Source organism: Polistes dominula, unplaced genomic scaffold (assembly GCF_049000335.1).
Source record: "Polistes dominula isolate Pdom_NZ unplaced genomic scaffold, Pdom_raw_medaka contig_73, whole genome shotgun sequence".
In the NCBI taxonomy this organism is placed as follows: domain Eukaryota; kingdom Metazoa; phylum Arthropoda; class Insecta; order Hymenoptera; family Vespidae; genus Polistes; species Polistes dominula.
Genome location: NW_028300951.1, coordinates 8,856,903 through 9,145,260, shown reverse-complemented (window position 1 = coordinate 9,145,260; position 288,358 = coordinate 8,856,903). Strand labels below are relative to the sequence as shown.

The 288,358-nt window shown below is 32.4% G+C and overlaps 13 protein-coding genes, 1 long non-coding RNA gene and 4 other non-coding genes across 27 annotated transcripts; 10 read left to right on the top strand and 8 right to left on the bottom strand.

Moving 5' to 3' along the window:
- The first annotated feature begins 106,952 nt into the window (after nucleotides 1-106,952).
- Nucleotides 106,953-113,535, top strand: LOC149032712 (uncharacterized). The gene is given in 3 exon segments (XM_089172392.1): nucleotides 106,953-106,962; nucleotides 107,393-107,490; nucleotides 107,492-113,535. Coding segments are annotated over 3 exon segments (537 nt in total). The 3' UTR covers nucleotides 107,921-113,535.
- Nucleotides 113,536-124,206: 10,671 nt separating this feature from the next.
- Nucleotides 124,207-156,820, top strand: Eip93F (Ecdysone-induced protein 93F). The gene is given in 11 exon segments (XM_089172398.1): nucleotides 124,207-124,346; nucleotides 140,546-141,801; nucleotides 141,900-142,289; nucleotides 142,789-143,028; nucleotides 143,257-143,336; nucleotides 144,875-145,277; nucleotides 146,411-146,455; nucleotides 147,510-147,750; nucleotides 147,818-148,763; nucleotides 148,863-150,154; nucleotides 150,157-156,820. Coding segments are annotated over 11 exon segments (5,094 nt in total). The 5' UTR covers nucleotides 124,207-124,252; the 3' UTR covers nucleotides 150,264-156,820.
- LOC149032711 (uncharacterized) lies at nucleotides 124,357-127,996 on the top strand. Its single transcript, XR_016176528.1, has 2 exons — nucleotides 124,357-125,940; nucleotides 126,011-127,996. It is a non-coding gene; the product is annotated as an uncharacterized LOC149032711 (long non-coding RNA).
- A 7,710-nt stretch (nucleotides 156,821-164,530) lies between the features above and the next one.
- On the top strand, nucleotides 164,531-177,167 carry LOC107067889 (uncharacterized). Its single transcript, XM_015323806.2, has 5 exons — nucleotides 164,531-175,644; nucleotides 175,749-175,915; nucleotides 176,070-176,272; nucleotides 176,383-176,477; nucleotides 176,597-177,167. Exons 1-5 carry the CDS (start codon nucleotides 175,502-175,504, stop codon nucleotides 176,841-176,843), a joined length of 855 nt encoding a protein of 284 aa, XP_015179292.1. The 5' UTR covers nucleotides 164,531-175,501; the 3' UTR covers nucleotides 176,844-177,167.
- On the bottom strand, nucleotides 177,150-179,407 carry LOC107067888 (RCC1 domain-containing protein 1). 2 transcript variants are annotated; one of them, XM_015323805.2, is made up of 7 exons: nucleotides 179,248-179,407; nucleotides 178,630-178,869; nucleotides 178,355-178,545; nucleotides 177,934-178,063; nucleotides 177,724-177,850; nucleotides 177,474-177,648; nucleotides 177,150-177,399 (listed from the first exon to the last, which is right to left on the bottom strand). In XM_015323805.2, the coding sequence occupies exons 1-7, from the start codon at nucleotides 179,250-179,252 to the stop codon at nucleotides 177,212-177,214; spliced, it is 1,056 nt and encodes a 351-aa protein (XP_015179291.1). In that variant the 5' UTR covers nucleotides 179,253-179,407; the 3' UTR covers nucleotides 177,150-177,211. The 2 variants fall into 2 exon arrangements, with proteins under 2 accessions (XP_015179291.1, XP_089028498.1); XM_089172372.1 differs by lacking the exon at nucleotides 179,248-179,407 and adding an exon at nucleotides 179,020-179,205.
- A 1,246-nt stretch (nucleotides 179,408-180,653) lies between these two features.
- Nucleotides 180,654-191,455, bottom strand: LOC107067861 (proton-coupled zinc antiporter SLC30A2). 4 transcript variants are annotated; one of them, XM_015323756.2, is made up of 9 exons: nucleotides 189,868-191,455; nucleotides 189,413-189,609; nucleotides 184,271-184,440; nucleotides 183,814-183,930; nucleotides 183,552-183,700; nucleotides 183,219-183,370; nucleotides 182,735-182,951; nucleotides 182,369-182,609; nucleotides 180,654-182,173 (listed from the first exon to the last, which is right to left on the bottom strand). In XM_015323756.2, the coding sequence occupies exons 2-9, from the start codon at nucleotides 189,481-189,483 to the stop codon at nucleotides 182,028-182,030; spliced, it is 1,263 nt and encodes a 420-aa protein (XP_015179242.1). In that variant the 5' UTR covers nucleotides 189,484-189,609; nucleotides 189,868-191,455; the 3' UTR covers nucleotides 180,654-182,027. The 4 variants fall into 4 exon arrangements, with proteins under 4 accessions (XP_015179242.1, XP_015179244.1, XP_015179245.1 ...); XM_015323758.2 differs by lacking the exon at nucleotides 189,868-191,455 and adding an exon at nucleotides 188,748-188,938 and having other exon boundaries at nucleotides 189,209-189,558; XM_015323759.2 differs by lacking the exon at nucleotides 189,868-191,455 and adding an exon at nucleotides 188,748-188,938 and having other exon boundaries at nucleotides 189,250-189,558.
- A 617-nt stretch (nucleotides 191,456-192,072) lies between these two features.
- Uggt (UDP-glucose-glycoprotein glucosyltransferase) lies at nucleotides 192,073-199,571 on the bottom strand. 2 transcript variants are annotated; one of them, XM_015323750.2, is made up of 24 exons: nucleotides 199,287-199,571; nucleotides 198,677-198,893; nucleotides 198,372-198,607; nucleotides 198,053-198,235; nucleotides 197,800-197,972; nucleotides 197,518-197,713; nucleotides 197,223-197,436; nucleotides 196,909-197,129; nucleotides 196,618-196,833; nucleotides 196,173-196,531; nucleotides 195,864-196,107; nucleotides 195,606-195,773; nucleotides 195,280-195,538; nucleotides 195,093-195,201; nucleotides 194,810-194,995; nucleotides 194,537-194,743; nucleotides 194,061-194,453; nucleotides 193,897-193,911; nucleotides 193,563-193,740; nucleotides 193,308-193,490; nucleotides 192,952-193,227; nucleotides 192,660-192,776; nucleotides 192,440-192,581; nucleotides 192,073-192,245 (listed from the first exon to the last, which is right to left on the bottom strand). In XM_015323750.2, exons 1-24 carry the CDS (start codon nucleotides 199,422-199,424, stop codon nucleotides 192,205-192,207), a joined length of 4,671 nt encoding a protein of 1,556 aa, XP_015179236.1. In that variant the 5' UTR covers nucleotides 199,425-199,571; the 3' UTR covers nucleotides 192,073-192,204. The 2 variants fall into 2 exon arrangements, with proteins under 2 accessions (XP_015179236.1, XP_015179237.1); XM_015323751.2 differs by lacking the exon at nucleotides 193,897-193,911 and having other exon boundaries at nucleotides 199,287-199,570.
- Nucleotides 199,572-199,754: 183 nt separating this feature from the next.
- Nucleotides 199,755-201,898, top strand: Bcs1 (mitochondrial chaperone BCS1). The gene is made up of 7 exons (XM_015323753.2): nucleotides 199,755-200,110; nucleotides 200,190-200,381; nucleotides 200,468-200,607; nucleotides 200,684-200,878; nucleotides 200,947-201,180; nucleotides 201,267-201,437; nucleotides 201,523-201,898. Exons 1-7 carry the CDS (start codon nucleotides 199,980-199,982, stop codon nucleotides 201,735-201,737), a joined length of 1,278 nt encoding a protein of 425 aa, XP_015179239.1. The 5' UTR covers nucleotides 199,755-199,979; the 3' UTR covers nucleotides 201,738-201,898.
- A 5-nt stretch (nucleotides 201,899-201,903) lies between these two features.
- Nucleotides 201,904-207,533, bottom strand: LOC107067885 (uncharacterized). The gene is made up of 7 exons (XM_015323798.2): nucleotides 205,950-207,533; nucleotides 205,574-205,842; nucleotides 205,051-205,483; nucleotides 204,462-204,962; nucleotides 204,073-204,323; nucleotides 203,711-203,961; nucleotides 201,904-203,632 (listed from the first exon to the last, which is right to left on the bottom strand). Exons 1-7 carry the CDS (start codon nucleotides 206,061-206,063, stop codon nucleotides 203,316-203,318), a joined length of 2,136 nt encoding a protein of 711 aa, XP_015179284.1. The 5' UTR covers nucleotides 206,064-207,533; the 3' UTR covers nucleotides 201,904-203,315.
- Nucleotides 207,534-208,656: 1,123 nt separating this feature from the next.
- Obp10 (odorant binding protein 10) lies at nucleotides 208,657-210,686 on the top strand. The gene is made up of 7 exons (XM_015323796.2): nucleotides 208,657-208,817; nucleotides 208,908-209,058; nucleotides 209,421-209,508; nucleotides 209,625-209,677; nucleotides 209,863-210,019; nucleotides 210,229-210,293; nucleotides 210,466-210,686. Exons 2-7 carry the CDS (start codon nucleotides 208,999-209,001, stop codon nucleotides 210,481-210,483), a joined length of 441 nt encoding a protein of 146 aa, XP_015179282.1. The 5' UTR covers nucleotides 208,657-208,817; nucleotides 208,908-208,998; the 3' UTR covers nucleotides 210,484-210,686.
- Nucleotides 210,687-210,826: 140 nt separating this feature from the next.
- Nucleotides 210,827-213,031, top strand: Obp11 (odorant binding protein 11). Of its 2 annotated transcripts, XM_015323797.2 has the most exons (6): nucleotides 210,827-211,938; nucleotides 212,038-212,110; nucleotides 212,327-212,415; nucleotides 212,511-212,613; nucleotides 212,707-212,771; nucleotides 212,855-213,031. In XM_015323797.2, the coding sequence occupies exons 1-6, from the start codon at nucleotides 211,882-211,884 to the stop codon at nucleotides 212,870-212,872; spliced, it is 405 nt and encodes a 134-aa protein (XP_015179283.1). In that variant the 5' UTR covers nucleotides 210,827-211,881; the 3' UTR covers nucleotides 212,873-213,031. The 2 variants fall into 2 exon arrangements, with proteins under 2 accessions (XP_015179283.1, XP_089028386.1); XM_089172260.1 differs by having other exon boundaries at nucleotides 212,707-213,031.
- Nucleotides 213,032-213,128: 97 nt separating this feature from the next.
- On the bottom strand, nucleotides 213,129-218,300 carry LOC107067879 (BOS complex subunit NOMO1). The gene is made up of 14 exons (XM_015323787.2): nucleotides 218,083-218,300; nucleotides 217,891-217,990; nucleotides 217,686-217,814; nucleotides 217,433-217,599; nucleotides 217,211-217,364; nucleotides 216,742-217,144; nucleotides 216,397-216,673; nucleotides 216,140-216,321; nucleotides 215,447-215,894; nucleotides 215,177-215,369; nucleotides 214,960-215,105; nucleotides 214,763-214,886; nucleotides 214,319-214,681; nucleotides 213,129-214,220 (listed from the first exon to the last, which is right to left on the bottom strand). The coding sequence occupies exons 1-14, from the start codon at nucleotides 218,298-218,300 to the stop codon at nucleotides 213,513-213,515; spliced, it is 3,612 nt and encodes a 1,203-aa protein (XP_015179273.1). The 3' UTR covers nucleotides 213,129-213,512.
- Nucleotides 218,301-218,505: 205 nt separating this feature from the next.
- LOC107067880 (CXXC motif containing zinc binding protein) lies at nucleotides 218,506-221,097 on the top strand. Its single transcript, XM_089172261.1, has one exon. It carries the CDS (start codon nucleotides 218,506-218,508, stop codon nucleotides 218,989-218,991), a length of 486 nt encoding a protein of 161 aa, XP_089028387.1. The 3' UTR covers nucleotides 218,992-221,097.
- On the bottom strand, nucleotides 219,413-279,084 carry LOC107067873 (uncharacterized). 4 transcript variants are annotated; one of them, XR_001475937.2, is made up of 10 exons: nucleotides 278,435-279,084; nucleotides 233,603-233,715; nucleotides 232,122-232,431; nucleotides 229,987-230,415; nucleotides 226,784-227,241; nucleotides 225,225-225,710; nucleotides 224,535-224,886; nucleotides 223,281-224,113; nucleotides 222,250-223,181; nucleotides 219,413-222,156 (listed from the first exon to the last, which is right to left on the bottom strand). XR_001475937.2 is itself a non-coding variant. In XM_015323781.2 (10 exons), exons 3-10 carry the CDS (start codon nucleotides 232,269-232,271, stop codon nucleotides 222,680-222,682), a joined length of 3,123 nt encoding a protein of 1,040 aa, XP_015179267.1. In that variant the 5' UTR covers nucleotides 232,272-232,431; nucleotides 233,603-233,715; nucleotides 278,435-279,084; the 3' UTR covers nucleotides 219,413-222,679. The 4 variants fall into 4 exon arrangements, 3 of the variants coding, with proteins under 3 accessions (XP_015179267.1, XP_015179266.1, XP_015179265.1); XM_015323781.2 differs by having other exon boundaries at nucleotides 219,413-222,912; nucleotides 223,000-223,181; XM_015323780.2 differs by having other exon boundaries at nucleotides 219,413-223,181; nucleotides 229,987-230,120; nucleotides 230,205-230,415.
- On the top strand, nucleotides 242,208-242,326 carry LOC149032710 (5S ribosomal RNA). Its single transcript, XR_016176534.1, has one exon. It is a non-coding gene; the product is annotated as a 5S ribosomal RNA (ribosomal RNA).
- Nucleotides 279,085-285,742: 6,658 nt separating the features above from the next.
- Nucleotides 285,743-285,816, top strand: TRNAN-GUU (transfer RNA asparagine (anticodon GUU)). Its single transcript has one exon. It is a non-coding gene; the product is annotated as a tRNA-Asn (tRNA).
- A 510-nt stretch (nucleotides 285,817-286,326) lies between these two features.
- On the bottom strand, nucleotides 286,327-286,399 carry TRNAK-CUU (transfer RNA lysine (anticodon CUU)). Its single transcript has one exon. It is a non-coding gene; the product is annotated as a tRNA-Lys (tRNA).
- A 1,316-nt stretch (nucleotides 286,400-287,715) lies between these two features.
- On the bottom strand, nucleotides 287,716-287,797 carry TRNAS-GCU (transfer RNA serine (anticodon GCU)). The gene has a single exon. It is a non-coding gene; the product is annotated as a tRNA-Ser (tRNA).
- Between the last annotated feature and the right edge of the window lie 561 nt (nucleotides 287,798-288,358).

Sequence of the window (288,358 nt, the reverse complement as noted above, 5' to 3'; positions counted from 1 at the left end):
GTTTTGTTCAAACAAAATAACCACGCACGGATACGAATTCTCGCGGAATCAAGAAGCAAAACGCACGCGAAATCCGTCGGCCGTGACGTCGTTTCGTGACACACAAACACACACACACATATAACTCGTCGAACTGTGTTATGGTTCGAGTTTGTTCGCGAATCGACTAAATGAAATTTAATGTCACGAAGATTGAATTTCATTTCGTACGATTATTAATATTTTTTTTCTCTCTATACGTTGATTATAAAACAAATTTGGGAATCAAATTTTCGATTGATGGTTTAAATCTCAACGATACTATGAAACGTTCCTTTTCGTAGAATGAATCGTGTCGCTGGATATGAATCGTGTTTCACACTCGGTCAACCTTTCAAGTGTTAATTAAAAAAAAAAAAAAAAAAAATAAAGAAAAGAAAGAGAGACACACGTGTTAAATTAATTATCGAATCTTTTCGAGACTAGGGTCACAGAGAGATCGCGAAATCACGTTTATCTTAACGTCAACGACGTTACTTCGATTAATGCCACGTGTTCTTCTCGTACACATACATAATTTATATCGTTATGCAATACTTTGGCGTCGGCCCAAATTCCAAGATTCACAACGTAAAACTTCTCGAGAGAAATCACACGACACCCTTCGTGCATGTCGGAACGATAAAATCGCTTTGCTTTGCCTTGAATTTCCTCTCTCTTTCTCTCTCTTTCTTTTTCTTTCAGGCATACACATCCACACACATACACACATATACTAAAATGGATACCCCTCTCTCTCTCTCTCTCTCTCTCTCTCTCTCTCTCTTTTCTTGCTTCTATTAAGACATGTTAGCTACAAATTATTTACTCGGCCGTTTCAACGAGATACACGTACCAATTTCTTGTAAATTAAACGAGATCTATGAATCATTTTGTATCTTTTTATTTTCATTAGAATTTTTGTCATCAATTGTATCGTTGTTTTTCATATTTTGTCCATTTGATCGTTAATAAAAAGTTACAGTAGAATGTAAAAATATAATTTAAAAAAATGTCGATAGTTTGTTTGAGTTTTGATAGCGATCAGTTAGTTTTGTGTTCTTATTTCTCTTGATTTTGGTCCTGTCTCTATTATTCTTCCCTTTCTTTCTTTTGTATATTAGGAAAAAAGAAAAAAAAAACAAAAAAACCCCCGAAAAAAATACACGTAGCTCTCTCTCTTTGTGACACGCGTAGCTTTCGACGTAAAGTGCAACAATGCTGAAAGCATGGAACTCTCTCTCTGATGCCGGTACCTTGTTGTTGTGTTCGTACTACGGCTGACTGCTTTTAAAAATGGATTTTTCGTCTTTTGTACCTTTCCATGCTTCAGCCTTTCGCTTCGCGCGAAAACCACGTTTTTTGAAGTATCTCGAAAATCGTGCTACGCGACGAGCCAGGGAGTGTTTCATTTCAATTATGCGCTCTGAGATCTCTCTTTGATGCACACTACTCGTGAACGTGCGTCAGCCAACCGTTGTTCGCGTTTTTTGGCTACTAGCGTCGATTGAAGCGAGCACTTTGGAAATAGAACACTTTGCTTTTTTTTTCTTTTTTTTTTTATAATCTTGTTTTCCTCCAACGCTAGGACGTTAATTGGTTTATCGGTATTTTTCTCTTTTTTTTTTTCTCTAACAATTTGTGTAATAGTTTTCATCTTATTATACGAATAAAGCAAAAACTCTATCGATAAATTACAAATTTTTTAGATCCTTCTCTTCCTCTCCCTCTCTTTTTCTCTCTGTCTTTAACCCTAGATATACCACCATTTTCAGTATACCACACTGATTCTATCACACTATATTTCTACCACACTAGTCAAAATGATTGGTATATAAGAAAAATGTTTTTTGAGTCTTTCAGTTTTTATTTATTCTTAAAAAATAACAAAAAATGTTTAAAAATAATAATTTTAATAGATAAATGGATTTATAGACATTTTTAAATAACAAAACGCTTAATTTATTTACAGAAATCAAATTTTACATGAAGTAGAAATTTTGAATTAAAATGGCTCGACCATTCAAAATGACTGGTCTGGTATATCTAGTGTTAATCTTATTTTAGATTCATCAAAAATCAAATAATAGAATTAAATCAACTTATTTCTTTCTTTTAACAAACTACTTTTAAATGTATTAAACGAAATGAGCGTACAAGAGTTTAAAGAAAAATAAAAAAATAAAATAAAAAACTACGAACTTGGTAATATACGAAAAAGACGTCTAAGAAGGGCCTTCGAAGAAAGTTATTTTTAAACCAAAGCGATGTTTCTCCTCCAAGCCATCCACCGGCTCTTGGTCATGGTCCCTCGCGAATCAAGCGGCACGTCATGGCTGAAAGAGGGGGCCAAGGGGGGAAGGGAAGAGGAGTACGCCGTTCGAGTCGTACGTGCACCTCGATTACGAAGGGGATTAGGGGAGCGAGGAGAAACGAAAAAGATGAAGAGAAGAAGAAGAAGAAGTAAGTTGAAGTAAAAGAGGAAGAAGAAATAGAAGAAGAAGAAGAAGAAGAAGAAGAAGAAGAAGAAGAAGAAGAAGAAGAAGAAGAAGAAGAAGAAGAAGAAGAAGAAGAAGAAGAAGAAGAAGAAGAAGAAGAAGAAGAAGAAGAAGAAGAGTATTGCGGGACGAAGGAAACGAGAAGAAAGGAGGAGAATAGAGACTGAAGGAAGGGGGAGGGGGGATATAAGAAGGGGAAAAGGTGGAAGAAGAAGAGAGGAGAGGAGCAGAAGGAGGGGTGTGCGGCAGCTGTGGCTTTGGAGAAAAAAAAAGAGAAGGGTAGAGTAAGGAATGGGAAGGGAATAGAAGGGAATGGTTGGGATGGGAAGGGACGAGAAGGGAGGTGGGGCAAAACCGAGCGCGCAAAACCGAGGGCAAAACCGTGCGCAAGTTGCGGCAGGTTCGGCGTTCGGCAAGTCGGCTTTCGTTGGCAATCGCGTTCGTTCGGCGCGCGAAGGTCGGGATCAATGGCCGTAGGACCGTCCTGGTAGTGAGGGGGACTCTAAGGGAGGGGGTAACGTTCTCGGGAGGGCCCGCCGGGGCCTCGCCGGGACCTCGCCGGGGCCTCGGCGGGGCCTTCGTTGGTGGGGCACTGGAGGAGCCTCAACTTGGGTACCAAAAGAGGAGAAATTGAGTTGCCGTTCTTCGCTATATATCCCTTCTCCCTCTCTCTCTCTTTCTCTCTTTTTCTCTTTTTAGTTCTACTACTCTATGTTGTACTTATTTACTCTCTTTCTCTCTTTTCCTTTACGTTGCCAAAGGAAAGACGAAGGACGACGAAGATGCACGAGGGAGGGAGGCAGTTCGTTGCTCTCCAAGGTTCCGACGGCGACATTTTTCTTTTTTTATTTCTTTTTTATCGAATCAATGATAAAGTTTAGTTGATTATTTTTGGGGTGCTCGTGAATATGATTGGAATAAATTTCATTGAGATTTTCTATAGCGATATTATTTCGCGATTTACTTTATTGAATTAATCGTAACATTTGTTTATTGTCCTTTTAAGATTAGGTTATAAGAGAGAAAGAGAGAGAGAGAGAGAGAGAGAGAGAGAGAGAGAAAGATGACTCGTTAACTTCATTCGCTTAAATATTAATAATAATTTTAGATAAAAATCATAATTCATCTTATGAAATGTTCGTCGGTTTTTGGGACTCGTAATTCAAGTAAGTTCAGGTATATGAAAGAGGGTCTACCATCTTGGTGGGTATGGCAGTCCCCAAAAAACGTCCAATACCAAGAGGGATCTCCTTTTCTCCTACTTCTAAGCGGAGAACTAGACGCTCCACCTCTTAGACTATTCGAAGATATTCCTCTTTCTACCTATACCTGTTCTATACCTGTTATCCAAGACCTCCTGCATCTTCTATCGTCCTAGTATAGTTTCTATTTCTGCTTCCATTACTGTCATTTTCTTTAACGTTCTATCGAATATGTATAAGTACTAGGTGTATATATATATATGTATATATATCTACTTACCTTTCATGCTTCGATGGGTTTTGGCACGAAGAAGAAGAGAAAGAGAGAGAGAGAGAGAGAGAAACTCCCGCTTCTTATTCTCTAATCATCCGTGTATATTCAATCCTCTCTTTAAAGGCATCGGCGTCGATATTACCTCTCTTATCTACGACTAGTTACGATGCGTTACTTTCGCGCCAATCCTTCCGTGACTATGATTTAAAATCATAGTAAGTATAATCGAGTAGGTAGTATACTAAACTAGTAGCCAAGTGAATTTACATAATAATCCCTTTCTATAGATAAAAACATTATGTTTCAATTATTCGTTGTATAATAATCAATGAATAAAAGGAAAATATATCAAATAATAAAAAGAACAAATTTTGTACGACTAATTGAAAAAATAAAGAAGACATTTCGAAATACGTCAATAAAATACAAATAATAATAATCATAATAATAAAAATAGTGGTAATAAATAAATGTAACAGAATAAATATTTCCATAGACATAATGAAACGTTTGCGTGTTCAGGGCCAAACGAATTTCAAGTCTTACGTAGAAAAGGGGTGCGTAGGCCGAAACGTTCTAATGGTGGGGAGAAATGAGAAAGAAAGAAATAAAGAATGAAAGAAAAAGAAAAAGAAATATGGAGGGAGGTAAAGAGTAGAGAGGAGAAGGCTACGAACAGTGGTATAGGTCGGGTAGGCTCCGCGAGAGGTGAGAGGGAGAGAGAAGGGATGGAAGGCGACGGCGGTGCGCTGACCTACCCTAAATTCCGGTCGGTCCTCCCTTCTCCTTTAACTTCTCGGCCACCTTCCTTCACCCTACCCTTCCCTCTTCTTTCTTCTTCTTCTTCTTCTTCTCCTTCTCCAACTCTGTCTTCTCTTTTTCCTCTTGCCACGTACTCCCCACTTTCCTCCTCTGGCCGTAGGCCTACTTCGTTTCTCTCCCTTCTTCTTTCCTTTTCTTTCTCTTTCTCTCTCCCTCTCCCTATCTTTCTCTTTCTTTCTTTCTTTCTCTTAAGCAAGCCCGCGTCAAGAGAGCTCGTTTATTCCACGGAACACGCATTGTGTACGGGTCCTTGCCTTCTCACGCTCCTGCTCTTTCGTACGCGAAATCCTCTGCCCTCTCCTTCGCTCTCTTCCTCCTTTTCACTTTATTCCCTCACCTCTTTCTATTTCTCCCTCTCTCTCTCACTCTCTCTCTTTCTTTTTCTCTTTCTCTTTCTCTGGAACGTCCATCCGCGGTACCAGGTAGCTCCTACGTGCTCGTACGCGAGACCATGTCTCGTCTCGCTGAGCATCCCGAGAGGAAGGCACACCTTTTCAAACTATCTTAACGAAATTGGAGATTCTTCGACGAATACTTCGCGACAATCCAATTAATTTTATTCTACATTTTCTTTTTTTTTTCTTTTTAAAAAGAAAATGGGAAGAAAACTCTTGATCGTGTATATATATTTTTTTTTCTGATTTTATGCCGATAATTGTGATTCCAAGATTGGAGATATACAAATGAAAAAATGAAAAAAAATCTTGCTAAAAAATTCTATTTTAATAACATCGTTCTGTCTCCCTTTCTCCCTCCCCCTCTCTCTCTCTTTTTTTCTTTTTCTCATTTTCTTTTTCGTTTAGGACATTGCTCGTAATCCGATCGCACGACCACCAACGAACCCAAACCGCACAAACGTGTGCATGCGTGTCGCGTGCACGAAAAAGAAAGTGAACACGTACCTGGGCACCTACCTACCTACCTACCTACCGGCTTCTAGAAATCCACACAAAACGAAGAAATAACAGTGGATTACTTCGAAGAGCACAATATCGAGATTACTTGAACGACAACGAACGACGATCAAGCAGAGGTAGAACTTCGATGATAATACTCTTAAAATATATATATATATATATACTCCTCGATCATCTTCGTCTTTTCTTACAATCAAAATTTTCATCATCTTACAGAATCCAAGGATGTACATCAAAATTTTGCAATTAAATAAATCTTCTATGAAAATACCTCGAATCATATAAAAACAAAAAAAAAAGAAAATATCCTATTTCTATTATCATTAGGTCTAACGAGTAGTATTAATAGTAGTATTAGTAGTCGTGATGGAAAGAACTATGGTGGTGGCCGTAGAAAATCACGAAAAAAAGGGGTGAATCGATCGTCCGAGGCAAGTCCATTACGCGTTATTATGCCCCAAGCCCTCTGCGCACGTTTCTCTTGGTGGTTTCCCGTCGATTGGGAACCACCCTTCTTCCCTTCATCGTTACTTCCATCTCTCTCTCTCTCTCTCTCTCTCTCTTTCTCTCTCTCTCTCTCTCTATTGGCAAAAAAGAGAAAGAGAGAAGCAAGAAGAGGAAGAGAGAACTGAAATGGTAATCACGAAAAAAGGCAACGAATTATTTCCATCGATCCCCGGGTACGAGCAAGCGCACGCACAATGTTTCCGCTGTTTCTAAGTTTTATATATGTAAATATACATACAGTTACACATATATACATACCTCATTTATATATTTATCTATCTAGATATATATATATATATATATATATATATATATATATATATATATGTGGGGGGTGTGTGTATTGGATAGCGATGTGTTCTATAGAAGCACCCCTAATCGCGGCTTACATTCGTCAAAGGGATGCACGCGTGGCTCTCTCTCTCTCTCTTTCTCTTTCTATCTTTCTCTCTTTCTCTCTCTCTCTCTCTCTCCCTTTCTCTTTCTATCTTTTTCTCTTTCTCTCCCTTTCTCTATGTGCATAATACGTGCGCGTCCTCGTGCGCTCGCGCACTCTATCTATCTATCTTATTCTCTTTCTCTGTTGCACTCGCTCGGTTGGTTGGTTGGTTGGTTGGTTGGTCCCTCACCGTGTACTGTGCCGTGCCGAGTTACCTTCAACGTCGTACCGTCGACGACGACGACGACGACAGAGCAACGACCCGCGTCGTGGATCGAAATTGCGAGGTTTAACCAATGATGATCGACTCATTTTTTTATCTTTAACATTCACTCATATGTAAACTAATTCGTAATATCTAAGGATTCACTTATCATGGGTTAAACTACAATGTTTTATACAATTGTAATCTATCCATTCGAAAATTGGGATATTAACTCGTGATTTTTGTTGTTTTTTTTTTCCTTCAATTTTTGTCGTACCAATTCTTGATAATCGAAGATTTTTCTATTCTGTTGAATTAGTTCATTGTAACAAATGATTATTTAAACGATTCGATTAATTCTAGATGCTACGGTAAAAAGTGTTGGAAACTTTGAAAGGAAAATTAATTATATAAGTTCTTATCGTCAACCCTATTTTATTTTTATTTTTCTCTCTCTCTCTCTCTCTCTCTCTCTACCGCGTGTCATAGAGCGTGTAAACAGGCATGTTGTATGTTATACGAGGACTTATTAACGTTACGTTATAGAAGTTATCAAGAAGCAAACTCCTTGTTTTCCTCATTTAGTATGCCCATTTTCTATGCACGAACCAATGCTTCTTGAAACCGGAAGAAGGGAGAGAGAGAAAGAGAGAGACGTAAAGGAGAGGTTGTATCATTTTCCCCCACGCCAATTATCCTCCTCTAATTTCATAAATAAGAAACTACCGACGCATAACGCGATTCGCCTAGCTTCCTAAAAATTATAACTCGTAGCTCGGCGAATCGGCCTACCGAGCAAGCGATTTCGATTCTCACGAAACGTTCTCCTTTCCTTTTCTTTTTTTTTCTTCCTTCTTCTTCTTCTACTCCTTCTAGTTTTTTTTTCTTCTTTTATTTCCTGTTGAAAAAAATCAAAGGATATTTAGATTGATTCGTTGACCAATTTCTTTTTTTGATACATGGAAAAATATTTCCCAACGTGTTTTCTACTTTTTTTTTTTTCAAAAAATATCGAATTAATTAAAACTTTCTCGATATTGCATTTTAAAGTATTTTAAAGTGGCAAAAAAAAAAGAAGAAGATGGGGAGAAGAGAAAAAAAAAGAAATGTTCCCCATAAAATGAGAAAAGAAAAAAAAGTACGTTAGTTCGGGATTTTACGTTTTCTTCGTGTCCTTCTCCTTCTCCTCCTTCTCCTTCTCCTTCTTTTTCTTCTTCTTCTATTAAAACGATAAAATATTCCTAAGCGAGCGCGGGAAAGCCAAGTTTTCCCCCTTTGTAAAATTAACGTTCTATCACGGGACACGACGATGACGAGGAGGAGAAGAAGGAGGAGAAGAAGGAGGAGAAAGAGGAGAAGGAGGAAAAGAAGAAGGAGAATCGTTGACCATGACGCTTTGAAAACAGCTGCCGATTCCCTTCGACGATTCGGTTAGGGGACTTTTATGTATCGTGAAAATTCTCGATTAAAAGAAAAATGATCCTTCGGTTCAATTTGTCACGTGTAAGATATATTTCGTGATTCGTAAGTGAACGCAAAGGAAAAGAAAATAAAAACAGCAGTAATGTCTATGATTCAAGACAATCGAAACGAGCGAAAGAGAAGGAGAGAGAGAGAGAGGGAGAGAGGGAGAGAGAGAGACAGAATCATTTATATTTCTCCCGTTTTATACTCGAAACTTAAAACGAAGGGAACGCCGACGTCATTTAAAAGTCGTCAGACGAGGGACAAGCAGAGGAGGAAAGTTCGAAAAAGGGCGTTGTAAAAACTGTAGCTGGATCGTAGGGGAAAATGATTTCGAATGGGGGGACGGGACGAATGCTACGGTCGATCGTTGGGTTTGTACGAATCAATCGATCGAAAGAAAAGACTTGAAACGCACTTTTATATTACATGTATTTTTGTGTTAGAGAGAATGATAGATAGATAGAGAAGGAGATGAAAGGGGAAGGGAATTGGTTTCAAACATAATAAGCAAAAAGTAATGTGTTTCTCTACCATCGTTTTCTAAAAAAAAAAAAAAAAAAACATTATGTTACTTTTGTAAATTGTCGAATGTTATAATTTGGTATCGGTTGAAACTATTTTAACGTTTTCTTTTAATAAATGCGAGGTCTTATTTTTTACGAGGTCGTTAATGGGCACGGTTATGGCCTGTAAATTCAAAGACTCCGTTCCTTCATCAACGGCGCATAAAATAAATTCTCATTATGTGTTTCTAACGCGTTCGCCGGCTTTTCTCGCGCGGCGGTTGGTGCCAAGTAAAATGTTCTTGTCTTCTACTTCTTAACTCATCTTTTTCCTCTCTTTTTATTATTATTATTATTATTATTATTATTATTATTATTATTATTATTATTATTATTATTATTATCATCATCTTTATATTTGTTTTTCTTTTATCTAGTTTATAAATTAGTATACCAGAAAGAATTAGTTACAAAATAGTACCACCAACCGGTGTAATGGGTGGTTACATTTTGAAACTTTCCATTAATCGAAGATATAAACCTGAAAGAGAAGAAGGGAATGAAAAAGAAAAAAATAATTGACAAAGGGGTCATTGATACATAGGTTTTGAACGTATCACGGGTATATATCTTTTTAAACCGTGATAAACAAGTCTTATAACGAGTCAAGAACGGGCTACGAATAGAAACATGGTAGGAAACGAGGAGGCGCCTCTCTAGATCGTAAACTCTCGATCATTGTGCAATGCAGTTACGCGCTTGCAAATGCAGGTTAAACGGCACCGAGTCGTAACTCGATGCACCTACTTGCTTTTCGATCTTCTGGACTCGCTCATACCGTCTATTCGATATCTTTAGATGTTTAACTACGGTTATTTTGCTCATATTTTTCTTAAACGACGGCTATAACAACATTTTTTTCATGAATTGACACTAAAAAAAGAAAGAGAGAGAGAGAGAGGACATAAAGGTAAAGAAAGAGAAAAAATGAGTTAGAACACACTATTTAGATTTCCCTATTACCGGTTTTCACTTCATGAGATTACATAAAAAATTAATTCAAAGATTATTTTTACATATGAACAAAATTATTCTTAAATTATATAACGTGTTTTATATGATGGAATTATATTTCTAAAATCATTTTCATAAAGTATCATGAATTAGCATTAAATATTCGTAATAAATTATTACTATACAAATAATTTTCCATGATAAACTAATATCAAATATTTTTTTATTTATAAAAACCTATTTTATATATAAACGGATATTAACTTTTTATTTTTACGTCTAGTAATAATCCATATGATCGAATGCATAGAAAGAACAAAGAAAGAGAGAGAGAGAGAGAGAGAGAGAGAGAAAGTGGTAAAGGATAAGGTCAAAGCCAAACGAAGCAAACATCGGCTATGTTTACATCGCTCGGTGAATTCCAGGAAATTCGTTCTTTATCAAGTACATAAAAAAAAAACATTCTGGAACTTTTATAAGAGCAGGAATAATTTTATTACAGCCCTTGCATATACTGCAATCAAAACATTTTTACCCTCCCTATACTTAGTAGAGTATTTCTATTATATATAATTTTTTTCTATTATATATTATATTTATTATATGTATTTCTATTATATATATTATTACCTTTTTTTTCTTTTATAACATAGAAAAGTCTAATAGAAAAAGCGTGAAATAGAAAATAAAAGAGTGAGAGAGAAAGAGAAAGAGAGAATGAGAGATAGAGAAAGAGAAAGAGAGAGAGAGAGAGAAAATAAGAATATAAGACATTAGTCATACAGACAAGTATATATATGTGTATGTATATGTACAGGTCATACTCGAGCCGAGAACAAAACAAAACTGCCTAACGTTCGACACTTTCAATGATAAACAGTAACAGATCTCATTCCCCTTCCGTCCTTTGACACGTTAAGACTGGTAACAGTAACTAGGCGTTAAATTTTTTAATAATTTTATTTCCAACGTTATTGCGTGTTAATTTTATTACATTAAAAAGTGTTTCATTATATAAAGTGGTATATAAAACGATTTCTTTTTTTGGTTACATTATTATATTGAATTTGTTGAGTGCAATTATTGTTTTATTTAGACAACTTTAAAGATTTTTAATGAATATTTTTATTAATATTACATAACTAGTATGTAATATTTGATAAATTTCACAAATAGTTAATAACTTGAACTTTTAATTATGTCAATTCTCATAGATCATTAAATTATTTTTTGACATTTACCATCGAATATTTTTGATAAAATATTCAGTGGTTTTAATGTGTGCCCTGCCTTCAGAAATGATTTACAGAAAATATTGTAACATAATCTTTAGTATGTTTCAGCTTTTCAGACTTTTTATTAGATTTTATTTTATACATCGTCATCCTAAGGGTAGGATACCCATCTTGCAGTCATCAACGAAGACTAAAAGTAAGTATATTTTACTATCAAACATTTCTATGATAATTTCAATGGATTTTTATTACGAAAATGATATTAATTGTTCTTTTTCTTGTTAAGTTTCAGAAAATCATTGCAATCGAGCGCGTAGGCAATGAGGTTCTCGTGTGTTGCATCGTGTTAAAATAAAATATAAAAAAGTCGACAAGTAGATTCAGTGTTGATCGTCGTATGTTAAAGTTTCGTTTGCTCGGTTAAGAAACTCGTAAGTTTCTTTTATTCGGTTTAAACGTGTGCTCATCGTCATCCTAAGGGTAGGAGACCCATCGTGCATTCATCGTGCATTCATCAAAGTGAGTATATTTTTGTATTAAATAATACCTCAACAATTTTAATGCTTTTTTGTAATAGTAATGATATTAATAGTATTGTTTTTTATTTCTGTTTCAGATTGCAATCGTACGCGAAGCAATACGTGCAGTGTTTATGGTGGTAACATCAAACTGCGTGCAATGCAGTCTTTGAATTAGTGCAGTCTAGAATCAGTGATCGGGCGAATAATAAGTTAAATTCAAACGCGAATTAAAGTCAGTTTTGTTCGTTGAATAATAAAATTACGCGATAAGAAACTCATCTATAGTTTCTTATTTTCGTTTATACCGCGTTTTTAGATTCACGCGAGGTGCATCACCGTGATGCAATAGAGCTGCATCTCATTGGAATGCATTGTAAGAGTATTCATTTGTATTTACATTTTATTCGATTTTATTTCATATGATTTTAAATAATATTTCAGATAATTTATCGTTTTGTTCTATTTTATTTTACAGATATAACCATGGATTCTCTTCCTTTCAAAGATGTTGGATGAATTCTTCGATGGATCTTTGATGGATCTTCTTCAATGGCAAATCGAGTATCGTCTTCCATCGTCAGGTCAGACTGCAATACTTGCTGCGAAGTAGGAGTGTTTTGGAGCCATCGTAGAACTTTATAAACCGTGAGTTTTTATTTAAAGTCCCTCCAGTGCTCAATCATGCCGAGGATGAAAGGTCCTAATCGGCACGAGTTACTGGTTGTAATTATTTAAATAAATTATTGACGAGCACATGGGTAATTCCTTTTTAGGAGTTACTTATGAAAATTGTATATTTTATTGTATGTTTTATTATTATTTCAGGATAGATTTTCTTGTCTCATCGGTTAAGTTCATTTTATTAATAATGCAATTATTAAATGTACTCTCTTTTTAATTACGTGTTTTGTTCGTGATCAATAGTGATGAAATCGAGCATTAATTTACTCGTTTTCGTCCAGAAAAGCATGTAATAAATGTCTCACATGCATTGCTTCGTACATAGTTTATCTAATCAAGATTAATTTTAATATATCAATACTTTGATATTTTAAATAAATGAGCAAGAAGACAAACTCATTCGCGACGGATAGACTTTGACAGTTAAGTGGCGACTAAAAGCCCATTTCTTCCATTAGAACAGCTAACTTAATGAAAGGAGACGTCCGAGATTTTTAAAATATATTAATTAAATATATTAAAAAGTAGTAAGAGTCATTATTTATGAAGTAACTTGTAGAGTCCTTAGTCGCTTAGATGAATTTTTATACAAATGTATTTATGTGTTTATGTATTAATCATATTTTTTGGATTAGAATTTTCAGCTTCTAATATATTAATCTCCCGTTTCTTCCCCCATACTTTTTGCATTCTCATCTATGCGTGTACCCAGGTGTTACACGTATGGGTGAAAAACAGTTATCTTGGGTTTAGTTTTAGTTTTTTTCCCTATTGGCGGCTGTTATTGTGCTAGTGATTGCTCGATATACTTTACACCTGTGTGTGCGTATTAGATAGTGTGTACTGTACATCGTTTCGCGATATTTTTTATTCATTTAATACATCATTAAATACTCAAAGCACTACTTCTACATATCTCGTTTGATGTAAAAAATATGCGTTTCTACATTCTTATATTTATATTAAATATTTCTAATTTTTTTGATAATCGTTTGCATAGTAGAGTTACTGCATTTATTTGTGGAAACTTTGATGTACTTGTATAATACTAGTCTGCATATATATACTAGTGTATACTTGTATTTTTGCTTTAGTTTTTTATGCAATAATCATTAGCCTTGGCAGTCGATTACAGCAAAAAGTACGTATAGCCATTAGCATATAAGTTTATAAAACTTGGTTAAACTAGGGTGTCGGAGGTGCCCCGGGGCATGCTCTCTCGATTTTGTTACTCGACGTTAAAAGTACGAAGTGTTGTTAGGTCATCGAGGGAAATTATTATCTGCTTGGACATTCAATTAAATGTGCTCGTGTATGATCAATGAATTTTAAGTTCATTGATGGTCCACGAGTTAGAAAAATGAACGGAAATAGTAAATTAATTTTTTAATAATTGAGAATTAGAATCATAACAAAATATGAGTTCATTTGCAAAATTAGTATAAAAGATCTTATCTTGCTCGCACGTAGGAAATGTCGAAATGCAGTTTTTATGGAATGAAGAAAAAATAGGCTTAATGCCGAAGAGGCCCCCACTTAATTGTGGCTTAAGAGTGCAACTACAGGCTATTGAGTTATTTTCAAAGGCTTAACAGCAAGTTCGAACCTTTAGAGAATTGCTCTTTAGTCATATTTTATATTTTATTGTTTTACTTTTTTGCTCGTCATTAATTTTTAGTTGTAATTGGAGATGATGGACCATTCCATCTCCTTGAGACACCAAATTCGTGTCTATATCGTCAGAAAGGTGCACATGTGTTTAATTAGTTCGAGTCAAAAATTTGAATATTTTTGTATTTTAAAATTTTTAAGCTTAAATAATGTTCGGTAAATATTACAGTACTTTTTCTTTTCTTGTTTCGTCTTTAAGATTTTTTCACTGCTATCGTATTTTATTAAATTTGTAATTTTTTTCTTTTTTATATAATGCAGTTTAAAAGTATTAGTCTTAATAATTAATGGATATTATTTTCCCTAGTAACTTGATATTTGTACTTTTACTTCTTTTTTTTTATTTTTTGTAAATGTAAAATCACGCGTTTAAATTTAATTTCACTGCAACGGTAAATAGATATTTGATAAAAATAGATAAAGAATTTAATTAAAAAGTGCATTTGCGAAATGGACGATTTGTATGTCAGGCTACTGCATAAGTTGATTGTATGATTAATATAGTTTTCTTCTTGTTACAGGTGATCGTCGTTTGATTTAACAACAAATCTTTGAGATATTTTTCTATTTGAACGCCTTAAATGACTATTTTATAAAATATATGTATAAATGCATTTCTGAAGGTACACACATGTTCATACACTTAATCAATACGAATGACTGATTGTAATTATTCTAATCAATTATTATTCACGAGCACATGAGTAACTCTTTTTATGAAATTATTTATAAAAAATAGTATATTCTGTTGTTTATTTGATTAGCTTTGTATCGTGTCTTCTTGTCTCATTGGTTGCATTTATTTAATAAACAGTGCAAATAATTGATGCACGTTTTTTTTTACACTTTCTATTTTTCTCGCATCACTAGTCGTGAAATCAAATATTAATTTACTCGATTTTGTCTATAAAAGCATATTCAGGAAATTTAAATAAAAAATAAATATATTTATACAGATATATATATATATATATATATATATATATATATATATATCGATTATTCGATTAAAATTATTTAAAAATAATTATTAAATGCATTTAATATTTTTGATAAGTCTAATTAACGTTACAAAATTTAGTAATAATAAAAAAAACAGGAACTTCCTTATACGAAGTCAAATAAATAATTATTAATAATTCCAAAGAATTTATAATACGTCAAGCGTATAAATATTTTTTATTTATTTCTGATAGTTAAATAAATTATATTTTACTTGATAGAGAGTATATTAAGATGTTTAATATTCCTATAGCCGTATAGAGTTGCAATGATCTTTATATTATCGGACCTTAGAAAGCATTTAAATGAAGAAGACACAAGATTGCCATTGGAGTGAAATGAAAATTCGAACGACAGCATGGAACGTCGTTGCTCGACTATTGGCGCGCAAACGTTGAGCGAGGTCGTCGCACGATTAATAAGAAACTCGATTCGCACTGGTATACAGGGTGGTCCACTTATTCCACTAAAATAATACTTACTTTCAAGTGAACGATAAACATATAATATCATCGTTCTATTATTTAAAACGATAACAATCGTTTAAACACATTTTAACACGATACTCTCCAATTGTTAATCTAAATGAACCAAAAAAAAAAACAAATTAATTTTGATTCATAATATATACATATATCACTGTCGATATCGCTTATCAATATTTTGAACGATAAACTGCAAAAGCAACGAAAAACATAACTTACAATCATTTAAATTGATTATTCCAGTCGTTGTTTAACTTCTCAGTTAGACTCAAACGTATCAAATTTCTATCGACTAGAGCGAGAGAGAAAGAGAAAGAGAGAGAGAGAGAGAAAGAGAGATGTGTTTCGGATGAAATTGAAACTAAAAATGATAGGGATCGTAGAAAAAGATCATTAGGATCGACGTGGCGTGGCGTGGCCACCTTGTATACCGGATCCCCGGGTTGGTGGCAGCGACCGTGGGCATCGAGCTTAATAACAAGACGCGTACGTACGCGGGCAACGATCGCTGCTAGCGGCTGGGAGAGGCTCGTCGAATGACGAGGGGGCAAGAGGAGAAAGGAGGGTGGGGGCCTGGAGAGCCCATAAAGCAAGTCCCCGACCTATCCTTTTGCCTCTCCGCCATCTCCTCTCCACCTCTTCTCTTCTCTTCTCTTCTCTTCTCTTCGTTTCTTCCTCCCCTTCATCTTCCCCTTTCATCTTCCCCTCTCGTTCATCCTCCTCTTCTTGCTTCAGCATTCCCGCGGGCCGAAAACGCTGAACGGAGCCAGTCGCATGGATCCAGTCCCATGGATCCAGTCCGTGAGCCGCAGAAGACCCCCCTTTTCTTCCCCCCACCCCACTTCCTCGGTCATTTCGTCGTCGCCGACCCGTTCGCCAGCTTTTGCTGCCTTCCATTTCATCCTCTTCTTATTATTCCGCTTCTTCTTCTTCTTCTTCTTCTTCTTCTTCTTATTCTTCTTATTCTTTTTATTCTTTTTATTCTTCTTATTCTTATTCCTCTCTTTTACTTTTGCCACGTTGGATTCTATACCATGCATTTTATATCTGTTGCAATTGTTGATCTAGAAAAATATAGACACTTGTAATCTTTTTCTTTTTTTTTTCCCCTTGGATTTTTTTTTTATAATTTAGAACTTTTTAATACGCATTACGTAATTTTTCTTTTTTTTTTGTTAAAATTCTTTAGACTATTGTTGTAAAATATCGATGATATTGAACATTTTTTTTGTTTTTCTTTTTTTTTTGTTCATATAGATCGTATAATATTCAAGCATACTTTTATTAATTAAAATGGGCATATAAAAAAAAAAGAAGGAAAATTTTAAAACCGATCGAATTCTTATAGGACTTTTGGCAGACAGTGTACGAACACGTGAGGAGAAGAGTAGAAAAGAGAATCGAAGAGAAAGAGAGAGAGTGAGTGAAATAAGCAAAAGGGGGAAAGGGAAAGGAGGAGAAATGAAGAAAAATAAAAAGAAAAAGAAAAAGAAAAAGATGAGACGAGGAGGAGAAGGAGGAGGAGGCTTGCACCGTCGGCGTTCGTTCGTTCGTTGGGTGAGGTCAGTGGCGAGCATTCGCGAGTTGGACCGGGCCTTCGTTTCCTTTCCTCACTTACACATACACGCATATATACACACACACACACACACACACATACGCACACACGAGAACCCAGAGTCTTCGTGTATATACTAACACATATATTATAGAAATGCGAGGCATAGGTACACGTTCTCTTCCGTAGCTTCGTTTTCGTTTGAAAGGTGTGGTTGTAAGGCAGCCGTACGCGCTGAACATGATGTACGTCTCTCTGTAGGTAACCCTCTCTGTTCGTGTATGTTATGTATGTATATATGTACGTGTTTTTGTGCGAGTTGGTTGGTGCGTCCGTTCGCGACACACGCTGCCGGTTTCGCAGTGTGTTCGCCAGGAGAGGTGCATCGCCCTCCGTCGCTGCGTCAAGGCCAGCGAAAATACTCGCTCGGTTCGTTCTCCCCTCTTTACCCCCTCCCTCTTTCCCTCCCTCTTGGAATCTTTCTTTCTCTCTCTCTTTCGTTCTCTCTTTCTTTCTCTTTTCCTCTGTACACTCTGTCTTGGTACTCTTGGTCAGTGCAGCAACCGCCGAAAGGCTCCCTCTCTCTCTCTCTCTCTCTCTCTCTTCTCCTCTCCTCTCCTCTCCTCTCCTCTCCTCTCCTCTCCTCTCCTCTCCTCTCCTCTCCTCTCCTCTCCTCTCCTCTCCTCTCCTCTCTACACTTCCTCCCTGTTACTCTTTCCTTTGGTTCGTTCTGCTATTAGGTTCAACGATGCTGGAATTTTCGTCTTTGCAACAACATATCCATGTAATTTCGTGGCACTAAGCTTTATATCGATAAGTATTATTTCTGTTTGAACGGATATATAATTATGTCCAAGGGAAAATTGGTTTTACTAGTAAAACTTCATTTCGTTACAATACTCGTTCTAAATTATTATATTGCATGAAGAACAGAAGTATAGTAAACTTATGAAAAAAAAAAAAGAAAGAAAAAATTTCAATAATGAAATAATAATGAGCAATGAAGAGAAAAAAAAATAAAAGAAATGGAACGCTAAAACATTTTGATAGAACTAATATCGCAGTACGGTAGGAAACGTTGTTGTTGTCGTCGTCGTCGTCGTCATCGTCGTCGTCGTCGTCGTTGTATGAATATGAAAAAATAAAATAAAGAACACAAAAAAGGGAAGAGAAAGAAAAAAAAAGGGTTAACTCTACGAGTCGTAGAATCGAATCGATAAAGATCAGATCGCGGGACAAAATGGAACGATGGCGCGTGCTTGTAAATTTATAACGAGCTTCCATGCGAGGCCTCGATGTTAAAATGGTCGGTGGTGGGTAGTTCGTCGAAAGAGGAGGAGAAGGAGGGGGAAGGAGGGAGGAAGGAAGGGAGAGGGAGAGGAAGAGACGAAGAAGAAAAAGAAAAAGAAAAATGAAAAGAAAAAGAAAAAGAAAAATGAAAAGAAAAAGAAAATGAAATAAAAAATGGGCAGGTGCCTCGTACGTTTTGTAAAATTCAGCTAGCTAGCTAGCTAGCTATCGCAAGGTTGGAGCTCATTACGGTAGCGAGCTATCGGCGGTGCATCTCTCTCTCTCTCTCTCTCTCTCTCTCTCCTTCTCTCCGTGTTCCTTTGGCTGTTCGTGGTGAACAGGTGGTGTTCCCGGGAGTGGCACGAATTATTGTAGAACATCGGCTCGCGGCCAGAGTTAACGTTGAAGCGGCGATATTACGGCTCCGCCGGCAATAAGTGCGAAGTGTTTATGGGTTACGAGCGATAAACCCTATGCAAACTTAAAGCTCGCTCCTTGCTATACTTACGTTAGACCATAAAATATTAACTTCACCGACAAACTAATTAAGTCGATGTAAACTATCGAACTACCTACGGACGAAACTTAATCTTTACAAATTACTTTCTTCAATTTGTACCTACTACTTTCTTTTTCTTTGTTTTTTCTGTTTTTTTATTCTTCTTTTCATTTTTTTTTTTCATTTCAATCAATAATTCTTACACATTCTAACAAATAGTATATCATTTTGATCAATATTATATCTTTAGTCAAGAAACGTTGTTTTTTTTTCTTTTTTGAAATAAATTCAAGCAGAGATTGGATAGACGAAATATAGAAAACGGATAAGAATGTCCCAGTTAGGTTGACTTTATTTCCGCATCAATAATCAGTCACGAACGTTTATTCCTAAGCAAGTTTTACTATCTTCTTTTTTTTTTTTTTTAAATATAAAAACGAAAATATCTTACATTTAAACGAGAGAAAGAGATCTAAGAAAGATATATAATTTATGTGCCAATGATAGAATCACACCGTAGTATGGTCGTAGAATAAAGTTGTTTTCCCATGAGATAAAAGGGGGGAAAAAAAAGGACGAAGGGAAAATAATGCCGTCCTCCTCTCTAAGCGAATTTCGTGTCGGACACGCTTTGGTACCTACGTTAGTACTATACGTATGCTTTGAGCTACTCGGAAATGATCGTAACCTCCATTAACTCGCGTAACACCCACGCCGGCAGCTTCTCGCATTGGCAGGGAGTTCCACATATTCGAAAGTGCACACGACGTTCACACCGCCAGTTTCTTGCTTTAGAAGACTCCGAATATCTCTATTATCGTTTGCAAACGTTTCGTTCTAACCAACTGAGAGTCGAATGGAAAGAGGAAAAGGGAAAAGTAGTTTATTGAGTGAGTATGTGTGAGTGAGTGAGTGAGTGAGTGAGAGAGAGAGAGAAAGGAAAGGTTACTCGGTAGGGGTAAAAGATGAAACGAGAAAGAGAGAGAGAGAGAGAGAGAGAGAGAGAGTAGAAAAGAGGGACGATCCTCGAAGCGTAGGTTCATTCGCTCTCTACGCTTCGAGATTATGCAACGGCAAAGTTTTAGTGGGTCGTATAGTTACGCCATTGGGACACCAGCCTGTCTCGCTTGTACCGGACTCTCCGCGCCAGGCTTTGCTTTACTACTCACGAATAAACTTCAACTTCACCTAACGTTAACATACCTTACGATTACTCCATCATTTCTTCTTCTCTTATTCTTATTCTTATTTTCTTCTTTATCGATTCTTTTATTTTATTTCTTCAACTATTTTTCTCCCTCTCTCTCTCTCTCTCTCTCTCTCTGGTCTACTTTTATTTTTAATTGAAATTCATTTGAATGATATTTTGTCGTAAATAATGTTTATATCGAAAGACGCGTTGACGTTTTAGATAAAAATTAATATCCGATATTAAAATTCTTTTCTTTTTTTACCCTCCGTGAGAAACACGAATATAAGTAACCTTTGTTGTCATTCTAGGAAATGAAATAAAATCCGTTTATTTCTGTTTCGTAGGAAGCGTTGTTATCTAGTTACGGAACACACAGTTCGTCCCCATTTATTCGAAGACAGGTTAGTGTCGTAGCAGAAACAGTGGCGACATTCTCGAACTGACTTCACGGATGCCGTTGGTGCCAATTTGCTTGACCTTGCTCCTCGTAGTTGTCTGAGTACTTTTGACAGTGCAGCAAAGAGAGGAAGAACATATTTCGAAATAACGCGAACAACGAACTCAACGTTTACTTATTTTTCAAGAAAACTAAAAAAAAAAAATGAAATATCCTACTGTTTATTTAACAGCTTGTTTCTATTATTTTTTTTTTATTTACTTTATAAGAAATAAAACAAAATGTTTAATTAAATTATTGAAAAATTAGTTTAGATCAATATTGAATGTAATTTTTCGAAGCAATAGTCGAATCATTTACAGGACGCATTGTGTAGGAGCCGGTTCGTGGAATGCCGATACTAACTGGCGCAGTAGGTAGGTAGAGATAAATAAATTATTCCTATCGAACTTGTTGTATCGCAGTGGTTCAGTATTACTACAGTCGTCGTCGTCGTAGTCTACCTGAACACAAGCGCCTACGTTCGTATTCTCTTTCATAAAGGCAACACGAGCATAATCTTGCTTATCTTTTACAATATTTATTTAATCGATAATTAATTATCTATATTATCGTTATTATACTTCTTTTCTTCTGTTTTTTTCTTTTTTCAAAATATAATTATTACAATTATTTGATCTTTAAATTATAAAAAATTGTTTTAATAATCAATGATATTTTGACTATCCTATGTAATCTTAATAATCATTATTATTATCATTATTATTATTAATATTATTAATTTTCTAAACTAGACAAAGCATTTTTCCCGAAAGAAGATCGAGATGGAAGGTACGGATAGGTGGGAATTATTAAGATGGCTCTCGTTCGATTTTATCTGAGCACGAACCGTGCTCGAGACATCGCGTGTATCGAAAAATCCTACGCTTTTCGAGCGTAGGTCGAGGCGGCACATTGGCGAGGATAACGGAGAGAGGAGGGTGAAGAAGGAAAGAGAAAAAGAGAAAAAGTGAGAAAGAGAGACAGAAGAACTAGGCGGTAAATGCACTTGCGTTCTTCCTTTTCATCGATTGCAATTCGGTCACGAGGCATTCGCAAATGGCCTGTTTTCTTTGTTTTTAGATCGTTACAAAAACACAAACGTAATTTTTATGTAGTTCTACTATAATATTTTATTGAAATAATCAAAACATTATTTTTACCGATCGCAATCTCAAACAAAATTCATTTCAAACGTATCTAATTATCGACAATCAAACGGGGCCCAAAAGATCATCTCATTTAACGAATGATACGTACGTTTTTAATCGTAATTAAATGAAAAAGTAATAGAAGAGGGGACAGGGGGAAGGGGAAAGAGGAAAAAAAGGTTCAAAGATAGGAGAAAGAGACAAAGGACGAAGCTCGAAGCGTATCCACTCGTTTAATGACGCGCTGTGGTGAGCCCGAGCATTGTCCGAAGTCCGCTTATAAATCCATGCTGGGCGCGCTTTAATCCTTGCACGCTTTAGTCCGTGTGCGTGTCACGTGTGCACTCACGCGCGCGCGCGCACAAACGACGAGCGTGTGCGACAATACGTTTCGCGGCACCACCGAGAGAGTGTATACGCGGATTTATCGACGTTGTTGCTCGGTGCTGGTAATAAGGACAATAAGAGAGAAAGAGAGAGAGAGAGAGAGAGAGAGAGAGAGTGTGTGTTGTGTGAGAAAGAGAAAGAGAGAGAAAACTAGGAGATAAGGGACCACTACGTGTAACACACACTAAACGTTCGCGATCCGAATTCCACCTCTGAAAAGCTTCTAACTTTCGACATTGTTAACGTTGGATAACGATACTCTCTCTCTCTCACTCTCTCTCTCTCTCTCTTTCACTCTCCTTCTCTTTCTCTGGCATAGTTGCAATGATATACGTATTTATTCCGAATTACGCTTACACGCTCGAAATAGGCTTTTCGTTTGTTCCACCATTTAAATACCTCGGGATTTTAACGCCACTGTGCAAAGGATATTCATTTTCTCTTCTGTTTCACTTTCCCCAACTCCCCTCCCCCAGCCCCGATCCACTAATCTGTTTGTTCTCTATTTATTTAGCTTTATTACCGTGGCCATTTTAATGATGCTAACATATTTTGAAAATATTCGAGACTATGTGAATTGCGTTCAATCACGCACGCAACCATCTCCAATTAATGAAATAATCAAAGTTCGATGAGGTTTTTTTTTTTGTTTTTTTTTGCAAATATTTGAAAATCTTTTTGCGGAACTAAAACAAAGGGAATGGAAAAAAAGAGGAGTAAATTTATATATTGGAAAAAAAAAGAAAACAAGTACTTCGAGGTCATTTGTGGCCAGTCAAGATCGAGCACCTACCGAATCGAGAAAGACCCGGCAGGTCGTTAAGGCTCGCCCACGACCTTCGGAGTCCAGCCAAAGGGTGGCCTCGAAGAGATTTTTTTTCTTTTTTTCTTTTTTTTATCACTTATTTGAAACTTTCAACGTGGCAAACATTCGATTTTCGAGAGAATTTCATGCTATATCCAAGGTTAAATCGACTCGTCCGAGTAGTCACGGGATGACCAAACGAAAATATATATATATAAGACTTTTACGAGCTAGCTAATTGAGTCTTCCAAGGACTTGAGTGACTTCTTTGAAAAACTATTCGATCAAATAAATCTCCTCTTTCTCAACCGTTTTTTCTTTTCTTTTTTTTTTTTTTTAAACCAATTTGTCCGATGTTGTACGCGAAACTTTTTTTCACCATCAAACGAAAAAAGAATAATAATAACGCGTGACAAAGAAAAACAAAACTTCGCGTATCATTTTCGATTGAAATTATAAAGGTAAAAAAGAGAAGAAAAAGAAATCGAGATTAAGAAAAAGGTTTCGAAAGACCAGTTGAAAAATATTTTCCCTAGATATTTGCCACTAACATCAGTCAATTCGATCTTATCGTCAGTCATCGTTAGTAGAAGGGCACTTTAGAAATATAGATAGAGATACATCTGTCTCTCGACATTTATTTATATTCATCCTTTAGGTAAATTTATATCGTCCCATAAAAGGTAGATCGCCAAAGTGCATATCTCAATATAATCATATGTATTATGTATATATATATATGTATATTATATATAAGTTGTCTGAGGTTTTTCCTGGCCAAATGATTGTAGGGTGTATCTCATATATATATATACACAGGGTGATCCGTAACTGGTGGTACAAGCGAAAAGGGGGTGATTCTACATGAAAAAATAAATCGAAAATATAGAATAAAAATTTTTCGTTTTAGACTTTGTTTTCGAGAAAATCGACTTTGAATTTTCGCTAAGTATGCGACATGCGAGTATATCTCGTTGTAACGGACCTACGAACTTGTCATATAAGAATAAACTATATGAAAAGTTCGTAGGGTATTTCCGAAAAGTTCATAGGGTATTTCCGAAAAGTTCGTAAGTTATTTCCGAAAAGTTCGTAAGGTATTTCCGAAAAGTTCGTAAGTCAGGTATAACGAGACATGATCAAATGCACGCGTACATTGCGAAAATTCAAAGTTGATTTTTTCGAAAACAAAGCCTAAAACGAAAAATATGTATTCTATACTTTCGATTTATTTTTTCATGTAAAATCACTTCATTTTCGCTTGTACCACCAGTTACAAATCACCCTGTATGTGTATATGTACATTATAATTAAACTATATTCGAAGACAAGTAATTATTTGAACGATGAAAATGTCATTAAAGACGGTTACATTTCGTTTGTTGTTTTTCTTCGAAAAGAAAGGAATGAATGCGTCATCGGCCGAAGTCGAATAAAAACAGTCGGTCATTGAACCGTCGGTGACTCTTGCCAATAAAGCAGACCCGAGAAGTGTGCTCGCTCTAATTTCGATCAATTAATACGAGGCCGAGGCCACTTGACGAAACTCTCTTTCACTTCTATCTATCCTTTTAAAAATTGCGTATATAAAATTAAGAAACAAACGTTTTTTGTTTTGTTTCTGTTCTCATTGCCAAATTCACAATTTATAATCCATTTTAAACTAAATTTTCCTTATAAACGCGATAAAATATTAATCATCATTTGATTTATTAATAACTTTCGTTGGTTAACGTTTATCTATACGATTAACATTATTTTTTTCGATTAACAATTTCCCAAAAAGAAATAATTTTGCAGAATAAGTTGTGTTCTTTGAAAACATTGCGTTTTGATATAAAAAAAAAAAAAAAAAAAAAAAAGAGAGAGAGAACAAAAAAAGGTGTAGAGATTTGTAAGAATCGTCGATAATTCTTCTTATCGATCATTCCACACCGGATGCAGATTTATAAGCCTTTCAGATTACGCGAACCCCTCGTCGTTGGTGCATCGATGCAACCAACACAATCCTTCCTTTTTTCTTCTCTCTCTCTCCCTTTCTCTCTCTCTCTCTCTTTCTCTCTCTCTCTCTCTCTCTCTCTCTCTCTCTCTCTCACCGATCTCTATGACGGTTTATCAATCTGTCGTTGCCCCCTTTTCACCGATCTCCTCCTCGTCATAATCTTTGTACTCGTGGCTCGTGCAGTTTTGTAATTTCAACCTCATTTTTGCGCATCGCTATCGCACCGTGCAAACACGATAAAGTGACTTTATCAGACGCAAACCGCAAGAATAAGAGAGAAAGAGACAGAGAAAGAGAAAGAGAAAGAGAAAGAGAAAGAGAAAGAGAGAGAGAGAGAGAGAGAGAGAGAGAGAGAGTGCTTATCGGTGTGCTTTATTTTTTCAGGCCACTCATGTCAGGCATTTTCGCAAGAGTCTGTTGCACCTCTGCGTACCGTCTGAGTTGGCGGGACTCGCGGAAAGACAAGAAAGAAAGAAAAAAAGGAAAAAGAGAATGAAAATAAAAGAAGTGTCGCAATGGCCTCCTCGTCACGGCCCACGAGCCGTTTATTTTCCACGCCTTTTCGCGTTTGCTCTTTTCCGCTTACTCCAATATTATAATAATAATCTTTCGTTTTTACTCACTCCCACACACATTAAGATTAGATTAATCATTAAATTTTGGATTGTAATAATATTTGTTAGGTCAGTTAGTTTCAATTGCATAATGTAAAAGGCAAGACATAATATTCGATAAAAAAAAAGACTCTTCTAAATTTTAGCAAACATTAAAGCATATCATTGAGTGCAATAAATTGCAAGTATCGAGTGAAAATAAAAAAAGATTTACTCGTTTCAAGCAATTATGTCAAATTTCAGGTTTTATAGTAGTCAGACAGTAGTAGCCCAACATTTGTTGAATTCAAAATGTCTAGAGATTCGTAATTTCGCTTTCACTCGTAAATAATTCTCTTTTTCTTCGTTTCTTCGTTTTGGGATGATTTACGTATGTATATGTACGTAAAAAAAGAGTATTTGTAGGCGCGAATACGCAAGAATGTTAGGATAATATGTGGTCAGGTCAAAGCAGACTTTCTGAGAAAGCTCGCTTCGTTGATTCTTGTAATCGTCGTTGAAGAGGAAAACGAAACGCATTCGTAATTACACCTGATCGCTCGCGATCCTCTTGTATAAACGTGTCTTTGCACCTGGCTATGAGTTTCTCGACTTCTTCTCTTCCGATACAAATTATTAAAATATAATAGAAACTTCGACTTGTGTATTCGCACTTAACATATGTGCGCAACCATAATTCAAAATGTTTTCATCATTTTAAGAAAAAAAAAAAAGGATAAAGAAAACAAAACAAAACAAAAAACAAACAGGAGAAATATATGAAGAAATTTCGTAGAAGTTAGTGAACAATTTTTTATTACGTAATTTTTTTTTTTTTATCACGTTGACAACATTAATACGATCATTTTATTGAAATTATTATAAGTATATTTGTATTGTGAATGATTTTTGAAATATAGAATAATAATAAAACATAAAAGCATATCTCTCTCATTTCTTTCATCATCTCCTCTCGCGAGAGAGGAAATGCAATGTTTCAATAAATCTAAACGAGACATTGGCGATCTCATGAAAAGTCGGGTTTTACGTAACAAGATGGACGCGTCGGTTTCCGTATGCCTTTCACGCGGCAAGGCCGCAGAAATACTCCGTGGGACCGTCGTAAGGGGTGCGTTTACGAGCTTATCCGATTCCGTGTTTCTTTAAAAAACAAAAAAAAAAGAAAACAATGAATCTTCTTATTTTCAATAACTTTGTGTCAAACTTATCCAAATTTAATTGAATACTATACGTGTTTATTTTTTTCATATTTGTAATAGATACATCTGTCTTAAACTATTGCAAGTGATCTTGTTAAATTATTCAGAATTGATAGAAGAAAAAACGAATTGTTTTTAACTAAAACTTTAGTAATATTAAAAATTTATCCAAAAATTCGTATCTCGTATTTGATGGAAGATAATGCATGTCCCAGTTCCATGAGTCAGCCAGTATATAGATAGCAAGCAAATGGTATATATACACATTAGTATGCGACCGATGCAAAGTATGTCTGGCGTATGTGGGTAGATAGCCCGGCCTAAGCCGCGATCTCCGTTTCTTCCAAGACCATGAACCGATCGTGGGAGCCTGTGTGTTGTTGAAAGAACGTTGCTCGAACAACCAATCTAAGAAAATACCTAACGACTATTTCTCTTCACCGACTATTCCCCTACTCTAACCTATACTTTTTTTTTCTTCTTTCTTTCTTTTTCAATTCTCTAGTCTCTCCCACCTTTTAGTGTTTTCCTCTCTCGTTAAGTAGTACCGGTCACATTTTCAATTCGAGACGAGCGATCGAGTCGAGTCGAGTCGAGTGAACGAGAGGACGCCTCTTACTTTCATACCGATTGAACGCTAACCTTCGAGAAAAGTAGCAATCCTTTTTGCAAGAACAAAAAAAAACAACAATTACAATGAATATTTTGTCGTTAAAATATTGATTATATTTTTTGTTTAAAAAGAAAGTACCCAAAAATAAGTTGGGAATGAAACAAAGATGAAAAGGAAAAAAAAATATTAAAATGGGGCGGGTGGGAGATGAGTACTTTTAAAGAATAAGAAGGGGTAGGAGGGAGGTAGGGAAATAAAGGACAATTCGTAGATTATCGAGAAAAACAATCGGTCGTAAATCGTATCGGTTAGTAGCGCATAAGGCTGGGTAATGTTGTTTGTTGGTGCAGTTGCCGTAGCCCGTAGCCGTAGTCTGTAGCCGTTGCAGTTGCCGCCGTCACCGTCCTTGGACGATATATTCGATTGCAAAAGTTACGACGAAACTTGCCAGGTAAAAAGAAAAGGAACGAACGTTAATAATAAAAGGCATGGCAAGAGTAGTATTATAGCGTTAGCTAGTACAGTGTGTGCGGTTGCTGGCCGCGTAACCGTGTAAATAACGAGCACCCGCCAGGAACACCGCGGCCGCTTTTGAATGTCAATAACGTAATCAGCACTGAAAGAGTTAACGTCGTAACGTTCTGACAGGCGGTGAATGGAAACGTGAATGGGCGCCGCGGTGTGTGCATCATGCTCTCTCTCTAAGAAACTTACTTACTTTGCCATTCGTTTTGTTTTTTCTTCTTTTTTTTCTTTACCAACCAAAAGTCAAACGATCTCTTCTAAGCGTAATAGTTGACCCACAAAAAGACAAATATTAAATATAGGTATTATTTTTATGATTTAGAAAAAAAAGAATTTTAAACAATCGTGAAATATCCTTTTACATATTTTATCCGTTATTAGAAGACAAAATTAAATTAAATTAAAATAAGAGAAAAAATAAGGGGAAAAATTGATTGTAAAAGTAAAAGTATCTGTTCTCTCGATGAATTTAAAATAAAGAAACAGAAAATGACGGGCGTAGAAAATGGTCGGTAGAATTGTATTATATAGTTGGTCGCGTGGGCCAAGCTCTCGAGGTTAAATCGATTCCTAAGACTCGATCCGCAGCACCAACATTCCTCTCTCGATCGATCGTAAAAATCAACGCCGAAGGCTGGAGCTAGCAAGCGCTCTCCAAGCTTCGACACGAGAGAGTAAGAGAGAGAGAGAGAGAGAGAAAGAGAGAGAGAGAGAGAAAGGTCTCTGTCGGGATAATCCGAAACGAGCACGGGTTGCCAACGAAGTCGTTACAACTTTTCCTCGATCCTCCTCCTCCTCCTCCTCCTCCTCTTCTACCTTAGACGAGTCGTTTGCGATGATAATCATTTCGTTCGACAGGTTAGACCCAACGAGATCTAAACGTCGCCATTTTATATCTGCCTAGCTTTTTTTTAATTTATTATCATAGATCGAACGATCGATCGTAGATTAACGTCACCGTTTGCGAATGCAATAATCTACATGTTGTAATACGTGAATTATTATTTATTAGGATGTACAAATATTGCAAAATTGGTTATTAACCAATCTCTGAACTCCGAACAATAATAAAATAATAATTGTAGAAAGAAAATCAATTAAAACGTATAATTTAAAGGGGGTAGAACACGTAACACAACAAGCAAGAAAAAATGTCTAATTCGTAATATGGTAATAATATCAAGCTAACAAAGTTTCACATTCGCAGTTACAAATTGTGCCAAGCTGTTCTAATTTAAATATATCTACATATATGTCCGTTAAAAAGACATTATTGCTATGGGGGCCCGTCTCATTCGTTAATATCAAGACTAACGAAGTTTTCCTTTTCACCAGAGAGCGGATGCGTTTTGGCTATATACTCTTCTCCTCTGGACTCTTCTAAAATACTCGTATCGTGTCCGTTCCGACAGGACATAGGCAGAGAAACGAGAAAAGAGAGAGAAAGAGAACCAGTGAGAAGGGGCTGGAGAAAGGTGGGAGGAAAAGGGAAATACGTTATTACGTCGAGTGGCTTTAAACGTTTACATGAAATTCACGTAAGCCAATTTCGCTGTGAATTCTTTCATCTCTCTCTCTCTCTTCCCTCTCCCTCTCTCTCTCACACACTCTCTTTTGCGAATTGGACTTTAGCGAGCTTTATTTAAAATTCGAATGCGAATTCTAGGATGAAATTCCTTCTCTCTTTGCAAAGCACGTTCGTAGAAATTTATATAGAAAGTCACAGCTGCGCTTTGGGCATTAAATACATTTTTTTTTTGTTTTTATCTATTTTCATTTTGGTTTTTTTTTTTTTTTTTTTTTTTTTTGATTAATTATCCGGGAATGTTTATCAAATATTCGTCATTTTCGTTTTTCCTGTTTTTTTTTTTTTTTTTCTTAAATAAAACGCTTATAATTCTTGTGACAAAAGAGAAAATTTCAAAACTAATAACTTCTATATATATATATATGATGATGATGATGATGATCATATGCTTAAGTGTGACAGAGCAACAGCAATAGCAACAGCAACATCAAGTATAGAGAAGAATTACATCCGCTTAAAGAATGTTGTTGCTTATCGTTAAAAGAGACAAAGGTAAACGCGCGTAGAGCACAAAGTATCCCTATCCTTACAAAATTAACAAATTCAAACAGCGTTAAACGTGCATCGACAATCGATACTTGTAGCCTCTGGCTAGGAACACTTCATTGGTTGACGAAGGCGTCAACCACCACCACGACCACCATTGGTGCTGCTGCTATTGCTGTTGCTATTGCTGTTGCTATTGCCATCGGCTACTGCATCGACATCACCATAGACACCAACAAACACCTACACTTTATATTTACGTAGGAATGCAGAGTAATCTTTCTTCTATCATTCCTTTTTTCTCGACTAAATTAAAACAATGTTTTTTTTTCTTCTTCTTCTTTTTTTTTATCTTACGCTAACATTAACACAAAATTGTAGCAGATAGTATTGTAACACATACAAAAAATTGTATACACATGGAAACATTTCAAAAAAGGATGAAATAATAAATTTCGATCATAGCATATCTCTTTCTATATATGTTTTTATATCCTTTCTTTTTATTCGAAAATAATAAAGATAGGAGGACACTTTCGTTTCCCACACACGGAAGAGGTATACCTACCTTCTGTCAGGTGCTGTTGAACTCTATACAGAAATTAGCACACGTCAGTGTTCGTGAATCGTAAGAAGAATGGCCAAATAGATGGATGGCTAGATGGACGGATGGATGGATGGACGGATGGATGGATGGACGGATGGATGGATGGATGGTTGGTTGGTTGGACCATACGGCCCATCATAAGTTGCCTTGCGTCGGTCCGCGAAACGCGGATTAAACTGAGAAGCACATGGTGGAGCGCCAGATGGCACGCATGCCTTCTCCTCTTCCTATCTTATTTTCTATACGTGTGTGTGTGTGTGTGTTTGTATGCGCGAATGTCAGTGCCCTTACAAAAGTATGCCTTACAGATAAATATTCGTATACGAACGTATTACAGTCGTTTGAATTTATCGTTCGTATATTATTTCTCTTCGTATCTTTTTTTTTCTTTCATTTGTAAAATCATTTTTACATTAAAAAAAAAAATCATTGGAACTTTTCATAGTTTTTTTTTTTTTACATATTTTTATTATTCGTAAAAAGGTTAATAAAAATCTAGATTCATTGGTACGCTTTAAGAAAGTAATTTTCGTTTTTAGCGTAAACATTTCGAAAACAATTTTCTTACTTCGTTCGTTCGTTCGTTCGTTCGTAAAATGACTAACGGAGAAAGAGAGAGAGAAAAGAGATAGATGAGAGAAAAGGAGAAAGGGGAATAGAAGAGATTTTCTATCTTAAGGCACCCTGAGGTCGAGAAAAACTCGATTCGCTTGCACCCGAAACACGATAGCGCGTTCGTACACTAATTAACAGAAGAGATAAGAGAAAAGTTGCTTATAACCAACCCGTTTTAAAACATTCGACGTGTTTTTTCTTCTTATCGAATATTTTTCATTGTTAAAATGAAAATACTCGTTTGATTGGTATGCAAAAAGAAACGTTAATTTACAACTTTTCTCTATATAATGTTTGCTTTATAATAATTAAATTAGATTTAAAATCGTTTTCTTTTGAAACTCAAAATGTCGATTAAGGAAAAGAAAAAGTGAAAAATAAAAAAATGACAAATTTCCTAGTCACATTCACCATAGAAAATTGCTGACATTTTAGTTGGTCTTTTTAATATATATATATATATATATATATTTTTTTTTTGTATTTTGGTTTTGTTTTGTTTTTTGTATGTTTTATACAGTCGAATCGATTGTTCGAACAATCCAAAAAAGGAACGTAAATATATAGACCATTTTCTCCTTCTTGTTCTTCATAATTTTTCATTAACGAACTGTCGTAGGACGCGTGTAGACTATTTATTTTCCGTACGATAATAGGAACGAACGAACCCAACCAACCAACCAACGAACGAACGAACGAACGAACCAACGAACGCGAGTAATTTCGCGACTTTAATCAGGTACATCGTACGACGGCCGTCGTCGTCGTCGTCGTCGTCGTCGTCGTCGTCGTCGTCGTCGTCGTCGTCGCCGTTGCCCACAGAAATTCTCCGTCTCGTGATCGAAAGAGGTGAACGAACCAACAAACCAACCAACGAAGGAACGAATAAACGAGAACGACGACTACGACGTCAGAAGAAGGGAAACGTGTAAAAGCGGGATCCTGAAGACTTTTTCGACGAGCTATGAATTTTATCAAAATAAATTTCGTCTTTTATGAGAAAATGCTTCGAATATTTTCTATATATATATATATATATCTTTAAACTCCGTCAATTTTTCATTCGACTACTTAATTTCACGATTTTACAATCATTCTTAATTGGAATTTTTTCATTCGTTTTATTTTATTATTTTTATTCGTAGATTGTATTAAGAAAAAAGAATAAAAAAAGTCATTTCTTAAAATATTTATTCAAAATAAAACAATTTCCAACGATATACGTATATCGCGAATACAAAAAATTTGGATATGTACGAATGCATCATATATATGTATGTGTGCGGATAAGTAATTCAATAAATACGTAAACGTGTTGCAACGTTCTTTACGGTATCTAATCGTCGTCGATGTGTCTTCTTATCAGGGATATTCTGGACTTTCGTTTGATCTTTTTTCTTAAAAAAAAAATACGAACAAAAAAAGAATACAGAGTGAAGTAAGTTAAATTCGATCGATTTAAAACGAAACACAAGGAACGATTGCAACGGGAAACGATCATTTCCGAAGTATAGTAACGAGATCGAGACGATCCAATCGCCGAACGAGGAAGGACATTGTGAAAGCAATGCACACACACATAGAAAGAGAGAGAGAGAGAGAAAGAAAGAGTGTATGTATGTGTAAAAGAAAAAGAAAGAAATGTGTGTGTTTGCACCGTGCGACGTGTCGGTTTCGAAGATAAGCAGGCCCTCGCAAACAAACTCGTTCAAGGCCAGGGTTCGTCGAAGAAACAAGAAGACATGTGAGCTTCTTTTAAAATTTTCTTTTATATACTCTCATCTCTTCTCTTTTAACCATAAAAATTCTTTATTTCTTATTTTTTTTCTGTTTCTTTTTCTTTTTCTTTTTCTTTATATCTCTCTCAAGTTATATATATATATATCATCAAACTTTCATGTGTACTGATTTTTGTCTCTAAATATCTTTTGAACGCTTAATTTAATCGCCAAAACATAAGACACCATTTTTATAGAGCAGTTAATTTCCTACCAAAATTTGTATTGCGCATCTTATAATAATCATTTATTGTCGAGTTATAAAATTCATAAACAAAAATGAAATTTGTTCAAAATTCATCAAATTTAAATCTTCAATATCATTCAAATGGATGACTATTAAAAAGTGCACAATACAAATTTTTGTAGGAAATTAGCTGCTCTATAAAAATGGTGTCTTATATATATATTTATATTCAATGAATTAAAAGATACATTTATGCCGGAAATGTGTTCGTTATCAATCGTTATCTAAACGAACTTTATTCTGACCTCGTTTAATTAAGATTGAATTTAATTATACTAATTGAGATTAATTTCGTTGAAAAATATACACGGTATTTGCGCCAAGTCGTGGAGGTTTCATCGTTTTTCATTGAAGTCGTAAAATATAAATAAAAAGAAAAAAAAAGTAATGCATATCACGATAAAGCTTTATTCTTATCTTCGATAGCAATCAATTATTTGCACCAATTTGAAGATAATAATTCACCTATAGATATATATATATATATATATATATAGATTTTCTCATAGAACATATTTTCAGATATCGTAATTATTTCGATAAGTCTTATCGCGAAAATAACGAACTAACCAATGAACGTCTATAATCTTTTTTTTTTATTTCTCCCTCTCTTTCTCTCTCTCTCTCTCTCTCTCTCTCACTGTGTTTTTTGTCTCTGTCTGATAAAGCTTGTTTTTAATAAATTAATCTTTTTCTTTTAGCCTGAAGAAAAAAAGTTTCCTATCTAGTTCTATTCAACACGACACTTTATTTCCCTTTTATCATTTTAAATTTATATTTTGATCACGTTTATAAACAGATTTTCAATATACACGTAACATTTCTCGAAACATTACATACATTTCATAATAATATTTGTTAACACACGTTCTACTTGCAATATGTATGTGTGTTATTCAAATTCGATTAGTCGAATACAATTTGGTAGAAAAGTTTTGACGATCGTATAGAGAGAAGTTGTTTAAAATTAAGTTGAAACGATAATAAAAATTTTCCAAAATTAAAGAAAACGTCTTCCATTCGGTGAATCGACAATAATCGTATAATTTTTGTTATCACAATGGTTATCTTAACCCATTACCCGCTAATGGAACGTAATTTTTTTTGGGACATATTTGGAAATTTTTTTTCTTACTAATAACTGCAACTTCAAAATGAAAATATTAAATATAAATTAAGTAAATAATATATAAATTAATAATATCAAATTATCACTGTGTTTTAATTCAAATCAATAAATTAATGATATAAAATAATTTTTATATTTTAATAAAAGAAAAAAAAACAAATTGTTGCAAAAGTTTTTTGGTTATTATGAATATCATTATACAATTACAGGTCTCCCTCTAACAACACGGTAGATAGGTTCCTAGAAAATGCCATGTTATTTAAAACCGTGTTGTTTGAGACCCAGAGCTAATGCAAAAAGGGGGTTGCGTTCTGAAAACTTTTTAAAAAATAAATATTTTTTTTTTTTTATGACCAACTTAACTTTTATTAAAAATATAAATATAAGAACAATACAAAACAAAAAGTATTTCATTTTTTTAAATAAACAACTTAATTTTTATTAAAAATATAAATGTATGAACAATATAAAACAAAAAATATTATTTTAATATATATTAAAATAATATAATATTATATAATAATATAATATAATATAATAATAAATATAATATAATTTAATAAATTTCTTCATCGTCACTGCTCAGTTTAATCAACCGAGAACGTTTTTTCGGTGGAATGATATCGTCTTTACTTTCAAAACGTTTTTCTTTCACTTAAACTTCTTGCATCTTCTTCCCTCTTTAAAAAAAATCTGTAATTTCACTTTGCTTATTGTTTCTTACCAGGTCATTGTAAATTTTTCGGTATAGAGTTAAACAGTTTTGATGATCTCTTTTGAATTTTAGGCTTCTTTCTGCGGAAGGGTCTGCATTCAAGACAAATAACTCGAGATTTTCAGCTAAGCTTAGGATTTCTTTTAATTTTTGTAATGTTAAATTATTAATTGTACAATCTTCATCAGTGCTAGTGTCCTCAGGATCGATTTGATTTTCAGTTTCGGATATCATTTCCATCAAATCTGCTTCGTCATCTTCTTCTTCTTCTACTAATAAACCTTGAACGTCCTCAATAGTCATATCCACAAAACCTTCGTCTCCGATTGATTTAGCAAGTTCTAATGTGTCACCAATTTCATTTGGTGACGATTCACGCACGTTTTCTATTTCAACTGAAGAGGGCCATAACTTCTTCCAACACGTATTTAACGTTGATGTTTTCAGTTCACAACAGCGTGAGACACTTTTGTTTGTAGGCCATAGAGATAAAAAGAAATACGTTCCGCAACACTGTATCTTTAAGATGGCAAATCTTGCCGCGGCTGTAAAAGTACAGTGTTGTACGAAGGTTTTTTGAAAGAAAACAGTTTTATAGAATGCCGTATTGTTGGAGGGATTGCCGAAAATTGTAAATCGTGTAACTGCGAAACCGTGTTAGGAGAAACCGTGTTGTTGAAAGGATACCTGTAATTTAATTTGTTTTTTTTTTTGCATTTTCGTATTGTTACGGAGGTAATGGGTTAAAAGAAAAAGTGTAATCGCATTGGTAATACAAGAAAAAAAAACATGGAAGAGAATGTTTTCTTTATTTAACTTATAAAAACCCGTAACATCCCCAGTGTCCAAAAGAAAGGATAAGAAGAGTTAGAAACGCAGAATGAGAGAAAAATAAATAAATAAAGTTTTCTATCTTTTTCTTATATCTTCTTATTTCATTCTCCTTCTATAGATCTCGTTTTCTCGCTCGTATATTCTCGGTACGTCGCACTCTTCTTGGATTTTATTGTTATCATCGTGTAAAGTTTAAAGCAAAGAATACATTGAATTTATCACGGTCGTTCATTAAAATCGCGAAGTAAGAAAAGACTTTTCTCGGTTTTAAAATAAGATTCGCTCGGATTCGCGGTGAACCGCGACGTGGACGACAATATTTTCCATTTCTCTCTCTATCTCTCTCTCTCTTTCTCTCTTTCTCTCTCTTTCTAAAGAATATATAATATTTTTCGTTTTGTCTTGAGCTAAAGTAAGAAGAAGAAGAAGACGTTTATAGGATACGTTTGGTAGAGAAAAAAAAAAAAATACTAAAATATCTTTACTTCTTTCTCTCTCTCTCTCTCTCTCTCTCTCTCTCTCTCTCTCTCTCTCTCAGCATTTTATATCACAAGAAAAATGATATTGTATTAAGTATTAAGTGTCCTTTCCAACCATCCTTTCCTTCCTCACCCCCCATTTCGAGTTTAGCATTCTTTTAATAGTATAAATAAATGAAAGAAAGATACTCGGTAGATAATAAAAATAATAAAAAATAAAAATACTGAAGAAACAGAAGAACGAACAAGATATTGCAAAGGGAAATGATAGATAAAGGGGCTGGGAATGAGGAAAAGGGTATACTAATAAGAAAAAATGTAGGAAGTGGGCAAGATAAGAATGATTATCCCAAAGAAAACGGTTTTTCTGATCTAACGATTAAAAGATAAGTCTTGTTCCTCTCTATCTGGGAAAACCAAGATGGAGGAGACGAAGGTAGGAGGAGTGGGGGAAGAAAGAAGGTGAGAAGACATCGAAGAATCAAAAGAGCAATTGTGTGATACGTGATGATAATAAGGGACAAGTCTATGTTCAAATCTATGGAAATAGATGAGGAGATGAGGAGGGGGAAAGAAAAAACAGGGAGGAAGAAGTTTTATGTTCGTTGCGTGTGCCTCTTTTTTTTCTGATTCCCCCCTCGTGAATTCTTTTCTTTTCTCGCCCTAAGATTTCTCACTTCTATCGGCGTTACCTGATTCATAAGAAAATATTATATTATAATTGGTTCTAACGTGCGAATGTTTGCAAGGAAAAAAAGGGGGGGGAGAGAATGAAGGAAAAGAGGAAGATACTCCTCCTCATGTGGGAGGAATTAGAAAAGTTATATATCGTTCTATGAATAATATGGAATAATAATATTGTGCGTGTATAGCAAACAATCGTGTACGAGTCGAATAATAATTGTTTCTCGAAACATAAAAGGGTGTTACGTTTTGAATTGATAATGTTATGTTTTAATTAGGGGAGGGAGAGGAGAGAGGGAGGGTTAAGAAGCTAAGGGGATTTTTCTTCGCGTGAACAAAAATAATTTTATTTGTAAGAAAATTAGCTTATTAACTCGTTACTTCTTTTTCCGACAGTCGATTATAACAGGTTCTATCTCTATTTCGGCAAATCAGTTTAAGAATCAGTAGTTTTATTCTAAAAAATGTTGTTCGATATATTATTTGTTTAACGAATGACTTTTTTTAAATCAGAATATCGTTTATTAATGATCATCACAACGATAGATGCATTTTATTTCATTTTTAGCAAACTATCTATGTACCTCTCGATATTATTTCCCGAAAAATACGAGTTCTAGTTGAGGTTAGTTTTTTATTTTTCGGTTTAATTTTCAATCAATTATTTTTGTCTTTTAGTTTTGTACCATAGTTCGATAGATCAATATCGATCGATATATAATCGATGAATCTAGAAGAGATTACATTTGTTGGATCAATAGAACACACGTAGTAGTTGTAGTAGTAGTAGTAGTAGTAGTAGTAGTAGTAGTAGGTATGTACGTATAAAGAGATATTATAATAGACTAATACGCATCGTTGATACCCAAACGATTGAGATTCGAAGGATGAACGGGTAAGCGTTTACCGCGTAGTAGGTGTGTTATACCACGAACATTGTTTCGATATCGATAGTGACAGGGAGTTTACCACAGATCCGGTCAACGGGCACGACAATGTTATTTAATCGGACCAATAACATTTTCCACTATCGTTCCATCGTCCCATCCTATGGCTCGAGGGTGGCCCGTAATAACAAAACAATTTAACGTTTTAATAATAATAATAATATATGTGTATATATACGTATATTATGTACTTTTGTAACATACTCTACTGATCATTATCGTCCAAATTTGTGGTACTTTATCGAGTCTAGTTTTGGATAAATAAATTACTACAAAATTTGATCTTTCGATTTATATATATATATACATGTATATTTCGATTAAACTCTCTTGGATTAACTTTTTTACCATTTGATCGAAAATACTTTCCACCAAATTTTAATCATTCGTGGTCTTTTCACCCCCATTTTCTATTAATATATTTTTATATTGAAAAATTTCAGAGTCACATTATTAATTTTCAATAAGCTTCGAAACTATTGAACCGATCTTTAATGAATTTCTTTTTATTTTGTGCGATTTTTTTCAACTTAGTACATAGGCTAGTTTTTATAGCGATTATTTTTATTTATTATTGCTAATTTAAAGATTTATTATTTTGAGATTATCTAGGTCTTTAATGACTGTAAGCTTTCAATAGATGGCACTGTATTACAATTCAATTATTTCACGTTTTTTGTCAGATTTACATTAGACATAACCTAACCTTGCTTTTTATATTTTTTCGAGAATTATTATTTTATGTATTCCATTCTAATCGTGGTATTATTTTGTATGTTGTTATAATTTACTAAATAATTTAGAATTATATTAAATCAACATTTTATAACAAAGTCACATCAACGCCTGACTGGAGTATCCTAGTATACATATATACATATATTTACTAATCAACACTAAATAACATCCTCCCTCTAAAATACATTAGAGATCCTATTAGAAAAAAATAACTATTACTACTCGTAAAATATCGTATCGGTTAATCTGGTAAGTTTGTCGACGAATCATCATCATCATCTCTCTCTCTCTTTTCTCTCTTACGTGATTTCGTTCGTTTCCATCAACCCTCCCCCCCTCTCTTACTCCCTTTATGACAGAAACTCTTTCGAGAGATGATCGCTGAGAAGGAATATTAAGAGAGGGATTCAATGCGGTACTAAAAAGAGGAGCAGAACGAGAGAGAGAGAAAGAAAGAGCGAGAGAGAGTATAGGGGAGGGAAGTTTGCGCCGTTATTAAATCGTCGAAGATCGTGGACCGAAACAAAGGCTTTTTCTTTACTACAGGGATAGACCAAACTAAAAGAGAGAGAAAAAGGGATGGAAATGGAGTGAAAGAAAGGAAAGGAAGGAAGGAAAAAGGCCGATGCTGTCACGAGGACGAAAGTATGCCCAGAGCAGAATGTCTTCAGCGGCTAGTTCAATTTACCATCATCTCCTATCTCGTATCTTTTTCTTCTCTTTCTCTCTTTCTCCAACGTGTGAAAACGCGAACGGAGCACCCTCTAACTGTCTCTGTCTATCTGATATAAGCACATATACGCGTCTCATAGTCTCGTCTTCGTTTCTCGTATGATTCTCGGAGTCCTCCTGATGGGGAAGCTCGCCCGGGGCTGTTCTGTCCATCCTTTGTATCGTCGAGCAATCACGACCTACCCCACGCAACTAAGAGAGACGGATAAAGAGACAGACGGAGTAAGAGAGAGAAAGAGAGAGAGAGAGAGAGAAATGCTAGTCGTATGCGAGTACGGCCCTTTTCCTCCCTTTCCTTCCATTTCTCTCCTTCCTCTCGCTTTCTTCGATCCTTTTCCATATTCCTCCCCCGCACGTTACCCCACTCCACCCTCTTGCCCCTCTTTAGCCCTCCAACAACTTGTTCCACCGTACGGACGTCATTTCGCGCTCTGTGGGGTTGCAAATGCATCCACGATGACTGCTGCTGCTGCTACTGCTGCTGCTACTGCTGCTGTTTCTGCTGTTGCATATACCCCTGGAATGACTGATGAACTACAACGCGTTTGGTCTTCGTCTTTCTCTGCCTTATAGGCGTGTACAGGACGTTTCAATTATGCTTTGGATCCAACAACCCCCTGCTCTTTTCCACTATCTCTCTCTCTCTTTCTTTCTCTTTCTTTCTTTCTTTCTTTCTTTCTTTCTTTCTTTCTTTCTTTCTTTCTTTCTTCTTCCTTTTCTCGTTCCAGTTGTCGTAGTCGTAGTCGTCGTCTCTAAGAACGACGAAGATAGAAGAGACTGGCCGATGACTCGTGTCTACAGGGAGCGAAGAGAGAAATTTATTATGTCCTGCGGCATGCTATCTTCCATCTCTTTCTATCTATATTTCTTTCTTTCTCAGTCGGTTGGTTGGTCGTTCGTTCGTTCGTACGTACGTTCATACGTTCGTACGTACGTTCGTTTTCTCTCATTCTCGCTCTATTTCAACCCCCTCACCCCACCTCATCCTCATCCTCATCCTCATCCTCACCCTCACCCTCACCCTCACCCTCAGCCCCCACCTTAGCCAGCAGCGACGCGAGTTACCCCCATCCTCCCCCTCGAACTCATCCAACGCATGCAGTCTATCTGAGTATGGGAAATGAAAAAGGAAACTCGAGCGAGCATACGAGTAATTAGGTATAAGTAACGATGGTCGTTGCAATTTATGCAACGAGTTATTAAACGCACGGAAGAGCACGTGGAAATTAAACATTGCTATTCTTTGTTTTTCTTTACCCTTTTCTTTTTTTTCTATACCCTTCTCCTACCCCTCCGCCGTTCGTCATCTTGTTCTATCTGTTTTTTTGTTCTCTCTCTTTTCTTTCTTTTTTTCTTTCTTTTTAACCTTACATCGAACTTCTTAGACACGTGGATTATGTAAAACGTGAAAAAGTTATTATTAACCGAGATGATCAGCGTTGACAGAATCGTAATAAACAGTTGATATCGTTCGTAGAACTTATCGTTAGGTTTTTTTCTTTTTCTAGCCTTTGCTTGGGTTACTTGGATACCGGGATCGTACGACGATAGGAATTAGAGTAAATACGTGTTAGTTGTAAATCCGAATTTCTAACGTTTTGAAGAAGATATTAGTCTTCTTGTGAGGAGTAAAGGGATAAACGCGTAACTTACACACGGCACCTGCCAGTAGTCCTCCCCTCTAATTTGCTTGCTTGCTTGGTAGCTAGCTTGCTTGCTTGCTTGCTTGCTTGCTTGCTTGCTTGCTTGCTTGCTTGCTTGCTTGCTTGCTTGCTTACTTGCTTGCTCTTCATCGTGGTAAGCTGCAGAACGCGACGAGGGGGAGAAAAGAATTGCATCGGACCGACAACTGTGCACCGGCATTAATTTGCACGAATGCGAAGGGACCAAGAAGAGAGGTGTGTGCCGCTCGTGGTATACGCGATACGTTTCAGCCTCGAGTGCACCACCACCACCACCACTACCACCATCATCATCATCATCATCATCATCATCATCATCACCATCATCACCACCACTACCACCATCACTCAAGCTTAACCGTCCTGAATTTCCTGCCGTCGCGCGCGTTTCTCTACAACAGAACCATGGAACAGATAAAAAGAGGGAAAAAGTGGGAGGGAAGGAAAGGGAGAGGGAATCAGTCGGATCTTTGCCTTCGGAGAACGCGGCTATTTACTGAATCCTCCTCCTCGACGATGACTACTCTCTAGTTTTACGTTTTTTTTTCTTTTCTTTTCTTTTCTTTTCTTTTCTTTTCTTTTCTTTTCTTTTCTTTTCTTTTCTTTTCTTTTTATTTCCACTTAAATTCATACTAATCGTCCACTTTGTATGCGATCTTTTATATACGGCAAAGTAGGGGTGTAACCGAATTTAGTGATTAAACAAAAAAGGAATAAATTAGAATTCTACCTATGATTTTGCGTTTAAAATTTTTCGAATAGAGTAAACGTCTATATTTAAGATTATAAAAGGATCAATGAAAGAAATCGGTAGATATGGGATAAATCAGAGAGGAGGCGACAACCGGTATATAAAACGAGTCATACGAAAAAAGTAGAGTACACGAGTAGGACGTTTTGTCGAGAGAGTAGAGGAGGGGATAGGGGGAAAGAGGGTATGAGATAGAGGGGAGAAGTGTACAGAGAGTACGACAAGGAGTTCTTGAAAACGAACTGGTCTCACTCGCATACCAAGTTGACGATCGGCGGTCGAGCCTACCTTCGCCGTTGTACCTTGAGAGATTGTCGGAGATCGGGATAAGGTAGAAATCTATCAAATTCTCGGCGTGCACACGAACGCACTCATGCACACACGTATGTACGCACGTATGCACGCACGCATGCACTTATGTACGAAGCGCGCGAAAACCAGTTTGGTCGGTTCGAATAACCGGGTTGGTCCGGACACCGACACACGATCGGTAAGAGGAATCGGCTAGAGGGAGGGACGAAGGGAAGGAGGGACGGAGGGATGGAGAAAATGAGGGTTACAAACGAGTTGCACTGACCTACCGTAAGCTCGATTCGAGTGGCTCTTCTATGTGCTACGACCTTCTACGTTAAAATCCAACGCTCAAATAATATATTATCTTACTTGCTTTATTAATCTCTAATACTTTTGTTTTTCTTATTTCATCTGGGGCGGGGGAGGGGTTTGATTTTATATTTTTTTTTTTATAAAAAGAAAAAAAAACAAAAATGATGTATAAGACGAAAAATATTTTATTTCATTATTAACCATTTGAAACGGTTCAAACGATTTTAAAATTGAGAACTTTGTAGATAGTTTTTTTTTTTAAACGAGACAAACAAAACTAGAAAAAAAAAACATTTATTGCTCTATCATTGCGTCGTTGGTTATTCATTGAAATGTTGTTTTTTTTTTTTATTTTTTTTAGAAAAGGAAATAAAAAAGAGGAAAATATAATAAATTACGATTAGATTATTTATTCAAATATATTCATTCCAGTTAGATATATAAAGGTATGTATTAATACGCTATTAAAAATAATCGTATTATTTTTTAATGAAATATGCGTGTTAGTTAAATCTCGAGGACAACGTGAAAAATCGTTTTATTCCATAGAAATGGAATGTTAACGATTTAAGATCGAGGATCGAATGTTTCTATCCGAAAAGTTTCCCCCATTAATAAAACAGGTATACTACCTACTTATTTTATTACTGGTGTTTCACTGATATTATTAAATAGTAGCAAAAATACTCGAATACACCTGCGAAAAGATGGTGAAGCTAGGATAGAAGAAAACGGGGGCTTACACAGAATGGCCGACCTCTTTGAAAGTTTCCACGATAGAAGCAGAGGAGGCAAACAAGTCTTTCTCGAACGAACCAAGGAACGAACGTGCGTGAGCTCTCTTACTTTTTGTCGGTCGCCATGCGCCAAGCCGTTCGTTCGTTCGTTCGTTCGTTCGTTCGTTCGTTCGTTCGTTCGTTCGTTCGTTCGTTCGTTCGTTCGTTCGTTCGTTCGTTCGTTCGTTCGTTCGTTCGTTCGTTCGTTCCTCTGTCCCTCCATCCCCGTCCCTCTCAGTCCCGTCCCTCTGTACGTTCTCAATGATCTCAAACTAGTTTTAACCTAGCCTTTTAGTCCTTAACTACATGAACTACCGTCAATTCTCTTTAACGGAATTTACGTTCCTCTTTGTTTTCTTTTTTTTTTTTTTTTGCAAATGCAATCTCAAAAGTTCTTCCACGTATCGTAAATTATTGGATGCATTCTCGTTTGAAAAACAAAATAATATTATTTATGTAATAAATGAAAAGAAATGGGACGAACAAAAAAAATACGATACAAAAAGGAATTAATCCCTGTATGGTATTGGAACAGATGATATCGTTAAAGTTGATCTCTCAATTATTTCGTATAATTTTTGTTTTTGTAGGATATATTTAAGTAAGATACAAAGGATCCGATTTTTTCCGTGAGAGATGAATTGCAAGTGTGTGTAGTACACCGAGAAAAGAAGACACTCTTTTTAAGACATAAATCAAGGTAGGCTTTTTTTTTTATTTCTTCAAAAAGGCCATTAGAATCGTAAAGGCCATTAAAAGGAAAGCAGACGTAAAGTTAGGGGAGTACGAAAGTAATTAGCCGTGCCCGTCAGTGCGTTCGCGAAGAAAGACACGTTAGTCCTCTCGATGTTTCATCCTTTTCTATCTCTATCTCTCTCTCTCTCTCTCTCTCTCTCTCTCTGTTTTATTCACTCTTACAACGTGTCCACGTTCATCGACGTGCATTATGGGCTCCTTCTCTGGCAAACACATAGTGCAACTCGTCGCGTGCATATCGGGGGAGGAGTGCCGCCACGACGAGGAAGGACGAAAGGGGAAGAATAGTATGAGAGAGTTAGAAAATGAAAGAAATATACCGCGAAAGAGAGAGAATGAACGTTTAAGAAGTGTAAGAGAGGTAAAGGGGAAACGATCGACGGAGATGCATGCGAAAAAAGGCGAAATTACGTAAACATCCTGCAAACGGCGATTACCACACACTGGAACTTGGCGTTCTCCTCTCCTTTATTTTCAAAGAGAACCACCACTCTCTCTCTCTCTCTCTCTCTCTCTCTCTCTCTCTCTCTCTCTTTCTTTAACGTAGAATCTTACGTTTTACCTTACACGTAAATAAAACGTTTATAAAACGAATGTTATTTAAAAGAATGCGTTAAACTCATTGTTAAAAATTTGTTTTGATTTTATTTACAACCCTTGGAATTTTTCATCTTTTAGAATAGAATGATTCGTTTATTTTTTTTTTTAGGGTGGTATTTAAGAATGCGTAATCGGGTTCGTTAACAATTTGTTTTGATTTTTATTTACAACCCTTTGGAATAATTTCTCTTTCTTTTCGAATCGAATGATTCATTTATTTCTTTTTTTTTTATGTTTTTGTTTGTTTGAATAGAAAAAATATTTGTAAGTCGAGTTAAAATAATATTTGAATTTACTAGATCGTTCTAATAGAGTACCGAGTGTTAGGAGAGTAGGAAAATTGGACGGATCGGTAAACGCCGTAAGCGAAAAAGTCGAGGTCGTTCCGTAACGTTTTGCATGTAATAAATATTAATGGCGTTCCACACTCGTGCACGAACCACGTCGTGAGTATTTGCGATCGGTGAACGCGTCCTGACGCGAGGATAATTGGTATAATGGATGCACCGATCAATTAGGATGCTTCGCTTTCGTCGATAAAAGACGCGTTGTCTTCGATTTGATAAAAGAAAAAAAAAGAAAAAAACGAATACATTGACAAATTATTCTCGTTTCTTCTTCTTCTATTTCTTCGTTTTTTAATCTTTAAAATTTATTTCTTGATTTAATATCTTTCGTTGTAATTATATTATTTCCCTTCAAATGGTAAATTTGGGCACGTGGAAATATAAACCATCGATCATCCAAAATATTTATAACGAATAATACTCTGTAATCCGTTGTTTTATTTAACAAAAGAAAAATATTGTTTACCTTTAAATTAGTACTATAAATAATAGTAATTATTATTATTATTATTATTATTATTATTATCAGTATTACTATTGGCAAACATCATAATGAGCTGGCAATTAATTTTATTGCGTAACAATTAAAGGCATATGCTACGCATCTATGATATTATAAATAAGATCATTTAATGTCAAATGACAATTAATTGCTTCGTTAAATTTATAAATAATCGATCTATTAACAAAATCGCAATTAATCGATTGCGATTTTCTTACTTTACAATGTTAATCGATAAAAGGTGAGAAAAAATGTTGCTTATTAATACTTTTTGCAAATGTTACTGCTATAATTGAAGGAATCTTAATGTAAAATCTGATAATAAATAACGTTGAGTTAATTTTTTATAAATAAAATTTATAAAAAAAATTAAGAAAGGGTATGAAAAAATTAGAAATATTATTTAAATATTATATTAATTATATATATATAAGATATTACATTAATATTCAGATATTATATATTATTAATATTATTTAAATGTTATTATTATTATTATTATTATTATTATTATTATTATTATTATTATTATTATTATTATTATTATTATTATTTTTTATTTATTATAAAATTATTGAAAAATGTAAAGATAAAATAAGATACGCCATCGAAACGAGTGGCCATTTTTTACCGGCCATAGCGACGAAATATTCTAATCCCAGCATTTCGAACGGTTAGAAAGGGGGATCCTCGTTGGCGCTCGCCTATTGGCCGCCTAAATCCATGGCCATGTTTAGTCGGCCGGGCCCCTCCTGTTTAGAAGGGCCTGACGTCACGACGAGCGACGGCGGCTTTCCGAAGGCCATGCGTCACGAAGCACCACTATTACCAATGACAAACACAACACTTTTCAAATCATTCTTTTCTTTTCTACCTTTACGTCTCTTCTACCTTTCCATTTTTTGTTTTTTTGTTTTTTTTTTTTGAATTTTTATCTTTTAACCTTACAATTATTGTAACAATTAAAAAACGAAAATAATCAATATTTTGTTCTATTTCATTAAAATTAAATAGATTTTATATCAATAAATTAATATTAATTAATTAAATATTTCAAATGTGAATTGTTTTTCATAATTTTTAATAAACGTGAAAAAAAAAATTATATTTGGTAATCAACGAATTACACCCATAGAATCTAAAAGAATTATGTGCAATGCGATTGTTAAGAAAAAAAAAAAGAAGGGATAAAAATAAAATAAAAAATTGAGCACATTAACAAATAGACAATTGAACGTCCCTGAAAATATGAAAATAATATAAAAGAGAACGTTATGATGTGATATTACATATGTACGTCGATCATGTACACACACACTAATATAATATCGAAAGAAACATGAATAGTTAGGCGTCCTATCGCGTAATTAAAGTCGAGTCGTGGTCGAGTGGTAGTTTCTGACATCGTTTCGGCCAAGGATTTATTCGTAAATAGGACTTTCTAATTAGAAATACGGCGTGAAAGATCGTGGAATATAACGTTCCCTCTCCTTTCTATCTTCTTTTTTCTTTTTTTTTCTTTTTTATTTTTTTTATTTTTTTTCATATATATATAATATATAATCTCCCTCCCCGTTTTTTTTATTCCTCTCTTTTTCTACCATACATATCTCTGACGAATCACGAAGAACCTAGTCTTCTTCTCGTCTTCTATCTTATGTTAGTTATTTAATGAAACGTCATTAGTCGAGCGAATGGTTGGATGGGTTTATTCGTGCTCGTGTAAGATGTAGGTGTGTATACGTGTAGGTGGTATATACATATATGCGTATGAAACGAAACGTAAGCATTCGTAAACTCAACGATGGATTCGAGTAAGTAATTAATTTCCCCCTTCTTTCGTGTCACTTTGTCTCATTCTCACATTTTTACCTATAAACCCTCTTTTTACCCTTTATCCTTTACTTTTTTTTTATTTATTCCAAACTATCCGTACATTTATATCGTTATTATTTTAATTTCCGTATGAACGCGAGATGGATCTCTTCGTTAAAAATTATTGAACTAACTCTGTTTGAAAAAAAGTAATAAATCATTTTTCTCACGTGAGTTAGAACTTCATACGTTGCGTTTCGATTCGTCAAGTAATTTCAATTTTTTTCTATTGTTATTGTTATTTTTATTCATGTCGAATAGAAAATGTTAAATAATCGAAGCGAACGTTTATTCATGATAGAACAAAATTATGTGATATCGTTAACGAATGAAGATGCAAACAAAAAAAAAGACACTTTATCAAATTTCGATTCTAAAAATGTATCAATTTTGTCAAATATTTAAAAAGAAACAAAAAAGAACACAAACTCATGTTATATCGTTAACGAATGAAGATGCAAAAAGAACACTTTATCAAATTTCGATTAGAAAGATTTATCAAATTTACAACATTGAAAAAAAAATAAATAAATAAAACAAATAAAAGTGAAACTGGTGAACAACTAGAAAAACAACGCGTTAACTAGTGTATTAATAGTTCAATTTCGTTGTTGATTTTGTAAAAATCGTTACAGGAGTGTGTCGTACTGCACTTTAAGGTCGTAGTTCTCGGTTAGGCTGGTTTGTTAGTTCATTCGTTCATTCGTAACCATTGAATTCCGATCTCACGTGTATATAAGTTAAAGTCTCTAACTCGGTTCTAATCCGCGCCATGTACAACATATTCCGTGCCTTCTCTTCTTCCTCCTACTCCTCCCCCTTCTCCTCCTTCTCCGTGAGAATTCTCTCTTAACGCGTTATACTTACAAGTACGATGTTATAACGGTCGAAGGAATAATTTTCTTTACGCTCGCTCGTACGGTGCTTTGGCGAATTACGATAGTTATAATACTACTACTACTATTACTATTACTATTACTATTACTAGCTTGCATCTTGGCCTGAAAGAGAAACAGATAGATAGATATATAGATAGATAGATAGATAGATAGTTGGATAGATAAGTGAATAATAGATAAAGAAAAAAAGAGAGAGAGAGAGAGAAACATTATTTATTTCCTTCGTGTGTTTTTTTTTTTTTTAACGAGAATAAAAAAGACAGATAGAAATTATATACCAGTGTGTGAGAATATTATCACGGTAATAGCGTTAAAAATAGCATATTAGAATCTCATTTGAAGTAGATCGAGATAATGTGCATAAAACAGAAAAAAAATGAGAGAGAGAAAGAGAAGGTGTATATTAAATATGACGATAGAAAAATAAAATGAGAATATTTATAATAAAAGCGTATGAAATAAATTCGAAAGTATATAAACGTTATACGAATAAACGAAAAGATACAATTATTTCAATTCTTGTTATAAATATCGAATATATTATAATAAATATAATATATAATATATAATATCTAATATATAATAAATATATTACTATATATTAAAACTATATATTATTACTATATAATAAATAATATGCAATAATGTAAATAATTATAAATTATTAATTTATAAATAATATATACAATATAAATAAAATATAATTATATATATAATAAATATTATATTAATATTTTAATATTTAAAAAATTAATATATAAAATAATATTTAGAATTATTAAATTTTTAATTAAAAAAAATTATCAATTTTTAATTTAAATATTATTACAAATTATAAAATAATTTTATTATTATATTATATTATATAATATTAATTTATATTAATTAATATAAATTATATTATTTTATATTATATTATATATATTAATATAATAATAACATATATAATATTAACATAATTAATATTACTACCATTAGAATTTTTTCAAGAGGTCAAATATACAAGATAGAAGATAGGGGGAAGAATATTAAAAAAGAATAAAAAAAAAATGAATATGATTTAACGATAGAGATAGATGAAGAAATTCCTATGAAATAAAATAAATTTTGAATTACGTATTAGCGGCTAATAACCGGTATTTCGTTGAATAAATTTTATCGGTCTCATACGTTACGTAAAATGTTATTCATGTAACAACGGAATACTCAAGTTTTTCAGAAAACTTGATCCCAACGCGCCCATTCGTGGATCTATTTCAGACGGTGAGTTATTTGCTCGTATAGGACGACGACAACGACGACAACGACGTCGAACAGTAGTAGTGGATTCGTTTATATGTTAGTAGTGGAAAATTTCGCGAACACACTAACTAACGAACACGATATCGATCAGATCACCAACGTACAACAACGTTCGGCTCCGTTTCGAGCCGATATAATTCATTTTTTTTCTTTTTCATCTTTTTTATTCTACTTTTTTTCTATTTTTTCTTTTGTTTATTTTTTTTTCTTCTTTATTAAAACCGTAATCGCGTATCTAATCGCTGTACTACCGATATCTCACCCGATTATAGATTATTTTCGTTTTGTCTTTCGCGATATAGGAGAAAAAAAGAGAGAGAAAGAGAGAGAAAGAGAGAGAGAGAGAGAGAGAGAGAGAGACAAACCATCGTTCACCAAAGCAAAAAAAAAATAGAAAAATAAGGAAAAGGAGGGGAAAGCATAAATGATGGTCAGTTTCCATCGTGATTCGACGATGATAAACTTTGATAACTCGTAGATAAAGAATTTTTTCAATAGGCCAAATATTCTCGAAAAATGTGACAACACATGTGATTAGGGTTAAAAGAAATCGTAAAAGTGTAAGATAATTAGATAATTGATTACTTCGAAATAGATACACACAAAAATAGAAATAGAGAGAGAGAGAGAGAGAGAGAGAGAGAGAGAGAGAGAGAGAAGACGTCATATTGTGTGCTCGTTTTTATCGAATCTTTTTTTTCAATTGATAATAGGAAAAATAAGGAACAATAAGTCGATCGAAACTACGAAGGAAAAATTATTAAAAATACGGTAACAAAAAAGAAATCGAATAAATCTTTCTTTTTTTTTCTTCTTTTTTGTATTAACAACGAGACCACGATATCGAAATCTAATATTTTTTTTTATTTTTTTTTTATAACAATATCGATAATAGAAGTATTACAGTGAAAAAATGAAACACAATGGAAAATAAAATCAAATAAAACTAAGTTGATAGAATTAAAATATCTAAATTACGCATTTAAAAGAGAATCCTTTAGAAGAGTGTGTACAGAAAGTATTCGTACACTGAATAATTAAAAATAAAATGTTGTAAAATTGTAATTTTATTAATTAATTTGTTTATAAACGATGAAATACATTTTCTTGAAAATCACTGCAATAGAAGCAACAAATTATTTTTTTTTTTTGGAATCAATTATAAAATTGAAGAAAAACGAATGTATATCTATATATATAAAATAGCATAGTTGATGCGTTGGACGACGAATATAAAACATACATATATATATAGATATAGATGTAAGGATACGTAAGAATAATCATTCGAATGCAATTATCCTAACCGGCCCGATCGTTATTGGCTGCACTACGGCGACTTGTCGGCGAGTAGGAAATTGTTCGCAACTTACTTTCAAACGTGGTCGATGCCTTCAAGGTTCTTAAAACCCATTGCTAATACATTCCAATCGTTTGCTCGAAACACGATAGAGAGAGGTTCGGAGAGACGGATTTAGCATTAGAATTTACAAGGACAACGTTGACTAGAATCTATCTTTCTTTCTATCTCTCTCTTTCTCTTGTTCTTTTTTCTCTTTCTCTTTCTCTCTGTGTGTGTTTATGCTCAAACGGATACTCGATCTTAGTTAGAGTATCTCTCTCTCTCTCTCTCTCCCCTCTTTCTTTGTATGTGTTTGTATCGTTGTTGTTGTTGGATCCGTTTCATCGAGCCTTTAGATTTTTCCTTGAAATTCTTTTAAAGCTTTTAATAGTTAAAAAAAAAAAAAAATACAAAAAAAAATAAAAATTTGACGATAAATAATATTACTTTATCGATCAAAATTGTCATCGGTATTTAAAAAAAAAAAACTCAATCGTAATTTATTCACATAGTATTTCGCAACAGTAATTTTTTTCCATCTTTTGATTATTATTTCTTTTTTTTTTTCTATTTAATCGAAAAAAAGAAAAAAAAATGTTAAACTTGCTCGATCTTTTAATTGCGATAATTTGTACAAAGAGAAGACAAAAAGAAAAAATAAATAAGAAAATTAATAAAAAGAAAAAAAAAAAACAAGAAAAACGAAAAGTGCAACAATTTGTCATTCATTTTCTCGTATCATATTTTTTATTTTTTTTTTGCTTTCAACGAGTTATTCTCAAATAATTATTTCACATCGTAGAGAGACTTATTATATTTTCTCGAATCGATATTTTTTAATGGTATTAATTTTCCATCGTCTTCTCATCTTACATTCAATATCGATTCATCGTTCGAGACAATAGAGTCGTGCAAACGATTGTATTCTAAACATCGACGATTGCTTAACTAACTCACCTAATTCGTATCAAAAGAATCGATTATAATTATTATGATTCATGATCTTTTCAAAATGAAAATCCTTTGCTGATTACCATTGCCAATATGGAATTTTGTTTAATTATCTTTGTTTATATATAATGCAACATTAATAAACGACAATTTGGTAACCGAATGTAAGAATCAAATGAAATATTGGGTTGTGCGGAAAGTAATTTCGTTTTTTCCCGACAGAGGATTTAATTGTATTTTTTTGAACCTAACTTCACACTTAAGCCGCGTAATCATTGTATGTTTTGAGAGCTGATATAGTAAGGCTTGTATGTGAAAAAGTTCAATTAATTCTACGCAGTAGTTTTTGGTTGGTACCCTTTTAAATATGGAGAGCAAAAAGCAGCATTTTCGTCATATTTTACTTTTTTACTATAGAAATTGTAAAAATGCTGTTCAAGCTGTTCAAGCATGGCAAAAAATATTGGACCAGAATGGCCAATATATAATTTAATAAAATATTTATTCATTATACGAAAATTGTCTTTCATTTTCCCTCAAAAAAAACGAAACTACTTTCCGAACAACCTAATATTGTCTATTGTATTTTATTTTATTTGTATTTTTTATACAATCGCGTATCAACACCTGTTCTTATCGGTTTACTTGCATTTATGAGTATTAATTATCCAATAAGACGAATCTGAGAAAAATAAAAAAAGGAGAGGGAGAAAGATGTTAACCCATTATCCGCCAATGGCCTTTTTTTCGGGACTCATTTAGAATTGTATTTTTTAATAACTGTAACTTTAGTATGAAAATATATTCGTTAGAATCAATGAGATCGTACCTCCTCGTGTTTCATGAAAATATGAAAAATTTTCATTATTTTATTTTAAATCAATAATTAATGATGTAAAATAATACTTATATATAAATATAAAACCAAAAAGAATTATTGCAAAAACAATTTTAGGTTAGAGTGAATATCATCATACAATTAATTTCATATTTTTTTTTTTGCATTTTTGTATTGTGGCCAGTAATGGGTTAAGAATCCTTCCTGTAATTGATTAATGTTACTACACACGAGAAAAATCTAAGTTTAATTTAAAAAAAAAAAAATGAAAATATCATATGTGCAGATCACACGTGTTAGAAGTGAAACGATCAAAAAACTATTCTACTCCGAGATCATACCGGTGACCATTTTTATATATGGTAATAATATTATAATAAATAAACCCTACAATTATCTTACTCTTGAAACTGTGCATTCGTCTAATTCTCTCGAAACTTAGTTTTTTGAACGTTTCACTTCTAACATGTGTGATCTGCACACATGTTGTTTTTTTTTCTCTTCTTATTTAATATCGTGGCCGTTTCATAGACGCCCGCCGCTCTGTTACATCGCCGCCTACCGTTACGTTACATTAGGGATCCTATAGGAGGGATGCGCCATGTACATTGCTGGGGGACCGGAACTCGATTTTGCGCGCGAATGATTCAAACATTGAAATAATTATGAAATAATGAATTGCATCAAATACAGAAAAAAATGAATTATATTTAATGATAATTAAAAATTTATATTAAAATAGAATAGGTTACACGAAAAAATTATTATAAATTCAAGCGGTCCCCCAAAATGTTCAGCCAATGGCACATGAGCTGAATATGAATGGCGCATCACTCCTACAGGATCCCTACATTACATCGCCTCCTACCGCTCCGTTACATTTTTTCAAATTACACCCATTCTAAAGAAGTTTTCACTTCAAAAATTAAACACGTATGAAAGACCATTTTTTATCGTTTACACTGACTGTTGAGAGAATTAATAAACGTTTTATAATGTCAAACATTTTGTTAGAATATTTAAATATCCCTCATTGAAATGATCGTAAATACCGTGTATTTCTCATAAATGTGTTTCGTTAATTGTTAACAAATAATGTCAATATTAAACCACATAATAAAAAACAAAAAACAAAAAAAAACAAAAACTCATACACATGTAGAGAATAAAAAATATGTTTTCAACGCGTTACCAAATATTATCATCAATGAAATTTGACAACGACGAAAAAGAAAGAGGATTGGTGGATGGAGGAGTGGATGGAGAAGGACGAAAGGGGGAGAAAAAAAACCCAATTCATTGTTCATTCGTAACGTTATTACGAACGATCCGACAATATTTTTAATAACCAACCATCTCTCTTTTGGTATCGGGGAAGGTGAAAATACAAAAATAAAAAAAAATAAAATACATACGAGCGCATACATGCAACACAGAGAGGGGTAGCGGAACAAAAAAAAAAGAGAGAAGAATCGAACGCAGCGTTATTAAAATTACCTTCATTTTTGTATCGAAACGACAAAGTGCGGATAATAAATAGAGGCGGTAGCGTAATAAACGCAAAAAATCCATCGATAAAACTGGTTATTGAAGCGGCATGCACTCGCCGAATCATCGAATCGGTTATACCGTATATTTTTCGATTAATTTGATAGCACTTGGCCAACGTCTCGCGTTGATTCGAGCGTTTATTTCGCATGACGACCAAATATTATAATAATAATAGTAATAATAATAATAATAATAATAATAATAATAATAATAATAATAATAATAATAGTAATAATAATAGTAACAATAGGCGGCCCGAATGTTTGTATTACTAAACCAAATGCCAATTTTGTTTCCTTTTTTTCTTTCTTTTATTTTACACAAAAGTGTGTGTGTGTGTGTATCATGAAGAATAAAAGATAGAAAAAAAAAGAAAAATAATAAATATTAAAAAAAAAAGTGAAAATCGATAATTTAACCTCTTGGGTATACATTTATTTGAAAAATTATATTATAATAATTTAAATAAATATTACATATTATAATAATTAATTATAATAATAAAAAAATTCTTATATATATATATATATATTACTTTGAAATAAACCAGAATGAACTAGTTAAATCTTATCTTAGTTTCAATGACGTATCAGTACGTCATGTGCATCCCATGCCCAAACAAATGCAAGACGTACTAATACGTCAAAGTTAGCCAAAGGGTTAATATTAAAAGGTGATATGAGAAAGGTATTCAAAAAATTTTTCCTTACAATCCCTTACGAGATGATGCCACGAAAAACTTTTTGATCGAACAAAACAATTGTGTTGTTCGATAATTTTTTCGTTTGTCTGTAAAAAAAAAAGAAATAAAAGTAACAGTAATTCTATACAATGTTTGATATCATCATAGGCCTATCATGTATCATTATTAAGATCCTAGAATAAATCTACGTATATCGAAGAAACGTATTCGATTTCGCGTATCGATACTTCGATACATACATGCAACGCGTTAGGCGAGTTAACTGCGAATATACAAACCTCTCTTCTTTCTCTTTCTACTACTTTGCTGTTCGTGGATTAGAAAATGTCACGAATCCGGTTGCGACGGTGTTCTTCTTCTTCTTCGTAGAAATAAAAAGAAAAAGATGAAGAATAAAAAGGAAAAGAGAAGATCCGTTCTCTCATCGTCGAGTAAAACATTGCGGTTTTTCGGTCCTTTTTGAAAATTTTACTCAAAACGGGTTGTAAATTCATCATTTTTTCCCCAAAAATGAATTTGATTAATTGTAAGTATAAAAATAGAGAGAGATAGAGAACCATCTTCCAATTAAATCCTTACATGTCGCATAAATATTTTCAAATTATCTCCCCATCTTTAAAAAAAAAAAAAACAAATTTTAATTTATTTACCAAAATGAGATTTTTTTGTTAAAAAAAAAAAAGAAAAAAACTATCGTATTGATTAGAATAAAAAAACTATAAATAAAAAAAAATAAATTAGAATATTAGAATAAAAAGAGAGGCCCACATATATACATATATATTGTAATATAATATTATAATGTATGATACATCTAAATATATATATATATAAATGTAGATTCTGTTTGTTCCTAACCGCAAATATCCGAAAGTACTTTACTGTTGTCTTGAAATTTTAACACAACATTGCATTCGCATACAAGTAGGTTTTTATTACATTAATTTATTTATAAAATAAATAATTAATTTAAAAAGAAAATAAAAAGATAAAGGTAAGTCCAACGCTATCTGTTGACCATAGATTTCGGGGAGTGTGCGAAACAGTTGAACATAACCTAACTTTTAGCTATACGACGTCATATTTTGGCTCACATGAGCTACAGTAACGCGTGGCGAGACCCAGCTAGTATATTATATAAATTAATATATATATATATATATATTGGGGATCGTTTGGGAATAAATCGAAAAAATAAATCTATCATAGGTATATATTTTTGTTTTTATCATTGTATGAGATCGACCAATCGATCGATCGATCGATCTCTCATCGAAGATTCTCATCACGGATTAGAAAATGCGTCTCGATCGAGTTCGCGGAAGAGAGAAGGAGAAAATAGTAAGTCGATGTAGTTGGTTCGATGAAAAACGAGGAAGACGGGATGAGGAAAGAGTGGCGGGAAAGCAAGCAACCAAACGAGAGAGAGAGAGAGAGAGAGAGAGAGAAAAAAAAAGAAAGAAATAGTCTCTCGTGTTCACGGATTTCGGTCGCTTCGATTGGTCGACCGGTTTGGATAGTCCCCGATCGTGATTGGGTCCTCGCGAAGAAGACACCGACGACGACAACGACGACACAACACGGACGTCTTCCTCGAGCAGTGAAGAAGGCGAACGCAATTGCGGTCTCTGGTTCTGTTCTAAACCGGTCGTCGTAAAAACATGGCCTGGCCTTGGTGAGACCGCCATTTTAGAACGTTCTAACATTTGACGGTCGACAGAAGACTTGGACGACTACGGGGCCGCCTAATAAGCTAACTCTCTTAATCTATTATTCATCGTTAACGAAAGAAAATGGAGTAGGTGCCGTTGTTGGAATAAGATATACGTAGGTGGTTGATTATCTTTTTAAAGAAGAAATCATGTATAAATTATTATTATTATTATTATTATTATTATTATTATTATTATTATTATTATTATTATTATTATCATCTGTCTTTTTCTCTTTGTAATTTTTTCCTATTCTAAATCCTTCCCCCATTTTGATTTTTTTCTTTCTATCTCTCTCTTTGTCTCTTTTTTTCTTTTTTTTTTTATCGCTTTAATCAAGTTCTTTGGAAATGCAAAACAAATCATTGTTTTTGTTTATTTATTTAAAAAAAAAAAGAAAAAAATAAAGAGACACATTGGCAAGAGATATTACCACACACAAGCCCCATTCATTTAATGTAAAATTAATCGATCAAAAAGTCGAAACGACTAACAACCTGTTTTTAATGCAAAGCTTTATTGTTTTCCTACTAATGAATTCAACGAACGAATCAACGCTCACTATCAGACTTTAACCTGATAACAAAGCGAACAAAAAAGGGTAGAAAGTATGTGTAGGAGAGCTTGGATTCGTAAATATGATTTTTTAATCGTCCTTATTATAACATGAAATTCATTTATCCCCAAAGCTATCACACATGGTGTTTGGTACCAGTTGCCTATAAAAGACATGGCAAAACTTGTAGGTTTTTTTTTATCCATTCGTCAACGTATATTTATTCGTTCATAAAGAATTGTTTACGTAAAAATCTGATTTGCTAGAATCGATCATCGATCTCTTTTTCTATCGTCTAACTATAGGAAGACACCAATAGGAAAAAAAGAGACAGAGAGAGAGAGAGAGAGAGAGAGAAGTAAAAGTAAATCGTGGATCGAGAATCTTGAAAAGAAAAACGAATCGGATAAGTCGAAGGGCTAGGAATACTGTAGAACGGGGGATGGGGGGTGGTACACATAGGGCCCGGTTTTTATCGTATACGTAAGACCGGTCGCCGATGTGCAGTTTTCGTGGAATCGCGATAAACGGCGCCGCCTGAAAATATCTGATTTAATTGCGTCGAGATTGTAAAGGAGACAAAGATCGGCGGCACCGGTCTCGCTTAATTGCCCGATCCTCACCGTATTTTCTACGATTCCCTTCGAGACTTCTTCCAAGTTCAACACACTGCAACAAGACAAGATACTAGCGATACTAGCAATGAGATATTTGCTAACAAAAAAAAAAAGAAAAAATAAACAAAAACAAACAAGCAAGCAAATAGAAACTACGATTTAAACTCAACGATTTTTCTCTATGCCATTTTCGATATGTACAATTAAAAAAAGAGAAAAAAAATGAATAATCATTTATAAGTTCTTCGTAACATTTTTTTTTATACATTCTTAAATATTATTAATTTAATTTATTTTTGTCGTTGTTGTTGTTTGTTTGATTCGTAAGTCAATGGGTGGAATACAAATAAGATTTAATTTAGTTACCACCATTACATGCCACAATACAAAAATGCAAAAAAAAATTAAATTAACCTTAATTAAAATTAAATTAAATTAAATTAAATTAAATTAATAAAAAAATAATGTTTATACTAACCAAATGAAACTATTTTTGTAACTATTGTTTTTTTTTATTTAAATATAAAAATTATTTTATTCATATATCATTAATTATTGATTTAAAATAAAATAGTGGGAATTTTATATTATTAGTTTATATATTATATTATATAATATTAATTTATATATTATATTATATAATAATTTATATGTATATATATATATACATTATTTATTAATTTAATTGTATATTTAATATTTACAAGAAGCACAAGGTACGATCTCGATGATTTTAACAAATATATTATCATTCTGAAATTATAGTTATTAATTGTTGTTATTTTCTATTTTTCTTAGGAAAAAAGAAAATTAAAAAAAAAATAAAAAGACTTACAATCGAATGCAGTAAAAATCGTGATACGAGAAAAAGGTAAGGAATAAAAGTGTATCGCTGTGCGAGCATCCTTATGGCATAAGTACGAACGGTATAATACACCACCGTCAACTAAAAAAGAGAGAGAGAGAGAGGATCCTATAATAAACGGGGGCGAGATCTCTCTCGACGCTTGCAATCCTACAGGGAGGAATCCGAGAAGGACGTAGTTCGATGGCAAGGGAAAGGAAAGGGAAGGGAAAGGGAAGGGAAGAAAGCCCGTTAAAATTTCACGACCTACCTTTCGCGCCAGAGAGAGTCGTAAAAAAAATTGAATCCATCGATCCTTCCTTCCTTCTTTTCCTTACTTCCTTCGTCCTTCTCGTCGTCGTTGTCGTCGTTCATCGTTCTTTTTCTACCACCACCACCCCCCCCCCTGCCTCCTGCCCCCCACCCTCTTCATCCACAACTTCTCTTAACCATCTTTTTTACTGTCCGCGTTGCAACACTTGCCGGAAGCTACAATGCTTCTGCCATTTTGCGTCCTGAATTGCTTTTTTCGTTCGGCTATACGAACCTCCTTTTTTCTTTTTTGTTTTTTTTTCCTTCTTCGGCAAAATAATAATTCATAACTTTTTTCTTATTTACTAAATTATTTTTTCTTCGATATTAGAAACACGAGCTGTGTTTGCGTGTGTTTGTTATTTTTTATTTTTTGTGAAGACAAAAGGTAATAATTTCATTGGTAATGAAATTATTGTGTTTCTGTGTTGTCGTGAACACATTTTTTTTTTTTTTTGAATTTTACAAATACAATTTTATCTATTGTATGTATATTAGGGTGGGTCAAAAAAATGACTCATTTTTTTTTTTCAAGTGCCACGGAAAAATGGGTTGCTAGACACCTTAAAACAATTCTCACCAAATATGAGCTCTTAATTTTAATAGGAAGATCCTCCGCATCGCAGTTATTTATTTTTTTTTTCAGTCTAATAGATTAAAATCCATACCTCATTATTTATTGATTGTACAGAAAAATGTTCTCGACGAATTTTGTAGGAAATTTAATGCTCTACAAAAAAAGAATCTTATATTTTTTCCGTTAACCTCACCATTTGAATGATATTGAAGATTTAAATTTGATGATTTTTAGACAAATTTCATTTTTGTTTATGAATTTTATAACTCGACAATAAATGACTATTAAAAAGTGCACAATACAAATTTTTGTAGGAAATTAACTGCTCTATAAAAATGGTGTCTTATGTTTTGGCGATTAAATTAAGCGTTCCAAAGATATTCATCATCAAACTTTCATGTGTACTGATTTTTGTCTCTGAATATCTTATATATCTTATATATATATATATACAATAGATAAAATTGTATTAGTGGTCCATTATTAGATAATGAGAAAATATTATAATTTGTTTGAAAAAAAAGGTTCAGAGGACACAAAAAAAAATATAGGAGGACGCCCTGGCATCATCGACGACGATACCGGTCCAGGTGTTGAGCTCGCCAGTCAGTCGCAGTATTTAGGACAAGGTCATAAGGTTCCGCGCTAACCAACTTCGAAGCACGGTGTTCGCGTCCGCTGCACTTTCACTTTGACTTTACGGTGCCAGAGCATGCATTCGCAAATTCTAACTCGGTTGAACTCCTTCTTTCCGTTTACCCTCTCTCTCCCTCTGTCTCTCTCTCTCTCTCTCTCTCGTTCTCATCGATTTACGAAAGATTTTATACCTTTTTCTCTTTCAATGATCCTTCCTTTTTCGTTTATTCCTACAATTATATTGTAAGTAACATTTGAAATAGTTGAAAATAATTTATGGGGTTCTTCATCGGTGCATTAAAAAAAACAACTATTTACACATAACCAAATTTTAATCTTATGCAACATCTTTTTCTTTTGTTTTTTTTAACCCTTTGCACTGGATGGTTCCATTATAAAGACAATAAAAAGAAACTGAAACAAATTCAATTCAGTTTACAACATATTAATTATGACTTTAATTTTATAAATACGTATATATATATATATTAATTTATAATATGTTAATATATTATTTATAATATTATCATAAATTATATAAATAATATGTTAATATATATTATTTATAATATTATCATAAATTATATAAATAATATGTTAATATATTATTTATAATATTATCATAAATTATATTTATAATATATTAATATATTATTTATAATATTATCATAAATTTTGTTTATAATATGTTAATATATTATTCATATAATATGTGAATATGATTTTTCTATTGAAATTGATTTGTGAGTTACTGGTAATACGTGAAATGAAAAACAAAACTTTGAGTGCAAAGGGTTAAACTTAATGTAACGTAACGGTTATATTTGCCAATAGATAAACAAATAAAAGAAGATAACTAAAGGAAATATTAGCAAAAAAAGGGGTGAGAAAGAGAAAAGGAAGGTACGGTGACAGGTCGGGCAACGTTAATGCTTGACTACCACGCAACTAAGACATAAACTCGTCGTTTAAAATGCCTCGACAGAGATTGATTCGCATTTGTTCGTCGATGTAATATAAAGCCATATCGACGTAGATAAATCTAATAATAATTAAGAAAAACATTTTCAAAAATAAAAAGATAAATAAAAAAGAAAATAGACATTACACTATAAAATTAAATCCTTCTCGAGTATTCATCGAGTCGATACCAAAAAAAAAAAATCAAAAAAGAAAAATAATAAATAAAAAAAAATTAAAAAAAAAAATAAAATTCTTAGTATAAATAAAATCTTAATAAAAAAATTAACAAAAGTTAAGGAATAATATAATATAATTCTTAATAATAGGAAATAAATATTTAAAACTATAAAAAAAATCCGAATAATAAATGAAAAAAAAATAATGAAAAAATAATATAATATAATTCCTAATAATAGAAAACAAATATCTAAAAATATTTAAAAAATCCTAATAATAAATGAAAAAAAAATAATGAAAAAATAATATAATATAATTCCTAATAATAGAAAACAAATATCTAAAAATATTTAAAAAATCCTAATAATAAATGAAAAAAAAAATGAAAAAATAATATAATATAAACAAATATCTAAATAGTAATAATAATAATAGGAAACAAATATCTAAAAATATATAAAAAATCCTAATAAATAAATAAAAGAAAAATAAATAAAATGAAATTCATAACATAAATAAAATCTTAATAAAAAAATAAACAAAAGTGAAGGAATAATATAATATAATTCCTAATAATAGAAAACAAATATCTAAAAATATTTTTAAAATCCTAATAAATAAATTAAATAAAATTTATAATATGTATAAAAAATATCCTAATAAATAAATAAATAAAAAAATAAAATTCCTACGAAAATTATTCTCCAAGCGTTTTAACTCATCTTGTTGTTGTTGATTTGTAGAATAGTATTTACAAGATATTATGTACGATAGAAAAAGAAGGTTATTAATAATGTTAATTGTATTATAAACTGAAGGTGCAAGGTGCAAATTTGAATGACAGGTTCTCACCGGGATATCGATAAAACTCGATTGATTTTCAACAACGTTCAACGATGGCCATTTACGATCGCGTAGAGAGAATTGCCAATGAGAATTGCCAATGAGAAATGCAATCTTGAAAACAAGGAGCGAACGTTAGATGCAACTGCGATCTCTACGATCCCGGTGAAGCGAGTTGGCAATTGTCAAAGGTCAAAGATGTTGAAGAGATCGAGTTGAGTACTTCTACTAGGTTTTAACGAATGACAAAGAACAAAATCTCACCACCATTTCAAAAAAGATGTTTGTTTTTCAATCGATTTTTAAATTCAATTTATTTTTTTTTTTTCATATACTCCAACATTTTTATTTTATTTTATTGTATTTTATGGGATAAACTCATTAATGAGTCTAAGTATCATTTAATATCTCCGCCATGTTTTTTTATTCTTAATTTTTAATATTGTAAATTTTTCATAAAGGTACTACAGTAATTATAGAATAAAGATTATTTAGTTATATTTAATGTTTGTATTAAAAAAAAGTTTAAATTTACAGCTGTTTTTCCGAGCGCCAGGGTAGCATAAAACCTTAACACAAAATTTATAAAAAAAAAAGTCAGATTAAAAAAAATATTGTGAATTGTTCATAAATGTACTACAGTAATTATAGAATAAAGATTATTTAATTATATTTAATGTCTGTATTATAAAAAAGTTTAAATTTATAGCTGTTTTTCTGAGCGCCAGGGTGGCGTGTTCCTCAACACAAAATTTAGAAAAAGAAAGTCAGAATAAAAAAAAATAATAAAGATGGTTAATGAAAATTTAAACAATACTTAACAGATATGGCAAATCATGGTTAAACAAATATTTTCACATTATCATTGTATTAAGGTACTAACTTAAAGTATACTTCAGATACATTTATTGTATCGTATTTTTAATCTATCCTATTACAAATATCTACTTTACTTAATTAACATTTAAAAAAAAAACATTACTAGCACTTACACAAAGAATATTTTCTTGTTTTTCTAATTAAGCCAAGGTTTGTAATTGAAAATATGTTGAAAAACGTGTTGTTTCGTTTAACAGATTGAATAAATCTAATTGTAAGTAAGAAAAAAAATTATCAAAGATAATTAATCACTGTGAATAACTCAAATGGCAGATCGACGAAAATAAAATGTTAGCCGATGAGAAGGAATGAAAAAAAGAAAAAGGAACAAGAAGAAAAAAAAGGAGAGAAAATAATCGGAGAACAATGATTCGTGTTTATCATCGAGAGACAAAACTTTTCCCCTTCCCCCGTCCAATCTTCCCTTGATTATACTTGATAGGAAGGAGGTAGAGAGAATGCATAGTGATTCGGATCGATGATTCGAAGAGGTCCCTCAAGGCGACGTACAAATTCCGTAGGACATTCGATCGAGGACAAGAGGAGGAGTAGGAGGAGGGTAGAAACGGGGTGGGGGAGGAAAATGAACGAGCGAAGGGTGAAGAGGAAAAAAAAATAGAGAAGGAGGAGAAGGAGGTGGAAATGGAGGTGGAGGTATACTCGCTCTGTTGGCCAGTCGCGGCCGACACAATGGGCATTGAAAACAGAAAATAAGCGCCATTGTTTGGCGCTTTTCAGAATCGATATTTGCGAATAACACGAACGTCGGACGCGTGTCGCGAGTACTCGGCTCCGTGATTTAAAGCGTAGATTAAAAATAAAAAAAGAAAAAAGGGGACACGCGCGTTGGTCGGCCCTATCCACATCCACCTCCACTTCCACCTCCTACCTTCCTATTTCATCCTTACGAAGTTAGAACCGTGTCCCATCTTCTCATTGTGTGTTTAATACTGTAAGATCAAAAATGTATGGTGTCATTTAAAAAATAAACAAGGATAGCTTTAAAAAACATAAAAATAAATTTTTTTTAACTTTTTTTTTATTTACCTTTATATAGTCAATCGAAAACAGATCAATTTTTGTTTAAAGTCTTTTTTTGTCAGATTATCATAAGTACTTGAGAAATCTTGAATAGAGTTATATGGGACACCCTGTATATAAAACTTACATGTTATTTTTTAATTCCCTAATGAAATATAGGTAAATATTTAATTCCTTCCCCAAAACTCCTCTGCTTCATCCATTCAAGAACAATATTTGTAAATTTTTCAAGTATAGTTAACAAAACATCCATAAATCTAATACTTAATAATTTTTTTAAATAATTATATAATAAAAAAGAAATAAATTACGTTCCCTTCTACTATTCTGAATGAACGCATAAATGCCGTCCCCCCACCCCTCATTCATATGCGACGAGTAAACAAGCAAAGTACCGTTAGGATTTGCAAAAGTCGAAACAAACCATAAGATCTAATCGATTTAGAAAACGAAACGAAACAAGAAAATAATAATAATGGAAAATGAAATTTCTACTTTCCCCTCGTTCCCCCTTCCCCCTCTCCGACCACCCAACCGATATACTATAGAATCCAATCAAAGAAGTTTTTTGTTCAAACCAACGAACGAACGTACGAACGAATGATCCTCCTTCCGTCTTAAAATCGATTAAAGATTAATTTCCGTAACGGGACGGGATAAGCCTAAGAACATCATCAGCAGTTAGAACGTAAACGTAAAGCGTGGAATGTCGATTCCATGGACTTGGCCTAAGGCTTCAAAAAGAGATAGATTTAAAGATAGATATATAGAAAAAAGAATAAAAGAAGAAGAGAGAAGGGGTTGGTTGGTTACTCGTGACGACGACGTATTAGAAATCGTCCCGCAAACGGATTTATTACGCGGATGCCCGGTAGAATCACGCGGCTTATGCGAGTAATAACGTTGGATCGTCGTTCTCTAATGCGAGTTGGAACCGGGCGGCCTCCAAGTGCCTTCAAATCGTTCTCTCTCTCCTTCTCTTTCTCTATTTCTCTCTCGTTCTCTCACTTATGGTCGTTTAGACGATCTAACAACCAAAGAACGCCATCTTGCTTAGACATATATCGTCGTCAGCCGAATGCCAGAACCGCCATCGCGATATTCGAAGCGACAAAGGAGCCTTCTAACTCTCGCTCTCGTACCTCCTCTTCCTCCTTCCTTACCCCTCGTCTGTTAGTTAGATAGATAGATAGAGAGAGAGAGAGAGAGAGAGAGAGAGAGAGAGAGAGAGATAGAAAAGGTGGAGAGGGAGAGACGACGACGACCACTTCAAGGACGACGATCGTGCCGATCGATCAAGCTCGCGAGGTCACCTCGATCCTTAGAGTGTAAGTAAGATCTAGCAAAAGAATTTCAGGAACAGATCCTTTTTCTTCTTCATCTATTTCTTCTTCTTCTTCTTCTTCTTCTTCTTCTTCTTCTTCCTTCTTCTTCTTCTTCTTCTTCTTCTTCATCTTTTATTTTTTTTTTTATCCTTTTTATTTTTTCCTTTTTCTTGTAATTTTCTTCCTCTCGTCTATCGACATTCAAAATCTTTACCCTTTTGCATTTTCTCACATTTTTTAAATTATTTTTTTTCTTTTTCTTCTTCTTCTTCTTCTTCTTTTATTTTATTTTGAACTTTTTTGTCCTTGTAATTTTCTACCTTTCGTCTATCGACATTCAAAATCTGTTTGACCCTTTTGCGTTTTTCTCTACTTTATTTTTTAAATTCTTTTTTTGTCTTCTTCTATTTACATATTCTGTACATAATTGTTGGTTAGAAAAGATCTTTGTATTTGAAATATTTAATGTATATATATATATATATGTATATGTATATGTATAGAAATGTTTCGCGATCGAATGAATATAATCGATTCATTCCATTGAACGCAAGAATTCGATTCGTCGGTAGTCCCTTTTAGCGATTGTATGTATACGTTTTAATGAGCCATAAAAAGAACTATAAGAATAATAATTAATTAAGAAAACTCGTACTCTTAACCAATGTATGCGTTATTACACATACGTAATGTTAGTTTGAGTTAAGTTGATATACGTGTTTTATCGATGATGCTATTAAAGTGTATGTCGTACCCGAATTAACGAAATAAAAATAAAAACAAAATAAAAATATGGAAATATTTGTATCACCGATTCGATCGATCTTCTTTCGTTTAACATATCGAACGATTAAACGTTAATTAAATTTTTTTTTATACATAATTACCCGTCGATCAATGATTAATGTTGAACTTGAAGGGTAGACAATATAATGGCTAATATGTTGCAAATGTTTTAGCCATTTTTAACATTATCATTTACATTGAAGTAATGACACGATTTTTTTTTTATTTTCTTTATTTTCTTTATTTTTATATATATATATATAAATCAAATCACATAGAAAATGTGTATTTCGATAAAAATTCGTACGTAGTTTCGTCGAAGATCGAAACTGTTATTACGATTTTATATCTTTGACTAGTTTTCTCAAGAATAATCTATGAAAGTTACAAAGATGATATGATCTCGTTCGATCATGAACAATATCTGATCGAAGTAAATGCAATTTTCTTCTATAAAAACGTAGTTTACAAGGTACATATCTACTTCTTTTATATATATATCCATCTATTTGATAAATCCTGTTCCTCCAGTTTTTTCTTTTTTCGTTTTCATTTCTTTTTTTAAAATTCTTTTTTTCTTCTTCCTAACCAATCTAATGGTCAAGACTATATTGACAAAAAAATAATTACTACGCGTCATAAACAGCCGACGATGTCAGTAAATTGCCTTAGTATTACGATTTTGTCCTTGTATTTCGATCCTGTCAAACGATTAGGCTTTATTCTCAACTATTCTATCAAATATTAGGTCGTCCCAAAAATTTCTTCTTCTTTCTTGGTGGTTTAAGTTACAATAATATTGTATGCATAATATATTTTATATTATTTTACTATTATATAATATATAAGATACTATATAATAATAATATACTATATATATATAATATACATTATATATACTATATAATATATATTATTGTATATTAATATTTATTAATAATATTAATATTATAATTAATTATTATATATTAATTAATTATTATTAATTAAAATTATATAATATTACATAATATACAAAAAATATAATATATACTATATATATTATATAATAATATAATATACTAATAATAATAGTATATAAGATACTATATATTATATAAGATTAAGTATATTACTCAACATAAAAAATATTGTGCACATAGAATTACTAAAAAAAAAAAAAAATAGAAACTTTTGAGACAACTTAATACATTTAACAAAATTATAATCAAAGACAAGATATATGAAATAAAAATAATAAGATCGATTTGAAATAATTTGACAATGGCAATTTGTTTCTAAACGTTCACCAATCGAGATGAAATAAAATTATCATAAATTATTGAAATAAAAAAGAACAAAAAAATATACATATATTTTCGTAGTTAACTGATCAAAGAGAGAAATCGTTAGAATTCCATGATTTAGGAGAGATCGCAAGATATCTATGACGTTTAAAACCATTCATGTAAGTTAGTGTGCGTACATACTTGTATATGTATGTGTACGTCAAGAACGGTTCGTGCCACTGACTGGTTGGTCCGTTTCTAGGACAGCCAGTTTTTCAAGCGATTTTCGCGCGACACTCAGCACTCTAGCCTAAGCAACAATAATATCAGGGTACCAATCGATCTATAACCTTCTTTCCTATACTATCTTATGTTAGATGAAATAACGATCGATCTATCGATTACTATCAATACAACACGACCAATTGAAAGATCAGACGTAAAATAAGCAAAACCATCGAGTAAGTGCAGTTACATATACATATAGGTGTGGAAAACTAACACTATCCTATATCTTTACTGGTTCCCCTTCAAAAAAAAAAATCTTACACCAAGATTATTATGCCAATGACGTTTCATAGAATTGAGAATTGTGCGTTGTGCGTTGCGCGTTTACGTAAGTCAAGGCATATTTCGTTCGAACAATGACGAACCGCGAAAAAATCTTTGCACTATCCCCACCCTCTCTCCTACCTCCCTTCCTCTTTGATCTATGCTTTCGATAAAATAGAAAATCTTAATAGAACAACGTTGTAGAAAGATTCGTCTGACCACGATGATGATTTTTTAATCGTCGTCGATTATTATTATTATTATTATTATTATTATTATTATTATTATTCATCTTTTAACGATCCATCCCTCCGTCATATTTTTTCTACATTGGATTTTATCTTCTATCATTATTTGTTCTAATCGAATAAGTTGCATTTTTTGTTTTGTTTTTTTTTTTGTTCGAATCTCCGAAAGGAGACTTTGGCACGTTACGTAACAGAGAATGGCGCGTAACAAAAATATTCGTTTGCGTAAGAAAAATGTACTAGTAGTAGCAACGGCAATAGCAACAGCAACAGCAACAGTAACAGCAGCTTATGTTAACGATTCATGGTCTCGATCACCTTGCGTAAGATCGAGCACGATCGAGCTCTCGAACGCGTGCAATACCATCGAGCCGATGTATATTTAATGCAAATGGAGTGGTGGTTAGGGGGAGGAGGGGGAGGAGGTGGAGGAGGAGGGGTGAAAAGGGGAAACTTTATTACTAGGACCAGGGACGTTGGGAGGAAGAGATCACTTTGACGGATGTTGGAAAGAGAGAGAAAGAGGGATAACAAAAAAAAGGGTAGATATGACTTGCGAAACGATTAACATTAGATTATGATTAAACAATCTTATTAATAATCGTACGATCTAGTGATATTAGATATGGATAAGATTTTTATAACGAATATTTTAATTAATATTAATGATATAATATTGGTAGATAAATAATATCAACATACAAATGTCACCTTAATTTAATATATTTTAATATATATTTATTATAGTAATTTAAATTAAGTTATATATAAATAGATAAAATAAGAAAATAAATTATAAATATGTAATATAAAAAATATGCACATAATAATTATATTATTACTACAATATATTACCAATTTATATATATTTGTAATATTTTTTATATAATATTTTATATAATTATCAATATATATATATAAAATAGGAAAATAATTTAAATTAAAGTGGTTTTGATTTTTGATGATGAAAATTTGTATGGAATGGAAAGAGAAAATGCGAGTTTAGGATGAATGCATTTGGGTGCGTGTAACGCGTTTTACTCGAATGCATCTCTCTCTCTCTCTCTCTCTCTCTCTTTCTGTCTTTCTTTTTCTCTCTCTTTTTATCTCTTTTTCTTCCTACTTGCACAGATGCACGCGAGAACGTCGGTGTACGAGCCACGAGTATGTGGCACAAGGCCGACATTAGCATCTCTACCGGTACAGCTCCTACCGTTTCGTCGTTGTTGTCAGCGTCAGCGTCGTCATCGTCATAAAATCGTCATGACTTTATCTACTAGAGAACCTGTATTCCTTCCTGGTAATCTTTCTATTCAATTAAAACCTACGAAAAAAAAGTCTTTTGTACGTTATTTTCATTTTTGTACATTTGTTGTACATTTGCATGTTTCTAATACTTCCGTCTTTTTATTTTTTTATTTTCTTTTTTTTTGTATCAAGAATTTGTTTAGCAAAATCTAGAAATGGGAAAGTTTATTTTTTGAGATTGTTACTAAGACCGGAATTCTTATACTTACGACATATTCTTTAGTAATGGGGCATCCGAGTGACACGTTAACCTGCGTAACCAGTATATGTATGTAGTTATGTATGTGTGTATGTATGTATTTATATGCATGAGTGCGTGCTTGCATACATGCGTGTACATAACTAAAGCAAAATCTCTGAGTAACTTAGATTAGTCGGTATATGCGAATTGGTGAGATTCTAGCACACGTTTCACCCTCGGTAAAAGAAATAGAATAACAACACGAGATAGAATTCATTCGATAGATTCGAGTAATTGAAAAAAAACTCTAGAAATATTTCATACTTTCCTCATTATAAAATTAATCGATTACACACACACATACATACAATCATTCTCTATAACCGTTAGGACTGTTTCACTTCGAAATTTAAAATCAAAGAAAAAGAAAAGGAAGAAATAGGAAAAGCTCATTATTCTTATGTATAAATATATATATATATATATATATATATATATATATATATATATATATGCAATTGTAATGAGGTTAAAAACCTGTTGGAACATTTATTTCTTATCTAAAAGAAAAGAAAAAGAAGAATAAGGAAAACAAAAAGAGACAGAAATTGTCGATTAGTCCGACACGACACCGATTCGTTCGACTGTTACCGCATTGAGAGTGTCAGCGAACGATAACCGCGTTTATCTTGAACGACGCCAAAATTAAGTTACTCCATGAGTTATCTGCGTTGCACTTGACGGTTTTGTATTTCAGTCAACGGCACCTGTTGCCGATGACTACAATATTATTTAACGTGGCGTGTTTCGCTTTGCAAACGACTATGCTATCAATCGACTTCACTTTCGAATATATATATATATATATAGTATTGAATACGTATAATATTAATTGGATATCCCATTTGCGTATATTATCAATTACTCTCAGCATCTTTCTTTATTCGTTACTTATAAACAACAACTTTTTAAAAATAATGAAACTTAAACTCGAATAACGAAAGAGAATATGAAAAAGAAAAAAAAAGATAACAAAATTACAAAGTGAAAAATCATTTTGACGTAAATTATATGAAGAATACGTTGAGAGATTTGAAATGAAACGAATAAATATGAATTGTTTGGTAAAGAATGAAGATAAACAAAATTTTTAACAAGGGGTGAGGGGGGGAAGACGTGCAATTTCATTACGTTCTAAAGATATTAGCCTTTTTTTTTTAACGTGACTCTGATAATGAGAAAGAAAGAAGGAGAGACAAAAAACAGATGAATTAGGTGGTGAGAGGGAGGGAGGGAGGGGTGGATAGGGATCATAGAATGAAATTTCAGTAGAAAATAATAAAAAAAAAAAAGAAAATGAAAATGAAAAATATGTTTAAAGGATCGTTTTACGGTGTTTAGTAGAAAGTCGCCAAAACGTCGAGGACGTTATCGACGAAATAGTTCTCGGAAGGCGAACTGCGAAACGAGACTGCGTTCGTGGAAAAGGAGCTCGATATCGTGCATCGTTATCGTCGGATGCACTTGGGTACTCGCAATTCGGTTGCTCCCCGCTCGAGCGAACAAAGAGTTCGTTTACCCCGTCGTCGTCGTCGTCGTCGCGACTCTGTCGTTTACGCTTACGTGCAACACTCATGCTCGTCTATCGCGCGATTCACCTTTGATAAGATTTTAAATATTTGGAAATTTCATACCGAAAAAGAAAAAAAGAAAAGAGGTATGCAATAACAAAGAGAACAACTGATAAGGTGAATGAGAAAAAGTGAGAGAAAGAGAGAAAGAGAGTGTTCAATGAATCATTTCAATAATTTGTTTTTACATGTTTAATTTAATTTTATGACGTTATAAAACGAATATTTTTCATTAATCATGATTTATTGGTGATTTGGTCTAGTTTATGTGTTCAAAAAAATATATAATGTATGTATCTTGGTAATACATAAAAGACTTGGAATATTGATGATCGAAGTATAAATAAAAAAATATTATTAAATGTATTTGCGTTTCGAAGAACTATGTATTTTTGAGATTATGTAATTTTTGTATTTTATAGTTGCTGAAGAAGTCCTAATAAAAGGACGAAACCGTTCAACATGAATCAAAACCATATGTTTTAATTTTTTTTATTTATTTGTCCAACTTACCTATGATACAAAGTTTCGTTTTATTTCGATAAAACATATGCAATATTGTTTAGTATCGAGATGAAATTTGATTAGAAATAATTTCTCTATTTAGTTTAGATCAAAGTTTTCAAAGTTTATATCATATATATATATTTTGTTATGTATTAAACGTTATCAAACAAAATTCTATCTCCTATATTGAATAAATTCATGCAACTGGTTGTACAGAAAGAGAGAAAGAGAGAGATAGAAAGAGAGAGAGAGAGACAGACAAACAGACAGAGAGAGAGATGTGGTGGAAGGAGAATAGGAAAGTGCATTTCGCTGGTATTATGTTTGTATGTATATATGTATGTATGTATATATGTATGTATGGGTGCGTCAGGGTTTATCGCGACGGAACGACGAAATTCACAAGCTGCACCTGGCAGCCGTCGTCGTCGGACGATCGACGGACGCTTCGGGTAGCCTCGAGTGACGTTATCGGCCGCCAAAATAGCACGCTGATAAGGTCGTCTCTCGGACGGCCGGCCAATGACGCTCGTCTCTCACTCTCAATAGAATTCCATTAATCGGCCTTACGTCAAGAATACGATCGACGTTCGCGAGGACCCAACTACTACCAATGACGATTACAACGACTACGGTAAAATTCACACACTCATTTTTTTTTGAAATTAAATTCAACGAACATACTGCAGAAATTTTATCGTTGAAAACAAAACAAAAATAATAATACACCAAGTATAACAACAGCTGTTTTTTTTTGCGATAATCCGGGACTCGAACGACTACAAAAAAATATAAATTTTATTGCTTTTTTTAAACCGAAAAAAAAAAAAAATAAAAATATATTTTGTTAAAACGCAAAGAAATTATTTTGTATATTTTTAAAGAAAAGTATGCTTTTTTCGTTTCGTTCGAGCTTTAAAATTGAATAAATCATCATTTTTTTCTTTTCCCAATCATTCAACCCCACCCCACCACCCACCCACTACGCGTCTAATGAAAGTATAAAGAGAATGATTCGAAAAAAAATTTTAATCGATTTTTAAGTAAAATCGTAATCGAGATGATAAGAGAAGTCTACAACCACCATCGTACATGCATTTACAAAATTATCGTGATAACTTACGCGATAAGATCTTTTTTTTTTGAAATAGAATCGATAAAGATCTATATCGATCAACGATTAATTCGATCACAACAATCAATACGAATAGTGTATTTCGATGTTATTATCTTTTTCTTTTTATACCTTATTTGTTCGCTTTATTTTTTTTCCCTTCTTTGATATTTACATATCGAAAAAGTAGTAGAGGTAATTTGTATTTTAATGAATTAACGATATCGAATTACGGAATCGAGGAAAATTATCTTACTAATTGTGACAAGACGAAGAGAGAGAAAGAAGGGGTTACGAAGGGATGGGAGGGTAAGGAAAGAGGTAGGTGGGGGGTAGTAGAAGATTAATCATCGTTTCTGTCATCTTTTGACGAGAGAGGAATCGATAGAATCGATTAATAATTGGTAGAAAAATCTAAAAACGTTTGTCGACTGGTTTGTAAAACTTTGACTATGATAAAACGCGAGGATTATTAATACGATCGTAAATTTCTATCTCGACGAGTAGAATTCGTATTAAAAAAAAAAAAAGCAAAGTTATACTCTTATTGCTTAGACGATAGTAGTTGAGACGATCCTGATGAAACTCTTAGATAAGAGAAGAGAGTACTCGTTTCGCATTTAACGCAAGATAGTTCCGAGAATAATTTTTCTCTTATTCGTTTCGATGTAGGAGATTCCTCGTAATAATAAATTTAAATTCTTCGAATTCGTACGACTAGTTGGTTATAGTTAACTATTATTCAAAAAAAAAAAAAGATTATTCTTTAAGATTAAAATTAAAGATATTCCAAAATCTATGATCGTATATGAGTATTTCGATGAACGTAAAAATTCATTGGAATTAAAAGTGACACATGACGATGACGAAATACACGTAGTACGATATACAAAAGAAAAAGAAAACCAATCTTGATATGTATATATATATATAATTAATTTTATTATTATCATCATCATTTTAAATATCTCTCCTTCGTACCTGTGAAACAAAGAGAGAAGAAAAAAAAGAAGTAAAGAGAATTAAAAGTTTAAATTTAATGTAACCCATTCGACGAATAGGAATTACAGTGTATAATCAATCAATCAATCATGCTATTAAATTTCCTAAACGATTATTATTCAACACGTTTTCGTACACGTGCATTTATAGTCACATTAAATGACTAGTAAAGATATTTTGAAAGACTTTTGTTATAATGTTTGTAAGTTAATCCCTTATCTTGACAAAATATCGATCAACACATAAAGAAAGAGAGAGAGAGAGAGAGAGAGAAAGAAAGAGAAAGAGTATTAAGTGTCGATAGGTAAATTTGAATCGTCCTGTAGTCGAGAACGAGGTGAGCTGGTAGTGAATCGGCGCGTTGTGTTATCTGGATGCACGATACGTGTAGACGACGGACGAGCAGTACGAAACAACATGTTGTCCGAGTCACCGAAACGGAGACACTTTAAGCAAAGCTGCCGGATCGGCTTTGCGAACACCACTTAAACTGCACTTTCAACGTGTGTCTCTCTTTCTCTCAGTATATGTATGTGTTTCTTTCTCTCTGTCTCTCTTTTTCATTATTTCTTTCTCTCTCTCTCTCTCTCCCTCCCTCTCTCTCTCTCTCTCTCTCTCTCTCTCTCTCTCTCTCTCTCTCTCTCTCTCTCTCTCTCTTACACTTGACTGGTGCGAGCCTTAACGCGTCCATTTTCATAGAGACTAAATATCGTCGTAGCTTCGACTTCGACGACGACGACGACGACGTCGGTTCGGAACAGCTACGAAGAGGAGGAAGAGGTAGAGGAGGAGGAGGTGAAGGAAGAAGAAGAAGAAGAAGAAGAAGGAGGAGGAGGAGGAGGAGGAGAGGAGGAAGAGGTAGTGTGTTGGTGTAGAAGGGGGGGTAGGTAGGGATATTGTGCAGCGGTGGTGGTGGTGGTGGTGGTTGTGGTGGAGGTAGTGACGACGTTGTTCGAACAGGAGGAAGGGGCGAAGGTGGAGGTGGAGAAGGAGAAAGAGGAAGAGGAGGAGGAAGAGGTGGAGGAGGAGGAGGAGGAGGTGCCGCTGCATCGTGCGACGAGTGCTCGCGCGTGCGACATCGTTCGTTCCTCGCGAGATCGTGCGACGAGTGAAAAGAAACCTCGCGGATCCGAGAAACATTTAATTTTTGATCGTATTTTTCGAACGACCGAACGATTTTTGTTTCTTTTTATTATTATTATTATTATTATTATTATTATTATTATTATTATTGGTACGAGTATTACTACTATACTACTACTACTACTACTACTACTACTCTACTGCACACGTTTTCTTCTTTTTCTTCTTCCTAAAATTTGTCTTCATTTTTTTTGTCCTTCCTTTGATTATTTCCCCGTTCTTTTAAAATCCCGTCGATTGATATTTTTTTATTTTTTTTTATTTAAATCACTCGTGTTGGTTTTCGTTAAAAGTCCACAAATCGTCGTAGTGATAATTGTGAACATTGAAATTATACATATATATAAAAAACAATAAAAAAAAAGGTGATACACAATATTTCTGCAAGTTATTTTTGTTTTTTTTTTTCTTTTTAAGTGTGAGAACAAGGGACAAAGATCTATATAGATCACGAAAGAGTGAAAGAGAGAGAGAGATAGAGAGAGAGAGACAAAGAGAGAGAAATAGAGAGAAAAAGATAGTGCGAAAGAGGAAATATTTTCTCCAAAATTCCCGCTCGTAAATGCGCCTGCGCCAGAACGTAATCGTGTTTATCGTACGAAAAAGAATAATAACGAGAACAAGTGTTTTCCTGATTGTTACAGCTTGTGCTATTAGCATTCATCATCATCATCATCATCATCTTATTCTTCTTCTTGTTCACCTAGCGAATTACAAAAGATTCGATCTTCCCAAAAAAAAAAATGTTTTTCACGTGAATCAGAGAGAAATAGTGTGAATATCGAAAAAAAAGGCTAGGAGGAGGGAAGTGGAAGAGGAGGGAGAAGGCGATTACCATACTTTCGTCATTTTCCGTTTCATTTTCATTGCATTAAAAAAAAAAGAGATTATTTTTATCGTTTTTTTTTGTTTTTATTCTTTTTCTCGTTTTTTAATAAGATACGCGTCTCTCTCTCTCTCTCTCTCTCTGCGCTCATCAGAATTTCGAAAGAACAATGCGATTTTTTTATTTTCCATTTCTATCTCTCTCTCTCTTTCTTTCTTCCCTTTTGTTTTGTTGTTAGAACTTTTTTTTTTGTTTATTTCTGTTTTGCTTGTATTATAAACGGAAAATACTCACACCAGTAATAATAGTAAAAGTAATAGTAATAGTAGTAATAGTAGTAATAGTAGTAGTAGTAGTAGTAGTCTGCTGTTGCTCCCTGAACGAGAAGAGAGATTTGGTTTGCGTCATTGAAGCGAACTCGCGGCCTATCTGCATCTCTCTCCCTCCCTCCAACTCCCTTTACCACCATCCTTCATTCCCTATCTCTGTCTCTGTCTCTCTCTTTCTTCTCCGTCCGAATGCAACGACGCAAGCCACGTCGCATCGATAAAAAGCATTGAAAAATAGCGCGTAAATCTGAAGCCTCCTTCTCTTCCTTCTCCTCCATCTCCTCTATCTCCTCCTCCTCCTTCTCCTCCTCGCGACCTATCGCAAAAGGATTTCTCGTAAGAAATTGCATGAATCGATGAAAACGCGTGCGAATGAAAAAAAGAGAGTTTTGTCTGTTTAAAGATCACCTTGATCTCGGACTCGTTTTAAAATGATCCCAAGTCTAACCGCGTTACCCTGATCGTTATAGACACCTCCTTACGTATCTTTCTGTTGAATTTCTTATTACATCGTTACATTTAATTGCAAACAATTTCTTTGTTTGTCAAACAACTACAAAGAAAAAAGATTGAGATCTTTGCTCTCCCGTTGTCTTTTTTTTCATCTCTTTTTGGATACTTTTTTCATTTTTCTAATTCATTCTTAATTTTAACAATTTTTTCTAACGTTCCAAATTCAGTGCATTTTTTGTTGGTTTAATGATTGCTTTTTAAACGTCGTCAATAATCTAGTGCGTGTACTAAATTCGAATTTTAGTGAATTTTTGTTTTTTTGTTTTTCTTTTAGAACATTTAGACAATATTAAGAGTGATTTATTTCTATCTAATCAAAGACTGGATAAACAACAACTATTTGGATAAACTTTGGTGATAAATCTGTATAGTTTTGGAAGATCACTTTACGATTGGTGAGTTTTTTTATATATTTATAATAATTTATTATAAGAAGATAATATTTATGGGACGAAATTCGTGACACTTTTTATTTTTTTTTTTTTTAATAACATTATTTATAAGGCGACACATTTTAAGTTTCGAATAATACAATGATCCATGGAATATATCTTTAAGATGTTTTTTTAATTTTTAAAGTTGTTTTTTTTTGTTATTTAAATCCGGTAGATGAAAACAATATGACGCTAGAAAACGTGTTGTACGAATTATAAGAAAAAAAAAACAGGTATTAACATATAAATAATTTGTTATCTACAAAACGATTGACGTTTGAATTCTTATAAACAAAAAAGAAAAAAAGAGGATAAATTTCAAAGTAATATATAGACACACTCATACTCGTTCGCGCTTGTACATATGTACGTATCTGTCTCTGTGTGTGCATTCGAAACCTGTCGTATAAAATATTTCAAATGCTTGTGTAACGTAGAAACGAGATGTGTGAAAATTATCTTGATGTAATTATGTTTTAAACGTCGATTGACTTTGTAATTTAAATTGTATCCTAATCGAAATAATAATAATTATTATCGTGCTATGTATAGGTGTTGTGGAAGCTATATGATATTGAAACGTTATTTATTAAATTGCTTGAAAATAATTATTTAACTAAATCCTCCCAACGATGGTTTTGTCACAAAAGTGAACCGTGAGAGTGGACTGCGATGGTGGTGGTGGTGGTGGTGGTGGTCGGGGGAAGAGTTTATATAGGGGTTAACATCGATGATAATAATTATAATCAATGATTAATGATAAATATGTTAATCGTGAAAATATAATTGATGATAGTCGAATGAAAAATGAATGAAGGAAGAAAGGATGAGGTAAAGGGAAGGGACAGGGAAGGAAGGAAAGGAAAGGAAACGAAGAAAGAAAGATGAAACTATTTCCTATTAATCCTCAATTTTATTGGATCTCCGAAGCAGCGAAATTCATATCTCGCGCTTTTCAATATCGACGTTCAGGTTTTTTCAGTTATTAAAGATTCGGTAGGTTTTTTTCTCGAGAAAATGCGACGATATTAATCTCCAGAACGTTTTTCGCGTTATCGTCGTTCACGAAATCGTTTTTCCGGTCCCCACTTCTCCCCCCACGTGATATCATTCTTCTACTCGGATAAGATAGATTTCATAAAGGTGCGCCCGTGTGTGTGTATGTGTATGCGTTCGCGAAAAAAGTAAGGGAAAAATTCTTTTAACCGGTGTACTCTTCGTGGCGTGGCTTTCGATAGTGCGTTCGAGTTCGCGTATCGCGATATGAAAGAGAGAGAAGAGAGAGGGAGAGAGAGAGAGAGAGACGCCATTCCATTCGATTGTTATCGAAGAAGAGCGTACATCGAAATCGCTTGTGCTTTGTGGATGAGTCAGTCAGTTTTATCCATCGACTTCGAAATCGTTTTCATTGCTTCTTTTTTTTTTTATATCCTTCTTATGAAAATTTTCATATTTCTAACTCACTCATTTTTAATCCTCTCTCTCTCTCTCTCTCTCTCTCTCTCTCTCTCTCTCTCTCTTTCTCTTTCTCTTACTCTGATAGACATTTTTATAATTTACGAATAAAATATATTACTCAAATATTTTTGTTATCATCGTCAATTATTACATTTAACAAACAAACTTGGTTTATAATTGACAAATCTTATTTGGGTTGTTAATAAACAATAACTTGATTGAATAATTACTCAAATTGAATTAAAAATATTTCATGAAAAAAAATAAAAAATAAAAAGGAAGTGTAAATAATAAAATAAACAAGAAGCTTAAAAAACATCTAATGCATAGAGAGACATATCTAAATCCTCTTCTTCACCATCTTTTTTTCTCTCTCTCTCTCTCTCTCTCTCTCTCTCTCTCTCTCTTTCTCTCACTACACGAATCGGCTTTCGTCAAATAAAACTCAACGTACCGCCTACGCTCGTATTCATTATCTCGGCCGAATATTCAGCTTCTCTCCCATATCCGTAACGCGTGAATCAGCCTGTAGCTTCATATAGAACTCCGGAGCCATTGAAACTCAATGAGCCGAGCAAGCGAACGAACGAACGAACGAACGAACGAACGAACCAACCAACCAACCAACACACACACACATATATACATAGGAGCGAGGGAGGAAACGAGTAAACGAAAATGAGAGCGAGAAAGAGAGAGAGAGAGAGAGAGAACAAGTAAATAAAAGAGCCCAGTGTAATAGGAAGAAAAAGAGGAAAGAGAAAGAGAGAGTGAACGACGGGGCGCGGCCCTATTTTCGGCTGACCGTGGCCCTGCCCTCGGTTCCTCGATGGTTTGTGTGCCACTCGGTGCATTTTACTTACACAACCTTCTAAATAAATATATGTATATATATATATATATATATATATATATATATATATATATATATTATGCATATACTCTTGAACCACTCATATATATAGATATATATCTAGTGGTGCTGCTTGTGCTGCGAACGATGCACGTAGGGAGAGAGATAGGGAGAACGATATAGGGAGAGAAAGAGAAAGAGAGAATGAAGGAAGGAAGGACAAGGACAGAAGACGAGTTTATATTTGGCTGGAGGGCGGACCGAGTTCCTTCGTGCATGAACGCCACACTCTCTTTCTATTTCTCTCTTTTTTCCTCACATATACGAATATAATGTGTAAACATATATATATATATATATGCATAATATATGTATGTGCGTGTGTGAGTAGGGAAGAAGAAGAAGGAAAGAGAAAAAGGGGAATCAGTGGTTCCGGAGGTTTTATTATTCGGCACTGTACTCCAAGTTAACCCAGGTCAGTGTGGCAAAAAAGCTACACGTTCGGCCGGTTTCGCAGGCACACACCGACCGACCAATACTATCAAACGATGCAACGACGTCTCTTTCTCTCATTCCATGTGCATACGAGAATGTGGTAGAGGAAGAAAACGATGCGCACGCATACATACATGTGCATGCATCTCGCGCGTTTGCAATGCGCTCTCTCGACCAACTTGCTGAGTTTCTGTGGTATACGTTTTTATGTATGGCAGCGTGCATGCATGCGTTCGTGCGTGCGTACGTGCGTGCATGCATGTGGATGGATGGATAGATGGATGGATGCATGCACGTGTGTGTACCACATCCGCCGGCGATGCAACGTGCGTGCAAACGCGTGCAAAACTTTTCGTCGCTCGTAACTCGCCGCTGTCGACGGTTTTTCGACGATAACCAACCAACGTTCTTTATTTCTTTATTTCTTTCTTTTATTCTTTTTCTTTTTTTCTCTTTCTTGTTTAATTTTTATTTCAACATATATATATATATATGCATAAGTATATTCGATTTATTATTTTCTACTCGGTCGAGGTATTCAACCCATTATCCGTCACAATACGAAAATGCAAAAAAATAATTAAATTAACCGTATAATGATATTCATACTAACTCTATAGAATTATTTTTGTAAAATTGTTTTTTTTTTTAATTTAAATATAAAAATTATTTTATATCGTTAATTATTTGATTTAAAATAAAATTGAATGAGAATTTTGAATATTTTCATGAAGCACGAGGAGATACGATCTCTCATAATTTTAACGAATATATTTCATTCTGAAGTTGTAGTTATAAAAATAAAAAAATTTGATAATGCGTCCGAAAAAAAGGCCATTGGCGGATAATGGGTTAAAGCATTGGCGTTTAAAATATCCAATCAAATATTTGTTCTTTTGAAATAATAATGAATTAATGAAAACTTTAGAGAGTGTTTTTTAGAATGACGCGCATTCGAAAGTAGATTGAACTTTAGTTCATACTTTTAAATTAGGTGTTTAAAATGAAGTAGATTAGGCGTTTAGTAAGAATTACATAAAAAAAAAAAACCAAGTTACTAACAAGTAAGTATTATGTGTAAAATAGTGTTATTTTGTTTCTGTTTGATCGGAAAAAAAAAAAAACAATTAAAAAAGCAGAAAGAAAAAAAACCGTATGAATAACCGGGTTTATTAATAAACTTAAAAAAAAGTTTGTCATTTCCTTTCGCAAATTATTCAACTTCTATTTATAAAATTAACAAATTCGTGATTGTCTCGAAAGAAAGAAGTTACCAAAGGAAGAAGAATATCATTGTAATAATAAAAATTCGCATATATATTTCAAAAATTTCGATCGAATTCGAAAAAGAGAATAATTATAAAAACATCGTAAACGAGAAAATCCCTGCTTTATTTTTTTTCTAATTTTCTTTTCTTTTTTTTTTTTTTTTTTTTAGTTTAAGCGCACGTGCAACGAAGTTTGAAACTTATCCATCGAAACGTACACGTATGTCCATTTTGTGATTTGTACGAGTTATAAGCCAGTACGACGATCTTTCACAAAAGCGACGTTGAGAGAGAGAAAATGAGAAAGAGAGAGAGAGAGGGAGAGAGTACGCCGTTGGCGATCGAAAACGATCGGTCGACCAGAAAACAATCGAGTACCGACGAAAGAGAGAAACCAAATCGGTGGAGCGAAAATGAAGCCGAACTCCCGAAAGCTCGTGTGTGTTTGTATAAAAAAAAAAAAAAAAAAAGAAGAAAAAAAAATAAAAAGAAAAAAGGAAAAAAGGGAGGAGGGCAAAAAAAATAGAAGGAAAATAAAAAAGGAAAAAGGGAGGGTGAGATATATAGAGAAAAAAAAGAGAGAAAGAGAGAGAGAAAGAAAAATAGAAGAGAAAAAGAGAAGAATGGGTGGTGGAAAGAGAGAGAGAGAGAGAGAGAATGGTAGAAAGAGAAGAGTACGGTAGCGTGTTAACCCAGTGCATGGAATAAAAAGAGACGAAGAGTTGTGGAAGGGGTCGATTCGTACGGTAGTTTCGCCAGTTAGCCGGCTTTAAAACAGCTGCCAAATTTCCCTCTCACCCGAGAGAGTGAGAGTGACCCATCGAGAGTGAGTGTGTTCCACATACCATCTTTCTCTCTCTCTTTCTTTCTCTCTTTCTCTCTCTCTCTCTCTCTCTCTCTTTCTCACCGATAGGACGCCGACATAGAACTGCAGCAAAGTACAGCGTCGACGCAGCGTTTCGCTTCTCTTGTGCATCCCTCTCTTTCTCTCTCTCTCTTTCTCTACTAAAATACGTGTGTATGTGTGTATGTAACCATGAAGGTTCTGTGTGCGTAGCTGGGCCATTTGCGAGCATTCATACTCGCCCTCTCCTACGTTTGTATATGCACGTTGTATATTCGTCGTTGTCGTTGTCCATGCATTGTCGAGTTATCCTACCAAAACATTTCGACAAATTTTTCCTACTCGTACCATTTTGTTTTTTTGTTTTTTTGTTTTTTCTTTTTTTCAAAATTTTCGTCAATCTCGTTTCGTTTATACGATCCTCTTACACTTTCTCTCGTAAATTCCATTTATAAGTTGGTTTTTATTTGTGTGTGTTTGTATGTATTTTGTTCGTTCAAATTTAAAATAACGAAGAGGTATAAAACGCGTTGCAAATTGTTTCGTGAGAAGGATTAGAATCGGATCAACAGCTTTCATTTTTTAATACGATTTTCATCAAAATCGTAATTATTAACATTAACGTAATTTATATTGTTTAACGAAACTTATTAACCGTAGTTTAAATAAGCGTGTTAAAAAATTTATCGAAATAAAATTATAAACAATTTATCGCTTAAACGATGATCCACCCGTTTAAACGTTTATCCGCCAGAATTTAACGAATTAAAATTGATGCGTATAAAAAATAATCGTAAAAAGTAAAAAAACCAACGAGAAAGATAAATCTCGTTAAATATATATATATATATATATTTTTCATAATAATAACTTTTCTTTTATACGCTCCTGTTATTACTGCAAAGCGTGAGAATATGAAAAAATAAATAAATAAAATATAAAATAAAAAAAAGACGATGGTGCATCATCTAGATATCGCGTTTAAAAGATATAATTAAAGAATGATAAAAGCATTTGTAAAAGGATAACAGTTGAAAGGAATTTTTTCCATTGAAACGTTTGGTGCCTCGAAATCCGTGGTCGTGGTTCCTCGTATTTTCCGGGAACGGAAAGCAACAAGTAGTAACGGCGTTTATATCGCGTTGCCCGTTGGATACGTCGTTGAATGATGCAAACGTATTGGTACACGCACACATATATTATATATACACACACCTACACGTTTCTATTCCAAGCGTATGTAAACTCTATTTGTACGATATAGTATACGTAGATATAGTACGTGTGCATATATATATATATGTACTTGTCTATATGTATGTGTAGTATGTATAAATGAGTTGTAAGTATATAGGTCGGTTGCAGCAGCCGGCGACAGCTGATGCGCTAACAACCAAGCAGCACTTTGGAATGTTAGCATGGACTCCACGGTTATCCCCGAAAATTTTCAAAGTCGATTTGAATGTACTTAATACTCGTTGAATAATACTACGGAAATTATACTCGGTTCATTCATTCGCTCGAGTTTTTCGTACACATGAATAAAAACACACTTTTCCTTTTCTTTTCACTTACACTTTTTATCAAACATATCATGGATATGAAATCGTTCAATTAAATATTTGGAATTAGCTTATAAATGTAACTAATTTTTTTTTTTTTTTTACTTAGTTTATTCCTAACTGTATTGTTTTTTATTTTTGAAAGAAAAGAAAAAAAACTGATGTTCAAATCGAGTGTAATGATATCACATGATGACAAATATAGTTATTAGGAGAAAATAGGAGAAACGAAACGATTATATTGAGAATGATGGTAGAATGTGAATTCGGTTTGTTTTGAAAGAGTAGAATGGAATTTATTTCGGCTCGTCGTACGGTCGTTGCACTTATTTGTGACCGTGCCAAGCGAGCTGGGTGTACAGTCGATGCCGACTGTACCCAGCTCGTCGTTATATACGTACCATTGTACATATACTCGTATATATACCTATGTGCATTGTGCACATAACTAGTTTCCTGTGCAACAAGTAGGTATACCCGAAATATGGCCAAACGAGAGAAAGAGAGAGAGAAAATAACCGTGAAACCGTGAACTCTCTGCATCCACTAGAAAATACACATCCGTGTGAATCCTTTTTTTATTCGGATAGATATAACCAAAATCCGCTTTTTTAATTCTTTTTTCTTCCCTTTTTTTAAATATCGACCATTCCACGATACTATAATTAAAATTTGTCAAAGAATTCGACGAATTTCTTTTTCTTTCGTTCATAGAATTATAATAAATTCCATTTTTATTCACCGATTATTATTTAATATTACCATGAACGAGTTCGTAGTAAAATGAAAAGAAATGAAACCGAGGAAATGACGGGAGAAAGACGAGAAAGAGTGAAAGAGAGAATTCGTGGAAAGGAATCGAAAGGAGAAACAACGAGGATCCTGACTTTGCGCATTCCAGGCAAATCACTGGTAGAACTTGGTTTAGGCGTTTTCCAACCGTTTGCCGCTCGAGTCTCACGATTCTAGTTTAAAACGATTTGAATGCAATGAACGAATGTTTTAGCTCGTTCGATACTTTGATTGTTAAAATCCCCTTTTTCTTTTGATAATTTCTAAACCAATGATATTATACTACGTAGATAATAGTAGAAATTTATTTGCTAAGAAAGAATTTTAAAATAACTTTTTTTTTTTAATACCACATTGATTCAAAGAAGAAAAAGAAGAAGAAGTAAAAGGTACATGAAACTATAAGCGATAATCCGATTATAGATTTTTAATAGAAAATCGTTGTGTGAATCAAGGGCTTCTTTTTCTTCTTTTTATTCTTCATCGTTGTCGTCGTAGTTGGAGAAAGGCGACGATTTTACTTAGAGTTTATCAAGCTTAGCGCGAATAGTACTTGCGTAATACCAATTACGGTACATACGATACTTGAGAGTAAACATCGACTCGTTAGTAACGTTCATGCAATGCACATTTATTGCTCGCACGAGGAAGACCACAACACATTCGGTGATCTAAAGATCTATCGTCGATGATGATAGTCGAGAATGACGTCAAGTGTCGAAGTTTAAGTCACTCAATGAGCCTAAACGTTCTTCGACATTTTGCCTCAGTTGGCTAAAGCTGACAAATTCTAATTCTTTCACTCTCATTTTTGCATTGATATTGAAAGAACGAAAAAAAATTAGTAAAACATCGATACCTGTTACAAAAATATATACGCGTTAATTTTGAAAAAATAAATCATATTGTCATCGTAAAAAAATAATGACGAATAAGAGTGGAGTATAAAAATCGTCCTCCTCGTCGTCGTCGTCGTCGTCGTCGTCATCGTCACTGATCGCATAACTTTAGCAGCGTGACGTCGGACTCCGTGCAACTCGGCCGATACGATAAGCAGAGATACGGTCAAGGCCTAGCTCATGGTACGGCGGCCTATCCGTTCCCTTTCCAACATACCGCATGAATGGCGGAACAAGCGGAACGTCCAAGCATCATCGTCATCTCTTCTCTTCCATTCTAGTTTAGAACCTTTCTATTTTATCACAATCATCCACCCCATCATGAACTGAAAATTTCCTAAACATTAATTATTTTAAAATAAACTAATCGACATTTTTTCGCCTAAGTATACTTGTTGGACATCCTAAAAGAGTGGGAAAAGGAACAACTTCTATCGTTGGTTGGCTAGTAGTAGTAGAGTAGTATTAGTATTAGTAGTAGTAAGAAATTCGGTTGGTGGAACCGTCGTCGGCTAAAGCGCGATTGGCCCGACTGACCCACTGGCAATGACCTTGTGACCAACGTCAAGACCCGATTCGTGCTCGTAGGGGCAGCCTCGGTCAGACTCGTCTCGAATAAATTCGACGATGTTCGGCCTCCAGCCGAACCTGGCCGACATGTACGTGCACGAGAGAGAAAGAGAGAACAAGAAAAAGAGAAAGAAAGAAAAGAAGTCCAAAAGAACAAAGAAAAAGAGGGGAAGGAGGATCACTACTGCCGACGCAGCTGCCTCCTCCTTCTCTTCCTCTCCCTCTCCCTCGCCTTCTCCCTCTTTCCCCCCTTACCTCTTGGAACTCGTCTCATGGCCGAATTTCGCTTCGTCTCTCGTTTCTTCTATCATGCGATCTTCTTCTTCTCTCTCTCTTGCTCTCTCTTTCGCGTTTACTGTGCGTCCGAATGCCATTGAAATCGTTCGAGAAAGAATTTCTCATATCTTTATTTCTCCTTCTACTTCTACTTCTATTTCTTCTTCTACTTCTTCTTCTTCTTCTTCTTTGTTTTTTTTTATTTCTATTATTCCCTTATTCGAATCTTATTATTCGTCGCGTGAATATATATTTTTGTCGTCGGCCATAGTAATATAATAAATAAGTAAAAATAGGTTTTGTTCGGTCTCTTTCCTATTCGAGGAGATGGTAAGCACGAAAAGAAAAATGGCGGACGACGAGAAGGAGGCTTCTTCTTTACCAAACGTAATTCGACGACGACGACGACGACTGCGACGACGATGAGAAGAAGAGTATAGTGAAGATATCGTCTTCGACTCGGCGTGAACTTTTTTTTTTATTTTCCTTCTTTCTTTCTTTCTTTCTTTTATTCGCGGTCGATAAATAATTCATGGCTCTTTTCGACGGAGAATAACATTTGCCTCGCGTAGCCTTGTCACGCTCCTTGATCCCCGGGAAGCGAGACGTTAACTCGCCCGTAGCCACGATCGTTCGTTCGTTCGTTCGTTCGAGGGCGCGAATTTCTTTTTAAGTAAAAAAAAAAAAAACGAAGAGAAGAGAAGAGAAGAAAAGGAAGGAAATTTTTAGTCGAACAAAGGATGAAAGAGTGAGAGAGAGACGATGACTGGTTTCTCTTTTTAAAATTCGGTTACTATTGGCTAAAAGTCCTTGCATGTGCTTTCTCTTCTTCTTCTTTTTTTTCCTCTTCTTCTTCTCTTCTCTCGTTATCCTTCATTTCGGAGGAAGGAAAGAGTAATTTCGTGAATAGGGGAACGTGAGACGAACGTTTACACGAATGCAAGAACAAAAAACAATATATATATATATACATAAAAGTAACGAATTGAAACGAAAGTTCTGTTTTATTCTATTTTCTTCTTTTTTTTTTATATCTTTTTTATTTCCTTCGTGAGTTACCATTAGCGTAACGGTGGTGATGGTGTTAGTGGTACGTCACGCGTTATTGCGTGTTTTCGCGTCGTAGGGGCATCAAAATTTTTGTTTTAATGACAGACTTTTTGTCGGACCAAGTTCCTTTTTTTTGAGACAACGAGCCAAAAAAAAAAGAAAATATCAACGAATCCTTTGTTCGATCGAAAAACTTTTTCAAGGGAAGATGGACGATCGATTTTTAGCTAACGATAAGTCGATCGATCGAAATCGATATCTAAGATGGTGGGGGAAGAAAATTAAAGATGGCGACAGAAGATCCGAGAGAAGATCGTTGAAGAAATTCGATGCTATTAGACAGGGTCACGCAAAAAATTTGTTTTATTCAGTCACAGTTTCTTTCTCTCTCTGTTCAGTTGGCGATCGGTGTGAATCTAAAACGCGCACTAGCGAGGATTTCGTGCGAGTATATAGCTCCGCCTCTCACTCTCCTATCCGGGCTGCTCTAAACAAATGAATCATGCTCCAAAATGGCCGACAGAATTTAGACGTCACGTGGCATCGGGGTGCGTGCGCGCGCTCGCTCGCTCGCTCGCATCCCGTGCACGGACACATACAAATTATACGCACGCATTTTAATCGTTCTTTCTTATATTTCGTCTTTCATTATTTTATTTTTGTACTTTTTAATTATTAAAACAATTACTTCGAGATATGTCCTTATCTTGAGAAAAAACTATAAAGAAAATTATTTTTGGCGAAAAAACGATTTCCTTGTTTTTTTCTTTTTTTTTCTTATAACGACACCGTTTAAATGTCACAGTTTTCTAACGTCTCTTGCGAAAAAAAAGAAAAAAATAACAAATAATGTTAGTTTAACGATAGAACAATAAAGTTAAAACAAGTTAAAACAGAAATTGTTAGATGGTCGTAAAAAAACAAAAATAATCTAAACGAGATATAGTAAAAGAATAAAAAAGAAGGGTTTAGTTTTTCTTTGTCAAACGTGTACGCATTTCTTGTAGAACATTAAATAATCTCAAATTGTCATCGTGAAAAAAGTAGGACATATTTTTTTTTGCTTTTTTTTTTTAGAATCGTCCATTACATACTTATCATCGTTTCTAAGTTCTCCTCTAACCTAAAACATAACGCTTTAGTAGGCGTAGATTTTTCGGTAGGTGGCGCAATCATTGGTTCGCCAAAGAGAAAGGCTTTGGAGTGAACTGACGACGACTGCCTACACACGCGTATGTGTGTGTTGTGTTTGTGTTAAGCTTGTGAGCCAACGTTTTAGAAGGCCGACGGCAAAAATTTAATGTCAAGTATAACTTACTAGTTGAATATCGTATTTTCCGTGACAAATTATCATCAATGTTGTAATATTACGACGATTACATTATACATATACGGATATATACAAATTATAATTCATTTCGAAATAATTTTCATTTTTAATTTACTCGAACGTATACCAAAGTTTATTATATTTATTTGATAAGATTACGCTTTCTCTCTCTCTCAAGAGAGAAAGAGTTTTGTAGTTTGACTTCTAAGCAAATGTTATCGCATAAAAATTAATTAGAATGAAACAGCGTTTTTTGTTCTATAGATAAAACTAAATGTTATTATGTGTACATACTTAAACACGCTTTGAAAATAATTTTATAATTATTCAATTTTTTTGTCTTCTGTGCAAAATTCGATTAACATTTCAAAATGGTCGACCATAAGCATGACATACGTAAATTATTGGAATTTCATGGGAACGTTGCATAACTCAAGAGCAAATATGGTGGAAGAAGAAAAAGAAGAAGATGAGGAAGAGGAGGAGTATTAGTTCGTTGAAGCGCCCTATCTAATCTTTCACACTTTCGGCTGCCATTTTGAAAGCAGAGAACCGTGCCCCACGGATTATCTAACGAATTTCTAAAGCGTTCCTCTCTCAAGGTCTCCCTGTTCAGTCTCTCTTTTTCTCTGTCTTACTCTCACGTGTCACTTTTCCCTTCCATCTCGACCAGTACTACTACAATCACACAGAATCGTTTTTCTAAACTGTCCGTCTCACCAAACTGTGCCACGCCTCGATCCTCTCTCTTTCTGTTTCTCCTCCTTCCCCTGCTTCTCTTCCTCGTCGAGCTCTTATTCATACGATTCTTTAAAATGGTGCGGAAGATATCGAACGAGAACCGAACGATAAGATAGGACGATAAGCAGGGGGATCGCATTCGTTCGACTTTTATCTATCTCGAATCGAGCGTTCGAGCTTTTTCGAACAGTAAAGGAAGGGGGAAGAGGAGGTGGTGGGAAATCGGAGAACCGTAGTAGAAAAATTCGATGCGTTTTCGTCTTTCAATAATATATATATATACACTACTCTTTTTCTTGATCGGAACACTTTCAACCGTGAAAGATAGCGTATATATTTCTGTTGAAACCGAATAAAGGTCGCGATAAGAAAGAGAAATAGTAAAGAAGGAGGAGAAAGAGAAGAACTTTTTTATACTCTGCTATATTCTTAAAAAGAAAATAAAATAAAATTAAATTGAATTAATAAAATAAAAAATTAATATAAATTATAAAATATATATATATATATATATATATATATATATATATATATATATATATATATTATGTGTGTGTGTGTGAACTATATAATATAACGAATAAAGTTTATTAATAAAATAAAAAATTAATATAAATTATATATAACATATATATATCAAAGAATTGTTGAATCTCTTAACACTGTGTGTTTGAAAGTTTGCTAACGGACAGCGCGTTTGCATTCGCGATTAGAGTTTAAATTTCAAATCGCAGCAACGACTGCATTAAATTGTCTCCTATTAAAAGTGTCATGGCCATGCTGCTTGAGAGATAAAGAGAACTAAAGAGAGAGAGAGAGAGAGAGAAAGAGAACATCGAGTATATTACAGAACAACGAGAACTCGACGTTCTCGAGTTTAGAAAAATTTTGGTGAACGCGAAGGAAGCGATAAAGAGGGAAACCGCGAACATGACGATAAAACGAGGTCGGTAAGACGATTAATATCCACGATATTATTACCTAACCTAACGGAGATAGCTAACGACTAGTCAAGCATGAAGATTCAACTTCTTTTTCTTTTTTTATTTCGTTAAGATCGATCAAAATCCGATAGATAAATAAGGTATATCTTGAAATATTTAAATGTTTCTAAAGTCCATCCAATTAAGTAGTATTTCTCTTATTAACTAAACACAAGATAATTTATTAAAACGTAATGGAATGAACACATCTACAACGAGTTTGGTTATTGGTAGTTATCGTCGCGTAAACTAAATGAAAAATATTCATTACACGATCTAACACAATGCCAATGATTATAAAAATATATATATATATATATAGGAACAAAAAAAGTGTCCCTAATCTTTCACAACATACATTCTTATCTTATTTTTTTCGATACATTTTGTGTCGTATTGTATGAAAAAAAAAATGTATCATCAAGTGCAACGAAGTGCATCGTGCATTGTGCGCGCGCGATAACAAGGAGAGTGTACATATACGTTTAATATATGAGAGAGAGAGGGAAGCTTATTGAATCATGCTGGTGGATAATAATTAATCAGGATATTTTTGGAATAATAAAAGTGCGTTGCGTTGGATATTAATGTAGGAAGAGGGGAAAAGAGTAAAAGAAAAAGAAAAAAAAAAGAAAAAGAAAAATATGGAGAATGACAGTGAACGCGTTAAATGCGATCTATGACCGTAAGACAAAGCTATGTTATGTGTTATACGATCGTCTAAACAGGTTTCCGTCGTTAACGTTACGTTAACGCAACATAACACAACCAAAGCAACGTTGTTGCATGGTTATCTCTAAAAATAGAAGTTGATGTCTCTTAGTAGACTAACTAACTAACTAACGCGTGAGTACTTCGAAATCGGCCGGTTAAAACGAAACAAAGACTCCTAGTAGAACGTTATGATATATCTAATAAAGTAGTTCGCGTGTTTGCGCGTTAGGAAGACACACACACACACATATATATACATATATATATATATATATATAAGAGACTCCAACAAAGATCGATACTTTCGAAGCGTCGACCGAGAAAACTGCGTCGTCGTTCTCCGTTAACGCCCGCGGACTATCCAGAAAGCAACTTCTTAACCTGTTGATGCCCGGTTCAATTTTAAACTTCCCGCCAAAAGGAAGACTCTCGATTTTCCTTATCGATCTTCGCGACATGGAAAACTTGTCCAAATTTATTAGCTCTCTGTCAAATATATGATATTTTTTTTATTTTATTTGTTAGAAATCTTTCCCGACACACTTCTTTATTTGTAAAACTAGTTAGCAAATAAAATATTATATATATATCGAGATATTATTAATCATTCGCCTTTCGTTGGTTGGGGTTTTTTTTCTTTTTATTCGCGTTTAGAAATATAAGATTAAATCACGGTAGAACTTGCGAGAATATATCACAGATCGGTCAGATATAGATCGTAGATCTATATCCCTTCCCGCCACTAAATAAGATGTCGACACTGAACGAATTACAAAGGAAACGAACTGAAGGTAACATTGCTTTAAAAAAAAAAAAAATGTACATTTCGATCGATTAGAAATTCCATTGGATCTCGTAGATCAAATGAAAATAAAAAAAGAAAGTGAGAGAATAACCGACTATTCTTTCTTTCTCTCTCTCTCTCCAGGTAACTTCGCAACACTTTGGAAAGAAAGAAAAGAAAAAAAAGTAATATTGAAATACACTCCGGGGTAAGACGAAGGGAGGGAGTTCGTACTACTAGTACTACTTTCGGCGAAAGTTGATAGCTAGGAAAAAAAGGGTCGAAGTAGATCTTCGTCGTCGGTGTCAACCGTGGTTGAAGAAAAAGAAGAAGAAGAAAAAGAAGAAGAAGAAGGAAAAGGGAAGAGAGAGTAGAGTAGAGTAGAGTAGAGTATAGTAGAGTAGAGTAGAGTAGTTGCACGTTGAGGGAGCGTGCAGTGTATGCACGTGCATCTATAGCGAAAGAGAGAGAGAGAGAGAGAGAGAGATATAGAATGAATAAGTAGAGTGTGTTTCATCGTCACCGTCATCACCGTCGTCACCGTCATCACCGTCGTCACCGTCATCGTCGTTTTCGTCGTCTTCGTCGTCGTCGTCGTCATCGTCGTTTTCGTCGTCTTCGTCGTCGTCGTCGTCGTCGGATATGCGCGAAAACGCTCGCGCGCACTCACGCACCACCTATAGCCGATGGTAGTGGGGAGAAAAGAAGGAGGTGGTTGGTGGTGATAGTGGTGGTGGTTGTTGGTGGTGGTGGTGGTGGTGGTGGTGGATGGCGGCGCTCTGCGGCGCGACGCGGATGCAGTTACGGGAGCGCAGCGCGACCAAACGCAACGTCGACGGGGATTGACGTCGTCGCATATCCGGATCAAACGTCGAGGTCTGCCTGCCTGCCTGTGCCTGTTTGCTTGCCTGTCTCTGTTTGTCTGTCTGTTTGTCTGTCTGTTTGTTGCCACTTTGCCTGGCCCGCCTGCCCGTTTCTTGTCCCTCGTTAATCGTTGACGAAAAGAAAAAAAAATACAAAAATAACAGGGAGTGGGGGGGACAAGATTTTACGTTTTATTTCTAAGAAAAAGAAGAAGAAGAAGAAGAAGAAGATACGAGTGCATCGGATTGAGAGAGAGAGAGAGAGAGAGAGAGAGAGAGAGAGACTGACTGTCGGTGAAAATATATACTCGTGTATATTATTCGTGTAAGAGAGAGATAGAGAGAGAGAGAGGGGGGAAGCTGTTCTTGTTCGTTATTATCGTTTTTGCCGCTCGGTATATATAATAATAATAAACCGTTGCTGTTGTTGTTGCTGTTTTGTTCGGTTAAAACCGAACAAAAGTGTGTGTTTTTTGGAAAAGAAAAGGTGGAGGTGAAGAAGGTGGCGGACTTTTTTTTATTTCATGGCAACCGTTTACCGGTGGTGGATCATCATCATCGAGTCCTTGAAAAATAAGAAGAAGAAGAAGAAGATAAGACAACCACCGACTAGTAGATTCATTCTTTCTAATGATCGTTACGTCGACGTAGATTCGGAAAGGGGTAATAAAGACGATTAACGAAGGAGTAAGAAGAAGGAGAAGAAGAAAAAGAAGAAAAAGGAAAGGAAAGAGAAAAATATAAAAATCTTTTTTGATCGGTGAATACGCGCGCGCGCATCTCCGAACGAGCGCTCGTGTCCGAACAGGAGGTGGAGGAGGAAAAGGGGTGGAGAAGGAGGAGAGCAACAGGCTCTCCTTCGGTCGGTGACGTAAGGAGGGAGGAGGTGGTGGTGGTGTTGGTGTTGGAGGAGAAGAAGAGTTACACTCGATTTCGTTGTCGTCGTTGTGGTTGTCTCCTCATGTTCTCACTTATTATACTTAAAAATCCACCTTATCGAGACATATCATCATTTTTGGTCTCATAGATGATCTCTTCTTTTTTTTTCTCGTATTTTCTTTTCCTTTTGGTAAATCCAAATCATCAACGTTGTCTACGAGAGTAATATCACCCGTCCGTAATTAGGATAAACAAACAAACGAGAGAAAAATTAAAAAAAATGAAAAGAAGATAATTAAGACTAGAACGTCGACAATAAGAGGAAAAATAAGAAAAAAAAAGGATTTAACTTTATCCTGTGTTTCTTCTTTTTTTCTTGTGTACGTTTTTTTATTTAAAAAGAAGATACCGAAAATAATGACGAAAAGAAGGAGGACTCGAACGTTGTTGCATCGAGAAGAAGATCGGCTCTTCTCGCTGATTGGAGGACCCAGTTCGCCGATCGTCCTCGGATTTTGAAGGAATCATCCGTAAGAAAAAAAACAAATAAACAGAGAAAAAGAGATAAAATAGAGGGGGAAAGAAAAAAGTTCGCGCAACACGCGATCAGTGAGTATCATTATTCACCGTTCTTACTACAAAACGTTTTGTTCTTTACTTCCAATGGAACAGAAAGGGAGAGAGAGAGAGAGAGAGACAGAGAGATAGATAGAATGCACGTGCTCTTTGGTGCATGACAAAGAGAAAGAAAGACAGGACCATTCGTAAGATATAAGGAATGAAACGTCAAAATGGCCGAAAAGGTTGCTCACGCGGAATTGCTCGGTCTACTTTTCGAATTCACCTCTTTGACTTACCTTAATATGTCTCGTTGAAAACACGATCGAAACACGATAAGATATGTTTGTTCTTTTTCTTCTGTTTCTTTTTTTTTTTGAATAAAAAATATATTTTCAACTTCGTGAAATTTCATCTCCTTTTTTTTTTTTTTAATCTTAAAATGTTTTATTTAACGAGAAACAAACGAAGAGAAATCGTGTCAAATCGTTTCTAGAAAAATCAACTTTTTATTTAGTCTCTTTGTTTTATTACCAAATGACTAGACAAAAAAAAAGAAAAGAAAAGTATGAATTCCATTTATCGTTGTTCTCAATCGAAAATTTTATCGAAATCGATCGAATCTTTTAGCAAGAGGATCTTTAGGTGATAAAGCGAACAACTTGGAGAACTCGAAAGTCAGCCGACTTTTAACTTCCACCTTTCGCCAAGGTCGCATAGTTCGTTCGCCACCGGGTAAACGGGTTTTCGTTACGTGAATCTAACGATCCTCGTGGTTCTACGGGGAGGAATTACTATCGTCTATAACAGTTATTAGATTATTCGATTAACCACCAATCATCATCGTAGTTACCGATCGAGTAGAATGAACTTCGTAAACTTTTTTTAATCTCTTTCGTTTAAGAAGAATTTTGTAATCATTTCTTATACATACTTTAATCTCTGATGTTTTTTAAATGAACGTCATCGAACGATTATTTCTTCTGTTAAAACGTAGAAAAATAATCTTGGCAAATAAAAATTTCGCAATATTTAAAACACGAAGATCGCGTTACACCTTGTTGGACTATGATCGGATATAAATTACCACGAATTGATAAAAATACTTTAATTGAAAATTATGCATAAACATTTGTTTACGAGTACTAAAATAAATTTCCATTGAGAAGACTCTAATTAATTCGATATATATATTTATTTTTTTCTTTAACTTTATAATATAAAGTTATATAAATATATATAAATATTTAACAAATTTATCGTTTACATGAGAAAATCCAAATTTTTGTTTTTTTTTTGTTTTTTTAAAGAAGAAGAAACGAAAGAAAAAAATGTACGAGAAAAATGATAGATCGAACAAAGTGCAATACGCGAATTGTTTCATGAATAAAGGAAGTGACTCGTAGAAGACGAATAAAAGACTCATTGAGATGATTCATTTTGTGTCCACGGATTCTTCGTGCCATCGAGACTTTGTCATTCGAATAAAATCGTTTGATTAGTTAAGAAAGATCGTGCCTGCCAACTGTTCGAATCTTCTGTTTACTCGGAAAATTTAACGCACGGGATTATTACGTTTATTCGTTGCACCAAATCTTTTCAAACTTTGTTCTTTTCTTCGATATCAAATTTGTACGTATACGATTATTATAATTAATATTACATATGTCACATTTATAACACTTATGAAAAATTACCAAAATACAAAGTAAGCAATCCCTAGTAGCACAAAATATTGAAAACTATTGAATATATGTGTATTTAATATTAAACAAACATTAAATCTCTTTTTAATATTAAATACACATGTATTCAATATTTTGTGCTACAAGGGTAATTTTTTATATATCAAATTTATTTAACGTAAGATTTTGATAATTTTTCGTATAAAAATATCTTTACACAATTTGTCAAAAAAAAAATATGTAAGTAATTTTCAAACTGTATGAGAGTTAATTAAAATGAAAGTTGTAGAAAGTTTCATAGAGGATCTCTAACAAATTAATAATATAAAATTACACTTGGTTATATCGATTACTTCCGAAAGAAAATCCCGCTTCTTGTTCAATACGAAGAAGAAGAAGAAGAAAAAAAAGCCAGAAATCCAAGATGATTGATTCGTGGCAAAATTTGCGATAACGACGTTGAAAATCGAGTAATTGAGTGTAATCGAGAATAGTTATCTTCTGACTGTTCTTTTAAGAAAATAGTTAAGATCGTACCTTTATATCCTGACCCGTTCCTGGACCGGTCAGAGCGTGCGCAAAAGATGATCGAGAAAGTTCTGTCAATTTTTATCGTAAAACATTTTCGAATAAAATTTCTTTACAATAACATGTTATATTTATTTCAATTAGTTATTGCTAAATTTTTCATTAATACGAATCGATCAAATCTGATTACTGTTAATTGATTAAAATGAAATTCATCTTCCAAAATGTGTCCTGCAAAGTATACCGATCGTTGAAACTTAAACGATTATATAGACAAAGTGAGAGGGAGAAAAAGGGTGTTTGAGAGATAGAGAGAGGGAGAGGGTGGGAGTATAACATGACCTCGGATTACGAGGATCCGCGCAACCGTGGCAAACACTGCTCTGGCGCATTTACATATCGCGTTCGGCCGTGCACGTGACAATTATTTATATAATCCGTTGTCATTCTAACTCCGCCATATTCGTATGATAATTGGTCGATATAAAATTCTCAATGCGTTTGGACGATGCAAAAGGTTTGTAGATAGGCGTTTCGTAGACTTCCTGAAATATCGATGGAAAACGCGGGAAGTTAAAGTATTAATACTGATACTACCGATCATCCATTCCGATTTATATTTAAACATAATTCATATAACATACACAGTTTGATAAAATGATCGAATCAATTTTTTTACAGAAATGATAACAAACGATAATAATAAATTATCGATTATATATTCTTTTTTCTTTCTTTTCGTCGTTAGATATTTACGTTGATGAAATTGGAGTAAGAGGAGGAGTAAGGTTCTCGTTGCTTATGAAAATCGATAGGAGGGTATAAGGACGCGTCATAATGATTCGCGTTACCATTCTTGATATTGTTTCAGTATGGTAGTTTAGAAATTCACTGTAGTAAAGAGAAAGATAGCTAATTTTCGAGCCTGTTACTTGTGCGCATCGTTGAATCTTTTTCCATTAACTATCTTCGGTCCCCCGGTGTCTTTTAAAGACAGCAACCAATGTAGCATAGTGCAACTGCTATTGACTACTTCTTCTTTTAGAAAGCTGAAATTCGCCTTATTCAGTAGGTTAAAGTAGAAAATTCGGTTTGACCTCGATTTAGAAAAGACACGTACTTACGGTGCGTCAAAGTCCTTAGAATCATCGATGAAAATGACGGACGAAGAAAAAGAAGTTTCTATGAAGTATATATATATTGGAAGTAAATTAAATCCACGTGATAAAAAAAAATACAAAAAGAAGAAAAGAAAGAAAAATATAAATAAATAAATAATTAAACATCGCGTAGTTTTGTTGTCCGTATTCATTGAAAATTCTTGAATATATCTTTTATATGTTAGGTTGATATTAAATGCTACTCTCGACAAAATTGTTAAAACGACAAATTAAGATGTAGAACGCGACTCGATGCTATACGGCATCATCATCATCATCGATACAGCGTTCACGTTCGCAAACAACATTTTGGTCGGAAATACGATAATCAAGCGGCGCCGGAACAACGAAGTTTCCAATGATAATAGCAGCTTCGTATTTCGATACGTACCAAAAACAAAGCCAAGCGAGTACAAACGTTCTCTCTCTCTCTCTCTCTCTCTCTCTCTCTCTCTCTCTCTCTCGTGTTCCTCTATTCTGTCGTTTCGCGCGAAATTTCATCGTTGAGCAACAATACATAGCCATCATGGTGTTCGATGGCCAACCGCGAATGCGTTCGCGAAAAATTAACGACTTCATTTACGAACACACAACCACCTGTCTATTACTAGTCTCTTCTTCTCTTCACCCTCTCTCTCTCTCTCTCTCTCTCTCACTTCGAATTATTCGATCCTCGTCCAGTTCAATTTAAACTTATTTCATTCATTAGGATACACGCTAGAGAGGAGGAGATACCTACGTATTTATCGTTCATTTGATCATTAATTCTACCAATTAAATCGATTCAACGAAATTCTCCTCCTCTTCGTTTTTAACAATCATAAGACAAAATTTATTATAATACGATACATTGAAAATAAATAAATATATATATATTATATAGAGAATTCGCGTAGAGGAATTATTCGCAATTAAAACGTAACACCTAATTTCAACGCTAGGTATATTATAAATAAATTTTGTCGGTTACGAATTTATTTATTCATCAAAAATAAATAACAATCGAGAGAAAGAGAGTATGTTTAATTATTTAATTAACACATTACTAACGATAAATATATTTATGCTTTCTAAACAAAATACAACTAAGCTTGTGGATACGCGAGAGAGTTAATTTGATTAAAAGTGGTGAGAGAGAAAGAGAGAGAAAAAGAGAGATAGTCCACCTACCCACACACATACACACATACACATACAGAAATACACACCACACGTTCGTGAACATGCACACAGGCATAGAAACATACACACACACACACGTCGAAAGGCGAGAACGCTTAGTTTCTAAGCTCTCTGCGAGCAACAGGTTGCGCCATTGTGTCAACTTGAAAACACCAGCGCCAGGAATATTTTGAAAATCTCTCTCTCTCTCTCTCTCTTTCTCTCTCTCACTCTTTTTCTCTTTATTTCTCTTTCTCTTGAATTTCTCTCGATATTCCTGAACGCTTTAACGCACAGTCCAAATTCATTTCGTTTATGATCCCTAAAGAAAAAGAAAAAGAGAAAGAGAACAAAAACCATTGGAACGAATAAAAGAATGAAATAATTTTTATTGGAGTAAAAAACTTATTAACCGGAAAAGACAGTTGCAGTAATACAACCTGTTCACCTTTTCCCGTAAGGCAATGGGTGCCAGGTAACTTAACCAAGGTCTCAAACAAGCGCTCACATGACACACTAAACAAACTCCTGTGTACGTGTGCGTGTATGTGTGTGTGTGTATATAATATATATATATATGTGTGACATCGAGAATACTCAACCGCAAACTTCCATCGACCAATGGTACGGTTTCCCGTACATCAACGTGCATTCCTTTTCATTTTTTTTTTTTTTTTATACGAACGATTATTTTGCACTCGTATTTTTTAATTATCCTCATTTTTTAAACTTCTCGAAACATATTTTATTTTTTGATGTTTCACGTATAATAAAAAGTAACAGAAATAGGTGTGTACTTCGTTTTAATTTTGGGGGGGGGGTAAAAAAGAAGAAAAAAAAAATCTTCGATTCGTTGAGATCCGGGGAGGAGGACAATGAGGGTCGTGTTAAAGGTAGATTGAAAGAAAGAAATAAAGAAAGAAAGAAAGAAAGAAAGAAAGAAAGAAAGAAAGAAAGAAAGAAAGAAAGAGCAGTTGCACGAAAGACAGGAAAAAAAAAGAAAGAAAAAAAGAATAAAAAAAGAAAAGAATGAAAAGATGAACGGTGTTTGAAGGTGACGATGCGCGTGCGTTCGCAAAATGACATGGCAAGTCAATCGTAACGATGGTGAAATGAGAACGAACGAGTTAAAGAAAAATAGATTTCAAGTACTCTTTTTTTTCAATTCGTTATATTTTTTGTCATTAACTTCGTCTTATTCTTTATTTAAACTATCTTTCCTTTTTTCTTATTTTTATTTTTATTTTTTTTACTTATCTAATGAGTAAATAAATAAATTCATAATTAGGTAAATAGTAAATTAATTAATAAATTAATATAGTATAGAGAATATAATATACTATAAAATATAATAAATTAATTATTGTGTATTAAAAAAAAAAATTGAAAAATATTTTTCAACGAATAAGACTATAATTTACCCTAGTAGCAGAAAATATTGAAAAATATTGAATACATGTTTATTTAATATAAAATTATAGTTAAATAAATTATAATAATATAATATAATATTAATTTAAAATTATAATAAATAATATAACATATATATAAAAATATATAAATAATATATTTATAAATTAATATTAAAAAGACATTAAATCCTTTTTTAATAATTAATACACATGTATTCAATATTTTTCAATATTTTGTGTTAATAGGGTATTGAATAACCTTCATTCATCGTTAATTGATAATTTTTAAACAAGATCATTATTTTCATATTTGAATTTGTTAAACTATGGTAATATAACTTGGTTTGTTGAGCAAAAATACAATTTCATTCATAGTTATTCAAATTAATACAATTAACGATCATTTTCATAAAGAAAAAGAACACAAAATGTTATTCTGTTATCCAACTCTCTCTCATTCTCTCTCTCTCTCTCTTTTCTCTATCTTTCTCTGTCTCTCTTTCGTCTATGATGAATTTAATCGACGAACAATGATATTAAAATTCGATCGCATTGAATTTATTAAACAGACCGGACATGCACGTATGTTCGTTACTAAATCAATGAAGCAAGAATAATACTTGATCGAGGTAACGAACCCCGGTGCAAGAAATAACTCTTTGAGGTATTCGATTCCTTACCGTATCGATCGCATTTATTTTTTTTTCTCTTTTATCACCGTTGACTGGATCGATCAATCGATCAACCGTTCGATCGATAGATCGATAGATAGATAGATAGTAAGCTTTTCTTTCTGATATAAGAGCGGAAACCTACTCGTTTATTTATGATAATTATCATACGAATAATAAGGTATGCCAGTTTTTTTTTTCTCTTTTTTTTCTTTTTTTTTCATTCCAATTTTAGACATTAGAAATAACTCGAGACTGTTAGGAAAAAAAAAGAAAAAATATTCGGTTGTATTGCATTTCGTTAGAAATTGCGATAGGAGAAAAAAAAAGAAATTTAATTACATAATAGTATTCAACGATGTACACACACACACACACACATACGAGAAATTTTTTTATTAATATCGCAAATTTAAATAAAATCTATCGACGAATTAATAATCGTTAAAAGAAAATTTGAAACAAAAAAAAAGTTAAAAGATGAAGCATGTGTACTTCTGAGAGAAATCTTCAAAATGTGATGAGTTAGAAAAAAAAACACTCAAAAATAATAATAATAATAACGTAAAAATGCAAAATATCGAGAATACTATAAGCCATTAAATACATACATAAATACATACATACATACATACATACATACATACATACATACATACATACATACATACATACATACATACATACATACATACATACATACTTACTTACATCGATCGTGAGCGCCTATTTTCTTGCCTTCTTTTTTTTCTTTTGAACTCTCGGAAAGATAAAATACGAGTATGGCTGAGTATTTTTATCCAACGAATTTCGAATTTTTTTTTCTCTCCTCTCTCACTCTCTTTCTCTCTTAGTCTGCTCTCGAGCGAAAATAAAATCTGGCCTTTTGGAAGGTACGGGTATATCTCTCCTTCTATCTACATTGCTTATGCTTAGCGAATCGAGGAAAGTGGAACGAAAACGCATAAGGTTAGAGCGGTTTTTACACGACGAGTGAACTGGAGACGTCGAAAGTTCGCGCAACCACTACTACTACTACTACTACTACTACTGCTACTACTACTACTACTATTAAGTGGAAACAAAAAAAGAAAAAAAGCTAACACACACACACACACACACACACACAACGTGAAACACGATTTATTGACTATAAAACGTCAATTTATTATTATTTTATTTTATATTGTTTTTTCAAACGTCGATCCTTCAAAATATTCGATTTAAGTTAATTCGGATACACATTAAGATGTGTGTGTGTGTGTGTGTTGGGTTTTTTTACCACTCCTCGTATATTTGCTTCCCCCTTTACTTATTCCACTTTAGTTCATTCTTTCTTATATATTATTATTATTATTATTATTATTATTATTATTACGTTTCTTTACGAGTGATAAATAAAACAAAAAAGAACAACCTCGAAAAAGAAGTAAACAAAAAGAAAAATATTCTTAAAATAAATTATTTGATAACGCGTGTCCTATCTTGGTGCTATGAAATGCTTAACGTTCGTCAAACCGAATGTTTACATCAATTTTCTGTTTTTTTTTTTCCTTTCCTCTTTCCACTTTTCTACGACTAATGACCTACGACAAATTTTTGTTGTTAGGAAAGTAAGAATCATATTAACACACACCGGTAGTACGAAATGAAACTTTGTACGTGATGTTTAGTAAATACTTTTCGGTAATATATAATTGTAGTGTTTGAAAGATATGAATAAAATCATCATGATCATCATCATCATCATTCATTTTTATTTTCCTGAAGATGTGTAGAAGAAAATCGCTTATTTCGAAAATTGTCAAATCTTGTGTGTGGTATGTACTAAATACAAAATTAATCGTACACATATTTAAGAAAAATAAAAGTTTGAATATAAACGTGTTTAATGTATTTTTCTTTTTGATATGTATTACATACAAAATTAATCATACGTATGTAAAAAAATAAGGGTTTAAATATAAATGTGTGTGATATTTTGGGGGGAGGGGTTCATTAGTTCCAATAGAAAAATTTTGGATGTACGGAAAATAATTTTGTTTTTTTCCTAACACAATAAAGTTGCATTTGTTGATACAAACCAGCAAATAACAATACGTGAGATCTCGATGTGTGGTTAAATATATGAGTGTTAGGAAAATAATTTCGTTTTTTTCTTAACACAATAAAGTTGCATTTGTTGATACAAACCAGCAAATAACAACACGTGAGATTTCCATGAGTTGTTAAATTTACCAAATTCAACTATTAATGTCCACTCAAAAGACCTAAGTTTAAAATTGTCCTCATTTTCACATAAAGAAACACGAAATATTCTTTTTTCGAACAATCCAATAATATGAAATAGACGATCAGAATAACAAGAAAAAAATATTACATTATATTGCATAAAAAGGAAATAAAGTAAGAAGAAGTTGTGTAGGGAAGTGAAGTGAAGTGAAGGGTAAGGAGGGTGGGGGGGGGGGAAGGGGGGGGGGGAAATAAAAAATAAAAAAGAGTAGTAGCCCCGTAGACGATAGCCACTCTTGCTCGAGAAAAGGGACATTTCTAAGGAAGGATATCGTGTCTAATGACGGGAAAAAAGATAGACATGGCGGATGGAAAGGTGTTCACTGTGCTATTAGATACGGCAGGATGCACCTTCTTGATACCTCTCTCTCTTTCTCTCTCTCTTTCTCTCTCTCTCTCTCTCTTTCGATCGGGAATCCAGATATAGCTCGCTCGCTTTTTCTTTTCGACCGGAAAAAGAAACGAAATCGTCATAAGAAAATGGTGCTGGCGATAGCAAAAGCCTGTCAATTTCTTTTCCCTTCATTTCCCCCCTAACCCCCACCCCTTTCATTTTTTTCTGTTCCTTTTTTTTTCTACGTACGAGTTCTACGTACACGCGCACACACAAACATTGATCGTTTTGAACAAAATTTCGAACATTCGTTAATTTCGATGATGATGATGATGATGATGATGATGAATTAAATGGATGGATGGGGGTATGGTTGGAATGGTGATAGGAGGAAAAGAGAGAGAGAGAGAGAGAGAGAGAGAAAACAGTTGTTGAATCATTTAACGGAATGAATTTGTTACAAACATTTAATCGAATATAAAAATGCGCAAAGTGATGGAACGTAATTTGATTTTTAGCATATGGAGAAAAAATAAAAAAAGATATGTCAATAATTAGTTTTAAAGTGAATGTTTAAATTACGTATTGAATTGTATTTAAATAATTAATTATCTCGTTGTTTTAAATCGCATTGATTTTAAGATCAAAGTTCGTAAAAAAGCTGAGTTTTTTTTTCAATAAAAAATTCAGATAGAGAAGAAGAAGAAGAAGAAGAAGAAGAAGAAGAAGAAGCAGTGACATAAATGGCGAAAGATTCGTGAGTAGCATGCACACATGCACACATGCATACATGCACAGAAGTTCGTTCTATCTATGGTCTCTTACACTTTTAAACGACTAATGGACCTAAGACTCTATTAATATTGATAATGGCGAAAATCAGGCCAATAAGAAACCACGGTACTTCTCTCTTCTCTCTCGTTGCGTTGGAAGGTCACGGCATGACGTTGCGTCTACGTTTGGGTCGCGACACGTATATCGTCTTGTGGCATACTTTCAAGATCTCGATGCATCAATCGATATGCCTTTTCAAACTCATGCAAATCGAAAAGCGAACTTTAACCAGAGGAGAACCTACAAGAATTTTTTTTTTTTTTTTTTTGTAAATCCGCCATAGTAACTTCTCTTAACTCATTACCCACCAAAATGGTCTTTTGTTGGAAGGCATAATTTAAATATTTTTGTTTGTTTTAATAACTGCAAATTAAGAATTAAATATATTCGTTAAAATCTTGAGAGATTATTCCTCGTGCTTCATCAAAATATTAAATGTAAAATTAAATTAAATAATATATAAATTAGTAATATATATATAAAATTCTCACTATTTTATTTTGAATCAATAATTATAAAATAATATTTATATTTAAATATTAATTATTATATTATATATTATATTAATAAATCTATATATTTGTATAATTGTCACAAAAATTTGTTTAGTATAAATATTATGGTAGGTAATGGGTTAACTTCTTTCCCTTAAAATAAAATAAACGAAAATACCAATAATCGATATTTAAACATTTTTCTAAGATTTTCAGATAATAAAGAAGAAATATTTTTTAAAATCGATTACAGATAATCTTCAAGATTTAGTTAAAACTCTAATGAATTTTTTAACTTCTAAAAAAAAAAACGTATCAATCTTTTGCGAATGATAATGAAAGTAAAAAATGTATTATGATAGTTTTTGTTTTTATTTTTTTTTGTTATAGTTTAGTTTAGTTTTAATAAACTAACCACAAGGAAAGAACTTGTCGGTAGGATTTAATAATATCTATTTATCTATTTATCCAGTGGATCTTGTTTGTTCGTATATTCCAAGACGTCACCTCGTACATCTCGCGGTTTAAATCATATATGTAATTAGCCTAACTCATAATTTAAATCATTAAGCGTAGACCTCGGAAGTTGCTCACGGTTCTTGCGTTTATAATCTGCTCCTGTGTGTGAACGTTCTATTACGATTCTACTATTTTACGAGACAATATTTTTCTTTCTATAAAGCTAACATACATACACTGTTATGCAAATAGTTGGCTAACGAGCCAATTGTTTAATCTACAATTTTTTTCTATCTAAAAATAAAGAATAATAATGAATAGAATTTAACCAATAACCAAAGTTGCAGTTAGGAAAAATAAATAAGTACGAAATTTTTATGGGCTATTTTTTCAAATTATTTTAAAAATAATTTAAATAAAATATCTCGAACTTCTGTTGTACCCAATTATTGGGTTCTAAGATTTCGTTAATTTTGTTGGATAACATACAAATTAAAACTTACAAAATCGTTTACAAAAAAAATCGTAAGAATATTGAAAGGAAGATAAACACGAGACGTTTTTGAAATAGAATCGATATCGTCAAAGAAACTACGAAGGATTCAACGAGCTTTGATAGTTTCCTACCCCATTTACGTTTGGACATAAACAACGCCAGTTGACCGTCGTCAGGAATAGAAAAGTGTTGCGATATAAATTGATATGAGCGATCGTATAGGATGAAAACAGCCTTCTTTACTCGTTTAAGGCTGCAACGAACGGTACTGTCGTCGAATCTCATTCTCCTTCGTCTCGTCAAACTCTTAGCTCTTTTGGGGGTGGCTTCTTAAAACCGGTAGTCGTCGTAAAATTTGTCGTTACAGCTTCTTCCAATAGCTTTTACAATACATCTCGTACGCAGTCCCTGTCGTCTTTTACGTTAACCCTTCCTTATTCCCTTTCTATTTTAAAATCTACGAGAAAGAAGCAAAAGAAAACTACGATTACGACACGATAAACATTTGTTTCAAAGTTTATACGATATATAACGTTAACAATTTTTATTACAACATCTCAGATCTTTTTATATTTGTTATTGTATTATACTTTTTCGTTTCTATCAAAATATATAAATAATATTTTAAAACAAATAACGATTTTTCTAAAATAATATTATTAGTTTACAACGTGAACGAGTTAATGACAAATAATTGAACGTTAAAAAAAAACACAAAAAAGAAGAATATTGTAAATAGGAAAGGATAAGGGTGGGAAGGGTGGTTAGAGGAAAGGGAATAATAGGAAGAAGATGCCTAACGTTTTCGCATCGGACAGTAACACATGCACGAGTGCATTTTCGTTGGACGAGTTGCGTCGTAGCAGGAACAACGCGTCCCCATTCTCTAGTTCGGCTATCTACATCGTCAACTTTACGTAACCACACGAAACCTGTCAGCCGACATTTTGGTGCTAACCAATGGCGACGTACGTTCAGATTCTCTTTATCTATCCATCTATTTATCTTCCTCTCTCTTTCTCTATCTCTCTCACTCTTGCTCGCAATACGGTTAGAGTAATCTCGTTGTTTCTTGTTTCTCACTCACTCTCTCTCTTTCTTTCTCTCTCTCTCTCTCTCTCTCTCTCTTTTCGTTCACGAAATGACGTTTCAATTAACGTCATTAAAGTTTGTTTTCTTCTTTTTTTTTTTTTTTCAAGAAAAAAATTACTTTAATTGATTTGATTATCCTTGGATTTGTTTTTTTTTTTTGGTTGGAAATAAAATTGATAGTCTTTTATTCGCTGATATCTTGGTTATCCAATTAACGTTACCACAAGTAGAGAGAAAGAGAAAGAGAGAGAGAGAGAGAGAGAGAGATCGATTTACATCTTATCGAAGCTATTTAATGAATGGTCCTGGGTGAGTACTTGGGAAAAGAAAGTTAGACTTTAAAATTTGTTAGATCTTTAGTTTGAATGCATAAAGTTGTATAAAGTTTGAAAGGTTAAGAGTTTTCTATCCACTTGTTTTACTTCTGTCTCCGTAACCATAAACTTCCTGGACTTAACACGTTGACTGCCACGCGTGTTTACAACAAAATCCCCGTCAGGCCACCCGTGCCACTGTAAGATGCGTGCTCTGCTACCGCATGTCTGTTTACATTTCTTTCGAAATGAAAAAAATGAATGAATAATGAAATGAATAATGAAAAAAATGAATAATGAAAAAAAAAGAAACCCCGATATCTATTACGATCCTCATTTATCACGTTATTACTCTCACTCAAATGGAGAGACACACGTGACGTGAGAATATTATCTACGAAACACGCTCCTATCATGACACAAAGCACGAAAAAACATTCATGCTGCTTCTTCAAGCCGGCAGCCATCCGCAAGACTCAAACCTCTGGCCGTCCTCGAATATAATAAGGGTAAATGTGGTATAGGATTATTCAGACCAAATGGTTTCCTATGCTTCGACGATGAGGAAAGGAATCAAGTGGTATAGGAAGCTTGGTGTTGAACTTCTACTGGGGACGTCAATTGTAAACGCTTTGGTCGTTTACAAAATTGCGACAAAGAAAACTGTAAATATTAGACGATTCAGAGAACTGATTGCTGCAAAGTTACTAGGACTGAGTGAAGATTTAACACTGCCTTCTGTTCGACGAAATACGCATTGCATCGCCGTTCGCAGAAATAATTTGGGGAAAAGCCTTAGACGCGCATGCAAGCGGTGTTACGCAAATAAAAGAGAAGAACTGGAACGATCAAAGGCACGAGCAAATCTCAGAAAACCCACTACTTTTTGTCCAAGCTGCCCTGGTCAACCGCAACTTTGCAGTGAATGCTTCAATATTTTGCACTGTAAATAATTTTGTTAATAAACGATTTTTAAAAAAATTCAACAGTATTATTATCTCCTGTCATATATTTATCTAAATATGTTCGGAAATCCTTTGGAAGGAGTCACCCGACGTGGCCTGATGAGAACTTCTTGCTGTCACCCGAATACGGGTGACGTGGCCTGATGAGAACTTTTGCTGTCACCCGAATACGGGTGACACGGCAGTTAACGTGTTAAAAGAGAATGAAAGAGAAAAAGAGAAAGGACGATAGAAAGAGTGAGAAAGAGAAAGAGAGAGAGACAGAGAGAATATGAGAGAATGAGAGAATGAGAAGAGAAGAAGGAGGAATATTTTTGATACCTTTCACGGTTCGATGGTAATGGCCTTGTTAATTCATTAAGTGGCCCCTATCGTACGACACAGCTCACGGACAAAGCATGCTTCTCGATTTTGTCCGAGTCAAAGCGACCGCTTGAAAATCGTACGACGCTTTTAAACATCTTTTAAACATTTTTATACATAGGATTTCCAAATTCCGAGCTAACGATAAAAAAAAAAAATTAAAAAAAAAAAATACAAAAAAAAAATAAAATTTAAAAGAAGAAAAAAGATCATTGTTCGAAAATATTAAACATCTTTCAAATATTACCTTGTAGCACAAAATATTGAATACATGTGTTGTTAATATTAAAAAGACATTGAATCTCTTTTTAATATTAAATAAACATGTATTCAATATTTTGTGCTACTAGGATTTTTACGTATTATTTCCAAATTCCGAGCTAACGAAAATAACATTAAAAAAAAAAAAAAATATACGAAGAAATAAAATTTAAAAGAAGAAAAAAATCAATGTTCGAAAATATTAAACGATAATTTGTTATCTATTATTTCTATCTATCGTTGATTAATAATACTAATAATAAAAATGAAAAAAAATACGTTCGATACGCGAAAGATAGAAAGAAAGAAAAAAGTTTATCCAAAGCAGATGATGTGGCAAGAAGAAGAAGAAGAAGAGAGTATACTTTCCGGAAAGTTTCAAGATAAGATAAGATTAGATCAAGAAGAGGTTAAAGCACGTTTACTTGCTGCATTCATGATGCACTTTTTAGAATGATAACACGTAGAAAATAATTTTGGTTTTTCTTTTTGTTTTTCTTTTTTTACATTTTTTTTTCCTTTCTCTCTCTGCCTTTTTCGAGAAAGGAAAAAAGTAAACTGAAAAATATGATAAGGTATTTTAAAAGAGTAAAAAGAACATAAGTGCACAGGATAAATTATGTAAACGTATAGAAACATTTGGAGACGAGCTATTATATTCTCCCCCGAGGTATTTCGTAATAAGGTATAAACGAAATATCGTCTAAGGGTCATGTTATTTCTGGCAGCATCGTGCTTTGACAGCATTTTGCGAACGCTTGTCCCGTTTACGTTGTTGCGTTCCGTTAAATGCATCGACCATTTACGGAACCATTACTCTACTACCTTTCCATGTTAACGCGTTTCTCCAACCTCTGTCGGTTAACGATTCCAATGACACTAATTAACAACGCTTTCAAAACTTATTTTCCTAACGTTTAATATTACCCATATTATTTCTCGTATCATAAATAAATAAATAAATAAATAGATAAATAATTGATCGAACGACTAGAAATTTGTTTGTATGATTTTTTAAATGGACAACAACAAAAATCTCGAAATTGGATAATTTGGAAGACGTATGTTTGTTTTATTATAAGATGATGCCCTCGTGTTAGTTTACGGGAAAAATGGGTTTCTAACGGATAACATAAGAAATGATTTTGGAAATGGTTCGTGTAAACAAACAAAAAAGTTGAGAAAAGAAAGACGATGATTATTACGACGACTACGACGACGACGACGAGACGTTGGCATCGACGTGCACGGATAGCGAAGCGGAGTCAACAAGTTGTTCAGCCGGACCACCCTTTTTTCCCCCAACTAAACTCCACTTCCTATAATTATTAAACGTCACGTATCACGGTTGTACCAGCCAATTTATATCGAAGCAGACGTTGACTAAAGCACGTCGAACTAAGTCTATTCTTTTATTATTTTCGCTACCCCTAAAACAAAACAAAAAAATAAACAATCATTTTGTATTATTATTTTTTTTTTTCTAATGAGATATTTTAAACGGGAAAAGAAAGAGATAAATGATAAAGAGTTACACGACAAATGTTGCACAGTGTGTGTACGTTGGCAATTTTTTTTTTCTTTTTCAAAGACCCCATCGGTGTTGTGGTATAACTCCTCGATATCATCGAGTGTTCCTTGTTACAGGCCAACATTATTGGTCAACATAACGTTGCACTTCACGCTGACCCATCTTTCAACCGACAACACCAACGATCGAACCGTGTCTTTGCTCGTCGGGTTAGGTCTAAATGTGTGAGCTGCTTTCTCGAGTACCACCGAGACAGTAAATGACCAACAATAATCTCCTAAATATACATAAATACACGGCGTATGTATATATCGTCCAAATTGTTGCTAAGAAAATATTTGTTTCTACGATTCTCCTTTTATAACAAAAATTCTCATTAACGATTATTTCAATTTACCAAATATTCAATTTATCATATTTAAAAAAAAAAGAAATAGAGAGAGAGAGAGAGAGAGAGAGAATTATCATTAGTTGAATCAAATTCGTAGTAAAATTCGTAGGCATAAAATTATAATTAAAAAAAGTAATCGTAGAAGAATGAGGAAGAAGGAGTAGGAGAAGGAGGGTGGTGAAGGAGAGACATTGTGATAGGAACGTTACTCTTTTAGGTTTGGTATAAGTATCGAAGCTCATTGCTAAAGGGCTTCGTTTAAAATGCACAAGTCGTCGTCGTCGTCGTCGTCGTAGCAGAGGCTAACGCCCCGACATAGCATACAGTGGGCTCCCGCACAACGAGGAGAAGTCTGAGGGAGGGGAGGGAGAAAAAGGTGGTGGAGGTAAAGGAAGAGGGAAAAGAGGAAATATTAATTTCAAGATTTTTTGTTTGGCTTCTCTTCCCAGTCCGCTCGCACTCTTTCTTCTCTTCTCCCTTTCCCATCCCTTTAGCTACCTTCTCTCACGCGATATTGGCAACGGTGGAAAAGCCAAGGGAGGAGAGCTCTTTGGCTAGGGGCGAGAGGACATTAATTTGCAAGAGTCGTAAACAAGAAGGTCGCCGACTGTCGATACTTTTAATAAAATGCTAGCAATTAAATTGTGCGGAGAACGGTAATGGCTAGAAGCGCGTTGGTCGGATGGTTGATGCTGCTACTATTGGTAGTGGTGGTGGTGGTGATGGTGGTGGTAGTGGATCGGTCGAAGTTCCTTTTGGGTGGTTGCCGATGGGTGCTTGCTGCTGGTGGTGCAACTACCCCCCGGTGGTTGGGGTGAAAGGTAATATCGAACTCGTATTTTAGGTGGACGACCAAGAGAAAGAGACGAAGCGACGGCGCGAGGAAGAAATGCTAGAGGTGGAGAAGGATATAGGGGGATGCAAGAGAGAGGGTAGCGCCGGTCGGCGGGGAAAGAAACAAAAAACGACTAGTAAAAGAAACAAAAAGAAAAGCGCGTCTTTGGCGATGCTTCGGTGGTGGTAGTTAACCCCCTTGCAGGAAGTGGAGGGTCGTGGCACCCACCACCACCACCATCACCACCACCACTACCACTACCACTGCCACCACCACTTCCAGCAGCACCATCTCCACCTCTACCATCTTTACCATCATCCCTACCGGCCATTTCTTCTCCTCTCACTTCCTCTCTATTTTCCTTTTCCTTTTCCTATCTCTCGCTCTCACTCCCGTCTTCCTTACCCCACACTCGAAACTTTTTTTTCTTCTTTCTTTTTTTTAAGTTTTTTTTTCTTTCTTTCTTTCTTTCTTTTTCTTTTTCTTTTTTTTTTTTCTATCTTTTCTCGTTTCTGAAATTTTTGAATATCCGATCAATAGAAGACTGGCCGGTGGGAAGAAAAAAAGAAATTGAGAAAGGGAGTGGTAGTCATCCCCACCAGACTAGTACCACTCGAGACTACTACTACTACTACTACTACTACTACTACTACTACTACTACTACTACTACTACTATCGCTTCTATTACACTTCTTATTCTTCTTCATCCTCCTCCTCCCTAACCCTCCCTTTCTTTTCCGATTAATTATCAATTAGCGTAGGATTCTATGTTCTTCTTTCGAGTCTTCTTCTCTTCCACCGAACATTTCAGCGTCGCGCGCATCCATTTATATTCCTCACGGAGAATTAACACAGAGATTCGATATATATATATGACTGAGATAGATATATAGATAGAGATAGAAAGATAGATAGATAGAGAGAGAGAGAAAGAGAAAGAGAGAGAGAGAGAGAAGTACAGAAACGGCCGATCGATGAGAAGGGAGTAGGAGAGAAAGAGAGGGACGAACCGTTTTCAATCTCCTCGAGATTGGATTACTCCTTTGTGTGTTACGCAACGATTTTAGGTGGCATCGCGAGTTCGATGCAAGCCTGCTCGGTTTTATTTCGAGGGTTGAAGCCTCGGAGACGTCATAGTCGATATCCGAGACACGACCCTACTACCACTACTACTGCTATTACTACCACTACTACTACTATTGGTCGGGAACTCTGTTAAATTTTCATACGAGTACAGAGGGGGCTAACTCTCTGGTCTTTTCTCTAACCCTCCCTCCCTCCCTTCCTACCGTTCTTCTTTTTCTTTAAAGCCGTTGCTTTTCGTATCGAAACAGTGGTGTATGATGATGATGATGATGGTGGTGGTGGTGGTTGTAGTGGTAGTAGTGTATTCGCGTTAACCCCCGAACTAAATTATTCTGTAGCGTTCGTCAAGCATTCGTTCGTAAGTGCAACGACGTATCTTGGAAATAGCGCATCAGGAGAATAGTAAAGTAACCACCTGTCACACTTCCATGCTCTAGCCTCGGCAGAATTGTTCTTATAGACCATATTACACGCATTGTTGGATAAAGCGCGATACATGTCTGGTGTGTAGTATTTTATCGAATAGTTGGATCAAAACGATAACTTCAGGTTACTTGCTCGGCTTGCTTGCTTACTTTTTATTTCGTGGAAATTCGCTTTTGTTTCTCGCTGGAAATGTCTTTCGTAAATAATCGATAGGTCATTCTCTCTTTATTTCTTTATTTCTTTTTATATATATATATCTAGTACGTTGGTTATTATTTATTTGAAAATTTCGCGAAATATTTTTTTTTCGCGTTATATTTTTTTTTCGTTCTTCCTACCCAACTAAGGACAAAACGTCGAAGGCGTCGAAAAAGGTGCGAGGAAAAGAAAGGATGGAAAGAGCAAAAAAAAAGAAATATACATATGTGTAAAGCTTAATGTGTGTGTGAAAGAAAGAGGGGTTTTGGCTGCTTTTTTTCTTTCGGGTCTTTTCAGAAGCAGCAAGCCAGTCGGCTGATTCCTTGTCTTACTTGTGTGTAGGGCGCAACGTTTTTGAAGCGTTTCCTAATTGAGAGAGAGCCAGCCGGAAAAGGAGTAGTAGTAAGCGAAAGGGATGAGAGAGAGAAAGAGAGAAAGAGGTAAAACGGGAGGAGTAGGGGCATAGGGGTTGTTCGTGTGTTGCAAGAGAAGGTAAGGGATCGATATGATTTTTTTTCGGAATAGGAACCAAGGGAGAGGGTCGAGTAGCAGTACACAGGGGTAAGGGTAAGGGTAAGGGTAAGGGTTGGTGGTGTTGGCGCCGGAGGGTTGCGACATATCCTCCGGTCTGTACGTAGAGTTGAGATGAGTGAGTGAGAAAGAGAGTAAGAGAGTAAGAGAAAGAAAGAGGTAAAGCCAAGGGTTTGGGTGGCTTGGAAACGTCGACGATGACGTAGACTAGCACATTCGTAGAGAGGAACTTTGGTGGTGTTCGACAAAGAGAGGCGACGACGCTGTTTTATAATTGCGTTTTTAATTTGATGGATTCTTTGATGCGTTTCGTCGTCGTGCTGGTACTGGTACTGGTACTGGTACTGGTGCTGGTGATGTTTTTCGACCGAGCAACAGCAACGTCGTCGTCGTCGTCGACTTCGTCGTAGCAAAACCTGACGACGCGCGGGGGTGTTGCTCGCGCGCGTACAACACACATGCCATCAAGGAGTTAGTACACCAAGAGTAGGTAGGGACGAGTAGCGATGCGTGTGTGAAGTGGTGAAACGCTGAGAGGCTGCGTCTGACCCAACACACGAAATACACCCTCTCTCTTTCTCTCTCTCTCTCTTTTTTTCTTTTTCTATACACCTTCCCGCGAGTAGTTACCTTGCTGCGCACACGCATCGTCGTCGTCATCGTCTCGCGAGCTGTTACTACACAGACTAGGCGCTAAACAGACCTTCCTACGCGTTCGCATGAGAAACGGTGCTGCTGCCTTTTTTTTCTTTTTATACATTCTTTCTCGCTCGCTCTCTCTCTCTCTCTCTTCCGTCGTGATCCTTTTTTTTTGTCTAACACATCCTTTTTACTACGAAATTACTTTAAAACCCCAGGATCTTCCTATCCCGTTTTTTCCTCTATAACATTTATTTTTGTGAAACGTTATCATTTTCATATTGTCAATTTTTCGTTAATTTATATATATATATATGTGTGTGTGTGTGTGTGTATGTATGTATGTATGTATGTATGTATGTATGTATGTATGTATGTATGTATGTATGTATGTATGTATGTATGTATGTATGTATGTATGTATGTATGTATGTATGTATGTATGTATGTATGTATGTATGTATGTATGTATGTATGTATGTATGTATGTATGTATGTGTATGCTAGAATAAATATGATTATAGTAGAAAACGAAATAATTCAACTGAGCCCCATTTTCGATATTTTCAATCTACGCGTTTTTACCGTTCCAATGCTTTTTCCTGGGGTTAGCATTCCTCTTGCGTTTTGCACGACGCTTTTCGATCGTTCGGAGGACGATGATGAGGAGGAGGAGGAGGGGGAGGAGGGGAGGAGGGGGAGGAGGTGGAGGAGGTGGAGTAGGTGGAGTAGAGTCGCGTTCGAAAACGAGATTATTATTCCCGGTGGCGAAAACTTTTAATCCATTAGCAGGCCGATCGCGTTTCATAAATTTTTAAGTAAAAATTAATTAAAACTCTATCCCCCTGTGACCGAATCCCGTTTCGATATTTGTTTATCGTTTGCATGACCCAGACCTAACCTAACGCAGTTCGATCTGTTGATACCTAAACCCTCCATCCCCACCCCACTTCGAACGGTGAAATTATCGTCCGACGAATTTCACCCAGGATTCTACACACCACTTCGTATTCCTTTTCTAAATCCATTTCGTTCGATTTTACGATTACATAGGCTGAGTTAATAATTCGATGATAATCGATTTAAAAATATTGTCGAAGAATATTATTCATGACATAAAAAAAAAAAATTACAAAAAGTATACTAACAAAACTTGAACGTAACGGATACGTAGACAACTTTCTAAATTTCATGAAAGAAAGAGAAAAAGAAAAAGGAAAAGTCTAAATTTAGTAGACGTCGAAAGTATGATCGTACGAGTGTGAAAAGTATTAGAGGAAAGAGGCAAAGGGGTAGGAAAAGGGAAAGGAAAAGAGATTCGAAGGGAACTGGCAAAAGCTGTGCACTATGCTACCGGTGGTTTAGGGTGGCGAAAGGAGGATGCTAAAAGCTCGGAGGAGAAGGTGCGGGGAGATACGTGCGGGGAGATGGAACGAACTGTTGCTTCCCCGAGAGAAAGGGGGTGGTGGTGATGGTGGTGGTGGTGGTGGTGGTGGTTGGTTGGGAGGAACGGAAGGAGGCCATGCTATTTCTATCGCAGGATTTTCGAGAGCCTCCAAACAGGATTTAAGCGTTTTCAAGCTACTACTCTTTGCTGCTTCTAGTATCGTTTTCCATCCTTTCAACCAAGATCTTTGTCTCCCTCTCTTTGACTCTCTCTTTCTCATTCTCTTTTCGAAAAGCTGTATTTTCCTGGAACTTTGTACTTCTTCAAGATCGTTTTGATTCACATACCTTTGACTCATTCCTTTCCTTCCTTTTTTCTATCCTTTTCTTTATACAGTTTACGAGAATCTACCAAATCTCATACTACTTGTCCTTGTTTCTTTCTACTGTTTTATTTTATTTTTATTTTTATTTTTTTATTTTTTTATTTTTTTGTAAGAAGAAATATTTCACACATACAAACATACAGAACAAATAAAAATAGTAAAAAAGTAAAACACATTTTGATTTTACGTTGAATACAAGTCGACATATTATATTACATAGAAGATCTTTGTAAATTGTACAAATGAATGTATTGTACTCAGGAATATAGTGAAGTATAACAACCCTTTATATTCGCTTCTTACGAGAGCATAACGCGTATTATGCATATAAATATACATTAACTTTCTGTGTTTACATTGTAGGATCGTAAACAAGGTAACGCTTTATGTAAATAATTTGTGAAATTCACGATGAAGTTTATGACGTGTAACGTCGCGGACAGTTTTACGAGGATATCGGACTGTATTATTTTATACGCGACTATGGTGGTAGGGTATGGTGGTGGTGACGGTGATGGTGGTGGGTAGGTAGAAGCAATAGAAGTAGCAGCCAGCAGCAGCAGCAGCACCGGCAAAAGCCCCTTTTCTCCATGATTTTTACGAGAAATTTCTTAGTAAAAGACGAGTAAAGAAGAGAGAAAAAGAGAGAGTGGAGAAACGGTAGATGGGTGGAGGTGGAGATGGTAGTAGAGGAGGAGGAGGAGGAACGTAGAGGCGTCTCCCAAGCGTATTTTAAAAAGAAATAAAGAGAGTCTTTCTCGTTAGTCTCTACGAGAATCGATAAAAATTGAGAACCAATCGAGAGGTGGCTCTCTCTCTCACTCTCTCTTTCGCTGTGCACCGGTGACCCTCGGTAGAGAAGAGAGATCGTGATTCGAGAAGAGGGTGCGAGACCGAAAAAGCAAGAAGCATATACGAGAAACGGCTTTGATTGGTGATGGATAGAAAAGGAGGAGAAGAAGAGAAGAGGTGGAGAGGAGTCGAGAGAGAGAGAGAGAGTAAGAGAGATAGGAGATGGAGGAGGAGTGAGAAGGAGAAAAATAGAAGGATAGGAACGGGAATAAAGGATGCTGTGGTATACGCGAGACGTAAAAGGAAGGAAGAAGAGGGAGGAAGCACGTAAAACAAAGTAACGACGAAATGCACTTCCCCCTTGGTTCTCTCTTTCTCTCTCTTTCTCTCCTGTAGTACCCAGAGGGAAACGTCGAACGAAACGTTAAAAACTGGGAAGAGGAATGGACGAGAGGAGAAGGGTAGAGAAGGGTAGAGAGAAGGAGAAGGTGGGCCCTGCAGAGGCTTGCACCAGCTAGAAAGAGAAAAAGGAAAAAAAGGAGAAAAAGAGAAAGCGAACGAAAGGGAGTGAGCGAGAAAGAGAAAGAGTGAGAGAGGTGCGCGGACCAGCACCACCCTGGGAGAGTGCTGGGAGGGTGCCGGGAGGTTATGACAGCCGAGGTATTGAGCGGATCCTTCGTTAAAAAAACGAGAAGTACACCGCTGCTGCTGAGGCGCGTGGAAGGGAGACGGAGGACATTGCGCGAGCGACGAAGATAGAAAGAGAGAAACGAGAATTAGAAAGAGAAAGAGAAACTGAGAGAAAAAGAGCGAGAAAGTAGAAGAGAGACGACGGCTGTTGCCGGCGTTGCTGCAAGTTGTAGGTAGTAGTACAGATAGTAGTAGTAGTAGTAGTAGTAGTAATAGTAGTAGTAGTAGTAGTAGTAGTAGTAGTAGTAGTAGTAGAAGAAGTAGAAGTAATAGCAATACTAGTAGTAGTAGGTTTTGTAGTAGTAGTGGTGCTGATGGTGATGGTGGTAGTGGTGGTGAAGGTGGTGGTGGTAGTGCCGATGTAAGTAGTGGGGAGAGCAAGGAGGGTGAGAGTGCAAGGGCTCCCTGGCTCGTTGCCTCGACTCCGGAGGTGGGTCCAAGGGGTGAGACCAAGTAACCGAATCCAACGCACCCTTGCCTCGCACCCACCGACTCCCCCACGAGCCGGAAAAAACCGAGTGCAACGACTACATCCCCACTACTACTACTACTACTACTACTACTACTACTACTACTACTACTATTACTACTACCTTCCTACCTACCTACCTATCTACCTACCTACCTACCACTCTTTACTCGCCCTCCAACTGCTCTTCCTGATTCTCTCCTTTCTTCTTTACCATCTTCCATCTCATTCTCGTTCACTCATCGGTCCCTTCCATCTTTGAGAAACCTTCCGACACCGGGCGTGTCGGAACCGAAAAGAGACCTTTTTGCCTCTTTAAATCAAATGTACCGCACCTAAAATAAGAGTGAGGAAGATAGAGACGATGAATAGTTAGGTTGATATCTAAACCGTTAGAAAGAGAGAGAGAAAGATAGGAAACTTTCTTGATAAGTTAATTGTAAACTTAGTAACGATATACTTTTTTTTTCTTCAACAATTATTTATACTATTTCCATATAGATTGTAACTTCTCTCTTCCTTTTCTTTTCTTTTTTTTTTCTTTGTTGTTGTTTGATAAAAGTTACCTTATTTGTTATAATAAATTAGCTTGTAACGGACAAGGAATAGAGGGATGATGCAACTGGTGAACGTGGAGGGCGGCGCATGTGGTCGCTCATAGAAATACTCATCCGAACTATCGATCTAGCAAACCGTAACCGTGACGCAACGAATCGCTTGAGAATTTCCAACTAAAGTATAAGACGTTAATGCCCCCTTCTTTCCTACTCTTTCTCCTTCGATCTCATCTTATATTCTAACGCTCGAGCTTAGTCGAACTTGGTAGAAAAGCAACAGGGCCAGGGTTCTCTCTTTCTCTTTCTCTTTCTGTTTCTCTTTCTCTTGGCAAACTTCCAACTATCTCGACTTTTCCCTATCTCGGATCTTCCTCTCTTTTTCTTTCTTTCTGCCCTTTTATTTTCTTTCTTTCTCATAAGAATCAATGGGGTGTAATTCAAAACTCGCTTGATTCGATCGATATCAGAAAAAAAGATCGAAATTAGACAAGAAATTAGATGAACTTTTGTTTTAGTTTGAAAAAAGAGAAAGTGGGCCATTGTTTTAGAATTTTAATCGCATTTCAACATAGATCGATATTAGGACACGCTGGTAATACTCGAAAAGTAAAGGAAAGAAATAAAAAGAAGAAGGGGAGGACGATGTTTAAAAAAGGGGAACTCCCTAAGTCCGAATAAAGAAAAAGAATATGGAGTGGAGGGAGTATAAAAAGGAAAAGGTGTGTTTCCTTCGTAAACGGAAATGCAGGCTGGACACACGACGCGGAAGAAACAGAATGCGGGCGAGAGGAAGAGGTGTTCGCGCGCGCGTAAATGTCCCTTTTCGCGTACGTGTGTGCGTGCGCCTCCGCGAACTGCTCCCTGGATTCGCGTAATGGGAAAATCGATTAGGAGTCGAGTAAGTAAGGTGACTGTTCAAGGTGTGCTGATACGTCGACTGTAAGGTACTATACTGCTCTTTTCCTCTCTGGTTTCTAATTTCTTTTTTCTTCTTTTTACTTATTTTCAAAGAACTCCGATCCAACTATTCGTGTTAGAATTTTTTTCAAAAAACTCACAATCTAAAAAAAACTACCATCATCAAATTTTTTGATAAATATAAAAATATTTTATTTCTTTGACTAACGAAATTCTTATTGGTTTAGTTTTTATTTCTTTTTAATAAATAGCAAGCTTTGTTGAAATTATTACAAAATGTATTTAAAATAATGAACTATAATTTTGGGGCTACTTTATATACATAAATATAATTCTCCACTCGATTATCTGCAACGAAGGGCTCGCTTCTCGAATTACTTCTAGTAGGTATCGCATTAAACATACGCACTCGAAGATTAACTCACGCGAACACGTTGGTCGTGTAAGCTACACGTTCTAGCGTAGTGCTTGTGTACACACACCCGCAAACACCCACACACATCCACACATATATACATAACTATATATACCTATCCTACCACTGTGAGTTTCCACATACGAAACTTTCCTCTCCCTGTCTCTCTCTCTCCATATATAATATATTCTTCGTAAGTAAACTAGTATAATAATAGCAAACGAATCATTTTATAATGATCTATTAGAAGAATAACATTGATCGATAAACGTTATTACTATAATAATCGTATAGTTATTCATTGAAATACAAAAACAAAAAAATAGTCTTAAGTAAAATGCAAGTTTGTAAGTCTCGTACAACTACGATTCCTTTCTTTATTTCGAAGTTCACACTTATTGCAGTATCTTCTTTCTTTTTTTACTTTTTTTACTTTTTTTACCATCACGCGTACGTGAGGTCGTGGGGTCGTAAGAAAGTCCAGCGAGACGAATATGCAAACCCATGGATGCAAAGTGGGCCAAGTATGTTATTAGTTTTAATTAATTGATTACATATTCAGCTTGCATATCCAGAGCTGAATTACTTCCTTCCCTCCTCTCCCCCTCATCCCCACCTTACTCTCTCTCTCTCTCTCTTTCTCTCTCTCTCTCACACACATACACTCTCTTATAACAAAGTTACTCTCCGAAGGGAGAGTTTCAACAATTATACCAAAAATCGATGATTTTTAATGAAACAAACAAATGTAATCGAATTATTAAAAAAAAATTATCGATAATCGTTAATCGTGGACAAATGAATATGACGATGACGATGATGATGATGATGATGATGCTGCTAGTGGGAGTAAGAGTAGGAGTAGGGATGATCAATGAAAAGGTTAAGCGTCGACGCCAGTAGTCCGGCAGGCACACAGCTTAAAGCTTTGGGAGAGCTTTTCCCTCTAGCGAGAGGAAACCCTCCGAAGGTTCAATGACGCCGTCGTCGTCACCGTCGTCGTCGTCGTCGTCGTCGTCGTCGTCGTCGTCGTCGTCGTCGTCGTCGTCGTCGTCGTCGTCGTCGTCGTCGTCGTCGTCGTCGTCGTCGTCGTCGTCGTCGTCGTCGTCGTCGTCGTCGTCGTCGTCGTCGTCGTAGTTGTCGTAGTCGTTGGCGGCTCCTCTCTTCCATCACATATGCATGCGCCTCGTGGTGAATGCAGCAGTAGAACTCTGTCGAGTTACACCGAGCGCACCTAGAAAGGCACGCTCGTGTCTGCAGCTGTCGCTCGCTCTGTGCCTTTCACGATACTTACCCACGACGGATAACGTCCTTTTCACCATCCCTACCAAAATATATATATATATATATATATATATATATATATATATATATATATATGTATGCAAATATTATCAAATAAGATGCTTTTTTCCAACGTTCTCTCTTTCTTTTCTTTTTTTTTTACATATTCGATATATGGAAAAAAGAAAGAGAAGGGTTGTAATTATTAATAAGATATTTTCGATTTAATTAATTACCCAAAAAAAAAAAAGAAAACAATGATTTGAAAGAAGAATACATTGAATATATATGTACAAATATTATCAAATAAGATGTTTTTTTCCAAAGTTCCCTCTTTTTTTTACATACTAAATATATGTGAAAAAAGAAAGAGAAGGGTAGTAAATATTAATAAGGTATTTTCGATTTAATTAGTTACTTCAAAAAAGACAATGATTCGGAAGAGGAATATATTAAACAAATATATTGAAATTATTTTAAAAAAGGATATTTAAAACGATCGACGATAGCAGCCTATAATCCGAAAAGGGAGAAGAATATGTTGAAATGCGAATTTTCTATTTTGCATCGGGTAAATATTTGCACGAGTTAAGCCGATACAAGGTCTCTCTCTCTCAGTCCACTGTTCTCTTCTACCTATTGGCCATTCTCAAAGTCTTCTTCTTTTTTGTCTCTTTTAGAGCCAACGTCGAAAATAATGGCACTCAAATTCTCTTTCCAGTTGGCACAAAAAAAGAGAGCAAGAGAGAGAAAGAAAGAAAGAAAGAAAGAGAGAGAGAGAGAGAGAGAGAGAGAGAGAGAGTGAGTGAAGTTCATTGACCTAACGGAAGGCGTCGACCGACTTGGTTTTATTCGAACTTAAGAAAATTACTTTTAAAAGGAAGTAGAGGTAGCAGCTACCATCGAGTAACAAATAGTTGAATCACGTGTCCTAACTATTCTAATCTTCGTAACACGTTAACCCACATTCCTGACGACGTCGTATCGAATCGATGAGATATATATTTGAAGATAAAGAAAGTTCTCGATAGGATTTAAGGGTTGACTTTTAACACCCTCTTTCTTTCCCTATCTCCGTCTTTCGAACGGCTAAAATTCGAGTAGGGCAAATTAGAAGATACGATTGAAAGGAGAGCAAAGACGAGAAGGAAAACGCAGAAGCAACAGTGGTCGCGCGCGCGCGCACACATCATACACTTACATACATACATACACACATTTACGAGACAGAGTCGCCGAAGAGGCGACAGAGAGAGAGAGAGAGAAGGAGAAAGAAGGAGTTGGTGGGTGTGCAAGAGAAAGAGAGAGAAAGAGAAAGAGAAGGGGTAGGGCAAGTGGAAAGGACGAGGGTGTTCGCGGGGGTGGATGAAAGGACGCTTACCAGCTACTACCTATTGATCGCCAATTCTTTTTCTCTTGTTGCATATTAGGCGCACTCGGCCTCCTCTCTCTTTTCCTCGATGTGCCGTGTGCGAGCCCACACCTCTCTCTACCTTCCTCCTTCCACTTCTTCCAACTCCTCCACCTCCACCTCTTCTGTTTCCTCCTCTACACCTTTTCCTTTTTGGTCCTCACCACCCACCCTCTTCTTTTTATTTCGACTCGTGGCTCGTAGAACGCACGAATCCGCCCGCCCCTATAAACCCTGTTTCTCTCTCTCTCTCTCTCTTTCTCTTTGTTTCTTTTATTCTCCCTCTCCCCTCTTATTTGGATAAAAGAAAAAGGCATTCCTTGATTATATCCCATTTTCTTTCTTTCAACGATTCTTATTTGCGTACGACATTTAAAATTCTATGGAAATAAATTTATTAGTAATAAATGATGACGAAGGATGGGAAGGGTTAGGGTTTTGATTAAAAAGGATTTTGAAAAAAGAAAAAAAAACAAACAAGGATCTTGTCTTTTGTTTCAGGTAACACAACATAATCGTTAAGAGAAAAAGATAGAGATACATATACATACATAGTTGAAGAAGTCTGCTGCTGGTTGTTTCGGTGAGGGAAGAAGAGAAAGAGAAAGAGGAAAGGAGTGGAGAGGGGGAAAGTCGAGGGCGCAAGCGTGCACGTGCTCTTTGCGCGTTCCTATACCCTAAGCAGTCTGTCCCACTATCAGAAGTGGCACCGAGGACGGAGAAAACGCGGAGGCTAGTCGTCGTCCCTCCGTTGCAAGCACCCCTCCCCCGAGTTCGCGGCAGCACCCCTCCAACGTGCACGGAGGACCACCACCGCCGCCGCCACCCTCAACGTCGACGACTGTATAACAACCACCACGACGACGACGACGACGAGGACGTCGTCGTCGACGGAAACGTTGAAGACAACGACGACAACGAAGACCACCAAGACGAAAACGAAGACGAGGACGAGGACAACGAGGTCGACGACGACGACGACAAGAACAAGAAAGACGGATCGTTTGTGACGTCGAAAGAGAAGCACGCGCTACTCCGCCGCGTGCCGCGTCTGCTGTTAGGGGTAGAAATAGAAGAAGGGGAAAAGGAGAAGACACGACGACGTCGACGACGTACTACAGAGGAGAAGGAAAAGGCAACGTTGGTGGTGGTGGTGGTGGTGGTGGTGGTGGTTGTTCTTCTTGTTGTGGTGGTGGTGGCGGTGGTGGTGGTGCAGTTGCTGCCGGACGTGAACGTGTGTGTGAATAATAGTTATAGTAATAGTAGTAGTGGTGGTAGTGGTGGTGTTGCTGCTGCTGTTGTTAGTGGTGGTGTTGCTGCTGCTGTTGTTAGTAGTGGGGACGGCACCAAGAGGAAAGAGGTGCTAGTGGAGAACGACGGCAACAGAAAGGAGAAAAGGAAGAAAAGTAGTTGTGGTGTTGTTGTTGGTAGTGGTAGTGATAGTAGTAGTGGTGGTGGCGGTGGTGGTGGCGGCGTTGGTGGTAGTGGTGGTGGTGGTGGTGGTGGTGGTGGTGGCGGCGGCGGCAAAGACGACGACGACGACGGTGCTGGAGGAGGACGAGGAGGAGGACGACGAGGAGGAGGGAGAGAAGATTGTAAAGGTGGAGGTGGCGAGGCTCGTGGCGGCGGTGCCGGTGGAGGAGGTGGCGGCGGCGGTGGCAACGAAGGAGACGCGAACGTCCACGCGGGTACACGAGGCAGGCATACCCGGCCGGCACGCACACCCATATTCTAAGATGTGATTTCAAAAATGGCGGATTGCCCCTATGCCCGCTGTATACAGGAACGCAGACATATCCGACGGGAGCTGCTGCGATGGACAAAGAATATGGTCTTCGTAGTCGGTGAGTAAAGCGGAGGACACGAACAGCTGCTCACCCTCTCTCGCGTGGGTGTGGTGCTGTCAGTAGATGTATATATATGTGTGTATGTGTGTGTCTGTATTGCGCGCGCGTCCATGAGATTGTCTCGGTGTGCGGGATACGGACCGGGAGGTGGGACACGCGCCGCTCCTGAGACCTGTTGCGAACCGAAATACCGAATCCTGCTAGACACACCGATACACCCCTTGAATCCGTGCGTTCAACAGGGTGATTCTCCGCGTGCTTTCTCTCCTCTTGCTCGTTTTTCTTTTTTCTTTTCTTTTTCTCTCTTTCTCTTTCTTTCTTTCTTCCTTTTTCTATTTCACGTGCTAATTCTTTCATCCCCCCATCGATTAGATTCGATAGAATTATTTAACAAGTTTATCTATCTATTCAAAATAAAAAAGATTTCAAACATATCCCTTTATTATTCGTCGAATATAAAGTGAGGAAAAATTTCGTTTATAAGTCGGTGGGTGAGATAGTAGAAGATGCGTTGTCGGAATTTCGCAGGAGTTGGAGTATCTTGACCACGGACAACGGGAATCCAGCCGCCGCCCGAAAGTACTTTCTTGCTTTTTTTCTTTCTTTTTCCTTACACAGCCTGTCCTCCCCTTGCTTCCTCTTTCTTTCTCGACACTCCCCACCAAAGAGACCCTATCTCTTCCCCACCCTTGTAACCGGTTCGTCGAAGGGAGAGTTTCGTCGGTCGCAGAAGGCGTGTGGAGACGCGCGTGTCGGTGTTGCGCTTGGGCTGTACTCGTAGTCGTCGTCCTCGTCCGTCGTTACGACGACGTTTCTTCTTTTTCCTGACCTCTCCCTTCCCCACACGACTATCCTCATCCCCGTTCGGAAACGTGTCCTTTCCCTTCCCTCGCGTTTCTTTCTTTTCCTATTTTTTTATTCGTTCGTTCGGGAACGCAGTTGCCGCCGCTTCGGTGGTCGAGAAATTTTCGCGGATTCCTCCCTTCTTCTTTTACCACTCTCTCTCCTCTTCTTTTGTTCCACGAACATTCCAAAAGGGTGGTTCGTCGCGGCGGTGGTTCCGCGAGTTACCGTGTGCGTGTGTACGTCCGTCCCTCTCTCTCTCTCTCACACACTCACTCACTCACTCACTCACGGTAACACCCCCTTCGACTTCCTTTCGACGATCTTCAAAGATCGACCAGTACGCGTTCGGGAAGTCTGACGAGAGGTGTCGCGAAAGAAACGGAGACATTGGTGGTGTCGGTACAACATTCGAAACGTGACATTGATAACTTACAATTAGACCCAAAGTGTTATCTCCCTCCCTGTCTCTTTGTCCAAATCTGCGTGTCCTAGGAAACACTTGTCGACGCTTGTTTTTTTTTTTCAAATTCCCACCAATCTCTACGCGATCACGCACGCTCTAATCCACCTCGTTCGAACGTTTGCACGTAACCCGCGTCAAAGAGAGAGAGAGGGAGTATGGAATTGGATGTAACGATGGACAGCCGATCGCAACAATGTTCTCCTCATCCTCCTCCTCCTCTTCGATTCGTGTTTCGAAAAAGATCAACGAGAAACAACGCTTTTTTCTGTCTAATTACTGTGTGTACGTCTAAATTACTTCGAGTTTAACGTCATCATGTCGATCGATATTATAATATCTTTTGAATTTAAAGAAAACGCGGAAAGACCAAGAGATAACGTCAACGTCATCTGTGGAGACTCTAAGTAGAAACGAGTAGGTAGGGAGAAACGCATCTCAAGCTTTAAAGTTTGTTTTTCTTGAAGTTCTCTAAACGCGTGGTATGGTATTAGTCTAGCGCACGTGCTGCAAATATTAGAACCGGCTTCCACTCTAACTAACTCTTCTACCTACAGCTTGTTTTGCTTTGAAACGATGCCAAACGTTATTTCTATTCATTGATATAGTTACTAATAACAATTATACGAATGAATTAGAATATTAAATTACTTTTTAGATATTATTTGTCGTTTATTCGAAATTATTCGCGAAGCTATGATAGATAAAAGGTTCGATGGGTGCAGTTGGCACTGATCGTTAAAAGCCACATAAAAACGAATGTCGAGTGGATAGGAGAAAGGAGAGAGAAAGAAGAAGAAGGAGGAGGAGGAATAGGAAAAGGTAGTGGGGTTAAAATCGGGAGGGTTGAATGGGTGGTGGGTAAGGAGCAAAACCGAGGAGGAAGCAGCGCGCGGGAAGTAACAATAAAAATTCGTGGGCATTCGTGTTTCGTCGCCGAGCACCAGAGAGAGAGAGAGAGAGAGAGAGAGAGAGAGAGAGACAGACAGAGAGAGAGAGCGTGAGAGAGAAAGAGAGAGAGACGAGTGGAAAGAGAAGATCGAGTCTCGTGGAGGTGGTGTTCTGATGGTGGTGGTGGTGGATAAGGGTGAGAGAGAGAGAGAGATAGACGAGAAGAAGTGGTGGATGGAAGTAGGGGGTGCGTAATGAAACGATATTGAGTAGCCGTGGTGGGGAGAAGGGTTGCCGAAAGGGGTGGGGATCGTCTTCTCGCCCTCTCTGTCGATTGACCTCGCTTCGACGACGACTACGACTACGACTACGACGACGACGACGAAGCAACCGACGAAGAAGGGTGATAGAATGAAGGGAGGGGGAAACGAATCAGGGGCGGACATCGAAAAGTGCAACGGTGGGGGCCGAACTAACCTTCTCTTCCACCCTTACAACTTCCATGGGGAGGGAGAAGTTAAATTGACGAAAATGACGAGACGGCACCTCTCTATCCTTCTCCCCTTCTCCGTTTCCTCCCCCAACCCCCCACGTCTTCCACTCGTTCTCTCCTTTTTCTTCTTCTATCTTTCTTTCCTCATTCCCATCTCCCTTTTTACAACGATGCACCCAACGACGATACCTCGAAAAGTTCGAATCGATGCTTCGACGTCATCGGAGCAACAAGGATTCGTGATAATCGTTCGGCCGGAACAAGTTTCTCGGATATATCGTCTCTACTTATTGGTTCGTTCGTACGTTCGTTCGTTCGTTAGATTTCGATAGGTAACGTGTAATCGATAGAAAGACATTACTGTCGTTTTTCTTCGTGCTTTTTAAGTGGAATTACTATTACAAATTCTTACTTAATTTCCTATATATGATTCATGATCCTTGGAAAAATTAGTATGAATCATTTTATTCTTTTTGTACGATTACTTTTTTTTCTCTTCCTTTTTCTATTTCTTTCGAAATATATTTCATTACGGTCTAATACACTCGAAGAAAAAAAAAATTAAAGTAATTATATTAACTTTTTCGATCTATTTCACGAGAATATTTATCTTTCGTTTTTTCTTTGATTGTCAAACATTTTGTAAAATAAAAGGAAAGCGCGCGCGCGCGCACGTTGCTCTTTAAATATTATTTCGAAAAAGGTTAAAAAAAAACTAAAAAAAAATTAAAAAAAAAATTTAAAAAAAACCCGAAAAGATTCGTCACGATGATGTGTGATAAAATTGACGTTACTGTCGCACGTAATGAATTTTGTTATACGCTTATGCAATGATCGCTCGCTTATCAACGTAATTAGCTTACCGTTCGTTATCGCTAGCGGGTGCTAATTACGTATTAATTTTCTAAATTATTGAAGGTGTAACTTGTAAAATAGCAATTGTCAGCCGATGTTACCTACGTTCTCATTTATTTATCGATAATTCTTTTAGCGATTATGTCTGTCATGTGCATGTATGTAATCTGAATGATACGAAGCTTCTTTAAAAAAAAAAAAAAAAAAAAAAAACACGAAAAGAAATAATCATTTACTCGTTGCTTTATTTAACCGACGTGTAGAAACTTGTTAATTATTTCGAACACATTTTAATGCGAAAGGGAGATTTCTTTGTTCGTAGAATATTATTTATTATCACGTTACATTTTTTTTTTTTTTAAATTCACTTTTCATCTTTTCTTTTATTTTTTATTCACACCGACAGTGGCATCTTCTTCGATTCAAAGTTTCAATTCTCATCACTGCGTCGTAATAATGAGATTAGCGGCCGACTGGTTGTATATACACGCGCGCGTTCATGCTATCCAGTGCACATGCGCTCGCATATGCATTCTATACATATATACATTAATATATATATATAAGACTAGCTTGCATAGTTGGAAGAGAGAAAGAGAGAGAGAGAGAGAGAGAGAGAGAGAGAGAGAGAAGGAGATGCTTGGTAACGATTACACGTGGATAGGTTGATCGTTCTCTCTCTCTTTCTCTCTCTCTCTTTCTCTCTCTCTTTCTTCTCTATCCGCCTTCTATATTTCTCTTTCCATCCTTCTCTAACTCTAACAGAGTTAAGCCGCAAAAGTTTATATAATTAATTAATGCATATAAATATTTGCAAGAATGTGGTTTTTGTATATATTCGTGACACTTTATCATTCATTTTATCACCTACGTACTTTATATACATATACACGTTCATATATATATATATATATATATATATAAAAGCCCACGAGTAGTATACGTAAACGTACTTACGTATCGTTTTTGTGTATAAAATTGGAGCAAGCAGTTTCACCAAAGATGCAAGTATCTCTCTTCTCACTCTTTGTTCTCTCGACGAGTATGCAACTTTACGTGCATCTCGTTTTTCTTTTTTTCTTTTTTTTTTGTCAGTCCAGTCTCGTACCTCGAAATATATTCGCACGTGCTATCGCACTCGCACTTATTGTAGGAGGTACACGTTAGTTGTATATTTGCACTTTTCTTCTTTCTTTTTCTCGTACACTCTTGTACAAGAGAGAGAGAAAGAGAAAGAGAGAGGCCTTTGTTAAGAGCGACGTTGCATACGTTAATCTCTGGTAGCCTCTCTTCCCGCGGGTAATCCTAGACGTCGGACCGACGATAAATGGGTCACCAGACGACGACTGTATCGTCAGTCTGGCATCCGATTACCACTCACATCGCTTACCAAGCGTGAACACGACGAAAATCTTACCTCCCTCGCTTCTCTTTCTCCCTTCCTCCTCTCTTCTTCCTCTCTCTCTCTCTCTCTTTCTCTCTTCAGCGGCTTCCTTTTCAAGATTCGCGTTTCTTTCAACGAAAGTAGCTTGACCAACTTTACTTCTCTTCTTCTTTTTCTTATGAATACACTCTCTTTTCATTTTAATTATTTAAGAAAATATATGATTACGTTATCGAAAAATATTCCATCTTGAAATTTCGAATTTTTTTGTTTTTTTTTTTAATCTATGTCAGCATTTTATTATTAACCAACTATTGCATAAGATCACTTTAAGCGATCCTATTAAAGAAAAAACAAAAATATCTGGTCTATTATTAGGATAGCATTGGTAATTGGGAGTATAAGAATCGTTCGGAAGAGTTGGGACAAATCGATTGAAGCCAAAGACAAAAGAAATAGAAAAAAGAAGAAGAAAGAAACAAAGAGAGCGATCGATGATCTATTGAAACGTTTTTCATTAAGACAACTATAATACGTGTATCATGAGCTTGTCTGCCGCGAAGTAGTAAAAAGAAAGAAAAAAAAAACAAGAAGAAAAAAAGGCAAGAAATCGTTAACCTATTGGCTTATTTAGAGACACGTTGCAACGCGTACTTGTGACCTTAACCAACTCTGAGCGAATAGCTTTGAACGCGAGCGTCGTGATTATTGGGTTCCGCGATTGATAATACTACTCTCTCGATGGTACCGTAGCATTTGCCGCCAAGTAGCACACGGAGACTCTCTTTGATGGCTTCAAAGACGGTTGTGTTCTCTGCAATCACTGGCAAATGTTACGGAATCCTTTCTTCGTTTGCATTATCTTACGTCAGCGTCAGGAATCGAACAGAGAAAGAGAAAGAAACACTCTGAGAAAGATAGACATATATATCTATATATATAGATAAAGAAAGAGAGTGATAGTCAAACAGATACAAAGGACAGAGAGATAGAGATAGATAAAAAAGAAGAAAAAATGAGACCACAATCAAAGTATTTGTTGAATGTGCATAGGATCCTTTAAGAATCAATTTTCGAATTCTTCAATCTTTTATCTTTTTATTTATTCTCATTTCTTCTTATTTTCTTTTTTTGTTTATTCACATTTATTCGAAATTCAGGTCAGCTTAAATGCTACTAATATATTCGTTTCTAGTTAGATATTCGAACTTAGGATATAATCGTATAGAATTCAAATAGATGCAGAATGCTTTAAGAGAAATCTTTCAATTTAGATCGGTTAATTTCTGATCGCTGTTATTCAATATAAACGCGTGGTGGTGAATCTTCCGCGGATTCAACTATGACACCCGCGACGACGCATATGGAGGCATTAATTCGACCGGTTGCATCTCGAAATTCTATAACTCTTGCTATGTATATATTCATATATGCTATACAATATATATATATACATGGATGTCTGTCTCTCTGTGCTGCGTGCATATGCAAACGTTCCGTGTTATGAAATTGTCCTCGTAAGAATATCGAAACTATTTGTCATGTTTCTCTTTAGTTCAATCTATTTTGATATAAACGATATAATACGATTGTTTAAAATTTACTATTCCTTCAACTGAATGATACATATATATATAAATATATATATAGAAATCTTTTATCTTGGATTTAGAAGAGGATAAGGATTATTATTTCATTTCGTGACGTAGTTCCATTAGTTGTAAACCAAAGCGTGATCTACGAAGTCGTTATACTACTACTGTTATCATCATCATCATAATTATCATCATCATCCAAGAACTTAGAGAGAAAGAGAAAGGAATAAATTGAAGAAGAGCAAAATAACTTGAAAATTTGTTAAAGAGAAACAGAAAAAGAACAAAATAAAAAAAATAAAGAGAAAGAGAAACACAAGAGGAACGGAATATATACGTTGCTTGCGTACAACGTACGAGCTTGAAAAACGGACTATGTTAAGAGAAAGAGAGAGAGAGAAAGAGAGAGAGAGAGAGAGAGAGAGAGAAAGGGTGAAGGGGACACAAGGAGGAGCAAAGAGAAGAGAAGAGAGAATGGAGTAGAATGGTTCGCGAGGTCAGCCCACGTTCGTTTGTACATATTCTCACGTAGATATCTATGTGTCCTATACGAAGAGACCAACACACATAAATACGACTAGTAAGTACACTTTGACGAACATTGTTGAAGAAAAAGAAGGTAGTTACTCGATAATGCATTGGGCCCTGTTCATGATCGTTACTACGAAAAGAGGGAAGGGAGAGGACACAAAGGGCCAAGTGGGACCAGAAAATTCGCCAGCTGGAACTCCGGTTAACCAGAACCCCATGCACTTTACTCTCTTTCTCTTTCTTACATGTTCTATTGTGTTTCTTGGATGCTACTTAAAAATTGTGTCGTTTTAAATAGGAACTTCGAAAAACGATAAAAATAGATTTTCTCGATGAGAGTAGGTAGGGGATGCAATTGATGAGAGTTTGTTAGTAGTAAACTATCGAACAATCGTGAATTTTAGAGTTAGTTTTGAAAATCGATATTCCCCCTTTCATCTCGATTTATCCTCGACAAAGATTTAGCAGTAGCTCGTTTGTGGTTAATTCGCGAGGTACGCAAAGTATCGCGTTTCTCAAACAAACCGCCCACTTGTCGTTTGCGTTTACGCGCAAACGCGAATCCTACAGCTTTGGTTGTGTTCCTCGTCGTGCGTTGTAATAGTTGCAATGGATCGTGCAAACGTTAGAAGAAAGTTTGCGTTGTACTGCGAAAGCTCTCCACGATCCAATTTCTCTTCTCTAATTTTCTTCTACCGCGAGCTTTAGTCTTATAAAACCACTGATTTTACCTTTGACTTCGTAAGAATGAGAAAAAGAAACAAAAAAAGGTATTGCCTAGATTGTAAATATTACGTTAAAAATATGACCTTTTATTATACGACAATAAAAAAAACCTTTGAATTCTTTTTTTTACCAAAGTGACAGGTGGTATCGTCGAATAACACCACCCACGTTCTCGTGTCCTTGATCCACATAAACGAAACAAATGTATAATCATTTGTATGGAAGTATCTTGGCCCTTTTTCCCCCAATATATTTTATTATTCGAAGGTTCGAATAATAATTATTTGAAATTATTTTTAACAATGAAATATTTCGAAATAGAATAATAATGGGAAGAAAAATACCGTTAAAAATTGATACCGGTTAAGATCTTAACGAGGCGAGAGGTAAGGACTACTCCTACCAACCATCCCAGGTTAAAAAGAAGGAAAAATAAAGAAAGGAAGAAAGAGACTTTGGTATTTCGACATCCATCGTGTTCTGTCCTTCGTTCGCCTCGGAAACCACTAAGTGGCCCTATTCGGTGAATGGAAGTCCCAAGATCGTGCAACAAAGCGGGAAGATAACTTCAGACTAGCTGGCATACATATATATCTTTTTCTTCCCTCGCGTGCTCTTTCCCCTTCTACGAGACGACAACCATTAAAAAGGTAAAAGAAGAAGAAGAAGAACAAGTCCTCTCCTTTCATTTTATCGTTCAATTCCTCTTTTTATACTCTCAAATACTACTACTACTACTACTACTGCTACTACTACGCCACCGATTCCATTTTACAACATCAAACTAACATATATCTCAATCCTTGATATTTCGTATAGTCCAACCTTGGATGAAACAATTGATGCAAAAAAAAACCCAACCAATCACTTTTACTTAAACCACGTGTTCTGTTTCCTTTAAACTCCTCCCAACTTTATTCGTCTTCAATTTTCCCATCGAAATTTATATCTCGTTTAAAGTAAGCAACAATCCCATAAATTTATTCATTTATAAGATACATTTATCGTAGCATAGAATATAAAAGAAAAAAGAATAATAACGCTAGGCGTAAAAGATAGAAAAACGGTGTAATGTGTGTGTGTGTGTTTTTTTTTTTTTAACGAGTAGGAAACGAAGGAGAGTACGTTTTTTAGTGCGCAGGCGAATGAGCGAGCGAGAGTTTTGGACAAAGGATAGCCTTGTGCGCAGAAGCAGCGCAAAAGCGAAGCCGCCGTTGCTTGTCGGGCCGACGGCCCCACCATATAGACGACCACCCATTTCCTAACCTTCTACTCTCGTCTAAACCGGATTGCCATTGGTCGAAACGGGCCGACCGATTAGAGGAGAACTGAGGGACCATGGGAATAGGAGTCTCTCTCTCTCTTTCTGACTCGTTCGTGTTCGTGTTCGTGTTCGTGTTCGTGCGTGCGAGACGCTACGCGTTCTCAAAAGAGTAAGAGAGAGAGAGAGAGATAAAAAGAATGAAAGAAAGAAGTAATAGTGGGGATAAAAGTTAGCTCACTCTCGCATCTAAAATTGCGCTACGGCCATTGGTCGATGGGGCCCCGAGGCCATTCGATTTAGAATTGAAGAATGGTGCCGCTGTATCCTCGAGGACGATGGTGGAAAGTTCGAGTTCCTCTATCCCTCTTTTTCACACGTTCTCTCTCTCTTTCTATCTATGTATTTATCTATCTATCTATCTATCTTTTCTTTTCTTTTCTTTTCTTTTTCTTATATACCCCTTCTATTCTTATTCTTTCTCTCTTTTTGTCTTCTTATGTATGTCCATTCTTCTTCTATCTGCCTCTTTTTTCTGTATTTTCCTATATTATTTTTTTGTTCTTTTTTTTTTTTTCATTCTATTGTCCCTCGTCGAACAGCATCGAGAGCATCATCGCGCCTTTTTCGTTTCTCTGTCTACTAATCGTTGCTACTAGAGCTAGGTACAACCACGTGCGCTACTTCTTCTATTTTAAGGTGCTACGAAAGTTTGAAAGGTAACAAAAGAAAGAATCTTTTTCTTGCTTTTTTCTTCCTTCTTCCCATTTCCCATTCACTCCTCTTTCCCCCTCTATTTTTATTTTTCTATTTTTTGAGCTTCTTTCGTGTCTCGTATTTTTTCTTCACAAACAGAAGAGTTTGCTTCCTTTTTTTTTATTTTATTTTTGTCGATGAAAGATTAGAAAAATAAGAAAGAAAGAAAAAAGAAAATGGCCAGTAAGCGCGTTGTGTCTCATTCGCGCTTACGTTTCGTATTTAAATATTTTATACATAATATACACATATATGTATGTATATATATATATATTAAATTTCAAGCAATCGTTAAAGTTTTCCGACATTATTTTAATGCGTGCACGATTATGCGCAATATTTAATTAGAGAATAAATTTGATTACAATAGCTCTCTCTCTCTTCGCTCATCGCATTTCGAGTATTCCCATTTTTCCCAACGTTTCGTTTGCCGTTGTATTAAGCTTTTCCTCTCCTCTCTTCTCCTCTCCTCTCCTTTCCACTATTCTCCACCCCTTTCCTCTTCTCTTCTCTTCTTTTCAATCCTCCGTTACTCTCTCGCAACGCGAAAAATCACGTCAGGGGGAAAAAAAAGAAACGAGAGAGAATGAGACAGACGGGGGCACGCGTTGTACGATAATTTAACGGCTCGTTTTGTAAAACGCGTAGGAAAGAGAGAGAAATAGAGAGAAAGAGAAAGAGAGAAACCACGGTGGGATGCATTAATTATCGACGTAAAACGCGTCGTTGGAAATTCGTCAAGCTTTGTTCTCAAGCATAAAGAATGATGGAATCGTCATCATCGTCGTCGTAGCCGTCGTCATCGATCGCGACCAGCACGAGTCACGAATTTATAAACTTTGAATTATTGCATATTTATTATTGTTACCTTTAAAAAATTTCTTTTTCGATTATTTCGATTTCGTATGCAAGAAACAAAGAGATACGACAAATATAAAAAAAGAAAAATTCACGACTGGGCACATTTTTTTTATTTTTTTTTTTCGAAACATTATAATATATATATATATATATATAATAATAATAATAATACACACGAGAAGGTTAAATCGAATTGAAGATTAAAAAAAAGGTAATAAATCATTCGTTAAATTATTATTCTTTATTATTTTTTTGTTTAAATTCTCGGGCGTGGTTAGTGTTGGTCTCTTCATTGTATTTCTATTTTCTTCCTTCTTCCTTCCTACCCTTCCTTCTTTCCTTCCTTCTCTGTTAAATGGTACGCAAGATAAGATTGCCGCCATTCGACAGCTCCTGTGCTTGGAATTTCATCGGAAGGCAAGCCTGCAATCTAATTACTTCTAGAATCGATCAAGGACTCGGACTTTGAGCGCCTTATGAATATCTAACGTGCTCTTCCCCCTCTCCTTCCTCTTTTCTCACTATGTGCTATATTTTTTTTATATATTTTTCTCTTATCATCTTTGAAATTCCCTACGAATCATCCGGATAATCGTTTCTTTCAATCTATATTATATTTAATTTTCTTACTAGCCCTTCCTCCCCTCTTTCTCAGATCACGCTAGAAATATATTCGATACCGGTTTTCACCTAATTCGAATCTCTTATATTTTTCCTAATAGCACAAAATATTGAAAAATATTGAATACATGTGTATTTAATATTAAAAAGACATTGAATCTCTTTGTAATATTAAATACACATGTATTCAATATTTTTCAATATTTTGTGCTACTAGGGTTGTTTCTTTTCTATTACCGATTCATAGTCGCTAATCAAAGATCGAAAATGATACTTTTCTATAATCTATTAAATTCTTCTTTTTTTCTACTTGCAATAAATTAGAAAAAAACCAGAAGATATATAAAATAATAAAAATATTTAATAATAATCTAAATAAATTGAAAATAAATAAAAAATATATAATAAAAAAATAAATATATAAAAATATATAAAATATAATATATAAAAAAAGATAAATAAAAAAAAACCTCGCGATAAACAAACAATGATATTATTCGGTTGATGATTATACTCAAAAAAAAAAAAACGATTTACATATTGCCTTTGTGATAAAATTATATTTCATATCGATAAAAAAAAAATAGTTGTTAGCGGTCACTCGTAGATAAAGTTATGGTCTTGAATAAAAAAAAAAAAAAAAAAAAAAATATAATCTAACGTCGAACACTACACTTGATGATCATCGTAGGTTGTAATTTTAACAACGAACGTCGATCATCCAATGCGAATTAATCATTTAAAGTTTTCTTTTTCTTGTCGTTTTTTCTCCCTTTTTCTCTCTTCAAAGTAACACAATTTTTATCAACAATTTTAACAAATTACTTACACACGCGATATACCATACATATATTTTTCTTTTCTCGTTTAGTAAATTTTTCGATCGTCGGTATTATTCCATAGAACGTTAAGCATTAATCATAATTCTCGTTCGTGTATTAAAAAAATGTTATTGCGAAAACAATGTGCATATATTCGATGTATAAATCTTTCCTCCCACTCCTACCCCTTTCAAAAACATAATAATGACGTAACATTATCGCCATTTGCAGTCGTCGGTCTCATTCCGTCGCCAACTTATTGTTAGCGAGAGAAAGAGAGAGAGAACACCTTTTGTTTAATAAACGAAGGAAAACGTTGTTGAATCACGATCACCATAGAAACTTGAGCGTCATTATAATATACTACATAGCTTGAAAGAAGGATGGATGGATGGGATGGGATGGATGGTTGGTTGGATGGATGAATTTGATGTGAATCGTGATTTCGTCGAAACCTCGACACTACTGTTCTCCCGGTTAAAGATATATTTTTTTATTTTTTATTTTCTGATTCATCGTGCTGTTAGGACCTTGAAGTTTGTACGGTTTTGCACGACAACGCAACTAGAAAAAAAAAAAAAATTCTTGTCGCGTTGCGGTTCGGCTAATTGCAAACGAATCGCACGCGTCCTTCTTTTGCAACGAAGAAGAAGAAGAAGAAGAAGAATACTATTGGCTTCTTCTCGCATAAGCTCGTAGAAGACTTTGTTCAATTTTTTTTCTCAAGATTATCAATTAAAAAAAAAAAAAAGGACAATAATAATTCCACAAACAAGTTAAAATACAAAACAAAAAAATTATTTTCCTGTATCAAATGTTGATGGTTTTGGAAGAAAAAAAAAACCCGTCCGATTTTGTAATTTGTGTGTGTGTGAATTAATTGAATTAATTTGGTAAAAGAAATTCAATTTGATAAAGACATGAATAAAGAAACGGTTGACGTTCTTCGACGTTAGTCGTCGGTAATCGTTGGTTGGTTGGTTGGTTGGATCATTCGTTTCGCGTTTCCGTAAAGTGCTATTATACCCGTGTATTTGATAAGCTGCATGGAAGTAGAGCGTTTAAATAATGTCCTGCATGTCGACCGGCGATGGGTCAGAGCGATGGGCGTCGTCGCCATTCGTTCGAAACGTTCGACAAACAATAATAATTTATTCAGATGTTTTCCATGCGCGTTCGCGAACTCGGAACACGTTAATTCGTCGTTTCTCCTACGCGTCGGTCTACTCTCCCGTTGGTCGGTTGTCGTCGTTGTCATTGACGTTGACGACGTTAGAAGAAAAAAAAAAAAAAGAAAATATTTAACGAGCCATATATTAACGAGACATTTTTTGGAATTATTTTTTCAATTTTTTTCTTTTTTTTTTCCTTTTATCTAACAATCATATTCGTTCGACGAGAATAGATCTTTCAAAAAAAAAAAAAATAATATCAAACGCGAGATTTCCAAATAAATTATGTTAGTATTGATAAATATTGTTTTTCTGATTAAAATTGTATTTCTTCTTTTCGTAAAAAAAAAAAGAAAATATTTTTCTCTATTTAATTGTAGTTGCAAAATATAATTGATAATTCGTTCGTAAATCATTGAAAATGATCGATCAAAAAGAGAACGTTGATATAATAAATAAATAAATTAAAAAAAAAAAAAAAACAAGATCGATGACACATGCACGCGCGTTACACAATTGCTATACAAATAAACTAATTATAACTTTCTTAAAGTTTCTTCTTTTTTAATTAGAGTTAGACGATTCCTTGGTAGGAATAAGGTCGTTTTAAAAGCCGCGATAAAAATTACGTTTCATGAATGTTTTATTGCATTTTGAAAAGCGAACGATTTTCATAAGAAATAAGCGTGGTACCCAAGCTTGTAAAGTGTTATCGCTCAATTACGATAAACTAAACAGTTGGTGAACGCTAAATTATTATCTTTTCGAGCATACTCGTTCAATAGTATTATTCGTAAATACTATTATTTTTACAATATACATAGATGCTATTGTTATTCTTACAAACAAACGTAGAGAGGAAATATCTAAACACACGTTAATATATGTTGTATATCGTTCAACCTCAAATTTTCCTGCCTCGATTATCGAACGTTGGGTATTCGATCGTAATATAAAAACATAAAAAGAAAAAAAATGAAAAAAAACAACCATTTCAAGATTGACGTTTACAACGTTCGTAAGATCGATCGAGAGATCGATCGACAGAGATCGTACGAAAGAGATTTCAACGAGGCTTTTTTTTTTTTTTTTTTTCTTTTTTTTTCGCGCGTTTATCTTTTCGTCGGGAAACTTCCAAGAGTGGTATTCTACGTTGCATTAAAGAGTGAAAGAGAAAGAGATAGAGAGATAGAGATAGAGAATGAATTAAATAGCGAGATAGAAGAAGGTGGGAGAAAAGTGAGAGAGGCAGAGGAAGCACAAGCACAGGCTCGTCGTCGTCGTCGTCGTCGTCGTCGTCGTCGAATAGGTCGAGGTCGCATTAAAGCTAGCATAGAATAGAAAGCACGCTCGATTCGCAAGAAATTCACTAATGAAAGGCTCCTTGTTAGTCGTACTTTATTTCATACCTTCTTCTTTTTATCTTATTTCCCCCTCCCTCCTCCTATTTTTTACTCTTCTTTTATTTTTTTGTCGGTGTCATTGACCCTTTTTCTCTTCCACCAATTCATCTTGCTCCCCCCCCCCCGATCCCTCTTTTCAATTTCGATCGAAAATATATATTTATTTTCTCCTTTTCTTGTTATAGGAGATAATTTTCTTGTCTCCTCATTGGAAGATTAAAAATATTATTCGTTATGTATAATACTCGTTGTTTAAATATTAACTTATATTCGAGGTAACACGTCGAATGATTTTTTTTTCTTTTTTCTTTTTCGTAATATTTGTATTTACAACGCATTTTCAGGGGTTTTTAGGATTGGTAATAAAATCGGAGTTTACTACATTTGAAATGACGGGAATGAAGGGGGGTTACATACGCCCTTAATGACTGCGAATGTATTTCATAGGGAGGGAACGAAAGCGGTACGCGCATGAAAAAAAGAGAGAGAGAGATAGAGAAAGGAAGGAGGGAGGGGGAGGGGTAGAGAAGGACAAAATCAATTTAGCGAGAAATAAAGGCGGCAGCCATGAAAAATCGCTTCGATCTGCACGCGTGCACGCGATGAAATTCTTGTGTATGTGTATACGTGTTTGTTTGTATGTGTGTGTGTCAGGTCCGTGGATATATTGATGCGTGTGTGCAACATCAGACTCGGTTCCGCGAATGAAATGATGCGCAAGCGCGTTTACGTATGCACGCGTCTCTCTCATTCGATGATGCATCATACGAATTGATGCGGATTTTCTGTTTGGGGTGTATCGGGGGAGTCAAGCAAACACCCCAACGGGGGAAGAAGAAATAAAATGCGCGCGTTTTGATGCATTTGCGAAGAAAACTTTCCGAACAAAATTTAGTTTATCGATAATGGGGTATATATTTATCAGTATATGAAATGATTGTATTAGTCACGGAATGACCTATCATTTTTCGTACTATTATTATACAAATGAATAGTCTGGGTTATTATATCTTACATTAGATGCATGATGCCGCGGTGCTGGGATAAAGCAGCGACCAAAGGCAAGAGGAAGTAACGAATATCGCGTCCTATTAAGGTCTCATAATGACAATTAAATAACCGTTATCACGGAGGCGAAAGCGCAACGCGCTACAGTTCGACGTTGCATTGCTTGCAGCAGCAGCAGCAACATGACACGTCACGTCGCTGCGATAACGGCTTGGACTATTCGGCTTTTCGATAAGAAAACTGCTAAAAGAACTCTGCTATCGGTCTCTTTTTCTCTCTTTCTATCTCTCTCTCTTTATCGGCACTCGCGGCAAATCATCTAAAGTAAAATTAACTCTATCCAATGTGTAAGAGTTCCTCCGAGCAAGCTATTATACTCAATGATATTCGGAAATATTTTAATGCGAATTTTTAAAAAGAAAAAAATGTCGTTGGGAAAGATCGTTTATAAGCAGGGCTAGAATATAAGGTGGCGGTCATCATTGTTTGATGTAGTTGCGGTGGTGTCGCAGGTCTGGAACGAGTAGCGGAGGAGTTGATGGGCCGTAGGAGATGGAAGCAATATCAGGACACCCTGTACAGCGGCACGCGCATCAGCGAATCTACGACGACGACGACGACGGCGGCAGCGGGCCAGCCCCTCCACCGGCTTTATCCGACGTTGTCATCGTCTTGCAATCCGGTGCTCGGAAATCTGGGCCAAATCGGGGGGCCGCCCGGTGGTGGTCACCTATTACATCCGGCGTCTTCGCCGACAATTACGCCAGCAGGAGCTACGACGGTTCTTGCAACGGGTCTAGCGACGGGTCTGGGAACCGGGGTGACGACGGGGGTAGCGACGGGGGTCGCTACGGGGGTGGCAGGAGTGCCTGGGAGCTTGGTTGCTTCCACGGCTACCACGGCCACCGTCGTACCCACGATCGGTCACCTCAAACAAGACGTATCTTCTCTTCAGAGGCATCATCCTCAAAATCATCATCATCATCATCATCATCATCATCATCATCGTCATCCCCCCTCTCATCTCCATACGCCGTCCTTGTTGACCCAGCAGCAACAGCAGCAGGATCAACTTTATCAGCAAAAACAGCTGCAGCAGCAACAACAACAGCAACAACAACAACAGCAAGAAGAATCAAGACGTTTGAGACCAGAGGAAATAAAGATCGAAGCGGACGAAGAAGAATCCGTAGAAGGCAGTGGTGGTGGTGGTGGTGGTGGTATCGTCGTACGAGAGAACGCGAGGACAGCGGATTTGGTGGCGACAAGTACGACGACGAGTACGACGTCGACGTTGACGACGACAACGACGACGACAAACTCGACGCAAACGACGAATACGGGTACCGCGAGTACGACGACGACGACAACGACGTCGTCGTCATTATCATCGGCGACGACAACAACAACCGCTACGACAACCACGACAACAACAACGACCACAACGACGAATACCTGCTGCGTCGCGAGTACCACGGCATCGGCGAATTTGGTCTCGTCGAGAAGACGACGTCGGGCGAGAAGACAAAACGACGGAGAGGAAGCCGACGCCGAGGAGGAGGACGACGACGGTGAGGAGTTGGAGGAAGGAAACGAAGAGGAAGATTCGAGGACGCGAGGAGGAGAGGAACCGGAAAAACGGTTGAAACTCGACGAGAACGTCGATAGGTCCGTCAGTAGTCCTCACAGAACGGATATTGAACGATCGTCTGCCAATCTTTCGGCTACCAACGGCACGAACGACAATAACGCGGCGGAAGGGACCAAGGTAAATATATATATCTACTATTATTCTTCCTTATCATTTTTATTTCTAATCTAATCAGTCGATTTTCAAATGAAATTTTTCTTTTTAATTTAACAAAGGAACGGGTAGGAGAGCTCGCGTTGGAACGGATACCAGTGACGCAAGCTTTACTACGAGTTAAAAAAGAAGAGGAGTTACAGGAGGTGCCAGGTGGTGGTGGTGGTGGTTGTGGTGGTAGTTTAGGAATCGAAAGGACGACCGATTTAGAAGGGACCAGAAAAATTGGTGGGGTGACTGCTGTTGTTGGTGGTGTTGTTGGTGGCGTTGGCGTTGGCATTGGCGGTGGTGTCATTTCAAACGAGGCTGCTGAAATAACGGCGAAAAATATCATTTCGCCATACGTTCTAGCGAGTAGACGTACGAGTCCACCGCCCGAAGATTGGAAGCCTTTAGACAAGTGTTACTTCTGCCTCGATGGCAAGCTGCCCCACGACGATCAAGCGCCGCTCGTAAGTAACCCACTTTGATATTACTTACTTTTTTTCTTTGGAACACATTCGTATATCGTAAATCGAAAATCGAAGTCCTCGATCATTCATCCTCGGGAAAGATTTACACTTTCATATCTGTATATATATATATATATATATATATATATATATATATATATATATATATAGTATACATATATACGCGATACGAAAAAAAGCGATGGACGTCTTTGCCAATCTTATTTTCTCACCTAGCTGGCTCTCTCTAGTAGGCTATCATATCCTCTCGTGATTCTTCTCTCTTTTGATCCATGCGTTAACTTTGATCGTTAAATTGACTTATTATTTATGAATCTCCGGGTGTTATATTTATTATCAAGAAGATTCCGAGGAAAAATATTACCGACAAGTCTTGCTATTACTACTACTACTATTACTCGTTTTAGAGAAAATCCATCGAGAAAGAAAAAAGAAAAAATTACAATAAATATAAAATTGATCCGTTCGATGTCCTCAGAGTCCACAGAGCGACAGCAGCAGTAGTTCGCGATCGGTGGAGTCACCGATGTCGGTCCAAGTCGACCCAATGGCGGCGTCCGTCGTCGCGGCCGCTCTCAGCGGTACTTACCCGACTTTATTGCCTCAGTGGTGCTTACCACCAAGAGAGGCACCTCTCGTCGGGGTACAGGCTCATCAGGACAGTGCCACGTCGGTCGATCAACCACTCGATCTCTCGGCGAAACCGAAAAATTCTCAGGTGAGAGCCGTACCCCGCTCGAGGTTTTCTTCTTTCATCCTTTTTACTTCCTTTTTTTTTCTTTTTTTCTTTTTTTTTTGATTCTTCTTTCTTCTCACATTTTACTTTTATTTTTTTCTTTATCTGTCTTTCTATTTCTCCCTCCCCCTATCTTTTTCTCTCTCACTCTTTTTCTCTAACATTTGTTCGTCATTAATTAATAATGTATCGTTGTTTCTTTCGTTACAGGATAACAACATATCTCCACTGGAACAACAAAAAATACCTCTGAGGATGCCTCCGGGTATGGACACCAAGAGCATCTTCAAGTAAGTCACTTTAAAAGGAAAATTCATTCTCGGGCGTTCGTTTGCTGATATATCCGTAAAGATTCTCGTGAAAGAAACAGAAAAAGAGAGAGAGAGAGAGAAGCGGGTTAGAAGAGGGATATCGGGGGATGGGATGATGGTAAAAGAATAGTAACAAGACAAGAGAGAGAAAGAGAGAGAAAAGGAAGGAAAACGACTACGACTCAAAGCCGTACGTTGCCCTCGTGTTTTCGCTCTTTTCCCCCGCGTAACATTTTGCGCGTCAAATTTTTATCGTCTTCTATTATTAGTTCAGTCGCAATCTGCACCTCACCCGACACATCGAGAGAAAGTGTAAAGTACTACTACCTCGCTTCTTATGTCGCGTATGATGTTAAATGGAAAGAGGGAGAAAGAAAGAAAGAGAGAAAGAGAAACAATCCAGTCGCTTAACGACGCAATTTCACGATAAGATAATCCGCCAACGAAAACTGTGACAAGTCGAAAATTAGATTTTACCGAAGAAATTTATAACATTCGATCAAACGTTTCATGTTTTTTTTTAATACCTAAGATCAGCTAAATTGTTGGAATACGTTTTGTCAGGTTAAATTTCAATTCGATGAATCTTTCTATTTGAGATTTTTCACACTATCATCGAAACAATGTAACATCTTTGACATATTTTTCTCCTCAGGGAAATCCCTTTTTTTTTCATGTAATAATTGCACGCGAGTATAGTACCATTGGAAAATTTGCATTTTATTCAATTAAAGTAAATCCTACATTACAAACAAATTATTCACGAAGAAAATGTACAAAGCTACGTTGCTTTTTACGACGAACGAAATGCAATTTTATCTGTTTGTACGACAACGAAGCAGTCAGCAGGTCGATGAACTCAAGTACTTACTCTGTTAGAGGGGCTTCAATCGTAAACTCTCGTCATCGGGTGGGGTATATAATTATTATTCACGATTAATAATTTTATCCTCGTTGTTTAACGAAAAATTCGATATTTCTATGATTAGCAGCTAGGCCAAAATTGTCTCAGCCAGTTCGTTGAAAAAAATAAAATAATAATTAATCGTACGATAAGAAGAATAAATTTTGTTAACGATAAACACGTGTACGGGGGATTAGAGAGACATGTGACAGTTGAATACGATCCAGACATCCAAAATTAACGTTACGAGAGATATGTAAACACGTGAGAAGAGAAAGAGAGAAGAAAGAAAATATAACCTTACAACTAAGTTGATTACGAAATCCAGCCGAACGGTTAAGCCTTGGTAGTCTTGGCCCCGTTGCCATAGGCAGATTGCAAACTTGTTTGATCCGAATTCTCCTTCTCTCTCTCTCTCTCTTTCTCTTTAAATCCTAGTTACGTAATCATCGGAAATGAATACTCGGCGGAATAGAATTGACGTTGAAAGGACTTTGGCAACTCTGATGTTGGAGGGTTGGGGGAAGGGGGATGAGGGATAGAGATCGATAGGTTGTTATCCTGGAAAGTTTGGAGAAGGTTTGTTAGACTAGGTGTTGTATATCCGTTTCAGCTCGTGTTACCGCGCGAAACCGCGTATTGCCGTGCCAGTGACGGCAGCGGCAGCGGCTGTAGCTGCGGCGACAGTGGTGGGTGCAGGGGGTAGCGTCAGCAGGAAGACTTACACCGAGGAGGAACTACAGGCGGCCCTAAGAGATATACAGAGTGGAAAACTCGGCACGCGAAGGGCAGCCGTGATTTATGGGATACCAAGAAGCACCCTACGCAACAAGGTCTACAAGCTTGCGATGGAGCGCGAAAGGGACGCGTCCCTCTCTAGCACCCATTCACACCCTCACGAGTCCGGCGCCCAAGCCACCACCACCACCACCATCACCACCACCACCACCATCACTACTACAACACCACCAAATACGACCCAAAACGCGACCACTCCGCCCTCGCAAGTGGACGAGGTAGGTTTTGGGGACAGAAATCTAATAAGATTTCACTATTCGAATATTATTGTCTGTCTGAGAGAATGATTGATAACATATTACACCCAGGTGTCTCGTGATAAATTTTGATTAGGCCGTTGATCCAATTTGTTTGTTTGTTTGTTTATCGATAAAAACCTTTTGCGAACAGAGAAGAAAGCTCGCGAATTCACTTGCGATAACATAAGATTATTTATTTTAAAATGTTTCTATTAGTTTATTCTTGAAAAGAACGATGATGGAATCATTTAATAGACGGAGGGGGGGACAGTTTCTACGATTATTTTCTTTCAAATGTACGAATATCTCTTTTGTTTAATTATTCTCCTTGCAAAAGCTCGCTCGCCCCTTATTCTATGAGAAAGAGGACGCCCTCGTATGTTAGAACGCATTTAACTTGACGTAAGAGATTCTACAGATGTTGCTAGGAAACCGACCGAAAGATACTTCGCTTCGTTTGTGATTCTGTTCCTTAACCCTTTGATCTAGATTACAATTATATTTGAATAGCTACTATTCGTTTTTTCTTACTAACTAACGTAAGACAATTTTATTTCACCGATGTTTGTGCATGAACGGGACGTTTAATATTTTACTTATCTTATCGATAAGAATATTTATTTTTTTGTGTAAAAATATGATTAAAGTTTAACCAAAAACAGAAAAAATATCAGCACAAATTGCACGACAATGCACTTTAATCAAATTACACGTTAATCTCTTTGTATTCCTGTCGCGAAAAGAATCTTTTTTTCGAGAGAGGTGGATAGAAATAAAAAAAAAAGAAAGATGCGAGAGTGTGAAAGAATTTTTGATAAGATTTATCAGTAATCAAATCAGTAAGCGTGGTTTTGGTTAGGAAGAACGTACAAGCTTCCCCAAAACATACCTCTTTTGCACGGCGATCGTAGTATTTCGCTCGGTTCTTACGATTCAAAAGAAAAACATTCTTTTTGCAGATCGTTTCATCCGAAAGAACGAGTAAACATTTTGTAAAAAAAAATATTTTTAAATAAGATCCGTGCGATTGTTCAACGATCGCCGTGACGCTCGGTAGTGTCCAATGTTTTATTGCATGGGCTGTTTAACTTTGTTTATCTCACTATTTGTAGTTTAACACGCGGCCACTCGGCGTTCGCGAGGTTTCAAGGCACGAGGTAAGTTTTTGGGAAGATTCCATTGGTTTTTTTTTTTTTTGTTAATGTACGAAAGAAAGAAATCGGCTATGATAATGAATTCAAACTAACCGCGAAGCTTTCTGCTCTGTGATTATTCTTTTCTTTTTTGTTACTATTTCGCTAATAACGATCAATATACGGGTTGTTCATGCATATCATCGACCCGTACAAGGGTTGTTGCATACCATGCGAATTTATATACCCCTACACACCAACGATATTCGTAGTAATGCATGCATGCTGTTACGAAAGGGTTCAATTGACGAAATCGTAAAATAACAATTTGCATGTACTAAGAGAACCTTTCATTGTATGATATTTTACTTGGAATTCTATTATTAATAGCAAAAAGTTAATTCTATTCAATTATTCTCGATTTACGTTTAACTGCATGCGACAAATGATATTGGAAAGGTAAGTCTCGATTCTTTCGGTTCGAATGCAACTCGTTATCGCGATATTTTTCTAAATTTCTAACGACCTATGATCGCGTGCAAGAAAACTACAAAATTAATCTTTCGTTTAATAGACAAAATGAATATTTATTTCTTTGTTTTTTTAAATCAACTCCTTGTTGCTTCATCGAAATGAACATTTACACGTTGACAATTTTTGCATGATGCTTGGCTTATTTGCATTTAATAAAACATAAACGTACATAGAGACAAATTACAATACTGATACAAAATACAATGAGACACGTACACGAAACAAGTAAGCATACCTCTCGACGAAATACATTTGAGTTAACAAAAAAGAAAAAAAGAATATAAGTAAGGAAGATTTGATGAGATGCAAAGGGTAAATACTTTCACTACGATTTCTAAGATAGAAAGGGAGAAAGTAATAGGGTTGGGAATAAGGATAGGACATAAAAGAGAGAATGATAGAGAGAGAGAGAGAGAGAAAGAGAAAGAGAGCAAGAATACTACTATACTTTCCTCGAGAGGGGGATTTTACTCCAGGCACAAATTTTTGTTCTCCATTGAGAAAAAGGATTGACGAAAAATATTAAAAGGGAATCTTTCAACAGGTGGACGAGAAGGAACTATCGGGAGCGGAAGAGGAAAAAGAGGTGGAGAAGGCACTCCTGAAACCTTTGTTGTCGTTGGAAGACCTAGTAAGGTTTTCCGCACTCGAAGGTAGCGGTGGAGATTCCCTGAGGACTCTGCTTCAGCGAGGACAGGATGTGGGTCAGGAATGGCCGGGTTTGGAACACGCAAACATTGGTCCTTACATTCAAAAAATGTTGGCCGCTGCTGCACCGTTCAAAGGTAAGACAATCGTAGCAAAGTCCATATTGGAGATTAGGATAATTTAATTGGTAATTCTAATTGTTAGGACTAGAAACGCAAGATTACCGCATTCCGGAGGTGATGAGGAGGTTAATGAGCGAAGACAAGAGGTTGAATAAGAGCGTTAACGGAGATCAAGGACAGGGACCGCATCTGCAACAACAACAGCAGCATCAACATCATCAACATCATCATCATCCGGGATCGGGGGTAGGTGGGCATCAACAAAGTGGGTCGCAAACGAGCGTGCAATCGACGACGCAACAACAAGCGCATCATCTACGGGCACCGATAACCAACGACGATTTTAATCCGAGCATCGAGGAAGAAGCGAGCGATAGTGCTCAAGGTAGAGCAATATTGAAGATTCCGTCCTACAAGCCAGCGAGTACGCCAGGTTGTTCGAGTAACAAGAACGGCGAACCGACGTCGGCTGCTTTCGCTCAGGGATTTGCGGCAACGGCTTCGAGTCCAAATCTTTTGGAACGCGCTAGCCCCGCGTTTTCGGGAACGAGCAGCCCGACGAACTCTCTGGTCGGCAAGGCGGTGCCCGTTAATTTTCGAGAAGTCATCGCGAAGAGTATAAGCGTCAAGTTCCAAGAAGGTCAACAGGCGAGTGGTGTTACAGCCGGATTGGCGGGTTGTCAAGGTAGTAACGTGGCCCAGTCACAGCAACAAATGATGCCTGAGCCGAGTCCTTTCAAAAGAGGTCGTTATACGCCACCTCAACCAGCGCTACCTGTCCAGCAAACACAACAGAATAAACCGCAAAATCAGGACGCCAACAAGCCTAAACCCGGCACCGGTGGTAAGGGAACTAGACCGAAACGCGGAAAGTATAGGAATTACGATAGAGATAGCCTTGTGGAAGCTGTGCGCGCGGTCCAACGAGGCGAGATGAGTGTTCATCGAGCTGGTAGCTACTATGGCGTGCCGCATTCCACTCTCGAGTACAAAGTTAAAGAACGCCACCTCATGAGGCCACGCAAGAGGTAATCTTATTGATCAATTAATACTCGTTCTTATAAGAGTCTTGCTTGCGTCCCTATAGCCGAAATTCCTCCCTCTCCCTATGTATCTCTCACTTATAGGGACCAGAAGCAACCGGATGACAAGACGAAAGACGGAACGAGTACAACTACGGCAGCAGCAGCGGCCGCAGCAGCAGCCGCAGCCGCCGCAGCTGCAGTTATGAGACCTGGTACGACCGACAAAAAGGCCCCGCTTAAGGCTCAGAAACCGTTCACCCCGGCCAGTGGAATACCTGGTCCTAACGGGCTGAAGATGCCATTCATGGAAGGCATGCCGCATTTACCTTTTCCACCTTTTAACTTTTGGAGTCCTGCCCCCTTCTTACCCTCGCCGTTCATGCCGGGTGCCGCTAACGTACCGACCATGATTCCTGAGCAATACTTTGCCTCGCAAAGGATGCGTGGTCTGCAAGAACAACAAAGAAGCGCAGCGATAGTTCAGCAACAGCCGCATCAACAACACTCGCAACGAGAAAGAGAGGGTGGTGCGGCAGTGCCAACAACGGAAACACCTGGAACATCAACTGCGAGAAATTCTACAAGCGCTAAGACGCCGAGAGAATTGACAGAAAGCCTTTACGATGGTACCGGGGCGAATGGAAGTTTTTTGGACAATCTTATAAGATCGAGTCTCGAGACCGGTATACCTAGGGACCAGCGAGTCTTAAACGAGACCAGGAGTCAACAGCAACAAACGTCGTCTTCATCGTCTACGTCGTCGACTTCGTCGCAACAACAGCAACAACAACAGCAACAACAACAACATCCAGAAACGATGAGCGGCAAAGCCCTGATCGATCAACTCTGTAGGAATTCGAGGAGGACACCGTTGTCGCGTATAACGCAAGATAGTAGCGAAGATGAGAGTTACAGGGGACCACCATCGGGAACCTCCGGCAGACTCGATAGAGTACCAGAGAGACCAGAGAGGGTACCCACCGTTGATCTCAGTCCCTCGCCCTCCGAAAGGGCTCGTACCGATGATGGTAGCGATCGTTTGACCTCACCACCAACGCCTCTTTCAATATCTCGTGCGGGAAGCAGGGACGAGGACAGTACTCGCGAATCGAGGTTAGATCGTGCCAGTAGAGAACGCGAAATTCATAACGGTGCAGCTCAGGAAGATCGAGGTGGTACTCTCGTACAACAACAACAACAACAACAACAACAATTGAATCATTACCCGGACTTACACAATCTTTATGCCGTAACAACTGACAAAAAAAGTGCCTGTGATAGTAAGCTTATAGTAGATCATTCGAGCCAGAAGACTCAACAACAACCGCAGCAACAACAACAACAACAACAGCCGAAAGAATACGCCGCTGTAAGCGGTTTGGTCGTGCAACTGCAAAGGGTTACAATACTGGCAGCAGCAGGTCTGGCGAACAAACCAACAGCCAACAACCGGCGGAACAACGTGGACCTGTTATCGGTATGGAAGACTCCGTAGAGCAGTAGACGAAAGTCAGTATCAGTTATCAATAAGGTATAGAATTATGGTAACGGTAATCGATTTCGAACGTTAATACCGTAAAACCTTATTCATTCGAATAACTCTGTAGTTATATACCCCCATGTCTCTCAATTCCGTTCTTCGTCCTTTATCGCAAATGGTTCCATTCCAATTCGACGATTCGATTAGGATGATCAATGACGAAGATTAGAAGACTATTTGGACGTAATACAAGGACTATCCACTTACCCCAAACCCCCAACACATTCCCTCTATATACCCGAACTTCGTTCGAAAACTATAGATATTTGAAGAAGCTAATCTTCTTCTTCTTGGACTCTCCTATGACAGAGATCAGTGAAAAAATCAGTAAGAGAAAAATAACGCTTCGGGTAATATCGATCGAGTAAACTCACTATCAATTTTTTCAAAAAAAATACAAGAAAAAACTCGATCGACCGATCCCATCCCCACCCAATCCCCCGGTGTATGTGGTCCATATATGCTATCGGTGGAAATCCTTCGAGTGTGGCGATTTTTTCATGCGAATGAATTTTCGGAACAGACCCTTAACTCTAAGGTATTGATAAAAGACACGATACGATTTAATCTACTATTACTACTACTACTACTACTACTACTACTACTACTACTACTATTACTACTACTACTACTACTACTATTACTACTACTACTACTACTACTACTATTACTACTACTTACTTACTTACATTATGCCGAGTATCCTTTCGTACACGTACCATTAATACGTCACGCTTACAGAGAGGAATACAAACGTAATCGGTGAACGATACACACTGATAACAACAACAACAAAATAAAAATATAAAAAAAACACACTAATACAGACGAAGAAATACAATTTATAGTAGGGAACACGAAGCAGCGTAGTAGAGGCAACGCGTATACGAGATCCGCATACGCGTTTAACATTTTTAGGATTCCATTTTCGGGTATGTTGCGAATAAAAAGCATACCCGTTTGCCGTATACTAATCTATAAGACGATCAATCGTTTAATTAAAGATCGACGAAGCGAAAGGAGAGCTCTAGCTAAAAATGCGTTTTAGGTGAAAACAAAGATAATGATAAATGAAGATTAAAATAAAGGAGATAATATGATGAAGATGAAGATGATAGAAGATGAAACAAAACAAAATAGAAAAAGAAAAAAATAATAAGAAATGAAAAGAAAAGAAAAGAAAAGAAAAGAATAAGACAAACGACAACAAGCGTAATTATTTCCTCTATCGATGTAAAACTACCTAATGGAAAAAACTTATTACCTACTATTAACATTACTTAACTCGTAAGGAGCATAATTATATAAGGAATGATATATTATATATATATACATATATTTTTGGTCATTACGGACGTATGCGAAATGAGAAACGAGCCAAGGCTTTTTTGGCGCACGTAGGTGACATTTTTTCACAAGGCGACAATATTTCTCTAATCTCAGTTCTCTTTAAGGCCGGTGTTCGACGCTAACGCATCATCCCACGTTTTACGAGACACGTTGTTTAGCTTGGAATATAAATGCAATGATCGAGAAAATGATAAAGGGGGAGGAGGGGACACACACGAATGATTTAATTCAAGGAATTTCATTGGATGGGGAGAAAAAATGGAAGGATTTTTAAAAAGGATTTCGTCAAATTTTTCTTCTTGTTTTTTTTTGTTCTAATAAAATTGGTCTTTTGCAAAGTTTTTTTTCTGTTTTCTTTTTTTTTTCGTGATATTTTATTCTAATTAAGATTAATAATGCAATGAAAAAGAAAAAAGCGTTACGAGCGTGAGAGAAGAAGAAGAAAAAAAAATAAAAGGGATGAAATATTGTCCAAAGGAGGATACCCTTTTATAGTCTGTGACATTAATGGTGCTTCCTGAGGACATCCGGAATACGGATATCCTGGAAATATTTAACAAGCTATTAAAATAGAGAGGGTATTCTCGAGGCGTTTTTATTGTTAAGAGATAAAAAAGAATGAAGAGAGTAACACCTTTTTTTTTTTAGGAAAAGAAAGGAAAAAAATAAAATAACATGAAAGACAAAGGAGTAAGTTTTGAAAATAAAAGAATAATATTTTTTGTTGTTTTTTCAAAATATGACGAATCCAATAAGAAATCCTTCTGACGATTCGACATTGGGTTCCTTGAATTTTCGTTAAATAAAAAAGAAAGAAAGGTTCGTGGTGATAGGAATGGAAAAATTGCAAACGATTAATGAAAAATTCTTAACGAACGGGCAAAGTATTATTAAAAAAAAAAAAATTAGAAACATAGAATACGAAAAGAATGCAAAGTTACGAAATATAAAAAGATAGAAAATTGGGGGGGGTTAAATGAAAAAAAAAAAAATAAAAAAATAGAAGAAATGGAATTATTATAAAGAGAGGTGACGCGTGCTCTCGACTCGGGATCTTTCTATGTAATACCAAAGTGCAGAAACCATTTTCTTAAAGCGCGAATTACGCCCGATAAACACTTTTTGATACGAATGCAAATTTTCTACTACGTAGAGGAAGAGATACCAACAGCAACAGCAGCAGCAACAACGTCAATGTTATATGGTGTTGTTGTTGTTGTTGTATAGTGATCTCACTCGAATTAGGGTTTCGTTTTTTCACCGGGTTCCACGAGTAACGATAAATAATGAAAAAATAAAGAAAGATGGAGGCAGATCGATGATAACGATATCGATGATGATTACGATGATGATGATGATAATAATGATAATGATGATGAATTATTATGTCGAATGCGAGGCGTAGGAGCGTATCTACGTTTCATATAAAGTTTACATTAGATATTTCATTTTTTGGGGGAAACACAAATAGAAACAAATCAACAAAAACAATTTTATATTTTTTAATCCAGGAGATTCTCTCGTAGAAAGAAACGATGTCTTTTTTTTTTTTTTTAAATAAAAATAAAAAATGAGATATCGTTCGTTGATATAATTCCATAATTATAATCGCAGTTATATAATTCGGATATTTGGATAGAAACAAAATACTTAATGACATTCCTGTCGACATTTTCTCGTCTTTTATTTTTACTTTTTTATTTTGTTTTTTTTCGTAAGATAAACGATGATCGGTTGGACCAATGGGGTGATATATTAGTTAGTTACGGGTTTTTAGATAAAATCAAAGTTTAGGGTGGGATTTTAAAAGACTTCTTTAAACAAAAATAGGAGAAGTGCTATAAAAAATGTGATGACATATTATGGGGACGTAGATATCGCGAATCCGTTTTTCCTCGCTTAACGATTTAAACGACGACAGATAGAGGGAGGAATATCGGATATAGAGAAATAATAAAGAATTTAGAAAAGGAAAGAAATATAATTAAACACGGAAAAAAAACGTATGTGAACGTGAGAAAGATAAGAAAAACGGTGGTTATAAGATTTGAAGAAAAGAAAAAGGGAAGAAAACGATCCATGCACTCATCTCATGACACTATTTTAAGAAAGAATTTAAAAAAATTAAAAAAAATAAATAAAAACAAGAAACAAAAAGGGGGATAAAAAAATAAACCATAAAAGATAAACAAACAAAATAAACGAAAGAAAAAGTTGAAGAAGAAGAAAAAGAAGAAGAAGATGAAAATAATTAAAAAAAAAAATAAAAAAAATAAGTAACAAGCGAAATAAAATGAAGCGTAACGACTGAAAGACTTTAGGCTGTATATAAAGTATAAGGCATGTATGTTTGGTGTTTTAAAAAATGCAAAAATTCCTTATTAAACGAAAAAAAAAGTTATTACCCTTTATGCGAAAAAAAGTAAACAATGTAAACAAGACTACTCTCTCGGTGTTTTTTGGAACTAAACTTAAATAAAATAAAATAAAATAAAATAAAATTTATCCTATTTAAAGGGAAAATTAAACCAAGTATAAACAAAAAAAAGAATGAATAATAAGGCGTGAGAATTAAACACGGTGTAATTTCTCTCTGATGGAAAGAAGAAGAAGAAGAAGAAGAAGAAAAAAAAAGGTAAAAAAGTAAAATTAAAGGTAAAAGTAAAAAGTAAAAATACAAGTAAAATAAATACGCGCGTAAAATAAAAAATAAAAAAAAAAAAGTCAAGTTATTGAGTGTAAACGTTAAGGTCTTCTTTTTTAGGGTTTAAACAAAAAATGCGATAACGCAAAATGGCAACAAAAAAATGGCGAAGTATAAAAGTTACAACAAGCACCAGCAGTCACGATCGTGTGTAAAATTTTGGGATAAAACAACAACAACAACAAAATGTATACCTTCCTTCGCTATCACTGTCCACAAAACAAAACAAACCAAAAAAAAAAAGATAATACAATCCCGAAGCGATGCACTTCCTTTTTTCATTTTACAAAATCGACGTTCCTTATTCATGCCCCCTCTCCTCTAATTACGATCCTAATTTCTTCATATAAAAACATTAAAAAAAAAAAAGACAAAATTTTGTTCGAAATTTCAAGCATCATTGTTCCTGTTACAAGCATCTCGAGAAGTTTCGTAAACGTTAAAGCAAGGATGCACTCAGTTGCTAACCTAAGCCCGTTCCCGCGTCATCGTCATCCATTTTCCCCTCATCATTCCTGATCACCAACCCCCTTGTTCCCCAGCACCCTCCTCATTCCCTCGTCCAAGCTGCCTCCCGGCATCGCCGCGAGTACATTGCTACCATCACCGTCATCAATCACCACCGTCTCGCTATCGTGCCCAGAAGGAAAAAAAAAGCAAAACTACAGACCCTTTATAATAATAATAAAAAAAAAAAAAGAAAAAAAAGCAGATTTATCGTTAGATGTGAAAGAAAGAAAGAAAGGAAGAAAGAGAGAAAGAGAAGAGATATGGTTGAATGGAAGAAGAAAAATAAAAAAAAAGGAAAAACAGAAAAAAACCATTTCAAACGCCGCAAAAAACTAATTATTTATCGTGAGGATGATTGTAAACGTGCGTGTACCGCTAATGATTGTCGTTAAATTCACAATTACGGTTTACGAAAAAAAAAAATTAAAATAAAATAAATAAATAAATAATAAATAAATAATAATAATAATAATAATAATAATAATAATAGTCGCGACGCGTCGTTCGGTGCAATCTATATCGACAGTTGGATCCCGTGATCCTCGTCCCGCGATACTTAACGAAAATGATCCTTTTTTTTTGTCTTGTTTTAATTCACATATTTATCCCTACACGATTATTAATTCGAAATATTATCAATGAAAATCATTCTCGTGCAATGAGCTAATAGAATATTTATTTTATTTCTTTTTCTTTTTTTTTTTTACATAGGTTAACGACAATTTGAAGAACATGAAAGTAAAAAAGAAATTGTTCCCAATTATTTTTATTACTTTCCTTTTTTTTTTTTTTTTTAATTCTTATCTTTTAATCATCCGTTTGTTGCACGATCGTCGATTAGTATATTTTTTCGGAGGAGATGGCCGAAAGAGAGAGAAGGATTCAAAATAACTAATTCGAGTAAATCATTCGTTAAAAAAAAAAGAAAAAAAAAAAAACAACAGAAACGTATAAGTCAACCGGGAAGAGATCTGCTGTTGAATTGAGAAAAATTAATTGAACGAACTGAAATAAACCATATATATATGGGTTGAAAAAGAATAGAAAAAAATTGTCTCAAAGTGAAATTTTGTCGAACTTCCGGTCGTCTCTTCCACCATCGCGGGCGATGCAGTATTACGATGATTATCCGACGAGAGACGGATTGGTCGAAAACGGAGAGGAGATGAGAAAGAAATCTTTAAGAATTAAAAAAAAAAAAAAAAAGAGGATATATTATATTAAAATATCTGTGATGTAAAAAGTAACAAAATTTTGATGTATATTTTTCACAAATTATTGTAACCAGCTAGTGTATATGTGTAAGGATATAAACAAGAAAAAAAAATTATACTATTATAATTACGGTGTGCGGGAAAAATAAAATGATAAGCGAGGGACTAAAAGAAAAGAAAGAAAGAAATGAAATTTAAGTAAGGGTGAAAGAGAGAGAGAGAGAGAGTGAGAGAAAGAATGAGAGTGAACGAGAGAGAGAGAGAGAGAAAGAGAGAGAGAGAGATTGTGCGAAAGAGAGAAAGAAAGAGAGAAAGAGAGAACGACAAGATAGATAGATAGAATGATAAAAAGAGAAGGGATGTTTAAGGGTTGAAAGCCGCGATATAACGCGAAAATTACGTTGGTCCACACCGGTGGTCAGACGGGACCAAGATGGCGGGCACTGCTCGGAAAACAGTCGGACTCAAAGATTCCTGTTATCATCATTTTTGCCCCCCCCTTTTTTCTATTTTCCTTTTCTTTTTCGTTCGATCGTTCCGCGCGTTCAAAAGAGAAAGGAAAATAAAATAAAAAAAACAAAATTAACCAAAAACTATGGCGGGCTCTTCGTTCTTTTCCTTCGATCGTTTCGACTCGACTAATTGTCAAAAGCCAAAATCTTTCTTATTATTCTTATTATTATTCTTATTATTATTCTTATTATTATTCAGGGAAATACAAATATATATATATATATATATATATATATATATATATATATATATATATATATATATATATATATATATAAAGATAAATAAAATAAATAAAAAAAATATTTGAACGTGAAGATCGACGAAGGAAAAGACACGAATTTTGTTAATTTAATAAATAAACCGGAAGATTTGGTCCGATTGGCCCTGTAACGATTCGATGTTAGCTACCTCACAGTATCGTCGTACGTTTGGTAAAATGGTTCGAAAGAAAAGATTTATGTGTGTGTGTCACTTCGTGCATAAAGAGATTAAGAATGATCCTTGAAATAATCTATTTATAATTCTCGTATTTCAAAGTAGAAAATTGTATAATTAGTATTCGAATCGGATTGGATAATTAGAAGTCTAGCTCTGTAATCTTTTTCCCGAAGAAGAAAAAAAAAAGAAAGAAAGAAAGAAAAAAAAACTCTTTGAATAAGAAGAAATCCTTCTACACTACTATTTTTTAATAATAATAATAATAATAACAACCCGGTAAATAAGTAATATAAAAATCGGACATTTTTCACGAGGATGATGAATATTTTTCTAAAATCAAAAATAAAAGAAAAGGAAACAAAAAATAAATTGTCAATCTTTTTTAATCTCTTCCGAAGGAGGACACGCGGGTTTCTTCTTGTCGACGGTGATTCGTATGTAAATGGTCTAAACAGTTCCAAATTGTGCCTAAGTTTCGGGGTTACGTTTTTACTACAGGATAAAAGCGCGGAAACGTTTAGTTTCGAACTAACTCGGACCGACGGCGAAACGGTGAACGCGACATGAGAATATAATTATAATAAAAGTAAAGAAAAAAGAAAAGAAAAGTTAAGTAAAGTAAAGTAAAGTAAAGTAAAGAAAAGTATTAAAAGAGAAAGAAAGGAAGAAAGAAAGAAAAAAAGAGGAAACGAAGGGAATGCTACGATGATTACCTCCGATAAACGTTCCAGGGCCGTCCGGCCGCCATCTTGCGTTCAATTTTACGTTCCGTTTTGTCGAATAAGTGCAATTAGGTACACATAACATAACGCTCACACCGATACATTCGCGATTTACACACAATGTTTTACCAACATACCAACAACCAATACACTTGATAATACGTACGCCAGGCACACGTACACACACAAACATACACACACAGAGCCACACACATCATACATACACGTTAAACTCTAAACATATTTTAAACATACGTTAAAATGAAAATCTGAAGTAAAAACGAACTGTTACGCGCTAGGTTACCGTTTTTTAAATTCTATTTTCAATTCACGCATTCTCGAATGTTGGGATTTTCGTGATCAACGAAGAGCTGGCCTGTCGTTCATTATTGTATAGGGACGCGCGTTTGATGAGACACACACTTATACACACACACACACACACACACACATACACACACACACACACATTGACATTTATACATTATCATACATCACGCACACATTCACGTCGCAAATGAAACCGACGTCGATTCGAACCAAATAAAAAAAAACCTTGCATTCTGTGTGTATGTGTTTTGTTTTCTTTTTTCTTCCTTCGAATTTTAACAAAGTCGATGTGATATTAGATCCCCTTGCATTTGTCTAAACTCTCGACGAAGCAACCAAAAATTCTATCAATTTATTGATGATCACATTGATGGTGTTAAGGCTTCGTGAAAGTCTCTTGAAAATCTTTGAACTTTCATCATTTGACATAATTTTTCGACTAACATTCGAAGGAACAAAAAAAAAAGACGATTCAAGGTTTTGAAGCATACCCGAACCAAACGTAGAAGAAGAAGAAGAAGAAGAAAGATGGTCTCCTCGATCGATTAAAAACTTGGTACCTTCCTGATTGGCTTTAATATGCTCGTAATCCGTAGGTTTTAGTCATGTAATGACTCTAAAGTAAAGAAGTTGACGATGATGAAGAAAAAGAAGTAGAAGAAACAAAAAAGTATTCAAGAAAAATATATTTAAACAAAAAAAAAATTAAGAGAGAGTGTGTGTGAGATAGTGAGAGCGAAAGAGAGAGAGAGAGAAAGAGAGAGAGAGAGAGTGAGGGAGGAAAATGTCGATACTCTCGAGCGAGTACGACAATTTTTATGTATACGCTGATCGATTCGAAAAAAAATATGGGAGACGAAGAAAAGATAATTAAAAGAAAAAAAAAAAAGACAGATAATTAGACGAAAAAAACGACCGATTTGTGTTCAAACCGGGGGTATGCTCTTCTATACTACTGAAACGAGTTTTTAGTATGATTCGTTTCGACGTCGGTTCGAGAAATAATTAATAAAATAAATAAATAAATAATGAATGAATTAAAAATAAAAATGAAAAAAATTTAAAAAAAAATAATAATAATTCTATTATAAGAGATAATAAACGACGAAGAAAAATCGGTAGTAGATTTCACACAGCGCGAGAATTAAAATTGCATCGATGATTTTGAGAAACCCGAATAGAGAAAAAGAAGAGAAAAAAAATAAGAAACGTACGCGCCGTCAGCCACACCCCCCCCCCCACTCTCCTCCGACCGGACGAATTTGCGAAATCCTCCTCGTATCGCGACTGCTTGAAAAATTTCTTTGCGAAGTTTGTGTGAGATTTGGCTTTTAATCCGCGATTTAGAACTACGTATACCTCTTTTCTTTTTTTTTCTTTCTTCATACGTTAGAATCAATTTTTAGATACGTATATTTGAATAAAAAAAATTCTAATATAGGATTTTTTGGAAATTATTGATAAAAACTAAACAAAAAAAGAAAAAAGGAAAATATTTGAAATATTTACAGAAAAAAATTTTCGTTTTTTTACGATCAAATTCAATAATAAAAATTGTATTATAATAAATCGTTAAAATTAAATTAAAAAAAAAAACGAAATTGTACGTTTTTTAAAAGAGAGATAAAAAATATAAATTAATTTAACGATAAATGTTTAATGTTAAAAAAAAAAAAAGGATAATCGAGGTCGTAGTTCACGTGTCGGTAAAAGCATTATTCGTCCATCAAAAAGGTGATGTATTCTTTAAAGTACAATTACGTCTTGTTCCATATATACGAATCGAAATTACTTTCATGTGTGTGTGTTCCTATTTCGAAGTTTAAGAAAAAGAATAAAAAAAAAAAAAAATAAAATAATGTGCGAACTGTCGATTCTGTTCGCTGTTATCCATGCGCTATGGTGGAGTGTCCTTGATAAGAGTCGCTGATCTCACTTTTCGCTAAACGAACCGGTCGGAGATGATTCGCGCGTTTAAATCGGCATCCCCGGGTTAGTAGTGGATCAAACCTGGAGAAACTTTTCGAAAAAACAAAAAAAAATAAGAAAACTATAGTAGGGAAAGAATGAAAGATAATGATGATGATAATGATGATAATGATGATAATGATGATGATGATGAAGAAAGACGAAGAAGAGAAAAAAATGATTAAATTAAATTAAATTAAATTAAATTAATCTAAATTAAAAATTAAATGAAAAATATTAGATAAATAGCGCTGGTACTATTACATGCGTGGCACGATGTTAGCGACGTAAATCGGTAGTACTCGTAGTTTTGCGCTTTAGTCGTTTGTATATCGTGTTCTTTTTCTAATATTCTTACTATATCAGCCCGATCTCGTCGTGCAATATCACTCATATATATTCAAAACAAATATTTTCAATAAAGGAAAGAAAAAAAAAACAAGAAAGAAAGAAAGAAGGATAAGTTACAGTAAAGGGTTGGGGGGTAAAAGGTATGGGAAAAAGAGACAAAGTAAAATTTTGGAAAAATTCATTCCCTGTCGCGTTCTAACAAATTTTAATATATGTAATATAATGTATAATGTTAAATATTATTAATTTCATTAATAATCGTACATGAATACGAGTCCTTCGTTAAAAATTGTTAGATCTATTTCTGCCTTCTCGTATATTTGTTTGTTTTCAATTCAATTACAAAATGAAAGGACTCAAACGTATACTTTTGATCGTTTTATCAACTAGATATACTCAATTTTGAACTTGTCTCAACAAAAAAAATGCGAGGATAATTAAATATAAATATTATATAAATAATAATAATAATACTAATAATAATAATAATAATAATAATAAAGTATATCTTATTAAGGAAATAACAAATCGACCGGAATTTCTATGTACGACCAACAAACGTTACGGACCAAGTACGCTGAAGTTCTGGTTTAATTGAATCAAAATAAATAAATAAAAAAAAGAATAAAATAAAAAAGAAAAAAAAACGGTAAAAAAGTGTAGAAGGAAGGAAGGAAGAGTACGATGAAAATAAAAAGGGGATGAATAATCACAAAGAAACGACAGGGAAAAGAGAAACGACGTGAATGTTTATGATACTTGTAAAAAAAAAAAAAAAAAAAAAAAAATAAGAAAAGTAAATAAAGAAAAAAAAATAATAAAATTACATTCCATGGTTGGTAGAAGTTACTTACTTACTTTCTTTCTTTCTTTCTTTCTTTCTTGATAATACGAAAGATGAGTAAACATATACGCATTAACATAACCAGGTTACTTTGATAATGTACGACAGCATGTGTGCATGCACGGCGAGGTCGGACCATTCGTACGCCAGGAAAGATTTTTAAAGTTTGAATATAACTCCGAATCGAGGAGAATAATAATAAATTAATTATTAAATAATGCGAGTAAAAACCACTCACAGATATCTCTGAACATTCCTCTTTCGAAACAAAAATATAAACTAAAAAATAAAAAAACCACACACACACACATATATATATATACACATATACACAAGCAAGAAAATACAAAAACAACAGCAACAACAATAACAAAATAAAAAAAAAAAAAGAACAAATTATATCGAAACGAACAATAAAACTAATCGCCAGCTAAGCCAGCCAGCGAGGACAGCTTCTCACATACGAATTTTTTTCGGCAACAAATTGATAAAATGCAAATGAACAAACAAATATATAAATAAATAAATAATTTACACAATATACACACAATATGACGTACACGGAGGAAATTTTTTATATAGGAGAGAGAAAAGATAAAAATTAGAAAAAGAAAAAAAATCAAAAAAAGAAATAGAAAGAATGAAGGAAAAAGAATGCTAGAGAGAGAGAGAAAGAGAGAGAAAGAGAGAGAGAGAGAAAGAGAAAGAGATGATTAGAGATAGAGAAAGAGGAAAAAAAAATATTTGCTATACGTCAGAAAAAAATCACCCTCCCTTCGGACAACAAGCCCTGCTCCCTCCGTCGGCAAACGCTTTTGCGTAGATCCACTAAGCGCGAAAATGAAATTTAACGATAATAAAATATTAATAATAATAATAATAGGGAAGTGAATTAAAAAATAAAAAAGTGAATAATAATTTTTAAAAATCTTCCACGCGCAATTTGCATGCACGAATTTATTAATGCGTGATATTTAAGAAAGATATAAAAAAAAATAAAACAATAAAACGCAAAAAAAAAACACAAAAAAATAAAAATAACGTAAAATAAAATAAAATAAATAAATACATAATATTTAAAAATAAAAATACGGCAAAAATGTAAAAACAACAACAACAACCACCAACCAACCAATCAACAACACATAGGTACAAATGGGTACACATACGCAGTCTGCTCTCTACATAAATACCGCTGCAAGTGAAATTGCAGCTTCCCGATACCAGGTCGTCTCCTTACAGTTAAAGGTGGAACACACTTAGCTCGCCCCAATCCTTCATTTGCATTGTCCTTATTCGAAAGGATGAAAAAGAACAAATGAAAATGAAAATACTCTTTTCACCGTCTCACACTATGATCCCTTTCCCTTCCACCTTGTCTCAATGCAACTTTAATCTATCTTTATCCAATATACATATATATCCATATATATATACAATACATCTATTTCTACCTTTCGTATAAGGATATTGCAATTGTTGGGGGATCATGCGAGTATTCAGTGTCCACCCGTGTCTTTCGGGTTGCATACTCGCCCGAACACGAGGAACATAAACTAACCGGCAACAACACAAAGCTAACAATAGCGACAATAGACATTTTCTCTAATAAGAAGAAAATCTATTTTTCGGTTAATCTAAAGTCGCGCGTGCAAAAAGGGGTGTGTCGCATCGTCATTCGATCGTAAATAACGCATTATTCTATCTACCCACGCATGTGTAAGCATGCAGAGACAAGCAAACAAACAAACACACAAACACACAGATTGTTTTTCTGAGATAGATGAGATCCTTCGTTTGATTTTTTAATAAAACCTTCATACGATTTCTTCTTCGGATTCATTACACACTTATATAATACATATAAAACACATATACCTGCACATACATATACATGCATACATACAAGCATACGCATACATATATGTATGTAAGAAAAAAAGGAAAAAAAAACAGAACTATAAATATTATTAATATCTTTGTTCTTATTACTTCTACTATATGTAATATCTATTTCTATCTTTCTCTTTCTATACAACACTTGTCATCCCTGTTTTCTATATATACGATTGCATATTTTCTATTTGAAAAAAAAAAAAGAAGAAAAAAGAATACAAGAAGAAATATTTTTTCCTTCGATCGTATAAAAAACGAACGCGAGGATCTCTTAAAATGTTGTACAAAAAAAAAGAAAGAATTTTGCGTAAAACGATCGACAAAGGATGCGACGACGATTAGGCGCGACTAAACGATACCGAAAACCCGTGGTGCCGTACCACGTAACCATGAATCTAAAAAAAATACGGTAAAAAAGAAACATAATGAAAAAAAAAATACACTTAAAAAAGCAAAACCTCTGATTTAAATGAGAAAAGAAAAGAAAAGGAAGAAAGGTAATGCGTTTAAAGTAATGATGAATAAAAATAAAAATAAAAATAAATATAAAACTAAAAGTAAAAGTAAAAACGTTACGAAAACGTAATAATATAAATAAACGAAAAGAAACAAAAAAAAAACAAACAAACTAATGGAGAAAGATAATAATGAAAAACATGACAAAAAAAAGAAGCGTAAGAAAAAAAAATAATAAGATAAAACTAAATAATAATAAATCTCTCTACGTCTGTAATAATTAATTATTATCTCCGATGCAGTGATTTAATGCGAAACGCAGTTGCCACGAAGAGCAATGCAATGCAATGCAAAGGATCCGTGCCGATTTTTTGTTGAGAGTGTTCGTACGATGTCCTCGGTCTTCTTTTAAAAAAGGCTCGCACACATGCTCTCGATATTTCGGACATAGGCCCCCCTTCAAATCAAAACCCGCAGTCAGCACAGATGAAGCATTTTAAGCAAACAAAAATCGATATATATATATATATATAGAAATATATATAGAAATATATTAAAGTACAGTGAGGAAAGAGGATTAAACAAACTACTATAATAAACACAAGAAAGGTATATATATATATATTATAATTATAATTAATTATGATTACAATGATTATTAATTATTATATTATTATTATATTATTATTATTATTATTTTTATTATAAATATTATTAATATTAATATTATTAATATTATTATTTTTATTTTTATTATATTATTATTATATTTTTATTATTATTATTATTATTATTATTATTATTATTATTATTTTTATTAATATTATATTATTATTATTATTATTATTATTATTATTATTATTATTATTATTATTATTATTATTATTATTATTATTATATTATTATATTATTATATTAATTATTATTATTATTATTATATAAACATACATTAAAGAAAAAAAAATATATCATTAAATAACACGACAAAAGTACTATATTACTAATATTATTAATTATTATGGTTCTTATTAAATAAATTTAATGAAACAAAATAACATTCCAACCGTCAATGTGCCACACGACTTTTTATATGCTCTTAAAGACAATGTTAGTTGGGAGGGAAAAAGGATGGTAAAAGAGAATTAGTTACGAGCGACGATTTTGATTTATATAGATACGTGTTAATAATCGTTTTAACCCTTTTGTTGTACAATTAACCCTTACACGAAGGGTCGTATCATGCAACGATACGAATTTATATTGAATGATGATAATTGTTGTATCAAAACATGAAACTAACGAATGAGTTTTATGTAGCCGTACTTGTAAATAATTTTGTTTTTGTTTTTTAATGTACGATCCTTTCTTTCTTTCTTCCTTTTTTTCTACTTTTGCTTTTTACATTTTATAATATTCACTGAAAGAAATAGTTTCCTTACGGAGCTAAAATTTCTCTAAAAAAAAAAAAAAATAAAAAGAAAATCTTTCATTTAACGATAGCGTTCCTATTTATTAACATTGAAATCATTCCATTTGTGAAAAATAATCGAATCCGTTTATTATAGTAAAAATGATGGGAATGATGCTTCCTACGTAACATAAAAAAAAAAAAAGAGAAGAATTCACATTTTGCGATAAAAAGAAATAAACGAGGATAAGTAATGTTCATTTTGATATATTTTAATATATTGTATAATCATGCATACGCAAATGTAAATATATTTGTTAACGATAAATAAGTTCATTAATCGAGTTCTATAGTTATTTACTACGATTATCGATAATTGATGTGTGCAAATTTTATTATTATTATTACTATATTATTATTATTATTATTATATTATTACTGCAGATGTTGTTAAGTTGAAGTTTTTACTTTTATAACTTTATTATTATCATTATTATTATTATTAGACTATTATTATTAATTATATTGTTATTATAATATTATTATTATTATTACTATTATGATTTTTAAAGCGTTATTACGTGTTCGCAATGTTTATGTATGCATATATTAAAAAAATGAATATGAAAGGAAGCACAGAAGAGAGAGAGAGAGAGAGAGAGAGAAGCACCGGTAAAATTATTCTAATATTATTTTGGAAATTATTTCGGGTTAACATAAGTGTATAAAAAATAAAAATGATTCATGTTTTCGTAAGGAAGTATCATTAAGTGTTAGTAAAACGTATTACAAAACAAATTGAGATGTAGTTTCATTTGTGCATATTAACAACCAACAAAATCTTCGGATTTGAAACAATGTAATTAATTGTTTCGTGCAATTGAATGTTTTCTTTCTTCGTTTTCGTGAAACTGTTTTTTCATTCCGTTTAATAAATCCATCATTCCATTTGCACAACGAAGAAAGGAATAATCAAAGCCGAGTTTTAAAGTTTATAAAGACTGGTCGTCCATTCCAAGAAAACATTTTACGTTTTTTTTTTTTTACTTATAACATTCAAGAAGAAGAAAAAAAGGGATCGTACGTTCTTTTTAAAATTAATTCAATATATTTATAATAGTTTTAGGCTACGTTTTATGACGAATTTGGATATAAACGATAATAACACGCTATAAAAAGAAAAAAAAAAAAAGAAGAAAAGTGATGATTTTCATCATACAAATCTCAATTATTTATGCAAAAACGAATCGTCGCTCGTCAACTATAAAAAAAAAAAAAAAATAAAAGGAGTAAGAATGGAATGAGAAAAAAGAATGTGATGATTGGTCGAAATGCAAGAAGAGCATCCAAGTGAGGGGGAAATTAAGAATAATAAAAAAAAAAAGATTGATGGGATGATCCTCGAGAATAGGGAAAAGAAAAAAAAAATAAGAAATCGAAGTTTGTAAATATCGCGTTAGGCGTACACGTCACACACTCTCCGTAACATTAAAAAAAATAAAAATAAAAAAAAAAAAAAACATTAACTTTAGGTAACGAAAATAAATCCGCGAGAATTAAAAGTGGCGCCGCGCCGATTTTTCAACGTCGTCGTCGTCGTCGTTGTCCTCCTCCTCTTCCTCGCCCTCGCACACATCCTCACCCTTATTCTCTCCTCGAAGGTTATATCCACTTATTTGTAATTTTTTTTTTTCTTTGCTCGAGTGAAACACAACAACAACAATAAAAGAAATAAGGGATGAAGAAGAAAGAGAGAAGAGAGCAATGAATTGAATGGAACAAAAAAATTTCCTTTTTTTTTCTTCGAGATATCATGCTAGAGGAAAAGAGAGAAAATGAAAAAAAAGTAAGAGAGAGAGAGAGAGACAAATTAATGAGAAAAAAAAAGGTTGAAATTACGTTGATCCAATTTTTTGTGTTCTTTGTCCTCCTCCTTTTCTCTCTTTTTCTCAAGGATTAAACATCTCGAACAACAGAGTTGCTCTTTTCTTCGTCGTTGTGGGATAGGAGGAAAATAAAATTTGTTCATTGTAATATTAAAAATACATGAATTATTATATAGGGATTAAACAAATAAAAAATAAAAAATAATAAAGTGTATAATTTTTTTGTTCGAGAGGCAGGCTGATTAACTTGTAATGAATTATATTAGCAATTAGTAATATGATGATTGATCGACGAGGGGATCAATAATATATGTTTTATCGCTAGACCAATATTCGTCGCAAATAAAATGAATGTTCGAATTTTGTCCTTCAAAGTATTCCCGAATGAAATTCGATTATAGAGGAAGATGATTGATGGTTGTTGATTCGAACATGTGTAATAGTTTTTCATCGTTTTCTTCGTTTTTATAATAACTAGTTTTGAATATTATTATTATTATTATTAAACACCAACGATTTAGATTAATTTGTCTCCTCAATTCATTTATCTCGTTGTTTGTATATTTCCATTGAGGAATTTCGATATGTTAAATTTTATTCGTACGAATGTTTCGAGCTTAAAAAACAAAAAAAAAACAAAACCCCTTCCTCGTTTGACGATCTCTAGGAAAGTTCTCTAAAGGGAACGTTGAACGTGCTCGCCACCACGGAAATATATCGCTGGAGACGAATCCTTAAAAATACACTCGTATGCAACACACACACACACACAACTACACGCAAACAATAAATACAAAAAATACACACGCGTCCACACATATATATATAATATACATACATAAATACATACATGCTTTCATGTAACACGGAAAAGAAACATACACACATTTACAATACATGTTTATTACGTACACTAATTAATACACACACGTACCAACAAACAAGTATACAAAAGTTTCAACTCAATGTGTTTTTCGTATATCTAAGGTAGAGCCGTCGAGAGAATATTTTTTATATTCCATATGGATTTTACAGTTTAAATATCATTATGAATTATCGTTTATTAGAGAAAAATCCCCGCATAAAGGAAAAAAAAATAAACAAATACGGGGATAAAACAAAAAAAAAAAGAAGGAATTCGTAAGAGACGCGGCAAACATAAGAAAGCAAAAGAAAGGATAATAGGGAATTAAAATTAAATAATAAAGACTTTCCCGTTCGAACCTCCTCCTCCTCCTCCTCTTCCTCCTCCTCCACCCACTAATCCTTCTCCCTTCCCTTTTGAAAGGTGCGTTTCATACGCGCACAATTTTCGGATACACGTTTATCGTTTACTTCGAAATCGATCAAATATCTTCGAAAAAGAAAAAGAAAAAGAACAAGAAAAAGAAACAAAATCATTTTTGGCTAAAACGTACGTGCAAATAATAATAATAATAATAATACACATACTACTTACATGTACACTCGCGCATGTCCTTTTCTATTCCACGATATTAAAACATCCCACACATAAAAAAAAACCCCCATTTTTAACTTTAAAAAGTAAATATGTATTTACACGCGACATACATACATATACGTTCTATATAAATAAAAAAAAAAACCAAAAGAAAAAAAAATATCAAGCGTTCGCGCGAGAGATTTTCGAAGATTTTCATATTCACCAGCGAAAAAAAAGCTTTCTTTGCCGAACACACATAATTGAACAACAAATGAATGAATGAAAGAAAATAGTGGCAAAATTTGCCAAACATTTAGCAGCGTGTATACACTTTAAATAAAAATATACACACACAAATACACTCACATACAAGACACACACATATATAAAATATATACATACAGGATATTTAATACGCATGCTTAAAAGCAAGCGAGAATACGAGTTTGTATAGGGTACGATCTATGTAAGAAGTAATTGTAAATCGATAATACGACTAAGAAATATGGTTCTTTTATTATTTTCTTTTCGTTTTTATTTTTTTTTTATATAGAAAAAATACGATTAATTAATAACGTTAATTAATTCTGTTGAAAAAAAAAATAAATAAATAAATAAAAACAACTTTTACTTAAATGATCCAAATTGTCGCGGCGGATCGATAATTGCGAAAAAAAAAAAGAAATAAAATAAAATAAAAACGCGGTGCGATGAAAACGCGATCGAAACGAAAATGTTTGAGCATACGAACGAATGAAAATCAAAATGTGTTAAAAACGAATATGATCAAAAAAGATGGTTGTTTCTTGAAAAAAAAAAATACAAAGAAAAAAAGAAAGAAAGAAAGAGAGAGAGAAAGAAATAAAAATGAATTTTCAAATCGTTCGATGCTCGAAAATTTTCGATGAAGAAAAAACAAGGGCTGTAACATGAAATGCGCTGAAAAGAAAGAAAGAAAGAAAGAAAGAAAGAAAATGTGTGAGAATGAATGAGTGAGAAAGAAAGACGATAGATTAATAGATAAAACGAACGTATTTGTGTATGGTGAATGGATATACGTGAATGCGACAGAAAGTTTGTGTGAAAGATAAGAGTCATTTTGAAAAAAGGACTCGAGAAAGAATGGCAGCAACGAAAATAAATAAATAAATAAAAAAAAAATAATAATAATGATCTTGGAACGTGGTTCGTTGCTTCGAAACATGTGATATATAATACGTCGACCGGCGAGTTTGATTCCGCTTCCGAAGATCGATAGATCGATAGAAGATCGATCGCGCTTTCGAAATCGCGCGCGTGGATACAAACCACACCAGCGTCCACGATCAAAGAATAGAGAAAAAAAAATATAAAAAAAGAAAATAAGGATTTATTATGTAAGAAGAGGATAATAATTAAGTAAAATAAAATAAAATAAAATAAAATAAAATAAAATAAAATAAAAATAAAATAAAGAACGTGCTTATTTACAATTAGAGACAGGAATCGGCTCGCAATCGGTGACGCAATTTTTTACAGATTTTTGTCATAATAGAGGGACACTCTTTTTGTTGAAGTTTCATTGTTGTCAAAATGGTTGTGAGGTTATTAAACTATTTGAAATATGTTATATAACGATTCGATGCGATTGATCGATAATAAAAACCATTGGTTAGAGAACGAACGAGATCGTATTTTCTTCTTTCGAATGAAAAATGATAAATGAAAAAAAAAATAAATAAAGAAAAAAGAAAATAAATGCGATATATGTACGATTAATAATTAATATTAATCGTTAAGGAAAAAAAAAAGTAATCCCTCGAGTTTCATTCGTGAATCGATTGGGGGTTACTTTTATCGAAAGACACTCGTACGATACGAGACGAAACGAAGAAACGTGCGTTTTAAGCGTCGATCATTTTGTTATAAAAAAAAATAATAATTATTATTATTATTACTGATAATATATATGTATGTAATGTCAGCTCGAATTTGCAATTTATGTCCTTGTCTTTCTTTTTTCTTTTTTTCCTTTTTTATTCTCTGAGAGATAAATTGAACAAAAACAAAAAGAAAAAATAATAATAATAATATTTAATAAATCGGACAGAAAACGCACGTTTCTTCTTGTAAAAAACATTGTCGTCTCCGAAATAGCATACAACTGGCATTTAAAAACATTTATAAGCGGAGTTTGGTCGTCGTCGTCGTCGTTATAGTAAAAAAAAAAACGAGTTCTCGATTATTGTTATCTTACGCTTTCTCTTTTTTTTATAAAAAAAAAATGCCCTTTTTCGCGATCTTTCGCAAAAAAAACCACATTGAATATTTCGCGAAAAAATTTATTATCTTTGTACATGTATATATATATATATATATATATATATATATATATATATGTGTGTTTATGTATATCTATATATAAAATAATAAAAAAAAGATCAAGAAAGATATATAGGTCGAGATCGTTGATGATGATACGTTTATAAAAAATATTGACAAAAAAATTCACGAATACAAAAAAAAAAATAAATGGCGAAAGAATAAAATGGGAAAAACAAAACGAGATATAAAAAAAAAGAGGAGAGACACGACCAAACTGAACGAACAAAATGAGACTGATATAGACCAGTATTCTTGCGAGAAAAAAAAATAAATTGTAAAGCGAAAACTTGTCTAACTTGTAGCCTTATCGAAAGAGGGAGAGAGCGAGAGAGTGAGAGAGAAAGAGAGAGAAAAAGAGAGAGAGTGAGAGTAAAAAGATAGGCGGAAAGATAAAAAAAAAGAATTAAAATTACACAAATTAGATGTGCAATTACATAATTAGATCGGTACAAAAACGATCTCTAAAGTAAAAAAAAAAAAGAAAGAAAAAAAAATTATATTATCTCGATTGGCTGTATAAAATAAAAAAAAAAATAAAAAATAAAAATGAATAAGAAGAAGAAGAAGAAAGAATTGATAATGAAAATTCTCGTTGGTATCGGAAATTCGTTAATGTATTAACTAAATATCTTCGATAGTGTCGTTTTTAAAAAATAACATTGTTATGTTAATGGGGAAAAAATCAAATTACATTAACAAATTTCCTATAAGAGCGAGACGATTAAATAGTGAGAATAATGTTATTTAAAATATAAATTTAAGGTGTAATTATTATTACATAATGTGGAATGAAATAATGCCAGTTGTAAGAAAAGTAAGAAAGAAAGGTTGATTGTGATTGATTGAAAGAAAGAAAGAAAGAAAGAAAGAAAGAAAGAAAGAAAGAAAGAAAGAACGATAGAAAGAAAGAAAGGAAAAACGCGTATTCGAAAGCGTCAAATTGTAGTCGCAATGACACACAACACACACGTACACACGCACGCACATATCACACATAACTCACACGTATATACTTAATACCCATAAATAATACACCAACAACAAAAAAATGTTAAGTGTACGACGTCACGTACATATTCACATTCATACACACAGGATACCCAAAATAAATAAATAAATTTCATAGGGGCGCACCATTTTCGGCCTCTTTCGCGCGTGCTATGATTTTCTTCTCTTCTTTCGGACCACGAACGATCGTACGTGTTTTACGGAATATTAAATAAGATTATAATAATAATACCATATATTTAAAAAAAAAAAATATATATATATATATAAAGCTATACATACTTACATATATACATATATATATATATATATATATGTGTGTAATGAATTGATTGATAAATAAGTGTTGTTAGAAGTAAAATGTTTGTTACAATAAAACTACATTTATTTGTAAATCAAGCCATGTATGTATGTATGTATATATGTAAGTATGTATGTAAGTATGTATATTCAAACTTTGGCACGTATCGTTTGTATGAAGGAACGCGCAAAAAATGATGCAAAAAAAGGAAAATATACAAAAATATTTAAAAAAAAGTAACAATAAAAAGAAAATTGCAGATAAACGACGAAGATGTATGGTATTTATATCTCGTCAATGTGTATACGCGATAAACTTTTCGAACGACAGCTTTACCGTTAGTCAAGTAAAATAGTTTCGCAACAAAACGATATATATATATATATATATATATATTATTACAGTCGAAACAAAGTCCACGTATTATACATATACATAATCCCATACAAATAAATACACGCGTACATTGAATAATACACACACATACATACACAGAGATATACACACATATTACATATTATACATAAAAATATTACACACAAGGCACACCAAAAAATACATGATCATATTCGTAAAATGATATGCATAAGGAATGCACGCTCTTCTTCTCATATCCAAAATAAAAGGAAAAGGTGAAAAAGATAAAAAAATAAAAAATAAACGAAAAAAAAAGAAATAAAATAAAGAAGACATTACAAAAACCACGATATATTACTACGTGAATAACAGGGCGATGATGATGATGATGATGATGATGATGATGATGATGATGATGATGATGATGATGATGATGATGATGATGATGATGATGATGATGATGATGATGATGATGATGACGATGATAATGATGATGATGATGATCTAAGCGAGTGACAAATAAAACGCGACATACAAAAAACAAAAATACATGTAATGAATATAATGTTTGAAGATAGGTGGGACCAAAAACGACTTTATATCTCTATGTGCATATCCAAGCAACGTGTAATTTAATTAATGAATTAATTAGTTATCCATTATTAATGAACTAGATAAAGAAAAAAAAAATGATCCATTGATAACTATCGAGGATGATGACGAACGAGTAATGAATAAAACTAGACGATTAAGTTTGTTTATTAATACATTATATGATTCAATGGTTATTATTATTATTATTATTATTATTTTATTACAGTGATTAATATGTCGATGATAATATTATTATTTAAAAAAAAAAACCGTTCTAAGATATGAATCATTTAAAAAATGTCAAGTAGAACATTGCGTATCTATAATTATTAATTATTTTTAATTATTATTATTATTATTATTATTATTAATTATTAATTATTATTATTATTATTATTATTATTATTATTATTATTATTATTATTATTATTATTATTATTATTATTATTATTATTATTATTATTATTATTGAGACCTTTTGTTGTATTATTTTCAATAAAATCAATTGAAAATATTAATTTCCATCTTACGTTTTATTTTAGTTATCTCTGAGCAACTTTTAAATCGTCGATCATCAATTTGTTTAAAGACAAAGAAATTAATGATCGAAAGAGGAAAAAAGGAGTAGCTCGGAGAGAAGTATTATAAATGTAAAAAATATTTTGTTTAAATTATTCAAGCTTTTACCATTACAAATCCCATGTCGCCATATTTCCTTTATATTGTCATTTTATTTTTCATAAAAAAAAAAAACAGTTCTCCTCTCTCATCGCCGTCATTCATTAAGAAAAATTTCTTTTACTTATCATTGGCCGCGTCTGTGAAAAAACAAAAAGATTTTCTTCCAAAAAAAAAAAAAAAAGTAAAATCATTGTCTGATTTTTGGTTTATTTATTTTTTTCTTCTTGTTTTCTTGTTTTCCGTTGATTTTTGATTTTTGTTAATTGTCAAATAATTTCTTTTCAGAACATACACACACAATACGTAACATACTTACATGCATAATTTTTCTCTCACACAAATATGTACACACACACATACACACATACATACACATACACACAATGCGCGCAGTTCTTTCTCTCCACGTATTAAACATTTCTTCCCACTAAATCGTAAATCGATTTGTTTTTTTTTTTTTTTTGTAAACTCGAAAGAAACGGGGACGTCGAGAAGCGGCTTAAAAAGAAAATTACAAAAAGAAAAAAAAATACGAAAGATATATTTGCGAGGACATATTGAATAAGAAAGATAGAAAGAAAGAAAGAAAGAAAGAAAGAAAGAAATAAAGAAGGAGAGAATGAGAGAGACAGAGAAAGAGAGAGAGAGAAAGAGAGAGAGAGAGAACGACGAAGATGGTACGAGAAAGATATAAAGAATGACAAAAGTGGATAAGAAAAAAAAAATAGTTTAAAAAGTCACACACCCAAAAAACCAACCAACTATACACACACATATACATACACATACAAAAAAAAACATACGCGTACACAGAATAACACATTACAAATGTACTAGGTAAGTTCATAACTGCGTATTGCCTTTCTGACTTCGGTGTGAAAATATATAAATAAATAAAAAAAAAAAAAGTCAGTCGTGCCAGGACTCACGGATTATCGGATTATATCATACAATAGTTGTTAGTTAAGTCTATGGGGACAATGCGATTGGTTGGACTCTCTTATAGTCAGCCTGGTTCTTCTTCTTCTTCTTATTCTTCTAACTTTAAATTTATTATTTTTCTGTTTTCTTTTTTTTTCTTTTTTTTTAACACCTATGAGAGAAGATTTGACTGTAAAACGTCTTCTCAAAAAAAAAAAATCAAATTCATTTTATTTTTTATATATATTATATAAAAATAATATTCTATTCGAATATATATTTGTTTTCTATTCGCAATATTCGACAATCTTATGGTGAAAATAAAAAGAAAAAAACATTAATCTTATCAAGGAAGAATCAGGCCCATCGCAAAAGGGGAACCCTTTTCCACGATATTTCCGGTATCTCTCATTATACCGAAATCCGCGTGTTTAAGGCCCGGCTGTGTCTGTTTCATGTTTTTCAATATTTGTAATTTATCGATAAAATTATAAAAGGTATCGATACATAACAGTCTAAAGTGTGCGCTACTCTACATAATATTATTATATATAAAGTATAAAAGTATACATTATATATATAAATATATATATATATATATATATATATACATATATATTATATATGAGAAGTATAATATATATATATTATACACACATTGGGATTGGTGAAAATATACGGTTTTTTCGCTTTGGAGTGTTATTTTCTGAAAATATTGAACAAAATATGGAAAAAAAATGAATAAAATCAATGAATAAAAAAAAAAACAAGTCAGACGTTTCTTTTCAGTGCGATACCTATTTGCTCACTCTTTGTATCCGTTTTTATTTTTTTTTTATTTTTAATATATTAATTCTTTTGTTTTTTATTATTCTCTCTCTCTATTACATCTAACCATCGAGAATATAACTTTGATTTGTTCGTTAATTGATAAAACGATGCAAAATGAAGAAACTGATTCGTCCATTGGATCGTCAAACTCTTCTTCCGTTAGATATATGAGTACATTACCAAATTTTGTCAACGATACTATTGGAAAATTATTAAAAATTGATAATTTCGAGCCTCAATGTATGATCGAGTAAGATTACAAATTCATTTTTTTATGCAAATATACATATATATATATTAAAATAAATATTAAGTAAATACGTGTAGTATTTTAATAATTTGATTTATTTTTAGAATATTAGGAGATTTTCTTGGTATCGTAGATTATGAAACAAATTTAGCGACATTTTGGTTTTTGGATATTTTAGCTCTACAAATAATTCGAAACAATGACACCTTTGACGATTATTCACGTTGCATCTTTATCAGCTGGTTAGTAGGAGAAATGCAATTGATTCGAGGTAAATTTAGTATAAATAATAATAATTAAAAAATCATCTATTATACTCATTCAACTATGAATATATATCTATATATATATATATATATATATATATATATATATATATATAGATGTATGTGTCTGTGTTCAAAAAGTTTGATTATATTTTTTAGATGCAAAATGTTCGCGCGAAAAGTTCTTCAATAAAATGGAAGTAATATTCACCGAGACTGCTGAGAAAGTCGTTCAAGGTGAAGAGATTCCTCATTGGAATTTAATTAGGTTTGGTGATGCAGAGATGAAATCGGAAATGAAAGAGGAAGAGACAAGATTATCGCAAGAACACGATTCATCCTCGCTAAGGGACTTGAAATCGGTAAGAAAAAAATCTTCAGACTTTTATTTAAAAACGACGAATTATATTTAATTATCTTATCGTACAATATTTTTTGCTTTTTTTAATTCTTTTCTCATTTTTTTTTCTAGGAAACGCAAACTCTAACAGAAAAAAACTCAAATGAGGAAGAAACAAAATCGATGAAAATACTTTTAGACGTAATTATTCGATCCACGTACGACATGTTAGTATATAGTTCAAATTTTAATTATGCAATTTATATGAAGTATATTTCTTTTTTTTTCTTTTTCTCTCTCTCTCTCTTTGAAACTTTAAATATTTTTTAATTAACATTATTGACAGGTACGCCGGTGAAGTACGTTACGCTCTCATTTATGCGGTATTTGTGGAACCGATTGAAATACAGGTTGACAATTTACCTTTTAGTTTTCGAAAACCTCGTCCAGTTCGACTGGCAAACTCAAACATTGAACATTTTTATATACAACTTCGAAACAGTTTACAAATAATCGAAGAACAGGATAGAAAAAAGATGAGAAAAGTTACATCAAGTACATCGTTTATCTTTGTAAATAATATTCTATATTAAAAAAAAAAGAAAAAAAAATACACGTTCCAGGAAATATGATTTTTTAGAAAAAAAGTCTAAAAGGTACGAAAAAGTTACAACGTTTAAAGGAGGAATCAGAAAGAGAGTATCCACCACAACCACCGAATTCTTTACCAGACGAAGATTTCATTTCGAACAACCGGAATTTTATTTTACCATTAATAGAATCGAACGAAGCTGTTGCTGTTTTTGAATTTCATCGTGGGACGATATAAATTGTTGGCTAATTTTATATATTATTCTTACTTATATAATATAGCGCATAAGTAATTTAAAGAATAATAATTATATATAGTACATTAATTTATTATCTTCCTTTTATTTTAATTTAACATTATAAAAAGATATTATCTTATAGAAGAAATCTGTTCTGTCGATATCATCGTACCCCATTCTTGGCATTTAAAGTCTATGATATTTTTACGATCCAACGGAATGTCTAATAAAAAGAAAATGCTAGAATTCATCATTTTTTCCCGTGATTGTCCCAATTGTCCATATTTATTAGAACCACAACCCCAGAACGACTTGTCATCTATTACGAATAAATCAATTATAAATAAGTTATATTAAGGATATATTAAATTGACGTAATTAAATCGTACGAACCAGTCATACATATGGTAAATGTATTTCCACATTGTACTTTTTTTACATTCACATCTATGTATTCCTCTTGATCATTTTGAAAATTTATTACCGTAGGAATTGCTACGACTTTGGTGTCTCCATTTGGTATACCTAATTCTCCGTTAACATTCCATCCCCAAGTATAAAGATCACCCTAATTTGTAAAAAGAAAAATTTTACGACGATTTCTTTTATAAATCGTTTATGTATTATTAATTAGATTAGTTACTTGATCTGTAATAACAGCATTGTGCCAACCCGCAGCAGATATTTGCACTACGTTAAGACCAGCCAGTGCTTCTATTAATTGCGGCTCATCGCAGTCTTCCAAATCACCATGTCCTAATTGACCACGACTATGATATATTGTAATTTATAACATTTCAAATTGTGATTGATATTATATTAGAATAATAAATTTGATCAATTCAATACATACGTTCCCATACCCATTGAATAAACATCGCCATTTTTCGCTAACAATATTGTGTGATCAAAACCACAAGCGAAATCTATAAATTTAACCCTTTTTGGCATTTCTACCAAAATAGGAATATTAAAAATACGCCCTGAAAATAAACATAAACCTCTATTAACACTTTGACTGCCACATCGAATTCACATGAATGTGGTTTACTCAGGACACCATGGTAGTATTTTTATTATTCAAGATTTTATAGAAATGAATCTTTTAATTTCGATTAAGTAAAAATTGTTCAATGAGGTACTTTTTATCTCAAAATATATTCTAATTAGAGATATACTGTATAGATGATACTGATAGTATACTGAATAGAGATGACTACCATGACATCATAGGAAAAACCATGACCAACGTGGCAGTCACTAATATATTTTACCTAAATTCGTAAGAATTACCGTACATCCTTCTTGTGATATTTTGATAGGATATTCGTCTTCTGATTCTTCATTGGTGTTAATACAATTAGAAACTTTCTTCCAAGATTTTTCATAAATACGATATTGCCAGATTTCATTGTTCGTTGTTGAAATTATTACGCTTTCCCTTCCAGCACTAACGATTTTACATCTAAACTAAAAGAATCAATTTGTTAATACTACTTAAACTTATATAATTATTCACTGTTTACTTCTACAGAATCATTATCGTTACCTTTCAGAAGACTTAGGAATTTGTAATAACTCCAATGGTTTCTTCTCATCATCGTTACCTACTTTTCCAGTAATATACAACTCGAAATTTTTCCAAAGGAGAAAATAATTCCAACTAATCTCCATATTTGTAGCACCAAGAAAAGGAACTTCTGTTAATTGATCTAATATTATAGAGGTGTCATCTTCGTTGCTAAATAATGGGCTTGCATTGAAACCAGTATAGTAAAGCCTTGTACTTCTGTAAATTATTTTTAAAAATAATTAGTATAATAAAATCACATTTTGAAAAAGAGTCAATGGAAAAATTAATTCAAATTTAAGAAGAAAATTCTTCTACATAGTCCATTAATTTAAGAAATTTAAAAGGACATAGTACGTAGTATACAACCTGTCATAAATAATTATTTTAATTCTGCATCAATGATCATTTTAGAAAATGATAATAAGAAAAGAATTTTAACAAATAAACAATATGTACACTCGATTATTGCATCAAATAAAATATATACACAAACTAAAACACATGACACATAACCTATAAAACGAACTAGAGAGCGAGGTTAAAAATTACATTTACGAATACACAATATTAATACAAATAATAAAATATACTAACGTCATTTTACAATTGCACTTAAGAAATTATTTATAATTTATAATGTTCACTGATTAACCAACATAATACAACACAAAACTAATCGTTCAATACCACAACTTACTTCAATAAAATTCTTTACACTGTTGGTAGCATTGAAATAGAATTTCCGATATAAGGATTGGTGTGGAAACAAGTTAGATTTACGCACACACCTTTACGATACACATATGTGTTAAATAAATTTTTTAATTTATATATATATATAAATAATTTTCATTTCAACAACAATAAACAATTTTTCTAACTCTTTGAATTAATGTAAATTCAATGTTCTTAATAATTATTTGTCTAATATAATCTACCTAACATATATAAATTAAATATATAATTTATTTAAATTCTAATAAAAAAATTTATAATTGCATTAACAATGACAGACTCTCTTTATAAATTCTCAAGAATAACATAAGTTCATAGAATTTATACAGAGTATCTAATTGTTTGGAAATTTATTAATTAAGTACTTATCAGTACATTCACTATTTTTATATATACTATAAAAGGAATTTAAACATTACCTTCAAATTAACATTTTTATGTTTTTTTCAATTTTCTTTAGAAATCCAGATTTTCTGATAGTCATTTTGAAATTGTTCACCCGTTATAAAAGTATTATAATTGTTTTCTCGAGTCTCAAAAATTAGAGAAATGTAACAGGAGAACATGATGATACAGGAGCAACAAGAAGTGGCACGATGAATAGTACATGCTGTTACCACTTGGAGCGCTCATTAGTCGGTAAAAACCAATAGGACTATTAATAGGTTACCATAAGGACTTACGGACCATGTCGGTGCTACATACTCTGGTAGTAACAACATTTATTACTAAATATTACGGGGAGAATTAATATATTTCGTTATCTACTAAGTAAAATATGTAATTTAAGTTTCCATTTGTCTTATAATATTTCAGTTAAAACTTTTATTATACTGTTAGATCCGTCGGTAATACTTCATAATAAGAATCTCTACATGAGATGGTACCAGAGATTATATCACTGACACGGTCGGTAAGTTACCATCGGATCTCAAAACTTTTTACCGACCAATAAGCGCTCCAAGTGATGACAGAAAGTACTATTTGTCATGCCACTTCTTCTAGTTCCTGTATCATCATGTTCTCCTGTTACATTTCTCTAATTTTTGAGACTTGAGAAAACAATTTTAATACTTTTATAACGGGTGGACAATTTCAAAAGGACTATCAGAATATCTGGATTTCTAATGAAAATTGGAAAAAAACGTCAAAATGTTGATTCAAGGGTTAAGTTTAAATTCCTTTCATAGTATATATAGAAATAGCGAATGTATTGATAGATATATTAATTAATATATTTACAAATAAAATCTCTAACGCACGTGTTACAATTACTATGTAAACATTTATTTTCTTCAATTATCTTATACATGAATTATTTCATAATGCAAGATGTATGGATTTCGGAAGCATTAATAAAGTGTGTAAGGGCCATCTTAGAGTAGTGACATTAATCTTCTGTCCCTTGACGTTTATTTTTCATTTACATTATGTATATGTATAAAATAAAGTTCTATTGTTTTGGTAACTAATTATTTACCACACACACACACACACACACACATTCAATTTATCATATAATTTGCATATGTGTATTAACACAATACATTACAGATAATATTTTGTACAGTCTTAATGTTGTAGTAATATAATATAATCAAAAATTAGATAATCGTAAGGGTATTAACTTTATCGTATAAAATACATTTGCGAAAATATAATATTTTATATATATTATATATTTAATATATATATTATTATTATTTTATATATTTATATATCCGGTTTTGTACAAAACTTATGTTGTAACAATATAATATAATATGACTTTTATACGATAATATTATAGAATTATAGTATACTAAATCTTTACAATGATAAATTTAACGATGAAATATTGTAACAGTATTTTAACAGTATTTTATTAGCTTTTTGTTTCTACCTTCTTGGTAATTTTTATAACAAACTAGTTCCTTTTGTATCTTCTTAGATACTTGAAATATTAATTAATACAAATAATAAAATATTCTCAATATTCTATTGAACTTAATAAGATCAATTCAAAATATTGTCGATTGAAAAATTTACTTTTATTTGTATTAATGCACCATTTGCAAGATTTAAGAGCACCATCATTTATGCACCATTGATATATTATATTATTTAGGAACTAACACAATTAAGTTCAATTATTGCTATCGAAATTCCTTGAACATTGTATTTTTTTTCTTCTATAAGACGTATAAATAATAATAAAAATAATAATAAAATAATAATAATAATAAAATAATAATAATAATAATAATAATAATAATAATAATAATAATAATAATAATTACTGTAATTACAATTATTATATTTAATATAGGAAACACGAATATATCTAATAAAATCGAAATATTATTATTAATTTTGAGAACCCATAGTAAAATAAATGTATACGTCTCAATTAATGTTCCCTTATTGAACTATAATTTATTATAATTTATCTTATTATTATTATTATTATTATTATTATTATTATTATTATTATTATTATTATTATTATTATTATTATTATTATTATTATTATATATCTTTTACTTTAATATTTTCATGTAATAAACAAAAACGAAGAAGAAGAAATATTCATCGATGTCGAAGCTCGTCATACAATGTGGAAAAAAAAACCCATGATATTAAATTTTAAACGATGATATTCATTGCGTTAAAGATTTGCACTGTTCACAGTTTTCCATTCTTTCGTTGAACTCTTCTATTTGTAACGTCATCTCGAAGAAATTATAAGTATCGTGTATGTTTCTCGTGGCTGTACGTAAAATATTTTGCGGACTTGTACCAGGTTCTGTAAAAAATAAAAAGTTCAAATAAATTGTTTTGCAAATAATTAAAAGTATTAAACAAATAAATAACAGTTATAAAATTGCGATCGATAAAATCATTCATTAATATTAAAGTAGATTAATTACTTTTTGTCAAAACGACAAAAATCGAACGTCGTTGTCTTTTCGTAATAACATTAACGTCTTTGTAAACTTACTTATAGCTAAATGCGCTGACAAAGCGGTTTTGTCAAGTGAAAGAGCCCAAATTCGCAAATTGTGTACTTTCACAACACCTTCGATTTGCATGAAGGTATTCTCAACTTGAGAATAATCAAATCCTTTAGGCATTCCTTCCATAAGCACGTTCATAACATCTTTAATAATTGCCACGGTCGTGAGTATGACTAATATCGAAAATAGAAAAGTGCAGATAGGATCAACTATGTTCCACGTTGGCTAGAAAAAGAAAAACCAAGCATAAGAATAAAAAATATAATAATCAAAATTATATATTCTTAATATTTCAATTGTAATAATAAAAAAAAATAAATAAATATTATAAAATATAATTTAATACTAACTTTAAAATAAATAACTAATGCTGCAATAAAAACTCCTATACTTTGAATAAAATCTCCTACGACGTGTATAAACGCAGCACGAACGTTTATATTTTTGTGTTCATCCTTGTGTGATATATTTTCTATATCTGATATCTTCTTCATATCATGATCATCGTGATCATGATGACTATGTCCACCATGAGTATGACCATGCTGATGCAAACTTAGACCCATTCTATAACAAAGGTTAAAAGTCACGAATCTTAAATATATTAGGCCTAATAACTAACATATCAAACATCTCTATGCTATTTTATTAAATAATACTACTACAAACAACTGAACTATTTAAAGTGGTAAGAGTTCTTAGATTGTTCAACCAATTTCATTACAAAAAAAAATGATTATACTTTGAAAAATATGTCTTATTCTTAGATAATATCGTTCAAATAAAACTATAAATATTAATTAATAATAAAATTATTTTTGTAATATCACTAACACTAGATTTACCGCAACACCAACTGCAGAGGTAATTAACATCACAGTTACGTCTAATTCAAAATTCTTATTAATTATTCTTTCTATAGCGAGGTAGAATAAAATCCCAGTGACGACCCATATCAAGAGGACCGACGTTAATGCACCTATCACCTGTGTAAGCCAAAAATCATATTTCAATTAAGAAATGGAACTTAATACAATGAAAAAGAAAAAAGAGAGAGAGAGAAAATAAAATAATGTCGAATGGAATAATAATTCGTTTAATATTAAAAACAAAACTAGTGTTCTTTAGAGAAAGTAAAAGTCTATACCGTCTATACCTGATACTTACTTCCGCACGATACCAACCGAATGGCATTTTTCTTGTTGCAGGCCTTCCTGCGACCCAAATTGAAAATAGAGAAATCATGAATGATGCGAAATCGGTCAGCAAGTGTGCTGCGTCTGTAGCAATGGCCAAACTGTTAGACAGTACACCACCTGTTTAATTACAAAATACTTATTATAATGAAATATTTATATGTCAAACATTATTAATAGATGTACGAAAAGAAGAAGAAAAAGAGATATGCATGATATGCATAATAATTTACCAATTATTTCAGCTATCATGAAGAACACGCATAGAGCACTCGCAAGTAAAAGTTTTTTCCTTGCTTTCTTGTCGATTTCTTTATTTCTTTCTCGATGACAATGATCTTCTGGTAATACTGAAAATCATTTTTCAAATATATATATATTTGTTTTTCTCTAATTAATATATAGACATTTTTATACATTGATTTGTATTGTGTCAATAAATGTCAACATTTGAAACGTAACAAACATTTTATTACATACGTTTATATTACGTTTTTATTTTTGAAACATATTATTTGAAATAGGCGTAGGACTGATCACCCTACCCTGAAGATCTTTCGATCAATAAACGTAACTTAGGCAATTATACACTGAGCGTACCCGGTTGCGAGGTCTGGTCTCTCGAGACCGTAAACCAACAATTTATTTATTTACTTATTTATTATTTGAAATAAAATGAATAAATCTTACTGGAAGAATCGGGAGACGCATTTTCGTCAATTCCTTTAACAACGGTACAACAACCAGATAATTTTCCATGAACGCAAAATATCACTTTCTTCGATGATATCTCATCTTCGGATTCATTATTATTAGGAGGTATACTTGTTCCATAACCATAGATAGCTGTATCTTGAAATCTGAAACAATTAACAATTGGCACGTTTAAATGATTTTCTTGATTAATCAAATACAACTTAAGAATATAAGTAAGTAAAATGAAATGAGTCGGTGATTATTAAAATGATTAGATATTATAAAGTGTTTACATGTTATTTTTAAAACATACAAAGTTATATAAAAGAATATTTTCTTTTTGTTATTTTTTTTTTTTTTTGAATAATAAATTTAGTTGTTTCTTAGTTCTTGGAAATGGAAAAATGATTGATAAATAATTATTTGTAAATGTGCTAATCGTAAATTATTTTAATAATCCTATAATAATCGTAATGCTACGAATCAAATTTAATTGAACAGAATTAGACAAATAATTTAAGACAAAATGACAAAATATTTTCAAACGTTTTTTTTTCTTTCGTTGGTAAACGTTAAAATTAAAAAGAAAAGACCAATTAAGTAGTATACGTCGGACGAACATAATTTTTAGTTTATGTAATAAGTCGAATGAATTAAAGCGACTTTATGATCTGATATGACTTACAATTAAAAACGTAAATGGGATTTATATTTCTGTATGAAATAAATTTTGAAAAGTCATAAGTATTACGTATGCGAAATATTTGTATCAAAATCATTTTGTTTGAAATCTTTTGAAATCTTTTTTTCTAAACGGAAATTCGTAAGATTATTTTTACTTACAATTAGTAAAATGTGTAAAAGAATCAATAAAATTCGATAAGCATAACATTTCAATTATCACTGATAAAATCGTAACACGTTTATCATGATTATACAAAAGGTGTTACCTTATGTATATCAACGTTATAACATTGAAATATCTAAGTTTTTCTAATGATTTAATGATCTCTAATAATTTATATTTAAATTATCATTAATGTATTAATTTGTAAAGTAGTTTATCAATGATTTATAATGTGTCTACTGAAAAATAAATTTAAAACAAAATGTATATTTCACGAGAATGAGATTTGTAATATCAAAGAGATGAGTGGTCATTTTAATAACGAGGACAACATACAATATCGTTTGTAAAAATCTTAATTATACGTAACAATTGTACAATACGTGATACACGTGTTATTATAAATGACAAATTTTCTTGTTCCAAGAATCCTCAAAAGTTAGATAAATATATCTACATTTTTGAAAATTATTATTTTATAGTTATATGCAAACAAATTATTATACTTATAAAGAAACAATAAAACAATAATTACATCGAATTAACTAAAAATTTCTACTTTTTTCTCAAAAAATAACAATTTTTCGAATGAAACAATTACAATGACTGTGATTAGAGGAAACAAATGATTAGATTAGTAAAATAATGAACGATCGAAATTGAACTTCTTAGAATATAATCAAAGATCATTATTTTATGCATTGAACGTGTAATCATCAAGTTTTGTCGATTATCATATTTTCTCTTATTAATTGTAAGTAAAAAGATTTGAAATTTTTGTCACGATGAGGACAACTACAAAAGGAAGGACATATTCGTTATAGCATATCGCTTGTTTAACAGTGCGCATCGTTGAACTTCCTTCTACCGTGTTGATACGAACTATCATTTATCTTTGTTTATCCGGCATTCATGTTAAAGACAAAAAAAATAATACAATCTCTAAATTAATTATTATTATTATTATTATTATTATTATTATTATTATTATTATTATAATTTTTCTTTTTTAACTTATGCATCATCCTCTCAATACTTGGCTTAAAATTATTCATTTAAATTATTCGTATATTCGTGCTTGTTGAATAATGGAAGAAATATGATACAATAAATTAATTAAAATCGTTTTAAATATTGAATATAATTCAATAAAATATATATCCAACGATATTACAACTAAATTCATTGACTTTTGTATTGTATCATTTTCTTATCGTACGATAAGAGACAATTCTGAACGTATCACTATCTATTATCAGATTGTCACAATGCTTTTACGAAACAAATCAGGTAAGCAAGTATACAAAAAGATATTTGTCATTTTCTATTTCGTATCTATTATTGTGTCTATTATCAATGATCGCAAATCTTTATAATCTCATAACACACATACGTGCAGACAAATATAAATAATGAATTTTTCTAAGTAAATCAGAAAATAGCATTCTTTGTTTGCTTTACGTAAAACACTACCTATGTCATTTCCTAAAATAAAATCAAACGAATAAACTAACAAACAAATTAAATAATAATAAAAATTAAATGAAATTTAATTTTAAAAGTATGCCAATTATTCAATGCTATAACTCAAAGAAGCTAACAAACGTAATAAATAAATAAATAAATAAATAAATAAGATATATTATTCATTTATCAATTGCACATTTTCATGACATTGAATAAATGTATTACATTATCGTAAATATTTTGAACAATTGCTATGATTATTATCAATAATTAATTGATTTTTCCAATGAAGTATTCAATCATATAAAATACTAAACGCGACTCAGGATCACTGACGATAAAACTGCATAAAACTGAAGTATTTTGTTACAAATCTGTAAATCAATGATCTGAAAGAGAGAGAGAGAGATCAAATTTCCAACTTCCAATTTGCGGTTAATTATAAAACTGTATAAAGGATTCCTCAATAAGGAATGAAAAAAAAGGAGAACATGATATTTCAAAGTTGGAAAGTGTTTCAAGGTCAACTTTCCGTGATTTCCAAGCAACTAAGGTATATGACCCAACGTCGCTCTCGATTACCGTTATATACGCGTAAGTAACTTATATATATATATATACAGGGTGTGCTTGTGTAACATTATTAACAAATTTCCTCAATACGTATTATTATAAATTCCTTTAATAATGATTCTCATTTTTTTTTTTAAATTATCAACTTATTTTTCGATATATAGATGGAACTTACGTTATAAATGTACATTTTGTTACACATCAAAAATACATTTTTTCTTTTTTATTCTTTTTATTAAAGTACGCATATACAGTGCGTACACACAAGTATTGACATGGATTACATTTTTTGTAAAGCTGTTAAAAATATTTCTTAAGGTCCAAAGTTGAAGTATTCATTGCAATGTGCTTGTAATTTACTTCAATTTCAGATAGAAAAATATATTTAAATTATTAAAATATTCACATTAAGGATTAACAAACTTTTATATAGAGAATTATGTATATATAAAAATATTTAATTTGTGAAAATATTTGTCTTTTTTCGATCACTGCATATACATATATATACAATCTACTTGGCCGACCTATTTTCTTTCAATAAAAAATTACAAGGTTCTTGAGTTTTCTTTTTTTTTTGTTTGAGTCATTTCATTGAACAAATATGCAGTAAAACGATATCGATAAATTGATTTAACCATTTGATTGCTCTAATTTTCCTAAACATTGGCATTCCATGAATAACATAATCTACTTTACCGATCTTTCCTTTTTTTAATAAAAGATTGAAAAAAAATACCACGTGAATTTTCTTTGTTTGTTTTTTCTTTTTTTTTTTTTGTTAATCCTTTCATTGGGGATACTACGAATATGTAGTAAAAGGGATAATGATTGATAAATATTAACCATTTGATTTCTTTAATTTTCCAAGACATTGTAGCGTAATGCAGAATATCTCTGATAAGACTTGTGTGATGGGTGCAAAAAAGTAGAAGGACGATTAATCGCATAAATGTATTAATTTTACGATAATATTAACGACTTATGCATATATACTTGCTTACTTACTCTTGTCAGTTATGCGATATAATAACATTCGAATGAAGAGAATAAGAATAAAAAAGAAAAACAATGAAAAGAAGAAAAAAATAAAAAAAAATAATCAAAGAATGAAAAAATTTAATAGTATAATAGTAATAATAATAATAAAAGATAAAACAGAAGAAGAAACAGAGAAATAGTAGTAATGCTTAACTAGAAAAGAAGAAATAAGGAAAAAAAAGAAAAGATTATTAGTAATAATGGTACATTTGAAAAAAGAAAAAAAAAGAGAAATATTGTGAAATATAATAAATAAAAAAAAAACAATACAAAAAAGGAAGAATAGAAAAATAGTAACGGTTGCAAATAGTAAAAAAAGAAAAGAAGAAATAAAAAAAGAAAGAGAGATATAAAACAAACGCAATAACAACAACAAAAACAACAATAAGGATAATAATAAAAAATAAAATCGTAAAAATTCGTTTAAATTTTAAAACCACAAACGCGCGAAAATATTCGTTTCGTTGTAATCCCCAAAGAAAAATATCATATTGTTTATATTCGTAAGTAAGACAAAAAGCGATAGAAAGTTAATAAACTCACAGTTTAATCTTCTCGTTGTCCATGATAGGTAGGAGACTCAAATAAAATAAATACAGCAAATATATAGGATGACGATGAAGAAGAAGAAGAAGAAGAAAACGACGACGACAATACAATTGTTTAAATGGTAGACGATGATTTTATCGAAGGATAACTACGCGCGCACGTGTCCTTGCGAGACAGGAAATTTTCTAAATTTATATAAATATATATATATATAGGATATTTTAAAGGATGAGATGACAAAGGAAATAAAAAAGATAGAAATAAAACTAAACCAAAAAAAAAACAACAGCCCCCCCTAAAAAAAAATTTTTAGAAAGTAGAAAGAATTGGAATGACGTGGTAGAAAGTGAAAGAAGATGATAAAGATGAAGAGGAAAAAGACGTTTTTTGGAAATGTTTGGACACCAATTCGTCGTATACGTTAAATGATTGAAGAAGAGACGATAATATTGTACCGTAGCCGTCACTTCTCAAACAAACAACAAATTCTACCCACTGCATAGCTTCTTTCGGTCACTTGAACGTGCGTATAGCACGGACAGTTTATTTTAACAGATAACTTAACTCTGAATCCTCCTCTTCTACACCTCCCACCACTAACACTTTATATATATCTATCTATCTCTTTCTTTCTTAATATCTATCTTTCTTCTGCTTACAACTCATTCCCAACGGTTCTCAACTTTTCATCGACGTATCTTCGGGGATATGCCTTCTCTTCTTGTGGCATATTTTATGGGGTACTTGTAATAACAAAATGTTAAATGAGTTTCTTCTTTATGATTATTAATTACGAACAAATATTTAATTGTAATATATATTCCCATCTTTTTTTTTTTAATTTTTTTTTATACATCTGCAAAAATACAATAAATTAATAATAAAATTTCAAATAATATATTATTAATAAACTAAATGAGATCATTTCTTAATTATTTTTAAGAATAATAAAATTGAAAAAATTTTTTTTTGTGTTTTTTCAAATGAGGATAACAAGACAAATACATATTACAATAACATCGTAATAGACTAAATAAAATAACTTCGTGATTATTAAAATAATTTTGTTTGTTTTTTTCTTTTTTTTTTAAATTAACTGCAAAATGGAACGTACGACTAAAAGGAATTGAAAACCACTCTCCTTATAACAATATATATATATATATATATATATATGTATCCCTTCTCCAACAAATTTTTTTGTGATCTATCGATTTCCCGCTTCTCGATCCATTACTAATATTTCTTTCTTTTGATTTCTTCATTTCTGTCACGTGTAAATAAGTACCTTTATCTTCTCTTTTATCCCTTGTAAATCACATTATAACATTAAATAATTATCAAAGGAAAGAAATTAGATTATACTTATAACTCTATCAATTTAATAAAAGAACTACGAAAAAACCAATAGGAAAGAGGATTGGACTCGAAGATCGGATAAGATCGGATTAAATCGGTTTAATCCGTTAAGTTCCGAAAGTCGGATCTCTTTACTCGATTGATAAGTTAGCAAATATGCGCGAAATTCAAAATTTTGAAATATCTTCAATGAAATTATTAAATTATTGATTAATACATAACATTTATCAAATATTTTTATATTATTTATACAAATTATTAACCTAATAAATATATTTTTTAAAATAACTAAATATAATATATAATATAATTAATAATATTATTTACATTATATATATTTGATTATTGTTTTATTGTTCTTTTGTTTTTTTTTTTTACCTTTTTCCTATTCCAATAATAAAATAATTCAATAATTATACATTTGAAAAATAATAGTGACATATTCATACATATACATAATATATCAATCAGACTTTCCCATAGCTCTCTAATTATACATTTTAATTCTAATTGTTTAATTATAGAATTCGTTATTATCGTTATCGTTTATCATTCTCATAAATTTGGACAGAATTTTATGCAACTATATTAAATAATAAAATCATATAAAAATGACTTACTCGATGTTCTTATTCTTCGTATTATTCTCCATAATTTATCGATTTCTAAATATCTTTTAGAATATCTTCCGAATAAAACCCCCAAAACAAATGGTGTAGAAATGTGAACAGTTAAGAGTCTACTGAAGAAACATATCCAGCAGGACAAACTCAACGGAAAATATCATTGTCCATTTTATCTACCATCTCTTCTGTCTCTCGGATTGTATTTATTATCACACAAAAGAAAAGCTTTAATTGACATAATGAAATGACCAAATCTAATATCATTGTCTGATATCGTTTGAAAACAAAGAAGATGAGACAAATTCGTTATCAGTCATATACAATATTTGCATTTTTACATCAATTTCGATCCACTACCACTATCACGATTCGATCTGATTGATTCTCATTGTTCTACGTAAATAAATATTTACAAAATGTTACTGCGAATGTTCTTCAGAGATGTCTCCCGAATAGACCATTATCAATAATCATATTTGTGTATGTATTTGTAAATACGCCTCCTGATAATTTGAAAATAAATCTTAGTTCCTTACGTTCATATAAAAACTATTTTTAATAGTTTAAAAAAACGCTTAAAAGTTGTCATAAAAATAAAATAATAATAAAAGAAAGAAAGAAAAACATGGTTTTGATACAAGACCGTAAAAAATTTCCATACAAAATTTTCCTGTTATATATCGTAGATGTATAATATAATAATGTGACTTAACAAATATACGCAAGTTTTGTTATATGAATTTTTGTTTTACATAAACATTGGTGAAATTTTTAAATAGGAAATTATATATCTTGCTTTAACACGATAGGAATGTATAGTGTTATAGAAAATAATTGTATATCTTCTTAGTGAAAATCCTGCAAAACATATTTTACAAACGATACAAGTTTATTGTTTACGACTATAATATATAGGTAATAAAAAATCACAATAGTTTTTCGACAATATTTGTGGACTATGCATTCCAATGTCCATATTTTAGCTAGAATACTGAAAAAGTAAGATTTACTTTTCACTTGAATGTATATCCATTGAACATCGTCGTTTTTTTTTATGCATTGTTTTATCGTTTCGAGAAATTCAATTATTTATATATCACATTACCATAGATAAGATAATGCCAAATAATTCATTTTTGATAACTTATTATGAATTATCATTAATTTGTAAATATCTGCGTTTTACGATAGAGAATTACCGTGTATCATGATAAATATTAAAATCACAGAAGACAAAGATGAATAATTTCTTTTTTTTTTTTTTTAAATGGCACAATTGATTGTGTTTTTCGATAATTGTATAATTATTGATTCAGAAAGTGGAGAATAGTTTGTTTTTCTTTTTTTTTCTTTTTTTTTCTTCTCTTTTCTTTTCTTTTCATTTCATTTCATTTTTTTTCTTTCTTTTAGATTAATCGAAAAAGTTATAAACTAAATATCATTTGTTCTATTTCATTAATCTAACTTCACAATTCTTCATGTTTCGTATGATCTTCAGTCGTCGATTCTGAAATAAATAAATTATGATATAAAAGTATTCCCCTTACAATATTTTTTATTATATTATCGTAGAATTCGTGAAAAAAAATTGTATTCAGGACTTGAATTAGGTTTTCCATTTGCTGTATAAATGCTTTAACTACTGAACTGTCCAGGGACCCCCTCGGTCAACTTCCTCACAAATTATATATTATTACGTACCACTATCTTCTTTTTCCATTTGTCTAGTTTCATTCTCAATTTTTTGTTGCAAAGCTTTTATCTCTTCATCGTATCCTACCCATTCAGGTAAAATACGCATCGCAGCTTGCAACTTTGCTTCTTTAGTCATTGGATTGTTACACTGAAATATGAAATTTAATTCTTATTATATAATTCTATTAATAAAATATTTCAATTATATGTAGTTCATGATACGAACCAAATCTATAGTTTTGGCATATTTCTTAGATGAATCGTCACACCATGTTTCACACCATAACCAGTCTTGTGGTAATGTTTTTATTGCTACTTGATGGATCATATTATTAGGTAAATCCTAAAGTAATAAATGTATTATTAAAATAATTATTTTTATCAAATTAATTAACCTTTGCTTACCACACTGGGTCCAAAGGACCCAGACCTTAAGCGTTTAAGCGTATTACTCCAGGGAGGTGTGGTAAGCAAGGGTTAATAATAATAATAATAAATATCTTAAATGTTTCAAATACCTGATCGAGATTGGATAAACTATTAGGATCCTGACTTAAAGCTTGATATTGTCCTCTTAATCGATCACCTGCGGCAATACGACGGAATCTTTTTAAATCTACTACGTAAAGAGCACTAATATGATAAGAACGGCCTTGTAAATGATTTCTCCAGTATCCTTGTTTCCAAAATCTGAAACCGTCCATTTCTTTTCTGCTATCACAAAATGGTGTGTAAGCATATGGTGCACCGCCAAGATCTAAAGTTGCCAATTCTTTCAAATCAGCTCTTACAACCTAAAAAAGAAACCAAATTTTATAGCAAAGTAGATAATTTAGATTGAATAATTAGGAAATAATCAAATGTTCGTTCATACTTGATCAGCATCAACAAATATAATTTTTTTAACATTCAATGGGAATAATACGTCCAAGAATAATATTTTATATCCCCAAATTGTTCGTTGCTTTTCAGTTTGTTGATGTAACCAACGTGGCCATTTATATTGAACCAATTCATACTCGAAACCATACTCTTTCGCCATGTGCGGTAAGAAATCCTATTAATAAAATATTATTTAGATAAATGAATACAATATTTGATAATAAAAATGTTTTAATATTTTACTTACTTTAACCGTAGGGGAGAGATAATTTTTCAAAAACCAGAACTTTACAGGAGTCTTCGTATGTTTGATAACACTCAGCATCATAATCTTTAAGAATCTTTCATAAAGATGACCAGAGGCAAGAGAGAATATATTTATTTTGTCATCCTGATCTTCGCTTTCATCTCCTGTAGTGAATGTCCTAATATAAAAAAAAAGAAATGAATCTTTAAAGAAAATATTTTCGATATAATCATTTTATAATTTCAATTTGTTTTAATAAAGAAGAAATAAGATGATAGAATATATTCATTACATTTTAAATGTGTGTTTGTCTACATAGTAATGAAAAGCTTACCAAAATTTCGAAAAGCTAAAAAAGGAGAGAATAAATAAAAATTAAAGTTCAAAGATAACTGAATAGCATTGTGTTCCTACTGATATCAATTATAACAGTAGATATGAGACTTTTTTTTTTTTTTTTTTTTAAAGAAATTAAAATTAAATATTATTTATATGTACCTAGAAATAGAATTCCATATGCCAGAGTTTTTATCGTCATCCGAAAGTAAATCCATATTAGCTTTGTCCGGTTTTTTGGAAACTTTGACTTTAAGAACATGACTTTTTAAAGAACTTATTAAAACTTTAACGTTATTGCCATCTTGAATAACATCCTGCCCATCGACGGTAGTAATATCATATATTTCTGCCGAACGTCCATGTCTTAATCGTAAATGCCATTCTCCGGGATTCGCTTTAAGTTGGAAATATCCTAAATTGGCCATAACTATAGTATCAACCATTACCGGTTGTTTTTCAGTTCCTAATGTAATTTGTAAGCCTCTCGGTGGATTTCCCATTACTGCTTCGAAACAATGGCCTTCGAGTAATAAATGTTCTAATTCGAACTCACTAAACAATAATAATTATAAATTTATTCACCTCCGCATATTTATAGAAAGAAACATAAATATTGAAATATTATTTAATTATACCTATGAACACCCATTGCCACATTATCTAATTTAATATTGTCTAAATCGTAAACGCTTCGCACTACTTCCACCAGCCAATTTTCTGGCGCATGAATGTATTGCGTTAATAGCGACGAAGTAGGAAGTTTAGTAAATTTAGCTATAGCGCCATTTAAATGTCCATCCGCAGTAAATTGTGGTTCGGGATCGAGTACAAAACGATAGAAACTGAAATAAAATTTAGAAAATCATTAGTATATGAGATAAATGTTAAATAATATACGATTAATTTACCTTTTCAATGGCATGTCGCTATTTTTATCTAAACAATTAAGAAATACTTTAATTCGGCAGTTCAATGTTTGTTGTAATGTCTTCAAAATTGGACCTAATTTTTGAGCACCTCTTGACACCGGATCGACTATTGCAATTAAATCGAATGTTACTTCATCAGGATTTACAGGTGGAAGTTTTATAACGCTGAAAAATGAATATAATGTTTTGTAATTATACAAAAAAAAAAAAAGAAACCAATTAATAACAAAAGAAGAAAACTGTAACATTTATTATTAGTTACCTGTGCTCATCTCCATGAAAACGTACTTCAAATCGACTACGTGTTTGTGGTCGTGGAACCAAGAGTGAAGTGATTTTCATTATCATATCATCCGTAATATCAGTTCTTTCTATATTTAAGAATAATTAAAGTAATTTTCTATATTCCAATGATCGTAATAAATATAAAAACAATAATATGTTCATACCATAATCATCGTCTTCCTCAGATTGAGATTTAATTAAATTTTTAAATAATTTATCTCCATATGTACTCTGACTAAATCGTTCAAAAAGTGAAAAATCTTCATTTGTAAATTCTTCATTAGTATCTAAGGGGCCAATCATTCGTCCATTACATACAACAGTTATGGCTCCTTTTTCTAATCCTAAAACTTGTTTAGAATAGTACGTATGGAACTCTAATAACTCGTCTTCATTTTCAAAGTGTTCATTAATTAACTCGTACTGCAATATTATTAAATATTTTAGGATATATTATATATATACTAAAAAATAAAAATTCTAGACCAACCTCTGCAAGCGATTCGAAGTCTTCTTTGACTATTTTGTGCATTACTTGTAAAGCTTTATCTATGGGCAATAAATTTAAAGCAGCAAGTGCAATTCTATTTAAATCATATTCAAAATCAACATCATTATTATTGATGATTAAGCTTATTCTTGCATCTGGATTTGATTCCTATATAAAATACGATTTAATTAGATATAATACTTATTCAGAAATACATTTTTATAAATTTCACAGTAATTATGTAAAACATTTGCATACTATATAAATAAGAGCTTCGTGGAGCAATGTTCTTGACGACTTTGATTTTAAATCAACTACGATCCAAAATGAATATAAATGATGCAAACTGCTTCGACGAGATACAAATAAATATTTCATTTTTTCCATGAGCCAAGATGATGCATCTTGGGGAGTCCATTTAGTATAATCGTTATCTTTGGGAACTGTTCCAATTAAATTCAACCAAGAATTTTTATCTATTTTCAAGATACGTTCGTTTAATCTATAAAAATAGTGTGTATAGTTTTATTTATTTTCTAAGACAATCTTAAGAGCGTAGTATATTACCGTGGCATAACGTTAGGTTGATTCATTATGAAATCAACAACATCATCTCCTTGTGTAACTTCACCGCGATAAACTGCTTTTTGTAAGGCAGGTGTTTGCGCTACAATAGTACTTAATACTGCTTCTTCAAATAAATCAGCATTTAATCGAGTAGCTGGTAATGGTACGCCATTAAGTAACGCTTGCGGAAATTTCTTAAAACCAGATCGTTTAACAAAATCGCTAGCCAAATGACGACCAACGTCATATTCTGATTCTTCGCTAAGAATGTAATTTATATTAGCAGAAGAATCTATTTTTCTTATAGCTTGTTTAACAATGTCCACAGTTATGGGATAAGATCCGATATACAATCCTAACTGAAACAAATTCATTCGTGTTACTTAATTATTCTCAATAAAATCAAATTACTTAAAATTAATCGATGAATTATTTAAAATTTTACCAAAAATTCGAATGCTTCCTTAGCACTTTTGCTTTCTATGAAATAATGGAAAGCGTTGTTCACTGCAACACTCGCATCTGATAAGCCAGTAACAGAAGTATCATAATTAGTTATGAAAACGAATCCTATTCTTAAAGGAGCAACATATGTATACAAAGATGATGCTAATGAAATTAAGGCCATTGAATCTTCATTTAAAGGATCGATAATTAATACCTGAAAATAATACAAAATATATATGTATATTTATTAAATTATAAATTTTTTAATTTAGAGATTCAAATAATTTACCAAATTATATAAATTTCGTCTTATATTTCTAAGCATTCCTGGAAAAGTTGGTCTTAATAATTCAGTCAATGCAGGTGACCATCTGCTATAACGAGCATCACTTTCAATATCGTTTATCCAAATTATAGCTGAATCTCTAATATCCATAGCAAACTCTTGATTATCTACATTACTTGATAAGTCAAGAGCTAAAAGTTTTCCCATGTTTTTACTATTCAATCCTATAAAACAAAACAAAAAGAAAGAAAATATAACTATATACATTAAGTAAATTTTTAAAATTATGCATATGCAAAAATATATTTAAATTTTACCAATTTTATGAAGTGCCTCCATTACACGCAGTTCGCCTCTCAAAGCCTCTAGAAGTGTAAGTACGTCGATAGCTTCTAAGTCGAAAAATAAACCATTAATAAAGAGTGCGGTGTCTGTCGGTTGTATACTTAAACTTCCAGAAAATATATCTTGATTTAGTTTCATCTCCTTTTTCATTTCATTATTTACTTTTGTTCTAATCAATGATTTGGCCTAAAACAACATACGTTTTTGTATAGCATACGAAACACGTATCGATATAATAATTATTATTAATCAAATATTCAATCTTACTTGCATAGGAAAATTTTGAGCGATGTCTGTTAAAACGTTAAGAGCTTCATCCGTAGGAGAGTTCATTATTCTCTCAGCTGCTTGATGACTTAATTCTTGAAACTGCCATACTTTTAATGCCCCAATTTCATGACTCGTTTCAAGCAAATGTGTTTGTAATTCTTCCAATTCAGCCTGTTTATCTGGATATAATGTTCTAAAAGATATAAATTATTAATAGTATTCCAAATGTATACAATATATACTTTATTATATATCAATCAAATAAATTCTAATAAATACTTTAAAGTAACGAAATTAATTCCATCTATTTCTTCAATTCCATCGTTGTTTGTTTCGGATCCTTTTCTAGTATTATCTTTAATATCTGAATCATCTGTAGCTTTATATTCAGTTGATTTCATTTGTAATTCTACACCATAACCGGATAACCGTAATTTCCTATCTAGTCTATCCTGTAATTAAAAAATACATGTGAGAAATAATACAAAGATTATTTTGTTTTTTATTAACTACAATTAAATTTCGTTTTTACCTTTACGTAGTAACGTAATATATAATTGATTCCTTGTGTATCTGCTATATTTTTTAATTTCGTGTGATAGTTCATGAACATTGGAGAATCAACTTGACCATACATTATTATAACTTTATCAGTTTTTTGAGATCCCAAATAATAATGATCTATACTGTAAGTATCTCTCTTAGTCCATTCATCCTAAAAAAAAATAAATGGAACATTAATCTCTTGCATTATAATTTAACACGCAGACCTGTGTCATATTTGATGAAAATATAGCATATAAATTCATATAGCAATTCCACACGATGTTCAATGAAACTGTTTTAACTACCTTAGCGATTAATTCATTTACTTCAAAGATGGAACATGTAAATTTTCCACCAATGTCGATTACGTTATAACAATCTAAAGTAGAAACATTCTTGTTTTCTGCCATTTGCGAAAACATTTCAACTCGGGTAGAATAAATACGCAATGACAGTCCTAATTTAAGAACTGCAATCTCCGCTGGAGATAAATGCTTTTCAGCTAACTTCAAAATTAATTCATAATTATCTTTTTCTGTACCTGTAAAACATTTGTCAGATTAAAATAATATAATTAATTATAAAGCATGTTGATTATTTTGTCAATTACCATTTTGTATGGATGCAACATTTTCAGAATACGCTTCGATGAATTTCCAAAAGTAATTTGGATTTTCATCATTGAGATATTCAGCTGCTTCTAAAAATAATGGAGTTTCCTTCCATTTTGCATCAATCAACGTTGTCACATATTTGTTTACTTTTTTATCCGCTTTTAATCCTTTTGAGCACAAAAGTAATGAATAAAAAAATACTAGTATCCACATCTAAAACAGATATATTACATAATGACAGTAATAATTTCAATCATACATAAATTTCAATTATTATAACAATAAATTGCAAATAATTAATAAATCATTTATACGTTTATAAACACGTCAAACAATGTAGAGGTTAAGTCCTTTGTTTGTAAAGAAAACTTACATTAATAAATAAATAGCAAATAAAACTTAAAGTAACCTATAAATTACATTTATAAAAATCTTATATATTTTAAAGAGAAAACAAATATTTATAAATACAAAATTATATAAATAAATAAAAATTTGTTATTTCAAAACTGACACCATCAAAGTATACACCATGAATATGCATGTCAAATAAATAACTATTTAAGAAATATTACAATAAAAACAATTGTGGAATATTTGCCATACCCTTAAATGTTGATTATAAACTGTATTAATTATCGTGAAGACATTTATAATAATGACCAATCCACGTAATGCACGTGTCACTTCAGAATACACAGAAATTCTACGTAAGATGGACGGATGTATGTGTTGAACACACATATATACACACACATGACGTATTCATTTTAGTATTGAATAAAATTTAATTCAATAATGATCAATAGTTATAACACAAATATTTTACTGTCGATCGTGATAAATGATTTAATAATCAGTTGAATGAAAACGATTCTACGAAATAATTCATCAATGATTTATAGTATCTACCAAATAATTCGTCAATGATAGAAATGCATTGATGAATTACACCGTAGATACATTAAATCATTGATACATTTCGTTTTACGTAAATACTATTGAATCATTGAAATAGTACATCGTAGAATTATTTTCATTACATTCATGCGTTTTATCGACTGATTAAGTATTTTTCAATTGTTATACAATACATTATATTTAAATACATTGTTGAATTATTATACAGCAATTAGAAAAGATTGTCATTGTTATATTGTTAAAATATATTATTTTTAAAAGGAAAATCTGTGTGAATACTGTAAATAACCTATAACAAAATAACTTTTCAGTTATAAAACAAGTAATATATGTATAATTAGTGTCTTCAATTAAGATTGAACAATATAGTATATCAAAATGACAATTGTCGATTACATTCATACTCTATCAGAGAATCCTTACTTTGGTGCTGGTTTTGGTCTCTTTGGTGTAGGAGCTGGGGCTGCTATATTAAGAAAAGGAATGCAAGCTGGAATGATATTCTTTAGGTAATAATTCAATGAAAATTAAATTTTATATCGTTGACATTTTTTTTATATGATACTTTAGTAATTTTATATGATAAAGGCGACATTATATGATTACTTTGGAAGTTCCATGTCGAGACAAAAGTTATCAATGGCTCTTGCAATGGATCACACATAGAGGTGCTACTAAAACGCAACATTTGTCTGTTGAAACGAGCTTTGAACAAAAAGAAACTGGTCACATTAAAACTAAATATGAATTCATACCTAGTATCGGAACACACTTTTTTAAGTAAGTAATTTCTTCCTTAATAATACATCTAGTTTTATTAATATGATTATTCATGGAATTTATTAATATAAATGATTAACTTACAGCTATCGAGGTAATTGGATTAGAGTTGAAAGAACAAGAGAACAACAAACGTTAGATTTGCATATGGGTATTCCATGGGAAACGGTACAACTTACAGCATTAGGAAGAGATAGAAGTTTATATTTTAATATTCTTGAAGAAGGTTGAATTCCTCTATATTATAATTATTAAAGCTTTAAAGAATTTTAAGAATTTAGTAATAAATTTCTTTTCCATAGCTAGACAATTGGCTTTAAAGGAGCATGAAGGAAAAACCATAATGTATGTTGCGATGGGCAGCGAGTGGAGACAATTTGGACATCCTAGAAAGAAAAGGCCGTTAACATCAGTAGTCTTAGATGTTGGAATATCTGAAAGGATATTAAATGATTGTAAAGATTTTATCAGTACTCCTTCATGGTATAGCAATAGAGGTAAGAAGAGAATTAAACATTTTATTCTAAAGAAAAAATGTAAATCTTTTACTCTTTTTTGTATACAGGAATTCCATATAGGAGAGGATATTTATTGCATGGTCCACCAGGCTGTGGAAAATCATCTTACATAACTGCATTAGCTGGAGAGTTAGAACGTGGTATATGTGTCTTAAATTTGTCCGAACGTGGCTTAACAGATGATAGATTAAATCATTTATTAGCAGTTGCTCCGCAACAAACAATTATTCTTCTTGAAGATATTGATGCTGCATTTACTAGTAGAGAAGAATCTAAAGAAGGTAAAGTTGCTAATATTATTCTAATATTAATTTAATTATAACTTTGAATATATCATGTTACATTATACTTTTGTTTATAATTACAGTTAAAACAGCGTACGAAGGTTTAAACAGAGTTACGTTTAGTGGTTTATTAAATTGTTTGGATGGCGTTGCATCTACTGAAGCAAGAATTTTATTTATGACAACGAATTATCTCGAACGTTTAGATCCTGCTCTTGTGAGACCTGGTAGAGTTGACGTCAAAGAATATATTGGTACATATTCAAAGATTAATGTATATACCTAAATATTTAAGTATTAAAATTCGAAATAGAAAAATAATGTAAAATATTTTATTAGGTTGGTGCAGTGGTTCTCAAGTCGAACAAATGTTCTTAAAATTTTATAAATCACCTGAAAACGTAACGAATGATATGGCAAAACAATTTGCTAACGAAGTGATGGCTCAAAAGAAAAACGTTAGTCCTGCTCAAATTCAAGGGTTCTTTATGTTCCATAAAAATGATCCAGAAAAAGTTATAAGCAATGTTAAACAAATATGGGAACTTACATAATAATGAAAATTGAAAATATTGTCTACCTGGAAATCTCTTTAAGAATATTTTGTAATTAAAAAAAGTAAAAATTTTAACTATATTATAATTTTTTGAATATGAGATGTACTTTATATTCATGTAGGTAATCTGTAAAAAAAATATAAACTGTTGTAATCGGATGAGATATATGTAAATATATAGAGACCTCTTTTATTAGTTTTATAGCAATAATAAATAATGCAATTTTCATTTTCTTTTATGCATTATCAAAATCACCATGCGTGTAACAAAATATAATATGATATATTTATTTGTCAGATTGTATACGATAATTGAGAATGTTTCTTTTTTTTTTTTAAATCTCATTTTTATACATTTCTGCATACTTAAACAGTATACCGTTGCACAGTGTTTTTCTAAAAATCCTAATCGAATGTGAGAAACACTGGATTTGATATAATATAAGATGGACATGCAAATACTGTAGTTCTCTTTTACACAATTATATATATATATTAACTTATATATGCATTGTCAGTATTACATATGGACGTTTTTAAGAATACTGTTTTTTTTTTATGTTAATGTTTAATATATAAATTATCTATTAAAAGAAATAAAAACCATATTAGAATGTTCACATATCACCAATACAAAATAATTTGATTTTAAATTTGAATAAAATTGAATGCGCCTGCAAACATATATAGTGTTTAAATTGTAATACTTTTTTATCCTATTATTCATTAACTTTTACAAATTTATACACATTTAATTAACTGGAATATACCAGATTGTACTCTAGTTTTGATACAAATTTCTACCCACCTTGTAACATTTGTAAAATATCATATTGCTTTATTATTTAAAGTTAAAATGTAAAAAAACTAATATTATGTATAATTATTTGTAATTTTATGTATATATACCACAATTAATTACGATATATATTTATATAATATTCTAAGAGGAACAACTAGTTTTATAATTACTTTTAACTATTATTTATCTTAAAAATTATGCAATACAAGTTTTTAAAATAAATATTCCTCTTACATAATTTTTAAATAGATATTTTATGTTATATATACATAATTTAAAAAAATGATTTATACATTATGTAGTCTAACTTCATTACGACAATTCGCTATTTTAAGAGAAATATTTTAAAGATTTGTTTTTTAATAGATTTGGTATATTATATTATATTTACTCACGTGTGCTAGATTTTTTCCTTGTTTAAAATGGCACATTTACATTTACATTATTACAAAATATTTACAATAACATCTCATTTTGATGATGTATTTCGTTTCTTTTTATCACTGCAAATGTATGGAATACTTAAAGATTCAAATAGTTTGTAAATTCTCAAAAAGTCCGAAGTTACATAAATTTATAATTTAAATACTTCGTGTTTCTTCATTTTTTTCTATTAATTAAAAAGGCAGTAACCATAGCAAATAATAATATAACGTATAAATATAAAATTAGTGAGATCTAATCGGAAGAGAGAGAGAGAGATAGAAAGAGATTCGCTATAAGTAAAGAAATATATAAATATTAACAAACTTATAGTAAAAGATACTACGTATTTTAAAAGCTCCAAATGTACGGTTCATAATTTAAAGGATCAGGTTGTTCCATATGACCTGTGTGATTATTATTCGCCACCAAACATGATGCATAAACTGCATTGGAATTACCTTGAGTAGATACAGGTGGAACAATAGGAGCTAATCTACAATCTGGTCTTTGTTGCATTATAGGACCCATTGGTTGCATTGATGGTGGTCCTGGTGGTGGACCTGGAGGTGGTGGTGGTGGTGGTTGCGGTTGAGGAATTGATGGTGGAGGAGCTGAGATGTTATGAACGGGCTGCAATATGTTACTACTAGCAACATAATTTGGCACTGAAACATAATATCATTGAATAATTATATATTCTAACGTAAAATAAAATTTATTGAACGTTCTTCAATTTAACTCACTTGTTGTCGGATTATGAAAAGGCATAGGAGTTGGCTCAGGAACCATATTTGTTGGTGGTGGTGGTACAACTTTCAAAGGAACAGGATCAGATTTCTTTTTCCTAGATATTCGTTTTTGTATATTACTCGTTGAATGATCTCTTTTTTTATTATCATTCGATTTCTTTTTCTTATCTCCAGGAGTTTTTGGTTTATTAAGACGATTACCGCTAGCTTGCCAAAGATGAACTGTATGAACTGCATTTCCTTCTCTAAAATATTACCAAATATTGTTTATTAGTACTGTATATATTTATATGTAAATTTTAATGAAATATAAATAATGAAAACTTCGGATATTATTATTAACACTATATAATTACCCTTGTTTTTTTCCAAGCTTCCAACTATGTATTCCTGCTTTATGAAGACGTTCTCTAATTGTATCTACACTACATTTCAATCCTAAAGCAGGAGCCACGTATTTTGCTGCAGTTAATGGATTTTGAGTAGCCATAGCGACTATAGCTTCGTCTTGTTCCTTAGTTGTAATTCTACGACGGCCTTTTCTTTCTTTTGTTTGTACATTTCCTTCTTTATGCCAACGTTCTAGCCATCTTTTAACAGTACGCTCCTATTAAATACATATATATATATATATATATATATATATATATATATATATATATATATATATATATAATTAAAAAATCTTTAAAATATACAAAGATTTTATGAAATAAATATAGAATATATTTATAATTAAATTTACCGATCTATCAATTGCTAATGCAATGGATAATGTAGATAGTCCTGCTTCCGACATTCCGATCATACGGTTTCTAATTTCTACACTAGTTTCCAGCGTCCCTTTTGCTTTACCACCTTTCTTTTTTCTCTTTTGTCTTTCTGAATGTTTACTTTCTCCTTTTGACATATCATCAACTTGTACACTATCTGTATTCGATAGTTGATTACTTTCAAGAGAACTACAAGAATTTGAACTATCCGAACCGATACTTGTGTTATTCACAGGATTAGATAATTTTGATTGTAGGTTTTGTTCCTGCTGTTGTTGGGCCTGATGATCCACTTGAATTTGTGCTTGCTGAGAATCAAATTTCGAATGATGAATACTGGCATCTTCCTGCAATCTTTGTTGAGCCTGCTGTTGCTGCACTTGTTGCATGTGATGTTGCTCTCCTTGACTATGGAGCTCTTGAAGTTGGTGTTGAGGTGCCATCGGTTTATGATTTACAGTAGTTGGTTGACCCTTATAAAAGAAAATATTTTATCGTCAATGAAATACATTGTACAACATTATAAAAATTGGTATAACAATATAAAAAAAAAAGTCATACTTGTGGATAATGATGGCTGCCTTGTACAAGATCGAGGGGCCAATTATTTTGTGCGATATTCATACTAGGATGTTGATACATAGGTTGCGGTTGTTGACTCATAGTCAATCCATTGTTAAATTCTGTTTGATTGTCAGGTAATGCTTGAGTAGTATTTTGTAATTCATTGGTTTGTTCTTGAGGAATATTTTGTTGCACGAATCCAAATTCTTGTTGTTGCTGTTGCTGCTGTTCAGTAGATTGTTTTAAATTTTCTACAGGTGCACCATCGCCGACATAAATATCTCTGGTTCTAACTTTACGTGGAGGATTTTTCTTTTTTTGTATACTTTTGTCGTTCTTGGTGGAATCTTTATTAGATTTCTTTTTTCCCAATTGAGTACCTGTAGGTCTCCATACAGCTTGTTGAATAGCTGCACCATCTGCATCATTTCTAAAATATTGCATACCAAAATCAGATGAAATAAAATAACAAAAATAATTCTTTCAATAGATCAATAAATATTACAATATAGAAACTAACCCGAGTGGAATCCTTTGCATATATTTCCTAGACGGCGTCCAACTATGAATTCCAGCTTTATGCAATCTTTCTCGTACAGTATCAACAGAACAGGTGAGTCCTAAAGCTGGAAGTACAGCTTTAGCAGCAGTCAAAGGTGTTTGGGTAGCAAGCTTGATTATCGCTTCATCTTGTTCTGCTGTTGTAGCTCTCTTACGACCACAACGTTCTCTGGTTTCCACATTGCCTTCTTTATCGAATCGATTGAGCCATCTTTTGACTGTACGTTGCTAGATGAATAGAATAAAATCAAATTGTTAAATGAAATACATATAATATTTAATAAAAAAAATAAGAAAAATGATAATATATTATAAACAAATAAGAGAAAATTTACCGAACAATTAACAGCAGCAGCAATTTCTCTTAATCCCAAACCAGCCTCGTACATTCCAACCATTCGGTTTCTTAATTCTGGGGTGGTTTCATGCACCCCTCTTGTTTTACCCATTGTTGTTATATTAACTTTCTTTTTAAATAATTTCAAGAGGAAAAAGAGAAAGGGTTAAAGAAGGGAGATAACGTTAGTGGGAGAAAAAATTTCAAATTTCACGCGACAAGTGACGTATTATAAAAGTAGGAGGGAACCACGTGACAAATGGCTGTACATATCACCAGAACAACAAGTTTATCCGAATTTGTCCTTATCGTTCGAAAATAAGGATGACATAGATAATGCAAATCGCGTATCATGTATCTTATAATTAAATTCGAATACTTATGCGATAATCTAAACATCATTGTCACTTGGATGCAATAAAATGAATTATGAAATATTTCTTCTTTTTCGTTTTCGTCATCGTGATGCTCTCTGCGCTTCGATGATTTGAGACGAAACTTTGACAGACAGACGTCGAAATGATAAATAAATAAATCGAAATAAAAAAGGAAGAATACTTTTTGTTTTTCTTTTTAATTCACGTCAATCTTATCGGACATTTTAACGCGCACTAAAATCATCTCACAACGTAGACAATCTTTCTGTGTGTGTGTGTGATCGGGCTTTTACATTTAACCGGTTAAAGTATATACCACTGTGTTTTACTATTTTCTTTCTTTCTCTCTTTTTTTTCTTCTTCTGTTCTGTTCTGTCACGTTTGTGTATGCGTGTATTTTTTCCTTTCCTTTTTTTCTTTCGATGAAACGTATCCTCGCGGAGAAAACACCGCGGTCAATACAACTTCAGCTGTACAGTCTCCGTGGAGATTATTTTGTCACGCTACGAACTAACCTCCAAATGTACGAATTTAACGTTATTGGTGATTGAGAAGATTGCATGATTGTTATACGTGAAATTACATCTTATGTTTTATTATCACGTGATAGTTTATTTTTTATTATTTAACTATTCACTCTTTGCATTAATTTAAACAAACGAAGATGTATTTGACGAGACGTCAATTAAAGTTCGTTCGAATGACTGTACGACATCGACCGTACAGTCACCGATGAAAATATATTGTCCAATAAATTGAATTAGATTTTTTAATTTTCCAATCTTTTTATTCGTTTTTATTTTCATTACAATGTAATAAATATATTTTAAATCTTTATAAGAACATTTTATTTATTTTGAAGTATATTTTTTTGAATATTTGCATTATCGATGATTTATTTAAAAAAATAGTAATTTTAGAAAGAACGACAATAGTAATTCGTTCGTAGACTGTACCTGCGATTGACGGGAAAAGTACAGTCCATGGTAACGTTGAAGTAAATTATGCGAGTAGTTAATAAAATATAATAGCGATCTGACTAACAATGTTATGAGAAAAGTTAAAGATAATAAATTTCTATGATATTAAATCATTTCATTTTTATTGTTTTTTTCATCGATCGTTTGCGATCAAAATAATATGATTGAACGATCAATTGGTCAATAATTTTACTGGCGACTGTACACACCAAGAGAGTTATTCAAGGTTGGTTCAGTTTTATACATATATACATACATATATACACATTTACCTTCGTTGGAATTCTATTGACTGGTAGAATAATCTTTCCTATATATTTAATATATTTTTTTGTTTTGATTTTTATTATAATAATATTAACATTTAAATGGATATAAAAAATTAATTGTATCGAAAAGAAAAGAAAGCGTAACAGATGTTAAATAAAAAAGATAACGTTCCGATATATTATCTGAAAATAATTCGATAATTATCCGTAGATTTAATTCCTGATAGAATATTAATAAAGAGAAATTTAATATATGTTTTTAAATTTAGAAAGTTAACTAATAATCGGAGATTCTCGGTTTTGGTTAAATCTAATTTTATATTCGAATAGTTAACAAAATGAAAGAAGAAAAAAGAAAAAAAAACGGGGCAAAGTATTTACTTATTTGATTGTCGGAGCGCAGTCGAACAAGATACATTATGGAGGATAGGGATCGTAAACTGGTAGCATCCGCCGATCAAATGTAACTATGCATCAAAGACTCTGGCCTAGAATCGAAAGAGACCGTGTTACGAATCTGTCCTACAAAAATAATTTCTCATATTGTTAGATACGTTGTTCTAACCCATACGTAGGCAAAGATATGCGTAATATGAGTTGTAACACTGTTCTCCTCGGTAACTAGCGGTTAAGTAGTCAGCAGTCATTTTGTTCAGACTTAAGTAGTAATGACTTATTTTATGTAGACACCACCAATTCTGTTACAGGGATTATACTATTTAAATATTGACTAATCAAGAAAATTCCAAAATCGTTTTAATTAATAGAAATAAATAATGCATACATCTAGGGACGACATGAACTTTCTTGACTATCCAATAGATCTGCAAAGGATCAATAAATCGAGAAATATATCATTCCTTTGATCAAATTTTTTCTAACAAAATTATTGGAGCGTCTATCAGCGTTACTAGAGAAGAGGGTGGTAAGAGTATGGGTTGCATTTTTTTTTCCATTTATATCTTTTTTATCAAAGTGTTCCAAATGTCCGCGAACGCAGCATCCTCCATCTGGCGTTTTCTCTATGCGTCTCCAGAGGTACCTCCCTTCGACCCCCGAACTGGGATACCACCTCACCCAATCTCTCTTATCACGCCTATCATCAGTTCCACCCTCGCGCTTGACGGTTGTGTCAGCCAGCAAAACGCAGTCACTTACATACATACGTTCGTTGTATTCTAGGCGGGTAAAAATAAAAAAAAAATTCAACAAACAAAAATCCAAAGAAATCTAATTGCAAGTGAGATTTACACATTCCTTCTTTCGGATTTTATTTTTAATCAAAATTGAATTTTTGTATTATTGGGAAAACGATTTGTCCTGTTCTTAGCATCCCCTTTTACGATCGACCGACGCCAAGAAAAATCGATCTTTTGAAGAAAGGTTGTTGAAGGAGAGACGCGGGATTATCAAAGCCAAGGATGAAACTCATCATTATTTTGCTTATTTGTCTCATTGAGACATCCTACGTTCATTGCGGGGTACGTCTGGATTATTTTATAAAAATAATTTTCTTTTATTTTTTTTAATTGCATGTTTCGTATGATATGCAAATTATTGGACTATTTATCTTATTTGTTTCTTAATTTATATCTTTTTTTTTTATATACGACAATGTTATTTTTCATTTAATTATTATTTTCTTTTTTATATTGTTGAAAATTAGAAAATGATTAATAATTATCTGACTTATTTTTATTCAAGTTTGATCCTCTTTTTTATACAGGGACAATTATTACTATAATTATTAATTTTGTTATTTTAAAATTGTTATATGTGGATATCTTCTTCTTCTTTTTAAAAATAATTTAAAAATTAAATTTAGCGTTAACTTGTTCCCTAGAAACGACCAAGCTTCGTTTCCGATGAAATGATCGCAACAGCGGTTAGCGTAGTGAATGCTTGTCAGACACAAACAGGAGTAGCTACAGGTATGATCCAAATTTTATTTGAATAATTTTTCTTTTTTAATTTTTTTGTATTAATTGTAAAAATAAAGTATCGATTTATTATTTTGATTCGATCGCGTTTGATTTGAATTTTTAAGAGGACATTGAAGCGGTGAGAAACGATAAGTGGCCGGAGACGCCTGAATTAAAGGTGAATGTCCAAAGAAAGTAATGCACTTAACAATCATGATGATGATCATGATAATGATGATGATGATGATGATGATGATGATAATGATGATAATGATGATGATGATGATAATAAAAGAGAGAAAGAGAGACTAATTGAATAATTCAAAGTTACATCGAGATAATTCTGTTATATGTCGATTGCAGTGTTACATGTATTGCCTCTGGGAACAATTTGGTCTAATCGACGATAAAGGGGAATTAAATTTGAATGGTATGCTAACATTTTTCCAAAGAATGCCAGCCTACAGGGCGGAAGTTTTGAAAGGAATTAGCGATTGCAAGCTGATCGGTAAATACTTGGGTAAATATACATTGATTTTGTTTCTTTTTGTTACTTCTATTTTATTCATTTCGTAAGATTATAATCGTTGCGTTGGAGTTAACAATGCGTTTAAACATTTTTCAATTATTTTATTTTCATGTTGATCTTTAATTTTTTACTTTTTGTTTTTACACCTCTTAAATCTGTTTTCTAATTCATTCGTAATTCATTTTTAATATATTTTTTAGCCAAGGGTGATAAGTGTCAATACGCGTACGAATTTAATATGTGTTATGCAAAAATATCTCCGAGAGTAAGTATTTTAATTGAAAAATTATATTTTTATTTAAAAAAAAAAAAAACACAATAGGTATATATATACCAGGACAATTTGTGTGCGAAATTTTGTAAATAACCCTAAGTATATTTAAAACGTTGAAATATTTTCTTTCATTAATTTACTACAAATTCGCGTGTGTTTTTAGACCTATTATCTATTCTAATGAAATTTCATCGATCCTAAGGGAGCACTACGATCAAAGATGAGTTATAAAAATATTAAAAAGAAACGATATCGCCGAATGTGTTGAGATTTATACAATCAAGTGATTTTACATTCTCATATAACTGTCTCGTATACACCGTAAGTTCTAATACTTTATAAAATATATTAAAAAAAAAAAATAAATCTTCTTTAATAATTGCACCTCACTGAGAGATTTCATTACCACTATCTTACGTATTTATTTATATAACTCGTACATACGTAAAAGAAGAAGAAGAACAAATAGGCTTGATAAAGAAGAACGAACGAGTTATTTCACCGTGCAATCTCAAAGATCGAGCCGGATCATGATCATTAATAATAATCGATTTGATAAAGGCATCGTCACCTAGACCGGCCTTTTCAAATCGGTCTGTTGTAGTCATCAATTGTCAACTGGGGCTACTCGCATACAAAGTAGAACACGAGCGGCATGTGTTGATAAATTGAAAACTCGACTTATCACGATCAACGTGATAAACGTGGGCTAATAGCAGCAATTCGTTCGCACACATGCATGTGCATATATGTATATGTATGTATAGATATAGGGTAAATGTACCTAATATGGAACACCCCAATATAAAATATATTATTAAATCTGTACATTTTTTTGGTTTATTTGCATTTTGTATTTCAATAAATATTTTACTTTTTATAATAAAAATAAATTTTGTTTACATAAAAATTGATTTGGTGTTCTCCATATTGGGTATGTATGTCTTCAACAATTGGTCATTTTTAACTTTGTTTTATATTTTTTGTTTAATCTATTACTTTTGTTCAATCAAACGTAAATATGCAAACAAATAAATGCACGTATTTGAATCAACGAAAAATTCGTGCCGTATACATTTATAAATTGGCACGAACTTTCTGGTCGATTCATTACATGCTATTATGAAATCCTAGCAAGTAGTAGGACACAATTATATGGTCAGACATATTATCGAACGTAACTATTATATCGTAACCAAAGATGCAATTAAGAACGATCATAGAGATCAGGAGGAATCTCAAATTTGGAAGATAAACGTTTATCACGGTTAATTTTCCGGTAGGAAAATATGAAATACTTATGCGAGCGAATCTTCTACCTGATAATTATACACCTATAAGTGACTCTTAATAGCACCTAAATACTCTATACTTTTAACAGAAGAGATCAAATAATTTAAAAAAAAATAAAAATAAAAGAAAAATAAATTCTCACCTCTGTAAATTCTACTTGTATTATGTAAAACTCCCACTTTTGTTATAAGAAGTACATATAAAACGCCATCATCCACATTAGTTTCCGATTTTGTTTCTGCAGTAGACTCCAATCAAGTCCTTTTGTCTTCTTTTAATTTTCAAAATGAAACTATTAGTTTTGATTCTTATAGCTACTATCTTCACTTCTTCAATAGTTAAGGTGAGCGTAATTTTATCTTCTTTTTTTTCTTGATTGTAACTAAAACGAGAGTGAAATTTTATATTATTTTGGATATTTATTTTTTATTTTATACGTCAGGCTCAATTGGATTTGAGGAAAATCACTGCACCTCAACGTAAAAAATGTCTCGCTGAAATAGGACTCACAGAAGGTATGTATGTTAATATTATTTTCAGTATACAAACAATTTCTTTGAGATCAGATGATCTAGACTATATATTAAAATTATTATAATATATTTAAAAAAAAAAAAATATGTTAGGTAATTAAGTATGAAACATCCGATTATTCCGATTACTTTCGATTCGAAATCGGAAATTTCATACTTAATAATCTAATAATATTCTTTGTATTATTTCAATCGTAGATATCATTGACGAGGCAGAAATTGGATACTTTACCCACGACGATAAACTTGGTTGCTATTTTAAATGCGTATTAGAGAAATTTAATATGGTAAGAGAAATTATTGTACAATTTAAAATTATTTAATAATTAAATAATATACTAATAACATGAACGATGAAACTTACTTTTCTTTTTATTATCAGTTTACCAAAGATAGTAAAATAAACTTCAAAATGTTGTTAATGTCTATACCGGAAGTATGGAAACCTTTGGCTCAAGATATGGTTGATGAATGTCGTGATATCAGTAAGTATATCTCAGAAGTAATTGATTAATTCAAATGAAAATGTTAATGTTTTTCAATATCTGTATACAAGAACGATAATATATTATTTTCAGCTGGTGCTGACAGATGCGAATTGGCCTACAATTTTAATAAATGTTTATACTTCGCAAATCCTGTGGTATGTTTTAAAGAAAATGTTAATTTTATCATTTTTAATTTAGTTATCTTACCAATGATTTATCTTCTTTTCTTTATATATAGGCATATTTCATTCCTTAAATACCTACGAGTGAGGGAAAAAAACATTGCAAATTATCGTAAAGGTAAATTAAAGACTTGCGTCGCATCACATATGGATCATGTATACAATTATATCTATGTATGTAAAACATTTTTAAAAATGATAGTATTACTAAATATACTTTAAAAATAGTTTCATTTTTGGCTTTAATTTTACCTGATAAAACAACGTTATATGTTTGTATTTAATTTAATTTCAGTACTTTTTATACGATAACAACATTCAAACAAGAACAATTTTTTAATTCAATATTATTATTATCATTTAATACAACCTTTTTGTTTCTATGTATACAAATATATGTATATATATTAATAAATATATATACATATATATTTTATTATATAATTTATAAATTGCATATATTTATAAAATATTCTATGTGATGATTTGATCTTATATTACATTATCAACTCATTTGCGATTAATATTATGAAAATTCTACAAAATTCTCTTGCAATCGTTAATATTAATATATCAAAATTTACAATGATGTTGTTTTTAGAATAATCCATGTAGTAACTAATCCAAAATAGGAGCGAACATAAATGAAAATGAGATCCACAGATTGGAACATCATTCTTGTGTAAAATGTTGAAACAAAAGTTCTTTAGAATGTTATGCTTTTCTTGGTTTTGTTTTTCTTTTGTTAATGTTCATTATTTGTTCAACAATAATATCATCAGCTCTTGGATCTATGGGGATCGCTTGAACCGATGTTCTAGAAATCGGTGTAGGTTTAGACCACCTTTCTACCAAAGTATTTAGCCAGCTCCACAATTTTTCACGATTGAAAAATGCAATCGTAATTAACAATATAAATGGTAAAGCTACTATCGAAGTTTGATTCATATCTCCTTGATCCACTTTTCGTTCTGCACTAAAAATTAATTTAACATATCTGAACGAAGAATTAGCTTCGAAATAAACAGGATTAGTTTTATACTTATGCAAGCTAGGCAATAAGGATGATTCCAGTTGTATGAAGTATTTCTTGTTATCCGCTTGTAAAGATGGAAAGTGTACGAGGAATCCTGCGTTATACGAACTGCTAATTTTATTTAAATGCTGCGTATCCAATTTGGATATGTGTATTGGTGAGTCTGGCATGTCTTCCCTACATAATTTCACTTTTAAGGTACGATAATGTTCTGGTTGAATTGAAATAACATAAGCGGAAATATCTGTACGTGAAATTGGATGGAAAGCGATTAATCTAAGTCCGTGAATATCTTCATCTGTTTGTATCATCAATGAACTAGGACTTGTACGTTGAATATGACTATTTGCTTCTACGTTAGATTTCAAACGTAATATATATGTACACTATTAAACAAATAATAAATTAATATTAATATATATATATATATATATATATATATATTTAAATTTGATTATTTTTCGAAATAATTTAATATACTTACTAATGGTTGAAGGCCTCTAATTCTAAAAGTACCGTTCTCTTCGGTAGTTGCTTCTTCTTGAAGATTGGAACAATCTCCTTGACCTTGAGCTTCAACCAATAATCCCGCTTCCGGTTCACCGTTTAATGACGTTACTGATCCGTAAGCACTAAATGCAACTCTGTTACCAAATAAATTTACAACGACAGTAGCACCTTCGGCTACATTAATCATTTTCGATGGTGGCTCAAATCTATATTCCTTCATCATTGGTCTTAGATAATATTCTCCGGGTGATAATGAATTGAAAATTAATTTTCCTTCGTCACTCGTTATACTATTTTTACGATAATTTTGCCCACCGGAGAGAGAAAGTAAAACTCCCTGTTAATACGATCAAAATATTTCATTTGTTATTATTATATGAAAAATAATATTTGCAATATAAATAAATGATTATTTTACCTGTAATGACGAATTATCTGCTTGATCGTATACTTGCACTATTATTTCAGCTAATTTTCGTGCTAAAAATACTCCTTTACTGTCTGATTCCGTTATTACAAAACCTTCCTTTTCAGCTGTAACACTAATTGGAAAATGAATGTAGTAGAATTTAAAAATGTGTTATAAAATAATGTTTTATAAGAATATATGTTTACCTATATTCTATTTTTCCATCCAACGGGCCAACACTGTAAGTTCCTTCTTTTTTTGTAATAATTGTATGCATAGGAGATTCTTTATCCTTGCCAAATATTTGTACCGTCACACCTTCTAAAGGAGGTGAAATTTTTCCTGCTATGATCTAACCAATGATATCTTTTTTTATTATTCGTCGTTTCGATAAATTATATTAAATATGAATAATTATTATACCACTCCTAAATCCCCGGTGAAAGTTGCAATATCGTTATGACATTCATTTACTCCAAGAACTTTAACGGACGGTGGATTAAATAAAAGCATATCTGATAGGGGAGTAATAATGTAAACGTTATCAGTCTTCGTTGTAAATTCAAACTCGTATTTAAAATTATTTCCTTTCTTTATATATTTAAGTGGGCCGATTCTATCAAAAAATGCAATGTATTAAATTAAACGTATAAATTATCAAATTATTAAGAAAATAATTGTTTATGCATTTACATAATATTGCCGCTTGTACTTTCAATTTTAACTTTGACTCCATCCAATGCACTCGAACTAATGATATTTCCTAGATGACGATGTTCGGTAGACGTTAAAATAATTGGGGATGAATTACTCGTATCCCAAACAAATGTTTCCTTATCGTATACATGACAACCTTTAGGTGTAAAACTATATTCTCCAGACTTTGAGACGCAATGTCTTGTACTACCTTTGGATAACACTAAAGATGATTTTTTACTTTCACCCGGTGCAACATATTCGACTGTTGTTTCATGAGAAGAAATAAAAGTAATTGAGAAACCAGTCTGTTCGAAAGGAGGTACTTCAAAACGTTCAGACGTTATAGAAATTCTATAATTATTATGTTTCCAACAAAATACATCATTGTCTACTAAAACTTCATAATATCCTGGTAGTACATCGGTGAATTTGTATTGACCACCTGCATTAAAGAAAGTAACTTCAAAGACAGAGACAGTAATATCAATTACATTTAAATATTATATTAATAACAAATGTATTTAATGGCTGGTACTATAAAGAATGGTATAAAGAATATGCTTTATTATTTTTTTAAAACACATTGTTGAAAGTAATTAAACGATGCTACCTTGACATTAATCTACATTTGTTATTTAAACATTTTATATTAGGAATATTTATTTATATTTTGTTATTTAATCTCACCTTTAGTTTGGTAAGTTTTTATTGTAACTCCGTCGAGTACTTTAAGTGTTACCGAAGTTTGACTGCAATCTATTCCTGGCAAACATTGGACTGTGCCGATTAAAGTTGCTTTCAGTTGTAGGAAATTGACTTCATTAATTGATTCGGATGATACAGCAATAAATTGTTCCAAAGGAAAGAATCTGTTATAATATAAAGAAACAAATATTCATTTTTAATTTCAATTCAAATTCATATATTATATAAAAAATACTCACTGTAAACCTTTTGTTTTTTCTTCATTACTGACGATTACGCTTAATTTATAATTATCAGGTTTTAGATATAAACAGTATTCTCCAGTTTTTTCATTTGCATCTACTTCTTTTTGAAATGTACCGGCAACATTTTGTATAGCAACTTTACGGAAATGTAAAGTACCTTTTGCAGATAATGTTACTTTTCCGCAAACTTTATATGTTAATGGTATTAAAACTGGTAATTCGGGTGAGCTTGGGGAAACTTTGACTGTTCTCTCCTCAAACTGTACATTACCTAAACATGAGCATATCGTTAGTATTACTTTCATAGAAAATACATTATACAAATGATTTTTTACTAACTAGCTTCTGCTTTTAAAGTATATTGTCCAGCTTTGACATTATCCACTGTATATTTTCCATCTTCATTAGTCATAGCTACTTCTTTTCCAGCGAATATAATTTTTGCTTTTGCTAATGGTCTACCATCTGTTGACATACGAACTATGCCAGTTACCGTAAAACCAGTAACTTTAAAATCTTGCGGCAATATCAGACTGTTATGATTAACTTTGAACAACAATTCAGGTGGTTGAACATCGAATTTAGTGTGAGCACTAGGATAATGTGGTACAAGTTTGTAATCACCGGGTGACAATGCAGGAAAAATAAATTTTCCACTTTTATCAGATGTAACATGACAAAGTGGATTTTTAGATTCAAATCCTTTAACCGGTATAGTTTCACACTTCATAGCAGCCCCATTCTGTATAATTAAATAAATATTAATATTTTATATTGAAATAAAGTTTTTATTAATGATAAATCTCACCCCAAAAAGTATGAAGGATACACCGCTAACTGGTTCATTTTCACTTGTAACTTGACCTTTTACATCGTATCCAAATATTACTAAACTACCATCTGGAAGTTCAGCATTACCTTCTTGTACAGTTACTTCAACTGTACCTTGTTTTATTATCCACCTTGATTAATACAATGATATAATATTCTCCAGTATAATATAAACACAGTTGTAATATAAAATACATACGAAGGATGAGATGCGACGAGTATATATTTTCCTGGTTGAATAGGCGTAAAATAAAATGTTCCGCCATCAGCAGTCTTAGTTGATCTAACTATGGTTTCTCTATCAGTAGCATTATATAATGAAACAGTAACATCTTTTGGACCGGATAAAGAATTATAACTAGTTACCTAAGAATAGGTCATTATGATTATTACAACTATTTACAGATACACTATTTTTCAAATAAAATCATTGTTTAAATAGAATAAATTACCTTGCCAGTTATACCAAAACCTTTGAAGGTAAAATTAATATCTTTTCCTTGACTGCAAATATCAGTAGAACCATCTACGTTTAAATTAACTTCCATGGGATCGAAACTCCAACCTCTTGGAGGATCTATCTAATATTAAATATTTTAATATAAAATATTAGTCAATATGTCAAAGAAATGATTTTAAAATCTGTATGTGGTATACCTTTAAAATATATTCTCCTTTATCGTAGAGTGGTAAAAAATAATATCCATTATTCGGTGCACATTCTGTTTCATCTTTTAAACTACCACCTTTGGTATACCTAATACATAAAAATTGATTAATTAATTTTTCAATTAATTTGATAATATGCATAATTTTATAACCTCTCTATATAATAATACGTATATTTACAATTTAATATGAACTTTGGTAAAGTCTATCTCGGCGTGACTTTTTAAAAATCCACCACATCCTAAAATATCTTGCGTAATTATTTCAATAAATAAATTGTTAAAATAAATAAAGAAAATAAAAAAATTAAATTCCTTTTTTAACAACTTCATTGTGCTCTTGATGGTTACTACTAAAGTGAAACTGTCTCTATGACATAACCTAATTTTGATACGCATGCGCTATCTGGCATGTATTGTTGTCAGGTTAGAAATATTTGTTGATATCAATAAAGACAAGAGAACTTAAATGAAATATTAAAAGTATTAAAACATCTAGAATAAAAGAAAAGGAAGAGAAAAAAGAAGTGATTTAGTTTTTAAATCTGTGTTAAAAATTGTTCCTAAATAAAATTCAATAATTGTCTATAACCAAGAAAAAAAAATGGTTAAAATAGCATTGAAAATCAAAGTATTGCTGGAGAATATTGAAGAATTGAAATCATCAGGGAATAATCACAATTGGTATTTCAAATTTAAATGTACCAATTGCGGCGAAATAACAAAGAAATGGTGTTCTATTTCTTTAGATGATACCATCCCAAGTACTAAAGGGAACGCAGTTAATCATTTTTTAGCTAAATGCAAGCTTTGTGGTCGTGAGATATCGATGACTATTTTAGAAGATTCTATTAAATCATTCACTGCTGATGATCAAGGAAGATTTAAGGATATCGTTACATTAGATTGTAGAGGATTAGAACCATGTGATTTTTCTGCACGAGAAGGATGGATTGCTAAAGCTATCGACAATGGTACTGAATTTAGGGATGTTGATTTATACGAATACGAATGGATTGAATATTGTGAGAAAATAAAGAAACCTGTTGGAATAACTGAAATTGAACACAAATTTGAAAGAGTTAAATAAAAATATCTATTTATATAAATGTATATATATATATATATATATATATATATATAAATATTAATTAATTCTTATTTAGACTTTCCATATCTTTTTTTTTATTGATAATGAAGTGTACGTATAAACATATGTACTTGTTTTTAATTAACGATTATTAGATTGTTTTTATACGTTATACTCATTATTGTATTATTTTCAACAATGAATATTTTGTAATAGCAATTTAAAATGGTTCTAAAATAATATTAAATTAAAATTATCGTAAAATAAATATTTAAATTTACGTTTATATTAACAATGTACAAAGTCTTTGAATAAAACAATAATTTCTTAACTCACATATGAATGTTTGAATTGAAATGAATTACCAGTAAAAAAACACGATGAGATCGTAAAGGATATAAATCGTATCGAGACACATAAGTCTAACGACATAATATAATTTATTTATAATCATATAAAAAAACCATTTAATTTTATAAATGGCTGAATACAGAGGAAATATTCATTCGCAACAATTATTTTGCTAATTCCTCTGAATATGTCCAAACCTGTCAATTGTTGCCAAAAACAAATGTCTGTAATTATGATCACAAATTAACATTCTCAAATTTCTTTAACTATATTATTATTATTATTATTATTATTATTTAAAAAAATTAACGAATGAATTTGAAATAGAAAATTTGTTTAAATTTGAAATATATATTATATTAATAATGTACTTAAAGTTCTATACTTCTGGAATGTATTTTAAATGGAACTAATTAAAATAATGATTACTTTAAATACGTATTAATTCATCTTGACGTAGTAGTTTGTAAAATTATAATCTTCATTGATTAAAAACTAAGTCTGTACAGTTTGTAAGTATAAAAGTTTGAATTATTTCATATAATCTAAGCTAGCTTAGAAACGTAAAACATATTTCTTATTATTACCGGGATATTTTTTCAACCGGTTGTACAATGTACAATTAAAAAAAGTTTTTCTTCAGCGATATGCGTAAAATAAATGACAAGAAATATGAAAAGAAATATTCTAGACATTTTTTTAAATCATTGGTTATCTAAACTTCTAATTTTACTAACACTATATTTTTCTAATGATCTCTCTTTACTATGCTTTTCTAATACCTAACACAAATAAATATCATGTGCGCATTACATTCCATTGCTCATTAAAAAGAGATTTAACATATAAATCACATATAAATAATCATTTCTAAAATGTATTAATCTAACAATAATAAATAACTCTATCAGTCTATTCTCACAAAAATATCACTGCGACTGAAACTATTATCTTATTCTTTTATAATCACCAGAGTCAAATCTTTGTGCATCCTGTTTAGAGAGTAAATATCACATTTACACAGAACGTTGAATCAGCTTTTCCTTGTTTTTTTCTTCTTTCCTTTCGTACGAAATAACCGGAGTATTTTGTATTTGTTAATTTATTACAATAAATATTACTTAATAATATCTATCTAGTTAATATATGTTTTAAAGATTATATTCGAACATTGATATTAAATAACAATACTTTTTAATAACACGCATTGACGTAGCATTGATTAAATTAAGATAGGCCATTTAATCGGCGATTATGTTCTTATCTAACGAGCAAAATTACGCACCAAAGAATTGACTCTGATAGATCGTAAAGATTTACAAATTTTTGTTCTAACGCAATACAAATAATTTCTTTCCTACATAATTAGAAATAAACATTTTAATAATCATTTTGAATGATTCAATGTTATTAGTGTATATGCGCAATTAGTATTTTGTTTGTTTAATAAACTAAATAATTCTATAGTACTATTCTAGATTATCATCTTTGGTATGGTAATGGGAAGTATGCTTATTCTATCGACAGCAATGTTCATTTCGCCAGTCTGAATAATTGATATTACTCTTTAAAGGTATGTATATCGTAGATATAGGAACATTATGAGTAATGTTGATGAATTACAATACGCCACTTCGTTTAGTTCTACAGTTTTTTTTTTTTTTTTTTTTTTTTTTTTTAATTAATATATATGCAGTTGCTGTGAGAAAAAGAAACCAAATGTTTCGGGTAGGATTCTTTCTTTTTTTTTTTTTTAATATATATACTATACATTTGTAGAGTATACTGAAAAAATAAAATGTAAGTAAAACTTATACTCTTTTGCAGGACGTATGAAGAATCTATTTGCGCGCGATAATCAAATAATATTGATAAAAAATCTAATAAAATTTCAATGAGCAAAAATATTTCAAAATGATTGTGCGTACTGCGTTTATTCTGCGATAGAACAAGTTTTTTTTGTGGGATAAATTTGGGCCGTATTCATTGGGTACACAATTTAAGGAATTCCCTAATATCTAATTGATTATTATAGTTTTTCATTATTACCTACCTGTTTATGTTTCTGCTAGATGTGAATTCCTAGATATTTCCTATATGAATAGACTACATGCATTTATTTATTTATTTTTTTGTTATCTCGTTAAATATTTCGTTTAGTATTCGCTCGTATTTAATATTTTTTGACGATAGTTTCTTTTTAAGAGGAATTTTTCTTATCTCAAGCTTGTTTTTTTAAAAAGATTAAAGCGACACCTCCGAATAGGCCCGTTAGACTAACAGTCCAAAGATTTCTACAAATTTATTAGAATTTAACTTTTATCTCTTTGAACATACTACTTTAATACGGTTCAAGAAAACCTAATTATGAAAAATCTCAATTTAAATGTTTAATAATAATATGTATCCTATTAATGTGCGAACACTTGTTAGAAATATTATCTTGTGAAGTTTTTAAATCGTCAAAATGTGTGAACGAAATTAAAGCGAAAATATATATTATATATAGGTTTATATAATATATATAAGAAGAAGAAAAGACAAAAAAAAAATAAAATAAAGAAAATAATCAAAATACTTGAAGCGTCGTTTAAATTGTGTGTAGAGACAACAAGAATGATGCCTACAAAATATTATGCAACATCTTTCAATTACGAATGGGTCTTCTTACCACTTACAGAGACAGGGCAGAAAAATACATCGATTCGTTTAGCGTAATTCATTAGAGTTGTCACACAGCATTCGGTAGTAATTCAGCTATAGTATATTATTTTTCTTCCATCGTTATCTCTGCCATCTTAGATCCCCTTTAATCTTCAGTGAAATGATATTGTTACAATTCGATGATTAAAAGTACGCTAACGAAATTCGGAGAGAATACAAAGAACGTTCCTGAAAAATACTTACAGCAGATTCTTTCTTTCTCCGTCATTCGACAGTGTATTTTTGTTCTTTTTTTCTTTAAAATTATCAATCGACGATCTACCTATCTATATAAATTTGAGTATTTTCACGATTATATTACTCTCATTATATTGTTTCTTTTATTATATTTTATCTTTTGTATCATCTTGCATGCACCCGAGCAGTAGTAATTTTGTAAATTCATCAGTCGTAATCAGGTTGCATCGTAATGACTGTGAAACAAGGGTTTCTTTTTTTTTAAAGTCGAATGCTGTATGTGTGTTCATAGTCAAAGTTACCACACAACGGAGTTTGTGGTCGTGTATCGCTGAAGAGAAGAAATTCAGCTTTTCTCATTCGTGAAAGGATGATTTGGTATTTTCTATAAATAATAGTAATAATAGTAGTATTGATAAGCATCATAGTGTTAAGTTCAAGGCAATTCGTCAGACAGTACAGGCTCTAAACATGTTTGCTTTAATGTAGCTGATTGATCTTCCAGACTACGTTTTAAACCTTCTATAGTTTGCATCAACATTTGTCTTCGTAATTGGGTAAGCTGTTGTTGAAATAGTTGAGAGTCTTGAATATTAGCGTTGGATTCCGCAGCTAAACGTTCTTGACGTAGTTGTGCTACTTTCTCCTTCAAGGATCTTCGAGAATCATCTGAATAATCCAGTGATACGATAGAGTTTAGAAATGATCTTCTCGGATAAGGGACAACGAAGTTTGTGAAAATATTTGAGGGCTCACCGGTGTCATCGGTGGCCGTATCACCATCTGAATTTCTTAGTAACATTTGATTATGATGATGATGACCTAATGTCTTTTGTATCCTACCGTAAGTTACACTACCGGCGTAAACCTTTCTTTTAACTGGTTCACTTTGAGGACAGTAAGAAGAACCTTCCTTGATCGGGCCCATGTCGATCGATCTGTGAAATGAAAGATAATGAAACAATATATCAAACATATAGAATGAGGAATAAATCATCAAAATTTGTGCATCTATTTCGATTCTTAGAATATTCCACCTGAACGTCATCAGAGGAGGTCTCCGCCTGATGTCACACTTTTCTTCAGAATCCGACGAACTAGAAGTCACACCTTCTTCCTTCATCGATCTTGAAACTCTCGAATCCTTCCTATTATCTATCGTTAGTCGTGAAGAATCTCTATGCTGTTGTTGTTGCGGAAAAAATTGAGTAGTCTTATTTGAGAATGAACCTTGGGATGGTTGACACTCTGTTGTTTCAATACCAGAATGAGGTACTCCATTGCAATTTAACAGTACACGAGCTCGTCCATTATCTTTTCCACCAGTCGTAGGACAAACACGTACACGAGAATGAACGAGACTTCTGCTAGGTGAACTTTGCGGTGTTCTTCTAGCTACGTAAGGTGAATCAGGACAATTGGAAAGTTCCTGTTTAAATGGAACGTCCCTTGATATGTTTCCGCACGAATTTCTTTCCATAAATCGATGAACCGGAGAACAGGGCTGTGTAAATTGTCTTTTCGGACTGGTATGTTCTATATCCCTGATATTACCGCTCTGTAATTCTGGTTGAGAATTTCTACTTTTGGATAAAGCAAGTTCGATGTTCAATTCGGTGTTCTTGATTAATTCGACGCGTTTGTTCGCCAGGCCATTATGAAACTTTCGTGACGGCGAGGGTACGATCGGTAAGGGGCTTTGATTCTTTTGCATATTTACCAAGATATTTTCAGCTTCCATAATCAACTCGCGATATTTCCTGTCGGCTTCCTTATCCGCTTCGATAAGTGCTATTTCTGACGCGAATGTTGTCATATATGTGTTTCCAGTGACCTGTCTTCTCACAATATTTCCATTAACGTAACTCACCTGTTAAAATAAAGTTTAATGAATTAAGTGAAATTGACGTTAAGTGCATTATTATCTTTTTTCTAATTTTATTTTTAGTTAATAATTAATTATTATCAATTATTTAGCGAATTCAGTGTTCCATAAGTTAAAACTTTGAATCCTGGATTTTACATCTATTTGTTAAAATACTAATAATAAGAAAACTACAAATCTTTATTGTTGGAATTTAGTAGAAATATTTGATTTGAAAAAGGTTTTATTTAGAGCGCACAATTTGTAAGTGACAATCACTGTTTGCGGTTTATTGAACTAAATGTATTTTTTGATGCAAATGGGTTGAGCTTATAATTAGATAATCCAAGGATAAATTATTAATTTGAGAAATAAAATGGCTGAATTCGCGACAATAATTAATGTATTATTAATAAACGATGATTACCGAATTAGAACGTCTTTTGACGACCTCGTTTTCGACGATCGTAGGTTGAACCATCGATTGATTATTATCGTTCAACCTCATAGGGGATAGATTTTTATTAACATCGTGTTTCTTACGACGCAGGCATATAGGCGTTCCACCCACGCTTCTACTACCCTGATTAAATCCAGAATTCTTTAGCAACATTCTCTCTACCAAGACTCGATTTAAATTCGCTGTCTCGTCGTCCAACTTTTCCATGTTTGGTTTCCTACGTTGAGAGATTCTCTTCTTTCGTTTCTCACTTTGTTTTTCATCTGTCTTCTTATAACGAATACTTTGCCTCTTTGCAGCGTTCCTTATACTCATCGTCCTAAAAATAAAATCACTATATTAGCTTTATGGTAATAATTGTACGATAATATATTCACTAGTTGTCTTTAATTTTTCATTCTTAATTTATTGATTATTTGCATTTCAGTTCTTCAACGATCGTTCTTTAATCAAATGTATATTTTTTAAAAATAATCAACAAATATTTAGATAATAATAAAACATTATTAATAATTATAATTGTTTCAGAAAGTAAAATTTTAGAGAGTAAACTGACAGTCGTCCCTTATTTCATAACACACTTTACTTTAAATTATTAAATTATTATAAAAATTTGAATTACATTACTCTTTTTCAAATTAATTTTAAAATCGTTACCTCTGTGGAAGAATTTCATCCTTGTTTCTACGTTTCAAAAATGATTCCCTCAACCTTGTACCACGCCTGCTAAGTTCGCTCGTAAACGTGAAGTAAGTACAATGACCGGTATTGGGAAAATTTCCTGTACAATCGAGATTATCTAAATCGAGGAAGGAACCATTGTCGATGTAATCAAAATCGTTTTCGAAGGGATCGTTCTCATCACCACCATCTTGACCGGTATCAACGTCTGATAAAGAGTCAATGTAATCCTCGCAATCGGTTGGGTCGCTATCCGACAAGATATCAGTTTCCTTTTCGTAGACGTAACTTTCATCGAATTTTCCCATCATCTCGTTTAACGTAATGTCATCCTCGGATGAACGACCACTCCTTGTTACCGATGATCCAGATGAACTACTGCTGCTTGTACGACGTTGCATAGCCAATGGTATTTTTGGTTTGATATCCATGCCTGGTAGGATCCTCCAATTTTGATTGATCCTACAGAATAAAAATATGTCGTTAATATGATTTATGAATTAAAATAACTCATATAAGAAAGAAAATATTGTGCAGTTAGTTATCTTATTATATATAGGGGCTATCCTTGTCCTTCGATCTTATCCGTTAGTATCCTTCGTTCACGATGAAAGGCTAATATTTGTTGGAAAGTTCGAGTGCTTACTCAAAGGGGAAGGTCGAGATGGGATATGACAGATATGGTAGGGATGGACGTTGTGACGCGCGTGATATGTTGAGAATCTTTTGATGGGTTGGGTTGAAGAGGGAGGGAGGGAGGAGGTTAACAGTGGGGGGAATAAATCAAGCGAGATCGTCATCGTTTGTATTTACCTACGTCATCGAACACGTCAAAAGGCTACATTAACTTATCTAACTTTGATCGATTTAATCTGAATTATCCCAGCTAGGTTTTATTTAGAATTATTTATTTTTATCCCTAGACGTTAAATCATTTTTTATTAAAAAAAAAAAAAAAAAAAAGAACCAAAAGCAAGTCTCTTTTAATTATGTACGATAATTAAATTGTTCAATATGACTCTTCGGCTTTAAGTTGATTTCGTTTGAATATTTCTCCATAAACCAACCAAGTATATCGGACCATCTACATTTACACGCTGACATACTGGAACTTCTGAAAACACGTTTAATGTTCTATTCACATTGTTCATCGTCGTTTCCTTTGATGTCAACACCGTTCCCGTAAGAACGAACGAGAACGTATTTGCTATTTGCGTTGGCTATCCATACCTTTCATGGGTAAGAGAGTTCATATTATCGATCGTCTCTACCTTTCATTCTATATCTTTTATATGAATTTCTAAACGATATTCACAATTAAATTCAACTGATTGTTATTATTTACGATCGGATCTATTGATATCATTGTATGTACTGTTCACACAACTCTTTTTTCAAAAAAAAAAAAAAAGAAAAAAAAACGTTTCTGAATAATTTTATTATCATAGATCGGATTGGAAATTGATTTCTCAAAGATATTAGTTTAGATAATCAAAAAAAAAAAAAAAAGAAACAAATTTGTATAAGTTACTAACGGACTACGTCCAGCGCTGAGACTTTCTTGACGGTGTTCCTTTTTGGTTAAACTTTCTCTCGTGCTGTTAACATTGACGTCACTTGCGCTACCAGAAGATTCAGTCAATTTGAGACCTGAACTACTGCTAGTCTCATCGAGGGTTAGCCTAGATTTGAATCCAGTTGTGCTGGAACCAGAAGAATTTGCCGACAACCAAGGATTCGTTCTTATTCGTGATCGTTCACGTGGTGATTGTACGGTTGGTGAAACTAGTGGGGGAGGTATCGAGGATGGTATAGGAAGATTGTTCCTTGAGGAATCAGCTGAGAAAGATTCTGTTCTTCTATGGGAATTTTCTTGCTGTCTTTGTGGAGTCTGCGGTTGTTGCTGCTGTTGTTGCAATTGTTGTTGCGGTTGTTGTTGCTGTTGTTGTTGTGGTTGTTTTGATCCATGATTGATCGGGGGGGCTTCGGAGCTCTGCAAACATTTCTTTCGATGTACATAGATAACATTATTTAAATCATAATTAAATGTTCAATATTTTCCCTTTTTCCTCGTTGGACTTGTTTTCTTAACGAGCACTTAATTAATTAGATTAAGAAAGAAACAAACAGAACTGTGTACACTTGATATATGTTTAAAAAGATAAAAAAAAAAAAAGTAAAAGAAAAGAATACAAACAAAAAGATATAATATCTAAAATGAAGAGAGAACTTTATCTCGTTAATTCATTAACGAGGATTAATTTGAACGAGAAAGTAACGAAGTTTATCTTGGCAAATCGATCTGTTCCATGTAGAATGAAGAAGAAAAAGAAGAAGAAGCAGAACACAGAGAGGGTGCGTTCATTTTTCATTCCTTTCTAGTATACGGTACGAGGACGAATTCGCGTTTCTCGAGAATAAGGGGGTGTGGTTTGAAGAGAAAAAAAAGTGTGGAAAAAAATGAAAAAGCATTGGAAATAAAAAAGAAAAAAAAAGAGAAAGAGAAAGAGAATGGGAGCTTGGAAATAGGGGCAGGGAAGGAAAGGGGATGAAGGGGGTAGGAAACTCAATAATGCTTTTCCGTAGACCGCTCGTTTAAGCGCTTCCGCGAAAACGTCCGTTCGATTGTACCAGACGGCGTGGAACGGTTCGACCATCACCACCCACCACCAACCACCGCCATCAGCAGCAGAAGCAGAAGCAGAAGCAGAAGCAGAAGCAGAAGCAGAAGCAGAAGCAGAAGCAGAAGCAGAAGCAGAAGCAGAAGCAGAAGCAGAAGCAGTAGTAGCACCAAAGAGGATGAACAGGAGAATGAGGATGAGAAGAGAAATCCCTTTTTTCTCGAGTGGGTGCTGAATTCGTCGGTCGTTCGGTCCACGGGTTTTGAGAAAAATTTCGCACTGTATCATCCTCCTGTTGCTGTCGTTTTTCATTCTTTCCTTCGATCGGCCGTTACCAGAATACGAGAATAGTTTTTTAATCGTCTTTCATTCACTACTTTTATCTCTATCGTATTCTTTTCATCCGTTTGTATATGGACAGCACTTTTTTCGGAAAGATGGAGAATTCTGTTTTCTTTTTTTTTATACTCGTTTTAAAAATAAAAAAGAAAAGATATTCTTCTTTCGACATATTTAACGATTTATTTATTCGTAATAATACTATGTTTTTTTTTGCTAAGGGTAATACTTTGATCAAAAATTAGTATTGATGATTGAACAACGTTTTAATTTTTTTTTTTTTTTTAGATATCTAAATAATCTCGAGTTTTCTTACAGTTGATACGTCTTTGTTTAATTTCTATTTCTTCTTTTTTTAATTTAAAATTGATTACTGTTCGAATTTTTATTTCTTTTCTTTTTTAAATTAAAATGCTAAAAATTTAATTTATCAATATATTAGATACCAATCGATAATTGACGAATAATTAAAGGTTCTCATTAAATTATAAATAAAAAAAAAAATAGAAGGAGAAATAAAAAAGAAAAAAAAAGGATGGAAAAAGTATTGTTCGTTGGACTATTCGAAAATCGATTTGAATGAAAGGTCTATAGAAATTATTCTCGTATATATACACACACACACACACACCTATATATATATATATATATCTATTCTCACTCGTATTAACGTTAATGATCCGTTCTCTCGCGAATCGCTCGTTATCGGCTAAAATCGGTGTGGCTTTCGTGGGAAAATATAAGAGAAGAATGGTAGTTCTCGTTTGTATTGAACCGTGAGAAGTCTCGTTCTAAAATGTATAAGTTTCGTTTGTGCTAGGTGAAAAAGAAGGGTGGGAGTAAGACAGGTGTATGAGTCAGAGAAAGAAAGAGAAAAAGAAAGAGAGAGAAAGATGTCGTTGAACCCGAGACGTCAAAGCATCATAAGATCTTTAAGAAAGAAAGAAAGAGAACCACCAACTAACCAACCAACCAACCAACCAACCAACCAACCAACCAACCAACCAACCAACCAACCAACCAACCAACCAACCAACCAACCAACCAACCAACCAACCAACCAACCAACCAACCAACCAACCAACCAACCAACCAACCAACCAACCAACCAACCAAAGGGGTTTACTAGTAGGTGGTTCTGTGAAACGATGCTAATCTCCCTACGACGAACGCGAACCTTCGTCTTCTGTCTATCAACACTAAAAAAGGGAATTCTAAAGAAACTTTCTACTTCCGTGTCGTTATATTAATTGAGAAGCCATCGTTATAGATGAGACACCTCTGATGATATCCTGCACAATTTTTAAGTAAGATAATATATTTATATTTGTTTATTTTATATTTTATGAGCCGTTTACCCCTTGCCCGATCGATTAATTTAACGATTATATAGTTAACTTTAACAATCATAAATATTCGTGTTTAATTGATTTGGTTTTGTGAACGGCTCATAATACGTTAATAATTCAATTTTACATTACAACCCTCTATATAATGCCGCGTAACTTCGAAATTTTATATTTTAATATTAGAATTATCAAAATTGTCAAAATAATCGGTTTGAATACTTGTTTTTATTAAAGTTTGATATAAATCAATTTGCGATTTGGATTATCAAACAGGAATTCATATTTTATTTTATAACTGCAACATATTTTACATCCTACAAACTCTCGTGATAAAAAATAGGATTATAGAGGGTTGGGTGTAAACGATCTAGGAATTGTTTTTTTTTTTTTTAATTAGGTTAATTAGAAAAGAAAGAAATGATAACTTACAAGCGTATTTAGCTTGGCCGGGGTGCTGGTTCTAACGTCCTTGAGCTGCTTACTGTCACCGGTCATGTTCGTAGACTTGGTAGACTCTGAGTTAGATCTGTCTTCGATCCTCCCCGCATTTCCCTGCGCCCTACCTTTATTGTTACTTTGAAAATAATGCGTGCCCGTCCTGATATTGATGTAATACTCGGGCGGAAAGCTCGTACCGGGCGACGTACCGTCCGTCGAATATCCGGTACTGTAGGCACTTTCCGGAGACGAAAGATTCACGCTTCCGGTACCACCGGACGTACCGGAAGAGGTGGTCACCGTTCCAGCGTAACCACCACCAACACCACCACCAACACCACCACCAACACCACCACTGGATCCACCGTGCAATCGAATCCCGTCTACGCCGTTCTTTGTTGGAGAATCCACAGGATGTACCTACAAATTCATAAATTCAGAATTTAGTTCAATTCTTAATAAATATCAAGAATTATACAAAATATTAATTTATAATGTAAAAAAAAGGAACGTAAATTTTTATTGACAGTAAGCACAAAAATGTACATTGTTTGATTTTTGGTATATTATTATTAAAATTATCTTTAATAATCTTTGATATTTATTAATATATTCAAACATATAACTTTGGTTCTGTATCGTATATAAAAAATAATGATCATCAATTAAATTTAACAAAATGGGGTTGTTGTACATCAAGTTTCAATTACAAAACACACACACACACACACACACACACACACACACACACACACACACACACACACACACACACACACACACACACACACACACACACACACACACACACACACACACACACGAGTTTTATTATTTTAATATTAAATTCGAATTGTGCTAGGATAACAAATAAAATTCTATGTAAAACGATACGATAGATTATATTTTATAATATTATCCTTTCACCTTCGTCGTTCGATGAAGCAAAAAAAAAAAAAAAAGGAAAGAAAAGAAGAAAAAAATTCAAGGACAATATAAAACCTGGAGATTATTAATAAAAAAAAAAAACAAAAAAAAATAAAAGAATTACTACACAAAAAATGATCTACAATTAAGAATAAAAATGATTGAATGTAATAATTAGTCAGACGAAAAAAATGGTGAGAAAACTATTATTATTATTATCAATTTTATCGATTTATTATAGGAACGAAAATTTATCGAGAAAAGTCACTAAAGATAGTATAATAAATTTCAATAGCTTTTGTCGACGTTAAAAGCTCTCGCCTCTTCTACTTGTTACAACGTTTAAAGATCGAGAAGTACATTGGGGTAGGAGGTAAAGCGACTAGGTAAGTAGCCTTGTAAAAGGTTAGAGAAGAACCAGCGGTGAGGTTATAATTGGATAGCTAAGGTAAAATGAGGAGAAATTAGAGAAGCAAAAGGAAGAATAGAATGAGATAGTGAGAATAATGAAAGAAAATGAAAGAAAAAAAGAAAATGAAATGAAAAAGAGATAGACATAGAGATAGTTGTAAAGTAGAGAGAAAAAAAAGAAAAGAAGAGAGTGAGATATATAAAAGACAACTTTGCTTTTCTAGGGTTGCGAAACAACAGGGCGGCTGTTTTTCTCTTATGTTAGATAGACCTTGGGCGAGAATACTAAACTAGGTCTTTTTACCTTCGTTTCTCTCCTTCAATCTTTCTTCTTTCTTCTTTCTTTTTCTTTTTCTCGTTAGCAACGAAGACTTATAAGAAAAGGGGTTTGTTAGGGAGGAAGAAGAAGAAGATGAAGAAGAAGAAGAAAAAAGTCGTATATCCGCGGAGTGAACGCCTCTAAGAATAAACTTGGAGGTTAAGATCGTTGAAAAAGGGGGATGGAGAGAGAGCAAAGTGGTTAGCACGTTGCAATCTCTAAGATCGATAAAGGGGTTTATCAGAGAGTGGCTACTTAGACATTTTATGTTTACTAAACTTTTTCTATTATTTGTACTTCAGGTTCTGAAGTTTATCGTCTGTTAGATTGGAATTGAAATATTTGGGGAATATTTAACAATATCGAGTAATTTGATATAATTGATGAATTATAATATATCAAATTACAATTTGATTGATGATCATTATTTAGAATATGTTTTAAATCAGTTGGAATAAATTGCACTTACTTGATGCAAAGCAGGTGATCTATTGGCACTGTGACTTCTAGGCGAGTTGCAGTTAGAGTCGAATCCTTTATCCCCTTTTTTACGATCCTTCTTTTTCTTAGATCGCACAATGTGTGCCTCCATCCACGTGCGCAATTTCGTCCCGAACATGATGCAATTGATTCCGTTCAACGGATCGTTGTCACCTCGAAAATGCACAAGTGGATAGAGGTCGACACACCTTTTAAACGGCTTTAAATTTTATTTTTATATTTATCTATCCACTCGTTCATCGAATACATGTCTCCGTTCCAACTTGAAACGGTCTATTCTGTGAACAATCAAATAATTATTGCGTTTTTAAAGTATTTTATTACTTTTATCCAAGATTTTTTATTATACTAACTAGGGATGCCCCGCTACGCGTTGCTGTGGCTCACAATCAGTCCGATACACAAGTCTTTAAGTCAACGAATTACCTTTTACCGCCATCTGTTAGAATCTTATCGAACTAACAGAGATAATCATGACTCTTTAAATTGAGATATAAACTATTCTATCTTTCAAGTTGAATGAAACTGCACACAGTGTACAAAATTTGATTAAAATCGGTTCAGTAGTTTAGGAGTCCATTGCGGACAAACAACGTGACACGTAATTTATATATATTAAGAAGATTTATTTTCTTCTTCCCTCCAGATTAAAAAGTTTCAGTATTTTTATACGTACAATTTGAATGTAGTAAATTATTAAAATTTCGATAAAAAGCGATTGATTTTTATTCAATAACGCTACAGAATTTTTTTTTTTGCTCCTGCATATAATTTAAACGAAAAAATTAATTGAAATATCAAAGATTTGTTTAACGATTTATCCATTAGAATTATTTGAATGTAACACGAATAAGGGAATTTATCTTTTTTTTTTTTTTCATCTTAATATAAATCCTTGGCACACTTCCATACATATATTTCTACGATTTCTTTCAAGGATATTATCTTGGTATGATTTTTCAACCAATGTATTTTGTAAATGTCGTTCTCGCATAAGTGCACGTGTAGTAATCCATAGAGTATCGAGTAACCGATTACGATCATCGATTCCCTGTAGACTATCAGCAAGCAAGTTTCATTCTCGCATATTTTGTCTCGAGTTACTATGTCGTATAAGTATACTTATATACTATTATAATCATGATATAGGTATAGATATATGTAATACATATTTCGAAAGACGATACATGTGTCTTTTTGTGATCAACATTATCGTCTTGAATTATCACTATTTAAATGCAAAATTGACATAAAACATTTCTTTTTTTTTTTTTTTTTAACATGTGTTGAATATCACGTTAATTTTATATGACTTATCACGAATTTGTTATTACGTTGCAATATTATTTAGAATGGATAAATTAAAGTGTATTTATCTTATTGGTAAAATTTATACTTAGTTGTTCATAGAATTTAAAAGATAAATTGTTTATCGTTCATTCAACTCACTTAAGTTGTCGTCATTGTTTAAAAAGCCTTTCTTTCTATCTTTTTATTCTATTAGCGTGGATAGCCAGCACGTTTCTCTCCCAGTGGCCATTTTTCGATCTCGGGAGATGAATCTGTAACAAATTCATTTGAATATGTTAAAATAAATAACAAATACAATTATTAAATATAATAGAAATTTTATTTATTTTATTATAATTTGTTTTATTGTATTGTTGATACTATTTATTAAATATTTATATATAGAATATTCTCATTTCTAATTCAATCATTTGTAAATGAAATTCAATCTTTTTGTAAATCAAATATTTACTACAAAAATCGTTAGAAGCTTTAATTATAAATTTGTTGATCATTGGTGAACATAATGATAGCAAAATTTTATGCATTATACAATTTTACCACATTTTCTTAGGATTAAAAGGTCGAGTTTTAGATCCAAGGGTCTAAATTTGAAATGCAAAATGTTGAATTTGAAATACAAACACTCGAATTAGAAGTACAAACGTTTGAATTTGCAATTTAAATGGTTTAATTAGAAGAACAAAATGTTGAATTTAGAATCCAAAGGTTTGTGAACGTTCAATGCAAAAGGTTTAAATTTGAAATGCAAACGTTTAAATAGGAAGTACAAAAACGTTGAAAGTAACAAGAAAAAAAAAATAAATTGAATAGAAAGTACGAAAAAAAAAATTGTACGCACTATGTAATATTAAAATGCAATGTATGCAGACGTTATCTAGAGAATTGTTTATTTGCGAAAAGACGAAGAAAAATCTCTTGGGATGGCATCAAGTAAGGTAAAAATTTATCCCGAAGGATCAATCGGATGCTGTACACGTCGTCCCGATCCCATGGACCAGACACCAACGTGTTTTTCGTGCTTTTCGTGTTTTTCACTTCCGATCACGTACTGTCATGCGAAAAAAGGGGAGAAAAAGAAGAAAAAAAAGGAGAAAAAAAAAAGAAGGATTTTCCTGATTCAATCATTCTCATCAACGCCATATCTTTTCTGTCCCGTGTTATCTCGTGAGACTTGTACCGATTCCGAGAATATGTTTCCTACTTTCTATTTTTATCTCTTCTCTTTCGCATTACTTTCCTTCCATTTTAATCTTCGTTCCTTTTACAATAATTTTCATCATCCTCGAGCAAATTAAAATGAAGCAGCGAATAATTTCATAATAATTATATTTTATTATCTTCATTAGTTTAATATAATCATATATTTTCAAAACTATATGTTATTGAAGTATTTACAAATAACAATATTTATAATAATTAATAGCTAAAATATGTTTTATTTTATCCTTTTTTAATTTTAGTAAGAAACGTAAAATTGAGGGAAGAATCGTATCATTAACTCTACTTTAAGCCTTTTTCAATTTCTACGAAAATATCTTCCATTAGGATAACCTAAATCCGTCGGAATTCGATTAAGTATGTTAATTGTTCGTGAAAGTGTTAAATTCGTAGCGGTATTCTGTAATTCCCTTTGTCTTTCTTTTCAACGCTAAAACTTAATCTCTTTTTCTTTTTTATACACTGCTAGTGTTAATCCACTCATCTGCATAATGTTTCGACTAAATTCGACTTTACAACATAGGGTTGTGTCATACCAAACTTTCTCAAATTACTCTTCGATCCTACACACCCTACAATTATTTTCTGTTTGTAATATGTATCTCGAGTATAGTATATATCACTTGTGAATATCATTACTATGATTAACAAGTTCGTCGCCCAGCCCGTTTCGGTTGAGTTTCTCGCCAGGCCCAAAATTCAACTGTTGGCGCGCCGTAACGTAAAGAAGCGATAAGTAGAAATATCAACAATGCAACCCGAGTATTATGGTTATATTATATTATTATATTTTATTTACCGAAAATAATAAAATATAAAAATATCTTTTATTTATCGAAAATAATAAAATATAAAACTATCTTTTATTTACCGAAAATAATTTTGTTTCGAAATGGGAAATGTGATAAGTTTTTTCAACTAAAAATACTATAACTTCAACAAGAAGAGCGTCACCGTATACGGTGACAGGGCCCCGGGGAAGCACGCCCGTTTCCGGTATACGGTGCTATGGCGACGAACGTGTTAAATTCGATTATGGGTGGATGATAAATCAGCCCGTATCGTAGTATTTCGTTAATTACATAGTATATAACATTTTTATAATAACAGTTAACAGATAACAAAAAAAAAAACAGATCATTTTGATTATTGTTTATATAAATTCAAATAAAATAAAATTTGACCGTTGTCAGAAGAATATTTTTGTGAATGTCAATTTGAAATGGTTACGAGACAGAAATAGGTAGGTAGGTTTTAATCAAGGTTTAAGTTTACCCTTCGGTATCATCGTTATTATGGCATGGTACTACTCGCGATAAATTACAGAGGGTAGTTGCAGTAGCTTTGGCTAACCCTTTCAATCGTATACGACTAGTCCCCGTTTGGCTTGGCAAGCGTAGAAACGGACCACTAACGAGCTCTTGTTTCTAACTAATCGGCAAGCAATCGGCGTTAGTTCAAACGGCTACTCTCGTTACCGATTAAATCCTTTCGTTCGTTTCCTTTTCGGTCTATTTGGCAAATTCAAGATCAAAGGTTTTTTCTTGTTTCTTTTTTTCCATTTCTTTTGAATACTTTCTAGTCACATAAAAAGATTTCTTTTTTATTTTGTTGTGAAAGTGGGGGATGATGTTTTCAAAAATTTTATTCAATTTAAATCAATCGAATGGAATGTCGAAAAAGCTGAAGAAACCTGACCTGATATTAAAAGAGTAACACAAAAAACAGAAATCGGAGATTCATGTTATTTCCGTTTCCACTTTAATTAGTTAACGTCTCAGAAGGTAACCAGGGAAGTTTGGCAAAAGCGCTTTTGACAGGGTGCACCCAAATTCTGAAGGGTGGCTCGCATTACCTAGGGTAAAGTCCTTCCTCTACTTTATCTGTCCTTTATGTGTGTGTCTCTTTTTGTGTGAGTATGGGAAAGGGGGTTTCTGTTCTGAACTTAAACGAGTTGTAGGGTGACGAGAACGAAATGACGAACGTATTAGTCGGGAAGGAAGTTTCAAGGTTTTATTTTTTCTTTTACAAACTTGTCTTTAAAAATTATCGTTAACTTGACCGAACGTTCGTGTCATAAAAGAAATGACTAATTAAACGGAAATTTCATTTTCCTTCCGTAAGAAATTATGCAAAATAAAAAAGTATTATGATCTTTAATCAAACGCAAAAAAAGAAAAAAGAAAAAAATAAACAAAATAGAAAATAAATTTATATTTGTACGATAGTAGTTAAAAATTCGTTCACATAAATTTTCGGTTATGTATTTCTAACTATTGAAATGTTAAATAAAATTTTTTTTATTATTATTCAAATATTTATATTTATTAACCTTTTTTTATACTCGAAAATGAACCAATAAAATTCAAAAGAAACTTTAATGTTTAACTCTTGAAAGTAGTTCGAATAAATATAAATATTCAAACTAAAAATAATTAGTTATAAATAAATAAGCTAATAATTATCATCTCTTTTTCTCTCTCTCTCTTGTGCTCGGTTTTTTTTTTATTTTCAAAATGGAAGTGAAGAAAAGTTTCTAACGCCTGCAAGATTTATCGACGTTTCAAAGTTAACGTGACGTTAAAGCCACGTCCACTCGACCGTCCTGAAAGCCAAGAGGAGTCTCTAACGTTGACGTACTAATACATATATACACACAACAAGAACACACATTTACGAACATACATACATACATATATATATATATATATATATATATATATATATATATATATATATATATATATATAATAGAAGGAGGAAACTTCTCTCTCGATTCTGTCAAGTTTATCTTTAGTGAATCGAGTCCGCTAACTTTCCACGCGGAACGAACTAACTCATCTATACAAGTATATATATATCAGTGTACATGGTGTTTGTGTATTAGTACCAAGTGCAACATAGTTAAGGAAACATAGTATAGAAGAACAAACAAGAGCATCATCATCACAATCTTTATTAAGAAAATAAATTTCAGTTATTTTCTATTTCTTTAAAGATAAGAAAATCCTGGACAAAGGATATGAAATTATTGTCTTCGCTATAACAAGAGAAGAAGACTTATGAATCTTTTTATTTATTAGATTTTCTTTCCTTTTGTTGTCAAAAGTCACTTAAGTCAGGAAGATAAGTTTGACGTTGATAATTTTAGCAACTTTTTCTTCTGTCCTCTCTTTCTATTTATCTAACTTTACGTATTTAATAATCGAATAATTTAATAATTTTATGTATATATTTAAAAATTAATTTATTTATAAATATATCACACAAACACACACACAAAATTTATCAATTATATAAAAATTCAAAAAAAAATTCGATTATTTCTGCTTTTTTGTTGTTTCTTTTCTTTTTAAACGAAAGCCCCCTAGTAGCACAAAATATTGAAAAATATTGAATACATGTGTATTTAATATTAAAAAGAAATTTCATTGCCTTTTTAATATTAAATACACATGTATTCAATATTTTTCAATATTTTGTGCTACTAGAGCCAATATTTTTAGTAAGAACGACATTTTATTAAGGGTAAGAAAATGAAAATAATTTTAGTATCGAAAGATATTTAGGATATAGTTTTGTCTCACTTTTCTCCCTTTAGCGTAGCACGTGCATTGGATTAAAAAACGAACGGAAATTATGGCGGTGCTAGCCCGGTGATTCCCTTTTCCCGGGCAAAATCCCACGGGAGCCCATGTCGCCGGAAATAAAGGTGCCAAGCTGGTTTCGTTGAAGCATATAAGAGAGGGGGAAGAAGAGAAATAAAGAGAGAGAGAGAGAGAGAGAAAGAACATAGTTATACCCACTGCCACTGTTACACGCTCCAAGTGCTTAGGTTCTTTTCGAAGGGGTGCCACAAATATATCTACCAACTCGTATCAACCCCTCTGTGTGCCATCTTTTCGCTCCCGGTTATGAATGTGTTCCTATACCATCTCTTGTCTGTTTAATACGTAAGGATGCATTTTAAAACGTCAAATCAAACACGTTTAGAAAAAAACACACCAAAAATAATTGTAACAGCTGAAGAGACACATCCCTTGTTTTCTATTTTTATATTTTCTTTTATTATTTTATTTTCTGGTGTAAACCTTTTCATTTTAATTAGGAAATAAAATCAGAGATAAATGAACATAATTGAAATTTAATTATTTTTATTATTAGTTAATTCTTAAAAAATGCATCGATATTATTCTCAACATTTTATTATTAGGTGGTTCGGAAAGTCGAAAGTTTCGTTTTTCTTTTGTAAAAATGAAGATAATTTTTGCTTCGAGGTTAAACCTAATCCTTTCAAGTGATCATAAATAGTTGAATTTGATAAATTTAACCTCTAATCGATCTCATGTGTTACTACTTGTCGGTTTGCACCAACTAATGCCATTATTGCGTCAGCAAAAAACGAAACGACTTTCCAAACTACCTAATACTTTCGTTGTTAATTTTATATTTATACGGGGATGGAGTAAAAAAAGAAAAAAAAAGGAAAGAAATATTGTCGGAATTCGAGTAAAATTGTATCCCTTTAAACGGGGTAAAAAAAAAAAAGTTAGTAGCACGTGCGGTACAGACACCAGACCACACGTGGTCGATCGTGCGTAACTGGATGAGACGATATATACAGAAAGTGAGTGAAGGGGTGGGGTGGGGGTGGAAAGTGGGAGAGAAAAAGGGCGTACATATTCAATTATCAACCCTCTGCTAAAGCGTGAGCAACTAATGGCATTGCCAGACAAGCGAGAACTTATAATTTGTTGGCTGGCCAGCCGGTGCACACAGGAAATCCCTGTGGATAACTTTGCCTGACTTTACTAAGAAGACCTTAACGATCATTTCTCTGTGTGTGTATTCTTTTTGAACGTATTTGTGTATATATATATATATATATATATATATATTTGTTTGTGGGTGTGTACGAATAGAAAGACTTTTCTTATATGAAAGAGAGCAACGATTCGAATTTCATCAGACTCGTTGATTCGATTTCATCCCGAACTCTTACATTTTCATTTTTTTTATTTTTTTTTTTATGTTCTACCTTTCCAATTATTTCGTTTGAAATCTTTTTTCCAAGGGTAGTAAATAAGACTTGAAGGTTCTCGAGAGAAAACTTGGAAACAACTTTTACACGAGACTTTCCGAGATGTTCATTTTTCGTTAGACCATCTATTCATTTCTGATTAATATTTACTATAATATATAGTTATAATACATATATATATATATATATATCTAAGAAATTATATATTTAATTATTTTTCTCCTCCTTTATATTTCTATTGCATTTTGAAGGGTTTTAATTAATTAATAAAATTTATTCTTAAATATACTTATAAAGGATATAAAAAAATTTGTAATAACAATTTCAATCAATTTTTATCGTTATTCTCATATAATTATTAACAAATTTCCTATAAATTATATTCATATGCAGATTTATATTTACTTTGGAGAAATGTTGTGCGCCAACATCGAAGTATTTCGATGTTTGCGTTAGCCACTTTGGAAATAGAAAACGTTGCAAGTGGTAGAAACATTTACACGTTTCTATTCGCGTATAGTGACTACGAGATTTTAGAATGCATTTAGAAATATACATTTTTAGAAATGTTGAATTCCATTCGAATGTAAATAAGTAAGTATAGTTAATGCTTTGATATATAGTATAGGAAACATATGCGCGAAAATATCTACAATATATGTGAACAAAATATCTCGATTCATCGACACCATTTTCAAACAAAGAAAAGAAAAAAGAAAAAATTTATTTCTATTTTATTGTAGTATTATGAAATAATATTTCTTATTGTTCTCACGTTATATGACAGCTACATACGTATATTTTTATATTTGCATTTACATTTATATATATATATATACATTGTCAAATCTCGAGTTGCAACGCTACGATAAATCGTGTACACTGCAACACGTACATCTGTTTCCATATGTCCCCCCTCCCCCACGTATGAATTTTATACGTGTATGTATGTATCAAATATAACTAGAGATGGAAATAATAATAAAAAAAAAAAATGATAACGCGTATAGCAGTATAATCACTGTTTTATATATTTCGAATTGAAAAATGAGAAATTGTTTTTTTTAACAAGTATTCACAATTAGTAATAAAACCGTGAACCAATAGATTTTTTTTTTTACCACCAATTATAGAATACTCAGTAAATACATACATACGTATATACATATACGTGTATTACAGTGAATCAAAAGTTCATGCATTGATTGTGTTATAAATTGTATTATTAACTGCATAATGAATTGTTTTTTTTGTACAATTTATTTTGGAAATATTAATAAAAAATACGCACGTACTTGTAACTTCACCAAAGGCTTAACTTAAAACGTCCAGACTATCTCTTTCTCTCTTTCTTTTAGTGTTATTTTTTTGCCTAGCCCTTTTATTCCTAAACCCCCCACCTCCACCCCTTCCTCAACCAGTTTCTCCTTTAAAGCCATCAGAGATAAAAAGAAGTCGCCCGAAGCGCGGACACGAAAGAAAAGGAGAAAGATGCAAAAGAAGAACGCATCTTTACCCTTCACCTCTCCTCCCCCTCCTCCTCTTCTTACTCTTCTTCTATCTTCTTCGAGACAACCCTTTTCGTTTTTTCACTCCCTACGAACTACTCCTTTTATTTCCTCCTTTTTCTTTTTACTTTTTCTTTTTACATCTTTCTTTTTTTTTTCTTTCGTTTCCTTTCCCTCACGCGTCCTTCTCCGGTAAAAAGTATTCTTCGCGAATCTTGAGATGAGAAGAAGGAGAAGAAGGAGAAGAAGAAGAAGAAGAAGAAGAAGAAGAAGAAGAAGAAGAAGAAGAAGAAGAAGAAGAAGAAGAAGAAGAAGAGAGAAGAAGAAGAAGAAGAAGAAGAAGAAGAAGAAGAAGAAGAAGAAGAAGAAGAAGAAGAAGAAGAAGAAGAAGAAGAAGAAGAAGAAGATTTTTACCCCTCCGGCACGTGGACCGAACAAGAAACTGTACAAGCGAGAATTCACATATGTGACATTTTTCTTTATTTTTTTACTTGTGTATCTTCTTCGGGATGCAAACATCAAATGGGAAAGAAATCGAAGAAGTGGAGAGAAGAAATCCTATGCGAAACTCTTCAAATATATTTAAATATATGTATGTATGTATTTTATATATCTGCTACGTCATGTTTCAAAAATAACTATTCCTTATTATTTTATTTATTTTTTTTTATTGATGATAATAAACAATATATTTTAAAATAATATGGATATTTGTAGAGAGAATTATTTTATGTATTTTAAATTATTTTATTGTATAATTGTAGATACACTTTATCATATTTGAAAAATTATATTATTAATTATAGTATTTAAATAATAGTAATTAAATAAATTAATAAGTAATATATATATTATATCTATTATATTATAATTATATTAATATATTTTATATGAATAATATATATATACAATTAAGTATAATATATATTTTAATATATTATATTTAATTATATATAATATATATATTAGGGTGGTTAACGGCCTTGCCGTGATGGAAACACAAGTTCTCGTCCGATCACTTAAGTTAAGCATCACTGGGCACGGTTAGTACTTGGATGGGTGACCGCTTGGGAACACCGTGTGCTGTTAACGCTGGAATAGAAAGGAGGAAAAGAGGAAGGAAAGAAGGAGAGGAGGAAAGAAAGGAGAGGAGGAAAGAAAGGAGAGGAGGAAAGAAAGGAGAGGAGGAAAGAAAGGAGAGGAGGAAAGAAAGGAGAGGAGGAAAGAAAGGAAAGGAGGAAAGAAAGGAGAGGGAGGAAAGAAAGGAGAGGAGGAAAGAAAGGAGAGGAGGAAAGAAAGGAGAGGAGGAAAGGAAGGAGAGGAAGAAGGAAGGAGAGGAAGAAGGAAGGAGAGGAAGAAGGAAGGAGAGGAAGAAGGAAGGAGAGGAAGAAGGAAGGAGAGGAAGAAGGAAGGAGAGGAAGAAGGAAGGAGGCTTTGGAAAAAAGGGAAAAAGTGTTTTAGTAGAGGAGATGTGTGAGGTGGCAAGGTCTTTGAGAGGATAGCGAGGAGAAAAGAATAGGAAAAATAAAGTAGTATGTAGCAAGGAGGCTATGTTAAAAACCCGCGAGGGTTGACATGGGAATAAAGTGTATCTGTATATATATTAGGGTGGGTCAAAAAAATGACTTATTTTTTTTTTTTCAAGTGCCACGGAAAAATGGGTTGCTAGACACCTTAAAACAATTCTCACCAAATATGAGCTCTTAATTTTAATAGGAAGATCTTCCGCATCGCAGTTTTTTATTTTTATTTTTGATATCAAACTTTCATGTGTACTGATTTTCGTCTCTGAATAACTTTTGAACGCTTAATTTAATCGCCAAAACATAAGACACCATTTTTATAGAGCAGTTAATTTCCTATAAAAATTTGTATTGCGCATTTTATAATAGTCATTTATTGTCGAGTTATAAAATTCATAAACAAAAATGAAATTTTTCTAAAAATCATCAAATTTAAATCTTCCATATCATTCAAATGGTGAGGTTTACGGAAAAAATATAAGATACCTTTTTTGTAGAGCATTAAATTTCCTACAAAATTTGTCTTGAACATTTTTCTGTACAATCAATAAATTATGAGGTATGAATTTTAATCTATTAGACTGAAAAAAAAATAAAAAACTGCGATGCGGAGGATCTTCCTATTAAAATTAAGAGCTCATATTTGGTGAAAATTGTATATATAATAATAAAAATATATATTATATTATAATATATAATATAATATATAGAATATATTATTATATATTATAATTTATTATAAGTAATTATAAGTTATTATATATATATAATAATAATAATAATAATAGTAATTATAATTTAATAATAGTATAATTATAATATTAATTATTTTATAATCCAGAGTAAAGTCTGTAAATTAAAAATAAATTAATTGATTTTATGATTTATTTTATACAATAAAATTATTAATATATCATGAAATATAAATGTTGTATTCAATTATTAGATTATTTATATGAAAAATATTGAAAGTATTTATAATATAAAATAAATCGTAGGAACAGTTTTGTTTATTTAAAAGAGTTAAATATTATTTAAAAAATAGGAATAATATAATAATTTAGAAACAACCTGTAGATAACTATACTTATGTATTATGCATTCGACAAGTAGAAAAAGAAAAAAGTTTGCAACTTTTCAATGGGATTTAGAAGCTTTTCGAGAATACCAAAAGGATCGAAAAGGACTCAACTACCTTCTCCTCCTCCTCCTCCTCCTCCTCCTCCTCCTACTCCTCCTTCTACCACCCTTTCTTTTCTTCTTCTCATTTCTTTCCTTTCAGTAGAATCGAAATTTTACGACAAGGAAGAGGAGACATCCAAGACGACAATGAGAACGAAGACGACGACGACAACGACGAGGATGGGATTTTTGTAACTTTTTTTTTCCTCCAACTTTCACGACTATTTTATTATCTTATTTTATAACTTTCTTATTTATGACATGAGTAACTGCCTATTAAAAGTACCAACCAACTTTAATTTTAAAGGTTATACCCATTAAATCAAGAAAAATACGATATTTACAATAAAATAATAGTTAAATAAAAATTTGCATTATCGTTTGAAATAGAAATGAAACTTTTCAAATATATCTCTTTTGAGTTGTAATAAATTTTTCATATGACGTCAGTTAAATGTCAAAACTATAACATTGCTAAAGATAAAATGAAAAAAAAAATATTAATAAAAGAAAAAACGATATTAAAAATAAAGAAAAATTTATTATAAAACAACTTGAACATTATTTCAGAAAAAGAAGAAAATTAACAAACAAAAATAAGTCTCATATATTTAATGAATTTTCAATGAAGAGTGGGGAGAAGTTGGTTAGATTATAGATCTGTTTCACTGTTAACAATAAAATAAGAAAAATATCGAAAGAATCAACTCTATACCTTTAACAAACCCCAGTTCCTCCTTACCCCCATTTCAAACATATTAAAAAAAAAGAAATAAATAAATACAAAACAATAATTAAATATCCAATAACTATCTAATTAACAAATTGTCCATCCTTCATAAAGTACAAAAGTAAATTTAAAGAAGAAAAAAAAATTGGAAGAAAAATAAAGAAAAGAAATCTTTTATTTATAATAAACCCTTTTATGTGATGTCAACTAAATGCCAGGTTCGTATCACTGCTAACAATGAAATAAAAGAAACAGAGAGAGAGAGAGAGAGAGAGAGAGAGAGAGAGAGAGAGAGAAAGATAGAGAGAGAAAGATAGAGAGAGAGAGAGAGAGAGGGATAGAAAGAGAGAGATATGCAAGCAAACCCTCGAGGAAAAGGAAAAGGGGTAATTGTTTCGTAAGAGACCATAGAACTAAAGGAGAAGAATAGCCATGACAAAGGGGTAGCTTTAGGTAGCCTAACTATATATAGGATGCTCAAAAATCGAGACGATATCTTCTGTCCTTGGATTTAGGAAGGATAGTCACGTCACCGTAAACGGACGTTCAAAGCTCGAATACTCTCAGCAAACGTCCACTCACTCACTCACTCACTCACTCACTCACTCACTCTCTCTCTCTCTCTCTCTCTCTCTCTCTCTCTCTCTTTCTCTCTCTTTATATATATATATATATACATGTTTCACTCTGAACTGAGAGAAGCGATAACACCCGCATGATCCTCAGACGAAGTACTTTCAACTCTCAGTCAGTAAGGGTGTCTCTCTTTTCTCTCATTTTTTTTGTTCTTCTTTCGAAACGTGAAAGGGTCTTCTTCTTTTTCTTCTTTTTATTTCTCTCTCATTGAGAGAATAACCGAAGAAAGATAGATCACTTCCTTTTCTTTCACTTTGCTTCCTTTCGATTTTATTTTTTTCTTATAACAAGACGAGTATATCAAATCGACAAAATATCTTTAATTATTTTCTTTAAATACTATATAATTGTAAAAGGGGAATGATTTATTAACGTGCAAGTAGTATAACTCAATAATATTTAATCATTATCAAGAAAACGGGATAGAATATTCTGTTCTCAGAATATTTTGTATCTGTTTCTCAAATAAATATTTAGTTATTGTTTAAAAATAAACCATAGGTTATTGAAAAAAACAGAAGTTAACAAAATGGTATGTGTACCATGCGTTGCTGCTAAATGTTTCCCATATTGTTAATTATATGGAGATTTTTAATTCAACCAATTATTATAAAATGGTGGCAATTAAAAAACAAAATCAAATGTACTAATGAAAAAGAAGCAACATCAGATTTAGTTAAAGATTGTAAAAATGGAGTATGTACACTAGCATGGAAGAAAAAGGACGAAGATGATATAGGAAAAGTTGATTAAAATTTGATTAAAAAAATTTAGTAAATCATTCCAAAAACTGCTACTATGCAGATACAATAGCCTATACAGACCTGTTTCTATTTATTTAATGTATTTTTCATAATTTAAAGTTTATCTTCAAAACAATGATCACATGATAAATTATATTTAAAAAATATAAGATTATATTAAAAAAATTAAAGAGAACAGTTTTCCTTCTTCTCAAAATTGTTATCGTCAAAAGAGAATATAAAAAATGGATTATAGTTAAAAAAAAAAAAAAAAGAAGGTATAAAATACTCGTTGTGAGTTTACGCCCTTTTTTTCTGACTTTTTTTTATTATTAATTCCTTTCCGCTTCGGGGGAAGGATGAAAAACGTTGTTACGATGGGGGGGTTCATGTCGTGCGTGCCGACGAATGTGTATTAACGAAAAAAAAAAAAAAAAAATAGAGAGAGAGAGAGAGAGAGAATGAGAGAGAAAAAGCAAAATAAAAAAAAGGCAAAAAAAAAAAAGAGGAAAACTCGATACATCGATGGTAGAGGTGAAATAAGTGAGAAGGGTGGAGTGGAAAAGGTTGGTATGGGTCGTGATGGCGTGCATCATGATGCTATGGGATGGTGGAAATACAGAGGAAGAGACGAGGAGCTTTTGTAACGAGCTACACGGCAATTTGCAAATTACTTTACATTTTAAACTGACCGTAATGGCGAGCCATGTATCGTCCTTTTCTACTTTCTTTTTCTTTCTTTCTTTCATTCCTCTTAATCTCATCCCCTTCTCCTCGATTACGGTCTGACCCTCGTCTTCTTTCTCGTTGTATTTTTTTTTCGTACATCTATCTTTCTTTATCATCAAGTCTTCTTATTCTTCTTCTTCTTTTACTTTTTTTATTTTTTATTTAGAATTTCATTTAATATTATGTATATATATTTTGTTAGTTTAGTTTTATTTAATATTATTTTATATTTGTATTTTATATAGTTAATATTTTTTTATGTCTAATGTGTGCTTTTTATATCATCTCTCTTTTTCCCTTAATTTTTTGTTGCATTTTAAATGCAAACAAAATATCCTGCTCGTTTAATTTAATTTTATTTTATTTTAATTTATTTTTTATTTTATATAATTTTTATTTAATCTATTTATATTTTATATAATTAATATTTTTGTATGCTTCATGTATGCATTTTAAATCATCACTCTTTTTCCCTTAATTTTTTGTTGCATTTTAAATGCAAACAAAATATCCTGCTCGTCTAATTTTATTTTATTTTATTTTATTCTAATTTATTTTATTTTATTTTGTATTTATATCTTATAGAATTAATATTTTTGTATGTTTAATGTATGCATTTTAAACCATCTCTCTTTTTCCCTTAAATTTTTGTTGCATTTGAAACCTTCTATTTTTGTCTTCCAATATTTTTTTGTTTGTTTCGTTTTATGCATTAAAAAAAAAAAACCTTTACTATACCTATCTCTCTGTCTCTCATACACCTTCTCTCTTTCTCTATCCCTATTTCTCTGTACTTTTTTTTTCCCTTTTACGTTTTGTGTTTTAAGCCTCCTCCGACTATATCTATCTTCCTCTATTTTATTCTCTTCTTTTTTTCTACTCCCTTTTAAGAGGAAATCAATTTTCCGAGCTTCGTCGTTTTAGAGGGCCAATCGTTTTGCCTGCAATTTAGTCTCGGAAAAAAGGACGAAGAGGGACAAACGAACGAATGAACGAACGAAAAGAGAACGTGGAAAAGAGAGAGAGAGAGAGAGAGAGAGAGAGAGGGAGAGGGAGAGAGAGAAAGAGAGAAATAGAGAAATAATACACCGATAAAGATAAAAGAAAATATACAAACATAGGAAGTAGATATATTTCTCGTTTCTTTCATCGCTTTCAGAAGTTTTCTTTCGCGCGTCAGGAAGACAGCCAGACGCGAAACAATCCAAACCGCAGAGAAATTGAGGGACTGTTGGATGGAATAAAAAGGAGTGTGGGGAGGTGGAGGGTTGGTTAGGAAAAACGGAGGGACACATACATACACGCTCACACATACAGAAAAAGAAAAAAAATACCGAGTGCGAGAAAGACACAAGGAACATGTAGCGAATGGTGAGTGTTTAGGAAAAGCTGAGATTGTTAGGAAGAGGGTTGGAGGTTGAGGGTTGACGATGATACGGAAAAAGGAAAAAACTTGCGTCCTCTTAAGAAAAAATTCTTTAAGTTATTATAAAATAATGAAAAATATCTGCTCGATTAGTTTTTATATTTAAAAGAAACAATAATAACAATAAAAGGGAATGAAAAGAATAAAAAAAAAAAATAAAAAATTAAATAAAATATAAATATTTTTTCATAGACTCAAACGAAACTGTCATTGGTGGATACACGTGTCGTCGTTTTTGTTCATTGATTCATCATCGTGAAAGAATAATAGGATTTTTTCCACTTATTTGAATATATATACATTGATGTGAATATATGAATTTACAGAAAAAAGAAAAAACACAAAAAAATAAAACAAACTCGTCGAGTTTACGAATTTCCATTGAAAATTTTTCATTTAAATTAAATTGATAAAATATAAAAAGCAACAAGAGGAATAATCGACGGGGGATGGTAGAGGTTGGGCGTGAGGGACGACAAAAGAGACGTCATGAGTGAGAGAAACGGGGAAAAAATATTGTAAACGAGAGTAAAATTGATAAAAAAAATTAAAAAAAGAAATAAGAAGAATAAAAAAAGGAAAAAAAAATTGAAAACAATATTGTTGGAAACGATCCTAGCCAATAAGCGTTTTAACCAATCGCACTTGTAAATAATTCGTTTTTGGTTCGAGAACCCTCCTTCTGTCGTCCTTCGTCAAACGCGATCGGCTTTTTCAACCCCCTCTCTCCCTCTTCCCAATGTCTCCTACACAACCACCACCACAAACCCCTCCTCCTATCAGCCCTTATTCTATACTTATCCTCTCTCACCCCCTCCCTTTTCTTCTCCTGTTTTATTTCTCGCAGTCTAACCATTTGAATTCGCGTTCAAGTAAACTTTGACAAAATCCCTTTCGAAGGTGGTGGGTGGGTGTTGGGTGCCCTTACGCGCTTATATATTCTCGTCTATTTACGAGAAAATCGAGAACCACTTCTTCCAACCATCACCCTTCCTCGATCCACCCTTCGTCAATCTTCCTACTACTCGGTAAAACGGTAGTATACATACAGGGGGTGGACGTATGGCGGTGGTGGTGATGTGGGGAGAGGAAGGGGTTTTAGGATGGTTGGGGGACTTTTGCGCGAGGTGATAGTCGGAGCTTGATTTTCGGGCGAGTTTCCATCCAACGGTGTCGAGTTGACGTGGTTCACCCAATCACAAAATAAGAGGAAGTGAGAGAGAGAAGATAAACGTATATAAGGTTAAAGTGGCATAAGAGAAAAGGGTTCGATTGAGCACCACTGTCTGTGGCAGGGCAATGGTGGTTGCCATGACGACACTCGGAGCTCTCGCCCCCAGCCAACTCCCAGATCTACGGGGTGCCACGATCGATGGGAATTCAAAATATAATAATACATATATCTTTTAAAAAACAATTATTATTATTATTATTACAATAGATTGAGATATAATGCAATTTATTATATATCTCGAATATTTTCAACGGAAATAAAATGGTAATTTATTTTCTAAACAAAATTTTCAAAGTTTAAAAAAAAAAGTTAACCCTAAAAAAAATCCTTCTGAAACCAGTTCCCCATTCCTCCAATCTTTATATAAGAGTTAACCAAAAGTTTATGCGTTTATTGTGTTACAAAATGCACAATGGATTGTTTTTTAATAAAATTTACTTCGAAAATATTCATGAAAAGCAAAACAAATAATGCACGAACTTTTGTTTCACCTTAATAGAAAAAGAAAAAGGAAAGATGTCGAAAATTTATTATAAAATGTGTGAAATGAAAGTAAACATTCTTAAAGTAAAGTAATCCCATCGTTTGCACCAAGAGATCATATTTTTCTTACTCGTAGGTTAAATAAAATATAGACTCATAATTTAAATTGAAAAAAATAATTCCAACGTAAGACAAAAAAGAAGAAGAAGAAGAAGAAGAAGAAGAAGAAGAAGAAGAAGAAGAAGAAGAAGAACGAGTGAACAAATCTCCACTCCATCCTTCCACTGATTCTCTCGTTACTCTCAAACAAGAAAAACAAATCCACACCATACACGCTCGGATAAAAATAGTCCACAGCAAATAAAACCAACAACTATAACTAACTACGTAACGATTAACGACGCCCAATTAAAAAGAAAAAGAATAAAAAAAAAAAAAAAAAAGAACAAATACAACGACAAGAATCGACCTTCCTAATTAGTGAATAACCTAAGAAAAGAAAAAAAAAAACAATTCGTATCAGCTGAGTAGAGGAAAATCATAGGCGCACACAAAACTTCTTCTTCTTCATTTAGGGGTCAACGCGCTTACTGAATGGAGTCCCACGGAAATATGATTTGTGTCAAGGGAAATAAAAGAGGAAAAGAAGTCGTCATACTGGTAGTAGTAGCACTGGTAGTGGTAGTGGTGGTGGTGGTGATGATGGGGTAGGGGGTTGAAGAATATATATTCTATCCCGAGTGACGTAACGCAACCCCTAGCATGCGGATCAACCAAAGAGGAGAAGAGAAACTTACACCCACGTATCCTAACCACCACCCCTTCCCTTATCCACCCCCTCTGTCCTCTTCTCCCTTATTCTCACTAATCATCCCTTACCTTTTTCATTCTTTACCAACTCTCTCTTCTCTTTCTATTTTCTTTTTCATTTTCGTGTTATCTGTTCTTTTTTTTTTTTAACGTCACGACTTTGCAAACACTATGCGAATTTTTTATTCAAGAGGCAAACCGGGTACTAGAATGACTATGATCATCTACATACTAATCGGAGGAAGGAAAAAGGGGTTCCTTCCTCTTGTTTTCTTTATTTTTTGTCTCTCATTTTTTGATCTCTTTTTCTCTTATGATAGTCGAAGGGTGCTCTAATTCGGTAACTGGTAGACTCTACTACGGTCGTTGTCGTTGTCGTTGTCGTTGTCGTTGTCGTCATCATCATCGTCGTCGTCGTCGTCGTCGTCGTACTACTCTTAAGAATAAGATACTTAAGCTTTAATGAAGGTACAGTATGAGCTGGAATAATTTTTTCTTCTATTTTTTTATTTTATTTTCATTTCTTTAATAAAGAGAGAACGTATATATGAGATTTATTGGAGCTCGAAGAATGATATTTCTGTTAAAGTAGTTTAAGATAAGTGCGTCTAATATGGAACACCTGATTTCTTAAAAAAGCTTCTCGAGTGTAGAAATATATATTTTTTTCAATGCAATTACTCTGTTGGAACCACATTTGTTTAGTTGTTTTTAATTGTAAGGATTGAACTTTTGTTTAATTTTTCTTTTAATTATTCTCATTTAACTTGTTATTCGCAATAATTATTGTTTCGTGGAGAAAAACAAAATTAATGAAAATTATTTGGATATTAGGAATAAATATATGAATGATATTTGGTATCGAAGTAAAATAAAATATATATATATGTGCGTGTGTGTGGGTAAGTTTTTTTTATTCTATTATAAAGAATTGAACTCTCTTATTCTCCTTTATAATCAATTATATTTTACATTTTGGAACGTAAAGATTCATTAGTGAGATCCTTTGAACATGGAACCATGAAACTCACTAACCATACGGGCATATGTATTATACGTATGTATATGTATATGTATATAATAGAAGTACCTAGCGTATTACGTTTGACTCTACAAAGATACCGCATTGCGCAAGGACTGGATTTATTGAACGTAGAAGGACTTTGAAATAGTATAAGAGGATATCTTTCTTAACTCTTGAATACAGGATATTAAAAGAATAAGAAAGAAAGATAATGAAAAAAGATTTTAAAAAAATTAAAAAGAGACATATAATAGATCAACGAGAAATAGATGAAAGTAATAACCTTGAACGTTTAAACTACGCTTAATGTCAAATCCATCAAACTGTTTCTAAAGAATATGAAAAAGAAAATTTAATTACAAAAAAAGGATAAAAGAAACAGATATATATATACTAGAGGTGCCCCGCCACGCGTTGCTGTGGCTCACAATCAGTCCGATACACACGTCTTTAAGTCAACGAATTACCTTATACCATCATCTGTTAGAAACTTATCGATCTAACAGAGATAATCATGAGTCTCTGTTAATAAACAAATAATTCGCTATAAAATAATATTGCGATTATAAATTGAGATATAAACTATCCTATCTTTCAAATTGGATGAAACTGCACAAAGTGTGCAAAATTTTATTAAAATCGGTTCAGTAGTTTAGGAGTCCATTGCGGACAAACAACGTGACACGTAATTTATATGTATTAAGATATATATATGCAAATAAACAAAAATATGTATACTGACCTAATTTTATGCAATTAAATGACGCTAATGTCAAATTTGTCAAACTGTTTTTAAAGATTAGGAAAAAGAAAATTTTAATTAGAAATAAAAATAAAAAATTAATGATGTATATATATGTATACATTTACAAATACAAAACAAAGATATGTATATATTATAATAACCTAATTTTTTATATAGTTAAATTACGTTAACGTTGGATCTCTTCTACTACTTCGTAGATTAAAGAAAAAGGTTAGATTAGAAACATGTGTCAGAGCATGATCTAACGGAGAATAAGGAAGAGGAACGTTTATGTCGACACGGTGATAGGCAACTTGCGTGATGATGGTTTTGTAGGTAAAGGATTTATGTATATGTATTAATATGTACATAAATATACATATACGTGTTTGCGCGTGTATGTGTACGTATTACGTGTAGAATGTGCAAGAAGATACGAGCACGAATTTCCGTATTAAAGGATCGTCGGTAGGTGAGCTCGAATTTAATCCTATCAGAACGATCCTCTAAATAGACGAGTTAGTTTGATTTACGTAGGGCTTCGTCGTCCTTGATTACTGTAATCTAAACGTCCTAGTAGTTTCATCCAGATATTCCTTTATATATTGAAATTTTATATATAAAAAAAAAGCAAAAAGAAACTTACGTGTTCTGCAAGTTTAATTTTACGAATGTTTTTGTTTTTTTAATTAATTATTGAATTAATACACGAATTTACAAATTGAACAAATGTTCTATCCTTCATATCGAAATTTTATACAAAAAAAAAAAAGAAGAAATTTACGGGTTCTGCAAGTTTCATTTTACAAATGTTTTTTTTTTCAATTAATTATTGAATTAATATAGAAATTTTTAAATTGTACAAATATTCTACTGTCATCTGATTGTTTTCTATTCTTTTTTTTTTATAATCATAAAGTTACAAAGTCAATTGGGTTAGATAGTGTAAAGAAAGATAACACGTTAACTACGATAAATTAGATAAGAGTCACTTCCTTCCTTCCTTCCTATAAGGAAAGGAATATAAAAAAAAAATAAAAAAAATAAACTACAAAAGTAGATTCCCAACTCAAGAATCTCTACTTTAGGAATTTTAATTAGTTGCTAAAGTTAGCCCTTTTCCGCATTCTCTCTTGTTTTTTAAATAGTTTTTATCTCTTTTCCACCCTTTAGAGAAATTCGAAGGAAGTTCGTAGATGAGAATAAGAAGAAGAGGAAGAACCACCCCTTGGTTAATCTGATTTTCTATCTCAGTCGAATTCTCCATGGTGATAATTTCATTCTTACTCGAAAACACAAGGAACATTTTTTTTATCATACAAATTTACATTTGTCATTTACCATTTTACACATGTACAAAAAAGAAGAATCATTCTACTCGAAATAAATTAACCCCTAGAGTGCTATGGACGCATATATGCGTTTGGTAAAAATTACCAGAGTAGTCTATTAACATACGTGTTTGTTAATATTAATGTAAAATAATGTTATGTTTATATTAATTAATTAAATTATATTCAGAAACAGTAACTTTAATTATTAAATATATTATTATTAAATATAAATAATTAATAATAAATTATATATTATTATATAATTATTTTTAGGTGGTATTTAATTATATTATAATTATATATAATAATATAATATTAATGTTATAACATAATATTAATTAATGTTAATTAATAAATTAATAATAAAATTAATATATAATATAATTTTATATTAAAATTATATATATTAAAATTATATTATATTATATAATATATATAATATATAATTAATTATTAATAATAATATAATTATAATTATATTTTAATTATTATATTAATAATCATATAATTATATTATATTATATATATTAATATATAATCTATTATTAGAATCTAGTTAATAATAAATTATTCCGTTTCTACAAAATATTTTAGTTAAAAGTATTCACCACTCAAAGGGTTAATACTAACATGTAAAACGAGTTACTTATAAAAACGAAGCATTCTGTAACAAATTACACGAATATCAAGAGATAATAAGAATCATCCCTTATATACGTACATCGATAAGTCGAATGGTATTGTAACCATTGTAAAAAAAGAAAAAAAATCAGACGACTTTTTCTTTCTTCGAATAGGTCGAGAAAGAAAATCCCTTTTCTCCCTATCCCTTTTTTTTTTATCTTTATCATCCTTCTTCTTCTTTTTATTCTTCTTCTTTTTCTTTCCCTCGTCGACCCTTATTATCCTAGTCCTTTGTCATCAACGGTCCAAAAAGGGGGGGGTAGAAATCTCAAGAGAAAAAGAATAAGAGGAGAAGGAGGAGAAGGAGAATGAGAAAGAATAAAATGTTAAAAAGAGAAAGGACATGGAGAATAAAAAAAAAAGAAAGAAATAGAATAAGAAAAAAAAAAAAAAGAAAAGTAGGAACTCATTGTAAACGCCGTTAAGAATAATAATTCCATTCGAGATTGGTATTCGTTCAGGCTCGTTAAGGGATGTACAATATAACGTCGTGTGTCATTGTTCGAGTAATATTTTTTTTCTTCCCACCCCTTCCTCCCCTTTCTTTACTTCCTTCTTCCTTTCTATCTTTATTTAACTCTCGCGTTATTATCAACACTGGGGATGAGGGCTAGAAAAAGTAAAGTAAAGTTAAGTTAAGTAAAGTAAAGAAAAGAAACATTTAAAACGAAATACTTTCTTTGTATGCAACAACCTTGTTGTATATTTTTTGTTGTTGTAAGGGGAAGGGGTAGGTAGAAAGGGGATGGAAGGAAGGAAGGACAAATATTCACCACTTCTGGACCACTTTCGGACGAGATGGAATCATTTCTATTGCTCGTGTTCTACCAACGAAAAGATTTTTCATTGCAGTTATGTTTTATTCTATTTTTTTTTTCTTTTTTTTGTATTCTGTTTTGTTCTGTTCTGTTTCCGTTCTGTTTCTGTTCTGTTTTTTCCTTTCTTTCCTACACTATTTCTCTTTAATTTTACAACAGATCCTAATTTACACCGAGTTTGTTATATTTTTCTTCTTTTTGTTTTTTGTTTTTTGTTTTTTGTTTTTTATAGCGCGACTATCAACGACTCTTTCTTTTTCATTTCTTTTTCATTTTATTTTTCCCCATTATCAGAATACAAAGGAATACACCCCAAATTGTTTTACGTTTAAGACGATCTTTTCCTTTGACAGGGTGAAAAGGGAAGATTAAATCAATTCACAGATACACTGGAATGAATTAATCGTGTTTCAATTGATTTCATTTACGCGTTTTTCTTTTGTTTTCTTCTTTTTTTTTTTGTAAATTTCTTATTTGATATCAGACACCTGTAAATTTAAATGATAAATCTAATATGTGTATGTACATAAATAATTAGAAAAATAACAACAGAAACTTGATTATTTTATATATATTTTTGAAGTGAAAATTCTTTAGCAAGTATAACCGTAAAAAAAAAAATATTTGTTACATTTTTAATGACCAGTGTATTCTGTTATCTTAATATACAGGGTGGGTCACCACATTTTACCATCTAGATTTACGTTATTATTATTACGCGTAGTAGACAATGTTTCACATGGAGTTAAATGGCTTTGAAAGTGGTTCATACTGATGGTCCTTTTTTTTGTAGGTGGACGTGTAAAGGACATATAAAGGTCATTAATGTTTTTTTTAAACCGAATCATATATTTTTTTTGGCATCATCTGATGCTCTTTCATATTATTTACAAAAAAGTAATAACCTATTTATGTAAAATAATTATTACTTTAGGAGATATTTTAATTTTTATGTCTATTTACAAAAAAGTTTATCGCCAAGTATATCCATCCAAACATTTACACTCCATCAATGTTGATTACCCATTTGTCTAAACCAATGAGGATTTTCCGTTGACCAAAAATGGGTATTTCTTGAATTCATTGATCCATTTTTCGTAAATGTTGCTTCGTCCGTGAACATAATATTGCTGAAAAAGTTGTCTCTTTGAGTGAGAGCGCAATTACAAAATTCTAAACGTTGATAAGAGTCATTTGCGGTCAGTTCTTGAACCTTTGATACATGATATGAATGGTATTTGTGCTTTATCAGTATGCGTAAAATGTTTTTGCGGCTAATTCCAGCTTGTCTTTTGATTTCGCAAGAGCTAACGGATGGATTTATCGTAACTGCGGTTAACACTGCAATTTCGTTTTCTTCATTGGTTATTGTTTTATTACGAATTGCCTTTTTGCGTACTAATTGCCCTGTCTGGTGAAATTTTGTAAAAATATTATCAAAGGTACGACGTGATTGAGTATTTCGTTGAGGAAATCTACTGGCGTATAATATTACGCTGAGCCTCCGACTACAATGGCCGATAAGAGGGATTGTATCGTCAATGAATGCAAGAAAATAACATCAGATACATCAAGAAACGTTGATGAGTCATTAATTTCTCGATTCAGAAAGTGTACTGATACAAATGGTCGCCACATTGAACCTTTTTTGTAAATAGATATAAAAATTAAAATATCTCTTAAAATAATTGAAATGCAATGCATTTAAGTTTTTGGTTTTTTTTTAGTATATATTTATTAAATAATATATAAGTGTCATTCTGTTTTACAACCTTTCTTCATCTTAAAGGGTAATTTACAAATTTTATCCCACCAAAACTTTTCAAATTTTTCATCAAAAAAAACTTTATGCCACCTATCGAAAATCGGCACGAACTTTCCGAACAAACCAATATTTATATCAATAATAAATATTATTTATTAATTTTATTAATTATATTCCATGTTTTTGTTTTATTTGAAAGTTCGGGATTAAAAAAAGAAATTAAAAAAAAAAAGAATAGAAAAAGGGGTTGAGATTGAAAACGAAAAGTTTCATGATCGTTGAAACACGAGTTGAATAGAAAAAAACCTAATCGGTCATTATTGGCCTTCAATACAAACTGAGAAAACGCGTATCGTGCAGATTCGATGGGAATGTTTCCGTGCTACGACGTTCTTCGCATAAATAAAGGGACGTTCGTTCGTCCCTTATCCGGTATTCGAAAAGATGAAGAAAGAGAGAAAAAGAGAGAGAGAGAGAGGACAGGTACAGGACATGCCGTTATCGTTCGTTTGGTTAGCTGCAGGACGAAGGACGAAGGATAGCATACCGCCCACGTTTCGATTGGAGCCATCAGGTAATCGATTTATCTCGTTTCTTCCTCGTTCATTCAATTCTCCTACTTGCCTAACTTGTCGTAACATATTTTTGTTTTCGTTCACAAAAAAAAAAATAATATTTGCAAATTCATAAATTTATGTATCGAATTTATATAATATTACATTTTATATAATATTATATTTTATATAATATTACACTCTTTAATATTTTATAAATATTTACTTATATTACTTTTAATATTTCAATCTTTCCTATTTATACCTAACTTGTCGTACCATATTTCTTTTTTCCTTCACAAAAGAAAAAATAATATTTGCTAGCTCATAAATTTATCTATCGAATTTATATAATATTATATTTTATATAATATTATGCTTTAATATCTTTTAAATATTTACTTATAGTACTTTTAATATTTCAATTTTTCCTACGTGCTTAACTTGTCATACCATATTTAGTTTTTTTTTATAAAAAAAAATAAAAAATAAAAAAAAAACAAATATTTGTAAGTACGTAAATTTATATATCAAATTTATATGATATTATATTTATGTAATATTAAATTTATATAATATTAACTCGCATTAAAATAAAACGCGCGGTGTTGTTCTAACCCTTTGACTGCCATATGTTTTGCCTTGGACACCACGGCATTATTTTTATTATTCAAAGAATAGAATAACAAAATAATAATATATAAATTGATGTTAATAAAAAATTGTAATAGTTCAATAGGGCACTTTTTATTTCAAAATATTTTCTATATATCCGTCATATTCAAATACACTAACTTTCAATTTTCATTTACTTTTTTTACAATTGTAAAAGGTTAATACGCTCCAGTCACCAATGATCATCGTGGCCGGTCATATATGACCAACATGACAGTCAAAGTGTTAATAAATAAAAAAAAAAAAATAAACTAAATCAACTTTGAAATAATTTCAATATTGTTAAATTGTTAATATTATCTAAAAATAATACGCATTGTCATTCCCACATAAAAATTGGGCATAATCCCAAACGAATCCAGAGAAGATAAAAAATATCCTATCGTAAAAATCGTGATAGGAATGATAAAAATACTGGACCAGTTTAGCCCATAAACGAGGAGCATGGGGTGGGGGAGGATACACATAAACGATTTATATCGAAGGCTCGTGTCGATTGAAAAAGTTATGAGCTCACGCGAACCCTCTTTTTGCAACGAGAAGAAAAACCAAAAAAAAAAAAAAAGAGAGGAAGAGAAAAAAGAATGACACGAATAAAAAAACTAGAGAGAGAAAGAGAAAGAGAGAGAGAGAGAGAGAGAGAGAGAGAGAGAGGCAGAAAAAATAAAATAGATATACCAAAAACCTAAAAACAAATAAAAAAAAAAAAACAAGAAAAAAAAAGAAGGAAAGGAAGAGATAGATAGAGTGCAAAGTAACCACGAAAAATATTCCAATTTCCTGTTAAAGGGTTGGTAGTATCAATGGGCTGTCAATACATTTTCCCCAACAGTCAGTCAGTATAACTCTTCGAAATCTTATCTAAAAAGCTGTGTATACACTGTGATCTGATTTCTGTTTGACAGTGTGTTTCCCAACCTTATATCACGTTAAAAATATTTTTTAAAAAGAGGGGAAAAATCCGTCACTCACAAAAGAAAAAAAAGAACAGGAGGAACGAAAAGAATTTTGCTCATCTGTTTCTCTTCTTTTCTCACCCCTTTCTTTCTCTAAAAAAAAAAAAAAAAACCACCTCCTACATCCCACCACTATCTTTAAATTCCAATTCCTGTTTTCTCTTATGGTGTATAGGTGACTTCTATCACACTTGAGACCTCGATTTGTTATCGAGGACGACATTTTTCTCAACGACTAACACGACCAAGGCTACACATTTTCTTCTTCTTCTTCTTCCTTTTCTTTTTTCTTTTACGTTAAAGAAACGACATTGGTAAAGGTCGAATAAATAAACGATGCATCAACTCTGAAGATTTTCGTGTATGTATCTCACATTAGATGTAAGAAGAAGGAAAGTGATGGATAGATAGATAGAAAGAGGAAAGAAAAAGAAGGGAAGATAAAATCAGTATACATCAAAATTTTTCTTTTTTTTTTTTTGCTTGTCCTACTTTGAAATATTTTATATAAGAGCATAAGAAAAAATTATCATTAATTTTACTTCCTACTTTTTCTTTCACATCGAATAAACTCAAATCACGTTAGATAATATTTTATACGAAAATTGACTTTAAAATATACACAAAATTTTATACTCAAAAAAAATTAATACGACACAAAAATATACAGCATTTTATTTAGAAAATAAAAATTAATAAAAGAAAAATTAGAAATCTTCTCATTTATAAAATTATTCCTGATAAAATATATAAATATATATAATCATTTATAGTTTAATAAATCACTTTTAAAATAAAAATCATGTGTATTATATTAGGGATCCTTTTAATGTAACTATATATATATACTGTAACTATATATATATATATATTTATAATTTAATAATATAATTTATAAATATATTAATATATTTATAATATATAATAAATATAATTTAATAAATAATTTATAAAAAAAAGTAAACATCATACGCATCATATTACGAATTCTTTTGATATGTAACCATGTAACAAACTATCATTAATAGTACAATTTAAAAGTTAGTATAACCAATTACAGGACACCCAGTATACACATATTTTTACGCAGGTGTGTCTACCTATCTAAGATGCAACCAGGAAAAAAATACCATGAGAGAGAGAGAGAGAAAGAAGTAAAGAAAGAAAGAAAGAATCGTGGTGTGTGGAGAATGTTTCATCGTAGGATCGATCGTGAAAGGAAGAAGGGGGAGGAGGAGTAGGTGGAGAAGGAGGAGGAGGTGGCGAAGAAGAGGAGAAACTCGCTCTCTTGGAATCAATTTGAATACGAATATATTCCTCCCACTCTTCGTCTTTGTAGAAATAGGGGGAAGAGTATCGCACACGCGACAAGAAAGCAAAAGAGAGAGAAATACAGAAAGAGAGAAAGAGAAAGAGAGAGAGAGAGAGAGAGAGAGAGAGAGAGAGAGGATGCAATAAATAATAAGCGGGACCACCGAGCCGATCAAGCCGGTGCAAAGTAAATAGTTCGAGTATCTATATTTAGAATCCAGCCTCCGAACACCGTTTGCATTATGCACCGTAAATTTCACGCTCCATGGGGTTTTTTAAACTCTGTTCTTACGGTAAATGGCACGCTGTGGTGTCAATTTTCTCGTTCAAATCATCAACGACTTGTTACTTCTATCATTCATGTCCTTTTCCTTATCAAACGATTTATTATTTTTTTAAATGCAAATCATTTGATATCCATTCATTCATTCATTCATTCATTCAATTGTTTGCTCGTTTGTTCATTTTATCTCAAATTTCTTTCCCATTATTTTTCAATCGTTTTGTTAAAACTCATTCTCTTAAAAAATAAAAAATAAAATAAAATAAAATAAAATAAAAATAAAAAAAAGTAATGATTAGATTCCGTATTATGTTAAAGGGAGGTTTACTTAACGAACCTGTTAATGATCAGGTATATATATATATTTTTATTGCGACTTAAGTAGTACATAGACTTTCAACGAGAGTTTCCGGTTTAAACGAATGAACGAATGTAAATTCTATTTAAAAAAAAAAGAAAAAAAAAACAAGGAAGTTTTCGAGCAATTATCATAATTAATGAGAGTTAAATTCTCACAAATGTAATTTCGTTGATTCGTACGAACATATCTGCCCTTTTTTTCTCAACCAACCCCCCTCTTCCCATATTTACATTTTATTTTTCTTTCTCATTCTTTAATAAATACATTCTCTTTGAAACGTGATTTTTCTATTCCCACGTGTGTTCTTGCAAATAATAAAAAAAAAAAAAGATACTTGCTTGGTACGCTTAAATAATAATACACAAAGACACACACACACATTCACACGATCTCTCTCTTTGTCGTATACAAACGTACACATAGACAAAAAAAAAAAGAAAAAGAGAGAATAATTTTTCAGTCCCACTTTACTTTATTCGTCATGTTCGAGTTTTGAGAAGGTTTCCGAAACGAGCACGAGCTCGGGCTCGAGTAGCAAACGAATGAGAGAGCAATTAAACGACAAGGAGAAACGACCTTGACATATTTAAACGTACCACCAGCAACACCACCACCACCACCACTACTATCACCCAGCATCACCATTTGGAGTTTATAATGAACGATCCTTTGAGGGATTTTTCCTTATTCGTGAGAAATGTTGACTTTATTCTCAGAGTAGAGTAGTACAACTATCGTTTTATTCATGGTATTTAATCCAAATAAGTCAGATGAAACGTTTCTTTTCAACGTTTTACGTCTCTTTACGTTCTTTTTTTTTCTTTTTTTTTTTTTTTTTAACTTTCGTCGTTGTATAATGGTAATGATAGTGTTGGTAGTGGTGGTGGTTTTTTTTTTCTTAATGTTTAGTTCAATCTACGATGTTATGTTTGACCTCGAACGAACTAGCCTTCTTTTTTTCTTCTTTTTTTTTTTTTTAAACATCTATTACTAGATACAGATAAAGAGTTTTTAGTTTTTCTTTTAGGAGTAGATAAAAAATAAAAAAAGAAGAAGAAGAAGAAGAAGAAGAAGTAGATCAAAAGGAAGGATAGAAGAAAAAAGTTTGACTCTTTTTAAAGTGAACTTAAAATTACGACTTCTTTTTTACCCAGTTTTATATTCGATAGATAAACACACATATAACACAACTTATTAAATTAATATCTTTTTATGATAACATATAAAAATAGTTTCGACCTTTTCTCGTAATTTTAATTAAGATGATAAAGAATACGATCTTATGAGGAAGAAAAAAAAAATTATTGAAAATATTTCAATTAAAAAAAATTCTTAATGAAAATTACATTCACATTTAATTGTGCCAAAATATTCAACGATAATTAAATTCTTATTATTTATTTTTTTTTTAATAATAATAAAGGTCATGTTTTATTAAAATATAAAAAAATATAAAAATAATTTCCACCTTTTCTCGTAATTTTAATTTACATGATAAAGAATATGATAGTATGAGAAACAAAAAAAAATTATTGAAAATATTTAATTAAAAAAATTCTCAATGAAAATTACATTCACATTTAATTGTGCCAAAATATTCAACGATAATTAAATTCTTATTATTAATTTTTTTTAATAATAATAAAACTTATGTTTTATTACAATATAAAAAAAAAGAAAAGAAATATATTATTTTTTTGAATAGATCAAATAAAAATTAAATATTACATCGGATGGATTATTACCCATTCGTTATTACAAATATCATTCTTCCACGTAGAATAAATTGTCACGACACTTACATTTAAGTAATAGTTTATACGTCCGTATGAAGAAACTATCTTAACGAGCGTGTCTGACAAAGCATTCCATATAATACCAATGAAGAAGTTCTAATATATATCTGTGTAAGTGTAGGTGTGTATGTACAGCCACGGTTACCAACCTGATATATATCAAACGATATGCACGGTCACGCTGCTGACACCGAGTGTGTATAAATTATTATGCGATGCAATAGGAACGTAAACCAGACATCTACGAACGTATTTCGCGTTTCATTACCCTTTCCACACCCTCTACCACCCCCTCCGCTACCACAACCTCTCTTCATACCTGTCCAACTCTTTACGCACGAATAATCACAAAACGAAACGATTCTACGAACCGAAACAAACTGAACACACTATTTTAAATTATCGATCTCAAATAATATACTCAATTAATCGATAATATTCGATTGATCGGTGACAGCAACAAAATAAAATAAATTGTAATGAAAAATCAACATTTATTTTCAAATATTTCTTGTTTTTTCTTATTTGATTTTCTATTCGTGCTTGAATGGCGTTTATAGATGGTTTTAAAGTAACGTTGGATTAAAGCCATTAATTCTAAAGGATAACCTTCTTTCTTCCCCCTTTTCCTACCACCCCCTTCTTCTTTCTCTTTTCGTAACGGAGAAATTCTTCGGGCGTTTTGCCAAGTTCGTCGTTTACGAAGAATCGTCGTAGTTTAGACGACGTTTTTACTCGTCGTTTTATTCGAGAAATCTAATAAAACCGATTTCTTTTGATTCGAAACACACACATACACATACACATACACACACACACACACACACACACACTACATATATATATATATATATATATATATATATATATATATATATATATATGTAGGAGAGTTTTAAATGTAGCAGAAGTAGACAAAAAAACTAGTATTCAGTCCTTTCTGTAGATCTTATTTTATTGAAAAAGAAAACTCTATTCAGACTAAAAGAAAAGATCAGGTAGGCCATAAAACCATAAACAAACCTTAAGGATTATTAGGATATTGGTGTAATAAAAACCATGTGTGCAGTGTCGGGACCCTTTGAAAAATTTCAGATACCTGTGTAAACATATGTGATACCATAAAAAGGGTAACATTCCGATATGCTAGATTAAGTTTCTGTATGCATAGTTCCCACTACCGAAAACCATAGGCTGTACCTGTCGGTGGACTATGGGGTGGATCCTTATGCTATTGGTTAGTAAGATTTGTAAGCTTCTTCCCTCTCAAAAGGGGTGTAGGTCATTTCTGATATAAAAGACGTGGAAAGAAATAAGGAGGAAGCAGGCTCAGTCGTAGAAGTAAAGCAGTCTCAGTCGTAGAAGTAGAGCGGTAGCAGTCGTAGCCGTAGTTAGACATCAGTTGTAACAGTCGCAGTTGTATCAGTTGTAAGAATACAGTCGCTCATCTAAGTTGTAACCATAAGATTGTGAAACTAATATTGTACTTTTTCTAATACCTGTTTTAAATAAATCTTATTAGTAGGATTAAACTGGGTGTATGTTCACTACGCATCTCTCACTCTAAATAAAATTTCCCTACATATATATATATATATATATATATATATATATATATATATATATATATATAAATATATATACACAAAATAACAATTGCAATTTTATTTGTTCATATTTGAAGAGAAATACTGTTAAGAACAGGTTGAAAATGGTGGTGGTAGGAGGAAGGATTAGTAGTAGATTTATAAGGGTCGCAAAAGGATAGAAAATGGAGAAAAGGGCTAGTAAATATGTAATGGTAAACTTGCTTGACCCAGGTAAGATGTTCAAAAATAGTTTTAAAAGCTAGAAAACGGGATTCGATGTTTTTCCTCCTCCCACATTTTTCTTTCCTAACACGTTACATTTTCAACGCACTTGTTCACAAAAGATGGGGAAGAACGGTTTTTGAAACAGACTTTGCTAGGTGGTCGGTCTCTTACTTTTGAATTGGAAAAAGAAGGGTTGGAAAAAAGAATGAAAAAAAAGAAAGGTGCCAAAGAAAATGATATACTACATTTTTCTCAGCAGCAGCAGCAGTGACGAGAATGAGAAGATGCATTGTGCATTCTTCGATTCAGACATTCCGAGTATTACTACACTTTTTTTTCTATTTTTGATTATTTTGGATTTTATATATATATATATATATATAGATGGACGATGACGATGAAAAGGAATTTATTTTTAAAAAAATTTATATATTATATTTATTTTTATACATGTGGATGAAATTTTAATTAATAATTTTGTCAATTGTTAGGCAGGAATTTAATAAATCATTTTAAAATAATACGAGTTAAATTAAGCGGAGTTTAATATATATATATAATATAATAAAATTTATATAGTTTTATATAATTTGGTATATTAATAATTTTATTATATAATATAATATTTTTAAATTATATAAATAAAATACATATAATTTTGGAAAAATTATATAAATAAAATACATATAATTTTGGAAAAATTATATATATATATATATTTTTTTTTAAATTATATATATAAAATACATATAATTTTGGAAAAATTATACATATATATATATATATATATATATATATTTATTTAATAAATATTTAATATATAGATTTAATTTATTATTATATTTATATTTTATATTTTATTAATATTTTATTAAATATTATTTATATATTATAATAATTTATTTAATAATATTTATATATTATAATAATTTATTATAATAAATCTTATATATAGTATATATTATATATAAATAAATAATAAATATTATATATAATTTTTTTAAAATTATATATATAATGTATTATTTTTCAAAAATTTATGTACATATACTTTTATTATATATATATAAAATTTATTTATACATATATTTCTCTTCTATAAATTATATAAATATAAATAATTATAATACAATTGTAAGACAAAAAAATTAATAATACCTAATTATTAAAAATTATCCAACTTGCATATTAAATTATTCTTACGTTACAAAAATTATGATAAAATTATAAATTAAGAAGAAAAAAAAGAAAGATTAAAATAATTATTAAGAAAATCTTGTAAAAATGCTATTATATTTCTATTTTAAGAATAAAAAAAAATAATAATAAATATCTTGGAACAAAATTAGCTCAATTCGAGATCATTGAAGATTGTTAACATTCGACATAATTTAGCTTAATTATATCCATCATTTGTAATGAACCCTATAATGAAATATGTTTCTTTTCTTTTCTATCTACCTATCTATCTACCTACATATCTATGTATCTAATTCATCTATCTATGCTTGCACTTTATTGACTATAATTACGACGCTTAGTTGCCACCTATAGTTAATGCTTTTAAAAGCACTTAGAACAACGTGAACTATCTTGATCTTGCCGATGTATATATATATACACATATATCTATACATTATGAAACACTTTTAAAAGCTAATAAACTTTACTACCTTATCTTACATTTTATTAATAATTACAAAAGAAATATGACTGTCTATCTAATTTATTGAATATTTAAACAAATAAATTGAACATTTATCTAATCGCTTAACGGTAGAACATTTATGAAATATTCGAGACATTTTCTTTACCGATAACGATAACAAATATTTTTCGTCTGAAAAATATTGTTATAATACTGATTGCGTCAAATACAACTTTTTTTTCTCTTTCTATAATATTAAGTATACATTATTTTATGGGGAAGAAACAAAACGTTAAATTATTTCATAAAATTGTTTCATGTTACTTGAAAAAATTACGTAATGGCCGGTAAAGTATAATTAAAAAAAAAATTATTCCAACATATATTATCACAAAGTTTAGAAATAAAGTAAAATCAAGTGCATAGCTGATATAATAATAAACACTAAGAGAAACTGTATATTTTACTCATAAACTTTGATATAAATTTGGAAAAAGAAAAAGAGAGTTGGGAGGGATAGTGTAACAGACATGGAAAAAGAAGAGTTAGAAACTCACCATTTTTTTTTTTAATGAAACTTTAAACAATTCGAACCAAGAGAAAATTTAACCTAGTGCAGGAAAAAACACGAAACCAACGACGTAAACCTTTGCGGTGTTGCTTTTTTTTTTTGGATCAACGCGAATATTTTTTTTACATCCCTGTTTTTTTATAGTTTATTTTTTTTTTAGATTTACATATGTCGTTAAAAGAGACCATGATACTACGTTTCTCGGTATTTAATTTTTGCTACCTTTTTTTTATTTTTTATTTTGTGATTAACTTTTATGACAACTTCATTTAAAGAAATAGTTTTTAATAAAATTTATCATTCCATTTAAATATCGTAAATAAAATTTATGCAAATGATATCGAAAAACATTTATTTAAATATATATAAATAATTCATATAATTAAAATAAATAAAAAATTCGTAATAATTAATTTAATAAAAATTACTAATTAATATTTAAATAAAATCAAACTAAAAAAATTAAAAAAAAAAAAACCTGTAATTGTGATTTTCATTGGTTTCGTTTAATTGTTCGTAAAAAAAAAAAAAAGAAAAAAAGAAAATTGGAGGAAATAATGATGTTAAATTTTAACGAAGTATAAGAAGAAAAATTAATAAAAGTTTCAAAATAATAAAAATTTTTAAAGAGTAATTTTTAAGAGGACGAATGAATATAAAATGCAATTTGTCAAGATACTTTGTTACTTCGTTAAATCGATATTAACATGGGCTTGCTTCACGAAACGAAATCATGTTAACGGCTATTAATAAGAATTAAGGATAGACCGGTTGACACGTTAGGTCGATAGGTGATTATGAAAGCGAGAGAGAAAAAGAGAAGGTAGGAATATAGGGGGAGGGGGGGTATAGGGGGTTTGAGGGATAAAGGGATAGGATTTAGTAGAGGGTTGCTGCTACTTTGGCATTGTGTAATTTCACGGGATGAAACTTTTACTGTCACTGTCTGCTAAATGTAAATGAAACATTAATCACGATACATCGAGGGTTCCATATAATAGGAAGAAGAAACCTATGGGTATTATAGGGTGGTATATGTATATCTATAACGATCACAATTTTATTGCATCGAATTTCATTAAAAGTATTTTCTTTGACAATATAACAAGTAATCAAACAATATTCATATTTAAATGAAATTCAAAATGACCCCCTCCCCTTCCACACAGAAACATTTTGAATGAACATTAATCCTTGTAATTTTATAAATAATATATAAAAATGTAATAAGTAAAAATAAAAAAATAAAAATACAATTTAATTCGAGAACATTGAAATAAAGAGAACCGATAATCGACAAATACAAAATTCGATTGTGCAATAACTGATGATCGAAATTCAATAGCAGCTTTGTTGGTAGGTTGTTATATGACATTTAAAACAATGACTTGGCTTGTTTTATCCGTACGTTTTATTTGTTTCACGTTTTCGCAATTACGTGAGACGGTCCTTTTTAATTATCGAGTTGCATTCCTTCCGCACGAACTCTTTCTTCAACAACAACAACAACAACAACAACAACAAAAGAAAAAAGGTAAATTATTCATTGAAAAATATTTATTCCAACGTTAACGTTTGTAATAATAATAAAAAAAAAAAATAATAATAATAATAATAATAATAATAATAATAATAATGTTCGAAAGTGTATGACTCCTACGAGAATCTAATTAAAACGTCAGGAACATAAAAGAAGAAGCAAAGTTACGAATAACTCCATGAAACAACTTTCCATCGTTAAATTCTCAACGAAAAATACATTAACACGTTTTCTACAAGTTTGTTGTAAATGTATATACGTAAGTGTATACATTGAGAATTTGATAGGTAGAAATTCTATTTATTACTTTGTAGGTGTTAAATAAAAGCGACGAGAAAAAAAATCTACACTACGTTCGTATTTCTATGAAAATTTAATTAAATCAAAATTACTATTCAAAAGTCTTTTTTCTTTATAAGGATTTCATGTATGCGAATGCATTACGAATAAAGAAATAGGAAGAATTTTTAATTATTTATTTATTTGATCGATAAGTAATTCAGAAAATTTTATTTTTGACTGTACAAATAATATTAATATTTTTTTTTTCGAAATAAAAAATCACTTCTCGCATGCATCGTATCACACATACGTAACAATAATTATTATTATTAAATTCATTCATATAAATTGAATAAAAAAAATATGTTGAATTAAAAACATAAAAAACTAACTAAAAAACAAATAGTTTGCGTAATTCGTCGAGTTAATTAAAAAAAAAAGACTATTTTCGATTGTTTAAATACGCCGATGAATAAAAATTATTGATTATTTTTTTCTTTTTTATTAAACAATTAAAAACTTTCCAAATTATTGATGCATATAACCGTTGGCCACAATAAAAAAAAAAAAAAAATCGGATAATCCTGGAAGTGAAAAGTGTTCGCGATAAACGTTATTGAGAACGTACCGTTAAATTTCGTCGTCAGTAATCGTCCATCGTAAGATCGATTCTCTCGAGTTAATAATATCGATCGATCGTTCCATTCGTTTATTCGTTCGTTTATGCTGGATCACGCGAGTGTGTGTGTGTTCATAATAATCGAGTCGTAATTGCTCGTAGAGGAAAGAGAGATCGACGTGTAGTGAAATTCCATGCACGAGTTCTTCCACCTCCTCCCTCTCTCCCCGCCAACCCCTTCGCCATCTCCTTCTCTTTCACACATACGCGTACTAGTATCACCAATATATTCATACATGTCCGTAGGAAGGAATTACAAGTTTTCTTCGTCTGCTTGTATAAGAAGACACGTACATTTAGTAACCCGTTACAACGTGTAATAGGCGTTACGTGTAATGACTAACAAATCGAGATAAATAACAAGAGAAGATTGTTAGTATTAAAAAAAAATTATATATATATATATATATATATCATATTGAAGAAACTAACGTATGCATATAACTTGTAATACGTAAAAGAATAATTTCTTTTCTGTTCTTTTTATTTAACCCTTTTCGGTCGTATTCAATTTGGAAATGGATATCGTAGTGGTCGGAATTAATTTATATATATATATATATATATTTTTTTTATTATGTAAAATACATAATTGTTTACATAAATATGTAAGATACATATTATGTAAAAATAAATATAAAATATATATAGAAACCGAGCTAATCTTATATATATATATTAGATCGAGTAATAAGTAACTTTCGATGCGGCTATGTAGAATCTATTTTTCGTATTTATCTGCTATAAGTCACCGAAACAAACGGATTTTCGATATCACTATATAGATGAGGATTTAGTTCTTCTGTCAACTTTTTTATGTAGTCAATGTTACATTTAACCGTTTTTCTTAACCACTGAAATGGATAGTGAAAAGTGCATATTCGATACATGTAATGCTTTAGGAATTGAAACAAGGCGATAGCACTAACTAAGATGGCAACTGAAAAAATATGCAGCGTATACAGTGCAGGACTGATAACTGATAGGGCAGTCAGAAATTGGTTTGTAAAATTCCGTTCTGGAGATTTGATCTTAAAAGATGAACCGAGTGCAGGACGTATTTCCGACTTTGACGAACCTTTTAAAGGTAATATTGGAGCAAAATCAAATAGATACGTTCAACAATTGCAAAAAGTGCAAAACAACTCCATGAAAGGTGTCTTGCACTTATCAGTCGCAGAAACGCCATACTTTGTCTCATAAAAAACGGAAGTTATTTATGTCTCGACCTAATATATATATATATATAAGTTTAGCACGATTTCTTGTGTGGTGGCTGAAAGCAGACATACGACCAGAAACCAAAGGCTTTGGTGGCTGAGAGTAGACACGTGTATGAAAAGGGTTAATTCAATTATTTATTTTTTGACAATACGAAGCAATTACACATACGTTTTTTTAAATAAATTTTTGAATTATATTAATTGTAAGATACAAATATCTAATTGCAAGAGAATAATTTGTTTCTTATCCTATTTATGTAAGAGAAAGAATACGTACGTTATTTTAACCCTTATCGGTCGTTAAAGTTGTCAAATAATAAAAATATGTTATTAATAATTAAATAATTAATAACACTTTAATGGCCGCAAGTGTACGCAGTTAAACTTCGTCAGGGTCCCGGTAATATTTTTCAAGAATTAATTTATAAAAAAAACTTTATTGTCATTCACGAAAAAATTAACAAAAAACAACAATTTAATAACAAAATTAATTTTATATATAATTTTAAATATATAAAGTTATAAATAAAATAATGGCCAATGTGTTCCGGCTATCACACACATGTTGTATAAACAGCCATTAAAGTGTTATTTCATAAACTTGTAGTACTACTTCAACAATATAAATAATTGATAATAAATAATAAATTATTCTTATAATACTGAATAATTTTATTTGTTTGTGTGTTAAATATTAAAAAAATATTTACTAAAACCACTAATAACTTACCTTACAAATGAGAATCATCAATATAAAAACCTAACGACCGATAAGGGTTAAATAAATTATTGCATTATATTAAGGTGCAAAAATATCTAAGAAAATTATTTATTTCGTATCCAGTGTATAAGATATAAATTATTTCAAATTAAATTTTATATTGGCAATAAAATCTTTACCCTTCGATTGATTGATCCAATGAAAACTAAAAATGTATCCCATACATAAAAAAAAAGCAGCAAGAGAGAAGAATATTTAAATGACGATCAAAAGACATCGTTAGGGTTGGAAAATATTAAAAAAAATAAAAAAAAATAAAAAAAAAACAAATATTCTAATCCCTCTAAGCAAGTTTTAATCGGAAAAAGGAGGCAAGTGACGGGTTGCGTCAGGTCGACAGAAACTACAGCATGTTGAGAGAGAGAGAGAGAGAGAAAGAGAATGATGAATGAGAGAAAGAGAGAGAGAGAAAGAGAGTTGCATGCAGGGAGAGATTCCGTGCGTTCCGAACGTTGGTGGTAAACGCACTCAAAGGGAGCAAAGTATGCACGAGAGTGAGAGAGAGAGAAAGAGAGTAGATAGGGGGTGGTTTTGCGTTCGGTAGCAACGAAAGGGGACACTAAATCGCGACAGCTCAGCACTATAAAGTAGAATGCGTAGGGTGGAAACACAGAATGCATGAGTGAGTGAGTGAGCGAGTGAAAGATAGAAGGATAGAGGAAAAACAGAAAGACAATGACAGAATGAATGAAAGAAAGAAGGAAAAAGAAAGAGAGAGAGAGAGAGAAAGAAAGTAAGGGGGAAGGGGGGAAGGATGGAAGAGAAAAGGGAAAACACGGAAGAGAATGGAGGGCAAAAGGGTAGGTCTAGTACACCCCTCACACCCCTCACAACCCCTTTAACTTTCTGCTATACTTTCTCTCTCTCTCTCTCTCTCTCTCTCTCTTGTTTCCTTGCCATTCCCATGCCAACAGAAAGAGAGAAAGTGAGTGAGAAAGAAATAGGGAAAGATAAGTAGAAAAAGATAAGTGGAGAGAAAAGTATCTAGAAAAAGATAAGTATAGAGAAAGAGAGTGTGAGAAAAGAGAGAAAGAAATTCATAGAAAAAAAAAGAAAAGAGTGAAAAATAGTATACGTGAAATAAATTATAGATACTTTGTTTTATTCTTTTTTTTTTTTTTTTTTTTTTTTTTTTTAATATTCTCTTTACATTCTTCATGTATTCGGAATACGTGTAAAAACAATTATGCAGTACACGCTGCAAATCATTTTTTGAAGGTCAATGCTATTACATGTTTGACTGTGTTAGATTTTTAATAGAACAAAATACGTTCGATATTTTGAAATATAAAAATATCAATATTTATAAATAAAACATTGGATTACCCGGAGAGTTTTGGTTTACTTAATCTTTTATATCCCTTTCTCCTACCCTATTTTTGACCCTTCTTCATTAGCCTTTAAACAAACAAGGTTTTCCTGTTTTTTACGTATTTATTTATTATTTATTATTTTATTTACGTATTTATGTATTATATTACGTATTTATGCATTATTACGTATTTACGTATTATGTATTTATTATACATTTTTTGATCTTATTTAACTTCTCATTTATATCAGACAGCATTTTTTATATTCCCCTTTTTTTTTTTTTAATAAGTATGCTTTAATTAATAATATTATTTCAATATATCATTAGATAATCAGAAAAAATGTATCTGTAAAATCTATTTCCGTTAAATCTTCATCTTCGATTCTTATGTTAATCCTTAATCCTATTCATCTTTACGTTTCTATCTTTGCTATTATTTTTCTTTCTAATTCGTTGTATATCTATCTATCTATTTGTCCATCTATCTATCTATCTATCTATTTTGTTCTCAAGACAGAAGTCTTTAGAGAAAGTGCGCCATGAGAATAACTCGACAACCCCCTTGTGACAAGCTTGATCCACAACTATCGTCTATCTTTTCCACCCTCTTAGATTCTTATTTTCCTTAACGGGAAATCGAGTTCAAGCAGCAGCTGTTACTGTTGCTATAATACTACTCGACTTTTTTCTATCCTTTTTTTATTTACTTTTTCTTCCAAGGAATAAACTGTATTCGTGAAGAGAGTATACGTATTACTTATTTAAGTATAATAAAGTATAATAATTGTTTAAACGTGGTTTTTTTGGGGGGATCTAAGTTATGCAAAATCTTATTATTAGCAATTTTCAAATCTTAGCAAATATTTCTTTCGTAAAATACATTAAGTAATTTTATAATTCTATATTTTTTTTATTTCGATCAAAAATTATGAGAATAAAATTAAATTACAATTATAAATTAAAGAAATGATCGAATCATAGATAATCAAAAATGAACAACTAAATCATGATAGAAATAAATCAATTATAGTTAATTTTAAATATCATTCGTTAAAATCACATAATTATCAATTAATTTAATTATCAATATAACAAATAATTCTTAACTTTCTGTGATATAACTTCATGATTCATTATCTATTTCCTAGATATTATACAACTCATGAAACAAAACAAAACAAAAATAAAGAAATATAAATAAACGAACATAAGAGAAAACGTTTTACTACAGACGTGTTCCCGTAGGAATGATTTGTCATTCGGATGACAGGTAATTTCAGGGTTGAAAGTGTAATTGAAGAGAAAGAGACAGAGAGCAACGAGAACGAGAATGAGAATGAGAGAATAAGAGAGAAAGAGAGGTGAAGTGAGAGAAGAAGAAGAAGAAGAGGAGGAGGAGGAGATGGAGGGAAAAAGGGGAGGAGGAAGGTGAAGTGAAAGAAGAAAGGGTGCGGCAGTGAACGAGTTGACGAACACAATGCTATATCTTTGCTATATAACGGAGAATTAAACGGCATTAAGATGAACGCGACAAGGATGTCATCGTCATCCGTTAAGATGATGTACGATAATAACTTCAAGATAATGATGTTTCTAAAGGAATACAAGTTATATATTTTTCTATTCTTTATAGAAAATATAACTTATTATAGCTTATTATAACTAATTGTTACTAATGTCCTGAGTATATTAGAAAAAGAAACTTAGAAGAATGATTATACTTGCATCATTAATTTATAAAATATATTTTATAATGTAATATATGAATTATGAGAAGAACAATAGAATCGAATATTTAGCAAATAAATCCCATATATATTATAAAATAAACTTTAAAGAGAGAGAACGATTACTTATATATAATTAATTTATAAAATATATAATTTATATAAAATATATTATGAAAAAAATTATAATATATATAATATATTTTATAATATATAATTTATAAAAACAATAATATACAAAATCGAATATTTAGCAATTAAATCTCATATATATTATAAAAAATAATTATAAAATATATAATATATTTCATGATATATAATTGATAAAAAGAAATGACACAAAATCGAATATTTAGCAAATAAATACCATATATATTATAAAATAAACTTTAAAGAGAGAGAGAGAGAGAGAAAGAGAGAGAGAGAGAGAGAACGATTACTTATATAACTAATTTATAAAATATATTTTATAATATAATATAATTTATATCGAATTATTATTATTATATAATTTATGAAAAAAAATGACAAAATCAAGTATTTATCAAATAAACCCCTATATATATATTTTAAAAGAAACTTTAAAGACTTTAAAGAACGATTAATTACATATAATTAATTCATAAAATATATTCAACAATATATAATATAATTTATGAAACAAAATTGACAAAATATCAAAAGCATTCATCAAATAAATCTGATCTTCAATGGACATTGAAAAGTTCGAGCAAACTTGTCGTTTATTCTCTTAAAAAAAAAAGGACAAAAACTTATATAATCCTTAATACTCTTTCATAAGTAATTATGTATATACTTAACTCTTATGTTAGTTAGTTAGTAGGAATTTGAAGTGGCACGACGCGACGTTAGAACTTATAATAAGTCGAGTGGTGAAAGGACGTAACTGATTAAAAAGAGAACTCGACCAATCTAATTTCTCGTGCGGTAAACGTCGCGGTTCTTTTCCGTACTCGAGAATACGAAAAGGGGAATGAGAGGGGGAGGGAGTAGAGAGGAAAAGGGAAGACAGAGAGAGAGAGAGAGAGAGAGAGAGAGAGAGAGAGAGAGAAGATAGAAAAGGGCGTATTCCAAAGTCCTGTGCAATTAGATGGTTCTTCCTTCGAAGGATCGAGAAGGGCAGGGATTCGAGTACTCTTTTATATACTCGAGAAAGATCACGAGGACTCTGTTTATTTCATTTACGATTCAAACCGACGAAAATTTCAACTTCTTACTTTTTGTTTATTTTTTCCTTTTTTTAAGATGGAAGGGAAAGAAACGTTATGGGGGAAAGAAAAATATATCAACTTTAAGTATATCGAATTTTAAATGATGAATGATGATTCTTTTTTACTTCTCCATTTGTAGATTGTAAATTTGTACCTGGTTGGTTATATTTCTTATTTTTCTTTTTTTTTTGTGTGTGTATGCGTTTAGTTTTAAAGCCGGTAACGCACCGCAAATTTTCTTCCATGATAAATCGTCGTCGTTGTTGTCATTGTCATTGTCATTTCTTTTTTCAGTAAGATGGAATATTTAGTTGTACGCGGAAGAGAATTTTACGTGTAAACTTCACGCACCCTTCACTTCGAGAAAAAAGGTTGAAAGAGCAAAAGAAATATATATATATATATAAAGAGAGAGAAAGGAAAGTATCACGGTATATGATAAATGGCCATTTCTTTTGAATATGACACCTGTTTTAAAACTTCGTTCACTCTACATGCACCTTATTTCCATAAAATGTTACGTATTTCTTCTTCTTCTACTTCTTCTCCATCTTCTTCTTTTTCGTACAATTTTTCTCTTTCTCTCTCTTTGAAAAATAAACGTATCATATTTTGATTAAAAATTACATGGAATTTTCTTTTCTTACAAATAAATTGACATTTATTACAAAAGTCTTACTATTGAGATAAAAAAAAAATTGATGCATGATGTATATTATGCAATTTTTAAATAATAAAAAATTAATAACGATTTAATCTAAAGTAATTAAATGAAAACTTTTTGAATGTACTCTGTAACATTGAACTTAATATTTAAAATAATAAATTAACATATATATATATATATTAAATTATATTAATTAAATACAAAAATATAATAAATTATAGATTAAATGCAAAAATACAATAAATTATAAATTAAATACAAAAATACAATAAATTATAAATTAAATACAAAAATACAATAAATTATAAATTAAATACAAAAACAACAAATAAAATTAATATTAAATTATTAATTAAATATAAAATATATACAATAGTATAATATATATATTTTATTTTTGAAATATGTAATATATTTTTGTATAAGAGTAAAACTATAAAATACACGAAGCTTAAAGAAACGCACATTTAGCAGTCGAAGTTCAGCCTGTTTAAAGAATCGTGAAGGAGGGTTTCAACCCTCGACCTCCGACAAACGATATCGTGGTGCAGTTTCTCGCCTCTTTCTCTCCTACAACTAGTTCACTACTTCTGCAGTACTGCCCCTTTGGGAAAAAGTTCGTTTGAGCAGTATACTGCAAGAGGGTAAAAGACAAAGCTTAGATATTATTCCTCGTTAGAACGGATCATCGACTCTGAAAATTACTTTTCTAACCTTTACACGATCACGACTAGTTGTTTTCATTTACATATGATTTACAAACGATTTTTCCATAGTTTTAACATATTTTACAAAAAAAAAAAAAAAAAATCAATAAAATCAATTATCAAACGAAAAAAAATAATCAAATCTGATTCCTTCAAAATTTTGTCAATTTTAAATCAAGTTCGATTAATTTTTAATTAAATCACTTATAAATTCTTTTTTCTTTTTTTTTGATTGATTGATTGATTTATTTAGGACTACGATGTTCATGAATGTAAGAAATAACATGTAAAAATTATTATCGAACTATAAGAAAAATTGTCGAATTGAAAATATTTTTAAATTTTGTCTTTAAAGTCGAGTTTATTCGAGTCGATCTGATGCATTTTAAAGCGAAACTTATTCCACGTGAGATCACAAAGGTAAAACGATAATCCATTTCGGTGTAGAAATTGCTTTAAAAAACGCAATTTGTTATGAAATTTCTTATGCGAGTTATGCTTATCGAATACGATAATATAATATCTATTTCTTTGAACTCGTGTTTTTCAAGTTTTCAAATCTATTGAAGTAAAAAGTTTATTCAAATTTTTAACTAAATATTCCAATGATAAAGAAAATAATGAGAGAGAGAGAGAGAGAGAGAGAGAGAGAAAATCGTACGCGATTTTGAATAAAATAATAAAAGTACATTAGGTAAATATAATAAAGAATTATTCCTACATTAAAAATAATTTCCCTTCCCATCACAATACTAATATTATTAAATAATTATTATATATGATTTATCGTATTAATAGTTCTAAAATTGAAACGTCACGAAAATAAGTAAAAAAAAATAAAAGTAACATAAAGAAGATAGAAGAGATCAGAGATCGTATGACGTGTTCGTATATAGAAACTGCAAAAGGTATGTAAAAATATCTTCTGCAACTAATCGACAACACCAAAGCTTTTGACCTGCCTTTGTCTTTTTTACACAAATAACGCATACATACATATATACATACATACACGCAGACACCCTCATACATTAGATGCACCTAGATGCATAACAATAACGTCTTCAGTAAACAGTAAAAGAAGACAAGTATATATATAGATATAGATATACTCTCGATTAGCTTATAATCAATCAACCTGGTATACAAAAAACATATCGAATTACTTAAAGTTATAAAAAAAAAGCAAGAGATAATAATATTACGTCTTACCTTCTTTCCCATCTAACATCATTCTCCATCAGCTTGGACTCTTCTCAAATTAATATAATAATCTCAACATTATATTCCTTCCAATTGACGTTTTATATACGAAATTTTAAAAACATTTTTCTAATATTTATCTTTTCTTCCATGCGAATAACACACTCGAAAAAAAACACAAAATGATTTAACGTAAATACGCGTGTAAGGTATAATTAATATAGATTAAGAGAAAAAAGAAATAAAATAATAAACAAAAATTCACACGAGAATGATCATTAAAAATGGCAACACGAATTATTATCTTTTTTTCTTTAATTTTTTTGTTATTATTCAAACGTGATCACGTGATTAATAATACACGATATGAATATTCGTAAATCGTATATGGTAAATAACACTCGAGAAAAATAGAATGGGTAAATGAGTAAGAGTGAGTGAGTGAGTGAGTGAGTGAGTGAGTGAGAGAGAGTTAGATAGATAGAAAAAGGAAATATGTGTGTATATGTGTATGTATATGTTCGTGAATCGAGAGAGTAAAAAAAGAGAAAGAAAGATAGTGAAAAGAGAGACAGAAGAAAGAGATAGATAGATAGATAGAAAAAAGGATCGAAAAATTATAAAATGCACTCACGACGACGTTTCAAACGAGACTAACCGAACTCTGCCGGCTCTCTAGGTACACGCAACGAGTCCTGTGGGTAGTGGTGGGGGCAACGGTGAGATGAGGCGCAGGGCCGTGCCAGAGAAAGGGTAGTGCCCCTCCCCACCCACTCTTCGCATATTCTCTTCTTCCTTGTCGATATTCTACCTTTCTCTTTCTCGCTTCCTCTTTCCTTATATATATATTATATTTTATCGTACTATAATAATCACAGGATGATTCGTTACACGTTGAAATATTTCGTGATAATTTGTGGTATTTTATTTTTTTTTTGTAAATAATTTTATTCATGAATATAAACGATTGGGTAATTAATTACGTTTATTTATTGCAAAAATTTGTTTCATTATTATACGCGATTAAATCAACTTTGATTGATAGTAGTTAACGTATAGCATTATTATAAAAATGATTTAAGTCAATTCACAAAAATATATCCACAGAAAACCTCCACCTCAACATACATGTAACGAATCATCCTCTATATATATATATACGACGTATCCCGGGAGGATATCGACACGATCGTTTCGAGTCGAGCATCACAAGGGGATAACCCACGTCGAATTACCGGATTTTTCGTCCCGCGTTTTGTTACGGAAATCGGAATCACTACGGTGAGCATAGGAATTCTCTCGTACATCATACATATGTATGTTTTATATATCTGCATTAAGGGTGGTTGTTAATTTTTTTGTTCTTTCTTTCTTTCTTTTTTTTTTATGTTTGAGGGAAAGAGAGTATGAGAGAAATTAATGAGCGTATTGTCAATACCAATTTAATTTGGAATTAATGTAAATAAATCGTATTCGAGTTTCAATACGTTTTCTTGATATTAAATATGCGATTAAAAGGGGCAGAAGGGGAGGGATAAAATTTGTTCGTAATTAAATTATCGGTTTTTTCTTTGTTTGCTTTTACATATGACGAGTTTTAAATAAATTTTGCTATTTTAAAGTGCGTTTAAGAGGGCAAAATTTGTTTTTTCGTATTTCACTTTGTTATTTATTTTCAACAAATATCTGAAATTATTCGATACTTCTCGTATTATTTAAATATAAAAGAAAGTATGGGCCATTGAACGCACCGTTTTAATAATCACGATAAAGTGCTGAAACTTGAAAACGATTTTTCTTCTTTTTTTTATTTCACGTTAAAATTGCTGAATGCATTCATACAAATTTAAAAAAAAAAAAAAAAAAAAGCCTCGATTACTTTAGTATATATTTTAACGTGCGTACACAAAAGACATAGAAAGATGGTAAATCAATTAACTGTAAAAGATTCAATTTATTTTTATCATTTTTTTTTTTTTTATTATTATTTCGAATCAATATAATATAATATCTAGGGAAATAATTGAAGTCAGTTGAGTGATTGAATAGAAACTATTTATAATCTTTCAATCGATTTCAATTTGTAATATATGTATGTATGATTATCTAATAGAAATGAATATATAACGCATGATTTAACGAAGTAACATTCCGTTACGTGGACATTGAACCGTGTGTTAATAAATCGAAATCACGTAATTGCATTGTATGCGAGTGATTATTCAGCGTCACATCAATCCATCATCGTTTCCGTATTTAATGTTCCCATATATGCCAATCAGGAAAGAACGAACTATTCAAAATGATTATCGTCATCAGAAAATTTGCATTTTTTTTCAAAAAATATACTCACCATATCTCCAATTTTATCCTACAATATGTATCTACAATTTTTAAAACAAAACATTTACATAAATATAAATTATACCAATATCTGCATCAGTTCGTATCTATATGTTTTTAATTTTAATTTTAAAAATTAAAATCCACCCCCATAAAAATCTATTTATTATTATCATAATAAACCACTGAGTATATCTTAAGTATGCATAATAACTATATCTATATACTTATACGAGATTTTTATTCTTTGTATCAATGCAACGTAATCCAAATGTTCGTTGAAATATCAATTTATGGTTATCAATACAAAACACCTGCGTACACCTGCACCTACACTTCAAATCAATCCCTGTACCCATTTATGTATGTAAATGTGTGTGTAAGCGTGTGTGTGTGTGTGTGTGTGTGTACAGGTGTAGATATTGGAAGTGGTTTGCTCGTTCGAAGAGAAAATTGAACGATCGCGGAGACTGCTTAATGAGCTAACCAATTAACACATTCAAATGGTAGAAACGTTAAAGGTAGTCCAGGCGATTCAGAATGGGAGGAAGGGCTTTGTGAATGTGCAATTGCAGTCGATCCCTTTTCGCGGTTCTCGATGTTCATCGTTACGGAGTAACGCGTTTATTCGCGCGTATGTTAATCATTGACGAAAAAGGATGAGAAGGGTTCACATATCGGTTCTTTACATATGGACTTATATAAAATATATATATATGTATATAATATAAGGGAAGTTTAAACATCAAGTACTCTAACTCACCCTACTCAAAGCTAAAAGAGATCTAGTGAAGCAAAAGGGAAATATACTGAAAAGGCTGATTAGAACCAATAGAAAGGGAGAAACGTTAGACGATCTTCAACCCCTTAAAAAGGTTTAATCCCACAAATAGAACCTATTAGGATCTTTCATGTTGGAATGGTACTTTTTTTCGTATTAATGAAAAAATTGTAACTTTCATAGAAATATAACATACATATATGTATGTCCTTTGTGTTACGTATTTTCATTTTTGTATGATGAAAAATTTGTTTTCTATTTTTAAAATTTTTTATTTCTATCTCAATATATTGTAGAGGATGATATGAACAATTAATTAGATTATACTAAAAATATCAAAATATTTTTTGCGATGATTCTTGAAGAACGAAACTCAATGTGCACACGACATAAAAATATCATACCTCAACTTTCTGATACTCTTTAATATTTAACGCATCACGATGAAGGAATCGATAGACCGGTTTTAAATTTAAAATTTAAATACATACTGCATTCAAATTATACTTTTCTTCATTTGACTTTACGACTATTATAATTATTAAAATTGTTTTATTTATTATTAATCAAACCGGTATAAGTCCCAAATTGATCTTTATTTATATTTAATGATAAAAATATAAGTTCTTACTTTTTAATGACCACTCCATATTCGAACGATTAAATAACGTAACATAATTTAATTGACAATAAACCGTATCAAAGCCGATTCAATTATTTCTTTAATCAATTTAAAACGAAATCAATTCCGAATTCGATAAAAAATATTGTTTTATTTTCAATCTAAATAATTTTATCATAGTAATAAAAAAATAAAAAACCGTTCTAATTCAAAGTAATAGATACGGCCCTGTACGTATCAGATTTTGATGTTCAACTTCGATGCAACATTTTGCTCATTCACATAGATCTTCGGACAATGATAGGAAATAAAAGTACATTGGCATCTTTTAAAAGAAATAATTTTCTTTTTATATAACAGTCGGATGGAGTGGAGGGGGTGGGGGGAGGAGAAGGGGGAACAGGTAAACGTCTTAGAAAGCTCTCAAAGAATCATATTTATTCCTCGCACGATCGAAGAAAAAACTGAGCGCAGTAGAGAAATTATTTATACGCATCGTAATGAATATGATAAATAAATTACGAACTCTGCGTGTGTATGTATGCATATGGTTCTTATTTTATATTGGTGCGGTTTATTAAATTCTTTCCATTAACAGTCAACCAACCAGCTGGTGTTCCAGTTCTAGAACCGAATCCCGTGTGTTTCACTAGGTTAGAGAGACAAGTCTGTTTAATTCGAACAATTTTCCAACACGAATTCAACTAAATATCTACCCCAATATTACCAAACGATTAATCGTCCAGTTAATTACGTTGAATGTGTTACTTTATATATTTCTCTTGTTAATTCTCTCTCTCTCTCTCTCTCTCAGTAAAGTATAATGCTATAAATGAAGCAAGTACGCGAAAATTATCGAAATTCCTGCGTTAAGTTAATTACGACAGAAATAAATGTACATAAAACCTCATATTATCAAATAATAATAGTTACCAACATAATGGATTAGTTATATTGATTTTACACTTAATTAAACTATATGAAATAATATTTAATTCGTTTATTGAGATTTATTTTATATTTCTGTAATATTCAAATATTGAATTTGTTCAAGAAAAAAAGAAAAGAAAAAAAAAGAAAAGAGTGTATAAAACATACGTTATTTTTTTAAATTTACACAAGTTTTGTATCAATGATAAATTTCCAAACTTATTTATCTTCAATTTTTATTTATTTTTTTCATGCAAATTTATCTCTTTGTTCTTATGTACAAACATCCCTTATACAAGAAATACTCTGTATACCGAAAATAACGATAAACTTAAATAACAAAAAAAAAAAAAAGAAATATAAATATTTGTTAATATCAGATAGTATCATATTATTTCTTGTCTCGCACCTATTAGTACCTCATAAATTAGAGAAAAGAAAATCTCTCGAGAAACCCACAACAAACTCCTCGGAGACCATTTAGCGGATTTAATCTCTGATCATAAATTTTATCTGGAAAAAGAAATAATCGTCGTCCTACTTAGAAAGTAAGATATAAGAAGGGAGAGTGGGGAAGGGGGCAGGGAGAGTTTATTTAAGCTATCAAACGAATGAAATAAAGAAAAATCGATAGGATCGAAAGGATAGCCGCCTGCCTTTGGATAGAAATTTGAAAAGAATACCTTCCCCTTTTTCCCCATCCCCTTTCCTCGAATGGTTTCAAGAAAGAAATAAAAAAATAATAGAGATGTTACACGAGTATATAGAAATTCATCTTCCTATGTATTCAATAAAACCATATAGACCACAAACATATATGCATGTGTGTATTTATCTATATATGTGTAGGTAAGAGTATACATACATAAATCTATACGTGAAGTATAGAAGTATATTCAGAATACAGGAGAAGGTATATAAATATATATATGTATATATAGTTAGGTGCTTTTCTTGCATTTTCCATACTTGCGAGCCATTCATTCCCTGTTCGACTGTCTGCCCTTTTCAAAGCCCAAGTCAATTTCAGTCAATCTAGCTCGACCCCCGAGTTACTACTACAACTACTACCTACCTACCTATCTACCAACCTTTCTTTAATCTTCTACGAAAAGACCTAAAGAGCTAGTAGAAAAAAAATGTATAGAGATATAGAGAGAATAGATGATAGGAAAAGGAAAGATATAATAAAAAGAAAAGAAAGTATATAAAAGGGTTACTGTCGAATCGGTATCTTACGAGTCACACACGTGCTACGCTAATGAACGTAGTCTGAAAAAAAATAGAAATCTTCAAATTTAAAAAAAGAAATAATAATCTACGTTATTGTAAATTATTTTTTAATTAACAATTATAAAACGAATATTTTGTATTTTTTTGTTCTTTTTTTTTTTTGTTTAAACGTAAAGGAAACTAGATGATTGGTCAATCACTATTGTTGTTTATGGGAGAGAGAAAAAAAATTAGTTAACAAGAATGAGAGAAATATTGAATCGAAATGGGTTGAGTATTGGGTGAGGATTCGAGTGGGAGAGTTGAAAGTTGAAGGAGTATGGGAAATATGGTCGAGGAATGAAGATAATTAGGGTAGGTAGCACGTTGAGGGTGTAGTATTCTTCGTAGCTGAGTTGGCACGGTTTCAACTCTGGATAGTGGCCAGGATAAATATCAATTTTATGACGTCTACGGAATCCTTCTTCTATTTGCTTTGGCAATATCATCATGTTTTAGAGCGTAAAAGGGGTAAAGAGGGTAAAGGGGTGTGGGTGGGTACTTGCCTGCTGCGGTCAGGTGAAATTAAACCGGTGAAACCAACCCATACTCTACTGATTTTCTTACTACTCCTTGCTTCCTGACTATTATTCTCTCATTCTAGTGGTTAAGATTCCTTAGACATTTTGACTTCTTCGATGAATACAAAGATCAGTTTGTTTTACGTAAAACTTGTTCAAGTACCGTGGTGGTTACTTGGCTATTTCGATTAATCCAGGTAACAATAGAGAGAAACACAATTGTACTGTTAAGGACCGAGTGTTTCTATTCAACTCGTCGTCATTTAAGGTACCCTGTTGTTACCTTCCACTTTGTATATAACCTCAACCCTTGTCACGTTCTAAAGCTTCATTCGGTTCCTTCCAATATTAGTACTATTATTAATCTTAAGACTACTTACATAATTGCTATTATTATTATTATTATTATTATTATTATATGTATTATATTATTATTATTATTATTATTATTATTATTATTATTATTATTATTATTATATTTCTTTCTTTTCAGTAACATAATTTACTCCATTCATACTGGTTTTTATTTAAACCAACTATGAATGGGCTTTCCAATTAATTTATATTTTTGTAAAAACAATGTATGATGTGTTTCAACGCATTCTGTTTATCAACTACTTGCACTCTGTCGCTATTTTTTAAAATTATTATAAATTATCTATAATAATTAAGAATTTGTTGATTGAATTTCTTAGTTTCTCGTTTGATTTTAATTAACGTTTGCCATATGATTTAGTATGACGTTCAAGTGAACGATTAGTCATTCATTATGTTTGTTTTTATTTCTTTTATCTTTCAAGATAACGCTTGAAGAAGTAGTTGGATATAAAAAAGTGTTCCAACAAGTCGCCTCCGTGGCGCAATCGGCTAGCGCGTTCGGCTGTTAACCGAAAGGTTGGTGGTTCGAGCCCACCCGGGGGCGAAATTCATTTTGCACCTTGTTAAATGAATTTTTAATCTCTTAACCCTTCATCAGTAATAATCTGTAAATTAATTATTTTTTCGATTTGAATTAACATATTTTACTTGTACTTTTATGCAAATATATAAACAAAATGTAAATTTATATTAAAAAAAAAAAAAACAGATTAAACAATAAAATTAAAAATATTAATTTTTATTAATAAAATATAATTAAATTTGCGTTAATTATTTAAACATTTGAAATGTCGAACATTTTTAAACGAAAAATATATACTACAAATTTTATTCATGTGCGGTTAGATAGAAAATATTAATAATTTTTTTATTATAAAAAATACGATATAGCATAACATTTGTAGATACAAGATAATACTTCTTTTTATTTTATTAAAAATACTAATATTATTTATATTTAAAAATACAAACTTATTAAAATTTTACACTAGCTTCATCAATAACCCCATAATTGTAAAAAAGAAAAAAAGAAAAAAGAAAAAAAGAAATGTTTCGCCCAACGTGGGGCTCGAACCCACGACCCTGAGATTAAGAGTCTCATGCTCTACCGACTGAGCTAGCCGGGCTGTTATCTCTCGTGACGCAAGTAAGTCTAGTACTTCAAGTTAGCATTTCAACACTCTCACACATATATACATTTATAAGTATGCGTAAATATAATTATTCAGGGATGTCCATAAAGTATTAATATTTCTTTATAAACAATTTCGACAGAAAAAAAAACAAAATAACATAAAATGATTCACGCAAGAGAGTGTTGTTAAAATTTATGCATACGCGTATAAGAATTAAATGCTTCGTTTAAATCACTTGGACAAGTTTAGGTGTTTTCTATCAGTATCCATGAATTTACACTTTCAATTGAACGTGTATAGTCAAAAAAAAGGAAAAAAAAAATAACGTCGTCGAGTTCTAACGCGTATAAACGATAAGTATCGCGTTCATAAAACGTTCCAACTGAACGACTCTCGATCCAGGGATTTCCTTAATGCATCGCCTTAGATTTCTATGGCACGTACTTACTAACAGAAGAAACGAGTAAGTACGTTGGACTTTTAAGGCCATTTGCGTATCTCACGAAGGCTTTCTATTCCGCACCCACCTAAAGATATTATACCGTGAAAATGGACACAGTCTTATAGGAGTAAACATTACATGAGATAAATCATGAACCACATTTCCTGTATATACAACTAAAACTCATGGATTTTTCCTTGTTCTATTTTACCAGAGGAAAATGAAGTAGAAGGTGATTCGATCCTTTAAAATGATTTATTATTTATTATTTGTTATGTTATGATATTTAAATTGTTTTATCAATATTTATAATAAAATATCTGGACAATCTACATCAATATTAAATTCTAATAAAATTCTACTTCAATTAGAAATATTATTTATTTGAAATATTACTTAATTGTTATTTATATCGTAAAAATATTACTACATATCGATAGTATGTTTTAAAAAAGATTGATCGTAAATATTACAAAAATATTGAATAACACAAATAGAATTTTAAACCACATCTGTTGCACAATTCATTACGATGAAACGTATTAATAATAATAATAATAATAATAATAATAATAATAACAACAACAAATAATTGATACAGTATGTGATTAAATGAGATCCTAAATTGTTACATTTAATCAATGGAAATATGAAACTGTACATTGTAAACCGACCACGAACGTAATAATTGGGGAAGGGTGAAACACTTGATGAAAGATAATACGAATCTCATTAATTAAATTGATTTTATCTAATCGAATAACGTAACGTGAATTTAATTAAACTTCGTGATCATGTACGGGATTGAGATTAATTTTAAATATGTAAAAGAAAAGAATAAGAAAAAAAAAGTAAAAATTTTTTTCGACGAGGATGGGATTCGAACCCACGCGTGCAGAGCACATTGGATTAGCAGTCCAACGCCTTAACCACTCGGCCACCTCGTCTTGTTGACGACACACCTTAGAATATCGAGTACATTTTATATCGTACTTTTTATTTCTTTTCTTACGATTAATCATTAATAATATTAAACAATGATATTTATTATTTTTTTTTGCAAGATTACGATCAATTATTTTGTAATTTCTTCAATTTATTTTCATTTTTCTTGGAAGAAATATATCGATACACATATGTTGCATGCACTATCTTCACGTATTAAATATTTATAAATAATTATTTAATTATTTATAATTTAATTGCTTAATTTGGTTTCTTTTTTTAATTTTAATTTTAATTGTCAGTTTCATTATAATACCACCTAAACTAAATTTCAGTGATTTAATAATAATTACGATATTATCGATATCCATAATTTCCTGTTTTAATTATGTATACATGAATAAATTATTCTGGAAACGTCATACGGTACAAAATTTAAATTGGATCAATTAATTCCTTACTTGTGTTCGATTGATATAACCAAATTAGAATAAGTAATAAGCATAAATGGTATAAATATGCATATGTGTGTTGTGTGTGTGTAAAGACAATAGAGTATTTTT

What these genes read in the sequence shown, in the direction of transcription:
- LOC107067889 (XM_015323806.2), top strand. Translation starts at nt 175,502, where the DNA reads ATGCAAAATGAAGAAACTGATTCGTCCATTGGATCGTCAAACTCTTCT. An exon ending in AGAAATGCAATTGATTCGAG is followed by an intron (nt 175,916 to 176,069) that starts GTAAATTTAGTA and finishes TATATTTTTTAG; the next exon opens with ATGCAAAATGTTCGCGCGAA. An exon ending in CGCTAAGGGACTTGAAATCG is followed by an intron (nt 176,273 to 176,382) that starts GTAAGAAAAAAA and finishes TTTTTTTTCTAG; the next exon opens with GAAACGCAAACTCTAACAGA.
- LOC107067888 (XM_015323805.2), bottom strand. An exon ending in GGTAATTCTTACGAATTTAG is followed by an intron (nt 178,064 to 178,354) that starts GTAAAATATATT and finishes GTTTATTTTCAG; the next exon opens with GGCGTATTTTTAATATTCCT. An exon ending in ATGCTGTTATTACAGATCAA is followed by an intron (nt 177,649 to 177,723) that starts GTAACTAATCTA and finishes TTTACAAATTAG; the next exon opens with GGTGATCTTTATACTTGGGG.
- LOC107067861 (XM_015323756.2), bottom strand. Translation starts at nt 189,483, where the DNA reads ATGCCACAAGAAGAGAAGGCATATCCCCGAAGATACGTCGATGAAAAG. An exon ending in AGAACCGTTGGGAATGAGTT is followed by an intron (nt 184,441 to 189,412) that starts GTAAGCAGAAGA and finishes TAATTGTTTCAG; the next exon opens with ATTTCAAGATACAGCTATCT. An exon ending in CATGATAGCTGAAATAATTG is followed by an intron (nt 183,701 to 183,813) that starts GTAAATTATTAT and finishes GTAATTAAACAG; the next exon opens with GTGGTGTACTGTCTAACAGT.
- Uggt (XM_015323750.2), bottom strand. Translation starts at nt 199,424, where the DNA reads ATGTGTGTTCAACACATACATCCGTCCATCTTACGTAGAATTTCTGTG. An exon ending in GACGAAATTTATATAATTTG is followed by an intron (nt 196,834 to 196,908) that starts GTAAATTATTTG and finishes TATTATTTTCAG; the next exon opens with GTATTAATTATCGATCCTTT. An exon ending in TGAGGAAGACGATGATTATG is followed by an intron (nt 195,202 to 195,279) that starts GTATGAACATAT and finishes TCTTAAATATAG; the next exon opens with AAAGAACTGATATTACGGAT.
- Bcs1 (XM_015323753.2), top strand. Translation starts at nt 199,980, where the DNA reads ATGACAATTGTCGATTACATTCATACTCTATCAGAGAATCCTTACTTT. An exon ending in TTTTAATATTCTTGAAGAAG is followed by an intron (nt 200,608 to 200,683) that starts GTTGAATTCCTC and finishes TCTTTTCCATAG; the next exon opens with CTAGACAATTGGCTTTAAAG. An exon ending in TGACGTCAAAGAATATATTG is followed by an intron (nt 201,438 to 201,522) that starts GTACATATTCAA and finishes ATATTTTATTAG; the next exon opens with GTTGGTGCAGTGGTTCTCAA.
- LOC107067885 (XM_015323798.2), bottom strand. Translation starts at nt 206,063, where the DNA reads ATGGGTAAAACAAGAGGGGTGCATGAAACCACCCCAGAATTAAGAAAC. An exon ending in CTGCTGCTGTTAATTGTTCG is followed by an intron (nt 205,843 to 205,949) that starts GTAAATTTTCTC and finishes CTATTCATCTAG; the next exon opens with CAACGTACAGTCAAAAGATG. An exon ending in TTTTCATAATCCGACAACAA is followed by an intron (nt 203,633 to 203,710) that starts GTGAGTTAAATT and finishes ATTATGTTTCAG; the next exon opens with TGCCAAATTATGTTGCTAGT.
- Obp10 (XM_015323796.2), top strand. Translation starts at nt 208,999, where the DNA reads ATGAAACTCATCATTATTTTGCTTATTTGTCTCATTGAGACATCCTAC. An exon ending in CATCCTACGTTCATTGCGGG is followed by an intron (nt 209,059 to 209,420) that starts GTACGTCTGGAT and finishes CTTGTTCCCTAG; the next exon opens with AAACGACCAAGCTTCGTTTC. An exon ending in CGGAGACGCCTGAATTAAAG is followed by an intron (nt 209,678 to 209,862) that starts GTGAATGTCCAA and finishes TGTCGATTGCAG; the next exon opens with TGTTACATGTATTGCCTCTG.
- Obp11 (XM_089172260.1), top strand. Translation starts at nt 211,882, where the DNA reads ATGAAACTATTAGTTTTGATTCTTATAGCTACTATCTTCACTTCTTCA. An exon ending in TATTAGAGAAATTTAATATG is followed by an intron (nt 212,416 to 212,510) that starts GTAAGAGAAATT and finishes TTTTATTATCAG; the next exon opens with TTTACCAAAGATAGTAAAAT. An exon ending in TGATGAATGTCGTGATATCA is followed by an intron (nt 212,614 to 212,706) that starts GTAAGTATATCT and finishes TATTATTTTCAG; the next exon opens with CTGGTGCTGACAGATGCGAA.
- LOC107067879 (XM_015323787.2), bottom strand. Translation starts at nt 218,300, where the DNA reads ATGCGTATCAAAATTAGGTTATGTCATAGAGACAGTTTCACTTTAGTA. An exon ending in AAGGAGAATATATTTTAAAG is followed by an intron (nt 217,815 to 217,890) that starts GTATACCACATA and finishes ATTTAATATTAG; the next exon opens with ATAGATCCTCCAAGAGGTTG. An exon ending in TACTTTAAAAGCAGAAGCTA is followed by an intron (nt 216,674 to 216,741) that starts GTTAGTAAAAAA and finishes GCTCATGTTTAG; the next exon opens with GTAATGTACAGTTTGAGGAG.
- LOC107067880 (XM_089172261.1), top strand. Translation starts at nt 218,506, where the DNA reads ATGGTTAAAATAGCATTGAAAATCAAAGTATTGCTGGAGAATATTGAA.
- LOC107067873 (XM_015323779.2), bottom strand. Translation starts at nt 232,271, where the DNA reads ATGTTCGGGACGAAATTGCGCACGTGGATGGAGGCACACATTGTGCGA. An exon ending in CGGCCAAGCTAAATACGCTT is followed by an intron (nt 227,242 to 229,986) that starts GTAAGTTATCAT and finishes AAATGTTTGCAG; the next exon opens with AGCTCCGAAGCCCCCCCGAT. An exon ending in TCAAAAGACGTTCTAATTCG is followed by an intron (nt 224,114 to 224,534) that starts GTAATCATCGTT and finishes TTATTTTAACAG; the next exon opens with GTGAGTTACGTTAATGGAAA.